At 37.7% G+C, this 288,358-nt stretch overlaps 2 protein-coding genes, 1 long non-coding RNA gene and 1 pseudogene across 6 annotated transcripts; 1 reads left to right on the forward strand and 3 right to left on the reverse strand.

The window, feature by feature from the left end:
• Positions 1-33,649: 33,649 nt before the first annotated feature.
• ALKAL1 (ALK and LTK ligand 1) lies at positions 33,650-59,718 on the reverse strand. Its single transcript, XM_026516519.1, has 4 exons — positions 59,529-59,718; positions 36,664-36,717; positions 34,797-34,877; positions 33,650-33,714 (listed from the first exon to the last, which is right to left on the reverse strand). Exons 1-4 carry the CDS (start codon positions 59,716-59,718, stop codon positions 33,650-33,652), a joined length of 390 nt encoding a protein of 129 aa, XP_026372304.1.
• Positions 59,719-95,996: 36,278 nt separating this feature from the next.
• Positions 95,997-186,949, reverse strand: RB1CC1 (RB1 inducible coiled-coil 1). 4 transcript variants are annotated; one of them, XM_048212387.2, is made up of 24 exons: positions 186,527-186,949; positions 162,022-162,136; positions 160,764-160,885; positions 159,379-159,505; positions 159,035-159,205; positions 153,359-153,561; positions 151,568-151,994; positions 145,526-145,696; positions 136,742-136,926; positions 136,389-136,575; positions 136,223-136,304; positions 135,921-135,982; positions 134,471-134,574; positions 133,904-134,030; positions 131,916-133,816; positions 119,833-119,977; positions 117,504-117,612; positions 117,165-117,405; positions 108,638-108,692; positions 107,577-107,624; positions 103,271-103,329; positions 101,040-101,167; positions 98,189-98,259; positions 95,997-97,387 (listed from the first exon to the last, which is right to left on the reverse strand). In XM_048212387.2, exons 3-24 carry the CDS (start codon positions 160,832-160,834, stop codon positions 97,310-97,312), a joined length of 4,752 nt encoding a protein of 1,583 aa, XP_048068344.1. In that variant the 5' UTR covers positions 160,835-160,885; positions 162,022-162,136; positions 186,527-186,949; the 3' UTR covers positions 95,997-97,309. The 4 variants fall into 4 exon arrangements, with proteins under 4 accessions (XP_048068344.1, XP_026372267.1, XP_026372265.1 ...); XM_026516482.4 differs by having other exon boundaries at positions 101,031-101,167; XM_026516480.4 differs by having other exon boundaries at positions 101,031-101,167; positions 119,833-119,998.
• A 400-nt stretch (positions 186,950-187,349) lies between these two features.
• LOC113268106 (uncharacterized) lies at positions 187,350-222,848 on the forward strand. The gene is made up of 4 exons (XR_003321023.4): positions 187,350-187,439; positions 202,755-203,001; positions 214,676-214,834; positions 219,958-222,848. It is a non-coding gene; the product is annotated as an uncharacterized LOC113268106 (long non-coding RNA).
• Positions 222,849-273,634: 50,786 nt separating this feature from the next.
• Positions 273,635-274,887, reverse strand: LOC113268137 (meiotic nuclear division protein 1 homolog; annotated as a pseudogene).
• Between the last annotated feature and the right edge of the window lie 13,471 nt (positions 274,888-288,358).

The following is a 288,358-nucleotide window of genomic DNA, read 5'->3' on the forward strand; positions in this document are numbered from 1 at the left end:
AACTAAAAGGCAGCCTATGGAATGGGAGAAGATATTTGCAAATGACGTATCAGATAAAGGGCTAGTATGCAAAATCTATAAAGAACTTATCAAATTCAACACTCCCAAAAAACAAATCATCCAGTTAAGAAATGGGAAGAAGACATGAGTAGATATTTTTCCAAAGAAGACATACATATGGCTAACAGACACATGAAAAGTTGTGCAACATCACTCATTATCAGGAAAATACAAATCAAAACCACAATGAGATACTACCTCACACAGGTTAGAATAGCTAAAATTAATAACATAGGAAACAACAGATGTGACGAGGATGTGGAGAAAGGGGAACCCTCTTACACTGTTAGTGGGAATCTAAACTGGTGCAGCCCCTCTGGGAAACAGTATGAATGTTGCTCAAAAAGTTAAAAATAGAGATACCCTATGACCCAGCAATTACACTAGGTATTTACCCAAAGGATACAAAAATACTGATTCAAAGGGGCATATGCATCCCGATGTTTATAGCAGCATTATCAACCATAGCCAAATTATGGAAATATGTCCATAGATTGATGAATGGATAAAGAAGATGTGGTATATATATATATACAATGTAATATTACTCAGCCATCAAGAAGAACGAAATCTTGCCATTTGCAACAATGTGGATGGAGCTAGAGTGTATTATGCTAAGCAAAATAAGTCAGTCAGAGAAAGACAAATACCATGTTATTTCACTCATATGTGGAATTTAAGAAACAAAACAGATGAACATAGGGAAGGGAAAGAAAAAAGAGAGAGAGGGAAACAAACCGTAAGAAACTCTTAATTTTAGAGAACAAACTGAGGGTTGCTGGAGGGGAGGTGAATGGGGGATGAGCTAAATGGGTGAGGAGCATTAAGGAGGGCACTTGTGATGAGCACTGAGTGTTATATGTAAGTGAGGAATCACTAAATTCTCCTCCTGAAACCAATATTACACTGTATGTTAACTAACTAGAATTTAAATAAAAACTTTTTTCTAAATGAAGTTTTTATTTATTTAAGTAAATCTCTACACCCAACATGGTGCTTGAACTCAGGACCCCCAAGATCAACAGTCACATGCTCTTCTGACTGAGCCAGCCAGGTGCCCCTAGCATTTCACAACTTTTAAAGTTTGTATCTTTGGAAGATGGTTGAAAGCTTTCAAGCTATTGTTAAAAAGAAAACCACAGGCCCAAAATGACATCACCTAAATTAAGGCCCCACATCAATAAACCAAGACTTAACACTTAACCTGGCTATAGTTTCAGTCCCCCAGAAATGTAGCCTTTAACCAGTCAACATGGAAATTTCCTGGTCAGCATTATCAATTACTGATAGACCCTTTCCATTTTCCTTGGTGGGGGGGAACCTTCCCTAAAATAATGGATTCTTTGCTAATAATTTCCTTTTTTTCCATTTCCTTTCTACCTTTAAAAAAACCTTTCCTTTTCTATAGCCCTTTAGAGCTCCCCTCTACTTGTTGGATGGGATGCTGCCTGATTGATAAGTTGATTAATAAAGCCAGTTACGGGGCACCTGGGTGGCGCATTCGTTGAGCGTCTGCCTTCGGCTCAGGGCGTGATCCCGGAGTCCTGGGATCGAGCCCCACATCTGGCTCCTCCGCTGGGAGCCTGCCTTCCCCTCCCACTCCCCCTGCTTGTGTTCCCTCTCTCGCTGGCTGTCTCTCTCTCTCTGTCAAATAAATAAATCTTTAAAAAAAAATAAAGCCAATTACATCTTTAAAATTTATTGTATTGAATTTTTGTTATTTTACATACTCATCTGCTATTTCAGTGTACGGAATTATAAATTGATTGAACAAACTTTTTTTGTTTTTTTTTATTTGCAGATTAAACACATTTTTGTCAAAATACTATTGCTTTTAGTTTTTCTGTTTCTTTTTTTCTTTTTTCTTTTTTTTTTTTTTTCTTGTTAGAGAGAGAGGAAGAGGTATGAAGAGGGGTAGAGGGAAAGAGAGAATCTTAAGCAGACTCCACACTTCATGTGGGGCTCAATCTCACAACCCTGAGATTGTGACCTGAGCCCAAATCAAGAGTTAGACACTTAACCAACTGAGCCACCCAGGAGCCCCACTTTTAGTTTTTAATTGTAAATTTTAATGAATATCTAAATCATTAATTATTTAATTAAATTATTTCTGGGGGGAAAGTACTTATATCTTTCTGTTGTGAATTATTAACTAGCTCCTGATAAATTTGAAATCTCCGTTTCTTAAATTTCAAAGTGTAAATTGTTCATAAAAGGATCTAGCTGTGGGGATATACATTTTTCTTCATATCTTTCTATGCCATCATTATAGAAAACCATGAAAACTATATTATGGTTTGAGATCAAAAACAAAGGGATTCTCAGAGGAAGAAAATTCTTGTAGAGTTTTACCTGGGTGGTATGGGGAGCTGGGGAGAGGGCAGGAACTGTTCTTTCCTGGAAGAAGACAAGAATCTATAGATCTAATCATCTAATGCTTTAGAAAAGAAAATTGAGATTCTGGGAGGTTGGGTACCTGATGTTACAGAATAGCCAGTTGGTGTGTTAACTCTTTATTAATTTGACAGACATGTATTGAGGATAATTATATGCCAAGACAGTGCTGAGGTTATAGACACAAACATGAATATGAAACTTGCATGCCTCCCTCCAGGTGCTTAGTAGAACCAAGGGGATGTACTCAAATACACAGAAAACAGTGAGATAAAATTGCTAGTAAATGAGAAAACTAAAAAATACTATTGTAGAAATGCATACAAGGCACTGACAAGGGGGCATCTGGGTGGCTCAGTTGGTTAAGTGTCTGCCTTCAGCTCAGATCATGATCCTAGGGTCCTGGGATCGAGCCCCACATTGGGCTCCCTGCTCAGCGGAGAGTCTGCTTCTTCCTCTGCCCCTCACCCTGCTTTTGTGCTCTCTCTCATGCTCTCTCTCTCTCTCTCAAATAAATAAATAAAATCTTAGAAAAAAAAAGGTTAGGAAAAAGGCTGAGTAGAAGTTCATCAATGAGGGAATTTCATTCTAACAGAAGAGAAGGCACAGGCCAAGCCGCAGAGTGATTAAAGAATGATGTGGTCGTAAAGCAAAATGTCTATGTGCTGTCTAAGGTTGTTAACTGCATAATGCATCCCCCCTCATTTCTTTTCAACCCATACATCTGAAAAGGTTTCAAAGGTCAAGATGAAAAAGCCTGGCTTAATGTGGGAGGTTTCTTAATGGATAAGAAAAGCAAGACTTACTAATATTATTTAACAAACCCACTTGCTTTGTCAGATCTGAGACCTTCAGTTTTTTAAAACACCCTTAATTTGGAGACCACTAAGAAAACACCCTTCTAGTTAAACTGTGATGCACTTTTGATTGTAATATACATAACCCAATTTCAGAAATATCATGCTTTCTATGTGCTAGCTACTGTTCTAAGTACCATAGAAGGATTAATGCATTCATGTATAAAACAACCCTGTGAGAGAGGCACTATTACCACCATCATCAACATCCCCACCTACTTGATGGAAAGACTGAGCTACCGTGGGGTTAAGTGGCTTGCCCAGGTCCCACAGCTAATAAGAATTGTGACCAAGCTACTAAGTGACCAAGACGGGAAGGTGGGTTTTACAGTGAGCATGTTCCCTGCACGCCGCCTTGCCACCAGGGCCCTGATGGTGCAGCTGATGAGGGGGTATGTGTCCTGGGGAGCACAGAGAGGAGGTGTGATGGGCAGACCACCCAAGAGACTACTCTTGTGGAGGGTACAGTCTGAGTTAGAGAATTGGGGAAAGTGAATGGGTAAGTTTTCGAGGGTGTGACTGGCAATACGGAGCTGTAGTGAGCATTTGCACAGGGATGATTGATTTGTGCCTAGACACTACTCCTTCTTAAGGCCTACCGTCCCCTGCTTGTAAAGTGGTGTCATAGTCAGAGCCTGACTGCTCCTTCACCTCCACTACCTAGGGTGTCGTGGGCAAGTCTCCACCTCTCTGAGCCCAGATTGCTCATCTAGAAATGCAGACCTGGGGCACCTGGGTGGCTCAGTCGTTAAGCGTCTGCCTTCGGCTCAGGGCGTGATCCTGGCAGTCTGGGATGGAGCCCCGCATCAGGCTCCTCCGCTGGGAGCCTGCTTCTTCCTCTCCCACTCCCCCTGCCTGTGTTCCCTCTCTCTCTGGCTGTCTCTCTCTCTGTCAGATAAATAAATAATAAAATCTTTAAAAAAAAAATTCAGACCTACCTTGCAAGGCTCAGTGAAGATGTCCTAAACACTGTGAGTAAATCACCTAGTAAAAAAAAGCACCTGACAGGGGCAACTGGGTTGCTTAGCCATTAAGCGTCTGCCTTCGGCTCAGGTCATGATCCTGGGGTCCTGGGATCGAGCCCCGCATCGGGCTCCCTGCTCAGCAGGAAGCCTGCTTCTCCCTCTCCCACTCCCCCTGCTTGTGTTCCCTCTCTTGCTGTCTGTCTGTCAAATAAATACATAAAATCTTAAAAAATAAAAATAAAAAAGCACCTGACAGTCAGGAAGTCCTCAATAAAGTGTAGCTCATTATTACTTTTGAGAAAGCTAGAAGCCACTAGCCCAGGAAAGTGCTACTCCTAATCGTTAATAGAGCCCGATAACTTCAAAATGTTGGCCAGGTCAATGAGAGCCTGCAGTACACATCTTTGATCCCAGGTGTGACCTTCAATACTCACATACAAGCTCAGGACCAAAAGGAATTCAATCTGGTTAGTTACAACTTTATGAAAACAGAATAGATCACGATGTCAATTTTATTGCCATTACATTTTCCTCAATTAAGTCTTTTATGTTTTGATTTTCTTGGAGATTTGTGTTGCTGACAAATTCTGTGAAATTTAAAAAGAAAGAACTTCAAATCTCTATGACAAAAAAAAGAGAAAGAAAGAAAGAAAGAAAGAAAGAAAGAAAGAAAGAAAGAAAGAAAGAAAGAAAGAAAAGGAAAGAAAAAATATTAAGTCTATCTACATGGCTCCCAGCAGTTTGAATACCTTTATTGTCCTCACTGAATGTAATAAGTCTCCTCAAATCATATGAGAACATGAGTGTGTCTAGCATAGTCTCTGCACATAGTAGATATTTTTTTTGATTGATACAAAAAGGAGTAGAAAGGAGGGAATATCTAAAGAAATTTCTAGAAATAATTTGCAAGGTTGTGTTTTCCATGGGAGTGGCGGTAATGCATATTTTTCTACATTTTCCTCTTATTGACTATTTATTCCATTGCTGCCATTTAGAGTACATGTTAGGCAGTGTGCAAGGTATCAGGAACACCACAGCTGTGCAGCCCAGCCCTGAACTCCAGGAGCTCAGGGGAATGGAGTTTTGGGGAGGGGCCCACTCAGGTGCTAAGTGCCATGAGAGAGCAGCTCATAAGCCTAAAGGTCAGTCTTGTAGGTCACTCTGAGAAGGCCACACCCAAGGTGAGGAAGCAGCGTTGGGAGTTGTCAAAGGAAGAAGGATCCAGAGAGAATTTTTGTTTTCTCATGCTGTGGTAAAGGTGTGGGATCAGGGCTGAAGCTAGGAATCCAGTGCCAAGGCTGATGCCTCCCAGAGCACCGTGTCACACACAGACTCAAAAACACACATACATAAACACACATGCTTACAAACACACACGTGCTTACAACACACGGGCTCACAACACACATGATCACATACATTCACAATACACACTCACAAACACACCCAACCACAAACACACACAAGCTCAGAAACACAAACACACACTCACAACACACACTCACAAACATGCTTTCAAACACTTCCCACGACGAGGGCAGCTGGCTACGAGGTCTGCCAGGACTTCCCTAGTTTTAACACTGAGAGTCCCAGAGAACATTTCATTGCCCAGCAAATCTTGAAGGTTGGTCGCCACTATCTCCCTGCTCAAAGCTCGGCCCCTTCCTCCAGCTCTGATCAGGCGCCCCTTCCCGCATACCTCCTTTCCCCTAACGCAGAGTTTCTCAAGCTTCAAAGTGCACAGAACTAACTGAGGGCTTGGAAAAACATGGACTTCTTGACCCATTTCCAGAGCATCCATTAGGTGGGTCTGGGGAAATTTATGCCCAGGCAGCCCCCAAATGGTGCTGAATCCATCTGTTCTTTGAGCAACACTATCAGTGCAATGCCCTCTAGGAGCAAACTCTCAGAAGAGCGTTCTCCAAGCATCATCAGACCAACCCTCTATGCCAGCCCCACAAGCCTCCCAGCAAGCCAAGACCCAGCCAGGGATTTAAGAGAGGTCACAGGAAGAGGGAGATAGGGGAACCCTAGTCTCTCCTTTCAAAATACAATACTTTATGGAACTTGAATGTCCAATGATGCATGAATGAATAAGCAAGAGTGGTGTGGCCAAACAATGGACTACTATTCAGCCTTAAAAAGAAAGGAAATTCTGTCAGTACTCCAACATGAGTGAATGTTGAGGACCTTATGCTAAGTGAACTAAGCCAGACACAAAAGGACAAACATAGGACTCCACTTATTTCAGGTACCTAAAATTGTCAAATTCAGAGTCAGGGAGCAGACTGGTAGTTGTCCAGGTTTTCAGGAGATGGATGGTATTGATGGTCTCTCAACAATGTAAGTGTACTTAATGCCACTGAACTATACCCATAATATGGTTAAAATAGTAAATTTTGGGGCACCTGGGTGGCTCAGTCGTTAAGCGTCTGCCTTCGGCTCAGGGCGTAATCCCAGGGTCCTGGGATAGAGCCCCACATCAGGCTCCTCCACTGGAAGCCTGTTTCTTCCTCTCCCACTCCCCCTGTTTGTGTTCCCTCTCTCACTGGCTATCTTTCTCTCTGTCAAATAAAAAAAAAAGTAAATTTTATGTTATATTTATCAGAATTCAAAATAAAAGTTTTTTTTAAAAATGAAATGCTTTGTTGCAAAGCCACAACTCTGCCCACACTCAAAGCTTCACAGCTAATCAGTAGTACACTTACATTGACCCGGGAATTTGCAGGGCAAGCCCCCACCTCCCACCTCTAGTGGACTAACTGTAGGGATCTTCATACTGGAGAGCTCCCCATGGTATCAGACTGCAGCCAGACCCCAGTGGAGCCCACATCTTTCCCTTGCTTGTCTCCCATCCTTGTCTCGTGGTTTCTGTTGTGGGGTATCTCACAGACACTGGTTCTGGTTCCGGCAGCAGAGTCAGTTGCCAGAAAGTGAATTCCCAGGGAGCCAATGTAACCAGTAGCTTCTAGTGCTGGGTAAAGCCAGTATAATGGGTTCAGCTGTGGCCTCGAATTCATAGGTTGAAGCCTATTACCCAGTACCTTGAAATATGACTGTATTTGGAGACAGGGTCTTTAAAGAACTGATTAAGGTAAAATGAGGCCATTAGGATGGACCTCAATCCCGTCTGACTGGGGTCCTTGTAAGAGGAAATGTGGACACACAAAGAGCCATGGGGAGATGAACAGGCACAAATGAGATGCCACGTGAGGATGCCATGAGAAGAGTGTTGTCTGAGAGCCAAGGAGGGAGGCCTGAAGAGAAACCAACCCTGCCAACACCCTGATCTTGCACTCTAGCCTCCAGACCTGTGAGAAAATAAATCTGCCTTGTTATAACAGCCCTAGCCATCTAATAAGGGCAGTAACAAGAACCATTTTCTTAGGCAGAGCATACTGCTGCTCGGTTTCTCATGCTGTTCTTGGTTCCTTATCCTAGAGGTTACTTCCAGGCTACCTAATGATTCAGTGATCCATCTAAAATCCTTTCATTAAAATCCTTTCCGCTTAGAGGCGCCTGGGTGGCTCAGTCGGTTAACTATCTGCCTTCAGCCCAGGTCATGATCCCAGGGTCCTGTGATTGAGTCTCACATCAGGCTCCTTGCTCGGTGGATAGCCTGCTTCTCCCTCTCCCTTTGCCTGCCACTCCCCCTGCTTGTGCTCTCTCCCTCTCTCTCTCTCTCTCCCTCTCTCTCTGTCAAATAAATAAGTAATCTTTTATAAATAAATAAATAAATAAATAAATAAATAAATTCCTTTCAGCTTAAACTAACCAGAGAAGATGTAGATGTTTGTAATTAAAAACCCTGACTAGGGGCGCCTGGGTGGCACAGCGGTTAAGCATCTGCCTTCGGCTCAGGGCATGATCCCGGCGCTGCGGGATCGAGCCCCACATCAGGCTCCTCCGCTATGAGCCTGCTTCTCCCTCTCCCACTCCCCCTGCTGTGTTCCTCTCTCGCTGGCTGTCTCTATCTCTGTTGTATAAATAAATAAAATCTTTAAAAAAAATAAAAATAATAAAATAAAAATAATAAAATAAAAAAAAATAAAAACCCTGACTAACACAGACATATGGAAAAAGTGATTCCATCATAAGTGACCTAATATTGAGGTGATGAATTTAGATCATACCACAGTGGGCGGGAAGTAGACTACATTAGGAGCCCATAAATTAATTGATGTTGTGCAAAATGTATTTATTCAACAAATGCTATTAAGTGCCTTTATGTACCAGGGACTGATGGAATTGGTGAGTATTTCTGTCTTTAAATTCCTATTCATTCTCCTATTACCATATATAATAGTACTTAAGAGCTATAAAATACATGCATTATGGTCAGAGCTAGAATACACTATTAAATCATTTCAAGGATTTGATTATTGAAGTGAAATTCTAAATGTACCTAAATGAGTTCAACCCAAGTTAGCAGTGAGGTTTGATATTTACCTTTGGAGGAACTTATTGGGTAGCAAATGCCAGTTTTCCACATTTGAGGTCACTGATATGAGAAAAGGGCACTTGTACTTCGGACTTCGGCAGGGGTGCTAAGTAACATTATGAGCAATGGGATTTAAAGAGAGGCCTCTGGGGGCGCCTGGGTGGCACAGCGGTTAAGCGTCTGCCTTCGGCTCAGGGCGTTATGGGATCGAATCCCACATCAGGCTCCTCCGCTATGAGCCTGCTTCTTCCACTCCCCCTGTTTGTGTTCCCTCTCTCGCTGGCTGTCTCTATCTCTGTCAAATAAATAAATAAAATCTTTAAAAAAATAAAAAAATAAAGAGAGGCCTCTGAAGGTTATAACTCTATTAGGATTCTGATTTACCTTGTGGGCTACTTCCCTTGCTTCCAAACTTGTTCATTAACTTACGATTCCAATGAGGTCCAAACGGGGAGAGACAGCCAGTCACCCCGTCCGCTGTGCTCACATCCTGCTGTGCCAGGTTTCAACGAGGATCATACAGAAACTGCTTAAAAGCATAAAGTTGAACAAAAATCAAAATGGCTGCACTAATGCTTCAGCAAAGCTCAATTTTAAGCAACCTTTTCCCTCTTTTCTGTAAAGCTCCTCTCCTCTCTTCTTAGCACTTTGTTTCAGGAAACCCGGACCACCCTGAAAAATACTAAGAGGCTGGCAGCACCTACATGATTCCTGTCAAAACTGGCTAGATCCTGCTTTTCCCTATAAACCCCCCAGCCCCTGCCTCTGGGAGGGCTTGAAGTTTTTTGAAGGCCATAGCCTGCTGCAGCCTCCTTTGCCTGGCAAAGCAATAAAGATATTGTTCCTATTTATCCCAAACTCTGTCTTGGCGTTATATTTTCTCCCTGAAGCACAGAGATCGATTTTCGACAACAATGTTAAAGGGACCTCTGTCAAGCACATTAAAAATTGATACCCACTTTCACAGCTCAGCTCACAAGTATATGACATTTATTTTTGTCTAATTATAAAACAGTATTTTTATCAAAATAAATGTGATGGCATTGTCATATCCAACTGATATGAGGAGGTCAATAGAAATGCTCAATTGGTGGGAACGCATGTCTGCAACATGACATGCTCTGAAAGCAGATGTCCTGAGTTCAGACATTTCCTTCTTGTACTTCTTTATCCTGATCCCCTCAGAGATTACCTGATGGCAGGTGTCTCTTTATCCCAGGTCCGTGGTGTTAAGTATCATTATCAATCATGTTTTGTTGTCATTTCTTAGAAGATGATTTTGGAGGATTATTCTTTTTTTTATTTAAATTCAATTAGCCAACATAGATGATTATTCTTTTAATAACTCTTTTCTAAACGAAGACTTAGCAAATTACAGCCAGAAGCCATGCCCCACCTACTGCCTATTTCTGTAAATAAACTTTTATTGGAAAATATGTACACCCAATTGTTTTTCTATGTCTCCAGCTGCTATCTTGCTATAACCTCAGAATTTGAGTATTTGGACAGACTGCGTGGCCAATAAAGCCTAAAATAGATACTATACATAATATTTTTTCTGCCCTACACAGAAAAAATTCACCAACTCCTGATCTAAATCATGAGAAAAGTGAAAAAATACCTTACACTAGTATAGGTAAAACATAATATACTATGTTTGCATTTGAGGCAAAGAATATAAAACAATGAATTTATATGCTTATTTCTCATTATTATTCCTCCTTGAACCTCTATATCTTTCAAATATAGTACAATAAAAATGTAAAATTCTGTTAACAAGGAAAAGATTTAATATAATTTATTTGCTACACATGAAATGGCATAATGTTATTTGAAGTTAGACTATAAAGTTGTGTATTGTAAATCTTAAGGGCCACAACTCAAAACATTTCTTAAAAGAAGATAGACAATAATCCCATAGTGGAAATAAAATGAAAGCATAAGTAACTATGGGGTAATTAATACACAGATCTAGAGGCTGAGAGATTTTTCAGAGAAATGGGTTAAATATCAAGAAAAACTGTTGTATTTAATCTTTACATAATGTTGGCTGAAATGAAACTACGACATTTGGGGCACCTGGGTGGCTCAGTCCTTAAGCGTCTGCCTTCGGCTCAGGGCGTGATCCCAGAGTCCTGGGATCGAGCCCCACGTCGGGCTCCTCTGCTGGGAGCCTGCTTCTTCTTCTCCTACTCCCCCTGCCTGTGTTCCCCCTCTCGCTGGCTCTCTCTCGGTCAAATAAATAAATAAAATCTTTAAAAAAAAAAGAAAGAAAGAAACTACATTTTCTTTACGAATCAATCTACACAAGGTCATACAGAGCACAAGAAGAAATGAGAGCCCGGTGAACTGAAGTGTTTCCAGACACCTGGAAAATCGGAGGCTGAATTTTCACAGGAGAGGATAGTAGGTGAGGTTGTATTGAGGCCACCAGAGGTGGAGAGAAGTACTGGTTAACTTACTGCGAATGAAACCAGCAACAGTGACCTCTAGAGTCGAGATGAGGGATTGGCTGCCTTGGGTAGGCGCCACTGGGGGCAAATGGTACCTCCTAGCTGGAGTATACAATAAACCCAGAGAGAATGTAAAAAGATATTTTCCAAATTCTTTCAAAGGAAAATTGCTCAAGCTCTCAGGAAATCTAGCCAATGAATATAGTACTGATCAGTGAGATCTTGGAACGACTACAGAATTGAGGATGATCTCCAGCTATTGCGATCAGGAAGGGATTTGAGAAAGAAAGCTACTAAAGAGGACAAGATTCTAGGCTCACCAGTGGGTAGTGGGCTTTCACAGGCCAGCAGGCGGTGCCACCAGCCGTGATATGTACAGCTTGATGGCAACGGTCTATGTCGGAAAGGATCAGGATTCAGTACACACACAGGGAGGGTGGGACATTTGGGGGAGTTTGAACCTCTGCAGGGCAGGGACAGTTCCTTATTCACCACATTCCAAAACACTTACCGAAATTGCCTTGCTCAAAATTCACTCTCAATAAACATCGACTGGATTAAGTTAGATTGGAATCAATCTTTGCCAGTTATTCTGTAAAAATATCTGAATTCAAAAAAAAAAAAGCAAGGTATATGTCTATATTCAAGGATAGTAAACTTTCTATGAATGATAAGGCTAGCAAATAGTAAATCTTACATCTTCTTTTCACAGTTTGTTTATTCATTCAATATATCAAGTACCTACTTATGCCTGGTGCAATGCTGTGCACTACAGATGAAATAGTGGTCTCTTATCAAACAGGCTTACAGTCTTGCCAGGGAAACAGGCAAAGTATTCTATTTTTTATATAGATATATACAGATCTATACAGATATATATAGATTATATAGATACGTATTTATTATATATATTACATTTATATATATAAAAGACATAATTTATATATTATGACTGAAAAATAATAATAATAATAAACACACAGGCCTATAGAACCTATAGCCCTAAATGGTCTTTGAAATGCTATTAAGTACAGATACTTCACCTCTATTCCATAAGTACCGTTAAGAACACCTATCTTCTATGGAACTGTTCCACTTGCGATTAAATCTTATGTTTTTCTCAGCTGTCGACTGCTGGGAACTATATCCTGTATGGCAGGGTTCTCTTGTTCATCATATAAATCAATGATCATAATGATGTCACATCTTTGTAAATTTGTCAGTGTAAATATGTGTGTGTGTTTAGGGAGTATTCAGCAAATATGTGCCTTTGCTTCCTCAGGGAGTTTGAAATGTGTAGCAGCATCAGAAATCACCACAAGCTGTGTGCAGAGGCTAAAAATGGTATTTGCTTAATTTTGCAGATGCCAAGATTCTGAGCCAAATTATTCTGATTCTGATTCCTGGAGTTTGAAGAAGGATAAACCACCACCTTCATTTTAATAGACAGAGAAATGTTCAGATTTCACCCCCAGTGGGCCCCATCTGCAGCTTCCTTCCTGTTTGGTGTTCTCTTTGAAGCACGAAAACCCTCGCTGGAGGAAAGGAGCCCACTAATGTCACTTTACATACACCTGTAATCCACCCTCTCTCGTTTTGGCTTGTTATTGGTCCTACCTAGAATGAGGCTAGAGCATTCATTCAGCAAGACCTATGACTCACCTGTTTTCTGTTACACGCTGGGCTCAGCTTATGAGACACCCGTAACTTAAGTGTAAACATTTGTATTTCATTCTCAATTAATTTACCAAACCTGATGCCTTACCACCGTGGACAGTGCCTGGAAAAACAAACCCCATTCCTGCCCCACCTCCCCATGTAGGAGGGACATTGATTTTTGTCAATACACTGGTCAGTGAATCAGCTGGTCTTGCTGGCCCAGGCAGGATCATGAAGCAAACAGCCTCAGAAGTGAGAGGGAAAGCCAAGAGATCGTCCTAGAGACTGACAAATCTTCACAGCCTACACACAGGCAAATCAGCACTAATTTGTAGTCTTAATTCAAACAACATGCTCCTTTTTCAAATCTGATTCGACTAACAAGACTTCAATCTAAATGATTCTTTGGGTTTGCCCATCTGTTGAATAAGAGAAAGTGTGGCATAATTTGTAAACTATTTCACACTCTGTAAGGAAAGAAGTCATAAACCATGGTTCTCCCAATGTGGACTATACATTACGATTGAACAGATGCAATACCTGGGCAGACCTCCCCAGTGAAAAATGTTAATGGGACCACATAAAATGTACCAAATTCATCAACTTGTTCCTGCCAAAAGGAGTCAGACAAATTATTTTGGTGTTTACAGAAGATTGGATTTTTCAACTTTTTTTCCCAACTATTTCTTTCGGTATCATAACAACATGGCCTATGATGAATATTTATGAGTCATTTAATGACAAATAATGTTGAATGACCTTCAACCACTGACAAATTTAACTTTTTCTTCTTTAACCACAGCATGTATGCATAATGAAGACTGAGTCAGGGAGGGAGAGAGTAACAGATTTCTCCATCAGAGAGATAACTGGGTAAATACCTATGTTCTGAAAACATACAATCTTTCCTAGGTAATCTACTGTGAATCATTTTTTTTCCACAAATCTTCCTTACAGGAGAACTCAAAATAATATATATAGATACTCCCTTGTCCACAAGATGGAGCTTAATCCCCACCCCCTCCTCTTGAGAATGGGCTAGACTTAGTGGCTTATTCCCAGATAATAGAGAAAGGGGGAAAGAGTGACTCTGCAGTGGACAGACCTAGGCAACACCTCCTTAACCAAGTGATGAGGGTTCACAGCATCTGTGTTGTCACATGGATGTGATGTATTCACTGATATCACATCATGAGAAGAAAACTCCTCTCCATGGTTGGTCCTCGTTTCTAAAGCCCATAACTCCCATCTCACCATGAGAAAAATATCAGGCAAACCCAGACTGGTTTTGCCTGGCCTCTACTCCTCAAGACTGTCCAGGTTATAAAAGAGAAGAGAAGAAAGAACTGTCACAGACCAGGGGACTAGGGACATGACAACTAAATGCAGTATGGGACACTTTTTTGGATCCTGGATCAGGAAAAGGACGTTCATGGAAAACCTGGTAAAATCTAAATAAAGTGTGGAATTACCTTAATAGTAATGTACTAGTGTCAGTTTCCTAGTTTTGACAAATGGGCCACAGTAATGTATGATTTTAGTGATGGGGAAGCTAGTGAGGGGAGTACAGGTCATCTTTACTATCTTTGCAGCTTGTCTGCAGATCTAAAATTATTCCAAAATATAAAGCTTATTTTTAAAAGTCTGCTGTTACAGAAGTTGCACTGGTAATTGAGAAATAGCAAGATAACAAGGAAAGTCACATAACATTAGCTGTTCATGAATAATGTATGGAAAACACAGATTGAAAATTTAAAGTATGACCAGGTTACGAAAAAAAAAACAAAGATTATCCGATTCTTTACTTCTCAGCACAATTAGAAGGGAATGACACCTTTTTTGATCACAGTATTCAACTCTTTTTCTGTCTATTTTTCTTTCAGTCATACTCTAGTACATTAAATTTAAAAAAGAAGTTTTCCTCTGTTCTTCATTCTAGATTTTTCTTAATCTCCTCAATGAAACAGAGTGTTGTCATGACCATTACCACTCTCCCTGTGGCTCTTTGGTTTCCCAGTAACCATTCTATCTTATTTCAATAATAGCACCTCGACTGTTTGGGGACCTGCACTGAGTAGTGTCTAGTAAGACTGTGTATCACACTGTAAAGCCCCCCAGCCAAGGCAGGACATATGTTCAAAGTTAGGACAGTGCTACTGCTGGCCTCGAATCTGAAATCCACGCAGAGGGACTTAACATATGCTACTTTGTTATTCCGGGAGCTGGACTCTCATAAGTCTGCTATCCAGACAATTTGTATTTCCCAGATTCTGTTTTCTAGTCTGGTTCTCCAATCTTGCATCACCCAAGCTCTCCTGCATTCCCCGAACAAAATTATCTTCCCCCATAGGCCTATTACAGGGCTAGCTATTCACACTATTCCTCAGGAATGTTCTGGAACGTGTGCAAATTTTAAGTAAATACATGGAAGTTCAGTGACTAAGTTATTCAGCTGAGCAGCCAGATGAAATCACACTGCATTTAACATTTACCATTAATGTCAAAATATTCTCTTCTCTGTGTTAAATCATCACTGTAAAACTTCCTGATACAGTTTAGAATTCTTTTTCTGTTTTGTTAGGCCTTGTGTAGGTTAAGAATAGCTGGTCAAGGGCACCTGGGTGGCTCAGTCAGTTAAGCATCTGCCTTCAGCTCAGGTCATGATCCCAGGATCCTGGGATCGAGTCCTACATCAGGCTCCCGGCTCAGTGGGGAGTCTGCTTCTCCCTCTATCCCTCCTCCCTGCTTGTGATCTCTCTCTCTCTCTCTCTTTCTCTCTCTCTCATGCTCTCTCCCTCAAATAAATAAATAAAATCTTTTAAAAAAAAAAGAGTAGCTGGTCAACTGGAGAACTTTGAACTCTTAGTATTTGATGATATTAAGGAATAATGATTAATTTTTAGAGGTAATAATGATATTATGGTCATGTTAATTTTTTTATAAAGAGTCATGTCTTTGGAAAATGTATACTAAAGCATTTGTTCATTAAATAAGTGATTGAAATTTGCTTCAAAATGACTTAGGAATAGAGAAAAGTATGTGATGGTAGAGGAAATATGTCAATAATTATCAACTCTGGGTGGCAAATACATAGGTGTTTCCTATTCTATACTATTTCTCTACTTTTGTATGTTTGTAGTTTTCCATAATTAAAAATATAAGATAAAACAATGGCTGATCATATCTGAATTATACATTGTTATTATTATAGTTAACTATTAATAGCAGAATTTTGTGAGGTTTATTTGCTGAGTTGATTGAGAGATGATTAAACCGGTACCTACCAAAAATTTCTACTCCTTATATCCTCAGTCATACTTGCTGATCACAGAGAAGCTTACAAGGAATACTAAGTATTCTAAGGGAAGAAAGAGAAAGTTTAAGTGACTTTCCACTTCTTCCTCCTAAGGGATACATTTTTAACTTCTTGCTAACTATGAAAGTCTGGATCCCAGTCTAAATTTCTAATTTTATGATATGACATAAGGGTTAGGAAACGAATCTACTTATGAGAAAGGTAACCAAGAACTCAGATTTCAACAAAGACATTTTGGTCCTAAATTAATTTGTACAAACAGTACAAACAGTACAAATTAGGAAATCACTTTGACATAAACATTTACATTTCAGTAAAATCAATTTGGAGAAGAGCTAATTGGGAATGTTATTGTTGTTTTGTTTTGATCTTTGATTTTTGAACCTAGGATAAGTATTTTCCTGCTCTTTCTGATATGCAAAGAAGTAAGGCATTAGGATTAGCCAGACCCCTAGAAAAGATGTACTGCTTAAGGATTATCATCCCCAGAAATTCCATATGTATTAGCACTGGAATCCCAGAATGCTAAGCAAAAGTTTGTCTCATCCTTATCTTGCTACCTTTTGCCCAAATTCAGAACCTCAGTTTGACGTCTGTTCTGTCCTCCCTTTTTGTCTGCTCTCAATGTTTTACGATTTCAGGGTTGTAATTAATGAGTTAGGTAAGTGCATTGAAATAATTGCCCACCTGGCATGGACCCAACACTTCCTCTCACACCAAGACCTCTGTCAGGGAGACCAGTGAATTCCTCACACATGAAAGCCACAGCATGGGCTCATATGCACACATTTTAAATTTCTAGTTCTTTTTCATTTCTGTCACCTGAGTATTTCCTTTTTCTTTCTGAAAAACCAAGCTATGCATTTTCAGGGTGCCTGGGTGGCTCAGTCAGTTAAGCATCTGCCTTTGGCTCAGGTCATGATCCAAGGGTCCTGGGATGGAGCCCCGCATAGGGCTCCTTGCTCAGTGGGGAGTCTGCTTCTCCTCTGCCTCTCCCCCTGATTGTGCTCTCTCTCTCTCTGTCAAATAAATAAATAAAATCTTAAAACAAACAAACAAACAAACAAAAAACCAAGCTATACATTTTAAAGAATTCTGGTTGTTTTTTATCCCAGTAATTCTAAGTATGGGGGGGGGGGGCAGGGGAGATTACATTAGTTTATCCACTCTTTTTTTAGCATTCATGGTCTGATGGAGGTGCATGTTTTTCTCTCCCCCCAGACTAGGAGCTCCATGAAGCCAAGGACTGCTTTGTCTTTATTCTTCTCATTACCAGTTCACAACAGGAAGCTAGCATAGGGTTGTTGCCCAATAATAAATGTCAAATGAAGCAGTAAATTGATTTTCTTTTAGGTGACATAGGAAATGCTAATCTTTTTTTCTTTAATTGTGAACCATACACAAAAAAGGGGAGGCTGAATTGATCACACCATTCCAAAAGACTCACTGCTCAAAGATTATATTTCCCATGAATTCCAAATTTGATATCAGCATCAGAATCACAAAATCAGTCTCTGTTATAACCAGTCTCTTTTTGCCCCAAATTAAAATATTTAAGAATAATTTCAAGAATAATTAATACCATTTACTGACTACCCACTTCAAGTAAAAGAATATTACAGAAGCTTAAAAGCCATCTTATCCAACTGTATGCCCTTCCTTTCCATCCCCTACCTGTCCCCAAGGTATCCACTATCTTGACTTTTAAAATTTTCTTTATGGTTTTATGACTTTGTGTCCCTACATAAAATATTACTCAGGTTTGAAAAACTGAACTTATCCATATAAAAATAAGCCAATACTTCCCATGCTATATAAAATTTCCTTATACATTTAAAATTTAGGATCTCTTGACTGTAGTCTGGAATGAGCTACCTTGCGATCTTACAAGACCCCTTTTTGGGAAACCAGTGGGCAAACTCATGAGTGAAACCTGAGAAGTATAGGGCTGCAAACATTTGGCAAAGCTGCAGTGTAGACCAGCTACTGATGTCTAGGAGAAATGTGGTTAGATCCAGTGAGTTGCTTAGTGTGAGCTGCTCTGAAGCTCACATTGACCTACCAAATGAATGTCTTAACTGATCTAAGCAAGAGAGCATGCAGAAGACTATAGGAACTTTATCAATATAAGTCAAAGACACATAAAAGTCTTGGCCAGATAGAACTGGCTATTGTGTCTTCAGGTTAAAAAAAAAAAGACACAATGGGGAGCCTGAGTGGCTCAGTCAGCTTGGTTTTAGCTCAGTTTGTGATCTCCGGGTTATGGGGTCGAGCCCCATGTCAGGTTCCACGCTGAGCATGGAGCCAAGTTAAGTTTCTCTCTCTCCCTCCCTCTCTCTCTCTCTCTCTCTGCCCTCCCTCACTGCCCCTTTCTCTCAAGAAAAAAATAAGAAAAAAGACACAATGGCTCCTGAGATCCCAGTGAAAACACATGATTCTGTCCTTTGAGTCATTTGGCCTAATCTACACTAGTAACCATTTTTTGGAGCCCAGTTATAATCCTGGGATCTCTATTTACTATCATTCCAAGGATTCCCAGGCCCCCTCATCTGTGTTGAATACTCTGTTTCTTGTATGAAATGCTTTCTTCTTCCTACTCTTACTGTTGCTTTTTGGTGGATCACATCATCCAATAGATTGTGAGGAAAAGAGCATGACAGTAAATTTTTGAAGCCTTGAATGATTGAAAATATAATTGTTTCATAGGGAATGAATTTGAAGGAGGAGATAATTTTCTTCAGAATTTCAAAGATACTGGGGTGCCTGGGTGGCTCAGTCAGTTAAGCATCTGAATCTTGGTTTCGGCTCAGGTCATGATTTCAGGATCATGGAATAGACCCCACATCAGGTTCACACTCAGTGTGAACCCCCTGCCCTTCCTCCCTCTGCCCCCCCTCCCCCCCTCCTCCCTCCCTCTCTTTCTCTTTCTATCTCTCTTCTAAATAAATAAATTTCTAAAGGAAAAAAAAAAGGAATTTCATAGATAACTTTCTATTGTCCCCTTGCTTCAAGTATTCTGTTGAGAAATCCAAACTCTTCCTGATCCTTTATAGATGACCTGAGTTGTTATATTCTCTTCAGAAAGTCAGAAAAACTTCTGCTCTATACTCAGTGTTCAGAATTTTCATAATGATGTCTTGGTCTACCTTAATTTTTGTGATGGATACTCAGAGAAACTTTCCAATATAAAAACTCATGCCCTTCCATATAAGATATTTTCTGAGTTATCTTATTGATGGTTTTACCACCGCCGCCCCATATTTTTTCTGTTCTTTCTTTCCGAAACTCCTGTTATTCAGGTGTTAGACATGTTAGATACATCCTCAGATTTCCTTGTGCATATGACTTATTTCTGCCTCTTTCTCTTCCACACTCTTTTTTGTCTTGTTTTACTTTTTATATTATTTTAGGTTTTGCAATAAGATCTCTGTCACATATTCCCCCCCCCCTTTTTCCTCTAAGGTTTTAAAAAATGTAAAGCAATTCTTATCTTGTGAGCTGTCTAAAAATAAGCCACAGGCAATATTTGGCCTGCAAGCTATAGTCTACTAGCCCCTGATTTAGACAACTTCTTTAATATGAAAGTAGAGAGCAATAAATGTGACAATAAATAGACCTCAGCTCCATAGGGTTAATGAGGTTAAGACTAACAGGAAACTTAAAGCTTTTGCCAGGGACCTGGTTTTCTCTAAACAGCAATTGTGTTTTTTCAGACCCCACTAACAAATCCACTTGCTGTCTCTGCAGAGACCCAGACCGACAGAAGTGAAGGTCACCAATATGGCTCCAGCCTCTGAACAAGTAAAGTTTGCATTCCTTACTCCAGACGACAAGCCCAAGACCCCATCCATTTTATACCAGCTCTCAGAGCATGTGCACACCCCGCTCCTGTCCTAAGATGACCTCCTCAAGTCAGGGGCTGAATTTTGCCTCATTTTAATGTTAAGTCTTTACACCAAAGTGAACATGGGATGTATGTTACATATATGTTTGCTCAATGTACATGCTCCATCTTTCCTTATGAATAGTCATAAGCTTCCCTGCCCTTTTCATTAATATGTATATAATCCCAATCCCGGTGATTATAAAAACTTGTTCTATTCTCAGGTGGACGAGACAGATTTAAGCAAGCCTCCTGTCTCTTCATGTGGCTGGCTTTTGAATAAGCCCATTCTTTGCTGTGCATCAGGCAGATGAACTCTACAAGTTATACAGTGCTCTCCCTTTAGGTTCTGGTAACTGTTTCCTTCCCTCATTTTTTTCATTCTAGTAATTCTAGTTATGAAATTCTAGAATTTCATTCTAGTAATTCTAGTAATCATCCAAAAGATGCTAGGTCCCTAATTACTGCGCTATTACCTGTGGTTCTTCTGCAACTGTACCTTACAAACAGTCCCATTGTATCAGATTATCTTATTTTGAGTATACATTCCTGTTGGCATCCTGATAAATACAGTCCAAGTAATACCCACTACTGGTCCAAAAATCTGTATTAGTTTCCTCTTGCTGCTGTAACAAATGACCATTAACTTAGCGGCTTAAAACAACACAAATTTACTCTCTTACCGTTCCCAAAGTCAGAAGTCTAAAATCGAGGTGTCACAGGGCTACATTACTTCTGGAGGCTTCAGGGTAGAATTCATTCCTTTGTTCTTTTTAGCCTCTGGAGGCCACCTGCATTCCCTGGCTTATGTCCCTCCCTATGTCACCCTCGTTTCCTGTTTCCATGATCGCATCTCCTACTACTCATTCTGATCCTCCTGTCTTCCTATTTAAGGACCTTTGTGATTACATTAGACCTACCCAGATAATCAAGAATAATTTCACCATCTCTAGATCCTTAACTTAATGACATTTACGAAACAACTTCTGGGTAACACCTAGATTAATGTTGGATTGAATAACTGAGTACCATAACCTAGCCAATTTTACACATAAAATTGACAATCACATAGTTCCAGAAAACAGACTCTCAGAACAGGATTCTGGAATTGGGTGGGACTTGGTCATATATTTGAAGAAGGCAAGGATTATTTTCTTAGCCAAGCAAAAATGGGATGCAGGTGATCTGCAACATGTAAAAGCATCAGGATTACTCATCATTGCCACTGTTATCAGCATTATATGGTGTGCAGATGGAGGGCAAGTTACTAGGGTATCAAGTGTCTGTGGTACTATGGACACAGTACTGATGATAAAGATTATGGATCCATGCTGCTTCGCCTGACAGCCAGAGAGCACAGTGGGGAAAAATGGAAATTAAACAAATATCCATTTATAGGAAACTTCAGATTCCTTCTATTCAGCATTCTAATGATGTCCTCACATTCTGAGGCCATCACATCATTAACTATAGGCCATCACTAAGTTCAAGCTTCAATTAGCCAACTGAACAGGCTTTTAATATTATTCACAGGGGCTCAAACCAATCCAGTAAATCCCAGATCCAAGATGACATTGAATCCATGTCAGTGAACTCAGACAGGCTGATTGCTACATTTTAGAATAATCTTCCATGTATGCCCCTGGCTCTGCAAGTAAGTTTGGCAAAATCTTTTAACCTTTTGGTGTGTATATTACCTCAGAGGTAGAGAGGAATGAGGCCTATATTGATGAGCTTTCAAGCTCTGTAGGCAATGATAATGGTGGGAAACACTATAATATAACTGATTTAACTGAAACAATGGGGTTCTAGGATGGTTGAGCCCAGGTGATAGTACCTAACCATCAGAGAAAAGCTGAATAGAATTATCTGGTCTAGGGGTGCCTGGGTGGCTCAGTCGTTAAGCGTTTGCCTTCGGCTCAGGGCGTGATGCCGGTGTTCTGGGATCAAGCCCCACATCAGGCTCTTCCCATGGGAGCCTGTTTCTTCCTCTCCCACTCTCCCTGCTTGTGTTCCCTCTCTCACTGGCTGTCTCTCTCTCTCTTTCAAATAAATAAATAAAATATTTTTTTTAAAAAAAGAATTATCTGGTCTATAAATGAATCTGCACAGGCTTAAGCTAGAAGTGGCTGGGTTCCATCAATAGGAAACAGCTACACACCGTCTGGAGCAGCTATCTTTAGGGACATCCTGAGTATCTGAAATCATATACCCATCAACTAATGGCTTAGAGCTTCCCATTCCATCCACCTCTAACCCATTTTACCTACTTCGTCTTGAGACAACATACCTAGAACCATAATATTTTCATTCCTTGGCCCCAGGACCCACACCATTGGAAGATACAATCAAAATCCTTGGGACAAGAAATCCTAGCCTCTAAGTACCAACAACAATAGCTGCCAGTACCTGATTCAGTAAGACAACTGTAGCTGGAGGCATATATCTGGGATCTCACTACGCAGATCTTTCTAGACACAACATAGACTTACAACATAGAACCAAAAACTCCAGAGAAACTCTGGTTCTATGTGGCTTGGCAAATTACGGGGGATGGGGAGAAAGGAAGCAACAAGCTCCAAGCTCCATGTAGCTTTTTCAAGCAATGAATCTCACTTAGTGCCTCTCTTGCATACTCCAGTATAATCTAATCTACTCCTATTCACAGACTGTCTCCTAAATATCTAAACTAAAGCCTCCATAAATCTCCTCTGCTCTCAGTTCATTTTTCCAGACTCCCAAGTTTATGTCTCTGCTGTGTCCTAGACTCACATCTAAGATTTCCTGCATGCTTTTGCCTTTTCTGGTTATGACTTTGGCTCGCTCGCTCTTTCTTTTTCTTTCTTTCTTCCTTCCTTTCTTTCTTTCTTTCTTTTCTTTCTTTCTTTCTTTCTCTTTCTTTCTTTCTTTTTCTTTCTTTCTTTCTTCCCTTCCTTTCCCTTCCCTTCCCTTCTTCCTTTTCTCCTTCCTTCTTTCTTTTCTTTCTTTCTTTCTTTCTTCCTTCCTTCCTTCCTTCCTTCCTTCCTTCCTTCCTTTCTTTCTTTCTTTCTTTCTTTCTTTCTTTCTTTCTTTCTTTCTTCTCTCTTTCTCTCTCTCTCTAAATCATGCTGTCTGTCCAAACTAATTCACGAGCAATCTTTCCTGTCAGGTCTACCCTATGGACACCAGAATGTGTGCTCCGTCCCATCAACAATGACACACCCACTGGGCACATTTAGACCCAACTGAGTCCAAAGAATATCAGGCTTAGAATCAGAAAACACAGGAATAAATCTTAACTCTGCCAGTTGATGTCTGTATACACTTGAGGAAGTTATTAAAAATCCCTGAGATTCAGTTCTCTAGTCTCTAAAATGAGGCTGAACACTGGTAAGAACTACCTCATAATTGAATTTCACAAGAATTAAATAAGAGGAGAAACTGCTCAGTCTGACTTTTTTATACATAGCATATATTCAAAAAGAAATTGTTACTGTCTCTGTATTTCATTCTAACATACATGAAATAGTTTCCATTAGAACACAGCTCAGGAATCTTTAATGTATTGATATTTTCATATTTAAAGTCATTCCACAAATGCTTTGAAGCTGCTGAACTAATTCTAATTTTGGAAGTTGCTGGAAGTTGCTGTTTTAATAACGGTGACATAACTCCAGATGATGATGGAGGAAGATTCTAAGTCTTTACAGCAAACCAAGGACATCCCATGAATCACTTAAGGTTCTTTTGCACACTGATGATAAATCAGTGATTCAGTGGAATTAGTAAGATAAACAGAATCCAACTCCTTCCTTCTTGTCTCTATTACAGCTTCTCTTCTTGGCATGTAACTCAAGCAAATAGATTAAAGAGATGTTCAATATTTCACAGAAGTGAGAGGCTCCGACATACTGTTGGAAATGTGTCACCACTTAGAGGCGAAATACCAGTGAACAGCGGTTTTATTTCCTAGGAAAAGCTCACTCTTTAATGTCAACACTGATCTTACCTGGGCTAATCAGCTCCTCCCTACAACGAATTTTAACTTTTGGATGGAAAAACATAGAAATTGAGCATTTTAAGAGCTCAGTCTTATCAATGGCAGTATTCTCAAGGGAAATTCCACAAATTCTTACTTTTAAGGTGCCAGGATCCTGAATTCCTGTTCTTCCCAAGGTCAAAGTTTGAACCCATAAGTTACTCTCATACCCTTCCATAAACTATCTCTTTTTGTTTCATCTGAATCAGGTTGTTTCTGTTACTTAGAACCTCAGTAATTTTGAATGCATACAGAAACATATTTGTCAAAATAAACCAAACATTGATTTTTGTAAAAATATTTTGCTGCAAAACTGAAGAATTGTTTTATCTGTTTTGGCGTTAAAATCCACCAGGGGGCAGAAAGGATTTCAGCTGAATTTTCTTCAATGCTGTAAAGCAAACAGCACTGCTCAGTTCAGGTTGCATTTTAAATGGGCAGCTATTCCTATTTTAATCCAATAGAATATTCATTATTACTTTTCTTAAAAGAGGCATAAATCGATTATTGAAAAAAATCTGAGCCTAGTTAGACATGTTTTCAAGGTTTCCTTTGAAGTAAATTTTAGAAATAACTTACATAGACAAAACTACTTTAAAATAAAATAGGGCATATCTCTAATATATCTATGAAAGCCACATTATCACCAGATAAAATGGTGGGTTTGGGGGCGCCTGGGTAGCGCAGTCGTTAAGCGTCTGCCTTCGGCTCAGGGCGTGATCCCGGCGTTCCGGATCGAGTCCCACATTGGGCTCCTCTGCTGGGAGCCTGCTTCTTCCTCTCCCACTCCCCTGCTGTGTTCCCTCTCTCTCTGGCTGTCCCTCTGTCAAATAAATAAATAAAATCTTAAAAAAAAAAGGTGGGTTTTTTGTTTTTTTACAATACTAGTTAAAGTAAATTGGGATACAATTGTGTAAAAAATGCAGAAGAAATACAAATCAGCTCTCAGAATGATTGTGTTGGGCAAGGAAATCATACATAATTTGTCTTGATTTTTCAATTTTTTGGATTTTTCTGAAATGTATTTAAGTTATTTTAAATTATTTCAATAATAAAGAATTAAAATTAAGTTTTAAAATACAGGATGCATACAGAAGTTCCTAAATTTTAAGAGCACCCCCAAATAAAATACAGATTGTCCTATAATAGAAAACATCATTAATGAAAAATTTGTAATGAGAAAACACTCTTTAATGCCTTCAAATTAATTTCTAGGATTTTATAGTCTTCTTGCTGTCTGTTTCTTTAGTCTGTAATTATCTTTGTTGAAAAAAAGTCAAAATATTTATAGCAAACTTATCAGCCATTGGGGCTTCAATCCACTTGATGGTAGGGACTAGAAAATGTGGGGAGAGAAGTGGAAGTCTTCCCAGAGAGGGTAAAATCTCCTCCAAGATTGGAAAGATAAGCCACAACCAGGAAAAGAAGTGGGGCACTAAAACACTAAATTTATAAAGAAAAATCAATAAATGTTCATCACTGTTAAAGTAATTTTTAAAGACAAGACTCAAATTCTGAAGGAAGTTTACCTTTATTTTCTAGAGTGCAACATTTAATCATAAATCAAGACACACAACTTTTAGGAGCTGCCCTTTACACATCTGGAGCTTTCTCTTCCGTCTCAGCTCAGAAAATGCATTTATCTGCCACCTGCCCAAGTCTGAATCAGAGGTGATGTCAGCACTGAGCATGACAGGAATTCAAGCTTCTGCTGATGTATATTTTCTGTAAAGAATCTGTTTGGGTTTCCCAACTGATGTTTTTTGGTCTAGACAGCCATTTGGAACAAATTACATTATTTGCCTTGCCCAAAGGAAATGGCAAGTTTTCAGAGGTGCTTCGCTGATCCATTGTTTGCATATTACTTTCAACATAAAGTTGCTAAGAACAAGAGATGGTTCCACAGCAAGTCCATCTCTCAGTTTTGAGCAGGTAATTACAGAAAAAAAGGGTTTTTAACAAAAATCAACTAACAATAGCTATGTTGAGAACTGTGGTTTTGTGTTTTTTCATTTCTTTTCTTTTTCTAACACCTATGCTCTCTAGTGGAAATTACTTGTGTTAGTCCTGGAATCATGCAGGGAGGGCAGGCCTAGGACCAGCTTCTAGCCAGAAGTTCACAGCAATATTTTAGCGACCAAATGACCAACACCTAAGACCATAATGGTGGGTGCAATGCCTACTCTACATCAGGCATATTTCACTTATTTATTTAGCACTATGTTGTGCTCAGTGTGTTCTGACACTTTGCTAAGCACTTTAATATTAGCTGATCTGATTCTCTGCAAGGTGGTTACTATTTGCATCCCCATACAGATGAGAAAATGGAGGCACCAGAGGTTTGGTAACTTACCCAAGGTCATTCCATCAGTAATAATCTATCTGTTCAAAAAGCTATCCAAAAAACTCATATGACAAATATATGTGAACTTTTTCATTTATTCAAATGCCTACCATGAACCTTAATTTTTTCTCTTTTGTTCCGGAACCCACCACCTTCCACCTCCTGCAAAGTCTGCTCCACTGATTTGTGTGTCTCTCAATATTTAAACAGGACAAAACCTCTCATATCTTACCCAAAACTCCTTGGGCCTTGCATACCCCTCCAACTCTGCCTTCTCTCCCATCTTAGCCAGGTGCTTTGAACTTTTTGAACAATAATCTACATTTCAGGGCCTCCACTTCCTTACTCCCATTATGCCACAACACACTACCCTAAAACCTTTGTTCTCAAACTTACTGAAGTTGCTAGCACCAGTGATATCTCCATTCTCAAATACCTCAGGACCTGTTTGAGGCCTTTTTCGCATCTCACGTTATAACTTGCTTTCAGAGGCTGCAGTTAAATCAGTGGTTCTTAACTTAGCTGGGTGTCATGGACCTTTCTACAATTTAATGAAAGCCATGGATCCTTTCCTGAGAAGAATGAAGCATGGATAATATAAAATATATTATATATACAAATTATAGGTATATATATCTATGTGTGTGTATTCCGTTCACTTTCAGAAGGGATTCACAGATGACCTGGTAGCATACCACTAGCCTGAGACTAAGAACTTCTCATCTGAATTCTGATGGCTTCTTTGCAACTGCCTCTATAGACGCCATGCCTACCTGGATGCCCCATAGGCCCTTCAACAGCCTCTTGTCCCCATATAGTTTCACTCCCTCCCCCCAAGTCTATTTTCCATCCTCCTGTGTTTCTATACTTCTATTGACACCAAAAAGCACATAAATATCAAGAACAGATTTCCCTCAAAGGTGGTATTGAAGTCCTAGCATGTATCTGAGGTCACTTAACAAAAAGTGGATCTTGCCTTTGAACAGAACTTTCACTTGGCAGTTAGGGAATGTTCTAGCATTCTGGACACCTACGCATTATGACTAGGAAGCTCAAGACGTTTTTTAAAGATTACTATTTATTTTCCTTTTTGTTTTGTGATAGAACTGAAGAAACCTGCCTGGACACACCCCTTATTCAGAGGAGGGATTAGCCCCATTGTTGGGGGTTAATCTCCCAACCTTGTGTGGACCACCAGCTACAACTATTCATCAGAGATGCTCCTGGTCATCATAACTGCTGCTGCTCCACAACTCTCACAAGTATGAAGAAGTAGCTGCTCCATTAAACTGAGAAAGAAAGTTGCAAGGATGATATCACCTGGTACTAATTAACTGACCACTCACTCAAATATATTGTTAATACCAAGCTCACGAGATGTGCAAGAGGAAGAGGGAGTGTTTTGCTGACCAGATGCAGACAGGTGGATAGAATAGTTTCTATACCTCAAATTGTTCTCCCTCTCTCTCCTTCTCCCCTCCATACACCTCCCTGCCCATTATTGGCACAGGCTGAAGAAGCTGAAGACTGTCACCTTTGTCAAAGATCGAGAGGCATCTCAGGGTACTCAGAGATGTGGACATACGGTTTGCTTTGCCTGGGGCTCCACAGCATGGTTGCCAGGAGAAATTTCTAGAAACAGAGTATTAGGAGATTGCCAGGGCAAAGCCAAGGTAAAACTCAGAAACTGATCAGTAAATCTCCATTGGGACCAGATAGAAGAGAGAGCCAAGATTCTTCAAAGAGGATAAAAGGAAATCAAACTGAAGAAACTCCCAAGTTAAAATGTCCATCAGAGGTCAAAAATATAGCAGTTCATGATCCAAACATGGCTCAAGATTTTTTATTTGGCTGGCACAGTGTATTAATGTTTTTCTAATTAGATGCCAACTTGTAGAAGTTGAGATATTTCACGTCAAAGTCCAGATTCCAGTGTTTCTAGAAAACTCAAAAGGAGACTGGTTTCTAACATGGCAGCACTGGCGAGCGCCGAAACCCACCACTGCTGTCAGGTTGTGAGCACCAGCCACCATCCCTGGGGCCCATTTGAATCATTTGCTTTAGTCACCTGGCCATACAGGCATTTGATTTTGCATGCACAAGGTTAAATGGTTCTCCCAGTTTTACTACTGTGTTCATGCCTCTGCGTTGGATAAACTGAAGCAGTTACAAAGGGGAAATGAGGAGAATAATCTGTCCTGTGGGTTTCGCCTCAGTGTCTTTCCACAAAACACAAAACAAGAGTTTACTGCATAACTAGACAACCTCTCAATAGTGTTTCATAAATCGTTGTTTGATTTTTATTATAAATCAATATATGTTCTTTAATCTCATTCATTGGTTTATGAGATAATTGTTTATTCTTTATTACATAAAGTACCTACTATGAGCCAATCACTCTTCTAGAATCTAGAAATACTTCAGAAGATAGGTGCTCCTCTTTTAGAACCAATTTATTGTAGAGACATAGATAAGAAACAAACAAATATCATTATTACACAGAGTGATAAATGATGTGAAACAAACCAAGAAGGTAATATGGCGAAGAGCTGCTTCAGACAGGGCTAGATTTTCTAATCAATTAACTATTTTTTTAACATACAGAAGAGTGATAAGACACATACACCCACCCGACCCACTCCCCCCAAAATCACACATGCTTCCTGTCTTCTAGAAGCTCCCAAGAGCTAGTTTTAGTAACTGCATCTTGCCTTTAAAGCAAAGGTTGTACTGGGGAACCTGAGTGGCTCAATTAAGTGTCTGACTTGTAAGTTTGGCTCAGGTCATGATCTCATGGGTCATGAGATGGAGCATGGAGCCTGTTTAAGATTCTCTCTCTCCATCTCTCTCTCCCCTCCACCCAGCCCTGGTTCACTGTCTCTCTCTCACACTCTCTCAAAAAATAAAAAAACAAAGCAAAGGGTGTACAATAGAAAGAGAAGTGGAGGTTCAAGTAATTATGCAGACAGTTCAGAGATTCATTGGGCTGTCTGCTGAAACCCTTAGGTGACTAGTTGAGAGAAGCCAACTTAATTGATCTAGCTCTCAGTATTCTGGAGTGAACATTGTTAACCTCCTGCCTTGTTACTTAGACAATGAGATTATTTCTGTGATGTGTGGATGTTACTTTGTTAACTAAGTAACCATGAGTATTCTACCTTATTCGTCTTTCAATCACCTATTTCCCCATGTGAGAAAATTTTCTCTATAGAGACAAATTAAGGGTCTCTTTATTCATTACTCTCTCAAGCTCTCCCTGTTGAGTCGAATATAATGAGAAAATGAGTATCAATCAATAAAATAAACATCTTTTTAACTGGCGATATTTTTAATCAATCCCTGTAGGCTTTAAATATATATATATATATATATATTCCTGAGCACAGCAGTCATCTGTGGAAATGTTTAAAATCTAATTTCATAGAACTCCATCTGAAATAATTTATCTTATTGAAACCATACTAATCATGAAGCCCCTTTAGGCTATTTTCTTTATTTCAGCTACATATGTCTCACCATTAAGTTCTTATTTGTCATTATTCAATAGCCTCTTCACTTTTATAAAAATAGCACTCCAGCTCTTAGATGATTATGACCAAAAACTACTTCATTTTTCAAAATGTTGTAAAGATTATAATTACTATGTTAAGTGCAATGAACTAAAAATGTGGCATTCTTCTCATTCTTTACTACATAGCATTATTGCAAAATTCCATTCTGCCCCCTCCCATGTTTTTTTAAACATAATTATTTGTCTGCCCATAGGCAAAATAAAACTAAAAATTGAAAATCTAGTTTCACAATATTCCTGAAGCCAAAGGGTATTTTTGAGCTTCTTTTTCTGATGGATAAAGGAGTATGTATGTTTATGTACATAAACAAGATACACACAATTATAGGAGAGACCAAAGTTGCTGCAAAATAAAAGCACTGGCTAGTGCAGACATACTTGCATCTCTGATGCCAACACAAACAGTGGGAACGAGTAGAGCGAAGTCAATGGCTGTCCTGACTATGTCTTGCTTTGTCTACTTTAAAAAGATGAGGGGGGCAGTGCCTAGGTGGCTCAGTCAGTTAAGTGGCTGACCTCGGCTCAGGTCATGATCTCTGGGTCCTGGGATCGAGCCCCACTTAGGGCTCTACACTCAGCAAGGGGTCTGCTTGTCCCTCTCCCTCTCCCTTCGCCCCTTCCCATCACCCCCACTCAAGTGCTCTCTCTCTCAAATAAATAAAATTTTAAAAAATAATAAAAAATAAAAGGGTGGGGGTTTTCTATCATTTTATTGTAGGTCTCTCATTTTTTCATTGTTGTTTTTACATGAAACTATTTTCATGTATCAGAATATGTTGTTAAATTCTAAACACAGAGCACCTGGCTGGCTTAGTCGGTAGAGCATGAGACTCTTGATTGCAGGGTCATGAGTTTGAGCCCTACACTGGGTGTAGAGATTACTTAAAAAAAAAATTCCAAACAGAGCATCTAGGCAACCCCTGTATTCTCCTAACTCCATGACCCATTTCTCTTCTCTTTTTATTTAAGACAGCACTACCATATGCTCAAACTTCAAAAAGATAGGAATTTTCTCAGGAGATTAGTTAGCTGTCTAGAAAATACATATTTATACATATATACATACGTAGTAACCATATCTCAATAGTATAACCTTTGCTACAAATATTGTCAATTCAAAGAAAAACAACACAGATTTTTATATTTCACTTTTAATAAAATTCATATTTTAAATTAGTGCAATTAAAGACAAATTCTGAATAAATGTATTTAAATATTATTAAAAAGAGTTACAAAAGTGGACTTCATACATGATTATTCAACATATTACTTAAATCGTATACCAAAAATCATTTCTCACCGGCACTCTCAGACATAATTTACATAATTAAATATTTAATTAAATATTTAATCCATACCTATATGGAATATTAACCATGTAAGAAAATAATATATACCTAGCAAAAATAAAAGAATAGCATACTTTTTAATATTCTATATATATTGTTTGATTTAAACCTTGTTTTTTAAAAATTTCAAATTACTCTATAGACAAAGATAAACCAAGAAAGACGGCACTATATGAAAGGACACAAATAATCAGTTATTTCTGAGAAGTCTCTTATTTTAATCATCTTAATACACCATAAAATTAGATGCTTCATCACTTTGTACAGTTAATATTATTCCAGGCACTTTTTTCTTCAAATCAGATTTACATTCTTAAATGCCTGTCAGGGGGAAGAAGAAAAATGTCATTTATATTCTGTTTTTTAATGTACTTAAAAACATGCATAGTTTTAATATAGTTATATTTTATTTTATTTTGCTGAAAGAATCTGTGGGCTCAATTTTTAATCTAATCCTGAGAATATAAGCTAATGGGTGTGTGGAGCGGTAGAAGAGTCGATGAGTACTTTTAGATACCTTAAATTATGACTTCCCCTTTAAAGTTTTATGATATCTAAATAAACCAAAAAATGAACTTGGCATCACCTAAGTAATTTATAAATATTTCTAAAATTTATTAATCTGTAATACTGTGTTTCTAATACCTTGTTAAATAAATAATTAGAAACAGATACTCCTGTAGAGAAAATCACTAAATCTCTTACTCTGCAATTTCTAAGGGGAATATTTATCAGCTCTATCTTCTATGAATCTAATCCCAGGAGAATGTAACTTTACGTGCAATATTTGGAATTACAGTACAGTACTTCTTTTTTGAGAACTTTTGTAGTTGTTATGGGGTTTTTTGGACTTTATGTAAATTTACTCATTCACATAAAATATATTAAAACAAAGAAAAATAAATGTGTTTTGATTTAGATCACTTCAATAGCCTAAAAATTTTCTTTACTTATTCATGTCTTACATTATTCAAAATGTTTGAGATAGACTGAGAGTTATTAATTCAAATATCTTGCCACTGAACATTAAAATGACCTTCTCTTAATTCAAAAAAAAAAAAAAAGAGAGAGAGAGAATTTGGGGGGAGCCTGGGTGGTGCAGTTGGTTAAGCATCCAACTCTTGGTTTTGGCTCAGGTCATGATCTAAGGGTTCTGAGATCCAGCCCCAAATTGGGCTCCATGCTCAGTGCAGAATCTGTTTCAGACTCTCTCACCCTCTCTCTCTGCCCCTTCCTGCTGCACTCTCTCTCTCTCTAAAATAAATGAATCTTTTAACAATGAGAGAAAGAGAGGATTTTTAAAATTTTGCAACTGTAAATTTGAGAATTAAGAGTACCAATTATTATTATTAATTATAATTGCTTTTTAAATAAGAATAAAAATAGCAACAAGAAATCAGGATTGTCTTAGTAATTGGCACAATGAACTTGTGAGATGAGTTAAGTAAATCCCCATGCAGTTACTTGGGGTAGATTAAGTTACATAGGCCAAATCAAGATATTCATAGATACTTCTATATTAAACATATGCCATAACATCCATCTCTACTCTCACAAGCTGTGAAAAACTGTTTCTTTAAAAGGATTTGTCCGTGGTGCTGAAACACTGACCCAAAAATGTGTTGGCTTTGTTCTGCCCTGGGAAAGAACTACTGAGTAGAAAAATCTCTGGGGGAAAAAAAGAATATCTTTCAGCCTCTTGTATAGAGTCTAATTTTGTAAATAAATGTTATAATTTTCATTAAATTTGTTTAGGTTATCCAAATACTTTATTGCCCTAGGGCTATAGTGTAATTTAGCCAGAATGAAAATTCTGACTTACCATTTCACTCTGGCAAAGTATATGCTAGAGAAGATGATGATTCATCATATTTTTGATCCCTTACTTTTTCCCTTATTCTTCCAATACTTTCTCTCTTTTCATTATGTATCATGCATAAATCAAAATTTTAGAATCCAGTGCTACTTTTATAATATCTTTGAACCAGTTAAAAGAAGGTAGTTTTGTTTATCTAATGTCTCTCTGCATAAGGTTTCCACACAATAATAATATAACTCCAAAAACTGAAATATTTTTAAAAATCACTCGGGACTAATAAGGCTATCAAAAAGCTGTTTATTTTACTTAATTTAATCACTGTTGAGGGCATTTTGAATTAATTCAATAAAGCAGTCTATGCATTTAGACAAAGCTTTAACACTAAGTGAAAAATCCACAGATTAAGTTCATTAGGTGTTGCTAAAATCAGCTACCTGGCTTTTTAAATTATTCAAAATTTCTTAAGAAAGTTAAACAGAATAAGAAAAATAAATAAATACATACTCATAGGGCAAGTCTTCTAGGTCTGTGAGCACAGGGGACTCACTGCTAATCTTGTTAGCAATCTAGCACATCTCTTGTAATCTGGAAAAAACATTTAGGGGAAAATTATGTATATAGTTACTACAAATGTGGGGAAAACCATATTATTATTGTCACTAATTAAATAATAAGAGCTAAAATTTAATAACCACCAACACAACAAATACTTAACCTGGGTTTTCTCATTAACTCTCATAATACAATCAGGTAGATGGTACTGTTCCCTTGCTTTGGAGACAGAGATGAAAAACCAGCATCCAAATGTCAAGAATCTCATAACCAGTGAGTAGCCTGAGTCCAAAGACTAAGCTTTCTCCACTATGCTGTGCTACCACTTGGTCAGTTTGCTTTGATTCCAGTGTGATTAATTTTCCTCAGTCACTGAACACAAGCAGTTTTGAAAAAATTGTAACAATTCTGATTCAACATCCCGAGTGAAATTAAACATGCTTCAAGATGACCAATCTAGTTAAAAAGAAACAAAATGCTTAAAATCCATTTACCTTAAAAGGGAAGTTTAGGTTTAGAAAGGAATTTAAAAACAACCAACTGAATTACCACACATGATTCTGATCTGGGCAGTTTCAATGATAGCATTTAAATATTACATTTGAAACTTTTAACTTTGGTAACTTAAGTGTCCAAAAGAATTCATTAGAGCCACCTTTAAAACACTATGCTACCATTATTCAGAACAATTGATCACTCGTTGTATAAATGATACGGTATGAAACTATTTACTTTAAAATAACTTAAGAGGAAATTTTGACTTACACTTCATGGTCATCCTTTTTTTTTTTCCATTTATATGACAGAGCACTTTATGCCAAAGAATTTGAAAAAGGATAAAAAGTTTAAATCCTGACAAACATTTCAGTCCTTAAGGAAATCTGGCTATTTTCAGATTTGGATATAGTCCCAATTACAATGCAGGTCCATTCCTTGTACTCTCAACAGCACACACAAGCCTTCATTTAAGTACCGTCAATGTTATAAATAGCATCTCATACGATGTTTAGTCTATTCCCAGCCGCAGACAGTTGAAGTTTAAAATTACATGCATTTATTGTTGGATAGATTTTTTTTAATGAAAAAAAAAAAACCCAATTATCCAAACTACTTACAAGCTGGTGTTGAGCAATCCCTGGTGTTGTGATAGAGTCGATGGAAATGTTTGCTACATTCTGCTGAAAATGTGACTGGTCCTATTAGACAGTAAAAGAATGTTTATGATAAACATTGGCGTGTTTTCCAAACAAGTTTGCTAGCACTTTATGGATGGAAATAATACAATTGTAACTTAACATCCTTCCATGCCCTTAAAAGAACTTGTCTGAGAGCACTTCTCCTTACCCTAGTTCTGTGGGAGATAGTAAGTTGTAATCTATGAAAAATCATCTGAATTCATTACCAATTTTCAACATTTCACATAATGGAAACTTCAGTTTCTGAAGAACTCTTTAGAATAATTAAGAAGGAAGAGCTCTAGACAGAAAAAAAAATTTGTACAAACCAAATCAAGTAGATGTGAAGAATAAAAAATAAATATCCTTGGTTCCCACTTTCTGTTCTTCAGTTTTTTGTGTAATAGGAAGTAATGTTTATATACAGAGACATTTATATACATCCATTTTCTAATTAAAGTAATTTGTGTTTTATTAGTGTCAAGGACTGTTGTAAAGTGAGCAGGGCTTAGAGACTTCTTTATTTATTGCCACAAATCCCAGACAGTCTCCACCAAAACTCATCCCTACATCCAGAGTCTGATGTTTTGGAAGTGGTAGAAGGGCCCACAGTGCTGTGAACAGAGTGACTAGAAACACTCAACACTGGGAAATTCCTTACACCTGCTGGGGCTCAGATGGGTCTTGGCTTGATGCTCACAACCATCATTCTGAAGTTAATTAAAAATATGGCCACTGGCTTTAAGTGAGAAAACCATATTTTTTCCAGTTTATAGGCCTGAGATATGAAACAGTGAAAGGGAGCTGGGATGATTGGGAACAGCCAGGCTACAGCAATGGTGAAGGTGGGGGTGCTTGATTCACAATTAAATTATTTAGTGAATTGCTAGAACTTGAGGCATAGGATGATTTCCAATGATTCACAAAGCTGATATAAAGAACAAAACAGGGTCTGGAGAGAGTATTTCATCTGTGCTTAAGATATGGCGCATGGGGGAGCCTGGGTGGTGCAGTTAAGTGTCCGACTCTTGGTTTCAGCTCAGGTAGAGATCTCAGGGTCATGAGATAGAGTCCCTTGTCAGGCTCTGATCTCCATGCAAAGTCTGCTAGTCTGCTTAAACCTTTCTCTCCCTCTCCCTCCGCACCCTGCCCCGGCCTTGTGCTCTTGTTCTCTCTCTCACTCTCTCTCTCTCAAGCAAACAAATCTTAAAAAAAAAAAAAAAAAAAAAAAAGACATGGCATACGAAAGTCTGTCTTTCCCCGATTCAAAAAACTTCTTTTGCCCCCATTGGCTGAGGAGCATGGCCTAAATTCCTTAGAATATATACCGTTTAGGATTCTTCACACTATGACTCCAACCTACCTTTCCAGCCATACTTTTGCCCAGGGGCCACACACGCCCTTACTTAAACTTACCCCACAGTGCATTCACACCATCTACCTGTCCTGCCCCCAAACTACCATGTTCTGAAAGAAGTCCTTCTGCCCAGAGTGCTTCTCTCATCCAGGAAAATACTATTCCTCCCTTAGAGCCCAACTTAAATATCACATCCAGTACAAGCCTTTCCTGGTAGTTTTGAGGGAAATTATTCACTTTCTGTGCATCCCTAAAACTATATTTACACTTCTATTATTTACCAAGACCTGGGTTATATTACTGTTAATACACATTAATGGCATTTGTCCACTTCCTTTACTGGACTGTTGAGCTTCTTACAGACATTTATCTTCATATCCCTAATGCCTACACAGTAATTTCCATACAGTCTTTTTATTTAATTGAATCACTGATAAATTTTGTGCTTACCTGTGAAATGCTTTATGAATTTGTCTTTTAAATTCAAATCTCTTGGGAATATTTCTGAAAAGAAAAAAAAGCTTTAGAATTTCTTGGATGCATTTCCACTATTAAAAATATTCTTATAGGCCAGGAGGAGTTAAGATGGCAGAGGAGTAGGAGACACCTTTCTCAGCCGGTCCCCCGAGTCGAGCTGGATACGTACCAGACCAGCCTAAACAACCACGGAACCAGCCTGAGACGCAGGAAGACGCATCTGGATCTCTACAAATGAACATCTCCAGCGCTGAGTATTGAGGTACGAAGCGGGGAGCCATGAAACCGTGCACAGATATCGGAAGATAAACGGAAGGGGGAGGGAGCCGCCGCATTCGGGCGCCGGGAAGCGGTAGCCACTTGCATGGGAGAGTGGGCGGGGCTCGCGGACTGCACCCGCAAAACAGCAGACTGAGACCATGAGCCGGGTGCGCGCACCACTAGGCATCTCGTGGAACACAAGAATCCCGGTGCGCTCACTGGATCCAGACTGAGACCGGGAGCTTCCGGAGTGCGCGCGGTGCGGCTGGCGGCTGGCGGCGTTAGAAACACAAAGGACAGAGACACGCCGGCCCTGGAAGTGAGGGCTGGGACACCGGGTGTGGGGCGCACATCCCGGGACGCTGCAGGGTTGAGCAGCACCAACAGAAACAGAGTTAAAGTGGCCAGAACATTAGTAGAGAAAAGGCCGCAATCCCTCTGTTCTGTGACAGAGGCTGAAATTCGGCCGCTGCTGCTCTGACTCTCAGAAGAGGCACAGCAAACCGCCAGGGAAAGCCGCCAGAGAACAAAAGCCTGTAAATACCAGCTCAGAGAGTGCCCATCCCCATCCCCCCTCGCAGGGGACTCGGAGACTCTACCAAACAGGGTTGCCTGAGTATCAGAGCGGCAAGCCCCTCCCCCAGAAGGCAGGCTGAAATTTCAAGAAGCCCACAACCTGGGCGCCTGGGTGGCTCAGTCATTGAGCGCCTGTCTTCGGCTTAGGGCATGATCCCAGCGTTCCGGAAAGGAGTCCCTCATCGGTCTCCTCCCTGGGAGCCTGCTTCTTCCTCTCCCACTCCCCTGCTTCTGTTCCCTCTCTCGCTGGTTGGCTGCCACATAAATAAATAAATAAAATCTTTAAAGAAGAAGCCCACATCCCTAAGATCCCTATAAAACAAGGGGCACGTCCTGGGACCCAGTCAATAATTTGGGCTCTGGACAACCCCGCAACCTCTCCTCATCAGAATGACAAGAAGGAGAAGCCCCCCCCCCCCCAGCAAAGAAAAGACAGTGAGTCTGTGGCCTCTGCCACAGAAATAATGGATATGGATGTAACCAAAGTATCAGAAATGGAATTCAGAGTAATGATGGTCAAAATGATGAGTAGAATTGAAAAAACTATTAACGAAAAGGTTACTGAGAATATAGAATCCCTAAGGACAGAAATGAGAGCGAATCTGACAGAAATTAAAAATTCTATGAGCCAAATGCAGGCAAAACTAGAGGCTCTGACGGCCAGGGTCACAGAAGCAGAGGAACGGGTTAGTGAATTGGAGGATGGGTTAATAGAGAAAAAAAAAAAATAGAAGCTGCTCTTAAAAAAATCCAAGCCTACGAATGTAGGTTACGGGAGATTACTGACTCAATGAAACAATCCAATGTTGGAATCATCGGCATCCCCAGGGGGGTGGAGAAAAACAGAGGTCTAGAAGAGATATTTGAACAAATTGTAGCTGAAAACTTCCCTAATCTAGCGAGGGGAACAAACATTCGTGTCCAAGAGGCAGAGAGGACCCCTCCCAAGCTCAACCACGACAAACCTAACCACGTCACGTCATAGTGCATTTCACAAATATTAGATCCAAGGATACAGTATTGAAAGCAGCCAGGGCAAAGAAATTTCTCACGTACCAAGGCAAAGGCATCAGAATTACGTCAGACCTATCTACACAGACCTGGAATGAGAGAAAGGGTTGGGGGGGGCATATTTAAAGCTCTTTCAGAGAAAAACAGGCAGCCAAGGATCCTTTATCCAGCAAGGCTGTCATTCAGAATTGATGGAGAAATAAAGACATTTCAGAATCGCCAGTCACTAACCAATTTCGTAACCACGAAACCAGCCCTACAGGAGATATTACGGGGGGATCTATAAAAGGAAAAAGGCCCCAAGAGTGATACAGAACAGAAAGTCACAGCCAGTACAAACAAAGACTTTACTAGCAACATGGCATCATTAAAATTATATCTCTCAGTACTCAGTCTTAATGTGAATGGTTTGAACACTCCCATAAGAAGCCACAGGGTTGCAGATTGGATAAAAAGAAATGACCCATCCATTTGCTGTCTACAAGAGACTCATTTCGAACCCAAAGATGCATTCAGACTGAGAGTAAGGGGATGGAGTACCATCTTTCACGCAAATGGACCTCAAAGGAAAGCTGGGGTAGCAATTCTCATATCAGATAAATTGGATTTTAAACTACAGACTATAGTTAGAGATGCAGAAGGGCACTATATTATTCTTAAAGGAAGTATTCAAGAAGTGGATATGACAATTATAAATATATATGCCCCCAACAGGGGAGCAGCAAGATACACAAGCCAACTCTTAACCAGAATAAAGTGACATATAAATAAAAATACATTAATAGTAGGGGACCTCAACACTCCACTATCAGAAATAGACAGAACACCCTGGCAAAAACTAAGCAAAGAATCAAAGGCTTTGAATGCCATACTCGACGAGTTGGACCTCATAGATATATATAGAACACTACACCCCAGAACCAAAGAATACTCATTCTATTCTAATGCCCATGGAACATTCTCAAGAATAGACCATGTTCTGGAACACAAAACAGATCTCAACCGATACCAAAAGATTGAAATTATCCCCTGCATATTCTCAGACCACAACACTCTGAAATTGGAACTCAACCACAAGGAAAAATTTGGAAGAAACTCAAACACTTGAAGACTAAGAACCATCCTGCTCAGGAATGACTCGATAAACCAGGAAATCAAAAATCAAATTAAACAATTTATGGAAACCAATGAGAATGAAAATACAACAGTCCAAAACCTATGGGATACTGCAAAGGCAGTCCTAAGGGGGAAATATATAGCCATCCAAGCCTCACTCAAAAGAACAGAAAATTCTAAAATGCAGTTTTTATATTCTCACCTCAAGAAGCTGGAACAGCAACAGAGGGACAGGCCTAATCCACACACGAGGAAGCAGTTGACCAAAATTAGAGCTGAAATCAATCAAGCAGAAACCAGAAGTACAGTAGAGCAGATCAACAGGACAAGAAGCTGGTTCTTTGAGAGAATCAATAAAATTGACAGACCACTGGCAACACTTATCCAAAAGAAAAGAGAAAGGACCCAGATTATTAAAATTATGAATGAAAAAGGAGAGGTCATGACGAACACCATTGAAATTGGAAGGATTATTAGAAATTTTTATCAACAGCTGTATGCCAATAAACTAAGCAATCTGGAAGAGATGGAATCCTTCCTGGAAACCTATAAACTACCAAGATTGAAACCAGAAGAAATTGATTTCTTAAACAGGCCAATTAATTATGAAGAAATTGAGTCAGTGATAAACAACCTTCCAAATAACAAAACTCCAGGCCCGGACTGTTTTCCTGGGGAATTCTACCAAACATTCAAAGAAGAAATATTACCTATTCTCCTAAAGCTATTTCAAAAAATAGAAACAGAAGGAAAGCTACCAAACTCATTCTATGAGGCCAATATTACCTTGATCCCCAAACCAGGCAAAGACCCCCTCAAAAAGGAGAATTACAGACCGATCTCCCTAATGAATATGGACGCCAAAATCCTCAACAAGATACTTGCTAATAGAATCCAACAGTACATTAAAAGGATTATCCATCACGATCAAGTGGGATTCATACCTGGGATGCAAGCGTGGTTCAATATTCTGAAATCAATCAGTGTGATACATCATATCAACAAGAAAAGACTCAGGAACCATATGATCCTCTCAATTGATGCCGAAAAGCATTTGACAAAATACAGCATCCTTTCCTGATTAAAACCCTTCAGAGTGTAGGAATAGAAGGTACATTTCTCAATCTCATAAAAGCCATCTATGAAAAGCCTACTGCAAATATTATTCTCAATGGGGAAAAGCTGGAAGGCTTTCCCTTAAGATCAGGATCACGACAAGGATGCCCTCTCTCGCCACTATTATTCAACATAGTATTAGAAGTCCTTGCAACAGCAATCAGACGACAAAAAGGGATCAAAGGTATTCAAATCGGCAAAGAAGAAGTCAAAATGTCTCTCTTCGCAGATGATATGATACTCTATATGGAAAACCCAAGAGAAGCCACTCCCAAACTATTAGAAGTTATAGAGCAATTCAGTAACGTGGCGGGATACAAAATCAATGCTCAGAAATCAGTTGCATTTCTATACATGAATAACGAGACTGAAGAAAGAGAAATTAGGGAATCCATCCCATTTACAATAGCACCAGAAACCATACGTTACCTTGGAATTAACTTAACCAGAGACGTAAAGGACCTATATTCTAGAAACTATAAATCACTCTTGAAAGACATTGAGGAAGACATAAAAAGATAGAAAGATATTCCATGCTCATGGATCAGAAGAATTAACATAGTTAAAATGTCCATGCTACCCAGAGCAATCTACACTTTCAATGCTATCCTGATCAAAATACCGAGGACATTTTTCAAAGAACTGGAACAAATAGTCCTTAAATTTGTATGGAAACAGAAAAGGCCCCGAATCTCCAAAGAACTGTTGAAAAGGAAAAACAAAGCTGGGGGCATCACAATGCCGGATTTCAAGCTGTACTACAAAGCTGTGATCACAAAGACAGCATGGTACTGGCACAAAAACAGACACATAGACCAATGGAACAGAATAGAGAGCCCAGAAATGGACCCTCGGCTCTTTGGGCAACTAATATTTGATAAAGCAGGAAAAAACATCCGGTGGGAAAAAGACAGTCTCTTCAATAAATGGTGCTGGGAAAATTGGACAGCTACATGCAAAAGAATGAAACTTGACCACTCTCTCACACCATACACAAAAATAAACTCCAAATGGATGAAAGACCTCGATGTGAGACAGGAATCCATCAAAATTCTAGAGGGGAACATAGGCAGCAACCTCTACGACATTGGCCAGAGCAACCTTTTTCATGACACATCCCCAAAGGCAAGAGAAACAAAAGATAAAATGAATTTATGGGACTTCATCAAGATTAAAAGTTTCTGCACAGCCAAGGAAACAGTCAGAAAAACTAAGAGGCAGCCCACGGAATGGGAGAATATATTTGCAAATGACACTACAGATAAAGAACTGGTATCCAAGATCTACAAAGAACTTCTCAAACTCAATACACGAGAAACAAATAAACAAATCAAAAAATGGGCAGAAGATATGAACAGACACTTTTCCAATGAAGACCTACAAATGGCTAACAGACACATGAAAAAATGTTCAAAATCATTAGCCATCAAGGAAATTCAAATCAAAACCACACTGAGATACCACCTTACGCCAGTTAGAATGGCAAAAATAGACAAGGCAAGAGACAACAATTGTTGGAGAGGATGTGGAGAAAGGGGATCCCTCCTACATTGTTGGTGGGAATGCAAGTTGGTACAGCCACTCTGGAAAACAGTGTGGAGGTCCCTTAAAAAGTTAAAAATTGAGCTACCCTATGATCCATCCATTGCACTACTGGGTGTTTACCCCAAAGATACAGACGTAGTGAAGAAAAGGGCCATATGCACCCCAATGTTCATAGCAGCAATGTCCACAATAGCTAAATCGTGGAAGGAGCTGAGATGCCCTTCAACAGATGACTGGATTAAGAAGTTGTGGTCCATATATACAATGGAATATTACTCAGCTATCAGAAAGAACGAGTTCTCAACATTTGCTACAACATGGACGTCACCGGAGGAGATAATGCTAAGTGAAATAAGTCAAGCAGAGAAAGACAACTATCATATGATTTCTCTCATCTATGGAACATAAGAACTAGGATGATCGGTAGGGGAAGAAAGGGATAAAGAAAGGGGGGGTAATCAGAAGGGGGAATGAAACATGAGAGACTATGGACTATGAGAAACAAACTGCGGGCCTCAGAGGGGAGGGGGGTGGGGGAATGGGATAGGCTGGTGATGGGTAGTAAGGAGGGCATGTATTGCATGGTGCACTGGGTGTTATACACAACTAATGAATCATCGAGCCTTACATCGAAAACCGGGGATGTACTGTATGGTGACTAACATAATATAATAAAAAATCATTAAAAAATTAAATAAATAAATAAATAAATAAATAAATAAATAAATAAATAAATAAAATTCTTATAAATAGTCTGTAATGACAACCACCTAATACATCAACTCATGGCAGTTCATGCAGCTGATTCCAAATCTGTATCTCTAGTCCTGACCATTCCCTGGGGCTCCAGACCTCCCCCAGAGCTACCTGCTTGCTTTACCACTCTATTCGGGAAACTTACAGACCTCTCAAAAGTGCACAGCCAGAACCAAACATCTGATTTCCCCAATGTTTGTCCGCCATGTTCCCTGGTCTTGTACACGGACATCACTCTTTACCCTTTGCTCAAGCCAGATATCAAGAAGGTATGCTTGACTTTCCTCTTTCCCTCTCTACTAAACACACTCCATTACATAATTTTTATATTCCACCTCCAGAAATTACCCGAGATCCATACACTTCTGTTTCCTCTCATTAACATAAGACTGGTCCCAAACCATCATACTTCTGTGATTGCCTGGGCAGCAGCTTCCTGACAGGTCTTCTTCCTCTAACCCACTATCCCCATAGCAGCCAGAACAAATGAAGTGAAATGTTCTCCACATCATGACACACTCCCACTTAAAGGGGCTTTGCATTTTTTTAAATATTTTATTTACTTATTTTTGCAAGAGACAGAGAGAGTGTGAGCATGAGGAAGAAGGGCAGGGAGGGGCAGAGGGAGCAGACTCCCTACTGAGCAGGGAACCTGATTTGGGGTGCTATCCCAGGACCCTGGGATCATGACCTGAGCCAAAGGCAGACACTTAAGTGACTGAGCCACCCAGGCGCCTGAGGTTTTGCATTTCAAATAAGAGAAAATAAAAAATCGAACTATATCCCACACTTCACTTTTTACTCACTATAAGTACACCATCCAGAAAACACAATTTATAAGAATAATTTGGGAGTATATGCAACTCTTTTAGAAGAAAAGAAAACTGAAACTTAAAATTTTGAACCTAGTGTTCATTGGAAGTTACAGATTTAAACTCGCAATATCCTTATTATAGATTGACTCCTGTGCGTGTCAAACATCATATGAGTTTATGATGGGGGCATGAATGTTTGTCACCTCCCTATAAGTGAGTCTGAATGACCGCACTGATTTGTGTGACCTCGTTGAGACAGGCAGTGTAAAATGAAGACATAGAAATTCTAATAGCCCTTTACATCCTAGAGTTAATGAGGGGTATAAAAGCACTTCCTTGCAGAAGGAGCTCCCTGCTCCTAGCAGCCCAGTTGTGAGTCCAGAGCAGCACCATCAGGGCGGTAGGAGTGCAGCTACAGCTGAGCTCCCTTCCCACTGACAATAAACATCTGCACTTACAAACCATCCAAACTAATCCAGAAAAACAAAGCAACAGTGAAGATATAAGTATTTCTTTATATAAATATTTTGGTGTTCTCATTATTATATTCCAGCCTGAACATGGGTCTTTCCCCCATACCTCCCTGAAACCAAGCATCCAAATTGGCTCCTGGAATGTCAATACTCCACAGTTTATCTGGCAAGGTAACTCCTCTGGCCCTTTCTGAAACCTGAATCATTTGAGTGCAGTTGGAGTTCTATGACTAAAGCATATTCAAAGTCTATAAATAATTCTAGTTCCAAAAGCATTTTCAACTATGATTTTTTAACATTTTTTAATTTAAATTCAATTAATTAACATATAATGTATTATTGGTTTCACAGGTAGAGATCAGTGATTCATCAGTCTTATATAATGCCCAGTGCTCATTACATCACATGCCTTCCTTAATGTCCATCACCCATTTACCCCATCCTTCCACCACGATCCCCTCCAGCAACCCTCACTTTGTTTCCTATGATCAAGAGTCTCTTATGATTTGTCTCCCTCTCTGGTTTCATCTTGTTTTATTTTTTCTCTCTTCCCCTATGATCCTCTGTTTTGTTTCTTAAATTCCACATATCAGTGAGATCATATAGTTATCTTTTTCTGATGATTTTAACCTGTAGACCTGGCACAATGATGACACTCAGGATGATACCCCTCTTCTACACTCCCATAGCACATTTTCTAACTTCTATAAAGGCAATTGTCACATTCTGATTAGCATGATAGTGAACTGTGCACATGTCTGTCTCCACTGCAATATTGTAGCCTCTTGAGGAAAGGGACAATGTCTTATTCATCTGTTATCACCTGCAGGTGGTACAACAGTGTTTTGTGGATAGGGCATCTGGCAAATGTTTAAGGAATAAAAAGCTGAGAGGATGATCCTTCAAGTAGGCTGTTACCTTTTGAATGAAAACAATCAATGCCTCACTTGAGTTCAGCATAGGCCACCCAGAAAACCATACTTTAAATGCACTTGAATTTTCATTTCAAAGTACAAACACAATATAGGAACATAAAGCAGATTGACTTAAACAAGACAGAAAAGCGATGTTTAAGTTGACACCTAAAGTGATAAGCAAGAGATATCTAGGTAAGAAGAGATGGGAACAGCACCCTAGATCAAAAAAAAGAGGAAGGAAGGAAGGAAGGAAGGAAGGAAGGAAGGAAGGAAGGAAGGAAGAAAAAAGAAAACAAAAATCTCTGAAGAGGGAAAGATCACACTGTGTTCAAGTATTTGAGAACTGTCCGGGATGGCTAAAAGAGAAAGAAGGTAAGGGAGAGAAAAGTCAGCTAAAGCAGCAGACAAAGGCACCTGCATGGCTCAGTTGGTTAAGCATCTGCCTTGGCCTCAGGTCATGACCCCGAGGTCTTGGGATTGAGTCCTGCAACCAGCTCCCTGCTCAGCAGGGAGTCTGCTTCTCTCTCTCCTTCTACCCCACCCCCCTGCTCATACATGTGCACGCTCTCTCTCTCTCTCCAATAAATAAATAAATAATAAATAAATAAATAAGTAAGCAGCAGACATAGATGACCTTATAGTCCTTTATAAACTTTGTCCTTAATTCTATGAGTGATGAGAAGTCAAAAAATTAGGCAAGAGGATGACACAATCAAGATTCACTTTTAAAAGATCATAATGCCCAGTGCAGAGAAACAAGAATAGATGCAGAGAGATAAGTCAAAAGTTTTAAAGATAGGTTATTGTATTTCCAATGAATAGCATTAGCCTCAGGAGTCAAATTCTGCCCTATGCCTGTTTTTGCAAAAACAGTTTTACTGGAACACAGCCATGTTCATTGTTCACATGTGGTCTGTGCCTGCTTTCATGCTATAATGCAAAGTTGAGTGGTTGCTGCAGGGATGAGAGAGCCCACAAAAGCCAAAATATTTACTATCTGGCCTTTCCTAGAAAAAGTCTGCCAATGCCTGCTCAGTAGCACGTTTCTATTTGTAGTAAAATTGTAATGGTGATTGCAGAAAGGCATCAAGAAGCAGGATTCTGGGGGTGGGAGAGAAGAGGTACTTTTCAATGCACACTCATTATTAATTTTAATTTTGAACATAAATCTGTATTAATTTTTCAATAAAAAACTAGTTGATTGAAACTGAATTTGTATTCAGTGTTAGATGCATCTGTGATAGTTTTTGATCAACAAAATATTAATTGAGAAATCAAATATGAGAGAATTACCCCCACACAAGATTAGCTGATTGATCTCTGATGGGAAATGGTCCTAAAAAAGCAATCTCCATTATTGAAATGTAAGTCACATATGTAATTTCAAAATTTTTAGTAGCTACATTTTAAAAAGTAAAAGGAATAGGTAATATGTATTTAATAATTTATTTTGCTTAAACCAATATATTCTAAATATTATTTCAACACATATTCCATACTTTAAAATTATTAAGACATTTTACATCTTTTATACTAAGTTTTCAAAATCTGAAGTGTATTTAACAATTACAGCACATCTCAGTTTGGACTAGCCACATTGCAGGTGCTCAGTAGCCACATGCATTGAGTCGCTACCATGCTGGATAGCACAAGCCTCCAATGCATATTTCATTCTTCTGGTATCTAACTATAAGGTATAAAAGATTACATAAACAGATGGATTAAAAACAAAAGGATCTCCCCATAATGCGTGACAGGTATCCCCAAAACTACTATCTCATTCATCTAATTTGTGAAAATTTCTAGTTTTTATTTAACCAAAAAAGTTGCCAACTGCCACCATCATCAATTTTAAGTTTACCTAATATTTTTATGAAGAAATAGATTTGCATATACATGTATGAAATGCTGACAGGCTTATCTCTCGTTCCTAATTCTCTTGTTCGAAATGAGCAGAGATTGTGCTCACCTCTGTCTCCCTCTCTGATTTTGTCTTGTTTTATTTTTCCCTCCCTTCTCCTATGATCCTCTGTTTTGTTTCTTAAATTCCACATATCAGTGAAATCATATAATTGTCTTTCTCTGATTGACTTATTTCACTTAGCATAATACCCTCTAGTCCCACAATGAGATATCACCTCACACAGGTCAGAATGGCTAAAATTAACAAGTCAGAAAACAACAGATGTTGGTTAGGAAGCAGAGAAAGGGGAACCCTCCTACGCTGTTTGTGGGAATGCAAGCTGGTGCAGCCACATTAGAAAACAGTATGGAGGTTCCTCACAAAGTCAAAAATAGAGCTACTCTACAAAATAACTGGAATTTAAGTAAATTTTTTAAATGAGCAGAGATCATGTGGAATAATAAAAAAGTCATAAGACAGAACAACTGGAAAACAAAATAATAGAAAAGGTTTAGTGTTCACTTCTACCTGCATATAACTTAATATCTTACTATAAAGATATTTGCTCTGACTTGATTGATTCTTTACAAAGCCATGTTAATTGATCCTTTGCACCTTATTAGGTACTGAGGGGGCATTCCTTCATCTTGTGTTTTAAGCTAGCATTTTTCAGGTACCTAAATTGAAATGTTTGCTATATAGTTCCTTGAGTTATCACTTCCTTTAGTTAGAGATGACACAATTATTCTCTTTCTCAATATATAAAAACAGTTCCATTTTAAAAACAAAAACTACCCTTATTACATCAGCATTGAGAAAATTGCTAGTAGGAAATAACAGTATTTGAAAAATGAAATTCAGTAAATATTTGAGGAAAAAGCTGATGACAAACATATTCAAGCAAGTAATATCTTTAAAAAAATACTTTTAGGATTTTTTTTTTTTTTTTTTTACTTTTAGGATTTTTAAATACACTATCATGGGGCGCCTGGGTGACTCAGTCGGTTAAGTGTCTGCCTTCGGCTCAGGTCATGACCTCAGGATCCTGGGGTTGAGCCCAGCATCAGGCTCCCTGCTCAGCTCTCTCTCTCTCTCATTTGCTCTCTCTCAAATAAATAAATAAAATCTTAAAAAATATATCCTGTCATAAAGTATGTACTTTCTTCTGTCCTTGTATAATTACATGGTATCTGTACTAGTATATATTTGTAAATGTGTAAATATACATTTTTACATCATGCCTCTTTTATTAAAGATTTTTAAATAAAGAGATTAACTCTCTTTGTATGTAACCTTTGGGGGCCTAATGCTATTTCAGCTGCAAATTATACTCAGGATAATGAAGTAAGGGGCACCTGGGTGGCTCAGTTGGTTAAACATCTGCCTTCAGCTCGGATCATGATCCCAGGGTCCTAGGTTCAAGCCCCACAGCAGGCTCCCTGCTCAGCAGAGAGCCTGTTTCTCTCTCTCTCTCTCCCTCTGTTGCTCCCCCTGCTTGTGCACACACACACTCTCACTCCCTCTCTCTCTCTATCTCTGCCAAATAAATAAATAAAATCTTTTTTAAAAATTTTTTAAAAAGAAAAATGAAGTAAACTCAAACTAGTTGCTTTTTTTTTTTTTTTTCAAATTTTTGGTATTCAAAGTATGTTCCCTAGAAGAGCAGCATCAGCTCCCAAGAAGGCACCCTTACAGTTCCTAGTGGCTACTGACTGAATAACTCAGTTCTGTGGATCTTGGGAAGCGTATAAGGAATACAGAATTTCAGGCCCAGAGCTATAAAATCACTTTAACAAGAACTCACAGGAGTTCAAGTTTGAAAGCAGTCATCTTAATCTTCCAAGCAAGATACAGAACTTCTGCATACTCTGTACTGAAGTATTTCATAATCAATAAGCTATAACATTATTACTAACTAGTCAATTTGTAGTTTGTGATTATTAGAAGACCAGACACAGAATTCTTTCCAGTAAAAAAATGTCATCGTGGGGGTTGTTGTTGGTGGTGGTGGTGTTGCTTTGTATTTTTATCACTTCTTTACTTTCTAGCACTACCAAATGTTGCAGGCTCATCTTGAATCATTCCCTGTCCCAATCTTAGTCTTGGCCATTTCTCCACAGACCCCATTTCCTTTACTAAAGAATAGTATTAGAAACCAAAATCTGGGGCACCTGGGTGGCCCAGGTCGTTAAGCGTCTGCCTTTGGCTCAGGGAGTGATCCCGGCATTCTGGGATCGAGCCCCACATCAGGCTCCTCCACTGGGAGCCTGCTTCTTCCTCTCCCACTCCCCCTGCTTGTGTTCCCTCTCTCACTGGCTGTCTCTCTCTCTGTCAAATAAATAAATAAAATCTTTAAAAAAAAGAAAGAAAGAAAAGAAACCAAAATCTGGGTACTAGGTGTGCTTGTTGTTATTGGGGTCAGGTTGCTTCAAGGCTCTCTCAGCTGAGAGCAAGGACATATATGTGTTATATATATGGGCAACTTGATTTTTAATACATCTTGTGTTTAAATTATTTCTAAAATTGTGCTATGGTGCTTGATACAATATATTTTTAGAATAAAAAGTAACTGTAATATTTCACCAATTATTCTACAAAGGACACAAATCTTTTTCTTTTTAAGATTTTATTTATTTATTTGACAGAGAGAGAGACAGCCAGCGAGAGAGGGAACACAGGCAGGGGGAGTGGGAGAGGAAGAAGCAGGCTCCTAGCAGAGGAGCCTGATGTGGGGCTCGATCCCAGAACGCTGGGATCACGCCCTGAGCCAAAGGCAGACGCTTAAGGACTGCACCACCCAGGCGCCCCAACAAATCATTTAAAATTATCCCAGTTCAGGGTGCCTGGGTGGCTCAGTGGGTTAAGCATCTGCCTTTGGCTCAGGTCATGATTCTGGGTCCTGGGATTGAGCCCATATCAGGCTCCCTGCTCAGCAGGGAGTCTGCTTCTCCCTCTCTGCCTACCTCTCCCCTGGCTTGTGCTCTGTCTCTCTCACTTGCTCACTCTTTCTCAAATAAATTTTAAAAATCTTTAAAAATTAAAATAATAATCTGAGTTCAAAAATACAGTCATATTGAAGGGCGCCTGGGTGGCACAGCGGTTAAGCGTCTGCCTTCGGCTCAGGGTGTGATCCCGGCGATCTGGGATCGAGCCCCACATCAGGCTCTTCTGCTATGAGCCTGCTTCTTCCTCTCCCACTCCCCCTGCTTGTGTTCCCTCTCTCGCTGGCTGTCTCTATCTCTGTCGAATAAATAAATAAAATCTTAAAAAAAAATACAGTCATATTGAATCGCACTCTGTACCCAACTGTGCATTGTGCCCTCTCCTAACCTGACAGTCACTTGCCTTCTCAAGCCACACATCTCCAAAGATGCCATTGAGGTAAACAAACTAAATAATCTCTGCAGCAGCTTTCCAAGTCCTAAATTATAAAATATTATGACAAAGTTCTAAGATTATGTGGTATTTTCACCAAAGGACAAAATATCAAATGAGTCCAGAAAACTGTAAAAAGTACAAAATTATGTTGCAAGGTAGATTTCTTTCAGGTTTTAAACCACAGGTCAATTCATGTTTAATTTGAACTTTAGCCATTTTATTTAAGGACTAATCTCTTGAAAATGATTTCTTTCCTTTCTAGTTTTAATCTAGTTAACCTCCCTTTCAGATTTCAAATGATCACTTCCATAGACACTTAAAAAGACAAACCAGATTTTTATAAAAATATTTTTTAAAAGCATCTCAAAATAAATAGACGTGCCGCATTCCTCAGTGTGATAACATTGTTATGTGCAGTAAGTTATTTAGAATGACAACCAAATGTCACTAGATTAGTGCAAGCAGTAAACACAGGATCCAGTACTACTATGTTCTTGTTGGGTTAGGCAGCTAGAAGCTTGTCAACAAACTGAATCACTGGAAAATCCCACAGTGCTGTTAATCCAATAGTCAATTCACACCACCTGAGAATCACAGCCTTTTTATGAGACCAGAAGTACTACGGCAGATTTGAAGGCAGACTCCTGGTTGAGATAGGGAAAGGTCAAGTTTGAAATTCCTGTAGTAGAGATATTCAGCAAATAGTGGATGTACACATTTAAAGGACACAGAAGGGCCACACAGAAGCAATAGTTGAAACTACAAAGGTGCATGGGATCACATAAGGGAACACTCTGAGTGGAAAAAAGTCATGATTGGGAACCGAACCCTGGGATGCACACTTAAAGGGAAGCCAAAAGACAGGTGGTCAGAGGGAGACAGAAGAGTGGTTAGAGAAAAAGAGCAAAGCAGGAATAATTGTGGAAATGTAAGAATAGGGAGGAGTCAATGGCAGCAAAGCATCCAAGGGTCCAGTAGGATAAAGACTGACAGGTGCACAGTAGACAGGAACAGAGTTTGGAGGGCCAGCCAGACAAAGTTGGTGAAAGTGAAATCATGCCTTTCTAGTTTCTGTATTTCTGATTCTTTGACATCTGAGGCCTTGTTGGCCCTGGAGACATGGCCCCTCCCAGACCTAGCCAATTCCTAGAGACAAGAAAGCCTGCAAGCCCACCTTTCATTTGTACACCAACCAATCCAGACCCCCCACTCCCATGACCTCCCTCATCCAGCTCTCATATTCAAGGCCAATATTCTCCTGCCCTAATTACCCAGGGCCAAGAACCAGACAACTGCAGACCACCCTACACCCCAGAGCCGAATGAAATTACTTAAACTAGCCAATCCTAAACCCACTCTCCTTACCTTTCCTGAAGAAACCACTGATAAAGGCTCTTGGTCTTTTTCTTTACTCACTCTGCTTCTGGCCAAACCTGCTGCTTGCCTATGTGGCCCTAGAGGCATGCTGTGCCTCCCGTTTCTAGGGAACTTTTGAGTAAAACTTCTTCCTTCACAATGGTCATTTCCATGTCTTGCCATGCCTAATCAAAACAAATCCCGGATACATCTTAAAACATGAGTGGTGGTAGACAGAGACATACCTTGGAGATGTCAGAGCTTCAGTTTCAGACCACCATAACAAACCAAGCCCAATGAATTTTGGTTTCCCAGTGAATCTGAGTTATGTTTGTACTACACTGCAGTCTATTAAGTGCAATAGCATTATGTCTAAAAAAAACAATGCACATTTCTTAATTAAGAAATACTTTATTGCTGAAAACTGCTAACCATCATCTGCGCTTTCAGCAGGTTTTCATCTTTTTGCTGGTGGAGGGTCTTGTCTCGATGTTACTGGCTGCTGACTGATCAGGTGGTGTTTGCTGAAGGTTGAGGTGACTGTGGCAATTTCTTAAAGTAAGATAAGACAACAATGAAATTTCCTGCTTCAACTGATTCTTCCTTTCATGAATGCTTTCTCTGTAGCATGTGATGCCGTTTGATAGTATTTTAGCCACAGTAGAACTTCTTTCAAAATTGGATTCTATCTTCTCAAACCCTGCTGCTGCTTTATCAACTAAGTTTATTCTAAGTAGTATTCTAAATCCTTTGTTGTCATTTCAACAATATTCACAACGTCTTCACCAGGAGTAGATTCCACTCAAGAAACCACTTTCTTTGTTCATCCATAGGAAGTAACTCCTCTTCTGTAAGAGTCTGATCATGAGATTGCAATGATTCAGTCACACCTTCAGACAAACTTCTTTTTTTTTTTTTTTAAGATTTTATTTATTTATTTGACAGAGATAGAAACAGCCAGCAAGAGAGGGAACACAAGCAGGGGGAGTGGGAGAGGAAGAAACAGGCTCATAGCGGAGGAGCCTGACGTAGGGCCCGATCCCATAACGCCAGGATCACGTCCTGAGCCGAAGGCAGACGCTTAACCGCTATGCCACCCAGGCACCCCCAGACAAACTTCTAATTCTGTTTCTCTAGCTATTTCCACCCCATCTGCAGTTACTCCCTCCACTGAAGTCTTGAACCCCTCAATGTCATGCATGAGGGTTGGAACCAACTTCTTCCAAACTCCTATTCATGTTGATATTTTGACCTCTTCCCATGAGTCATGAATCTTCGTAATGGCATCTGGAGGGTCAATCCTTTCCAGAAGGTTTCAAATTTACTTTGCCCAGATCCATCAGAGGAATCACTATCTGGCAGCTGTAGCTTTGTGAAATGTATTTCTTAAATAATAAGACTTGAAAGTCAAAATTACTCCTTGATCCAAGGACTGCAGAATTAATGCTGTGTCAGCAGCCATGCTAACAACATGAATTTCATCGTGCATCTCCATCCGAGCTCAGGTACACTGCCAATGAGCAGTAACATTTTGAAAGGAATGTTTTTTTCTGAGCAGTAAGATCTCAACAATGGGCTTAAAATATTCAGTAAACCATTTGCAAACAGATGTGCTGTCATCTGGGCTTTGTTGTTTCATTTCTAAAGCACAGCATGATTCTTAAGGGCCCCAGGATATTTGCAATGGTAAAGGAGTGTTGGCTTCAATTTAAAGTCACCAGCTGCATTAGCCCCTACAAGAAAGTCGACCAGTTCTTTGAAGCTTTATGCCAGGCACTGACTTTTCTCTAGCTATAGAAGTCCCAGATTGCATCTTCCTCCAATTGAAGGCTGTTTCATCTACAATAAAAATCTGTTGTTTAGTGTAGGCACCATCACTAATGATCTGAGCTAGATCTTCTCGAAAAGTTGCTGTAGCTTTTGTATCAGTACCTGCGGCCTCACCTCTCACTTTGATGTTACGCGGACAGCTTCTTTCTTTAAATCTCAAACCCACCTTTGCTAGCTTCAGACTTTTCTTCTGCAGCTTCTTCACCTCTCTCAGCCTCCACAGAATTGAAGAGAGCTAAGGCTCTGCTCTGGATTAGGCATTGGCCTGGAAGTGTTGTGGCTAGTGTGATTTTCTATCCAGATCATTAAAACTTTCTCCATATAAGCAATAAGGATGTTTTGTTTTCTTATCATTCGTCTGTTCACTGGAGTGGCACTTTTAATTTCCTTCAAGAACATTTCCTTTTCTTTCTTTTCTTTCTTTCTTTCTTTCTTTCTTTCTTTCTTTCTTTCTTTCTTTCTTTCTTCTTTCTTTCTTTCTCTCTTTCACAGAAAGAGAGAGAGCACAGCTACAGGCAGAGGTAAATGAAGAGACAGGCTCCCAACTGAGCAGAGAGCATGACGTGAGGCTCAATCCCAGGACCCTGGGATCATGACCTGAGCAGAAGACAGACACTTAACGGACTGAGCCACCCAAGCACCCCTTTCCTTTGCATTCACATCTTGGCTAACTGCTGCAAAAGGCCTAGCTTTTGGCTTATCTCAGCTTTTGATACATCTTCTTCACTAAGCTTAATCATTTCTGATTTTCAATCTAAAGTGAGAGACCTGAGACTCTTTCTTTCACTTGAATACTTACAAGCCACTGTAGGGTTATTAATTGGCCTAATTTCAATATTGTTATGTCTCAGGGAAGAGGGAGGCCCGAGGAGAGAGACTAGCAGTCTGATAAGTGGCCCCTCCCCACTGCTCTCCCCTCAAGTCACCTTTCCTTGCTTCTGTTGTGTCCTGGGCTTTCCCGTGTCCCCCAGGTGCTGGGGTAAAGCTGGGCTGCATGCAGTGGCCAAAACAATGTTTCCCAGCATGGACTCTTTCAAAACCAGTTCTGTAAGATGCAAATAAATGCTAGATTTTAAAAGAGAGAGAAAGAGGGAGGGAGGGGAAAAAAGAAAGGGAGGAAGAGAGAAAGTAAGAGAGGGAGAAAGAAACAAAAAGAAAGAAGGGGGTGGGGAGAGAAAGTTTGGCTAATACTGGTTTACAAAAAGCTCCCCATACCACACGTCTTCGTAGTTCTTGTATCGTGCTTCTCTAACAAGGGACCTAATGGCCTGTTCCTGAAGCTGGCAGACCAAGGAAGCCTTTTTTTTCATAAATTATCACTCAGACATTTGGAAAAATGTAGCTAGGTGCTATGGGTACACATGGGGATGAGAGAGTGCGCAGAGAGCTACAGAAAGAGAAGTGTGGCCAGGGTTGTGGAAGCCAGTAGGGAATTGCTTCTGTCTCAAAGAAACTTTCCAGAAGATTCTGATATACCACTTTTCTCCTCCCCACCCTCCTCAATTAAAAATCTCTGGTGATTACAAAAACTCAGTGTATACAAGAATCCTCCAAGAGCTTTTTGGTGCCCAGGCATGGGCTATTATTCAGAGACTTAGGATATCCAGAATGGATACAATAATTACATCCAAAACATGCCTCCCAGTTTCTTCTGAGGTGTATGGCCTCATTCTAAGAACCACTGCCCTAGAAGGTATTAAGGGCAGCAGATGTCGTGTTGTCTAAACTTGGTCATAAATGCTAAGAAATGAGCTCATGACTCAGAAATGGCACAGATTAAATCATAAGATCTAATCAGGCTTTGAGGGCAAATAAAAAATCAATTCTTTTACTATTAAAATTGATTTAAAATTTTTTTCTTTACAAAATTTCAGTTCCAAAGAAAAAAACTCCTCCTAAATGTCAACTGTATCCACTGACTTTGATGACAGGGCATTAAAAACTGAGTAATCCTCAGTTCCAACCGCAAGAAGCTTATATTCAGATAATATAATATTATATTATACAAATATAATCTATGTATATATTTTATATATATATTACATATATATAAACGAATACAAATTACAATATGAGGAGTGTTGTACGAGAAGAAAAATGCTATCTGTGTTTAAAGGAGAAAAAAATCATCACTGAATAAGATAATCTAACCAACGAGGCTGACAATAATTCCAGGTAAATCCTATTTTAATAGTATTTTAATTATTAATATGTATAAGGCTATACATTTTTAAACATGATATAATGATTTAGCTACTATTTCCTGACAGTTTATGTTGACAGTTATAGAATTAGAGTTATAACAAATGATTAACCTCCAGGACTTGTCAATTCACACTTCAGTGATGCTCTCTTCTTCTCCCTTTTTTTTTTAAAGATTTTATTTATTTATTTATTTATTTATTTATTTATTTGAGAGAAAGCACGAGCAGGGGGAAGGGCAGAGGGAGAAGCAGGCTCCCCACTGAGCAGGGAGCTCGATGAGGGGCTCAATCCCAGGACCCTGGGATCATGACCTGAGCTGAAGGCAGACACTTAACCGACTGAGCCACCCAGGCGCCCCCAGTGATGCTTTCTTCACTAGCACAGGAGAGGAACATCCAGACTCTGAACCAATCACCTAGCCATCACTTTCTGTCTTCCCATATGGCAACAGAGATCTTAGAAATCTTTTCTTAAATACTTTAGAGCTTATTTCCAGCAATAAAAGCAAAGCCCAAAGCAGGGGGAAACATTACAAAGGAATTTTAAAAATCCTAGTTTTCCTTGCCAATATTTGACTGAAAGGCAGACTCCTAGGACTGTGTCATTCCAAGGAAAGAGAAGCCATCATGTGTGATTCTATAAACTTCCTGCTCAGAATTTCCCCATTCAGGAGCTAGGTGAATGATGCCCTGCAAACAGGCAACAATCACTACTCAGAAATACTCTGAATGGGCAGAAATTCATTCATGTGAGTTCACTCTGGCTCCTCATAATGAGTGTTCTGGTGATAGCACTTGCCAAGTACACTTAGCAAAATATCACACATCACCTTTCCATCTTGACTTCTTCCCAAATTACTGTTTTTCAGTAAAACAAACAGCTTCCATTAACTCTGCAAATAAAATATTTTTAAAAACCCATCTGCAAAAACAAACAAAAAAACTCACCTGCACTCCCTTCTTGGTGATATGCAAAACAAGGAAAATTATTTTTATTATTCCTGCGGAAGAAATTTTACTCACTGGGCAGGACTGGCTAAGTGGGCAGATGTAATAGTAACAGACTTGAAATAGAGAGGATTTAGGTTCTAACACATAAAATTCTATTATGCACACCCAAGTTTCATCAGAACAGTGGTGATGGTTGCAAAGTAAATTTAGGATTTCCATATTTTTGAACACGGAAAGAATTATGAAGATACCACAAAGTAACAGGGCCTAGGAGGACAGACAGAATTTGGAGAGACGAGAGAAGCACCTTCCTGGAGGCTCCAAAGTAGCAGAGGCAAAGACTCGGCTGGCATCCGTACGGCACAGCCGGAAGCTGTTTATCTGGCACGGGGTGCTGCCTGTGGTGCCCGGTGAAAGACACAGAAAGCAGATGGGGCAAGTCACAAGGGGACTGGAACGTCCTGCATCCAAGAGAAGTTAGGACTTTCTTAGAAAACCAAGAAACACCACTGCAAATCTGTGTCTGGGGAGAAACGATCTGTTAAATGAAATGGGTCTGAAATAATGTGTTACTGTAGTTTGGGACTTTCTCTCACTCTTTTTCATTCCAAAGTAACATTTGTTTTCTGAGATGTTAAAATCAAAACCAAATGGAGAACAGCCTTGAAAATTCTCTGAGCAGTCCAAACTAGTTTTGTCATACAAAGAAAGCTTAATTTAGCTTATTTTGCAAGGCCAACTTGACCCGGGTAGTCTCTTGCGTATGCTTCTAAAAATCATAAGCAAAACTTAAACTGTTCCTCAATGTGGATATTAGGTAACTACTGACCAATTCCCAAACATTTAATTGTAATACCATAACCAATCACTGTGAAGAATAAATGGTCACTGCTTTCTCACTATACAGGCTGCTTTACGACAATATACCTGAGCCCCATTCCATGCTTTGGTTTGAGTGCGTGTGGCGTGCAAACCATCTTTTTGGTGCGTGCTCAATAAACTTTCACTCATTACTGTTTAAGTCATTCATTGGTTTTACTTTGGCTATTTCTGAACTTTTTTTTTTTTTTTTTAAAGATTTTTTATTTATTTATTCAACAGAGATAGAGACAGCCAGCGAGAGAGGGAACACAAGCAGGGGGAGTGGGAGAGGAAGAAGCAGGCTCATAGCGGAGGAGCCTGATGTGGGGCTCGATCCCATAACGCCGGGATCACGCCCTGAGCCGAAGGCAGACGCTTAACCGCTGTGCCACCCAGGCGCCCCTATTTCTGAACTTTTAGCAGAGATAAATATGTGGGTCCACAATAATTTCAAGTCCACGAATATGAAGGATGTGGCATCTTCGCTGCTGTAGTCACCCACAGGGCCCGACCTGCTCTCCCTGAGAACTCTGGACTTGCCAGTCACGCTGGAAAGCTCTGTCCCGGTCCTGGGCACGGGAAGCTCAACAACCCACGCCAGCTTCTGAGGCCCTTGCCAAAACCTTCCTCTGCTTCCTCTCTGGGGTCACCTGTGCACCAGCCTTCCCTCCCTCCACACCCAGAATATGCATTGACAGAGCTCAGACACCTGGCTGCCTGCTTCTGTAGGTGGCCTCAGCCCTCTGCAGGATGACTGGCATGTACTAGGCACTCAGTGAAAGTTTGTGGAGGAAAACTATGTATTTATATCACAACATTATGAAAGAAAAATGATACTAAGTAATCCCTCTTTGCTTTCTTAAAAGGGAAGTATGAGGCCAAAGAGTTATGACAGCAAGGCAGAGCCTGCTGGGCCTCCTCAGGCAGCCCCAGCTGGGCTGGTCCCCGCAGCAAGCAGATGGCCCGGAAGAGGGTCACTTCTGCTCCAAGCCTAGGCTGTGGCGCCACCCCCTCTACGTGGCACAGGCTCTAAACAGAGACACTGTTAGCAGCTTCTCCATTCCTTGCTCACTACCTGCTTCCTGCCCTGGGGGCCCTGCACTCTTGTCCGCCCCCCTGACCTCACTGTGCCCTGGGATTTCCACATTTCCCAATCATACTGGACCTCTCTACCTTGGGGCACCTCATGACCTCTATATTGGCTATTTTTTTTCTCCGTCGTTTTTCCCTCGTCCCCTCCTTCGGCATCTAAGTAGCCAGGGACCTGAGTGCCCAGAGCTGATTTGGAAGCCAGGCCTAGGGAGGGTCGAGTGAACAACACCACCTCAGCCTGCTCAAAATCGCAGGTTTCTCAACCATTCCCGGAGTCCAGCTTGAAGGGGGAAGCAAAGGGGCATTCCTGACCCTGTTCAGGCTCTGTGTGTTCAGTCAGTACTCACTGAATTCTGAAAACCCAGGAAGACCCAGAGTGAGGCGCTGACAGGTACTGAACCCGTGCACTATGCCTGGGCCGGCTGGGGCTGAACCCCACGGTTCCACCAGCCTACTGAAAAGGCCTTCTTCACCCCGGAAGGGACACATCATGCCCGCTCCTTTGCAAGATGGCTTTCGCTACTTAAGTCTGAACAATGCTAAATGTAATAAACTAATTACCTCTTTTGCTGGGAACCGGTTATCTGCAGAGATGGTCTGTTCTCTGCTCTGCTTAATTCCACTTTCCTAAAACCCTGGATCAGAGCAAAGGACTGGCTGGGAAGGGGACTGCTTACCAGTGTTCCGGGAGGCGTGGGGAGCCGGGCCGGCCCGAGCAGCGGGGAGGAAAAGCCACGACTTGGATTCTTGGTCCGTGGCACGTGCTCCCCTGCCACCCCGGGGCCTCCCCTGGGCCCCGGGCAGGGACAAAGCCAGAGCGAGCAGGAGAAGCGCGGGTAGCGGGGCGCCTGGCTTAGCGAGCCGCATGTCTGCGCGCCCGGATCACCGCGCAGGAGGCTCCCAGGGGCGGGTCCCGAGGCAGGTGTGTGTGCCGGGACTGGAGAGTCCGCGACCCAGGAGAGGGGCGGCGGCGCGGTGTCCCCGCAGCGTCCAGCTGGAGCAGTGCTGAGACTTAGCCGCGTAGGCTCATACCTGCGCGGCTCGGTGTCTCTGACCGGGACGCTGGGCGGAGCGGCGGCTGGGGACCGCAGAGTTGCCCCAGCGCACAAAGGCGAGTCCGAGCGCACGGGACTCCCCGGCACACACGAGCCTAGGGCTCAGCTGGTCCTCCGGGCTCCCTACCGAATGCCTCCTAGGGCCCGGGACACCGGATCTTGGTTCAGTCTCTGAGGGTCAACAGAACCCGCAACTTCTAGGTCGGGACGGAAGAAAGCAGAGCCGGAACCCAGGCCGTGGTCTGCGGAGACAGCGATTCCGGGGGCTGAAAGGTACAGAGCTCGCTTTCTCCAGCCTGAATCTGGCTGCGCCTAGAGGTGTTGGCCGGCGCGACCAAGCCGGGAGCAGGAGGCCCAACCTGCCGGTAGGGCGGCTCCGCCCCGGCCCCGCGCGAGGTTGCCTTCTCCTCGCTGCAGGGGCGGAGCTGAGGACCCAGGAGGTCAAGGATGGGCCCGCCGACCACCCACGCCCAGCTCTGGATTCCCCCGGTTGAGTCCTCCTATGGACGAAGTCATCAAGGTCATCGAGGTGTACCCGTGCACCCAAGACTGCAGAGGGAAATAGATAGATAGATGATAGATAGATAGATAGATAGATAGATAGATAATTTTTTTTAAACAACTCCCCAAATGTTTTGTGGATGCTAACAATAATGAGATTGAGTCCACCTGTTCTGATTAAAATAAAGTGGGCATCTCTGGATCAAATTGTGCTGTGTGAATTACTGTGATTTTAGTTATTTCATTAGCCTGGTTTATTACTTTATATTAAGCATATTGAGAAATGTTTAAGTTACTTCTAAGCAATTGACTGCTAAGTATCTTCTTGGATGCAATGTGGTAAATAGTAGGAAGAACTCTGAGGGAATAACCACATGAGGCACTGTCCAGCGTTAAAATCTCTTAAAAAGAGACCTTGTTAGTCACAAACCCTGAAAAATACCCCAATGCATTCAAATAATTTTTCTAGACTTAGTATTTCCAACCTATCCCAGGGAACTGGAGAAACATAGCAGGCTTTTCAAAAGCCCTGTAAAAACCATGCTGAATGAAACTTTATATAGAGAAAGTTGTTCTACTGGTGAAGACTGCCCCTTCAGATCTCTTTACTATTAGGCATAAGAATCTGGTATTTCTGAAGCAAGCACAATGGCAGATGAAAATGACTTCTACCATAGGAGACACAGAAAAGCAATCTTAGAAAAGTAGACATTAAAAGAGTCTCGGAAGACCCTAGTTAGGTAGAATAAGTTCTTCCTTACAGCTTTGCTCAAGTGAAATAAGGAAACATGGGAAGTCCATGGACATTGATGAGCAGTTCAAAAATTCACTTTAATTAGAAATATAGTAAGTTAGTGGCCACTGTGAAAAACAGCTGGGAAGATACAAAATGAAATAATGCTGGCAACATGAGAAATGAACTTCAAATCAATAATCTATCAGGGGAAGGGGGGAAGCCTGAGAGCTGGATTATTTCCCTTTCCATACACTGAAACTAGAGGAAGTAATCAATCTGATGAACTTTTCAGAGCCTGACAGTTTGAGCTCTACTTTTTGCTCAGTCATTAGCCATATGACCTTGAGCAAACTATTTAGCCTCTATTTTCTCTCTGACAAAGTGAGGTTCTCAGGCTGCATGTAGCCTGTGAAAGAAGCCTCTGGTGTGTGTCTGTGAAGAATGCAGATTCTGATACTCCCAGGGGTTGCAGTTCCACCCAGGAGGTACCTAAAGAATCCACCTTTTAAAGGACTCTGGGTACTTTTGAAGTAATTGGTCCTTGAAACCCTCTTTTATTCATTCAACAAAAATTATCTGAATGCAAACCAGAGGCCAGGCACATTGAGAACACTGAAGCTACAAGAGTGGGCAAAATGCACAAGATCCTTGTCTTGCTAAACATCTAGCCTCAGGGATCTGGTTCCCCAACACAATGATTTCATCATAAATAAATGGGCTGTGTATAGCTAAATTACCATTTGTTTTTCCTTCTTTGTTTTGTTTATTGTTTATCCTTAACTATGTCTTCTTACTGTCCCAACTAAATGGTACTTGCCCTATCTCTTACTAATTAGTCCAGAAACACTTTTAAGTATTCATGTAGACACAATCTCAGTAACATATGCTAACTTATTTTTTTAATAGACTTTTAAGACCAGTTTCAAATTCACAGCAAAGTTGAGAAGAAGATACACATTCTATATAATTCCTGTCCCCTGCCCTCCCACCCACACATAGCGTCCTCTGTTATCAACATCCTCAACCAGAGTGGTCCATTTGTTAAAACTGATGAACATACATTGATAGATTATTATCACCCACAGCGTTTGGTTTACATTAGTGTTCACTCTTGGTGCTATACATTCTATGGGTTAGATAAACGTAATATGACATGTATCTACCATTATAGTATTATATGGAGTAGTTTCACTGTCCTAAAAATCCTCTTGGTCCATCCCGTCATCCCTCCCTCTCTCCCATCCAATCCTGGCAACTACTAATCTTTATACTGTCTCCATAATTTTGCCTTTTCCAGAATATCATATAGTTGGAATCATACAGTATGTAGCATTTTCAGATTGGCTTTCTTCACTTAGTAATATGCATTTAAGTTTTTTCTGGTCTTTTCATAATTTGATAGCTCATTTCCTTTTAGCATTAAGTAATATTCCATTGTCTGGATGTGTGACAGTTCGTTTATCCATTCACCTACTAAAGAACATCTTGGTTACTTCCAGATTTTGACAATTATGAATAAAGGTGTTCTAAACATCTGTATCCAGGACTTTGTTGGACATTCGTTCTCAATTCCTTTGAGTAAAAACCAAGAAGAACAATTGCTGGATCATACAATAAGAGTGTTGTTTTGTAAGAAACCAGAATTTTGCATTCCTGCCAGCAATGAATAAGGTTCCTGTTGCTCCACACATTTTCAAGCATTTTGTGTTGTTAACTTGTTTTTTTAATGGGTAAAAGAGGGGGATCTGTGTATCAAATGGTACTTAGACTATAACTTATGCTTTAAATAACCCAATATTTAACAGTACACATGTTAGAAACAAGTTTTTAAGCCTCAAATCTTTTTTTTTTCTTTTTGTAAATTAGTTAACAAATCAAACAGCTTAAGTTTCTTTAAATATTTAAAACTGGGGCGCCTGGGTGGCTCAGTCATTAAGTGTCTGCCTTTGGCTCAGGGCGTGATCCCAGTGTCCTGGGATCAAGCCCCGCATTAGGCTCCCTGCTCCTCTGGGAGCCTGCTTCTTCCTCTCCCACTCCCCCTGCTTGTGTTCCCACTCTCTTTGGCTACCTCTCTGTCAAATAAATATATAAATAAATGAATGAATGAATGAATGAATGAATGAATAAATAAATAAATAAATATTTAAAACCAAAAAACCCTACTCGATGTTTAAAATTACTATCACAAATTTAGTATATTTGATTCTCTCAAACATTTTCTTTGGCGAAGGAGAGAGGTAAAAACATTTAAGTTCTACTCTTACCCAATTTCAATTATACAATACAATTATTCAATATGATCTCTATTCACCATGTTATACATTAGATTCTCAGACTTTATTCATCTTATAGCTGAAAGTTTGTTCCCTTTTTACCAACCTTTTGCTATTTCCCTCACCCTGAGCCCCTGGCGACCAGTTTTCTACTCTGTTTCTATGAGTGACTTTTTTTTTTTTAATTCACATATACACGATACCATGCAGTATTTGTTTTTCTCTGTCTGGCTTATTTCACTTAGCAGCATGCCATCAGTGACCATCCGTGTTGTCACCAGCAGCAGGATTCCCTTCATTCTCATAGATGAATAATATTTCATTGTATATATCTTCTTTATCCATCCATCTGTTGATGGAGACCTAGGATGCTTCCATATCTGGCTTTTGTGAATAATGCTACAGTGAACATGGGAATGCAGATATCTCTTCAATATCCTCTTTTCATTTCCTTTGGGTATATACACAGAAGTGAGATTGCTGGATCATATGGTAGTTCTGTTTTCCATAGGGGCTACACCAACTTACATTTCCACCAACCCACCAAGTGCACAAGAGTTCCTTTTTTGCCATATTCTCACCAACATTTGTTATCTCTTGTCTTTTTGATCATAGCCATACTAACAGGTGTGAAGTGATATTTCATTGTGGTTTTGACTTGCATTTCCCTGATGATGAGTGATGTGGAGCATCTTTTCAATTGGTCATTTGTATGTCTTCTTTGGAAACATATCTATTCAGTTCCTTTGCTCATTTTTTAATTGGGTTAATTTTTTTGTTCCTAATTGTGTAAATTCTTTGTATATTTTGGATATGAACCCCTTACCAGATATAACTTGCCAATATCTTCTCCCATTCAGTCAGTTGCCTTTTCATTTTGTTGATGGTTTCTTTTGCTTTACAGAAGCTATCTAGTTTGATGAGCTCCACTTGTTTATTTTGGCTTTTATTGCCTTTCCTTTGGTGTCAAATCTAAAAAATCATTTTCAAGACCAATGTCAAGGAGGATTTTTCCTATGTTTTCTTCTATGAGTTTTATGGTTTCAAATCTTACATTCAAGTCTTTAACCTATTTTGAATTGATTTTTGTGTATGGTGGAAGGTAGGGGTCCAATTTCATCCTTTTGCACATGGCTGTCCAGTTTTCCCAACACTGTTTTTTGAGGAGACTGCACCATTGTATATTTTTGGCTCCTTTGTCATAAATTAATTGACCATATATTATTAATGATTATTTCTGGGCTCTCTATTCTTTCCATTGATCTATGTGTCTGTTTTTATGCCACTACCATACTGTGTTGATTATTATAGCTTTTGTAGTATAGTTTAAAATTAGGGAGCATGATGTCTTCAGCTTTTTCTTTCTCAAGATTGCTTTGACTATTCAGACTCTCAACCATTTTTTAAATATAGAATTTTAGGGGCACCTGAGTGAGTCATTGAACATCTGCCTTTGGCTCAGGGCGTGATTCCGGAGTCCTGGGATCGAGCCCCACATCAGGCTCCCTGCTCCTCTGGGAGCCTGCTTCTTCCTCTCCCACTCCCCCTGCTTGTGTTCCCTCTCTCTCTGGCTGTCTCTCTCTCTCTGTCAAATAAATAAATAAAATCTTTTTTAAAAATAAAATAAAATATAGAATTTTAAAAGGCACAAAAATTGAAAAACCCATTGCTACACTTTCCTAAAATTAATAATATAAATTTAATTTTAATTTTTTTAAGATTTTATTTATTTATTTGACACGGAGGGGGAGAGAATAAGCACAAACAGGGGGAGCAGCAGGCAAAGGGAGAAGCAGGCTCCCCACCGAGCAAGGAGCCTGATGTGGGTCTTGATCCCAGGACCCTGGGATCATGATCTGAGCTGGAGGCAGACGCTTAATGACTGAGCCACCCAGGCACCCCTATAAATTTAATTTTTAAAAAATCATCATCTATATATATTTTTTGTATCTTCTTGGATAGCAAAGTTATTTTTCCTGACTAAGGTGAAAAGAAGTCTTATTTCAGATGTCTTATTTCAGATCAACTGAGATTATTGATTCAGGATTATCTGTTAGAAATTCAGAACCTCAGGGGCACCTGGGTGGCCAAGTCGTTAAGCGTCTGCCTTCAGCTCAGGGTGTGATTTCAGCATTTTGAGATCGAGCCCCACATCAGGCTTCTCCCCTAGGAGCCTGCTTCTTTCTCTCCCACTCCCCCTGCTTGTGTTTCCTCTCTCGCTGGCTGTCTCTCTCTGTCAAATAAATAAATAAAATCTTAAAAAAATAAATAAATTCAGAACCTCAATTCAACTGTGAATTCAGGGAAGAGGTAAGAACTGTAACACAGAAAATTGGAAGACAATCCAAGACAATTAAATTGTGCCAAGGGGATTATGGAACCAGGCACCTTTTTATTATAGTAATAAAAACTTCTAAGCCCATTTCGCATTAGAACTTGGTGTATTACATTTTACTCTTACCTTTTTTTCTTTTTAACCATGATCTCTTACACAACTTTTAAAGCAATTTCCTTCACAGCTTTTTTCCTGCCTATATTCATGGAATTGTGCACACACACATATTCCAGGCTACAAGATTTTACATAATATTATATGGTTGATTGGACATTAACTTCATTCCATACACCCATGGTTTGAATTGAGTAATATATAATATGTTCTGTCAATATAAATGAAGAATCACATATTCTTTTGCCTACCTCTTTCAAGTAACATTAAAAATTCACAATAATTTTCACAAAACTATTCTACTTTTTGATGCTCAAACAACACAATTTGGTCACCTGGAACCCTGTAAGCCAACTCCTTTCTCTTCGACACTCTACAAACATCTGTGATAATGTCAAGCATCCTTGTTCCCTAGCATCGACAAAGGTGTCTGGGCATAACTTGATTTCCCTGATTCCTTTCTATTGGGGAGAGACATTGAATTGGCTACTCTCCAGGAGGTTTTAGTAGAAATGAATATCAGATTCCTCCACATGACAAAACATGGCAGGTGGGATGACACATCAACAGTGTATCAAAGATCTAAGTTTTAAAGGTCATGAGTTCATAAGGTTGTTTCCAATTTTAACTTTACTAAGTCCTTCTTTAGACTCCTTTTTAAAATATGTTTTTAATTTCTCTTTCTTATCTGCCAGCTCTTCAGAGTTTTCATTATATGTGTGTGTGTATGTATATGTGTGTGTATTTGTGATTCATCCAATTATATATAGAACAAAGAAAAGAAAGGGTAGGGAGAAAACAGTAAGGCCTCATAACTTAAATGAATAAATAACAGGCATATTTATGGACATTTATATTTATAGCATTTCCTTTAACCAGTTTTATGAAAACATTCAATTTCTACAAACATGTTTCAGAAATGTTTTTAATTAATAAGCTTTTGCGTTAATGGGTTCCATTATGGACAGTTAAAGGCTCTATAATAAAACAATAGATAACAAAATCCTTATTTCTATACTAACTGTCAGGAAAATAAAACAGAGAACCTATAACCTTATGATAAATGTGACAGCTACTCTTATTTAAAATCATTGAGTTAGACTAAGCAGACAGGTAACACAAGGCTTTTTACTTAGTATGCAGAATGATAAGTATTCTGTATTTCTTATCATCATAGGAAAAAGAAAACTCTTTGCAGCTGACATCTAAATAAAGAAAAGATGTTTAGGTCTGAGGAGATTGGGAAATTGCTTTTCCTCTGTGTAAGACTCCCTGTCCGTATTTCACTTTTAATTGAGGCCAGAAAAGAATTAAAAAGTACATTTGCACTACACATTTCTCCTTGGTGACATAAGCTCCTGATTCCACACTGATCTCGGCCAGAGGAGGTACCAAAGTGGGCTTCATGGCAAAGCTGCCTGGATACTTACAAACACAGGCGATAGTGATATACAAGGTGGCCACTCTGAATACATGGGGACCTTAAAGGGGGATATTACTGAATTATTTCCGAATAAGAAATATAATCAATAAAAGCTTAATTTACGAATGTCAACGTACTTCTCTCTTCCATGTTTAATCTGAGCTACTTTACATCACCGTTATGATTCTGAATCAGCTAAGTAGTGTACTAAGATGAAGTGAGAGGCAGAGGATATCATTTATAATTATCACACAAGTGCATCATAGTACATTCTATTCATATTTTTGAGCTGAGATATTCAGACACAAAGATAAAGAAACAAATTGTTATATTCTTCGGTGAATGTTTGAATCATTACAAATTTTTATAATGCTTATGTTCTATGCTGAGTGCACCTAAACACGCCGATTGGGCACAATTCAGAAAATAAAAGACTAGAATTTAAAAGTATTTAATGAAATTTTATTTTATTTTTAAAAGATTTTATTTATTTGTCAGAGAGACAGAGAGAGAGAGAACACAAGCAGGGGGAGTGGCAGGCAGAGAGAAGAAGGCTTCCCGCAGAGCAAGGAGTCCCATGCAGGACTCCATCCCAGAACCCTGGGATCATGACCTGAGCCAAAGGCAGACATTTAACTGACTGAGCCACCCAGACATCCCTTTAATGAAATTTTAAATGTAAAATGCTATACAAGGCAAAATGAGTTATGAGACACCCCTCTGATCTTGAAGGAGAAACAAGGTAGTTTATGTTGGACTGTGCTTAAAATAATAAAAATTAGTCATAGTCCATGGTACCAAGCAATTTACCAAAGACCAACTGCTGTTAACTCAAGCAGAGCAGAGTATAGGTAACAGTCTAATGTTGTAGTTCCAGAAAGTGGCCTCCAAAATCAATCTACTTGGATCCAAATCCCAGCTATGCCACTCTATAGCAGTGCGACTTTAGGACGTATCCATCTCTTCCCTGTCAACAGGAATAATAACCCACTTTAAATAAGTGCTATGTCTAGGTTAGACTTAATTTTAGGCTTCTTTAAAATAATACAAAGGTAAAAATTTCAGGACAGCAGTGACCAGCTGCCATTTGGTCTCTATTTTAGCCCTCTTAGTTAACTGCTTGCAGTTTTCATTCCTCTGCTTGTGCAGTAAATAACATTTTCATTTCTTTGGATGGATCTGGATCTTCTCCTTTCGAGGAGGTAGTCACTGAAGGCTTTGACTGCAAGCAGTATCTGCTTTATAGAAAGGAGGTGTTCCTATCCTCATAGCATCTCATACATCTTGGAAAAGTGCACCTGGCTTACCACTTGGGACAACTAACTGTCAACCCAGTTCATTATAAACACCACGGGAGTCAGGTTGAGCGCTCTCTTGGGTACCTTGAACCCGTGAACTTTCCTTTCAGGCCACACCTACAGCTTGACTTCCATATGTGTCCTTCTTGGATGGACCTCATACTGCCACCCTTCAGCCAGCAACAAGCTAAAATAGTCCCACCAAATTCTCTCTTCTGGGACCTCACACTGTACTTAAACACATTAGCAGGTAACTGTTATGCATATATTACTCCTGAGCTATATTTTTTCTAGCCTGTAGAGGGAGTGTTTACTGTTCACTCCACTCAGTACTTTGAACAGAGCTCAATAATGTATTTTGAGACAGGCTGATTACAGAGTAAGAGAAATCAGCATCATTCTTGCCAATATATTATAAAATGTTACTTTGTCTCTGGGGCAACCTTAGAATGAGAATCTTATTCACCAATAGGTGGCACTGGTGGTTTGATTTCTGGACAGATCAGTGTAGCAGAAGAGCAGTAAATTGCCAAGAAAGCCTGATTTAATTTTCCATCTCTGCATTGCATTTTCTTTTTTCTTTTTTTAAGATTTTATTTATTTATTTATTTATTTGAGAGAGAGCAAGGGACAGAGCATGAGTGGCGGGGGCAGGGGTGTTGGGAGAGGAAGAAGCCGACTCTCCACTGAGCGGAGTCCCCAGATGAGGGACTAGATCCCAGGACCCTGAGTTCATGACCTGAACTGAAGGCAGAGGCTTGACCGACTGACCTACCCGGGCGCCCCCTGCATTGCACTGTCTACCAGCCTCCACTGTCCTCACCATCTTTCTCAGCTCTGTCTGCTTCTGCCCTAAATAACTGCTGCCCGAAACACTTGGAGCAGCTTCCTTCCTTAGCTCTGCTTCACAGTTTTCAACTCTCTTCCAAGCTGCCCTGGAATTTCTACTAAATCACATTCATAAAAGCTGATCTTGGGGCGCCTGGCTGGCTCAGTGGGTAAAGGATGAGACTCTTGATCTCAGGGCTGTGAATTTGAGCTCCACACTGGGTGGAGATTACTTAAAAATAAAATATTAAAAAAAAAAAAAAGCTGAACTGATCATGTCAGTTCCCTGCTCAAACCGGCTCCCCCCATGGCTTACAGTGCCAAATCCAAACCAACCTGGTTTCTCAAACTGTCATTGTTTACAACGTTGGTAATTTTTAAAGAAATATTTTACTTATCCATTTGAGACAGAGAGAGAGAGAGAGAGCAAGCCCAAGCAGGGGAGAGGGGCATAGGAAGAGGGAAGAGAGAATCCGAAGCAGACTCCCCACTGAGCGCAGAGCCCGACCTGGGGCTCCATCTCATAACCCTGAGATCATGACCTGAGCCTACGTCAAGGGTTGGATGTTCAACTGATTGGGCCACGCAGGTGCTCCAAAAGTTAAATATTTTTTAAGGACTATTTCCTTGAAGCGGTTTTCTCCATCCTTGGGATATTTAAAACAAGAAGGGAATTGACTCGGTGAAAGACAAATGTCAAGTGATTTGCCTTCATTTTTTATTTTAATCTGTCACCAGAGGCATCATTGCTTCTTGAAACACGAACCCCAGCATGACTGAATGATCACTGCTTTCTTTATATCAGTCTATAATCAGCTTGTATGATCTTGGTTGGCATTCGACAGAGACTTGGAAATCTACGTTAAGTTCATTAACTTGACACTTCACAATGATTTATATACGTGGCTAAACTAATCCATTGCACGTTTGTTTTTATGACTTTCAACCCAGAAGATAAACTTTCTGACCTTATCAGATGTTCTTTTTTGCAGTTTAATATAGGAGTTCCTAGTCTTCTCAAACTCTAGTGTTCTTAAGAATCACCCAGGGGCTTTGTGAAAATGCAGTTTCTTGGGATCCATTTGAAGAAACTGTGATTTGTAGATCTAAGTGTGGGATCCGAGAAACCCCTGCCCCTCAAAAAAATTCTGTGCAGGGAGTTTGTAAATCACACTTTTTAAATGTTTTTTTTTTAAATTCATTTTATGTTGAAATCCTTGTAGACTTACAAAAAAGTTGCAAAAATAGTACAAAGAGTTCCCATATACTGCTTACCTCGCTTCCTTAATATTAACATAACCATAGCACCATAGTACATAGTACCTAACCAAACCTGGAAAATTAACATTCATATAGTCCTGTTAGCTGATCTACACACGGGAGTCACTCTTCATTAGTCGTCCTGCTGACATCTTTCCTAGCCCAGGGTACAATGCAGGATTCTGCCTTGCATGTGGAAGTTGTGTCTCCATAGTCTCTTCCAATCCAACCTAGGACAGCAGCTCAGTCTTTTATCCTGACACTTTTCAGGAGTAATGACCAGTTATCTTGTAGAACATACCTGAGCTTTAGTTTCCTGATATCTCTACAAAACCAAATTCTGCTCATGAATTGTGGCAAGAACACCATAGACGTGATGGTGTGCCCTTCTCAGGGCCTCTTATCAGGAGGCACAGGTCTCATTACTGCTATTATCTTTGATTGCTTGTCTGCCGAATATCTCCAGGTAAATTTACTAGTTTTTCCCCTTGCAATTAATAGGTATCTTATGGAGAGATAATTCTTGACCAAATATCTTGCTTCCGATCATACTTTAATCCACTAATTTTAGCATCCATTGATGACTCTTCATTGCAACAATTATTCCTTGTGTTTGCTAAACGTAACTTCCCATTTTTATCAATATTTTACATTTATTAATTGGAAGTATATTTGGGGAACAAAAGTCTTTTCTCCTTCATTTATTTACCTCCATACTTATTCATATTTATTCAATTCCTTGTTTGTATTTGAGAAACATTCTACTTTGTGTTCACCCAACACTTCATGAGTTTCTACAATCGGTTAGGCTTTACTCTAACCTCTGGGACACAGCCGTGAGTGGGAAATAGTTCTTGCTCTAGTGTATTAATCAGACCCAGCCGAGTTTGATTGGCATAACTTAATTTCCCCAAGCCGGCTTTGTCAGACTGAGTAGATCACTGAACTTCTGGTATCTACCAGGTGCTCTCAGATTCTCATGAGCATAAGAATTGCCTAGGCAACTTATGAAACACACAGACCACACCAAAGAATCTCGCTCGGTACAGCTAGAAAGAGGCCTGGGCCTCTGCATTTGCTGCAATGGCTCTTCAGTGATTGAGATACAGGCGATCAAAAACCACACTTGATGGGGCACCTGGGTAGCGCAGTCATTAAGCGTCTGCCTTTGGCTCAGGGCATGATCCTGGCGTTTCAGGATCGAGTCCCACATCGGGCTCCTCCGCTGGGAGCCTGCTTCTTCCTCTCCCGCTCCCCTGCTGTGTTCCCTCTCTCGCTGGCTGTCTCTCTGTCACATAAATAAATAAAATCTTTAAAAAGGAAAAAAAAAAAAGAACCCCACTTGAGAATGCCTGCTCCAGACACAGGGGCTTCTCGTTCACTTTGATGTGGTTTTAATGTTTTAATGACAGCATGTCTTTTCACTTCTTCAAAAGATTCTCTTCTAAAGCATTGGGAGAATTGTTTTATTTAGGGCTATCACTTTCCCTGGACATATCCATTCATTTGCTCAGTGGAGGAAAACATTTGTGGAGGATGAAAAAACACTGGTTTTTTCAAGATTGTATCACCAGGACTTATTAGCAGCATTGAAAAAGGTAGTTTTGCTTAATACTGATCTCTTGAGGCTCTGGATGTCCTGAGGCTTGTTCTATAAGCTTCCTGAAGACCATCATAGAAAAACTGATAGAGCACATTATTATAGCTCAAAATGTTGTAAAAAGCTAATGTCTAAGTAGACTCAATAGCAGTTTTCTGTATGTTTCTGTAACTTTGACTTCATTCCTGAGGAGGACCTCAACTATAGTAAGTCAGGAAAGAGAGTCTACTTGAAGTTTTGGTAATAAAAAACTAGTATTTGAAAACAGTTTATCTGCTTCCTAGCATGTGAATTTGGGCAACTTAGCTTCCTCATCGGCAAAACCAGGTAATCCTGTTATCTCACAAATGATGGAAGGGCCTCCAGGGAGATCATGATGCAGGAAAGCATTTTTTTGTTTCAACTACAATAACTCACATAAATGCCATTTGTTATTATGAGCCATAAACAAATTAATTCTTTAGGGAATTAACTTTCATTATTTAGGGTTCTGTGAAGACAGTGCAGTATTACATTCTACTTAGATTTTTAAAAGCTTAAATAGGATTAGAATAATGGGGCAAATGGCTTTTCTGCCTCAATGGACTATCAATTTGCTTGCTGTTTCTAGTTTTATTTTATTCATTCAACATCAGAAAGAACATTTATTTATAATAAATTTTGAGAAATACAATTTGAGGCATATAGATAGAAATATTATTTATTATTTTTTAAAAAGAATTATTGTTTATTGTTTTAAATAAACTCTTCCTATGATGGTTTATTTCTTATGAATGGACTTGGTGCCACAAGTTCTATTAATGACTTTTTTCTGTGTGGGAGGAATGGTTGAGCTGAGAACGCTTGAGGGGGTGTCTCCCGCCCTCCTGGTGTTGCTGAACATGTTCAGCTTACTATAAAGTTTGTTGAAATTTCAATCTATCTTCTTAAACAGTCTTATATATAAAACAAACTCAAACCCTTTAAGGAAAAATAGTTACCTTATTTATCAGCTAATCTCCTTGTAAATCTCCTGAGGATGTTTAATATGATGACTTAAGCCTAACTGTCCAAGAGGAATTTTTGACAGTTTTATGAGGGAATTAGTTGCTTTCTGTTTTATGGCTGGTCTTTTGCTCCTCAGCTGTTCAGCATCATTCTCAGGCATCTCCAGGCTGTCCCTACACACTCAGCCCATGGCCAGAGCCTGAGCTGCATTTCTTCCACATTTTTGTCTCAGCCTTGCCTCTGTCACAAGCAAATCCCAAGGTCATGTCATAGACATCTCTCCTGAGAAGACTTTCCTTCTATGCTCCCTTACACACCTGCAATTCTCTTTTGGGTGATCAAAAATATATAATGATTAAAATAATGTTTTCTCTTTAGCCATATTATTGCTAAATAGAGTTTCCCATTATATCACAATGTGCAGGTGTTTCTGCACTACTCTTTATTGCACAGAACCTCAGCACTGAAAGCCCAGATATTTAGTTTGAGACAACCATTCATCTGATTTGCATAGACATTACTTTTACTATAGGGGAACCTGGGTGGCTCAGTCTTTAAGCGTCTGCCTTCGGCTCAGGTCATGATCCTGGGGTCCTGTGATCGAGCCCCTCATCGGGCTCCCTGCTCAGCGGGAAGCCTGCTTCTCCCTCTCCCACTCCCCCTACTTGTGTACCCTCTCTCACTGTGTCTCTCTCTGTCAAATAAATGAAATCTTTAAAAAATAAAAATAAAAATAGGGGCGCCTGGGTAGCTCAGCCGTTAAGCGTCTGCCTTCGGCTCAGGGCGTGATCCCAGTGTTCCTGGATCGAGTCCCACATCGGGCTCCTCCGCTGGGAGCCTGCTTCTTCCTCTCCCACTCCCCCTGCTGTGTTCCCTCTCTCTCTGGCTGTCTCTCTGTCACATAAATAAAAATAAAATCTTTAAAAAAAAATAGACATTACTTTTACTATAAAGATTTATCCTTTTCTCAACTTAGTCCTTTCCCCTATTTCTCCAGATTTATGGGGCAGTTATTATTATTTTTCATTCCTCTCAATTCTGTGCCCATATATGAATTGCCTTTCTTTAAAAAGGCACTTGGACTGTCATGTTCCACAAAGACTAAAGCAGTGGTTCTCAAAATGGTTCTCCAAGCCTCACCTGGGAACTTGTTAGAAGTGAAAATTCTCTGCCCTTCCCAGACAGCTGAGTCAGAAGTCTAGGGTGGGGAGGAGGTTGGCCACCAATCTGGGCTTCAACAAACTCATATGGGATGCTGATGCTGCCTAGGGCAAGGACCACTGGATTAAAGGATTACTGGGGTGCTAACAGCAACACATGGATAACTAGGTCCCTAGGAAGTCTGGATAATTTGAAGAAAGTTTCATAGATGGACTATTTACAAGATATGAACAGAATGGAGAGAAATTATAAGTGCTATTAACAGGAGGTACCATCACCGCACCAATGCCTCAAGGAGCAAAGGTGGGAAACCTAGAGACAGGAAGGGCTATGCCAAAAACAAAGCCTGTCAGGTCAGGTCAGGTCAGATACTAGTGTTAGGAATGAGCCAGGACCTGCACCACCTTCAAGTTTCCGGATGGAGAAATTCTCCAGTGGCTAAATTCCATCAGAAGCCTGAGGATGTGCAGATCATGCAGGGTGGTCAGGCAGAGATCTGGTGGGGAAGAGGGGAGGTTGAATCAAGAGGGGTGAAGAGAAGCTATAGCCTAACTTACCACGAAGGCACAGTCCTTGCCAGAAATTGAGAATGGCCCAGTGGGAGATAGCAACACATAAGTGGCTCACAAAATGCTAAAGAGAATATGTTAGAATTAGGGTCATTGACCATCTCAGTTTGCCTGGGAAGAGGGGTTTGCTGGGATGTGGGATTTTCAACGCCAAAATCAGGAGAGTGTGGAAAATGAAAGTCATTGTCGAGAATGTGGAGAAATTGGAATCCTTATGCATTGCTGGTGGGAATATAAAATGGTATAGCCACCAGGGGAGACAGTATGGTAGTTCCTCAAAACAAAACAACAAAACAAAACATAGAATCCAGGGACTCAGATACATGTACGCTAATGTTCATAGCAGCATTCTTCATAAATGGCAGAGGTGGGAACAACCCAAGTGTTGAAAACAGATGAATAATATACAAATAATGGAATATTATTCAGAGATAAAAAAGAGTGGATGGGGAGTCACATGATACAGTTTGAGGTTTTTTTGTTTTATTTATGGGGGAGATAAGTTTGATTGGTTCTACTTAACACTGACAGTTCAAAGTCATTCATTGTTTCATCATCTGCTGTTATAATTCATAAAAGATCAGTTCAGAGCCCCATTGCTGTATGAGCTTATATTTTATCTATGCATTTCTTAAATTTAATAAGGAAGTTCTCAAGTAATTATTTTTATAATTACTTACTTCCGAAACACTCTTTTTAAAAATACTCTAGAATATCCTGAAGAGTTGGAAAAATTAGAGTATCTGTCTATAAGCGTTGCCTCTTATCATCCAGTCAAGAGCAAAAGTGTGGGGGTAATCCCTTTACTCTTGTTGATGGGAGTTGAGTTGCTTCCCAACATGTTTGGCTTGAGTAGCATGATTTTATCTAATGTTTTCTGTCTTGCGAGGTTTCCCTTTTCTGATCCTTTCACTACATGGAACATGCTTGTCATAGCAGAACTTTTTGTCGTCTAAACTCCTTGGCATTTCTGTGTTGCTGTCTTCTACAGCCCGCATTTCGAGATGTGTAAGGCAAAACAAAATCACTTCTGTGTCCTGTGGCCCCTCATTGGTCTGCCTTCTCTCCACCTTTCAGGGCTTCTTATGTTTATTTTATCTATAATGCAAAGGGTTTTGAGCCATACTTTATGGTAGGAAAGAAGTGTGTCTACTCCACCTTATTCTGGAATGGGAAGTCTGTGTGGTATAATTTTAATCATGCTGTTGTCTTAATTATTTTTTTTCTTAAAGTAAATCATCAAGAGGGCTAATAATAGTATGGCTATAAGACCCTTTTCTGGATATGAAATTTTGTAATTTGATATCAAACAGGCAAAACAAGAAGAAACTATTTTCCATTTGATCTGAAAGTTGCTCTAGATTTGGTTCTACTTATCACTAACACTTCAAAGTTACTCAGTTTCATCATCTTCTGGTGTAATTCATTAAGTTGATGACTAATTCAGAGCCCTGTTGTCCTATGAGCTCATACTTTACCATATTCTTAAATTTTAATAAATAAGTTCTAAAATAATTAGTCTTAAAGGTAGCTGCTTCCAAAACCCTCTTATATTTTAACTTTTTTTTTTAATCTTAAAAAGATTTTATTTATTTGAGAGAGAGAGTGAGCACAAGCCAGGGGAAAGGCAGAGGGAGAAGCATTGTCCCCGCTGAGCAGGAAGCCTGATACAACACTCCATCCTAGGACTCTGGGATCATGACCTGAGCCAAAGGCAGATGCTTAACCATCTGAGCTACCCAGGCATCTCTATTTTAACTAACTTTTGAGGTGCACATTAAGGTTTTCAGAATGGCCTAATATGCATTTTTTCAGTTTTTCCTCAGTCCAGGAAATTAAGCCTCATAGAAAGTTAAATTATTTATCCAAATTAATGGTGAAGCTGTGATGCATAAGATAGTTTGTGTCCATATTTGAAGGTTTTCATTATGGGACATTGTTCCACGAGAGAGAGGTATAAGCAAAACGACCTCCAACAGCAGAAGGAGTCACAAGACCGAAGGGAAAGTCCAACAGGTCCAGCTTGTCAAGAAATACTTATTAAAGGGATTTAGAAACAGAAGCATTCCTAGGGCAGCAGCAGGACAGATCTCCATAACCTCACCATCCTTAAGACCTGCTTCTATAGCCCTAAAAACTGGAGTATACGCTGAGGGAGGAGGCCTGAGGTGACAGCTTGAGGGTAGGTTTGTGCTAGAGTCCTAGGTGCAGAGCAAAAGAGGATGTTATGCCCCAAGGGTGTACTTAAAGGTGTGGTTAAACAAAAGGAGAGAATGGGGGTGGGGCTGTGCTCTAGAAGGTTTCAGGTCACAGAACAGTCATCATTGCCAATTTGTCCAAGATGGCCTTGGTCTGGTTCACACAAAGGTGGATCAGAGCTGCTCTATTTGCCTTCAAGAAGACCAGTGGAGGGGCTCCTGGGTGGCACAGCGGCTAAGCGTCTGCCTTCGGCTCAGGGCGTGATCCCGGCGGTATGGGATCGAGCCCCATATCAGGCTCCTCCACTGTGAGCCTGCTTCTTCCTCTCCCACTCCCCCTGCTTTGTTCCCTCTCTCGCTGGCTGTCTCTATCTCTGTCAAATAAATAAATAAATAAAATCTTTAAAAAAAAAAAAAAGAAGACCAGTGGATTGGTGTTACAAGGAGAATATTTAGGAATCAGAGATTATGCAAAGATAAAATGAAATGCCCTGAATGGCAGTAACTTTTTCCATTTCTGGAGCAATTCAAGCATCACCTGGATATCTCTAGGGAATTCATATATATTGCAGATGAGATTTAAGCATTGCTTAAGTTTGGGTGACCATGGCCTTTATGGATTCTGATATATTATGATTTTATACAACTCTGTTGGGGATTTGGAATACGTTTGAATTCTAGTATACCGAAGCCAAGGTCAATGTTTGAATTCATGCTTTGTATTTAAATCACAATGGAAAAGATCATATGCCATTCAGAGAAATCTTCAACTAAATTTTGATTTTCCTGAGAAGTTGCCTACTAATTAAGAGAATAGATTTTAAGTCATTAATTGCAGAAAGACTCCATGAAATATTTATTGTATGAACAAAATCTGGATAATTAAACATGTACAAAAATTACGTGTTTGTATTAGATTTTTCATTAATTATTCCTCAACTTACAGAGAGATTTGAGCTAGATGTATGATAAAGAGGCTTGCTGTGCTCTGCATGTGAGTATTAGCCAATTTTAAGAAAATAGGGTTAATTTCATATGCTCTTTTGGTGCCCCAATTATTAGAGCAATTGCCACTTTTATAACTGGTACTCATAGATGTCAAGTACAAGAGAGGAAATAGAGTATCATAAACTTGATTACCAATAATTGAAACACCACACTTACTTTAGCAAGGTAATTATTGTGGTTTTCAGTGGGACTATACTCTGACAATTGTGAGGTTTTGCCTAGTCTCACCTTCTGCCACTAGGAAACACGTCCAGGCATATTTTAGAGGAGCAGATGGGCAGTAATAATACATGTTTCCTAAGTAGATCCCTCAAAATCTAAATGCTCATTCACTTATTTATTTCCTTAGCATACTTTACAGGAGTTTAGACTACTTGGGTATTGTGAATAGCTCTCTCAATTTCCTTTACTTTAGGCATCTCTTATCCATGGGATATTGTTTCAGTTGCTAATATGGGACCTATTTTTTTTCTGACTCTCTCAGCAATTGGTGTTGGGACTTCTGCTGTACCTGTAGGTTAACATACTTTGGAATGTATATTTAAGGACTTTTTATGAATTGGTCCTCAGGTTTTATAAGAAATTAGAACGAGAGGAAAATGATCTTAAGCGCTAAAGGTAATTTGGTACGAGAATATCTTTCAATTGTGATTTATCCCTATAAATAAGACATTTTGTCATCACTACTAGTAAACTAATTTTATTTACGTATTATCTCTAAATTAAAAGAAAGCTTTAATAGAACCATTTGAATATGTCTGTGAACACTAGCTTGAGAAACACTGGGTTATTATAATTTATATTTTAGAACATCTTTAGGATCTTAAAGTGCATCTTTTAATGAATAAACGGCTATTGTTTAAATCATGTTTAACATAAACTGTTGTCAATATTAAGTTTGATGAATCAAAATTGAATTTCTGAGACCATTTTCCATTGGTTACGAGTCATGATTTCCATTAAATCATATTTTTTTGAAGATTTTATTCATTTATTTATTTGAGAGAGAGAGAAAGAGCATTAGGGTGAGGGGGCAGAGGGAGAAGCAGACTCCCCGCTGAGCAGGGAGCTTGATGTGGGGCTTGATCCCAGGACTCTCAGATCAAGACCTGAGCCAAATGCAGACACTTAACCGACTGAGCCATCCAGGTGCCCCCTATTAGATCATGTTCTTAAAGTAATTGATAATCGTCAGTAAAAAGTTATTAATACATCACTAAGAGGATTAAGCCACTAATACTATGTATGAATGCAGAGTAATCTTCCTAAAATATATCATAATTTATTCCTTCCATTGTTAATATATATGAATTTGGGGGTGATGTGCTAATTGTAGGAAAGATGAAGTACCAAATATGGACCCGTGCTTGCATAAAGGAGGTGCATGTGGGCATACAGTGATAGTAGCTAACCACCTACCATGTAGATGATGCCAGCATCTTCCAAGCACTATGTATATAACAACTTTAAACCTCACAAGCATGCTTTGAATTGTTGATGCTACAACTACCCACATTTTCATCATGTAGAAGGAGAAAGTGAATCATGGAGAAGGTCACTGGTCCAAGGTCAGGCTCATACTTGGCAGAGGCAGGACTTGAACTGAGCAGTCTGCTCCAGACATCATGTTTTCAGCTTTCAGATGATACTCTGTTAGTTTCTTCATTCTGCATTAATTTATTTTCTGAACATAATCATCTAAACCAAATAAAATTTCACCAGTTTTGCCTGTCAGGAGGCTTCTTTTTCCTGACATGTTTTAGGATGGTACTTGAGAGATTGTTATTAATTTGGCTTTCCTGTCTACAGACAGTACATTTACATCTCTGCAAAATTAGCAATTAGTTCCTTGGCTTGGCTGCAAGCATTTTTACATAACTGCTAAGATAATAAACAACTCCTACTTTTCCATAAGCAGAGTTATCTGTTGGAATGCAACAGCCACAAAAGGGCCAAAATGTTGAATGGCCAGTGATCATCTAAGAAGCAGTATTCACCCGCAAGGGCCCTCCCCCACATCCTGCAGGCAGGAAGGCAGTGGTCATTGTGCACGGCCCTTGCACCACTGGGGCACATAAAGCCCCTTCCTCTGAAAGCCAGCATGCTTGCCAGGCTGCTGGGCAATCACATGGATGCTTAAGCGTTTACATGAGTAACTTCCACTTCATTTGTTCCTGCCCTGAAGATGCTGACAAGGTAACATTTACTTATGACACGATTTTTTCATTTAAGGTCCTTTTTCAAAATCTCAGTCTTCAATACATGTTAATTTAAAAATTGTTCATAAACAGTATAGGACATATAGATAACAGGCATTCCTTCAGTGTTCTCAGTAGAATGTTCACACACAGCTCTCTTCAGCGATGCAGGAGGAACAGACATAGGCTTTGCTGATATTTAATGTGAGGACTAACTTGGACTTTTTGACACTCCTTTCTGGGCTGCTGCCCGTGGCCTCAGAGCTGGAGCAGGCCACCTTTGTTTTCTAGATCTTTTCCTCTGGAAGGTGGCAGTCATTTGCAAATGTGAATTCAGTGAGGCAAACTAGTCTGGAAGGGAAGTCTAGGACTGGATTTCCAAAGACCGAAAGCAATGAGGGTTCTGGGTTCGGCTCACCAGTTTGCTGGGAGCACTGCTGGAGGCGCAGGAATGTGAATCACTGGAATTCAGTTGAAGGGGCCCTAAGTGCTGGTACTCTCAGTTTTGATACTTGATAAAAGGCAGTTTCCCAAAGCCCTTCAAGGATGATGACCTAACAACTTGTACAGCACCGATTAATACAAGGTTGACGAAATTGCCGAAAGATTGTTGAATTTCTTAAGACACCTAATTATACTTTCTGCTATCCAAATCAAGGTTCAGAGCTCTGAGATTGCCCACAAGGAGTTATGCATGATGTAATTGTGTAACAGTTGTGCTAATGAACCAGGTAGCTCAAAAACACTGAGTATGAAGCAGAAATGCATAGATTAGGAGAAGGAAAAAAAAAAAAAGAATGATAGGGGAACAGCAGGCTTGCATCTGTAGGTTATAAATCATGATTACTGAAGTTTTTTAAGTCACAAACAAGTTAAACTAAACATTTTGATGTAACAATTTTCATGCTACTGAAAAGTTAAATTTCTCCAGGAAGAAAAATTGAAACCTTCTAAGAAGTCAGTGCAATTAAAACCAGTAACAGAACCATCAGAGTAAATAGTCTGTGGTTTAGGCCCTGAGGAACCAACATTTTACAGCGTTAACTTTCTTTTTTGATGCATCCTTTTCAAAGGTTAAAAAAAATAAAATAAAGTAAAACTGGTTCCAGTTTGTTTAGAGAATTTCCTGGCATCTTTTGAAGTAATTTGACCCATTCATCTATTATTCTTAGTAACTTTGTTATTAGCTTATATTTATTTTCAGTTGTATAAAATAGTGAACTTTTATCATATTTGTAGAAACAGCATTTCTTGGTAAGCAGCTGACCATTTTATTTTGGTTCTTACATTCACCGAAGATATTTTTACCAGCATGGGGCATAATCTACCCTTCTCTCTTTTCTTTATAATTTCTTCTCTCTGTAAGTGTACAAAGTCTTTCCCCTTTCAGGGTGGGGACAAGTGTTTAACTGTATCACTGATCTTGTTTTTAAATGGTGTCTACAGTTCTATAACTCATCTGGAATTTGGAACTAAGTTGATTTTTTTTTTTTTTAAAGCAAGGACCATGTCTTCTGTGCCTTAATTTATGATGTGTTGGTTTGGCTAATCTGGCTTCTTTTCTCTGCTGCTGTATGAAAGGGTTCTGTGGACGCAGGTTCTCCACTTCTAAGGTGATGGGTTCAGTGATGGTTTGGCCGAGGATAGAAAGAGGGGCCAGTGGGCTTGTATGGGGATCAAGACCGAGGTACATACTGAGGTGCACTTGGGGTTTCATCCAGCACTACGAGGCATCCAGACTATGGCCTGGGGAGCCCCCCTGCAGTGTGGAGAAGGATAAGGGTGCTGAATTAAAGACCCAGAATAAATCACCCCACTCCTATTAAACTTTTACCGTCATCAAAAATATGAAACTACCCTTCTTTTCATGCATACACCTCCTAGGCTACAAGCTACATCATGTAATTTGATTTAAGTTGAATTTCAAAAAAGGGCAGATCATTTGTTCTGAGAGCTGAATCATTTCTAAGGATGTTGTTAAGCATTGAAGCAATGTACTCTTTTAAAGTAAGATAATGAAAGCATGGCTTTCCCCCATTCCTTCATTTAAATTCCCCTTTTCTGCCATATTTATCCTGTGAACAGATATAAACGAAGGGTTCTGTTGTCTAAACTTGCATCAGGATGGATTTAGGCTAGATGTAAAGAACTCCAAAATGGCGACAAAGAAGTGAACTAGTTTTGGACATCTCTGCCAGGCACCTTCCTGGAATTCATAGTCTAGAGTGACAGGTGGAAAAACAGGGTAATAAATGCAAGATAAAGACAGACAAAGACTTGGGGCACCTGGGTGGCTCCACTGGTTAAGTGTCTGCCTTTGGCTCAGGTCATGATTCTAGGGTCCCGAGATCAAGCCCTACACTGCACCGGGCTCCCTGCTCAGCAGGAAGCCTGCTTCTTGCTCTGCACCCCCCACCCTGTGCGCTCTCTCTCCCCCAAATAAATAAATTTTAAAAAGAGAGAGACACAAAGACAATAAGTCATCTTCCATGTATATTGAATATCTTAAGGTACTGGTTCAATGTGATGCTTACAGCTTTTGAATTTTGGAGACCAGAGGGAAGATGAGAACAGTCAGGCGGGACTGGAAAGAGGGAAGACTGGGAGCACAGCTTCTCCACACCTACCCATTGGCCCACAGTGACTTGTATATAGTAGATAATGAGTGAGGGTATGAATGAAACAACACTGCTTGTGGTTGGAACATGATAAGCTAGGAATAGGTGTTAATTAGAGACAAGAGTATTTCTATCTGTCTGCAAAAGTCGGATTGGTAATGAATGGAAATCATGGTCCTGATCCTGGGCTAGTCCACCCACCTCTCTAAGCATCAGAGTCCTTATGTTAGCTAGGGTTCAGCGATGTTACTCAATCAGAGGGCTGAAAACCAGCAGCAGAGGGGAAATGGGGGAAGCGACACAACAGGGAAAGAATGTGTTTTGTTTTGCAGAACCGACAGGTCCAGCCAAGGAGATACCCTGCTGGGTGTTTCACAGGAGAGCTCTGTGCTAGGTGTTTCTCACCTGATAGCCCGTTATGTGAGCCAGTTTGAGCCAGATTGTAGCTGAGGACCTGCGCAGAAGTCCCCCTGAGTTGTTCTGAAGTTACCTTTTGCTCGTTAGAGTACTAAGATCTCCTCCTATGGGTGGAATTTTCAGGCATTGTTTGAGGGTACGGAGGTATGCACTAGCATATTGATATGCTGGGCATGTGCAATTCAACCGAAGTGCCTAATAGAGGTATATGTCAGTTCCTTAAGGCATGTGCAAACTCCTTGCCCCCAGCCTAATACACCAAGTAGAAGCTTCCTGTCCTAACCCATAAGGAAACAGTGAGTGCTTTGAGATCTATGTCCATCTTCTCCCAAGTAATTAAAAGTTCTTTGCTTTTAACATTTCCATGGGTTGTGTTCAATTTAATGCACCTCAGGATGTGGTTTTGGAATATAGGTGAGGTTCGGTGGGGTGAGGTCGTGAGCCGACCATCAAGAAAGAATCCTTGAGACATCTTTGGTGCAAAATGGTGGTTTATTAAAGCACGGGACTATAACCCGTGGGCAGAAAGAGCTGCTGCCCCGGGGTTATAGGGGTTATCGGGAGTGGCTGATTAAATACTGGGAGTTGGGAGACAGAAGGGAAAGAGAGGTTTCAAAAGGGTTTTCATATGTTAAAGAAGACCCTCAGGATACTGGAGGCCTGGCTATATCAAGCTAAGGTTGTTTTCCCTCTGGCAAGGCATTAACGTTAAGATAGTTGGGAGATCCTGGAAGAATGTCACATGTATCCCACCCGGGAGTGGGGAACGGGGGGGGGGGGGGGGGGGGGGCGGGCGGGGGAGGTTGCAGGGTGTGAACTTGTGCTTTGTTTACAAGCTAGCCTTCTGCTCCCTCATCATCAAGCAATGAACCCCTTGAGTTTGTTACACTTATGTAAAATCAGAGAGATTCAGTTCCACGTTGGAAGAGATGATGAAACTGGCTCTCTTGACTGAATTCAATCCTTAAAATTCTAGGAAAGAAATAGGTTGTCAAATAATGTGGAAGTAAACCTCTGAACAAAAAATATGGGTAGTATCAAGAAAACAAAACAATGTAGGACCTTGCTTAGAGTTTATTCAGGGGAAAGGCTTTATTTAGGGAAAAGATGGATAGAAGTTTAAATATAAATAAATAAAGCTATCAACACATGGAAAAATGAAGCGTACTTGTTGGTCTTAATTAGAGATCATCACCAGAAAGGCTTTTTTTAGTTGTACAAATTTAACCTAAGTAGAAATAAAAAGGAAGCAAGGTAAAATACTGCTGATATCAAAAAAGAGAACTTAAGTCCTAAAAAAAATTTGAAGTAAATGTTTTTAAATAAATTCATCAATATATTTTTTATAAGAGACACTTTAAACTTAAGATGCAAGGATGAAAACGAAGAGATGGAAAAATGACATGTGACACAAGTGTGGGTTAAAAGAACGCAAGGGTAGCAATTAAATATACGACAAAAAATATTTTTAGAGCTAAAAGCATCATACTGTTAAAAATAAATAAAAGACTCAAATGGAGTCACCCGCCCCCCAGGACAGCAAACCAAGATTTAACTGCTGAAATGTGAACTTTAACCGGTCCATCTGGGATTTCCTGGTTGGCCCTAGGGAGGTAACCTGCATGATAGACCCCCACCCTTCCCACAAATGAAGTTGACCTTCCCTGAAACAGTCCGTCCTTTTCTTTTGCTAATAACTTCCTTGTCCTGCTCAGTTTCTGCCCATACAAGTCTTCCATTTTACACAGCCCTTCGGAGCTCCTTTCTGCTTGCTAGAGGGGATACTGCCCGATTCATGAATCATTGAATAAAGCCGATTAGATCTTTGAATTTATTCCATTGAATTTTGTTTTTTAATGATACAAAATAAAGACGAGTGTTGTATAGAAGGTAAAGGGAAAATACATCAGGATGCAGTGATTGACACATCTACTTAATCATATAGTCTAAAAATACATACAGCAACATATGACAAAGTAATAAGAAATCTATAAATCAACCATCGTAGTTATTTTAAAAATTAATGAGATAAAACAAATATCTATCTATAGATACAGCCATTTAACCCCACCCTGATGAATATATAGACTATTTCTAGCACCCATTGCCCCCTTCTACAAAATTAACTTCTGTCATCATTGTTCATTTGTCTATTCCTGAACTACATAAAAACGGAATCATTCAGCACTTTATTAATAGCTTATTGGCCACTTGGTTTTCCTTTTTAATGAAGAAACCATTCGCGTATTTTGCTCAGTTTAAAAACTGGTTTCTTTGGTTTTGTCTTTTTTCCTATTGATTTGTAGTTCTTTATATGTTCTAGGTACTAGTCCTTTTAAACTGAACCAGCATGACTTTGCTCTCCCTCCTTGATGAATCACAGGTATACCAGGTGGAATCCTTCCACAAAGTACACTTTATTTGCAGCAAATAAGGAGATCATGGGAAATAACTTCCAAACCCATGACTCTCTGAGGAAGGGTGAATGGGTACATTTTGCTTAGGGTGAGGATGAATGTTTACACAGGGTATACTTGTCATCATAGGCAGAGGCCAGCATAAGGTCACACAGAGGCTCTAAGGAAACATGCCTATATATACATTGTATGTAAATGAGGCTGAGGCTCCTCCTTGTACAGAGATTTTAGTATTATAATGAGGTAAAGGTCATTGTTGGTCACGCCAGGGGTCACTCCATGGTCCATGCGTGCAGGCCACAGTCGGGTTTAGCTCAACCCATCTGGGTGTTCTGGGCCAGCTGGAGGTCTCATCAGGGCAAATGCTATCGCCTGAGGGGTAGTTTACGGTTTCATTTGCCTGAGTTGAGAGGTCAGCCATAAAGAAGAGCTTAAGGAAAAATGTAAGACAGAGGTTGTGAATATAAGCAGTAAAGTGAGTACAGGAAGTAAAGGTCAGGTCTTGGGGTTTAGCTGGTAATACTTTGTTGGATGTATGCATCGCAAATATCTTCTCCCAGTCTGTGACTTGCCTTTTTTACTCCATCAGTGGGGTCTTTTGATGAACTGTAGTTCTTAGTTTTCAATGAAATGTAAGGTTTCAATCTTTTAATCGCTTTTCTTGGTCCTATTTAAGAATTTTTTGTTTTCCCCAGGGAAAGAATGGGTATTTTTCTGTTCAGAGTTTCATTACTATATCTTCCACATTTAATATCCTGATCCATTTCAAATATACTTTGTGTTTCAAATACGTTTTGTGCATAGTATGCAGGCAAGGTCAAGGTTCATTTTATTTTCCATCTGGTAACTTTTATTAAGAAGCCCATCCTTTCCCTACTGAGTTGCAGTGGTACCTTTGTGGCAAATCAGGTGACTGTATATATGTGAGTCTATTTCTGGACTCTGTTTTCTTTTCCATTTTATTCTGTGAGCAGAAACCAGGACTGGATTTTTGAGGCTATAGATAGTAATTTCCCAACATGCTATTTTTAGGTTGAGATGTGAATGCTTTTGCCTTCATAGAGTTCCTTTGATTCTTTTCCCTGACTTACTTTCCATCCCTTTATAAGGACAAAGATGGCAGTGAGCTCCAGGACATGCACTGGCAATGGTGATCCCAGAAATTTTTTACTATAAATTTTATTGTCTACTTTTTCTAATAGAAAAAAAAAATATGTTCCTTAACCCAATATTCAGAAAAAAGTAAAATTACATGAATGCTAAGGAGCCTTTATTTTGCATTATTCATAATTCATTTTCTATATTCCCGACTGTATATGAACACCTACTAGAAATAGTCTACAAATGTTTTTAGATGTCAGAGAAACAACAGTGCTATAATCCGAGATTTTAACTGCTCTTATTATGTGTAAAGAAAATATTACATTGGTTTATCATTAATCTCGGCATTTAATATGGTAATCAGTATAGATACTGATGCAATCTCCATATTTGCAATGTATATTTTAAATTATCTTTTAATTAGAAAGGTAAATGTTTAGTTCTTGCTTGTGAGTGGAAACATTAAGTACAGAGGCAATATTTATATGTACTCTGGCTATCATATTTCTGTGAAATGAAATTCCATATATTCTTCATAAACTGACGACTAAAAAAAAAAAATCTCCTGATGATGAGGTCACAGAATACAAGCGAGGTTCAGTGGGGTGGACTCCGGAGCCGATGACCAAGAAAGAATTCTTGAGGCGTCTTTCGTGCAAAATTGGTGGTTTATTAAAGCATGGGGACAGGACCCGTGGGCAGAAAGAGTTGCTGCCCTGGGTTGTGAAGGGTGGCTGATTATATACTATGGGGTTGGGGGAAGGTAAGGAAAAAGGGAGGTTGAGAAAATACTTTTGTATGTTAAAGAAGACTCGCAAGGTACCAGAGGCCTTGCCATTGTCAAGTTAAGGTTGTTTTTTCCTCTTGCAAGGCATTAACATGAAGATAGTTGGGACTTTCCTGGAGGCTGCAGATTATAAGGACATTTAATTGTAACTGCATTCCCTTCCGGAAGCTAGGTTAGTGATAGAAATGCTTTGTTCTTGTAAACTGCTAAGACATTTGTAAACTGAGGGAGACTTAAGTCTTGCAGGATTGTGGTATCTATAGCTTAACTATTTCTTTGTCCTTTAGGGCAGCCAGGAGTGCCTGAGGAATGTCAGGTACTTCCCATGGGGGGGGGGGGGTGCGGGGTGTCAGTTTCTGCGTTGTCCTCAGCTTGCCTTCTGTTCCCTCATCACTGATGTAAGTATTTATCACAGTTCTCTGATGCATCCAGTGGAACTAATATACAGATTCAATTCTCTGCAAGTCCTTGGTCACTGACCACTTAATGTCTTATGAAAATTTCTTAAGTCCATCTCACAATGCACCTGGCTCCCCTAAAAATAGGTTCAGCAATATGTGCAGCTTTAATTCTGAAATTTTGGAATTCTATTTTCTCTTCCATCTAGATTCACTTGTGCTTCCTCAAAATGTTAGGGGAGCTTCTCTGAGGTCCCATATAACACGGAAGCTTGTTGATAAATGACAGCTACCTGAATCATTTAGGCAAGGAAGTTTCTGTTAAGAGAATAAACTTAGTGGTCACTGTCTCACAGAATCCAATTTTGGCTAATTTGCACTGTGAACAATGTGCAGTTTGTTTGCATTCACAATATGCACAGAGTAAAGATGAAAGAAGGAGCACTTTGTTGCCTGAAGTCTTCTACAAAGACCTGAGTTTGTGAAGATAAGCCAAATAGCGCTAGAAGATATATATGTGAAAGAAGTGATATAGCTGATCACTTTACCAGTTCAGTGATTTTTGAAGCATGTAAACTTATGTAAGAAACATTTAAAAGGCAGTTTTGTATCAGTCCGGAAAGGGCTCATTTAAATTTCAAGATAGTTAATGAACTTCTCTTTTTTGGAAATGAAAAAAATAAATCTACACCTATACTTTAATCTGTTCACTGTGTAATGTGATTAGTTCTCTAACATTTTTAATTCCTATGTCAAAAACAATTTTTCATATATGTCATGTTTTTTTATTATACTTCATTTAGAGAAAAACAGAATTGTTAAAATAAAAATGGCTGCTATCTAATGAATGATTCAAACTGAAATAGGGATCAAATGTTTAATTTGTTTTCTAAAATATTCTAGAAATATATATTCTAAAATTATTTTAATGTACAAAGTAAGGATATTAAGTAATCTTTAAGTGCTGCTACACCTTTTTTTTCAAGGTTTTATTTTTAAGTAATCTCTACACCCAATGTGGGACTCGAATCACAACTGTGACATCAAGAGTTCAAGCTCTAGTGACTGAGCCAGCCAGGCACCCCAAATGCTGCTACACCTTAAGTTTGGAATGGGAATTAAAATTATTTGTAAGTCCTTGTGTTAAAACCTTTATCCCAAGGAAAGATGGATGAGAGCAGAGATGGTTTTTAGTGCTTCTTTGTATCCCTAAATACATCATGATATCAGGGGCTACTTATGTCTGCATTGCCTCGGTTTAACTTTTGCAGGATTGTGGTGGTGGGCTGGGGTGGTGGGCTGCCTTATTTTCTTTTTTTAAAGATTTTATTTATTTATTTGACAGAGAGCGAGAGCACAAGCAAGGGGAGTGGCAGGCAGAGGGAGAGGGAGAAGCAGGCTCCCCGCTGAGCAGGGAGCCCAATGCGGGGCTTGGTCCTAGGACCCTGGGATCATGACCTGAGCCAAAGGCAGACGCTTAACTGACTGAGCCACCCAGGTGCCACACTTTTTTTTTTAAACACTAAATAACAACAGCAATGATGTAGAAACCTAGGAAGACCACCACCCTGCAACACTAGTTAGTGTTTTGAAAGCACATAGAATCTTCTTAAGTCTTTCTAGGAATGCATAAATATTTGTTTGGCAGTTTTCTTTCTTTTTTTTTTTAAGATTTTATTTATTTATTCGACAGAGATAAAGACAGCCAGTGAGAGAGGGAACACAAGCAGGGGGAGTGGGAGAGGAAGAAGCAGGCTCATAGCAGAGGAGCCTGATGTGGGGCTCGATCTCACAACGCCGGGATCACGCCCTGAGGCAAAGGCAAACGCCTAACCGCTGTGCCACCCAGGCGCCCCATGTTTGGCAGTTTTCAATATGCAAAATACTTTCACTTACTTTCTCTCATTGTGATCATCACAACAAACTGTAAGATTTATTTCTTAAAGATAACAGAAATCCCTACAGGGAAATTGAGGCTAAAAAAAGTTACATAGGTTAGCCAGTAATTTACTTTGGAACCCATATTCGAACCCAGTTTTAAGAACTAGAAGCTCTCTGACCCTGTCAGAATGTCACATTGTATCATACCCACAATTCTAAGCAGCATGATCTGCATAAAACATTGGAATTTTTCCGAGGAAACAAGTTCTCTAGATGCTTACATTTAAAAGACTTAGCAAAAGAATAAGGATGGCTGTGTCAAGTCATGTATTTTTGAGGTTCAGCTGTGGATATTGATAATGTGGGGCTAGAGATAAACTTGGGCAATGTGCAGTCCTGAAAATCCAACACGAATAGAAAGTAGTCGATTGCAAGCACTGGACACAGGCAGCTTAGGGTACCCTCAGAGCGCACAGTCCCTGGAGTTTATCTTACTAGGCCTCAGCATCCCTGTGGCCTACTGGTTTCTCTGACTGGATAAGGTTCAGAATTTTTCCTTGGAGCAAAGGTGTATTTCTTTCAAGTACAAAGGCTAGATGCAGATAGAGTGACAAAGGTCAACCTTGCGAATCTTGGTTTCTTGAGCATTACCTATGAAAATGTGGACTACTTCCTGTGGTAGACTAGCAGTTCATACTATTTTAAGAGACTTCCTGCAGAAGATAGTCAACACTCGCCTTGTCGCTAACCAACTATATCCTTGTGCTCTTACTTAATTTGTAGAACTTTCTCCAACGGCCACAGGGACTGCTCATCACTTTCAGTGACATCCATCTTTGTTATTATAGCAACCTTGAGTATATGAGCTCCCCAAAAACTTTGAAAAGAACTTGTGGGAAAACACTGTGCAAAGTAATGGTAATAGATTCATTGATATTAGCTGTCTTCCATTTCACAATAGGAGCCTTTTAAGGAATGCCACAAGTGCATTAGGAGGCATTTTGCTTTGGCCCTTCTAACCCAAGTAAAACTTTTGGAGTTTACTGCTATGTGAATAGAATCATCTTGATGTCACACATTTAATGGAGATTTTCTGAACTTCATTCTAATCACAACCTTTTAAATACAACCTCTGTAATTAAAACAGCTAGAAATAATACAGTAGTGAGCACTGAGGAGGTATTTTAGTATGTCTAAATTGTTGGAATTCTCAAGATTTATATGAAAATCTGTGAATTTCCAATTCCAGGTTGGCTTATTCTAATAAACACTAAAAAGAACATATGCAGAAGGAAGTCAGATACCCCCTAAAACTTGAGTAAAATGAGGAAAGTTTAAAGAAATAATTCAGTAGTCATCTGGAGAAATAGTCCTAGAGGCTGTGGATGTGTAGCTGGGATTTTAAAACAGTCCAATTAAGACAAGGATTTGGTGATAGTCTCAGGAAGACACGACTAGAACTTAAATTGCACTTTTAAAAAAGCTAATACCTGAACAACTGTAAAAGCCAAAATTAACCACAGGGAGATAGGAAAGGGAAGCTAAGAAATGGCAGCTGGGGGAGAAGGGTGAGTAGCATTAAGGTGAGTCCCCCACCTTAGACTCCTTCCTACAGCTGAACTGCTACTGACAACCAGTTTGCTCCAATTTCTGGCTCACTGTGCTGCATTTTGATAATTCCACTTCCAACAAGAGACAGAATTTATCTGTTAGTATACTATATTCCCTTGGCAACCATATTACTGTCACAAATGACAATGGTTTTGGTTTATACTGGAATCACACCCCAGTAACATGGCCGGCCTTTATACAAGGACATGGAGTAGGACTACTGATTCATTCATTCATTTATGGGAAAACAGTTTGAGTGGAGATATTTAGAATACAGAGCAGCATGGGCATGCTTGTGAGGTTGTAAGTAGTTCAAATCCCCAGAAGACAACTTTGATAAGCTGTGAAAGTAGAGAGATTTCTTGACATTCCAGTTACATCCACAAGCCTGTATCCACCTCTTAATGTTATGAGCTAGGAATTATCACTTAGCTTATGGTGTGAGATTTCAACTACCTTAACTGTGAATACTCTATTTATAATGGTAAATAGCCGGTTATTCAATAAATCAGAGAGGAAAAGCCTCTCCAATGTTTTAAGGAGTGCACAATTGTTCAATGCTGAGGTAGTTTGGGAAATCCCGGGTACCCAAGTTGGAAGGTGACTTGTCTGGCATCCCAGATCCCCATGGATATCACGATCAGAGTGATGACAGAATTCTTGCAGAATTTTTGAATGCTCTTATTATATAATGACAGTATTATTTGTAAGGCAACTCAAAATAGTTTAAATTATGCACAATTGCTTTTAGTGCTGTTAAGAAGAGTACTCTGCTAATTATTTCCAGGGTGTGAAATGGCCACAGTTGTAAACATTGCTCACTCATGTTTTCCTGCACTCTTCAATGCTACAGGCTAAAGTGTTACTTTTAAGGATCTAGTTATGTATATCGTGGTATGAAAACATAAGGGCAGAGTATACATTTCTACTAGACCATGTATAACCTGTTTTAAAAGTTAATACCTGCATATATGGTGACAGCTCCAGAAATCATACTTCTAAGCAGGTCAGATGAAGAGATAAACTTGTAGTATGTAACTGAAATTGCTGAGAGAATTCAGGCATCGTATATGCTTGCGAGATTAGGCCTTACATTTGTAGGAGTTAAGAACTCATTCTTTAAGAAACTAAGTAGTTGATGTTAGAAGCTTCAACTGGTGAAGCAGACACCCATGGGTACAGCGGAATTCCAAAGAGATTACAAGTGACACCTACATGAGCTATTCACTGCGTAATATTATTACTGACTAGTGGAGGAATTAACTGGTGGCATTTCTAAATCAGTCTAAGAAAGGAGTATTAAGACAACTGGAAATTAGACTGTCAGAAGCATTTTTGCTGGGGCGCCTGGGTGGCGCAGTCGTTAAGCGTCTGCCTTCAGCTCAGGGCGTGATCCCGGCGTTCTGGGATCGAGCCCCACATCGGGCTCCTCTGCTGGGAGCCTGCTTCTTCCTCTCCCACTCCCCCTGCTTGTGTTCCCTCTCTCGCTGGCTGTCTCTCTCTGTCAAATAAATAAATAAAATCTTTAAAAAAAAAAAAAAGAAGCATTTTTGCTATCAGGTCCCACATCTTTCAGAAGCAACGCAAAACATTTGTAAAAATAGCCTCTAAAAGTGCTGGAAATTCCTGACTTGCCCATATTGTAGTGATAGTTCAGTGAGAATAGAGGGATTCCTCCTCTAGCAGGCCTAGCACCTGCTCTGAAAGAAAAAGAATAGGTGACATCTGTTAAAATGGCTGAATGGCACAGTATTTTAATGGGGGTGTAGACACTAAAGAGGCATTGCTAGGTCTATTTCTTCTGTGATGCTCACAATTATTGGTTTGATGAGGAGAGCACATGGAGAACTAATCTTGAATTTTGTAACATGGAGGCTTGCCATTTGTTTCCATTACATGAGAACTGTTATTGCTAGTAAGCCTTATTTAAGGTAGGAACGGAACAGGTGGAGCTTAAACGGAATGGTCTCCAAGTCTGAGACACTTAAGAAGTATGTAAACCAAATAACTTACAGCTGACTGTAGAGTCTCATTACCACTATGTTAAGAAGTGTTTGAAAGAATTTCCATCTTACTCACAGATTATAAATTATACAAAGCATTTTTAAAATTGGCCAAAGATGGCTTGTTCATATTCTGAGATTATGACTAATATCTGTAACTGTTTCTAAATATTAAAGGGCAATAGCTATTTTGCACCTAACTTCAGAAAGAATTGTGATGGTTTAAAAAAGACAATTTTTATCCCTTGCTACTCCTTTGAATCTGAGTTGGTTCTGCTAGTTTGACCAAAACACAAGTGACAGAATTTGACCTCCAAGCCTCTGAGTTTTGCTGCCTCTCTTTTAGGAATGCTGCATTGCTTAGAAAGCCAGGGTATTATGACGGAGGCCACATAAGGAACCAAAGCATCCCTGAGGACAACCCTACCTAACCTTTAGACACATGAGTGAAGGCATTATGGAGTATCCAGCCTAAGTTGAGTCAATAGGTGACTGCAGCCATGTGAGCAACTGTTTTAGAATGAATACTTACACAACAATAAACACTCGATACAGAAATTGGTACCAAGACAGAGATGCTGCCGTAACAAAAGGCCGGAACAAGCGAAGGAACTCTCCGTGAAGGTCGGAAAAGTAGAGAAACTGCAACTGGAAGCTGGAAAGATGATGATGTATTTTGCGGTAGCCAAACAAATGGCAAAACTAACAAACGTGTGCTTCTGGCTAAAAAAAGTTTCCAAGAAATGTTCAAAGTGACAACTGATTCATTTTAGCTGTGTATAATGAAGCATGGGGAGAGATGGTTCCAAAATGCAGGTCTCTGGGAAATGTGGCTGGATGAAATAAAATATGAAGCAGCACTTAAAAAGATCGAGGCTCTGGCAATTACACAATAGCAGCACAAGAAGAAAAAACAACAGAAAAGCTTCAAATAGACTATGGTCTGTACAAGGAAGGAAATGTAATCGTAGTTCAGGACTTGGCTCAGCAAACAGTAGAGTCATGATAATGTAAATGCTAGTTGGAAAATAACAGTAAATTATTGGAAAGAGAGCAGAGAAAGTTCTAATGAAATAATTGGAAAGATAGCAGAAAGTTCTCATGAAATAACTAAAATTTCATGTAAGTAAACTGATAACAAATTATCAAGTTAATTGCAGTGTAGTCATATGATTTGGCATATAAACTAAAAAAGGCTAAAAAATAAAATTTTACCTTCTAGGTGGTACAACTGGGAAACGGAACAGGGCCTTAGGAGTGTATTAATTTTTTTGAAAGCATGTACATGTCTTATACCACGGTAATTTTTATTTATTTATTTTAAAGATTTTATTTATTTATGTGACAGAGAGACAGCCAACGAGACAGGGAACACAGCAGGGGGAGTGGGAGAGGAAGAAGCAGGCTCCCAGCAGAGGAGCCCGATGTGGGACTCGATCCCGGAACGTTGGGATCACGCCCTGAGCCGAAGGCAGATGCTTAACGACTGCACTACCCTGGTGACCCTTATACCACGGTAATTTTAAAAAATAAAAGTGAAGGTTTAGATAACTTTTGCTCATTCTGTTCTTAGCATATGCAGGGGTACCATTGCAAAAAAAATTATCCACATATTTCACGTGTGCTTAAATTTTACTTGCAATAAAATGTGATTTAAACATTCATCCCTGGAATAAAGATACATTTCTATTAGAGTTTGAATAGTGAATTTAACAGGTTTTGATTATGCAAAAAATCTTTCCAATAGATGTTTATTCAATATTTAGTCTGTTTTTGAAATTGTTCCAAGTACTTTAATTTTCATCACTTAACCTTCAAAATAACCTTAGGAGGTAGGTCCTATTATTGCACCATTTTATACATGAGAAAACTGACGTTCCGTTTATGCAAACTGCCCCAAGTTAAGGTTAGATCTAGAAATGGAACTCGGGACTTCTGATGCCTAAAAGCACAGTACATTGACCATAACCATATGAAGGTAAGAATTCAATGAGTTTTGATTTCCAGGTTTCATTTTTCTTTTTAACTAAGCAAATTTCATTTTCTTTACATGTGCTTTATAAAGGGATAAGTGAACACTGATAGGATGGATATAAAAGAGAAGAAAAACTATAAACAATAAAATCCAACATTAAAGAAGAGCATTAATGAGATGATGGCTTTCATGTGTCAGGCCACTGTGATTCCACAGCACAATGATCACATATTTATATGTGTGAATGGCACCAAGTAAGTCAAAATGGTCCATCTGGCAGATTCATTTAGACCCAACCAAATCTGCTTAACAAAACCATTCTGTATATAAAGTAGTTTATTGCTTTGGTATTTTTTGCATTGAGATGTCATGGAAGGATTAAATAGAAACATGTGAAATCATTTGTTCATTTATTCATTAATATGTTGTCAAATTCAGTTTTCTATACACTATGGTGTTTATTCCATTTTCTGTACTATTAGATATACATATTTAAAAAAATATTTAACTTATTTTTAAGAAGAAATTAAATATTTTCTGAAAAAGAATTTTATTATTGTTCTCTAGCAACAAACCTGAAACAAGCCTCATCCAACTCAACTAATTCATTTAAATACCTTTGCTCCACAGCAATTTGTCTACATATCTAGTTTACACAATTCTCTTCTACATAACACTGTTTAACCCTGTTACATAGTATATAGTTAAAGAACATTTTTGTAATAAACATGTCTCTCTTTTGATATGATACAGAACAAATTTGTCATACTTCTCAGCAATCACTCAAATATATTAAAAACGTATCCTTCTTTAAAAGGCACACACATTTACAGGTTCAAATCTTTATTGTTTTAAAATTCTACATGTCTTTTACAATACAATATTTTGTTATTTAAATGACCTCTAAATGGTTAATGTACAATGAATATGCTTTTTCTGAAATCAAACCATGAATTACGATTTCATCAATATGATTATTCTAAACCAAATAATAAAGAGGTTGGGAAGGTTCCAGTGCTGCATTTGAAACTGTCAACAGCACAGACTCTTCCCTTTAGAACCCAGGTGACCACTGTTGAAAGTGCTTTCGAAGATAGATTATGGCTGATCTTAACACCAGTCTATCAAATTAAGAGTTTCTTTTTGTTTTGAAACATCAAAGGGCATTTAAAAAAATAAATGAAACAATTTGCTTTAGTAATCTACAGAGGCAAACTCAAAGTTATGATTATCTGCATGCAATAACACTCCTCTTTAAATAGTTTTGAAGAATTTATACATTTTATAAAGAATGTGTTTAAGAGTGCAAGTTTTCTGATATTGATTTCACAAAAGGACAAATGCTGGTAATAATAACTAACATTTAATATCTAAGTTCAAGCTAATGTATATGTAACAAGCAATTAATATGGCTAACCATAAGCCACAATGCAGGGTATGCCCTTTGAGAAAATGAACTAGTTTGGTCCGCATTTCTAGTTATTTGGGTAAAAAAAAAACCAAAACCATTTTAATTCAGCCAAGGGTTTTGATGAATTTATTGTTCCTAAAACGTAGCCAGTTAAAAAGTAAATGATATACACCAATGAAGTATATTGTCACGGTGACTTTTGTATAAAAAGATGGCCTGCTGTTTTTGGAGTGATGAATAAGCACTGTAGGACAAATCAGAAAAATGTCACAGAACGTTTAATTTCTTCCATAAGTTATACTTTCTTATTCCACGACACAGCTTTCACTCTGTAGAACTTTGTCCCCAAAGGAACTTTAAATCTGTTTTGTGCCTAAGAAGAGAAGAAAAGGAATCACTTAAATGGTTAAAACCAAATTACAGAGGTACTGTCCTATCATACTACTCAATGTGAGAGTACTCGGGGCTAAGAAGCATGGGTGAGAAGTCTTTACCAAACTACACAAGATCCAGCCCTTACATATGAGAGTACACTGAACCACTAATGATGGAAGAAAGAGCTGGTAATCACCGCTCAAGAATATAGTACAAAGGGAGACGTATGTCATGATTTTAAGTATCAAAGAATCAATATACAGTTTAAGTTTCATTAGCGTTTTGGAACAGAGGGGCCCCAAATTACAGTGAGTCAGGAAAAACGCTCATTAGATTCCACTGACTCCGCAGCACTGACACTCCTAACATAGTCAGGTACATTTTTAGTCATCACATATTTTGCATTATCTTTCTTCAATGGGGGTAGTATATGAAAAATAGGAAACAACTCTACTACAAATAGATTCACTTTTAATCATCAGTTATGCTGTGTGTTCTTTCTTTTTTTGCACAAGAAAACACTAATAACTTGACAGTTACAGAACAGAAACTTGTAGTTACTTTCACGTATAGGCTGATGAATTGTTGGTAATCTACCTACGTCTACTCTCTAAAGATAAGTAACAAATACTTACAAAATTGGTGGTTCATACTCACACTCATTAAATTCAAGATATTACTCAATCAAATGAGCTAAAGGACAAATGACTACCCTAGTAACAATTTCTATGTAAAGCAGTATGTGAATCTGAATCTTCTTGATAGTTCCTAGGTTTATATCATTTGATATAGTTTTTACCTTTTTGGCTTGACAGTATTCCTTTTCCATTACTTTTCCAAGTACCCAGGGTCTTCTAGATGCACCTGAAGCTGTTGAATGAAATTGTTAATTTCTTTTTAAAAGTACAGGTATAATCACTCATGAAAACAACTGCCAGAATCAAAACTAATAAAGTTCTCAAAAGTGAAAGAAGGTGTAAGACTTTTAAAACAAATCACTAAAATACAAAATGGTTTATAAATCAAAAATGAATTCATTTTACTTTTCAGCCAGTAATTTTGGCTTTACTCATTAAATATAGATGGTAAATCAAATCACAGAACTAATAGAGTTCAAGAAATACAAATAATCCAAGTACAAATCATGAACAGATAAACCTAGGAATTCTAAATTAGCTCAACAGTGCCATCTACTGAAAGTGGTAACGAAGATGACCATGTCCATTTCTGAAAGCAGACAGTTATTCAGACAAATTTTATTTTCTAGGTTCAAAGCAAAGTACTGCCCTTTTCTTTGGTTGGGGGGGGGGTGCTTTTAACACCAGTGCTCAAGGGCAAGAGCTGAATCTGCCTCACATCTGTACTCCACAAAAAATGACAGTTAAAGGGTTAAGCACCAAAGTCTGGAAAGACAGTGCTTTTGTGAAAGGGAGGTGGAAAATGTGGGAGCAGACAGGATGAAAAGACTAGTCCTCATAAAGCCGAAGTGTGACAAGCTAAGAAAAGGAAAGTACTCGTTCTATTTTTAAATTCATCAGAAGATAAGTTTTTAAAAGAGTCGATTTCAAAAGTATTTGGCCAGTAAATTATCTGGTTTAGGCTAAAGCCTTTGAGATTCCTAAGAGAAGACAAAACTGATTTTTATTCCCTAAACATGATTTGGCAACATATAAATGAAAGATATCATGAGTAAACTATCAGAAATAAAATACACAGATACATCACATGATAGAAAGATAAAAGCCCCTACACCACAGGATATGAAAAATACCCTAAAGAGTATTATAGCACTTCACAGACAATTCATGACTTCTGAAAAGAATGATCTAAAACTAAATGCTTATGTTTTATGTTTGAGGAGTAGTAAGTCCCACTGTCATGGGTACAAAAAACACTCTAATAATCCCCAAAGCAATGACACAGGGGTAGGGTAGCATTATTCCCAATTGGTATCCTCTGTTCTGTATTTCTCAAAAAAAGGGTGGAGGGGAGGGAAGGCTGGAGTTCCTTGGTAAAGTAAGATTATTAAAGAAATTCTTTTTTCCAAGACCTGTGAGAACCTTTAAAATGGTAATGTGTACTGTAAACCTCTAAGAGTATGCAGTGTTTCCTAGATTTTTTTATTTAATTTTTTAAAGATTTATTTGAGAGAGAGCAAGAGCATGTGCCATGTGGAGGGAGGGAGAGATAATCTTCAAGCAGACTTCCTTGAGTGTGGAGCCCAATATGGGGCTCGATTCCAGGACCCTGAGATCATGGCCTGAGCTGAAACCAAGGGTTGCACGCTCAAGCAACTGAGCCACCCAGGCGCCTCAAGTGTTTCCTAGATTTAAACACTAACTTTCCTATTCTTGGGAAATGCATATTGAAATATTTAAAGACAAAGATCCATGATATATATAACTTAGGCTCATACAGTTCTGGCAACAAAAACAAGCACACGTTTATGTATATTTTTGTATTTATGCATTTAGACATACACACATAGAATAAGGTAAATGGGGCAAAATGTTAACAGTAGGTGAATCTGAGTAAAGGTAGATGGTTTTTTTTTGTTTTGTTTTGTTTTGCACTGTACTTATTATGTAACTCTGGTAAATTTAAAAATCATTTTCAGGGGTGCCTGGGTGGCTCAGTCCTTAAGCGTCTGCCTTTGGCTCAGGGCATGATCCCGGCGTTCTGGGATCAAGCCCTACATCGGGCTCCTCTGCTGGAAGCCTGCTTCTTCCTCTCCCACTCCCCCTGCTTGTGCTCCCTCTCTCGCCGGCTGTCTCTGTCAAATAAATAAATAAAATCTTAAAAAAAAAATCATTTTCAAATAAAAAGTTTAAAGAAATGAGAAAAAAGAAACCCACAGAAAATTGAAAAAATACCAAGTTCATTGTTTTCAAGACACAAAACCAGTAAGTTGTAAGCTTATCTTCTCATTTTTCAAGGTTATATGAAAACTATACAACTCTATGGACATCAACCCATCACCAACAGCCATGATGGAGTGATCATGTGACATTGGTCTAGTTCAAGAGCTGGCATTTGCCTGTGTTGGTAAGTCATTCCAAACAGAAACATCAATGTAAATGGACATATATTCTTGTATTTTAATAATTCTATTTAAGCTAAGTATCCCAAGGTACCTATTCTTTAAAGATCAAAGTAATATATAATAGGCACTGTAATTTAGTAAATTTTAACAAAACTTTTTTTTAAGCCTTAAAAAACTATCTATTGACAAATTTAATGAAAAACAAGGCAGGAACATAATAAATAGGACAGAAAAGACACTTTACGGCTGGAGAGAATGTTTTTTTCTAAAATCGTTCTTTATTGCCTTCATAAACAAATGAGTGTGAACTAAAGCTCAAATAGGTTGCATTTATATGGGAATTCTGACAATATAATTCTGCTTTTGCTAGGGTATGAGATACTGGACCCAATCGTATTAAATACACTCTAACTTTGAACAGTTCACAAAATCCAGGAAAATAATCTGTATAATGCAGATTTTACAAAAAACAAACATATTAAGCAGAGTTCCTTCTTAGTGATTTAATTCTGTTATAATTAGATAAGAGGGTAGAAACGTCTTTGATATATTCTCTATACTCAAGGTTTAATATTTTAGTTATGGATATGACACTTACCACCCTCACCTGGTTTGAGATCCAGGGCAGGCAAAGACTCCGAATGCAGAAAATACAAGGTTGGACTAACAGTAAATAACACGTAATTGTCATGGCGCTCATCTAGGATGATGAGTACCAAATCTCCCACCTGAAAACTGAATAAAGGAATATAATTTATTGTCCTCAATGGTTACTGTCATCCTCTTCTGAAAACTTTAAGTATATATTCTGCAATGTTCAACTCTATATTCAAATATCAATGCATTATTAAAACTCACATTAACATTTTTTTTTTTTTTTTTAACTCTACCCTGCTCCCAGTGGGAATGCTGGTCATACACAGCACATGTTCAAAGGATAATGCCCATGACTGTCAAAAGACCAAAATTTATAAATCCCCAATACCATCTATTGTTTAAAAAAACAAAACAGATGCTTGGATGAAGGGGAGAAAAAAAGCACCATTATAGTCACCAATCACAGGAAGAGGATATTTATCCTCATCTTCCATCTTAGAACATGAAACAAATTCCAAGTGAACTTACAGTTACAGCAAAGAAAGACTACGTACAATTTTTCCTGTCTCTAGGTATAGAGCTCTTCAATTTGAAAGAAAAACCTACTATGCTCAGTTCATATACTTAACTAGTTTTAAACAAGTCAATGGAAATTACTGCTTTAGGGTGAAGGCCTGAAAGAAGGAGCAAAAGAAAGAAATGGGTACAACTGCCCATATAATTTAATTGGTTCTGTGTCTTCAGAATAATTTTTAGAAATGTACAAAATCTGTACAGGTCTTGAAAGTTAATCTTGTGACCTTACTGAATTTATCAGTTCTAGTAGTTTTTTGATGGAACCCTTGGGGTTTTCTATATAGTATCATGTCATCTGCAAATAGTGGAAGTTTTACTTCTTCCTTGCCAATTTGGATGTCTTTTATTTCTTCTTGTTGTCTAACTGTCGTGGCTAGGACTTCCCGTACTATGTTGAGTAAGAGTAGTGATGGTTACCAGAGGGGAGGTGGGGGGGGATGGGAGAAATAGGTGATGGAGATTAAGAGTACACTTATCATGATGAGCACTGAGTAACACGTAGAATTGTGGAATCACTACATTGTATACCTAAACTAATATAACACTATACGTTAACTGTACTAGAATTAAAATAAAAAACTTAAAAAAAATAAAAAAAAAAGAAAGTCAATCTCAGATTTCTTAGTTGTCAAGATAATTTAATTTAGTAGGCCCCGCACCTGCTAAATCATCAAACTCACTGGGAAAGCTTTTAAAGGATAACAGCTTTTTCATTAATTGCTTATCCTACAAATACTTGATGCCTACCTAACAAGATGTGGCAGGCACTCTTGTGGCTAAGTACCTGGACGCCTTCAAAAAGGTGGACAGAGCCTCTCTTTAGGCAGTTAAAAAAAGTTGTTGTTGTTTTTTTTTTTAAAGCTCATCTCACTCTAATCTTTAAAGGCCAGAAACTGGATTTGATATGACATACAGCTGATACATAAAAGCAGATACCAGCTAGCGTTTTTAACATCACTGAGAAAAGATAAAATTCTAATGAGAAGTTGAAGTCAGAAACCACAGATGCCTAGGAACCAAAAATTAAGTTGACAGATCTGATTTTTGTATCTATCCTGACAGGTATAGAAGACTGACCAGTGTCCATGTGTTGCTAACAATGCTTTTTGAAAACTTTACTACAGGGACTCTCCTTTCAAATAGCCCATGCCAAAACCCAATATACTACTACAGTATAATGTGGTTCTAGAAGACTGTCTATGAAATTATTCAACTGATAAATAGTATATTATGAATTTGTAGTGTATCAATAAAATGAAGTCTGAAAAATAAAAATGAGGAAACACTGCAACTTAAAAAATCTCCAATCTAATTGACTCTCCAATCTAAAATGTAAAAGGCTAAGGTAATAAATGGGATTTAAAAGAGATGGCATTAGCTGAAAAGTGAAGTAGAGTCAAAAGGACTATTTGTGTATAAATGATAACTGAAGCTGTAATAATGACTTCAAATATAATCCTAATATTTCCAAGAATAATAATTGAGAAAAAACTACACTTTCTAATAAAAAATTTTTACTACCAATGGGTACAAAACACTCAGCTGAATGCACCTGAATCTGGAGAATTAGAGCCACTGAAAAATATTTTCATTAACAATTCAATACTATCCAAATCAATAAATTTATTTCACACGGAAAACAGAAAATAAAAATATAATACTTACTCTCTAATAGCTATCTTTTCAGAATGCCTTGAGGATACTGAAGACATGCTCTGAGACATCTAAAAAAAAATGAATAAAGCTCATACAATTAGAGCACCACATATGCTTATTAGGTCCTTGCTGCAAAAATTTCTTTCGATGTCACACATATTCACATCTGTGTCCCAGCTTTTAAAGAGTCCAAATATGAGGTTCATTAATATAATTCCTTTCCTCAACAATGATCTGCAGTGGACAAATTCACCTACATTTTTACTTATGGTATTTTCTTAATCAAATTTGGCTGCATTAAAAACTATTTAAATATAGAATCATATTTTATTTATAATTACATAGTTAATATTAAAAAAATCACAGAGTAGAAACTGAAAAGTTTTGGAGAAGCGTTTCCCAATTATAATACATCAGTTTCAAATCTTTCCTTTTGGTAAAAGAACAAACCAAAAAACTCTTTAGGAAAATCTTATTCAAAGGTCCAATATCTAACTAGGAAAACAAATAAATACAATACTCCTCTGGTTAAAATGCGGGTGGGAGAATAAAGTTCTGAGAGTTGGTAACGTCCCTCACTTACCTTCAAGGCAACTTCTGAGAACTTCAGTTTAAAAACCCACTATTCTCAGAGAACCCAGAAATGGACCCTTGGCTCTTTGGGCAACTAATCTTTGACAAAGCGGGAAAAAACATCCAGTGGAAAAAAGACAGTCTCTTCAATAAATGGTGCTGGGAAAATTGGACAGTTACATGCAAAAGAATGAAACTTGACCACTCTCTCACACCATACAGAAAGATAAACTCTAAATGGATGAAAAGACCTCGATGTGAGACAGGAATCCAACAAAATCCTAGAGGAGAACATAGGCAGCAACCTCTTTGACATCGGCCACAGCAACTTTTTCATGACACATCTCCAAGGGCAAGAGAAACAAAAGAAAAAATTAATTTGTGGGACTTCATCAAGATAAAAAGCTTCTGCACAGCCAAGGAAACAGTCAAAAAAAACCAAGAGGCAGCCCACGGAATGGGAGAAGATATCTGCAAATGACACTACAGATAAAAGACTGGTATCCAAGATCTACAAAGAACTTCTCAAACTCAATACATGAGAAACAAATAAATCATAAAATGGGCAGAAGATATGAACAGATACTTTTCCAATGAAGACATACAAATGGCTATCAGACACATGAAAAAATGTTCAAAATCATTAGCCATCAGGGAAATTCAAATCAAAACCACACTGAGATACCACCTTACGCCAGTTAGAATGGCAAAAATGGACAAGGCAGGAAACAACAAATGTTGGAGAGGATGTGGAGAAAGGAGATCCCTCTTACACTGTTGGTAGGAATGCAAGTTGGTACAGCCACTTTGGAGAACAGTGTGGAGGTCCCTTAAAAAGTTAAAAATTGAGCTACCCTAAGATCCAGTAATTGCACTACTGGGTATTCACCCCAAAGATACAGACGTAGTGAAGAGAAGGGCCATATGCACCCCAATGTTCATAGCAGCATTGTTCACAATAGCTAAATTGTAGAAGGAGCCGAGATGCCCTTCAACAGATGACTGGATTAAGAAGATGTGGTCCATAGGAATATTCTTTAGTCATCAGAAAGAACGATTACCCAACATTTGCAGCAACATGGACGGGACTGGAGGAGATTATGCTAAGTGAAATAAGTCAAGCAGAGAAAGACAATTATCATATGGTTTCACTCATTTATGGAACATAAGAAATAGCAGGAAGATCGGTAGGAGAAGGAAGGGAAGAATGAAGGGGGTAAACAGAAGGGGGAATGACCCATGAGAGACTGTGGACTCTGGAAACAGAGGGCTTCAGAGGAGAGTGGGGTGGGGAATTGGGATAGGCCGGTGATGGGTATTAAGGAGGGTACATATTGCATGGTGCACTGGGTGTTATACGCAAATAATGAATTATGGAGCATTACATCAAAAACTAAGGATATACTGTATGGTGACTAACATAATAAAAAATTTTTATTAAAAAAACCCCCACTATTCTCATCAGATGCTAAATAATGAAAGGTGTGATTGTCATTCATTTCCTCTCCTGATGAGCACAATGGAATGGGACATGCTAGCTGATGAAGAATGTTGCCTTAGCTCAGATGGGACTGTTTGCTCTTCAAACAGGCTTTAATCCATTTTTTATGCCACCACACGATACATAGGACATGTGTCCCATGGTCTTGGGCCAGAAAGGATGGCAAGGATACCTATACTTTCTAAGCACAGTGGGTCCGTTACACAGTTGTACAAATCAAGGACAAATAAATGGATTTCTCTTTGTTTAATAAGTCTAATTCTGATGCTCAGAATTTCTTCCACTGCCCTCTGAACATTATCTAGAATGATGCAGGGTCTCATTAGCATTTGGAAACAAAATGAAACAACAATAAATAATGAATAGAAAGGCCTAAAAGTGTAGCAACTTATTATCAGAATCACCCAAATGGAATGAAACATGAGAGACTATGGACTATGAGAAACAAACTGAGGGCTACAGAGGGGAGGGGGGTAGGGGAATGGGATAGACCGGTGATGGGTAGTAAGGAGGGCACATATTGCATGGTGCACTGGGTGTTATACACAACTAATGAATCATCGAGCCTTACATCGAAAACCGGGGATGTACTGTATGGTGACTAACATAATATAATAAAAAATCATTATTAAAAAAAAAAAAAAAAAAAAAAAAAAAAAGAATCACCCAAATGGTCTATATGCTGCCAGTGAAGACAAGTTTGACTATCCATCTTCTAGACCATATTCAATTTTATTTTGATGTTTAAAAAAGCTTAAGTTTTTCATATATTTATTATAAATGAGGGCTTAGATTTAAGAAAAAACTGTGAAAACAGTTGTAAATTGATATGAAAGTATGCTTTACACTGAGACACCTCTCTGGGTGGGAGTGGGGTATTCTCTGGATCTGAAGGGCAAAAATCTTTCATTCATAAACACTTCCCAAGCATCAACTGTGTATCAGTTACTACTATCCCAGGTGCTAACAACAGACAAAACTGACTATAACCCTTGCCAAACACAGCTTATATCCTATTGGAAATACTGCATTAAACAGCATACTGAATGATGTTTGGGATAGGCAACTCTTCTCAGTCTTTTTGAACAACAGTTTGCTCTGCTTATAAAAACAGCAAATAGCCTTAAGATTGTCTTGGTGATAAATTAATGATTGACTAGAATGACTACAGACTAATTGTCTATATGACTGATGACTGTAGAATTAAGATGTAATTTATGCTGTTTAAGTTGGGGAAGAAGGGCCTATGAAAGAAAGCAGATGTTTCCCTACAAGACACAATCTTTAAAAAGCTCAATTCTAATCAGTGCCTTAAAACTTTTCAATCAAAAGTATTGAACACAGGCCTTAGATTATTCCTATTTTTTTGTAAATAACGATTATTAGAACTTAAAAAATGAATTGCTTTATTAAAGCATGTAAGTTCAACTGTATAACTTTAAGTAATTGGTTAAGTTTGCAGGTTAGAGTAGAACCAAGATTAATTCAGAAGACCATATAGTGTCTCATGCAAGGTATCAAGGTCGAACAGTATACATAAAAGAAAAAACAACAAAAAAAACCAACCACAACAAATAAAAAAAGAGAGGAAGACAAACCATAAGAGACTCTTAACCATAGGAAACAAACAGGGTTGTTGGAGGAGAGGGGATGGGGGATGGGGTAACTGGGTAATGGACATTAAAGAAGGCACATGATATAATGAGCACTGGGTGTTACATAAGACTGATGACTCACTGACCTCTACCTCTGAAACTAATAATACACTATATGTTAATTAACTGAATTTAAAGGAAAAAAAGGGGAAGGGATACAACGTATTAATTATGCACACTTACATGTGAACATGTTAATTTTCAAAAGGCCTGTGAAAAGTACCTCTAACTTAGTTACCTATTTAAGAATCCTAACTTGATGTTACAAATACATGTAATTATGGGATCCTGAATGATCATAGCTTTTTAATCAGAAACACTGCGTTGATTTTATTGACTGATTTTAACATTAGTAAGGTAGTTCACGTGGTCAGCTCTATGGCCACAGATAGTAGTAACTCTGACCCAAGGTCATCACTCTGAGGTCATCACTCTGAGAATCAATTCATTAATGACCCACATGGCCCAATGAAACTACTAGAAATAAATTAATCAACCCATACATATCTCTGATAGTATTTATAATAAAAGATAATACAAAACACTTTGAAATGCCAACATCTATTGGGTAAGAAAAATAACTTACCAGTCTTTGATTTAACCGCTTGTTTTCTTCTTCTTTCAGCTGTAATGTCTGTGGGAGAAAAAAAGAGACCTGTGGTTTATGCCCTGTACCTTCTCAAATTGAAACTTAATAATTGTCAAAATTTCCTGAATCTTCACATTAATGTTCTGATCTAGTATGAAAAATTAGTGAGTGTATTCTTTTTTATGGGTTGTTTCCAACTGTTTTAATTATTTACAGGCTTAAGAGAGAATTAGAACAATTTTAGGTACACTTACCTAAGCCTAGAGTTCTCACAGTTTAATATGCATTACAATTACTTGTGGCACTTGTAAATATGCAATAAATAGCTGAGATCTATCCCCAAAGACTCTATATAGGGGGTAGACAGGAGATAGGAATAGGTATGGCCTAAGAGGAGGATTCTGTAATTGTTAATACACACCCCAGCTGATTCTGACAAAGGTGATCACACAACCTTTTAATAAAGAAAATGCAGAAAGTCTTAAAAGCCAAAGGAATGAAAAGTGGTCTATGAATAAACATACGTTAACTTTGGATCAAAATTATATATAACCTGATAGTAAAACTGGGAGGAAACCCCTTATTGCCAAATTTTTTTGTTCAATTAATCTCTAAAAAAACCCCTTAACTTTTCTTCTTCATTATACATATTCTATTTTCACCCAATTCTAGAAAATAGTTATCTTGCTTCTGAAATACATGAAGTTCACATTTATAATGTTTTGCTACATTCTGAACTGCTATTGAATAAAACCATTATTCCATATATTCATTTTATAAAGATCACCAATCTATCTTACTGACAGAGACTTCATTTATTGGCAAGAAATGAAAATAAGAGGACTGAAATACTACTGCCAAACATTTAGCCAGTTGGGTTAAAAAAAAAAAAAAAAAGACAGACAGGATTTCTCAAAACATTAACCACAAAAGTGACCATAAAAAAAAGGATCTAATTTATAAACACAACTGGGTATGTTTTCAATATAAGGTTTATGTAACTGCATCCCCAGAGGGAACACAGCAAGCACTGTAGTTCAAGAAAGCAATTTACTTACTCGTTCTAACAGCATTATTCTCTGTTTTTCTTCAGATAGCATATGTATATTTTCTCTAAAAGAGAATGATTTATTTTAGTTTCAGTTGTTTAAAATTCTGGATTTTACATTTTCCAGTAAGATTTGGAAATTTAACTATTAATACAGAGCACTTAAAAAATTTAAAGGTTTGCACTAAATTTTCAAAAGCAGCCTGTTTAAATTAGGATTTTAATGGTGTATATTCTTTGTACCAGGTCTTGAACCCAGATCTACAAACCATTTGAAATTATAAGCAAAACTTTGTGCATGCATTTTTCTAGAACTAAGGTCTTTTGAATTTTAAGTTTTTTTCCCCCAGGGATTAAGAACCACTCTTCTTCCTATGTGTGGGTTAACCCATGTTACCAATCAAGTGGTACTTCTTGGGTGGCTTCACTATTAAAACTAGAAACAAAACAAAATGCTACACACCCTTGAGTAAGCTACAGAACTTAAAGTTTTATTTTACAAAAAATAAACCAAGTATCAATGAAGACTTCAAAAGTACTACTAAATGACTATAAATGTGCTAGTTACTGTGCCATGTGTGAATCTGCCCATCACACTAAAGTACTCAGAAAAGAAAAAATGTAACAGGGTGTCGGCTTGTATTTTTATTTTTACTACTATTAGGAAATAAAAGTGTGAGACATTCAAAGTATAAAATATGATTTGATATATGTACACAGTGTGAAAGCAGACCCTCCACTGAGTTAGCTAACAGCTCCATCACTTACCTTTTTTACAAGGCAGGGAGAACACTGAAATTCTACTCTCCTATCAAATTTCAAATATACAACACAGTGTTATCATTTACTGTCCACACGTTCTATATATCCTCAGGTCTTATTCACCGTATAACTGGAAGTTTGCAACGTTTTTCCCTCACCTCCTGTCTCTTGGCAACCACTTTTCTATTCTGAGTTTGACTTCTTATTTAAAGAGCCTACATATAAGGTATACTATGCGGTATTTGTCTTTCTTAGTCTGGCTTATTTTTCTTAGCATAATGGCCTCCAGGTTCATCTACATTGTTTCAAAGGGCAGAATTTCCTTCTTTCTTATGGCCGAATAATAATCCATTATATATTTTTATTCACCATTTTCTTACCCATTTTCTTTATTCATCCACTGAGGAATACTTAGGATGTTTCCATATGTTGGCTACTGTGAATAATGCTGCAATGAACATGGGAGTACAGGAATCTCTTTGAGATGATGGTTTCATTTCCTTTGCATGTATATACCCAGAGATGAGACAGCTGGATCATATGGTGGTTCTACCTTTAATTTCTTGAAGAGCCTCCATCCTGTTTTCTATAGTGGCTGTGCCAGTGTTTACATTCCCACAAATAGTACATGAGGGCTCCTTCTCCACATTCTTGCCAGCATTTGTCATCTACTGATTGTCTCTTTAATAATAGACTTCCTGATAGAGATGAGGTGACTGGTATCTTGTGGTTTTATTTTTATTTCCCTGATTACTAGTGACACTGAGCACCTTTTCATTACTTGTTGGCCATCTGCATGTCATCTTTGAAAAAACACCTAATTTTTGCCTACTTTTTACCTGGGTTGTTTCTTTGCTATTGAGTTGTATGAATTTGTTAGGTATTTCAGACATTAATAATTTATCATATATATATGATTTGCATATATTTTTTCCCCACTCCATAGGTGGCCTTTTCATTTTGTTTATATATAGAAGCTTTTTATAGCCCCACCTGTTTATCTTTGTTGCCTTTGCTTCCAGTGAAAAACCCCCCAAATCACTGCCACAGCCAATGTTAAGGACCTCGCCTCCTATATTTTCTTCCATGAGTTTTATGGTTTCAGGTCTTATGTTCAAGTCTTTAATCCATTTTGAGATGATTTTTGTGTATGATGTAACACAGGGATTCAATTTCATTCTTTTGTATGTAGCTATCCAGTTTTCCCAACACAATTTATTGAAGATACTATCCTTTCCCCATTAGTTTTCTTTGCTCCCTTGTCAAATTTTAGTTGCCTAATATATGGGGTTTGCTTTCTAGAATCTCCATTCTGTTCATTGAGCAGCATTGTAATACAGTTTGAAATCAGGAAGTGTGAGGTCTCCAGCTTTGTTCCTCTTGCTCAAGACTGCTTTGGCTACTCAGGGTGTTTTGTTGCTTCACGTGAATTTCAGGATTGCTCTTTTCTATTTCTGTGTGAAATGCCATATAAATTTTGATAGGATTGCCTGAAATCTGCAGAATGCTTTGGTTAGTAGATATTTTAAACAATATTAATCTTGCAATCCATGAATACAGGATACCTTTCCATTTATTTTTGTGTCGTCTTCAATTTCACCAATGTCTTATAGTTTTCACTGTACAAATCTTTCACCTCCTTGGTTAAATTTATTCCTAGCTATTTTATTTTTTGATGCAACTGTAAATGGGATTGTTTCCTCAAATCTCTTTTTTAGTTCATTAGCATATAAAAACATTACTGATTTCATGTCCTGCAACTTTACTGAATTTATGATTAGTTCTAACAGTTTTTGGTGGTGTTTAGGGTTTTCTACATATAACATCATGTCATCTGCAAAGAGATAATTTTACTTCTTCCTTACCTATTTGGGGTTTTTAAAATTTCGTTTTCTTGCCTAATTGCTCTGGCTAGTACTCCATTACACTATGTTGAATAAAACGGGCAAGAGTGGGCATCTTTGTCTTATTCCTGATTTTAACAACTTTTAGCTTTGCACTGGTGAGTATGATGTGGGTTTCTTATATAGGTACATATAGTACATATAGTACAACCCTCATATAGGGTTTCTTATTGAGGTACATTCACTCTATACCCACTTTGTTAAGAGTTTTTATCATGAAAGGATGTTGGAAATTTTATTAAGTGCTTTTTCTTCGTATATTGCAATGATTAAATGATTGTCATCCTTCGTTTTATTAATGTGGTGTATCACACTGATTTGCAGATACTGAACTACCCTTGTATCCCTGAATAAATCCCACTTGATCACGGTGTATGCTTTTTTTCAAAAAATATTTTATTTTTTGAGAGAGAGCAAGTAAGAGCACGAGATGGATGAAGGGCAGAGGGAGAAGCAGGACTCCCTGCTGAGCAGGGAGCCTGATGTGAGACTCAGTCCTGGGACCCTGGGATCATGACCTGAGTCAAAGGCAGATTATTAAACAACTGAGCCACCCAGGCACCCGTATACTCCTTTTAATGTACTGCTGAATTCAGTTTACGAATATTTTACTGAGGATTTCTGCTTCTGTTCATTAGGGATATTGCTCTGTATTTTTCTTTTCCCTCCCTTGTCAGGTTTTGGTATCAGGGTAATGCTGGCTTCATATAATGAGTTCAATAGAGTTCTTTCCTCTTCTAAGTTTTAGAATAGTTTCAGGAAGTTTGGTATTAGTTCTTCTTTACAAAATGTTTGATAGAATTCACCAGGGAAGCCACCCAGTCCTGGACTTTCTTTCCTGGGACGTTTTTGATTACAGATTCGATCTCCTTACTATTAATTGGCCTGTTCAGATTTTCTATTTCTTCATGATTCAGTCTTGTTTGGTTGTTTGTTTCTAGGAATGTATCCATGTCTTCTAGATTGTCCAGTTTGTTGGGAATAATTGTACATAGTTTCTCTTATGATTCTTTGTAGGTCTGGTATTAGCTGTAATGTAGTGTTGTAATTTAATGTTTTAAATTCTTCTTCATGTATAATTCCCTAATTACATTTTAAGCAACTTGACTGAGGCAGGAATTTTATCTTCTAAATGTTAATTCTTGCAGGAAGAGGATTTGCCTAACGTAAGGTCACAAAGACTTACTTGTAATTTTAGCTTTTACATTTAAGTCCGTGATCTATTTTGTTAAGTTGTCTTGTAAATAGAAGATCCAATTTCATTCTTTTGCATGTGGATATCCACCTGTCCCAGCAGCATTTATTGAATCAAAGGCTATTATTTCTCCACTGAATTGTCTTGGCACCTTTGGCCATAATGCAAAGGTCCAACTGACTATAAATATAAGGGCTAATTTCTGTATTCTCAATTCTATTTCAATACACATATACATTCACATCTATAGATATATAAACACATGTATATAGATCAGGCCATACTATCTTGATTGCCCTAGCTTTGTATTAATTTTTCTAGTAAAGATGTGTGTGTTTCCAATTTCATTTTTCTTTTTTGCATATTGTTTTGGTTATTTTGAGTTCACTGCATTTCCATATGAATTTTAGGACCCACTGTCCATTTCTGAGAAAAAGGCAAATTTTAACAGCAATATTGTATTGAATCTGCAGATCACAAGAGTATTGCTACCTCAACAAAATTAAGTCTTCCTTTTTTTTTTAAGATCTCATTTTTAAGTAATCTCTACACCCAACGTGGGGCTTGAACTCACAACCCTGAGATCAAGAGTCGTATGCTCTACAGACTGAGTCAGTCAGGTGTTCCAAGATTAAATCTTTCAATCAATGAACATGGGCTGTCTTTTTAGGTCTTCAATTTTGTTCAACAATGTTTTATAACCTTCAGTGTATGAGTCTTGAACTTCTTTTGTTAAATTTATTCTTAAGTATTTAGATTTTAGTGAAATTCTTGAGATTGTCAATATACAAGATCATGTTATAGATACAAATAGAGATAGTTTTATTTCTTCCTTTCCAGTATGGAATGGATGCCTGTAATTTCTCTTCCTTGCCTGAATGCCCTTTATAGAAGAACCTCAACTGATCTTTTTCTTCTTGATTTTTATAGGAAAAGCATTCATTCTTTCATCACCGAGTATGATTTTACCTGTGGGCTTTCTTAGATGCCTTTTATTAAGCTGAGGAAGTTCTCTTACTCAGCTTACTTTTACTTTATTGAGTGTTTAAATGCTTTCTCTTTATTGATACTAATATGGTATATTACATAAACTAATTTTTAAATATTCAGCCAATATTGCATTACTGGGATAAACCCAGTAAGAATCCCTTTTATGTACTGCTGGATTTGGCTTACAATTCGTATTTGTTGAGAGTATCTGCATTGATAGTTAGGAGATATTTTCTTAATGTATTAGAACTGAATTCGATGTGGAGTTTCTCATTCAGTAGGACTCGGAAGGGTTCTCGGAAGGGTTCTAAGGTTTTAATTCCTAAGGAGTTTATTGCCAGTTCTGATATTGCTTATTTAGAAAAGGAACTTGAAGAATGACTGCTAAATTACTATTTTTAATTTTTCTAAAATAAGCAGTTAGTTACTTACACTTTAGGAAGTCTAAATAACTTTAGAAACACAAATAGAAAATTAAGGGGGAATTCCTAAAGTAGGCTGAAATAAGTAGAAACCTAGCACATTTAACAAGCAATTAGAAAAGGACCAAGTTGGCATTATCAGCCCTAGCTTCGATTTTCTTTCTTTTTCTTAGTTTCATTGAGGTATAATAACTGATACACGCAAAAATCTGCACATTTCATTTATGCATCTTGATGAGTCTAGACATATGCATACACTCATACCACCACCGCAACCAAGGAACTAGATATATCCATCAAATTAAAAAATTTCTGTGTGTATTTGTAAGAGAGAGACAGAGAAAGGAAGAGAGAAATTTTGATTTAACACTTATTAGTCTTTTCCTTGTACTTCCTTACTCCACATTCAAAGTAGTCTACTTTAAGAAATACTGTATGTTAAAAATCTTCAGTCTTTACACATCTATAATAGTTTTTGGTATATAATATAAAATATAGGTTACTCCAATGTCTCATGTCTTTTTCCAAACTGATTTAAAATGCCATTAATTTCCATACATCCATGGGTTTATTCAAGACAACCAATTCTAGTAATCTATTTACCTGTGACTTTATCAACAATATATAAAGTTAATTATCATCTATATAGCTTAAGACTATATCTTAACACCCAGCAGGATAAATTCCTAGTCACTGATATTTTTTGAAAATGTTATCAACTGTTTTTGCACACTTATTTTTCTATATGAATTTTCACAATCAACATCAAATTTTACCTACGTATCCTGTTGAAATTTCTGTTGCACATAGATTAAATAACTGAATAAATCTGATGAGAAAACAGTATCTTTACAATACTGTATTTCCATCCATCTTTAACATTCAAGCCTTTTAATATCTTTTATAAAGTTCTACAGCTTTCTCCACAAGGGTCTTGCACATTTTTTTCTTAAATTCATTACTAACAAATTATTTCCTTAAATTTTCATTGGGATCTCATACACCCACACACACATGCACACATGTATACACATATACATACATATATGTATATATATACACACATACGCATTCAAATCAGCTTTTGCTGATAAATATATGCAAACTGCTCTATTTTGATATATTTATGACATACATTCTGATGTGTAGTCTTATTATTTTTAATAGTTTGTTAGGTCTATGTGGTTTGAAAAGCATATTATCATGAAATTGTGACAGTTAAGACTTTACTTGCCAATCTTAATGTTTACTGTCTTGCAGAATAATGATGATAACAGCTGGCATTCTGGCATGCTTCCTAAAATTATGGAAAATGCCTCTAAATGTTTCGACATTGAATATGTTTGCTCTAAGTGTCTCATGTATACGCTCTCAAACTAAGAAAGTTCCCCTCTATTCCTAGTTTGCTAAGTTTTTAAAAAAATATTTTTAATGGGCACTGACTTTTATCAGTTGTCATTTCTGTATCCAGATAATCACATAATCCTTTTCATGTGATCAGTGAATATGGTTACACCGAGATATTCTGAGGCTTAATTATTATCGCATTCCTGAAACACTCCATTGAGTCATAATGATCATCTTAATACTCCATTGTATCTGAAATGTTGAAATTGTCTTTTGGATTTTTTACACTTATATTCAAATGAGATTAACCTTTTTATCTTATTCTCTATAAGTTTTAAAACCATACCTGTGGTTATGGTTCTATTCATTCCACGTATTTACTTGCACCTTCTCTTTGCTTGATATTTTATTTATCATGGCTCGTATACTTTTATCAATTTCATTTTCTAATACATACTTCAGATTATATAATTCTTCCAGTGTTACCACCTTCATTATATCACTCATTTTTTGGTACCCTTGTTTAGATTATTAAACAACTAAATTTCCATTTTCTTATCAACACCGATGTTGAATATATAGATATTCAAATTTCCAAATGTATCAACTTCTGATTTTCAACTGCTTATGTTTAGTGGCCGGAATTATATCAATATCTAGAACTTTGAGACTTCCTTTATGATCTGGTATATAGTGAATTTTCCTAACTGTTTCTCTATTGCTTTATTTTTTACTTCATTGTGTCCTGAGAGGAAGAAGTTCTGTTACTGTGGCTCTGAAAAGTTCTCATTCTAGTTTTAATCCATTTTTCATTCATACACAATTGATCAAAGTCCTATTTTCAAGCATCTACAAGTAACAACCAATTGCTTATGGTAAAATTTGCCCTCTCTACACATGAAACTTTTTCTTAAACTTGTAAAAACCTTTTGCTTTGAATGCTTTATATATTCTTTCCCTTATCATTTTTCTTTAGGTGCTTTTCATATGTAGAATTCAATTGGATACCTTTTTCCCCTGAGAGATTTTGTTGTGGTAGGTTAATTAACTTTACAGATTTTTTTTTTTTAAGATTTTATTTACTTATTTGACAGAGAGAGAGACAGCCAGTGAGAGAGGGAACACAAGCAGGGGGAGTGGGAGAGGAAGAAGCAGGCTCCCAGCAGAGCAGGGAGCCCGATGTGGGGCTCGATCCCAGGACCCTGGGATCACGCCCTGAGCTGAAGGCAGACGCTTAACGACTGAGCCACCCAGGCATCCCTAACTTTTCACATATTTTGACTTATTTCTGTCATTTATGTTTTCTAATTACCATGGGCTCTTTAGACGCTTCTGCCTTGCCTTTTTGAATTAGTTTATTTGCTCCATTTTTCACTTATATTCTTAAAGCCTTATATCTTTCCAAGACTCAAGTTAACCAGTTTCTACTCCTTTCTTTTAAACTAAACAGAAAGCTGCATACATTTTTACTTTTCAAAAAACTCCCCTGCCTTCCCCAACCCAATGAACACTCACCAAAATAAATATATTTATTACTACAGTAACACCTTTTCCTCCTAGGTAATGGACCTCAAAATTTAAATACTTCCTGTAAATAAAAACAGCTTGACACTACTGCAGTGATCCTTATCCTGGCAGCCTATGAAAACTTTGGTGCACATATGAAGTATGAAAACAGGCTGAAGTGATTCATATATATATATATATATGTATATATATATACACAATCGTCTGTATTAAGATATTTCTCAAATTTATAACTTAAACGAACTTAAATGGCACAATTTTCAGAAATATGGGCAGTGGGCAACCAGGAATGCTACATATATTTCCTATCTTTACAGCTTGTAGCTTAAAGAAGTGCACTAGTGGTTTAAAAGCCTGTATTACTTAAGGCAGTTGAAGACATGTACTTACTGTACAGACATCATGCTTGTTTCCATTGCTGAATCCACTTTTCCTTCATCTTGCGTTTCCATGGCTGATCTCTCTGTTTCACCTGGGAGTTCAGGTGCACAAGCTCCATAAAGTTCTGGGGCTGCAGCTACATACGCTGAAGGAACAAAACTGCTACTACGCAACTTACTGACTTCTTCCTCAAGTTTTTTCTTTTCCTCAAGCAAACGGGCGCGATCTTCAGATAGTGACTCTATCAAATCTGAAGGCCCCCCAAGTTGAGATAACATTATAATACATCTCATGTGATTTTATTAATTTTAAAAAGGAGTTAAAAATATATTATGAAACATTACTAACCTTTATCTCGCTCTTGCTGTTGCATTGTACTTTTCAACTTATCGCTAAGATCATTGATTATGTTTTCTTTTCTCATTTTCTCTCTTGTTAAAACAGTGTTAAAATTGGTCTGGAACGAGAGAATGACAACTACTTAAATCACCTGCATGTACACAGCAGATAGGCCTAAAGAAACTAGCAAATATTTTTGCATGGTGCATTTGTATGTGGAGAAGATAAAGTGCAATTCATAAATGTTCATTTTTTAATAAGAACGCTCTACTGTGGAAAATACAATGTGACTGTGTTGTCCTGAGGTTCCATATTAAGATATGCTCCAATTTAATACCTTGAAAATGAATTCTATTTTCTCATTATTGTCAAAGGAAAAGCACTAGCAGATGATTTTAAAATTGGGAAGGGAGGGAGGGAGAAAGAAAAGAAAAGAAAAGAAAAAAGAAGAAGAAAAAGAAAAGAAGGAAAGAATGAAAGAAAACAGTAAGTGCTGTTACACACTTTACTTTTTCTTTAATAATCTTCCTGCTTCTGGAATCTTCCTTTTCTCTTTGGCTAAGTCTTGATTACCACAGAAATATTTTATAGAGATGACTTTATCCCATCTTCTCTTTTCTGGACATTTGCAATAGCCACCGCACACCTGGTTAATACTAACTGGACTTGTTACCTTTAGTTTTTTATAAAAACTTTCCTACTGTGAAGCTCATGTATCAAAGTGCCTGCACAGATCACATTAAGCCTATATGGCAATTCTAACTGCAATTTCTTTTATAAAGATTACTGAATTGTTAACAGTTTCATTTATAAGACGTCCATTAAGATCTTCTTTAAACTTAAAAGCAATAGATGAATGGTAAATAATCTAAACAGACTCTTCCCATCTGCCCAGCATTTCCAATTCCAAAATTAATAATCTATGATCCTTCAATGTATAATGCCAATACTGCTAAAACCTGGGAGACTTAATAAGAATATGGCATTTTTAGATCAAAATTAATTAAAGATTGAGTTAAATATCATTTCTAGCCAGAAAGCATACATGAAGATGTCTCAAAAGGAACATTTATGATGTCTTTTGTTAAGCCATTTCTCTATATTTTATGTATCTATATAAAATTAATATTTATAACAGTGTGTTTCAGTCAGTTAATTCATCCCAAATATTTACAATAGCATATTTTACCTAATTAATTCGTCCCCTACTTATTTTTGGAAATGAAAGCTCATAAAAGACCTCACAGAGAAAGCAAACGAGTGCAAGATACATTTTATATAGAATAAATTATACAAAGGAATGTACAACCTCAGATTTTTTAAAAACAGAGACATCATTAATGATCTCTTCATTGGTAATTCTTACTTAAAACTGGTTGCTACTTCACCTCCCTGAACACTTCATTTCAATGGCTTCTATAAAGCCACACTTTTCCTTTTTCTGGTTACTCTTTCTTATTCCCCTTTTCAAACTCTTCTTTATTTCCCCAGGCCTTAAAACTTAAAATGTAAAGTTCCTACAGGTTTAGAACTATACTACTATACTTTTCTTGAATTCTACAAAGACATTAATGTAATCACACCATTACAGGAAAAGGAAAATACCACATATATTAAACAAATGTGTTTATCAACTATAACATGTACCTGTTTCAGAAAAGCATTATTTGGGGTAAAAAAAGCAGGTCACTATTCTCCTTGGCCTGAGCTCTCAGCAGACATCCATCGTCCCCAAAGTTGCCCATGTCTGACAGTGCTCCACTCTTTCTCCCCACCCCAGCAGGCAATGCTGATTAAGTATAAATCTAATTGTTGCACTCCTTTATTTTCTCTCCAACTGCTGTCATCCAGGTATGTGAGGTGAAGCACGAGCTCCTGAATAAGGCAACCTAGTCCTTAGTGGTCTGTGCCTGTGCTTCCCTCACAAGCTTTACCCTCTCAACATTCTTCAATATTATTAATAAGGTTAATCAACAAAATTCAACAGTAGTCCATAATTATGTACCAGCAGTCTGTCACATGGATAAAAATTATAGAAAGTACAAGAAATTTGTAATGATCAGCATGTAATTCAGAATAATAAAATTTGAGAGCTTAGGGGGAAAAATTCAAATATCATGTGTGAAGTAGTAGAAGGACTTTCATTTTACAAAAAACTAATCTGAATCGAAAATGCTTTTACCATGAAGATATTTAATAAATATTATCAGGCTCAATGCAGGAAACTCGTATCTAAGATGTACGATGCCCCCAGTTACACAAAAATTTTTTATTTGTTAATTTATGTTTATCTTCTTTAGACCTGAAATAAATGAAACTAGGGTGGGGGAGAATATACCTGTTGTTCAGCAATCAGAGATGTTCGAACGTTTTGCATTTCTTCATTCTTTCTTTTCTCTTGCTCTTCAAGTTGTTCTAGAAACTTTGCTTTTTCTTCCTGAAGCTTTTCTTGAAGTTCAGCAACTAGGCTTGAAGAATCTTCTCTGGCAGATTCAATGGCAAGACTTGAAAATTACATATGGTATTAAAATTTTTTTGAAAATAACATATAATCATAAATATACCAAATATCACAATTAGGTGACATCAGAAAGGTTGTGTATCTTCCTTAAACCTAACAGTAATTAATTGCTGTTAGAGATATTTCTATGTAACCCTCCACCCTTTTTATCTACCAAGGAAAGGGAAGCAAGTAAAAGGGAAAAGTTTAACAGAGATTATATACTGACACCAACACGGTGAATGACTATAATGATTATATTTGATAAATTCAGGATAAGTTGCTTCTACCAGCATTGGGAATGTTTTCAATATAAAAAATCAATATGCCTCTCAAGAGCTCAGCTTCAACATCAGTTCTGGTAATCTCAGAACTGTAATGTACACTAAAGAGAGAGAAGAAAAGAAACACATAGGTGAGGATCACATACATTGAAAAGTCCTTAATTTTTAAATAGATTTTGGTTCATTTTGTTAACTAATGAACAAATAACACGAAACTAAAAGGAAGTTAAATGTTCATACAGCGAATCTACATATTCATAATTCATATTCACTTCCCTCAAAACTAGCTACCCCCTAAGGGGTTGCTGACAAAGTACCAAAGAGGATAAGGCAAGGAGAAAAACCACAAACACAAGTTAGTAAGTATTATAATTTCTGATACAGAAGTTAATTTTATCTGCTTTCAACCTAATAATCTTTTACATCAAAAAAGTTTGCCCATGAAGTAGATAATCCCACCAAAGGAGTTACAAATATGTTAAACCACAGGAATCAGGCTGCCATGTTAGCAAATATTCCCAAACTATTTTAGTGACTAAGTCAATTGATTGCTTTAAATGTACACTTACACAATTTTAAATTACATTTTAATGTTTTTGGAATCAGGAGGCAGACTGAAGATTTTTAAAATTTATTTGAGAGCGAGAGAGATGAGCAGGGGGGAGGGACAGAGGGAGAAGGACAAGCAGACTCTGCGCTGAGGACGGAGCCCAATGCGGGGCTGCTGAAACTAGGAGTGCAATGCTCAACCAGACACGCAACCCACTGAGCCATGGTGCCCCATGGCATCAAGAGGCATTTTCTAATCAATGTGGATACTGAACTTGTTTGCTTATATTTTTTCCCAATGTAATTTCATAATCTATAAAATTATCATACTATTACTATTACAGCAACTGATAATCATACAAAGAATTGTTGTGATTCTTTTACTCATTCTTCCAAATTTACTGATAAAATCTAGTAATTCATATCAATTTGCTGCCCATTTTCTTCTAAGGGATGGTTTTAAATGGCCAAACATGAAATACGCAGTTAGAGACATACTACCTCTATCAAAGTCTGAGACTTCCTAGTTTACAGAAAGGTTTCAACTGGGAAACACCTAAACCCTAATGCAGTAGAAAGGATAAGGTAAAAGATTTGTTTTCAAAGTTTTTCCTTTAGGGCTAGAGGAGAAAGTATGGCTATGGAAAGTAAAAATCATAGCACAGATGGAAACCTGACAAGCTACATAAATCAAAGTGTTACTCAGGAACTAGAATATAAATATGGACTCAACATACTAACAATGAAGTGTTAAGGATTAAAATTGGTATAGGCAGGGTTTATGCATTAGATTTTCTTTAATACTGTTCGGCTAATGTCTACCTTTAGCAAGTAAGAGAGATATTTTGAAGAATTATCCCTATAATTAACAGGACAAGCGAACTGTTACGGGAAAAACAAAAAGCCAGGTTTCAGGCAGGTAAGCAAGGTGACCATAGTGAGGAATGAAGTTAGAGAAGCAGTGGGGGAAGTCAGATCATGAACAGAAAACATTTTGGATTTTATTAGCAGTACAATGTGAAGTCATTAAAGAATTTTGTCTAGAGAGAATGACAGACTATAAATTTAGGTTTGTAAAGGACTGTTGCGAGGATGTTGGTGAGAATAATGGAGCACAATAACAAAGTAAGAAGGATAGGTTTCAGCATGAGAAAGGATGCTAACAATGCTGTAAGACTGTGGTCTAATTGTGTGTGTGTGTGTGTGTATGTATGTATGCGTAAAGACGGGTAGTATTTATAATTTCTAGGTGTCTTGTAACTTTGGGTTGCTTGGTGCACCCTGAGGAAATGTTACCTTTACTTCAAGGGTCAGTGGCTGTGCTAGGATGAGGCAGGTAGGGGAAAAGATATTCTAGGCACGTAAGAATGTATCTTTGATTGTATCTTTGTAAATACACAATCATTCCAAATACCCAGAATGAGCACATTAAATGATTAGGTATATGCTGACTCATAGGGTAAAAGTCTTTTGGTAGCAAAAGCAAATAAAGGAGAGCTTAAGACACAACGAACAACCAGTAATTATACTGTGTTGGGCACAGGGATTTCTTGTGGTTATATATGCTATGTCACATTGTTTGAGGCTCCCATTAGAAAAGGCCCCAGGGAACTGTTAGCCACATCATTCTGTTGTATTTTACACTACTCTATGACCTCAAATGGCTCTGTCATCAAGGGGAATTAACCGTAGCAACGGGTAGAGTTAAGTTTTGTTTTTTATAGCACCATGGCCTCACTTTCTTTGGGGAGCAAAGAGATACGTTGTGTGCTGGGTGGGAGGGAAGGCATGCATGAAGAAAAGGTTACAGTATCTCAATAATTAAGAATATTATTTGACCTAGCAATGCTGGCATAGAAACCTAGAAATTTATCAATACAGGTTGCTCCCCTTAATCTAAATTTACATAATCCTGTCTTATGTTAATACCCTAAATAGGCCTGGAAATTAGAACTGAAGGAAGCAAATACATTTGTTATCAGTTGGAAATTTCCATGCCCTTACAAAGAACCTGATATAAATCTTATCTGGTTAATAGGTTACTCCACCATTAATAAATTAGTGTATGCTAGCAGAAAAGATTCTATTATACCCAACATTTCTAGGAACTAGAAAATCTGCATTGAATACAAACTAGACCATCATGACGCATGAACTATCTCCTATCATTAATTATATTAGATTAAGGCATAGTAAACAAATACTGGTTTTTTGTGGGTTTTTTAAAACGTTTTTGAGATTAAAATTATAAAACTGAAATGCTCCTCCTGTACTCACCCAGATCTACATCAACTACTCCATGGAGGCACAGCTATGAATAGTGTAGTAGGTAGATTTGCAAACCACACACACACACACACACACACACACACACACACACACTGGACTCATTTTCTTTGTACTCAGGTGTATGAAAAAGCCCTTTCCCCTATTAAAAATAATGTATACTACTGATTTAATTTTTCCCAGTTATATAGGAAAAAATGTATCTTACTTTAATTTTACATTTCCTTAATCCCAGGTGGACTGAAAAGCTATTCACATATTGGTTATTTGTATTTCTTCATTGATCTGACTGTCCATTTTTCTAATGAATACCCTAACTGACTTGTGGGAGTTCTTTAACATTACGGATACAATTAATATTCTTATTTATATCTTGCTGATGCTTCTGCGCAGTTGGTCTCTCCATGCTGCTTCTGGCATATGCACAACCAGCCAAGTGGTGGTAAGCAGGGAGGTGTGCTGGACCATGTCTTCACCTCTGCATCATTTCTTCTCAAAGATTTCCTCATTCTTTTTCAAGTGTTTCTTCTGCATGACAGAGAAGCCTAGAACTATATTGCCCAGAAGCCCCTTCCCAATAAGTTCTTAGTTGAAGTTTGCCAATGAAAGATACCCACACAAGATCTGGAATGCTAAGAGAAAGAGAGAGTTTGTCATTTTGTAGAAGTGGCTACGACCAGCTATGTGGGCTGTTAAGTTCGTGAGGGGTTTCCAAGTGAACTACCTGCACTGGTGTCACAGTATACAATTGGGCGTCTCCAAGAAACTGTGGCAATTTTCCGATTAGCCCCCCACTTTTGGTGCTTCAGACAGCTTTGAACCTCCAGATTTCCAGGTCTGGGAGCAACTCCTTTACAATGTCCCTTAGGTTTCCCCAAACTCACAGAAGTTCTAATCCTAGTATTAAATCCTTTAATCCTGGAGTATTTAAGAGAGATTCTGTTTTCTATAATCAATCCTGACAGATACAAATATGATCCTTGGGGGGAAAGCATAAAGACAGGAATCTGGAATTGATTCTCTGATCTGCTTCGATGTAAAGGCAGTAATGACCTCACTGTCAGTGCAACATGGAACTCTGGAAAATTAGGGCATTCCATGGCAGAACAGCTGATACCTATAGCTGTGTGCATCAGGTGACTAAAGGTGGCAAGGTTTTAGAAATGCCACAGCTGTCCCTGCCTAAGCCTTCCTTGACAGCAGCAGCAGCCTTTACTCCCTCATCTGAAAAGATTAGTGTCACCTTGCCTGTGGTTCCCATCTCAACAAACTGATCCTTCTTAACTGGCTCCCCTAACTATTTAATTACTCCCAACCCAGCTCTACTTTCAAATCCCCAGATCCCAGGGGAGTTGAAAATCTAACCAAGGAGGAATTGCAACGGCAAAATTTTCTATTTATTCTGGTAGCAATATAGGAAATACGTATGGGGACAAATCCATTTAGAGTTAGGAAAGGAAAGGCAAACATAATGGTAACTTGGGCCAATATTATCTGTATGGATACAATAATCAGAGACTCTAGATTCAATGTTCACAGTTTGCTAGATTTACTGCCTGAAACCTGGATCTAATGGCCAACTTTAAAAGAAAATAAGATGCAAAGATGAGATTCTAGACCACACGCAGGAAAACAATGGCCTACAGGCCAGATCCAGCCTTTACCTGTTGGTGTTGAAAGTTTTAATGCAACACAGCCACACCCAATCATTTATATTGTCTCATTTCTCTCTTGCTAGTTGAGTAGCATAGATAGAAACCATATCACTGACAAAGCCTAAAATATTTACAATGTGGCCCTTCACACACAGTTTGCCAACCAGTCTCTGTTATCAATGATTCTCAAAGTGTGATCCACAGAACCCTGGGGGTAAGACTAGAAACACTTTCAAGGGATCAGTAAGACCAAAACTATTTTCATAATAATACTAAGGTATTTGCCTCTTACACCTTGTTGACATTTGCACAGATGCTAAAATAGCTGACACCTTAACATAAATTAAAGATGATAGTGCCAAACCATACTTTCAGTCATTGTTTCTTTACATCAAGGTACTCAAAGTGGAAAAGAAGAAGGCAGGTTTATTTTGGAATATCCATGATGTAGTAAGAATTGCTATTTTTACCACTGAGTATGCACCTTTTCAGTATTCAGTGATGAAATGAGTACATATAAAGAACTTCGTTTGTCTCACAGAAAAGTACTTGTATAATTGCTTTGCTGTGTGCTGAATTTGCTACTTTTTTCACGCTCTATTTTTTTCTTTTTCTTTCTCCCTCCCTTTCTCTTCTTTTCCTTTCCTTTTCTTTCTCCCTCCCTCTTTCTTTCTTTCCTTTCTTTCTTTCCTTCCTTCCTTCCTCCCTCCCTCCTTTCCCTTTTTCTTTTCTTTCTTTTTTTCTTTCGTTCTTTCTTTTCCTTTTTCTTTTCTTTTCCTTCCTTCCTTCCAATTTTATTTATTTGACAGAGAGAGACAGCCAGTGAGAGGGGGGACACAAGAAGGGGGAGTGCGAGAGGAAGCCCAATGCTGCGCTTGATCCCATGAATCCGGGACCACGCCCTGAGCCGACGGCAGCCACTTAACGACTGAACCACCCAGGCGTCCCTATGCTCTACTATTTCTATTTGAAAAATGACAATCCTTGGTTATTTGGATTTGGGTTTTTAACAGACACTTTCTCAAAAATGACCAATGTGAGCTTGTTACTTCAATGAACAAGTAACAGAATTTGTTACCAATGGTAAAAAGTGACTCTCTAAAAATAAATTAAAATTTTAGAAAACCTGAGGCACCTGGCCGACTTAGTCAGTAGAGCATGTGATTCTTGATCTCAAGGTCATGAGTTCAAGCCTCACACTGGGCACAGAAATTACTTAAAAACAAAACCCAAAACACCAAACGGGAAAAAAAAATTAGAAAACTTATAACTGCCACTATGAGTTTGAGAGTTTTCCAGTACTTAAGATCTTTCTCATAAAATTGGTAGGTATATTAACACATCTGATTTTTCTGTCAATAAAATATGTCAGGACTTACCAGATCTGCATAACTCAGTGAACTAGTGTTTTTCAAATGGCCAATTTGTTGTGCTACAGAATTATGCATGAGTAAAACAGCCACTCAAAGTTCAAGACAGTTCAACAGATATTAGCATAAACAGCATGAAAAAAATCCATTTGGCAGTTTCATATTCCATACTGAAACTAATGTTTAAGAAATTATCATTTGTTGGATTTTGATTTAGTATCAAGGAAACATCAACAAGTATATGAAAAAGTTATTGAAATATTCCTTTTTTCTAATTACATGTAAGTGAAAGGCTGAATTTTTATCATACATTAATCAAAAGATATTGCAATAGACTTGATGCAGAAGCAAATACAAGAATCCATTAAGCCAAACATTAAAGAGATCTGCAAATATATAAAACAAATGGCACTCTTCTCACTTATTTTCATTTTAGAAAATAGTTTTTTAAAGAACACATTTACTGGATCCTTGGTCTTGAGGAATGCATCCAAAGAATGATGGTGATAGGCATAGTGGAAGATATTTATTATTTATATCCTGGGAGGATCCAAAGAATATGCCCTTCACCAAGGCTTTAAGAAATTCAACTTCGGAAAGCTCTGTAGGACAGGGATAGCAGCGGGAGATGAAATCACTGAAATTCAGTGAATTAAATGGGAATGACAGGATTCTGGAGTGGTAGAGGCCAATTAGTGGCACTTAACCAGAGACATGATGTGGTATTATTACAGGCAGCAGATCCAGAGCAGCAATCAGAAGGTATAACCCAGAAAAATCTTTGGCACTGGCTAACCACAGGGCCATAACAGAATGGGATGATAAAGGATTATTAAAACTTTTTTTTTTTTTAAAGATTTTATTTATTTATGTGACAAAGAGACAGCTAGTGAGAGAGGGAACACAGCAGGGGAGTGGGAGGGAAAGAAGCAGTCTCCCAGCAGAGGAGCCCGATGTGGGGCTCGATCCCGGAACGCTGGGATCACACCCTGAGCCGAAGGCAGACGCTTAACGACTGCGCTACCCAGGCACCCCTAAAACTTTTTTTTAAAAACTGTTTTTTAAAACCTCAATATCTAGTGCGCAGAGAGCTAATTTAAATAAAGAGAGTCACCACCCCTCACCTAATCCCAAGCTCTGAGTCAGTCACCAACTACAGTGTCCAAGTTTTATAATGTTGTCTTCTTTATAGTCTTTAGCATAGGGAACTGTGCCCACTGCTCAGGCTGAGTGTGTATTCTGGAAAAGTAATTAACCAACTTTTGGGGGACAAACGAATACAGGCTCTAAGGGGGCTCTAAGGCTACTGTGGTCCACCAGGAGATTACTGATAGCCACGTGATAAATGGAGTTTGAGTCCAGTGGGTCCTTTACCATAGGCAAGTAATACAATACATCCTTACCTATAGAATCTCTAGTGGAATACACATAGAAGCAACTGTGGGAGACTCCTTATTGGTTCCTCACTCATGGAATGAGGAACTATTATGGTAAAAAAAACCAAGTAAAGTCTCTAAAACAGTTTCTCATTTCACATGATGTAAGGGCAATTTCTATAACTTCTTATTCAACTTAAGTATATGTCCTGTAGGAAACATACAAAAATAAGCAATGGAGTCTCATAAATTTAATCAGGTAGTGACTCCAAGAAAACTGTTATTTCACATATGACCTCTTTGCTGGAGTAAATCAACAAGGCCACTACTGCCTGACACGGAGCTAGTGACTTAGCGATTTCTTCCCTCTTCATAGCTGTAAGTATATACTAGAGGCTGACAAACATTTTGTAAAGGGAAGAAGAGTAAACGTGTTAGTTAGTGTGATGATCTGTCACACCTACTCAATTCTTCCAAAAGCAACCACAGGCGACAGATAGATAAAGGAAAGGGCATCTGTGTATTCCAACAGAGATGTGTTTACAAAAACAAGTAGTAAGCTGGATTCCCACAGGCCAGTCTGTCAAACCCTAGTACAGACCACAAGCAACAGTTAGATTTTACCTACAGCAACAGCAACACATTTCCAATGTCTTATTTCTGGATTATACCAGTTCTCTAGTTCTCTGTTAAAATCTAGTTGGCAGGGATACTGCTCTTCTTGCTATTCCTCAAGATATCAATACCAATCTGAGAGAGGGGGGAAAAGGGGAAAAAAAAGGTATCATACGAATCTAATACATTTAGGGCATTTATGCTTGTTAGGCCGAGTAAACAGGGAAGTAGCAACTACCTCAGCTATCAGGGCAAGACACATGAGTCCCAGAGGATGAGCAATAAAAACCACGAAAATTCAGGAGTTTGTCAGCACAGTGAATTTCTAAGTGTCCAGTCATATGAGATGTCCCCTCTAAAGTGAAGGGACAAGCTGCTTGTAGGTGAGCATCTCTGAATTTTGGAGGCAATATACATAGTACACTTGGGAATGCTGCTCTGACTCATTTATGAAATAACTCCCTGTTCTATGTAAGGCCCAGAACAACATGCAAATAGCTCTGCCCCCTGAGCCACACTTCCCAGAAGATGCTTGAAGTGTCTGTAGCAGAAATGAATACTGTATAGAATTTTTGACAAGTCCTACAGGAGAATCATAGTTAAAACCCTTGGAATTTTGAAATGCATAACTATTTTCCTATTGTAAAGCAGTTATGGCTTGCTACTGGGTCTGCAGAGATTGAAAGACTGACCACAGTCTCCCAAGCTACCGTGAGTCCTGAGCTGCCCATCATAAAGTGAATGTTGTCTAAGCCATCAAACCATAAAGTTGGGTATACACAGCAATATTCCATCACAAGCTAGATGTGGCATACATGAGACCCAACAAAATATGGCACAAGTATGGTACAAATAGATCAAGAGATTCAGGTTCCCAAGATGCTTTCTCCTGCTACATTGCCTCCTTTCTTCCCATCACGACTCTGATATTGAGTATGAGTGAAAAAAACTGGCAGGCCTGGTTTCATCATGATTCTGCAAAATATACTGACACTACTCAAAAGTACAGTTGAGGTATTAGAGCCCCACCGAGGAGTGGCTCTAAAGAACAACAGTGAAGGGCTATCTTCCTAGTGGCAATATGTCAAGCAGTATACTTGGAATTACTAGGAGGAGAAATGGTCAGGGGCAAGGCCTGAGCTGAAATCAAGAGTCAGACACTTAAATGACTGAGCCACTCAGGCACCCTGTCATTTTGAATGGCTAGGGTAAAGAATGCAGTACATGCCCTAACCAGATACTACTATGTGAAACTAATTCTCCCAGTTAGAATATGTAGGTTGGAGAACCAAGGATAAAAATTGAAATAACACATGTTAACTAATGAGGATTTAAATAAAAATTTGAAAAAAGAAAAAAAAAACTGGAATAACTACTCTATTATTTCAATGAGCCAAAAGCAAAAATTCTACTTCTCTTCCCTACAATTTTGGACTGTGCCAGTTCAGTTTCCCCGAAAAGATTTCCTTTACCAGGAGATACAACCAGGGTCCCACTCACCTGGAAGCTTAAGCTACCACAAAGATACCCAGGGCTCATCTCAGCACTGAATCAACACACAAAGAAGGAAGCTGCAGTATGTATTTATATAACTTAGCTATCAATGAGAAACAGTTGTTCCTACACAGTAAGTCAGAGGAATATGCCCCGAAGTCAGAAGCTTTTCTAGGGTGTCTCTTGCACTGCCACGTCCATTGATAAACAGTCAAATGAGAAACTACAGCAAATGTATTACAGGAGGAATCATTATTGGCAGTCTCTTCAGGTCAAGTAAAATCAGCTGAGGTAATGTCTAAGGTAAAAAATAGAAGGAAGCTGTAAATACCTACTAGGGTTATGAAACTAGTTACAGAAATAAAGACTACCACAATTAAGCCTATGCATATGGATGAATTTATCTTTATCCCCTTCTCTCAGTATCTTAGTATGTAGTAAGTGTTGTGACAATTGTAATTAACCCTATATTTCAGTATTTAACCTAAGGAATATCAAAGAGATATTGTGTCTGTGCAGAAAGATAAATGAAGGGGCACCTGGGTGGCACAGCGGTTAAGCGTCTGCCTTCGGCTCAGGGCGTGATCCCGGTGTTATGGGATTGAGCCCCACATCAGGCTCCTCCGCTATGAGCCTGCTTCTTCCTCTCCCACTCCCCCTGCTTGTGTTCCCTCTCTCGCTGGCTGTCTCTATCTCTGTTGAATAAATAAAATCTTAAAAAAAAAAAAAAAGAAAGAAAGATAAATGAACAGAGTTCAAGGATAGCTATAATGACATTAGTTTGAGTCTCACCTTTGGAAGAGGGAGAGGCTAACTGAGGAGATATGAGAGACATAAGCTGAATCATGTCCAACAGAAACAAGGCATTTTAAGTGTCCTTATTTTGAAGTTCAATATGGGTAAAACAGACTTGAGAGACCCCTGAGTCGGAAATGGGGGAGGGTATATACAGTGCTGGACTGTCATCATCCAGCCACTGCTCTCATCCCTCTTCTAGAATCTCATCCGCACTGTACTACAGAGATGCTTTATTTTCCAGAATCCCCTTCTAACTGCAAGTTTGCCAATAAAAAGAATATGCACAAGATAAGGAAAGCAGAAAAGCAGTCCAGGCTTACTCCCTAAAGCTAGGTGCACCCAGATGAAATTTCACAGGAGCTTCCTGTCAAGTAACTGAGAACTTGCAGACTGAGCCACATTACTGGGACTTTGAACAGATTCTTGATTGCTACAGCAGCTTTGCAGTGAGCCATGAATAATTCTCAGCTTTCGTGGGTACTTCAGCATCTGTTTTCCTGATATTTCACCCAGAGTTTTCCTGGTTTTCAGAAATCATTCCCTTGACCTTAGCTCCCCCCAGCTTTGTAAACATTTGTGCAGGCCCTAATTCCTGTATTAAACCCTCCAATCCCCCCAGAATACATGAAGAGTTCATGTCTTCAAAACTGAGTGGGAGGTTTAACTGAATACTATACAAATATTACACGGCAGAGAGTCTATCACAAGAGATTATAAAAGTGAGAAAGCAAGAAACAGGTTAAAATACAAGGTATACAAACCTATAAATAATTCACTCAGAAGAATTAATGACAGAACAAATTGATAATGTTCTAGAAGTTGTTCATTAGGCCATAAAACCCCTTACTGAAGCTTAAAGAACAGAAACGCTGATCAAAAGGTAGTAACATCAGACAGCCACAATATTTAAAATGCAAAAAAAAGAAAAAAAAAGACCCACCACTGTATAAAACCCGGAATTTAAAAACATTATCTTTTGAGCCACTGAGGGAATAACTAAAATTGTAATATCAAGGAAATAACAGTGATGAAACATTCAGCCCCAATTTAGAATTTACTCTTTAATTAAAAAGTAAGCACTGCTCAGATGAAACTGTTATCTTTCATATATATGCAATTTTTAAAAAGAATGGTAAAAAGTAATTTCAACAGAAGAAATTAGGTAAAAACTTCAAATAGACCAAAAGAAGGAAATTAATGAATTAAAAAAGGAAGAAAGCCTGAAAGACATTTGAAATTTTCAAAATATCATTTCTCTGGAAATCTAAGAAACTCATCCATTTTTAAAGCCACTAATGAGCTTATGTGGTCTGTTATTTTTTAAATGTTTGAAAGAAACACTGACTACAAAGTAAAATATTTTACTTTATAAAAATACCGATTACTATATTGGCCTAAGTAAGTAAATCAATGTACTGTGATTACATACACAATTAAAATTTGAATCACCAGTATTTTAATTTTATGATTACAGACTTTTAAAGTAATTCTTACCTTTTTGCTATTTGATTCTCAAGATGTTTAACTTTTTCTAGTAACTCTTTCTCAACAGTTTCTCTCTCCAATTTAAACTCTTTTAGGGCAGTCTGAATAGCTGCTTCTTTTTCAAAATTAAGCTTCTGAATTAACTGTTCTCTGTCTTGTTCCTGGCTCATGACAAGTTCCTCTTTGTCTTTCTCAAGTTTCTGGATAGTAGCTTCATACTTCTCTTCCTGTTGGATGAGTTTTTCATCTTTTTGTTTTTCAAGAGCACTCAATTCTGCATCCAATTTACTCTGCAGTTCAGCTATTTCTCCTTTCAGGTTTTTTTCTATTTCAAATGCTTGGTGATGCAATGACGTTACTTTGTTTAATTCAGCTTTAAGAATATCAGATTCTTCTTCATGTCTACTAATTAACTCCGAAATGCACTGATCTTTTTCAATTGTCATTAAAGTTCTTAGTTCTGCCAAGCCCACCTGATAGTTTTCATTATTATCCTGAATCTTTTGGTTTAGTTTACTTATCTCTGTTCTCAAATTTTCTGTCTCTTGTTCAAGGAGAGATTTTAAGGTCTCCTTCTGCTGGGCTCTGCTTTCTTCCAGCAAAATTTTTATTTCATCAGTTTCTGCTTCCTTCAACGCAAGTTCAACCTCTAACTTACATCTCATGTCTGACAAATCTGAAACCTTGAGTTTTAATTCCTCTAGCTGTTGTTCTTTTTCCTGGATTACTGTGGCGTGAGACTCTTGTATCTGATCGATTTGCTGTTGATTTTCCTTTTTTAATTTCTCCAAAGACACTCTGTGGTCTGTTATAACTTTCTCAAACTCCTGTGTGTGCCTGACATGCAGAGCATCCTCTAACTCCTTTAGATGACTTTGCTCTAAGCACTGAAGTTCTGTCCGCAACAACTGCATCTTCTCAACATTTTCAACATGGAGCTTCTTTAAGTCTTCTAACACTATCTCTCGTGATTGTTTCAGTTCATTAATTTCACAATTTTGAGTGTGCATTATATTTTCCATCTCTAACAATTTCTGATCCTTTTCATTTTGCAAGCAGATGACAGCTTCCTTTTCATGCTTAACCAAAGCAAATTCATTATCTTTATTTTGTAAAACCTCCTCAAGGCACACCAAGTCTCCTTTCAGCTTTTTAATTTTGTTTTCATTTTCTTCACTTTCCTTTACTAATGCATCAAGTTTGCCTTCATATTCACTTTTTAAAGACTGCAGTTCTTTTTGATGTTTTTCATTTAGTGTTATTTCCACACAACATTTTACTTTTTCAATAATATTTCTTATTTCTAATGCTGTACATTTTAAAGAATTTGAGAAGTCACACTGTTCTTTCTGTACAAATGTTCTCAAGTGGCAAAGGTCTTCCTTGATGGTCTGTATACTGAAATGCGAGTCTTGGGCAACAACTCGACATTTTTCCAATTGGACATTTAGAGAAGTATGATCTCCTAAATCCTCTTTACCACATACATTTGTATCCTGCATCCGTCTACTGTCTATTGCATTGATAACAGATGAATAGAGTGATTCCACCATCATTTCCGGACTCTGTGGATCACTAATAGGATTAGGAGATGACAAATTTTCTTCTATTACAAACTCATTTACAGCAGACATAAAATCTGATTCAGGACTTTCTGCTAATGAATCCAAGTCTAATGAAACCTGGTGAATAGTCTGTTCTATGTTTGGATGGGGGATAGTTTCAAAATCAAATGTATGTGCATCAATGCTATCTGGAGATAATTCTTCTAAGGGACATACTGCAGGACATAAGGGATCCTGAACAGTGAGTGGCGGAGGAGTTCTCGGTGAGGTAGTAGTTGCAATTCCTGTTGCACTTTCTATCCTTGGTGAGGAAGCCGACTGTGGGGATGTCTGACTCATGGATGCCTGGAAAAGAGAGGGATAGGCTTACAGAGCTGCAGCAACAAACATTTTACACTAATGAAACAAACCACCTAAAAGAACTTAATTTGCCTTTTGTTCAGTCAGTAGATCTGTAATGGTCTGTGACATTTCATCCAAACTTTGTGCTGCTTTTACCAAATTATGTAGAGCAAGTACATGCTGGTGTAGAGGTTCAAAATCACAAAGTAAGGGGACCCTGAAACAGAATGCAACCAAATTAGATTTGTGATTTCACAATGAAAAGATGGATACCTACAATGAAATATTTCGATCTATGTCAAAAAAACCTATAGGACATTATCATCCCCTTTCAGTCAACATCAGAAATAGCTTAAGAGGCCTAAGACGTAATCATTATAGTGATGAATTAAAAATCTCCCACAGTATACAAAAAAATCAGAGTAACCACTAGAAAAAAATTAATTACATGTAAGGCACTAATTTCCTTTATCTTCATTTTCTGATCATTTGCATATTCCCTAGAAATTTCCTAAAGCAGCATAGGAAAGTCAGTCTATCATAAAATATTTCTATATTCTGGCATCTCCTGAGATTATTGGTGCTACTTTCCACAGCTCCAAAATAATGAAACATTTTACGATGGTAACTAAAGTAAAAAACACTAATGATATTTACCTGAGGAGTGGCTGAACTTCTGAAGGACAAAATGACTGAAGAAACTGTAAATCTTTTAATGAAATATCTGGAAGTTCACAGTCAAACTTTCGAGGCTTCTGTGTCTGTACCAAAAACAAACAAACAAACAAACAAAAAAACCCAAAAAACATACAGGACAAATTTATAAATCCTTTTTTACTATAATTTCAATATAACAAAGAAGCAAAAATGCTACAAGTAATTTACTGACATGTAAGAAACAGAATAAAATAAAAATGACCAACATGGCATACTATTTTTCTGAGTTGTAAATGACTGGGAACCACAGCTGTTGGTGATCAACTGATGTGACTTGTTCCTCTCTTTCTCATCAGCTTTTTAAAAATGGAGTAGTATCCAGTTAACATTAAAGGAACCCATTTTTCACCAGCACATAGGCTATTCTTAAATTTTTCTTTAACTTATAACATGACCATGAAAATCTCTCTAGTCTTAGCCCTTTGTCTATTCCTATCAGTTATTAGGATGCCTTGTTGTTTTAATATGGCAAAAAGTTTTTTCCTATGTAACAGGTCCTTCCTTGCCTTTCACCTGATCTTTTCATTATTTTAAAAAATACAAAATCTTAGTCAATTTCGGCTTCTTAAAAAAAAAATTACCTGGTAATTCCTACCATTTCTCTGTAATATTGCCAAGAAACAGAACTTTTAAAGTAACACCAATTGTTTCAATCATTACCGAAGCAGATTTAGAGATGTCAAGATGCTCTTCATTAAACAGGGGTCCTAGATAAATGAGTGTGGGAAACCCTATTACATTGCTCATTCTTAGATGTTAAAAAATACATACATTTATGGCCTAAGAAATCCTGCAGTACAGAAACATGTTTAATAGCTAAGCAGTGCATCTGAAGAGAAAACAAACAAAAAACCTATAGCATTTCCCAAACTTCTTTGACCCGTGGAATCATTTTTTTTGTGAAATAAAATGAATGGTCCCCAGTAATCCTGGTTTAAAAACACAACTTATTTTTCAGGGTTTCAACAAAGGCCACCTGAAGAGTCATCTTATTCTGATTTGTAAACACCTGAATAAAATGAGGGTGGTAGTGGTGAAGAAAATGAAATGGGGAGAGGACAAAAGGAAAAGAAAGGACAGGGAGGTGGAGAGAAAGAAGGAGGGTAAAGATAAAGAGAATGAGAGAAGGGTGAAGGACAAAGACAAAATAAAATCTACTCCTACCAATCAACAGTTTAACAGAGTAATGTGGCTTATCCTCCTGTGTTATGAAAACTCTTGATCAAAAACTATGAATATACTTTAATAAAGTTTCATGACAACTGGCTTTTAAAACCAAAAATATTTTTAATGTTAATAAAAAAAATTCTATATGCTTCCGAAAATAAGGTTCTGAAGTAAGGTTTGAACACATACAAAATTTACTCATGGTTAGACAATTAATACATACACAAAAGGATGAGGGCCAGGAGTCCAATCCCCTAAATAGACGATTTCTTAAAAAGGACTTCCCTGTGTAAAGAAATTAACAATATGGTTATTTTATAACTTTATATTTCAGAGGGAAAAAAATCTCTGGTTTTTGAAAAACAAATTAACAATTTTTCATATTTAAATTTTAACAATGGATTCAACTCTACAGACCTTAAAAGGAATGTTTCTCCAGATTTCAATGGTAAATATCACATACATGCTATTTAAGAACACATTCATATCTACAGCTTTTTTCATTAAAAATAAAAGAACACTTACTAAATAACTTCCCAAAGGATTCCCTTTTTGACTTTTCAGCTTCATATAATCGCTTTCCATCTTTGACTAAAGCACCAGCCCACTAAGAGGAGGAAAGCTTACATTAATATCACACACCAATTCATTAAGGCTTATCCACAATGAAAAGAGAATTCAACTTGCATACCTCCCTGTAGTGTTTTATGAACATTTTTCTCCTTACAACCTCAACAACAGCTAAGCAGTACATCTGAGGAACTGTACTAAGAGCTTCAACAATTTTGACTCTTTCTAACAGTTCTATTACGAGGCGGAGCAAAGCTTGCAATTTCTCTCCATCTTGATCAGCATGAAGCATTACAAAGCAACACCACCTACAGAATAAAATTGAGACACAAACTATAAAAATAATCTAATCCCAAATTAATCAACCAAACAAGTATTTCAGTATAATGATAAGAGAAAATGACTCCAATACTTGGCAGAAATTTAAAAAATCACTTCTAAACATCCAAAATTAGATGTAAGAGAATCACTTACTTCAGTCTGACATGTAGGTTATTTGCTAGTTCTTGTTTGGCAGTGGTACACTTCTGTTTAATATCCAACAGTTTTCTATGATTTTGCAACATAATCATCAACTGATTTGCATGACTCAGGCACAGATCAGGTAAGACAGATGCATCCTTCAAGTTTTCAGCTCTCATCTGATTAGCTAAAAATCCCTTTGAGAGAAAATATTTTAAAAGAAATTAACTTTGTTTCATGTAAGACATCAACATTCATTTAAGAGGAAAATCTTTGTTAAACATGAACTGTTCTTCGTGAAGTAAAATGAATGGTCCCCAGTAACCCTGGTTTCAATGAAGATTTTAAAATCTACTATCCTGAATGTAGATATGTTCATGTTGGGGGGGGGGGGGAAGAAACCAACTGGGAAGACAGAGTAATTTATCCAAGGACACACTTAATAGTCAAATTAGAACTAGAACCTATGTGTCTAGACTCCTACTACACCATGGGTCAGTCAGAGCATGTGACATTAAATAAAATATGGTCATTGATTTTAAGCCATGAAATAACTGACTTAATCTAACCAAAAATATTCAATATTATTTTGTACCCTTCCCCAAATGAATAACAATCAACTGACTGCACTTTTTATTAAGAAGTCATTCCTCTCTCCAGTATTTCTGGACTATATTTTGTTCCACTATATACATATATCAGTGCTCATATTAGAATAACTTAAATGTGTAATTTTACAATACATTTTATTATTTGGTAGGAAAAATAACGATTATATTTTTTCTTAGCTATCCTAACTCATTTATTTTCATAGGTGAATTCTGAATCATTCCGCTAAGCAGGGACTGTGTTCAGGCTATAAATTAATTTAGACAGATCTACCATATTTAAAATAAGGTGGCTGTGTGTAGAAAACATTAAAAAAAAAAAAAAAAAAAAAAGAACAGCGAACACTTAAAAAAAGGTCCAAAGACATTTTGATGAGGTTATTACTAAGTATTTTTATTGTATTTATAGGTTCTTTCTCCTACTTTGTTTACTAAACAGTTATTGTGTTATAGAAGTTTTATAATTTGCATGTCCATCTGAATGCCATACTTGCTACTGTAAATAATTATCTTTCTAGGAACTTAACAATATGGCCAGCAATAGCACGTCTTCTAACTTTTTGGTAGTTCTCTCTCTCCTTTCTGTTTCATGTCTTCCTAAATTCCAAAAAAATATTTAAACTTAAATGACATGTATTAAAGTCAAAATCATTTAATATCTGAAAATAAGACAATTTCAATAGGAATTTTATATTTTACTTCCCTTTCAATATGCTATATGCTCTACTGTGGCTATATTTTCTCTGAATTTAAAAACAACTTACTGCTTTTATCAATTGTGTTAAAATCTTAATAGATTTTCCACTACTTTTTACTGAATCCAAGAGAAACACATAATCAATTGCCCAAACTAAATTCCAAAACATTAATAAGGAATTTCCTGACACCAAAAGCACATACATCCAAATGTTGCCAAAAGAAAAAAAATGTAAATCTGCTTTCAATAAAATAAATTCTATATTTGTTAAACCACCCTTAGTATAATATTTAGCCTAAGTAGACAAATCCCTAAGAAGTACAAGCTTCTTAAAATAAGTCATAGGAATGAAAAGTACAGCATAGGGAATATAGTCAACAATACTATGATAATGTTTAATGGTGACAGATGGTGATTACATTTATGGTTGAGTAATGAGTAATGTCTAAAATTGACCAGTCACTATGCTGTAGACCTAAAACTAATGTAACACTGTATGTCAATTATGTTTCAATAAAAAAAGTTTAAAAAGTAGAAAAATCCCCGATGTCATTTAGTATTAATATTTTTTATGTGTAAGGATTGATAACTACATGATGTATGAGTTTAAAAGAAAATTACATAACTGACTGAGTGAAGATGGAAGGCAGAACTTAAACTATATCACATCCTAATTCTGAATTTCACTAGGTTATCTAATAAGAATTAAATAATCATGACAAGACTCAAAAGAAATCTTAACTACTTGTTACTCAGTACTTACAACTCCCCTCAAGATGTATTCTGTAAACTTTTGGTTTAGGAAGCAGATTCCCTGCTATTTTCTTATTTTGTTGATAATCTTTAAAGATAAAAAGATTACTAGAGAAATAATACATACTGAATAAGTTTTCAGGGCTCCAGGGTTAACATTGCTTCACAGATCTGGTTAAGTTTCTCTGTCAGATAAGGTAGGAGGGTCTATAAACCTCCTCAGAAGTGCTGTGGTTTAAAAAAAAATTACTCTCTTAAAGCTGCCTGAACTGGTCTTTATCATATATTTAGGCAATAAATCTCCTTCCATTGTCTTCTCCCGTCTTTCTCTCTCTCTTTTTTTTTTTTTTTTTTGAGAGAGTGCGAGAGCGCAAGTGAGGGTGGGAGGAGCAGAGGCATGGAAGGAGAGGGAGAATCTTTTTTTTTTTTTTTTAAAGATTTTATTTATTTGACAGACAGAGAGACAGCCAGCGAGAGAGGGAACACAAGCAGGGGGAGTGGGAGAGGAAGAAGCAGGCTCTTAGCAGAGTAGACTGATGTAGGGCTCGATCCCAGAACGCTGGGATCACGCCCTGAGCCGAAGGCAGACGCTTAAGGACTGCGCCACCCAGGAGCCCCCAAGAGAGCGAATCTTAAGCAGGGTCCACACTCAGTGCAGAGTCTGATGTAGGGGCTCGATCTCACAACCCTGAGATCATCACCTGAGCAAAAATCAAGAGTCGTACACTCAACTGAGGTACCCAGGTGCCCCTTTTCCCTTTTACGAGTGGTTAGAAGATTTAATTGCTATGTAGCCAGAATGAACTAGACAAAATTGTGTTTATATAAAATCTAAAATCAACTCCTCAAATAGATTAATCTGAATTTATCTACTTTCACTGACCACATTCTGAAGGAAATACTGATAAAAAAAGAAAATATCTGCAATGGAAAAAAAATATTAGCTGTAACAAAACTAACAGATGAGACATATGCAAATAATGAAATGTAAAAGATTCCAGACCACACTAAGGGGAAGTCAAACATTTCACAAACTCAAGGCTACACTAACTCAAATTCTTTTTTTTTTTTTTAAAGATTTTATTTATTTATTTGACAGATAGAGACAGCCAGTGAGAGAGGGAACACAAGCAGGGGGAGCAGGAGAGGAAGAAGCAGGCTTCCAGTGGAGGAGCCCAATGTGGGGCTCGATCCCAGAACACTGGGATCATGCCCTGAGCTGAAGGCAGATGCTTAACGACTGAGCCACCCAGGTGTCCCTACACTAACTCAAATTCTTAATATACATATATATATATATATTTTTTTCTTTTTTCTTTTTAAGGGGTGGGGAGAGGGAGAGAGAGAGAATCTTAAGCAGGCTTCATGCCCAGCTTGGAGCCCAAAGTGGGGCTCAATTTCATGATCCTGAGATCATGACCTGAGCCAAAATCAAGACTCGGACCATAACCAACTGAGCCAGTCAGATGCCCCTCATTCTGTAAGTACTGACTGTGTACTTACTACAGGTCAGAAAACTGTAAGGCACTGTGAAACAGGGCAGTGAGGAAGAGAGACTAGAATCCTACCTTCTTGGAGCTTATGTTCTTTTCTTTGTTTCTTTCCTAATTTTTATACCCAACGTGGGGCTCAAACTCATGACCACAAGATCAAGAGTCATGTGCTTTTAGGACTAAGCCAGTCAGGCACCCTGGAGCTATATTCTTAAAGAAGGAATTTCATTAAAAAAAAAAAAAAACAACAACAACAACCCACATATTCACTTAAATATAATTATGACATAGGCTAAATACAACATGCTAAGAAGAAATAAATCTGATCCGATAAAGACGAAAATCAGAGTAAACTTGTCTGTGGAAGTCATGTCTCAGTTAAAACCCTTGCCTCTATACATCCCTTGGCAGCCAAACACCTAAAAATACAGGAGTGAAAAGCTGCTCCAACAGCCACATATCACCTAACTTAAACAAGTTATCCCTCGTCTCTCATGAGCAGATTTAGAATTATCTTATTATAGCCAACTTCTCTCAAAGCCATTCACTCAGGCAAGCCCAGCTGACATCTATGGATCTTAGTGCCTTGATCTGCGTCTATTTTTGTTCTGAATATGTAACACACTTATATTAAAACGTATGTAGAAACATCAAAAAAATATTCACTGAGGAATAATTAAATGAGAATTGCCTCTCAATGTCAAAAAGGACTATACTACTTCACATATCAGTATCAAAGAAAAACATATTTTTTAAAGATTTTATTTTATTTGAGAGAGTGAGAGAGAACGAGAGAGAACGAGCTGGGGGAAGGAGCAGAGGGAGAGGGAGAAGCAGACTCCCTGCTGAGGGGCTCAATCCCAGGACCCTGAGATCATGATCTGAGCTGAAGGCAGACGCTTAACCGACTGAGCCACCCCAGGTGCCCCAGAAAAACATATTTTTTAAAAGTAACAGTATTATATTTTAAATATTAAATTCTATGAGCTACTATAGCTTAAAACATTAGCAAAAGATGGGAATAACTTAGGGGGAAAGAAGATGGTTAGACAGGGTACTTCTATGATCACAGGATGCCAAAAATTAGTTTTGAAATTTTCACAGGAACATGTCTACTAAATTTTTAACCCCGGAAGGGTTAGCCCTGGAAAGCCAACAAAAATATAGAAGCAAACAAAAAAGAATCAAGAAATGCTTCTTCTATTTTTTAAAGAAAATAAAAAAGTACTATTAGCTCCTTCATCAAGCAACTACACTTCCAGAAAAATGAAATCCTTGCATTACACAACTCCATTTGCTGAATCCAATGCAGATGAGAACATCAGCATCACATTTTTTTAATGCAACCAAATATAAACCATTCATCATAGCTGCCTGACTATAGAAGAAATAAATACCAAACCCCCCTCCCACACCCACACCCTCCCTCCAAGAGATTTGAGAGCAAAGGAAGAGAGAAAACTGATTATCTAGATAAGAAAACCGGAAGTCCCAGTTTATTCAATCAGAGAAAGAGTTATAAAGAAATCTGGAGATTTTAAAGGAATGATGAGTTCATAAAATTAAAAACAAAAAAATGACTAATACATCTGATTACATCATAATTTAAAATTTCTGTGTAACAATCTTTATAACACTATCAACAAGGAGACAGCATCTGTATTATTTACAACAGACAAAGGATTATCCAGATTATATATAAAATAAATTCTTACAGAAACATAAGGATAAAAAAATTGGCAAATGACAATTTAGAGGAAATAGATGGCAAATACTGATATAAGGGAAACTGTTCTTCTCATTAATTACTGGGAGTGTTGACTTATTTTTCCTTTATGTAGGGTATATTATAACATTACTAATTAATATTTAAAAGGCACAAACAGCCTAGTATAGCAATTCCATTATTGGAGATTGTCCCTAAAGCAATACTAGAACATGCACGTAAAGATAGAGATGTACTGGGATATTAAAACAATGTTTTTAAGAAGAAAAACTGGAAGCAACCTAAATGACCATCAAAAGAAGTCTGGTTAAATAAATTATGTTTGATTCATTCTACTGAGGGTTAAAAAAGAATGACACTGGAAAAACAACAAAAAAATCAGAAATTCAGAGCTGTCTCAAGTAATGGAAAACTGTAATTTAATGGTAATGCAGACCAAGCTTCCTGTGGCATGAGTTACTAGAAACCTAAGAAAGCAGTGAAGAAGGGCCAGGATCTAGGAGGAGGAAACCTAGGGAGGCCAGTTAAGCAACTACGAATGATTTGCCCTAGAGACAAGTGCTGATTCCTAAAGAGGAGCCCAAAGTTAAGAATAAAAAAAAAAAAAAAAAAAAAAAATCCTTCTGACACTCAAGGAGCTATGAAATAAAAAATTGGAGATCAGTGCCAGCCAAAGGAAGTCGCAATGGAAAACACTTTGTATTAGTACCCCAAAAAGCTCTATCCTATGGAATAAGAGTATACAAAAGTAGACTGGCCATCACAAGGACTGGAAGACCAACTTCCCATCACCTAAATCCCTGAGGTTGGATTAAGATGATATAAGATTGTGACAGACCCTACCACATGCAAACAAATTCTCTCTAGAAGTGTTATCCTAAGTTTCGTATTTCCTGGGTTTTTGTTTTGTTTTGTTTTTTTTTAAGATTTATTTGTCAGAGAGAGCGAGGGAGAGAGCACGAACAGGAGGAGCAGCAGGCAGAGGGAGAAGCAGGCTCCCCGGTGAGCAAGGATCCCAATATAGGACTCGATTCCAAGACCCTGGGATCATGACCTGAGCCGAAGGCAGATGCTTAACCAAATGAGCCACCCAGGCAGCCCCTAGGTTTTTCTTGTCAAAAATAATTAGGCACATGAAAAGGCAAAACCACATGAATTTAAACTATAGGAAACAACAGAAAACATCCACAGACAAACAGACACAAATAATGGAGTTAACAGATACAGACTTTTAAATTACTATATGGTTAATGTAATCAAGAGCTGATGGATGAGTCTGAGTATCTTGGTAGATAATTTGAAACTATTTAAACAAAAGAAACAAATTGAAATTCTAGAGCTAAAAACTAAACAAAAACTATAAATCAATAAATGGATTTAATAACAGCTATTCACAGCTAGAAAAAAAATTAATCTGGGTGGAAAGAATTACCTGGAATAAAGCACAGACAGATATAATGATGGGAAATTCAGGAAACAAGGGTAAATGGAAAGAATGAGATGAAAGGTCTAATACATGTGTAACTGGAATCAATGAAGAAGGGAAAGAGTAAGGCAAAGGCAATATTGAAGAAAAATTGATTGGGAATTTCCCCAAAAGATATGCCACTAAGCCACAGTTTCCAGTAGTACTACAAGCCCAATGCACATGAAATACAAAGAAAACCACATCTTGTCATGTTATAGTAAAACTGTTAAAAACCAAACCAAAGGCAATGTGCTAAAAGTAAATCACTGACAGCCTAGGTTCTAGATCCAGAGAAAACATCCTTCAGAAATAAAGGTGATTTAAAGAGATTTTCAAATGACAAAAACTAAATTTGCCACTAAAAGATACTACAGGATGTTCTAATGCATATCAAATTTACAAGGATGCAAGTGTTACTTAAAAGGAAAAAAGCTAATATGCAAGATAGAACAATAAATAATTTTTAATAATAAATTTTTAAATGATATTTTTTTTTTTTTAAAAGAGAGCAAGTGACTGGGGTGGTGGGGCAGAGGGAGGGGTGGCGGGGCAGAGGGAGGAGAGAATCTTAAGCAGGCTCCACATCATGCACGGAGTCTGATGTGGGGCTCAATATCACAACCGTGATATCCTGACCAGAGCCAAAATCAAGAGTCAGATGCTTAACTGACTGAGCCACCCAAGTGTACCCCAAATTTTTAAATTTTAATTTTAAATGATAAAAATAATCCAAAGGGCAAAAGCAGAAGGTATATAACTGGAAGAAAAATTAGAAATAGTAGATTTAAGAACAAATAGTAATTATAGTAAATAAATGGACTAAATATTCTAATCAAAAAATTTCTCAACTTACTTTGAGGCCATCATATAAACTTGATGCCCAAACTTGACAAACACATATTAAATGAATAATACACACATAAGATAATGCAGTTTGCCAAAATGTTAAACTCAACCCAGAAATACATAAAAAAGACAACATATTATGACCATTGTTGAGTTTATTTCAAGAATCCAATGATGGTTCAAGATTAGAAGTAGACTACAACTTTCTTAATCTGATAAAGGGTTTCTATTAATACAAAGAGAAAAAACTACTAGTGTGAAATATCACTTTCTATAGATCAGGAATTAAACAAGGACACCTACTATCACATCCTACTCAGCAGTGGTACTAGGATTCTAAGTCAGTGCAAAAGCATAAGATAAAGGGGTTCAGTTCACAATAAGGTGGCTGGATCCAAAATCAGGAGAAAAAAGAAGAGAGTCTGGGAATTACAGATGAATTCAATTAGGAAACTGTAAAAATGCAATAAATATTTAAAACTTATTTAAAAAGAATAAAGCAAGGATAGCCATGTTTTATCTACCTACGACATACTGTGTACAATGCCATGCAGGTAAAATAAAACATTCATACCCATTTTTATGTTCTAATATTAAGAACACAATAGAAAGGAGGAAAAATACTGGCAGAGGAACATTAAACTAGAAAAGTATATGTTAGAATCAAGCTTATGCAAAAGTCAACTCTTTCGCTGTTTTGCCAGAGTGGATGGAGAACAAAGTCACTAGCATGGCAGTGGCAATTCCATCACTGTGTTTTGGTTATAAATCTGAGAACAGGGTTCTTGGAAAATTGCATTAAAGTAGATCTAAAAACCTAACTATTAGTAATCTCTAAGATTTCATATTTTCCTCCTGTCCTTTACAAATCTCATGTATTCTTTTTTAGTTTTCTGAGGGGGGAGCAGGAACACTCAATGACTGCTTTATCACGTTCTTTCCACATGTTTTTTCCCTAGCCGCGGACAGCATCTTCATGGTTTATCTTTCAGTTACTACCTAAAGTGGCCTCAGCTCACTTTATTTTATCAAACCTGAACATTAAGAACGTGTCTTCTTCCTTATTACACGGAAACAATACTATTCATCAACAATAATCAAGGATGATGTAAAATGATCGTGTATACCAAACTGGTATTACATATAAAACACTGGTATAGAGAAATCACAAAGTGCTTTTCCTGAGAGAAGTTTGAAATGAGCACCTGAGCGAGTTCCTTCTGTTCATTCACCAGTCTGCTGCAGCTAGCAATCATCTGGTCCAGGGCATAGAGCCGGTCTTCAAGTCCTTTAATGGCTTTCATATTCTGATTATCAAGTTTGGCAATAGTTTGACGACATTCTGCTATAAATGGTCGAATAATCCTTGGATCAAGCTAAATGACAACAGAACATATGAATGAAGTTTTCAGCAAATAGTTTAAAATATATTTTTCACTATTTTGATACATAGCTCAGAGGAAAATAAATTGCCAGCTCAGAGGAAAATGAAAAATATAGAAAAGTAAAAGCATGGGGAATCTAAGTTATACTTTCACAAAACTGAGAGCAAGATAATTAATAAAAAATAACTGATTATATTAGAATACATAATTAGGGATATATTGCCAGGAATTATAACCTTCCAATCAGAGCCATAATTTAATGAATCCTCAGTATCACACAGAAAATGTTATTTTTAAGGTCTTATAAAGTAGAGTTAAAACACATTCTTTGGGTCATTAATTGTCTTAAAACTCTAATTTCCCTCAAAACATATCAACATCTTCAAACGGACTTCCCTCCTGGATGTATCTTTATTTTCAGTCTCTATCTCCTACAGGAATTTGCTTGATCAACCCAACTTTCTTATTCTTCAATCGCTTCTGTTCCCTGGCTTTATTTCCACAAATTTTCTGGAATTCATGGACCCTAACAAATTTCTTCCAACACTGTTCCCCTTCCCTTGAAAGAATACACTGGCAGTGTTTTTGCATGTAGTCTCCATAAAAACCATTCTGCCAAAGATCACCAATGACCTCCTTTCACTTGAGGCTCTTATACACTGAAGACAATCTTTCACAAACTCTGGAAGCTTTGGGGCATTACCTTACTGGTTCCTCCACAGTACCCTTCTCTGGCTCCTTTTCTATCTAATCCATAAATACAGATAATCCAGAAGGACTACGCAGTTAGCCCATTTTTACTACTTCTTATATGATTTCATCATTAAGTATATCTATGGAGCTCCCAACCCTTTGGGATCAGTAATCCCTGATCCTTCTCACAGATTTTCAGCTTGCGTTTCTGACTACTTACTAATATCTCCATGTGAGTATCAATCACTTTATCTTCTATTATTTTTAACTCAGTATAGTTGTCTTTTGTTGAAATCCCTAAATGGCTTCCTTCTGCCCACAATGACATCCAAAAAACAGAGCATACAGTAAAAGCTTCAGTGATTGGATACCAGTAAATCTTTCCAAGGCTTATCCTCTTTTCAAATTGAATAACCCATTACATCCAGACAAGCCCTGTGGTTCTCTAGCTCTGATCTTTCTTCATACTGATCATCCTGCCTAGCTGTTTGAAAGCCCACCTTTGCCTCTACATAAAGGTCCTAGTCAAATACTGTCTCCTTCACGATGCCTTCCCTGATATCTACAACCAAAGGACCATAAAATATTTAATATGTTTGGTACACGAACATAAAAAGGCAGTTAAAACTCAACTATTTAATGTTATTATCAATAGTCCAGTGTAATTAGTAAGAGGCTGCATTTGCAACGCTACAAAGACGTTAACAGAGCCACTACTTAAAGGCAGCAGTTGCCCAATATAAATGAAAACCTCATATATGTTAACATTTTCTCACTTTTCTTGATTTCACAGAAACGGAGGCCAAACTGCACACATTTCTGATCCAAATTATTATACAAACCAAAGATTGGCCATAAACCATTAAGGTGATAAAGGGCTAAAAAAGAGGATTACAATAGATTCAAATTTTTAGCTTATGCAAAATTACAACTACACATGGACTTCACATAGCAATGATTTAAAGAAAAAACAAACCCCAAACCAGGGCTCCTGTGATAGCTCTGAACTTCATAATTCACTGAACGTATAATACAACTACACTGACAACATGGAAGAGTATTTTGTAAATCACCTGAGTAGCAGTTACACAACTTGACTTCCTAAAATCTTATTCTACTTAGTATTTTATTTCATTTGTCCACCGGTAATAAAAATTAAAATTTCTAAATGGAGTCGCTGGAGAGTTATTTTTTTTTAAAGATTTTATTTGTCAGAGAAAGTGAGAGAGAGCGCGCGTGCACAAACAGGGGGAGCAACAGGCAGAGGGAGAAGCAGGCTCCCTGCTAAACAAGGAGCCCGATGTGGAACTTGATCCCAAGACCCTGGGATCATGACGCAAGCCGAAGGCAAACGCTCAACCGACCAAGCCACTCTGGCGTCCTTCTGGAGAAATTTTTAAAAATATGTATTTTAAACCACAGAATTCTATTAATAATTATTTAGGAAATTTTCAATAATTGAACACAGTGCTACACTAATATTTTATTTTTTGGCTTTTCCATTGATATCTAAAAGGATTAATATTGTTACCTTAGAAGAGAAGAAACTAAAAATTTTCTTACCCTCTCCATTTTTCCCATCCCACCTCTAAATCCATGCCCAATGCAGAGCAAGCAATATTTCAGTAACATCACAAAAATCCTGAAATACTACAATAGTCAATAAATTATGCTGTTATTAATCTGAACAGCTTAGAAATGAGCTAAATGCACATATTTTCAATTATTAATCATCAGATATACAAATGTTTGCCTTTTATAGTATAACCTGAACTAGAATATCCAAGATTCATTCTAATGGGAACATACTATAACCTAAGAAAATAGTACACAAAAATGCAGCAACAATTCTAAATTTTACTTGGTATACGAGGGAGAAAACTAAATAAGTCATGAAAATGCCATCTATTAACCCACCCAAATATTATAAAACAGAGGATTTGAATGATGTATGGATGACATGAGTAATAAATGAATGGCAGTGCCAGGATTTGAGCCCTTATGATGCTCAATCTTAAGCAAGTTCCATAATGCCTATGTCCTGACTAGTTTCCTGAAAAAAGATCTTTGATTTAGGCAGTTAGAAATACATGTTACAAATACTATTGAAACTGGGATTAGTATGTAAAAATGATGGCTTTAAACAGGATTTGCTTTTATAAGAAGAACATCAAACATTGGCATATTTTAAAATTCACTGGCAAATAGTACTACTACTATCAGATAATCAAGTAGGTTAGTTGTTATGGGTAACTATGTAATAAATGTGAGATAAAAGGAAGGCATCTCTGATGAGAGAGAAGTCCCATATTCAGTTTGATCTATCTTTAGAAATGCCATTAGTGGTATTAATAATAATACATAAACTACCAAGAGGAGGAAAATATTAATCTAATAAAAAACCATGACAAGTGCTACTGATTATGCAGTATATCCCATTAACACAACATTCCACACTGTAAAATACAGGCAGAAATATATAAACAAATAATAAACAAATTCTTCAGAATGTATTTTCATTGCTTTTGAACAAAGTTTTTTTAATCTAATGGGCATGCACAACTGAAAGCACTGTATTATACAGTATTTTAATTATTATTATACAGTATTTAATTATTATTACTGTATTATACAGTATTTTAAGCTATGCTAACTCATTTTATAACAAGTGACTATAACCAAATAAAAATTTATATATTGCTTTCACAATATAATGGCCATATAACCTATCACAAAGACTTCAGATACTCTTGTTATGTACTATGAAAGTAAATATTAACTTAGGTCAGTAATGTGACACCCTAGTAATAATACTATAGCTAACTTCTCTTTTCTGTAGATATAAATTCTTACGACTTTTCATTAAGCCAGAAAAGGATCATTGTTTCTTTTTTTTTTTTTTTTTTAAAGATTTTACTTATTTATTTGACAGAGAGAGACAGCCAGAGAGAGGGAACAGAAGCAGGGGGAGTAGGAGAGGAAGAAGCAGGCTCCCAGCGGAGGAGCCCGATGTGGGGCCTGATCCCATAACGCCGGGATCACGCCCTGAGCCGAAGGCAGATGCCCAACGACTGAGCCACCCAGGCGCCCCTGAAGGATCATTGTTTCTTCTCTCTTGTCATGTAAAGTGAATAAAAATTATATGGCTGTGCTGGATTTCATTTAAAGGTGCAAATGCGAAGCCAATTTCAAATTTTTTTTTTTTTAAAGATTTTATTTATTTATTTGACAGAAACAGCCAGTGAGAGAGGGACACAAGCAGGGGGAGTGGGAGAGGAAGAAGCAGGCTCACAGCGGAGGAGCCTGATGTGGGGCTCAATCCCATAACGCCGGGATCACGCCCTGAGCCGAAGGCAGACGCTTAACCGCTGTGCCACCCAGGCGCCCCTCAAATCCTTTTAAAGGGGATTCTCCTCATAGTCTGCAGCCCTGTTCTCTGACTCATACAAAATAGTAAATTATATATATATATAATATATATATAAAATAGCACCCTAATTACAATCATGGACTTGCCACTTGCATGAATTAAGAATTTTTAGGCTACTAAAATGTCAACATTTTAAACAGGAACAGTAGTTTTCATTCCTTTTAGGCAGTAATCTTTGCATAATATATTACATACTTCCATGCCCTGGCAAATGTCTTAATTGAAGATTTTTCTGATGACAAATAATAAATGGCCAAAAAGAAATGCCTCCTTTAAAGGATGTCATCAAGGAAGTGGAAATTTGAAGAATTAAGAAGAAACCTAGAATTTAAGTTTTCCATTTTGAAAGGTATGTGCTATTTTCCAGGCATCCCAGACAATGTATTGCCTTTCCCAATACTCAAAGAACAAGTCTCTTTCCCAATCGACTGCCATTTTAAAAAAGGTTAACGATCGTGCCCATTATCTTTAGACAACAGCAGCCTTCAAATTACTACTTTGTTATTTCTGTATAAGTGAAACATGTGCCCATCAACTTCCTTTCTGACTTCAAAGATTTTCTATCAGCTTATGGATCATATATTTTTTTAAATATTTATTTATTTTAGAGAAAGAGAAAGTGAGAGAACCTAAATTAGTGGGGAAAGTGGGGAAAAGGGGAAAGGGAGAGCAAGAATCCAAAGCAGGACCCTGAGACTGTGACCTGAGCCAAAATCAAGAGTTGGCTGCTTAACTGACTGAGCCACCCAGGCGCCCATGGATCATATTTTAAGAGCTATTTATTCCCCGGTGTAAAAGGTTTTGGAAGTATATCTGAAGAAGATCTTAATCCAAAATACAAGCTCACTATAATTACAAAATACAACCAAGAACACGACGTCGAAATTTTGAATTTGAAAATATCTCAGGCAGATACAGTATTTAAAACTTCTTTTAAAAGTCAGAAAGAAGTTCCCTCTAAGGGGATGGTGATTAGGAAGATGCACACAGATTTTCAGGGAAATGAAAATGCGCAGAATTTTCTTTTGGGTGGTGGTTACTCTGTGACGTAACCACTCAAGAACCTGTATACGTCACTGAATGTAAATCATTCTCACTGCTAAAAAACCTTTTTTAACTGTAAAAAACCAAAATTTTATCTTTAATATTTTCCAAAAGACCGTGAAAGTTCTATAGCATTTGTAAATGTGAACATCTGATCCATTATTGAATTATCTTAAAAATATGGTAGGCTAGAGGTGGCCAAATGTTAACATTTACCTATTTACTTAATATTTAGAGAGTGTTCCATTCTTATGGAATAAGAAAGAAAACATTAAGACTCCTCAAGTTTTACCTAGCAGATGAAAAAGCCTAACTGTTTTGGAACAAATTAAAGGATAGGAGATATTAAAACATCTAAGTAATATTACAAGATCAGAGAAAAATATATTTCAAAGTCCTATCACCAAAATCTATACCATTCGAGTAGACACTTCAAGACTCTACACTGCAGTAGAAATTTTACATATATGACCTCTAAGAGTCTTCACAAATTTACTATCAATTCATAAATAAGGTTACAAGTGAAAAGATTTGATTTGTCTAAGGTTGAATCCTTGTTTATAAAGTCTCACATCAAGGCTCAATATTTCCACTATAACGTGTTACCATTCTCCCATTATATAAAACATTTAGTAAAATAATATAATTTTGAGTAGTTGAAATGACCCAAGAAATATCAAATTAACATGACTTACTCTGCTCATGGAATCAAAGCATTTCCTGACCAATGATTCCACATCATTAGGTCTATCTTGAACATTTATCCAGTCTAACAAAGAAACATTAAAAAAAGGCAGATCACCGTCTTTAGCATCTACTGAAGTTTCATCCTGCTGGACAGTACTTTGACAAGATTCCCTAATTTCTTTTCCATTTTCAGCATCTGTGGTATCTGGGGCTATATGTTCCACTGACTTGTGAAATGAGGTTAACAAGGACTGGCTAGTTGTTCTAGGCATATCAGGAGAGAGCACCAGTTCAGTGGAGGTTTTCATTTCAGCCTTTTCTGAGCCTTCATGTTCAGGTAAAGAATCCAGTCTTCCCAAACATTCCCTGTAACTATGTCTGGTTAGGCACTCCAACAGTGGAATCTTGGCCATTACTGAAACCGCAGTTCCTAAACTTAAAATACAAAAGATCTGTCAGTAAAATTATGGGACCACTCTAGTTAGAGATTAACATTTTGAAAGAAATACCATTTAATTATTATACACACAAATATTATGATCTCTCTATTACATTATGCATATATAGTCTATGTTCTTTAAAAGAAACCTAGTTAGACACAGAAGGGTATCATTAACACATTAAAATACCACTCTCAAGTAAAGGGAGCCAGCTTATACTAAACAAGCAGACACATGGTTTATCAAATATTATGATATAAAAAATTCAAATTAAAAAAAAAAGATTTACCATAGCAGTTCCTTAAAGTATGACTTTAAGTCAATCAAATATTTTTTGATAAGTTGAAAGTACAGGATAAAATTAATAATCCTAATAAAGATTAAGGTAACTCTCACATTCATTACACCCTATAGACAGGTAGATGTATGTTGTCAAAAGGCATGGGGAAGATGAAATATCTATGATTTGATTTCTGTAGAACATTTGTGAAATGACTCAGCCTCCTACGAGAAATTAACATAAAAGAACTTCCCAAATAATAGTTACTTGAAAAGGTGGTTGTATAAACTCTTTCTAGTCTTAAGTAATCATTCCCTTCCTTCCCAAGATCAGTCACATTGGCAAGGCCGAAATCTTCTAATTCATACCACAAAATAGAAAAATTTTAATTAATGAGGTTCGTTTTAATTAAAAAGAAATATGTTACTTCCTACCAATTTAATTCAAAGTAACAAAAAATGTAAAACTAAAAAATGAATGTAAAAATTCAAAGCGCACACACAGACAACAAAGGGCTATATTCTTGCTGAATTATTGCTGTATTTCTACATTCATTATAGCCCTTTTCAAAAGCAACCACTCTCTATCAGATGTGCTTATATGCAAAGCACCAGAAAACCATCTAAATGGCTTCTTTCCATCTTAGCAAGCCTACATCATATAGTAATATTTAAAAAGGAAAATAAAAATGTCCTTGATTGCTGAATGTTTGAAAACTTTTTCATTTCTGTTCCATTTCTGTTAGATGTGTTACATTTACATTTTGCCTTTAATGTAAAATTGGTAGCAGGGCACAAAGGAGACAAAGATTCTTAGGTTTGTAAATGATTTAGAAGTACTTTGAGCACTTTACATAAAGAAAACAAGGTAAGAAAAAGAAATATGGGAGATCCATAAAATAGGTAAATAAAACTGACCACAATTAAAAAATTTTAGAGTCTACAAAAGTCATCATAAAAGTCTCAAAAAATGAACAATTATAATAAACAATTATTAGAAATGAAATCACATTTACTGAAAACTGATAAATTGCAAAGGTGTTTTAAAAAACATCTTATACATTTTAATGGCAAACATACTGAGTAAGTTTTAACTTGATGTCTTCTATGGATTGCAGATAATTTGAATAAATACTTTCAAACTTGAAAAGTAGTTTTTGGTAAGAATTTGAACAGTCCTCCAGATTGGCCATGATTGCAGCCCAGCCTTGGTGTTGAAGATGTTCATCGTGGACCAGACCTTCACAAAAAGAGCAAAGTTTCTTGGCAACTTCATACATTTCCTGAAAATGAAGAAACACAGCAAAAGAAGGTAATGTTTGTGTGCATGTTTGCATATGTATATTTACCTGTATGAATCAGTGTAGTCTAAATATATTTTAAACAAAGCACTGACAAGGGAATGTTTTAGTTTATCTTAGTCTTCCTATTTGTTGTTGTAATATTGAGAAGGAAGAAAAACTCCTAATTTACTGCTGCCGGTAGATTATATTGGTGGAGCACCTACAGAGGGCAATTCAACAATAACTATCCAAAGTAAAATGGCATCTATTGTTTAGCAGAGTGATTCATCTTATAGAAATTTACCCTACAAAAGCTTAAACAAATGAAAAATACTGAAAAGTTCTTTATTTCAACTATAAAACAAAATGGAACCCACCTCATTGTCTATCAAAAAATTACGTGCATCTATACAATGGAATTTATCTAGCATTAAATAATATATATATATATATTCGGAAAAATTTAAGAAGATCAATACACAGTAAATTTAAAAGGTAGGCTGGATTCATAAAGTGAATTTTCCATGTTTACTACTATATGAAAAATCAGTGATCTACAGATCTCAATGTAAGATATTTTTAAAAAGGGTAGGTAGAGGAGAGATTCTGGAAAATAGCAAAGCAGATATACACTAGGAGCCCTACACTGGCTGTTCCATTCAGATCTCTGAGATAAGCATATGTTTCTTAAATAAGATCCAAGATCAAGACTATCGATACACTGGACATTAAACTAAGAATTTTAATTCATCACAAGACACCATTAGTGGAATGAAAAGGCAAGAGACAGAATGGCAGAAGATATTTTCAACATTTAAACACAGAGTTATATAAAGATTACATAAAGGCAACTAAAATCAAATACAAAAAGATTAGCAACTCAATAAATAAGAAAGTAGAAGAATAACTTCACAAAAAGGATATGCAAAGTCTCATAAATGAATGGAAACCTGTTCATCCTTATTAACAAATATAAATAAAATTAAAATGGCCTACCACTACACACCCATCAGAATGACTAAAATTAAAAGCACCAAGAAAACCAAGTATCTGTGAGTTTGCTGGGCAAGCAGAACAATCATACACTGATGGTGGAAGTATGAACAAATACAACCACTTCAAACATTAGCAGCATGTAAAGTTAAAAAAAGGCATACCCAAGAGAATGCAAAAGGTGCACCGAACAATGTGCAAAGATATTCACAGCAGCCTTAGTCACAATAGTCTAAAACTAGAAAGAATATCTACCAATAGTTAAATGAACTGTAGCATATTCATACAACGGAATACTATGCAGCAATGAATACAAACTATTAATTCATGCAATTACATGAATGACTCTCTTGAACACAATGTTAAATAAAAGAGGCCAGACACAAAAGAAAACAATGATTCCAATTATTTAAAGTTGTAAGAGGCAAAGTAATTCATGGTTTTAAAGTCAGGATATTGGTTGATTTTATGGAAGAGGGATGCTGGGTACCAACTGGGAGAAAGCATGAAGTAGGGCTTCTGGGGTGATACCGTATTTTAAAATTTTACCTTATGAAAATGTGCCACAAACAAAATTGCACATTTGTACATTTTCTAGTATGTATGTATTTATCTCACTAAACAAAACTCTATTATTAATTTCACTAATGAAGGTGTCTGAATCCAAGGAAATACTATAATTGGGGTGACCAAATTTAAACTCTGGTGATGTGACTTTACAAGACCACGCTCCTGCCACTGTTACAGGGCTTCTAATTCCTTATAAAACGTACTGTATGACATATTCATTATTTTGGTTACTGTAGCTTTTGAGTATGTTTTAAAAGCTGAGGAAGATACATTATTCCCTCTACCTTCCATTCTTCTTTCTCTTAACTTTCTTAACTATTCCTGGACACTGATCCTTTACCATAAACCTAAACTCCATTTTATCTAAAATAAACTAAACAAACAAGAAAATCAAAGTTCCTTCTCATTCTCCAAAGCAAAAACGCTTTTCCCCCTCACACCGATGCTTTTCATGGCAACTTTAAATGCAATCCACTAGTTCATGAATATATTAAGATTATGACTGTGAATATTAAGAATGATATTAAGAATGTCTTTTTTTTTAATTTCAGAGGTAGAATTTAGTCATCCATCAGTTGCATATAACATCCAGTGCACATTACTTCAAATGCCCTTCATAATGCTGATCACTCAATTATCCCTTCCCTCCACCCACGTCCCCTCCAGTAACCCTCAGTTTGTTACCCAGAATCTCGTATAGTTTGTCTCCCTCTCTGATTACGACTTTTTTTACTTTTCCCTCCCCTTCTCTGTGCTCCTGTTTTGTTTCTTAAATTCCACGAGTGAAATCATATAATTATTGTCTTTCTCTGACTTATTTCACTTAGCATAATACCCTTTAGTTCGATCCACGTCATTGCAAATGGCAAGATTTCATTCTTTTTGATAGCGGAGTAATATTCCATTACACACACACACACACACACACACACACACACACACACACATCTTCTTTATCCATTCATCTGTTGATGGACACTTGGGCTCTTTCTGTAATGTGACTCTTGTTGATAATGCTGCTATAAACATTGAGGTGCATGTGCCCCTCTGAATCACTGTTTGTATCCTTTGGATAAATACCTAGTAGTGCAATTGCTGGATTGTAGGGTAGCTCTATTTTTAACTTTCTGAGTACTCTCCATTCTGTATTCCAGAGTTTAAATGTATGTCTTTTCATTGGCTTATTACTTATGTTTTTCTTTTTTTTAAAAGATTTTATTTATCTATTTGACAGAGTGAGCGAGAGAGCACAAGCAGGGGGAATGGAAGTGGAAGAGGGAGAAGCAGGCTCACTGTGAGCAGGGAGCCTGACGCGTGGCTTGATCCTAGGACCTTGGGATCATGACTGAGCTGAAGGCAGATGCTAACCGACTGAACCACCCAGGTGCCCCTATAATTTGTTCTTGAACAGAATTTTATTTATTTTTTGTTACTACTTAGATTGTAATACATTTTGCACTTCCACTCCAAAGCAGGGCCCTGTACAGAGAAATGTGAATGTTTATGTATTTATCACATACCCAGACACCTTACCAAAATTCTTCCTCATAGATTTTTATTAAATCCTCTTGATATTCCAAATATACAATTATACCTCATCTAAAATGGATGTTTTTCACTTCTTTCCCATTAATTTTACCACTTACTTCATTTTCATTTTTTTTTAGTAATTTCTCAGAAGTTCCAAAAGAATTACTGAATAGACTGATTTCTGATTTATGCAAAAATGGCTCTAACATTTCATTGATTTGAAAGCTGATTATCTTCTATATTTGGTCAAGTCTATATTTTATTTATTTTGTTTCCTTCTAGAACTATTTTATTTATTAGGAATAGCTGCTACAAGTAATGAATCATGGAACATCACATCAAAAACTAGGGATGTACTGTATGGTGACTAACGTAACATAATAAAAAATTATTATAAAAAAAAGGAATAGCTGATAAATTTTAACATATACCTCTTCTGAACAATTTAATATGATTATGTTTTCTCCTCGGAAGTACTAATAACTGAGGCAATTAATTATATTAATACATTTCCAAATATTGAACCACCCCTGCATTCCCATAATATATCCTCTTTGCTATTAATATATTACTTTTTTTTTTTTTTAAGATTTTATTTATTTATTTGACAGAGAGAAAGACAGCCAGCAAGAGAGGGAACACAAGGAGGGAGAGTGGGAGAGGAAGAAGCAGGCTCCCAGCAGAGGAGCCCGATGTGGGGCTTGATCCCAGGGATCCAGGATCACGCCCTGAGCTGAAGGCAGACGCTTAACGACTGAGCCACCCAGGTGCCCCAATATATTACTCTTTTGATACTCTTCTGGTTTTATCTGTAAGAAAAACTGAGTATATTCTGTATTTTCAGTATACAAAATATTAAATATGGCCTGTAAGAGCTTTCTGATGAGGCATATTAAAATCTCCCATTTTAAAATTATGATAAATACACATGAAACTCACTATTTTAACCCATTTTAAGTGTATGATTCATAGCATTAAGTTTTTCACATTGCTGTGCAACCATTACCATTATCCTTCTCCAGAACTTTTTCATCATCCCAAAGTGAAACTATATCCAATACATAATTAACTCAACCTTCCCCTCACCCCTAACTATTCTTCTATTTTACGTCTCTATAAATCTGATTCTTTTAGGTACCTTATATAATTGAGATTGCACAATATTTGTCCTTTTGTGTTTGGCTTATTTCACTTAGCATATCTGTCCTCAAGGTTCATCCATATTGTAGTTCATATCAGAATTTTCTTTCTGACAAGGTTAGATAATATCCCATTGTATATATATACATACCACATTCTGTTTATTTATTCATCCACCGATGGATATTTGGGTTGTTTCTACCATCTGGCTATAGGAAATAATTTTGCTATGAATACTGGTCTACACCATTAGGTTTTATTAAGTTCTCCTGCAATTATTATCATTTAGCCTGTGTTGATAGGAAAATACGGATCTGAACGCTCTTTCTCACAAATTAAATCTTTTATTATAAATTTCACTTTGCTCTGTTTAATGCCTTAACATCCACTTTGTCAAATATGAATACTGCCATTTAAGTTTTTTGTATGTATTGGAAAGAAACTTTGTTCTCCTCTAGGACCTAAATATGGATATGGAATAAAGAATCACATTTTTAAGAGTTATTTAAGTTTTTCATTTCTGTCTACTCTAACATAGGTAACTTTACGGATTACAGCAATGTTCAGAAGTCATTAACTACATACCATTATTTAGGAAAGAAGTTGAACAAATCATGTTTAAAACTGCTTTTCCACTCTAAGATCTTACAACTCTTTGTAAATGCAGAGTGACTAACAACATATAAGTCTGAGAATTTAAAAACCAGACATATTAACCAGCAAAATATTTCCCCCAAAACTTTATTTTTATTTCTTCAGACCACTTTGCTAGCTATTTATTTATTTGAGTATAGCTGACTACACAATGTTACATTAGTTTCAGGTGTACAACATTGTGATACAACAACTCTATACTTGGGCTATGCTCACCACAAGTGTAGCTACCATCTGTCACCATACAACGCTATTACAGTATCACTGACTATATTCTTTATGCTGTATCTTTTATTCTCATTTATTCATTTCTAAAACTGGAAGCCTTATCTTTCACTCTCCTTCACCCATTCCCCTCCTTCTGTCCCCTCTGGCAACCACCTGTTTGTTCTCTGTGCTATTTAGATTTGAATGCTTTTAGGAACTATCAATTTGTTAGAACTTTCACTGATGCCTAAAATAGGCTAATACTTCATGAAAATATTACCAAGTATATGAATAAGACATCATTTTGTTAAGTAATCATTTTTAAATTGTACTAGATGTAAATAAGTATAATCTCAAAAAACAGGTATTTTTATCTTACCACTGCAAGTTGTGTCCTTGAAGCAACAGTGTGAAAAACTGCAGGCATCATAAGAGACTCTTCAACTTTTATTTCCATGTCATTTTCTGTTGAAAAAGTAGTTTTCGGAATAGCAGGTGGACGATCACATAAGATCATTTCTTTGTTAAAAAGAAAAATTGGATTTGTGTCCTACAGAAATAAAAAAGCAAAAGAAACTGAACTAAAATGTTATAAATATTGAACATGCACACTGCCCTCAATATATGAAGCAGATAAACCTTACTTTTGAATGTTGAGTTCCCAACTCCCTACGTGATGTGAAATTGGAGCACGTTTGTACAAAAGGGTTCATAGACACATACCGTCCCAGCACTGTAGGTGCACACTCTTCGATCTGCAGCCATGCATTCTCCTCCGTTGACCACCAGCACCTGATGCTGAATAGCAATCTTGTATTTGCTATGAATGGCATGCTTGAGGTCTGCCACACTTTAAAAGGAGTGGGGGTGGGGCAAAAAAATTAGTTATATATAACTTCCCAATGACAAACTTTTTTATTAGCAAAGTAGCACTGTGTAAAAATATTTGATAGATATTAATTTCACTCTAAAAATTCTCCCCAAAACAACAGTATAAAATACAAACTTCTTGTTTCTGGAATCAGATTCCATAATCAACTGGCTGATCTTAGGTGAATAAATCACCCATGTGGCACATCTGAAAGGGAGTCTATAAAATACAGGCAGTAGACATATTTATTTCTGTGCTCTTTATATAACATAGCAAAAGAATATGCTCAAATTAGCATCAGGTCTGTTACAATCCTCAGAACACAGATGTCTGTTAAAATCGTCACATCACATTACACAAACTACATTAAGTATAAACCATAAAATTGCTTCCTTTCCCTATCTTTCAGAAAATCATTCCTTTACAGGTAAAACTGTATTTAATAAAAACCAGAACTTTAAAAAAAGAAAATAGTATCAAATTCCATTTTTTAAACTAAGATTATTAATTCCACAAATAATTTATAATATTTTCAGTATCAGATTTATTTATTCTGTATTGCTATCAAGTCTTTGCTCTTAGGTCTGCTACCAAAATATAAACAGGAATAGTTGTTACTATTTCCTTCCTTGCTGTTTGGCCTCAAAATATATCCTCCCTCCCCCTGATACTTCTCCCCACATTCCGAAATATAAGGGCATTCATTAGTCATATATTTGAATCCCCTGCAAAGTTGGAAAATTATTAGATAGTATGAGTCCTACAACTTGGTTAAAAATATTAAACTGATTGTATTCCTGCATCAGCAAACAAAACAAATACTACTGACTTTATTCATACAAGGGAGTAAAAATTAATCACCAAAATACATGGACTAACACATGATATATTATACAGCCAGCAATAATTTCCTTAGCAATGTCCTGGGAAACTTAGAAGAGCTATCAGCTGTGAAAACTTCTTATATTCGATAGTTTTAATTTGAAATCAGTTCGTTTGTTTACAGTTAAGTTTGTTTATTGTGAATAAAATATTCACATAAACAGAACAAAGCACAACTTTATGAACTTAACTGTAGCATTTTAGTGAAAGATGACAGCTATATACGTAATATGCTAAAAGATTTAAGATATTGCTACTCTTATTTAACAAAGGAATAGTTTTCTCCAAATCAAATAGTTTAACTTTTTGCCTACACAAATGCAAAAGTAATGAGACTGAATGAAATACAACTTACGTTTGCACTGTAAGTTCAGTGTCAAATGTCAGGGTAGTTCCAGTGTTAACCAGAAATACATATAACTTCATGATGATTTCTCTGGACTCCGTGAGCTTATTCCTCACACTCTGATCTGGTTACTAAAAGAAACAGATAAGAAAAATGGTTACACAAACACAACTACAAATACAAATACCCTCACTTAAGACATGTTTTTTATGTAGTACAACTGTGCCAAAAACAAAAAAGTTTTTGGTGTCTAAGATGGCTAACTGGACAATTTGGTAAGCTTGTTGCTTAAAAAATAAATAGTAATAAGACTAGTGAAAAACGTAACTATTCTACATTAAACAATTTTGTTTTCAGGAAGAGGTCAGCAATTAGAACAAAAATTATGTGTATATTTCACACTGTTCTCATGTACCCTTCTACATTAAGAATTAAAATAAAAAATTTGATCTTCCTAACTCAAAAAGTTCTTCCCTGACTGCTTCCTTATAGCAATAAAAAATTGTCTTGAGGTTAAACTAATAGCAAATAAGAGTGGCCACTACTTGCAAGTTAGAGGAAATGAGTTAGTTCCAATTGCTTGGACCAGCTGTCTCTTAATCTAAATTCCACCTCCGCACCGAGTTAGAAATGCTCCATAAGAAACTGTGACCCTAACAGTTATATCATCTTGTTGAGCAGTAGAAAGTGCATAGGTCTAGAAATCAGAATTATCTGAAACAACTGCCATTAACTAAGTCAAAACCTTATATATACAATAAACGTCTTCAGGGCGCCTGGGTGGTTCAGTCGCTTGAGCATCCAACTCGTGGTTTTGGCTGGGGTCATAATCTCAGGGATCATGAGATCAAGCCCCAAGATGGGCTCCACCCTCATCGGGGAGTCTGCTTGAAATTCTCTCTCTCTCTCTGCCCTTCCCCAACCCTCGAGTGTGCATGTTCTCTCTCCCACTCTAATAAATAAATCTTTAAAAAATAAAATAACATAAACTTCCTCATCTACAAGAAGGGACAGATTTCAAATCTAGCATTTTATTTTTTACAATTAGAAGTAAAAAAATCCCACGAATTAATAAAAGCAATGAAAGACAAATTAACAGACACTAGGATAAATCTTTCTGTATACTGCTTCCAATGAGCTTTAGAGTAAAAAAAAAAAAAAAACGGAAGAAAGAAAAAAATAAGTAAGGTCTTAAAATTAATGTTTCCAAAATCATTTTTAAAAATAGATTAGATGAAAAACTTATGAATTTAGAACTGTGACTTACCGTCAGGCACTGTGAAAAGGACTACCACTTTTCTTAAAAAGCAGATTAAAACTGGCTTATGTTTGCTTTGCTTGATATTGGCAACTGAATGGCATTACTGGTTAAACTCAGTGAACTGGAAAAGAAAAATTTGGATTATCACAGAGAGAAATAATTCAGTATGTGACGACATACGGTTATTGTTCTTTCTTTAAAAATTCCCTTCCGGAAGAGTAATTCCTACTCAATCTCTCTTCCTACTGGCACATTCACTGAAACTACAAGAGTATAACTTTGACCCATGCCACTCCATTAAAAGACACAAAACAAAAGTCTCTAAAAAACTCTCCAAAACTGCCAAATTCTATAGCCATTTCTTAGTTTTTAAAATATAATGGTAAAAAAAGAGCCTGGCTGTGGAATCTGACTGCCTCAGGGTTTAATTCTGGCCCCATTACCCATGTATGATCTTGGGTAATTTACTTAATGGTCTTGATTTCTTGTTTTGTAAAATGAATAAAAATGGTACCTGTAGCAGATAGCCTCTAAAATAGCCCCTCCACCTCTGGCTATTCATAACTCCAGTGAAATCCCCACCCCTACTGGGCAGGGCCCATGATCTTTTTCTAACCAATGAAATAAGGTGAGATTAATGAAATGTCACATGATTGTTACTCAAGAGTATAACTTTCATCATGCCAGCTTTGACGAAGTAATAAGCTGCCATGGAGAGGCCCATGTAGCAAGAAACTGAAGTGAGCCTCAGCAAGAAGCTTAGAGTCTCAGTCTGACAAGTTTCAAGGAGCTGAATCTTGACAACCACCGCTGAGCTTGGAAGCAGATCACTCTTTGGTTGAACTTTAGATAAGACACCAGTCCCAGCAAACACCTTCACTGCAATCTTCTAAAAGACCTTGATGCAGACAATCTATGCCCAGCAAATGTGAACTAAAACGTTTCTTACTTAGCAAAAGATAATACAGTACCCCGCTTTGCAGGGATATTAAGAGAATTAAGGGAGAAAAAGTATGAAAAAAATTTAAATATTAGCCTCATGCTCGGTACGGAATAAGAATTCAATAAACAACCCTAGCACTCCTTCTTGGGCTCTTTTTCCTCTGCCAACTCTCCAGTGTTTTCGGTAGGACCTCACCACCATGCCCATACACTTTATCTTACAAGTGAAAAGCAGTTCTTCTGTTTTCTGAAGGAAAATGGAAGGAATACTGGTAGCAGAAATGATTCATTCATTCATCCAAATAGAACAAATACTTATTGAGCTTATACGTCAGGACTGTATTTTGTGAACAAAACAGACATGGAGATCACAGTCTTGAAGTAGAAAAGAAAAAGAAATTAAACAGAAAGAAAACAAAGACAATATAAGTTGCAATAAATGCAATGTAAGAGGAATGGGGTAGTAAGAAGGACCTACTTTAGATTTGGGTGATCAAAGTAGGCCTCTATGTGGGTTACATTTAAATAGGGTCACAGGAATGAGAATAAGTCTGTTCTGTAACGGTGGGGTAAAGCAGTACAAGAAGATACAACATTTGTGAGCCTAAATATAAAACCTTTATAATAATCACTACTTTATTCTAAGTTTTTACTTTATTTCCTCTTAAATACTATTTACCTGTTCTGTTTTGGTATAACTTCACACTTAGAAAAAAGTTACAGAAATAGTACAAAAAACTCCCTCGCACCCTTTACCCCGTGTTACCAACTACGTACACTGTACTCCATTTGCTTTATCATTTGGGCCACTTAATGCTCCATGCCTGCTCCTTTCTCTTTCTCTGTTTATATACATATACACCATACATACAAGATACATTTTTCCTGAACTGAGAGTAATCTGCAGACAGAATGTCTCATTATCTATAAATACTTCAGAATGTGAGTATCCTAACAGAAAGGATTTTTCTCATATGTGACCAAAGTACATTTATCTAATCATGAAATTCAACATAATCCATATTATCATTTAATCCATAATCTGACTCAAATTATTGCCCCAATAATACCCTTTCAGTACCCCCCCCCCAATCTAGGATCCACTTCAGGATAATACATTGTGTTTAAATTGTAAAATCTATTTAATTTCCTTCAATCTGGAACTTCATCGATCTTTCTTTTTCTTTTCATGATCTAGGTACAATACTGTTCTCAATCCATCACAAGCTTCAGAAATTATTAAAAAGATGGACTCAGCGCCATTCCTCTGTTCTATAATACTTACAGTAAATGAGAGAAACTCTGATAAATGTAGCAGCTACTATGTGCCTTTAAACAAACACCAATCTCTTCACCTGGTGTTCACCCTAAGAAACAGCTCAACCTAAAAACCACAATAATTAACAATGCTTACAAAAACAGCTGCATGAACAAGGTTTATTTGAAAATTAGTCTGTATGTATAATTCATGAATACTGTACAACAATCACAGGAACAGTTCTAATTGCTGTGCCTCTAAAACCTAGGTTATACTTTGATTTCACTTTACAGGCACACTTGATACTGTCATTTAGTTCATTTCTTTCTTTTTTATTCATTTAGCTCACTTCTAACAGTTTCCAAGTGATATTAATGACAGCACCATTTGCAGAAACACCTCCTGACCTACCCTGAGATAACAGCCCACGTTTTCATCCATTATCTATTGTGAGAAGCCATCACATTGGCAACTTTAACCAGAAGCCTCCTTCTGAATTAAGAGAAAAATTTAACTAGTAATATGAGCCATCATTGCCCCATGGGTCTCACTCGCCCTGGTGCTCTTTGAATAAATGTCAGCCTAATGGTAATCCTAAAATTTGTATGGAACCACAAGAGACCGCGAATAGCCAAAGTAATCTTGAGAAAGAACAAAACTGCAGGTATCACAATCCCAGATTCCCAGATATTCTACAAAGCTGTAGTAATCAAAATAGTACGGTACTGACACAAACACAGACCTAAAGATCAACAGAACAGAATAGAGAGCTCATAAATAAACCCAGGATTATATGATCAATTAATCTTCGACAAAAGAGGCAAGAATATGCAATGGGCAAAAGTCTCTTCAATAAATGCTGCTGGGAAAACCAGACAGTTACATGGAAAAGAATGAAGCTGGACCACTTTCTTACACCATACACAAAAATAAACTCAAATGGATTAAGACCTAAATGTAAAACATGAAACACTAAAAACTCTACAGAGGAGAGCACAGGCAGTAATTTCTCTGTCATCAGCTATAGCAACTTTTTCTAGGTATGTCTCCTGAGACAAGGCAAACAAAAGCAAAAATAAACTATTGGGACTACATCAAAATAAGAAGCTTCTGCACAGCGAAGGAAGCAATCAACAAAACTAAAAGACAACCTACTGAATGGGAGAAGATATTTGCAAATATATATCTGATAAGTGATTAATATCCAAAATACATAAAGAACACAAGAAACAGTAAGTGTTGGCAAAGATGTGGAGAAAAAGGAATCCCTATGCACAGTTGGTGGGAATGCAAACTAGTGAAGTTACTGCGGAAAACAGCATGGAGGTTCCTCAAAAATTAAGAATAAAAACTACCATATGATCCAGTAATTCCACTACTGGGTATTTACCAAAAGAATACAAAAATATGGTAATTCGAAAAGATATATGCACCCCTATGTTTATTGTAGCATTATTTACAATAGCCAAGATATGGAAGCAACCCAAGTGTCCATTGACAGATGTAGGGATAAAGAAGATGTGGGGTGTGTGTACACACACACACACACACACACACACACACAGACTATTACTCAGCCATAAAAAAGGATGGACTCTTACCATTTGCAACAACATGGATAGATCTAGAGAGTATAAAGCTAAGGGAAATAAGTCAGTCAGAGAAAGACAAATACCATATGATCTCACTCACATATGGAATGTAAGAAACAAAACAAGCGAACGAAGAGAGACAAACCAAAAACAGACTCCTAATTACAGAGAACAAACTGATGGTTACCAGAAGGGTGCATGGGGAGATAGGTGAAATAGGTAAAGGGGATTAGAGAGTACACTTATCATGATGAGCACTGAGTAATGTGAATTATTGAGTATTATACACCTGAAACTAATATAACACTCTATGTTAAGTATACTGAAACTGAAATTGAAAAACAAAACCAGAAACATAAAGTAAAAAATAAAAGGGAATAGCAAAAACAAAACAAAACAAAAACACATGAAAAACAAACAAAAAAAACCCACCACACAGCCTAATGTCTTCCATGGCCTCAAAACACTCATATTTATTTCACATGTCCCTAGGATATGACACATAAAATAATAATCAGTAACACTTACTGAGTGATTCATTATACGTCAGTAATTATGCTCAGTAGTATTATATGCAATAGTTCCCTTATTTTTCATAACATGTAAGATAACCATACTATTACTGTTTCTTTTCGGAGTTCAGGAACTAGATTCAGAGATTACTCAATTTGCTTAATGGTAGAAACTTAGTATATACGAGATCCAAGAGTTTGAACCCACCTCACTTTACAACATTTATTCAATAAAAATTTCACCTGAGAATCTAGTATGCCCTAGGCCTTTTTTTTTTTTTTAGTTTCAGACATAAAAGAGCAAACAATATGATAAAATTGCCTATTCTCATGAAGCCTACATCTTATTGGGCAACCTATACACAAATTCCATGATATCTACTTTCAAAAAGAATAGCTAAAAAATGCAATTATTTGTAATTAAAAATAATTCCAAAATATGTGCTTGCACTCTTCTATGTTTTATTCTTTAAAGATATGGATATTAGTGACTTAACAATAACCACTGATTGTTAACCCGAAGTAAAAACCATACCAGGTACATATCCTCACAATTTGTACTGTGAGAAAGGCTATTATTATCTCCATCAATCAGATGACAAAACTGTGGTTCTAAAAAAGTTCAATCATCTCTCAAAGTCATATAGCAAAAACAACCAAAGTTCAAATCTATGGCTGAATCAAGAAGGAAAGAAGAACACGAATGTACTACTAAACACATGTAGTAAGTACATCCCATGACTTACCATTTTACTGTTCCTTTAGAAATCTTAATACTTGTTTTCCCCCCACCAATTGTACCACTTCTAAGTCTTCAGTTTCTTAAATGCAATATAAATCCAAAATGTATAAAGAACTTACCAAACTCAACACCCAAAGAACAAATAATCCAATCAAGAAATGGGCAGAAGACATGAACAGACATTTCTGCAAAGAAGACATCCAAATGGACAACAGACACATGAAAAAGTACTCAACATCACTCGGCATCAAGGAAATACAAATCAAAACCACAATGAGATACCACCTCATTCCAGCCAGAATGGCTAAAATTAACAAGTCAGGAAACGACAGACGTTGGCGAGAATGCAGAGAAAGGGGAACCCTCCTACACTGTTGGTGGGAATGCAGGCTGGTGCAGCCACTCTGGAAAACACTATGGAGGTTCCTTAAAAAGTTGAAAATAGAGCTACCCTATGACCCAGCAGTTGCACTACTGGGTATTCACCCCAAAGATAAAATGTAGTGATCCAAAGGGGCACATGCACCCCAATGTTTATATAGCAGCAATGTCCACAATAGCCAAACTATGTAAAGAACCTAGATGTCCATCAACAGATGAATGAATAAAGAAGATGCAGTAATATATATACAATGGAATATTATGCAGCCATCAAAAAATGAAATTTTGCCATTTGCAACGACCTAGATGGAACTAGAGGGTATTATGCAAAGCGAAATAAGTCAATCAGAGAAAGATAATTATCATATGATCTCACTGATATGCGGAACGTAAGAAACAAGGCAGAGGATCATAGGGGAAGATGAAATCAGAGAGGGAGACAAACCATAAGAGACTCTTAATCTCAGGAAACAAACTGAGGGTTGCTGGAGTGGAGAGGGGTGGGAGGGATGGGGTGGCTGGATGATGGACATTGGAGAGGATATGTGCTATGGTGAGTGCTGTGAATTGTGTAAGATGATGAATCACAGACCTGTACCTCTGAAACAAATAATATATTGTATGTTAATAAAAAAATAAATGCAATATAAGAAAATTCTAAGATTAAGTAAGGGGGGTGGGATGGCAGAACACTTCAAAATTTGACATGGTAAGGTTTTCAAATGAAAAATAAGTCACCCTCTGAGAACTGGTGTGGTCCTAGGTTATGGGAGAACAAGATTCCCTTGGGTACATAGATAACATGGTCCCTTGCCAGTGGCAGACTGGAAATTCTTCCTGTAGGTCATCTCTGCATGGTGGGATTCTCTGAAAATTTCACAACTAAAGAAATGTACACAGGACTTACATATGGTAGCCAAGAAGAACATGGCTGAGTGAAACACTGAAAGTGGCCTTCTTTGCTCTGCAGCCCCTGGGCTATGCAGGTATTGTTCTAAGGGACAAGTGGAGTCACAGAGACCCACTCCACTCTGAGTGCTGCCTTCCACTACCCAGGATACATGTTGGGGGGCACTGACATGTCAGGACTCCACAGCTTCTGCTGGCAGCAAGGAGTAAAACCAGCCCTGGAATGGAAAACCCAGAAGCTCACCCGCCTCCGGCCACACTTTAAGGAAGAAAGGCAACTCAGGATCTGGGAGTCTCTGGACAGAAAGTACAACTTACTGTCTTGGCCTCTATCCCCGGCCTGCCAGGCCCATATCCCTTAGGTGGTCCCTATGTGTCCAGAAAGAAGTCTCCAATTGATGTCAATTGAGCATAAAGCACGCCCACCACCCTGGATGGCCCATTCTGGATACAGGCGACAGGGCAAGGTAGAAGTTTTTTCTCTTTTTATGTAAACACCTACATAATATATTGCCTTGATCTTGCCTCTTAACCAGCGAAGCCTAAATACTTATCTGGTCCTTTACGGAAAAAATTTGTCTGCTCTAAGGCTTGAGCAACTGCAGCCAATTCAGTGAGAGCCTGCACATACCTTGGGTTATCAACAGGCATCTAACAGTCAATAACTGAAGCCTAATGGCAAACCCATGCTGTTTGCAACTGTAACACTGCAAGGCAGCACACAGGAAGCCCTCCAGGAGACAGGCTCAATTTCCCAGCTTTCTTTCTAACAGATGACAGGATTCTGGATAGGTCACAGGACTTACTCATTTTCTGACTTATGGGGGAGGGGAAAGGGGAGAAATCCAAAAAAGGACGAATCTTTCCATTACCTGTTTCATCATTTAATCCAAAAATCAAAAGTCAGGATCTGACTTCCTCCTCAAAACTGGTAAGTGGGACAGTATTACAAGTGATTAAGGGTAAACAGCTTAAAAAAAAAAAAAAAAAGGAGTTCCTATGAATTAGTAAGAAAATCACAAAAATCCAAAATAAATAGTGCATGAGAAAGTAATTCAAATAGTTAGGCAATGAGGAAAATACACGAAACCTCTTCAGTAATCAAAGAAATACAAATCTGAAAAAGACATTATCTTCATTCACCTATTAAATGAGCAAGAGTTTCAGTCTAAGATTCCTAGACTTCCAATCTAAGAGAAAAGAGATACAAAAAAGTAAAAAAGTACTTTAGAGATGTTTGAACAAAAATTTTTCTCTTTGCATAAAACATATTCCACGGCACCAATGAAATAAAGGCACTGACAACCCTAGAGCAGTCAGTATCCATTGTTACTTGAAAAGAATTAACCTTATCCAAAGAGAGGTCTGGACTTCACCCTTGGCTATGAGGACGGGAACCTGAGGTCTCTGGAATGTGCTTGATAGGAACTGTCTTTGTTTGGGAGCTTTACAATAGTCTAACAATGTGATTTATGATGGGGCTTTAGGACACACAGTATCAGTTCTCAGCTCCAGAAGAAATGGAGACTAAAAATATTAGTTGGACCTCCAAGAAGAGCTAGAGACTAAAGGTCAGCTACCATCTAAAGATGACAGGACCTCAACAAAAACTCCAGACACCAAAGACTCAGGTAAGCTTCCCTAGTTAGCATTACTCTATGTACTGTCATACACTCTGGCTAAGAGGAAGTAATGCTATCCATGAGTCCATGGGAGAGGGCAACCAGAAGCTCTGCATTTCAAATCCTTCCAGACTCTACTCTGCGCGTATCCTCCTTTGCCTGCTTTTAATTTTTATATCCTTTGCTATAAAAAAAATCATAATTAAGTATAGCATTAAGGTCTGTAAACCATTCCAGTGACTTCTCGAACCTGAAGATGGTTGTAGGGACCCCAAATTTGTAGTCAGCTGGTCTGAAGTGAGGGTGGTCCTGAGCATCACCAAACAGGTGGCTGGTATCCAAAGTGAGAGCAGTCTTATGGAGATTGTTCCATCTAACTCTAGAATCTTTGTACATCTGTCTCTAAAAATCACTGTACACTCATGTTGTGGTTTCTAAAAGGAACCTTTGGAGAAGTGGCTCATTCCAAAGGTCTTAGGTAGAAAAATATACCAATCACATAAGCCCGGAACATTAAGATGTGCCATTAAGCAAAGAAGCTATCAAAGACTAATTAATAAGACCATGTCAAAAGGGCAAAGAAATCACCCTGAATGGGCTTTCTTGACTAAGACGGGGCAGTCTGAGCATTGAAAGAATACTTAACAAATAGTTAAATAGTATAAAATCTGTAAATATTCATGTTCATAACAATACAAAAGAGGAAGAAACAAACCCTCAGTGAGTTAGAGTACCAACCTATTATGAAACTAAAAAAGGAAAGGATTTAAGGACTTTTCCTCTTTCCTACATGAATTATACTTCAGGATAACCGATGTAATGAAGAAATAACTTTTTATTGGAAAGCTCCATCTATTACTACAGACAGAATACAGAAGATGACAATTTTGCAATGAAATAATGGATCTAGACATCAACAGACATTAAAATAATTAAAAGAAATATGACAGATTAAGCTTGTTGACAAACATGAACATACTGATCATTGTCACACTGCTACAACTCATGTCTCTGTGTTTCAACTGAAAGTATATAGCTTATCTATAAAATATTCTTGCCTAACTACCCCCCAAAAAACACAAACCCAAATTTAATAAAACCTCTCCATCTACCTACAGTTACCAGTTTATCAGTAACATGGCGTATAGAGAAAAAACAAACAATATTATAAGAAAATGATCGGACAAATCCAGAAATAAACATTCTATAGGACAATGACCTAGCTTAACAAATGGCTTCAAAAAGAGAGGAAGAATTCTATCTATTAAAGAAGATATAAGAGACATAATAATCAAATGTAATGTGTGGACCTGTTTGAATCCTCAAACTACTATAAAAAACACTTTTGAAGTAAGTGTGGAAATCTAAAGATGGATTAAGATTAGAATTACTATTCCTTTTTGGGTATGATAATGGCATTTTAGTTATAAGATAATGAATTCTAAAAAATTTTAATGTGTAAATGGTATTTGAGATGTTTTAAAACAGTTCAGCAAAAACGAAGGCAGAAGGGAGAGAGCAAGGGAAAGTAAGTAGGGCAGAAGGACAGATAAGATCAGCAAAATACTGGTAACTATTAAAGCACATAGTCTGGACAGATTAGATTCACTACATTATTTCTCTACTTAAACGGATGGTTACCAGATGGGAGGGGGGTGGAGGGATGGGTTAAATAGATGATAGGGATTAAGGAGTACACCTGTCCTGATGAGCTCCAGGTGCTGTTTGGAAGTGCTGTATCACTATATTGTACACCTGAAACTAAGATTGTATGTCAACTAACTGGAATTAAAATAAAAACTTAAAAATATATATATTCTCTCTATTTTTGTATGTTTGTAAATTTCCACAAAATAGTACAAAACTTATCGTAAGTATTTTGATAACCATATTCAACATCCATATATCGAGGTGGGGAGCTACTATAAATAATTATGACCTTTTTGGAAAAGCATTGGTGTTCATGGGTAGGTAAGTAAAAGTTCTATAAACATACATTTCTCTTAAACTAATAATTGTACCATAAAAATTTTCTTGTAGAAAAAATTTGAAGTATAGTTGAAGTATATACAAAACACTACTTGTGAATAGTTTCAAAAATACTTGGCTACTCATTAATCTATTCATACGGTAAAACAGGATATAAAACAATTTTTAACAAAGCTTAGGTGTTGAGTGAAAACAGTACATGCAATATGATTACAAATGTGTAAAAAGAATAGAGAAAAAAAGATGAGAGAGAAATACAACAAAACAGTAAACGTAAGTACCTCTAGTACTGGAATTGGTAATAATGTTGTAAAATAATTAGCTGCTGCCGAGAATGCATCACCTTCCTAGTTATAATCTGACCTAAAGTGAGGGAAAAACAACTGGCTTTTATATAGGAAGAACTTAATGGACCTGGTTTAAATTCTTTTTTAAAAATTTAATTTTATTTAAGTATTTTTGAGAAAGAGAAAGCACGCACGTGTAAGTGAGCAAGAATGGGGAGGAGCAGTGGCAAAGGGAGAGGGACAAACTGACTCCCCGCTGAGCAGGGAGCCTGAGGAAGGCCTCCATCCCAGGACCCTGGGATCATGACCTGAGCTGAAGGCAGAAGCTTAACCAACTGAGCCACCTAGGCACCCCTGGTTTAAATTCTTACCCTGCTATTTATAGGATGAGTGAGTTGAGAAAAGTAAAGAAAACAATTTCCTTGCTGGGCTATTGTGGGTATATCTGTTCTTCGAAATTTACAAGACTACAGTTGCAAGAGAAGGGGAAGTGGTGGCAGGAGCTGTGTGTGTGTGGGGGGGGGTGTCCTGGCACATAACTGAAACAAGATTAGGTCATGAGATAACTGATACAAAATGATGGTTACATATGGCTCAATATTCCATCGCCTATTTGTGTTAACTTCCATAATAAGTAAATATAAAAATACAACAAAATAAAACTTCACAGAACACTTCCAGAGGTTCCTCACCCTTCCAAGAGAAGAAAAATAGTATAGCTAAAAGCTTGGCTCAATAACCTGGTTTTTCTGTATTTTGGTTATGTTTTTGTTTTTGCTTCTTTGAGCAATGCTAGGAGTTATTCACTAAAGCAAGTCCATTCTATAAAAGGCTGCTGTAAAGAACCCTGTCTGCTCTGAAACCAAACTTCTGACAATGCCTATATAAGGGCCGACATGCATGTTAGAAATTACGTGTCCCACACATTCAAATTTTGTGTCCCGCCATTCATACTGGACAAAATTTTTTCGACTTCCCCCCACACCTAGCGGTCATATTTTCTCATGTTAATAGCAAGTTATTGAAACACTTTCTGAAAGCAGCTTTTCACTGTGGTAAGACAGTGCTAAGAAAATTTCTTTTCCATAATTTCTCAAAGAGAACTGTGAACTTGTTAAGTCAGTCTGGACCCAGCATGTATCAAATCTCAGCATAGTATATTCACAGCCAGTCCACAAACAAGACAATATACAAAAAATGTATAATATATGGGGGCTTTGTGAACAATAATTGCAAATACAATGAAAATCACAACTTCCTGTAAGTAAGCACGTATATACAGAAATATACAAATCAAACTCCCATTTTATACCAACACCTAATCAATAAACAATATAAAGGATATGCAGAGCTTTTTTTTTTTTTTAAAGATTTTATATATTTATTTGACAGAGAAGCAATGAGAGAGGGAACACAAGCAGGGGGAGTGGGAGAGGGAGAAACACGCTTCCTGCTGAGCGGGGAGCCCCGATGCAGGGCTTGATCCCAGAACACTGGGATCATGACCTGAGCTAAAGGCAGACACTTAATTGACTAAGCCACCCAGGCACCCCTATGCAGAGCTTTCTTACTCTCAAACTAAACTCTCAGCCTTTAATTTTTCAGCCAAAATCACCACAGACATGAGAAATAAAATTTACTTTCAAGAGTTTTCCTGGACTATCACTGCAATGAAAAGAAATCTGACCTTGAGGACACTCAAAATGCCTGCCTACTTAAGATTCTATAAGATAAAGTTTATGTACAGGACTCAAGCCATCTATTTAAGGAAACAACAAAATTCAATCTCTGTCTTGAAGGGCTGAACAATCCTCTGAGGTTAACAAAATGTAACTAACAATTCAAAAAGCCAGGTGTAAAATAAATAGTAAATGTCCTGGAATTCCATCACTCTTAGATGAGCACTCTGTCCTGTTTGATACAAAGGAATATCATATAGATCACCATTTTTCCATCACTCAAATCTCCACATATACCTGCCTGACCTAAGTTCTCTCTTCTGTACCTTAGCTCCTAAATCACTAGAGTCTTTTCTAAAAATTCTACTTCTGTCTTTAGCTGTTACTTTGACCCTGGATTACTAATTTTTAAGTTTCACAGTTTCACAGCAAGATTTCTTTGGTTCAAGAAAGATTTTATTTCTACATTTAATTTTTTTCCATATTTCACATTCTGGACACAACAGGATGATGGAAATGAATTTTTGTGTAAACAAAACTTCTGATTCAGATTCTAACTGAAAAGTATGGTTTATAAAAATTATTAAATGCTCTAAATGGGTAACAAAATAACGAATTTATTCATATTTTAAATTCTATTAAAGGAAATACAAAACTTCTATAAAGACTAATTTTGTGTAATCTAAATCAGTTATAAAATTTTATTGAATTACAGACAATCCATGAGCCACAAGGCTTTATTATCAACTAAAAACTTGTAGAGTTAAACTTTCTCATCACTACATATCTAGATTTCCATTTGCATATGTAAAATAGGAACGTTAATGATATCTGTCTTGTAAAGCTTTTTGAAAAACAAGTAAAAATATCTATGCAAAGAGCTTAATATTTAGCTCAACGCCAACTGCACATTACTAACTCCAAAATGTTACCCAGGAACAGGCAGTAACACTTCCAATATAAGAGAAAGTACTCAAGAGCGTCTATTGAGAGAATAGGCTCTCACAAACAAAAGTACTCTTAGGATACAACTTGCAGTAAGTAAATAATAAAACAGAGTTCAAATAGTTAACTGAGAGAGATCTCATCCAACTAGCTAACTTTTGGTAGTTTCCTTAAAGCCAAGGTACTCTAAGGGTCTTTAATTAAAAAAAAACAAAAAACAAAAATAATAATAATCATCTCTACCTTAAACATCTCCAAAGTGTTTCTCCTACTGACCTTTTTGGGTTCACCAATGGTAATCAACTTTAACATGTCATACGTAAGTACTCCTTAGTCTGTGCACCCCTCATTTCCACTTATTCCCAATTAAGCTATGTAATTCAGTGCTTACTACTGCATACCCAAGCTCTGACAATAACCTGAGTTCCTTCTACCCAGTGGATTTCATCTCAAGTCAATCCTGGAAGATACCACAAACTAAAAAATCTGAGATCTTATTTTAATGTCACTTTACTTCTCCCCAATTAAAAATGCTTCATAACATCTATTTAATTGTCTAAATCCCTTAGAGTAAACAATCCAATATTGCTTCTCTGAGCCTCATTACATGAAGCTCTTTATCATTTAAAATGATGTCCTGATGAGAGATGAATAAGCTTTGGTCTTTCGAGCCTTTACTCATGTAATTTCATTCCCTCCATTTTGTTTTTGTTTTTTTTAAAGATTTTATTTATTTATTTATTTGACAGACAGAGAGAGAGAGAGCCAGTGAGAGAGGGAACACAAGCAGGGGGAATGGGAGAGGAAGAAGCAGGCTCCCAGCGGAGGAGCCCGATGTGGAGTTTGATCCCAGGACTCCGCTTAACGACTGAGCCACCCAGGCGCCCCTCATTGCCTCCATTTTGTAACCATGATGTTACAAACATCCTGTCGTAAAGTCTTCACCAATCTACTAGCTGCCAACAATCTTCCTTAAGCACTTAAGGCCCACAACTTCAAATTTCAACTATCGAATCATAATGTTTGTATCCAAAACATAAATAAATGTCTTGCTTTACATTTTTCCCCATGTGCCAAATGCCTTACATTCCCCAAACTGTACTGTAAAAAGCTAGAGAAAACTTGGCCATGCCTTACACCTCTCTTCAAAACACCACAGTGTCTTGTACACCTATACTACCAAGACATTAGACAGTGAATAAATGGGGTCAAGGCTATAGAAAAGGGCTAGAGCAAGAACCACAATTGTGAAATCAGAAATACAAAATGGCTCAAAGAGAATCCACAGGAATACTTTATTTATAAGAATGTACAATTTATATACCCTATATGCTTTCTACCAAAATAAGATGGTCCAACAAAGCTGAATTCACTCCTTGGTATGTAATCGTTAAAACATTAAGCAAAAAGAGGCATTAGTAACCATGCCCATCTTTGGTCATCCTGAAAAAATATGGAACAGAAGTAAAATAGATCTGGGTTTAGTCCTAGATTCACATCTTTACTTCTGTGACTTTGAGAGCCTAATTTCACCAAATCTCATTTCCTCACCTAAAAACTGAAAAGGGCATACTGGCTAATTCCCCCAAGTTTTTATACAATGCCAGATTGATTTACACTAAACTCAGTTCTAACTTATTTAACGTGCAAGTTTCTAAAGATTAAAAAAAAGAAGAAAGTATATGCTATCTTCCTTCAAGGAGCTTAATCACATAAAAATGAACATGACACTACAATACAATACATAATATTATAGAGAGATATGCAAAAGTTGTATCCAGAAGGAATGGGCAAGAGTTCACATAAAGGAGATGTCATTCCAAAAAATACCAAAAAAGGATATGTAAAATTGAGTTCCTAATAAAAACCAATGATTTACCCTCCTTGCTCACATTTGCTAAAATTTAAGAGGATAAACTTAGCAAATCATTAATTTCCTTGAAAAAATCAATCATTAAAAAGACCTAATCCCTTTATCAACTTACGAAGTTGGGATTGCTAATTAAGCACATTTTCCCCTTAACTTACATAAAATCTATCAAATTTCTAAGTGCATTGCATCTAAGTGATCTAGAACTAAATTCTTACATGCAATGGCAAAGTGCCACCATATAAGTTAACTGCTGCTGAAAGAATTAGAAATTAACTTTATGCCATAAAATTTCAGCCTTAGTATATAACACGGTATTACTTTTTGCCAAATAGTCAAGATTTTCTAAAATTTGCCGCAATGCTCATTTTCTATATAAAATTACTTTTTATAAAATGAAATCATACTTAGCATGACACAAGCTAACCCAATTTTAAGTTAAAAGCAACTCAGGTTAGTAGGTTAGTAAAGGTTAGTAAGTCAATAATGACACAAGACTTCCTTAAAATTATTATGTGGTCCTTTGTCTAAACAATGTCTTTAGTTTCTGTCCATTGAGACAATAACTATTAAGTAACCATTATAAATACTTATATATGTATATACATCTACACATGGGGAGAGAAACAGAGACCCTTTAGGAGACAGCATTTATCAAAACATGTCAAACATAGTCTAACAGTTATTAAAACTAGGATTCTGGCCCATTAATAGATAACTTACAAAACAAAACAGATACAAATATATCTTCGTATACACACATGCAGATAAATAATAACAGAATTTCAAATTGGGGGACAGGATAAATTGCTCAAGCAATAAATAGTACTATGCCAAATGACTATCCATAGCATATAGAAAAATAAACTCTATCAGAAATGCCATCATCAGTTTTTACCCTAAGGTTACTTCTAATGACTGAAATGAACAGTGTTGACTCTTGCTATCTCAAAACAAGCACACTGGCAGTTCTGACAAGAATAGAAATCGGTACAACTTATAAGGAGATTTAATCTGGTAATATGTATCAAAATTTAAATTGTGTAAATTAAAATGAACAAACCAGCAATTCTACCTTTGCAAATATATTGGAAGCAAATAAACAGACAAGTGTACAAAGGTATATATATCCAAAGAATTTTTATTTTTAACAATGAGAAATCAGAAAGCTATCTATCATGATTGGTCAAATAAATTATGAAGCAGCTATATGACATTATTTAGACATTTAAAAATGTTAGCTCTATACATACTGATTAGTGATGTATTTATTATTCAGTAAGAAAAGTTACAGTATATGTGATTCTGTTCGTGGATTTTGTTATTTTATTAACTAATGGTGAGGGAGTACATGTGTACACAAGCATTAAAAAAGTCTGGACCACAGCAACTTTTTCTAGATGTCTCCTGAAGCAAAGGACACAAAAGCAAAAGTAAACTATTGGGACTACATCAAAATAAAAAGCTTCTGCACAGTGAAGGAAACAATCAACAAAACTAAAAGGCAACTTATGGAATGGAAATGACATATATGATAAAGGGTTAATATCCAAAATAGATAAAGAACCTACAAAACTCAACTCCAAAAAAAAACAAAATAAAAAACGGGCAGAATACATGAAGAGACAATTTTCCAAAAAAGACATACAGACAGCCAACAGACACATGAAAATATGTTCATCATCACTTACCATCAGAGAAATGCAAATCAAAACTATGAGATAATACCTTCCACCTGTTAGAATGGCTAAAATCAAAAGCAAAAGAAACAACAAGTGTTGAAGAGGATGTGGAGACAAAAGAACACTCCTGCACTGTTGGTGGGAATGCAAACTGGAGCAGCCACTATGGAAAACAGCACGGAGTTCCTCAAAAAGTTAAAAATAGAACACCTTACGATTCAGCAATCACACTACTAGGTATTTACCCCCCAAATATAAAAACAGTAATTCAAAGGGATGCATGCACCCCAAGTTTATAGCAGCATTATTTACAATGGCCAAATTATGGAAGCAGCCCACATGTCCACTAACTGATGAAAGGATCAAGATGTGGTACACACACACACACACACACACACACACACACCATGCAAGAATATTACTCAGCCATGAAAAAGAATGAAATCTTGCCATTTGCAATGACATGGATGGAGCTAGAGAGTATAATGCTAAATGAAATAGGGAAGGACAGACAAATACCATATGATTTCACTCACATGTGAAATTTAAGAAACAAAACAAATGAAGATAGAGGGGGAAAAAAAGAGAGGAAAACCAAGAAACAGACTTAACTAGAGAACTGACGGTTACCAGAGGGGAGGGAGTTGGGGAGATGGGCTAAATAAGTGATTGGGATTAAGGAGTACACTTAATGTGATAAGCACTGCATGATATATGGAATCGTTGAATTACTATATTGTACACTTGAAACTAATAACACTATGTTAACTAACTGGAATTAAGAAAAATTTAATATCAGGGGCGCCTGGGTGGCACAGCGGTTAAGCGTCTGCCTTCAGCTCAGGGCGTGATCCCGGCGTTCTGGGATCGAGCCCCACATCAGGCTCCTCCGCTGTGAGCCTGCTTCTTCCTCTCCCATTCCCCCTGCTTGTGTTCCCTCTCTCGCTGGCTGTCTCTATCTCTGTCAAATAAATAAATAAAATCTTTAAAAAAAAAAAAAAAGAAAAATTTAATATCAATCTTTTTACAATGGCTGTTTCTGGATACAGGACTTTCACTGGTCTCCTTAAAAATTACATTTTAATCAGGGGTAAAGATGCTTATTTCCAATTTGAAAAAGGAAAAAAAACACACCACTTTATCCATCACAAAGAAATAAAGAACCTGAAATATGCTGCCCTAGAAGAGTTGGTCCAACTAAAAGAACAAGACAATGACGCCCATCTGCTGCCCCCATTCGAGCCCCGAATCTGCCATCCCAGTGTAGCTCTGCCTTCCCACTCTACCATCTTCCCTATGTGGTCATTCATACTTTGTTCTCCAACTGTTATCTTTACATACATGTAAGAAGGAAAACAGAACTGTGAAAAGAACATGAGATTTGGAATCAAAGAGCTATATTTAAGTCCTATCCCCACTATTGACTGTGTGACCCTGACTAACCTCATCAAACCTAAATCACCTTTTTTTTTTTTTTTAAAGATTTTTTTATTTTTAAGTAAGCTCTTCTCCCAACATGGGGCTCAAACTCACAATGCCAAGATCAGGAGTCAAATGCTCCACAGACAGAGCCAGCCAGGTACTCCTAAACTTAATTTTGACTACAAAAAGAAACTCCCTATGTCACAGGGTTGCTGTGAAAATGTAATGAACCTACGTATAAACAGAAGAGTTATGCAAACCGAAGTGCAATACAAACGCCAGTTACTGCTGTTTAACTCATATCTCTATCCCAGGGCACAAGACTAGCACTCAACGGATGCTAAATATCTCCCATTAGCAATCATGCTGTTACCACAAACTTTACATACCCACATTTCAATTCAGTACTTTCCTTCAAAACTATTCCCTAACTTCTTTTGTCAAAAAAGCTATCATTCTCCCATTTTTCAGAACTTCAGTTATTTCTAAAGCCTATCCATTTTTCCTCTAGAATCCAACCCTTCATTTTCCAGTGACATAACCCTTATTTTAGAGCCTGGAAACTCTTCTCGCTGCCTTTAAATCTCCATCTTGCTCCAAGTCTTCCTGAACATTCCCACCAGTTACAACCACTGTCATCAGGATGCATTCCTCCTCAAGAATCTTCCCTAGAGCCTCACAGCTGCCTGCAGCAGGACACAAATCAACGGCCTACTATGCTCTGTAACTTGTTTCTGCAGCTCTCTCTCCTGTGACCTCAGTATAGTACCTCACAGTTTCACTGAATTTCACTACCTGTCTGCTCCTTTAAGAATGTGAATTTGCCAACTCTGGCTTAAAGCTACATTAATATTAAAAGGGCAGACTTTGAAGCAAGATTTACCTCTGTGTGAATCCCATCTCACCCAATGAGGCTTAGATAACCTGTACACATCAGTCTACCATCCATAGACTGAAATGATACCTTTTACAGAGTGTATTTCAGACTCTTTTACTGTGCAAGGGCTATAATAAAAGCTCTAAAAATGGTGGCGATTATAACTTTAACTTAACTCCAACATTCATGCACTTTATAATTAAGCCCTAGTTTACCTTTCTAGAAATATCTCTACTCCTTTACATGAAACTTGAATTCTCTCACTTTATATAGCCCTGCCAGATACAATTCCCCCAATTTCTGCTAATATGAATTTTACTCATCCAACTATGGTCCAAAAACATGGTTCTATTAGCACTTCTGGTGCTAACCACAGGTGGCCCACAAGTACTTTTCCCTCTGAATTTACAGAGCTCTTACTAGCTGTATAAGGTAGTAGGAATTATCAGAGGAAAAAAAAAATCTCACAACATAAACGGACATTTGTTCCACCTGGATCCTCTTGGGATACAGTCAGCTATAAATGAGGGGGAGAAAGGAAATACAAAACCATCTCCTACACCTGTGAAAAACACTGTCTACCCAATTTATCAATTGGAGATTAATTTACAATTTCCTCTTTGAGAGACTGCCACCATAATGATTAGGTCAGCTATTCCAGTTTATTGTCAACTCAAAATTTAGAACTAGTTTCTTGTGGGGGAAAACAAAGGGGAAAACCTCAATTTCTGACTCCCCAAACTGAATATATTCAGTCATTATTCATTCTCCATTTGTTAAATATTGCAGCATAAGCCAGAAACTGTGCTAGGATTACAAGTCCCCACGAGTTGCTTTCAGGTCTAGCAGAATTCACAAAATTTGGGTGAACTAGGTATGTTGGATCAAAAGTTCCATAGAGAAAGAATAGGAATTAGAAATAATTTTGTCTGACTTGTAATTCTGCAAATTGCAATTTGACCTCATTGAGGGGTCAGTGTGCTGCACCAATGAAAATGTTCATCACAAACGGAACGTCTAGGTTACGCAGGGGACTGAAAACTGGACTTCAAACCCTCCAAATCAGATTATTTCCATCCGATCTTACCCTTTTTCTCTGCCAAGAGGAAAAGAAAAAGAGAAAAAGAAGAGTAGGTCAGTCATTTTCCTCACACTCCCCCAAAGAGAACCTTTTCCACAAAAGTTCAGAGCCTCCTAAATGAAGTTACAACTAGACAAGCAACTTCATATAAGATAGCACCAAAAGAATGGAGACAACAGGAATACTTTTAATAGTTTGGCTTCAGGTTTTTTTTCCTGTGTATACAGAAAAAATGTGTATGTGTATTTATGGACAGTTTGTTTTACAAAAATGAGAAAACATCATGCATACTGCTATACATGTTTGAGATGAATAACGTAGGAATCTTTCCATCAATACATATAAACATATTACACATTTTGCTGTCCTGCCATTCATAAAAATTATAGAAAATGCATGACTTACAGATAATTTGAATTTGGAATATTAGTAAACAATCTAAAAAACAAAAGTACCAGTACAAAAATATCATTAGATGTGTCATTTTAATTTAGTCTCATTCATAAAAACTTGATTCACTTTGTATTGTTGCATTTAAACATGTTTTTTCATATATGCTATGTCATTTGACAACTTCTGCTTAATGGAAATACAAAAAAACCATTAAAATGAAATTAAGTCAAGTTTGCTAGAAAACAGCTCTCCTGCCTCCAAATTATACCAAGTATGGAAGCCACATCCATTTTTTCTGTATTACTGTCACCAGCTGAAATATAACAACCATGGCTGTGCATGGCATAATTTTTAAGGGATGGCAAGATCAAGTTGTGACACTCCCTTTAAACGTGAATTCAGGTTTTCTAAACTTTTAATAGTCACCTAATTATGTCTATAAACAAAAATGTTACAGTTCTATACTTCATTTTATAATAGTTACTTAGTTTAAAAATGAAATCAAAATTATACATAGCAAATATTGAATTAGTTTTGTTCCATTAAACGATATGTAAACATACAGCAGTATCAAAAAAAGGATATGCAAAACTGGAATTTGCAGAATACCGGCTAAAACAACTATGGATATATTAACAGTATGGTACTGATCTAATATTTCAATGGATTTTCTGGATAGCTGCTCATCAATTATTACGTGTAGAATATGAGGGGGAAAAAATAATGTGTATAGTCCCAAACCAGGAACAAAGAAATGGAAATGGGTCACAATTATTTTCATCCCTTAATATAATTACAAGTCAATAAAATATGAGAATTCAAAAGAGAGCAAAATCATGGGAGTGAGGAGGAGGCTGGGGTATCATTCCATAATCCTCAGGGTACTCACTAAACAGCTGTGAAAGAAACAAACCAATGAAAGAAAAGGGTGCATGAAAGCACTCACATAGAAAAAGTAATTTAAAAGGACCTCAACTTTACTGAGGGATGGAAAGAAACGCCATCCTCTCAGGGACCATACAACAGAGGTCTACTTACAGGCAATTAGGTTTATTAGGCCCACAATAATAAATCAGAAATGTGATCATTAAAATTCACATACTTTTATCTGCAACAGAAAGTACACATCTTCAACCTAGCACTCTACAATCTGCTTCTCTAGCATTATTATCTATTCCAGTGTCTGAAAGCAGCCAACACTTGCAATTTATCTTCTTTAAAATTTCCCATAGTGCAAAATTTCCTACAATCTTACAAAGCTTACATACAAAGTTCTTGTTCATTATTCATGTTGCAGGAGCTTAAATTGTGTATTGCAGGGGTTTAACATTTCTTGAAAACATAAACAAATGTCAGAACAAGCTGCCTTCTAGCCTTGCTGGGTTTCCTGTGACAAACCTGTGCCTTTGCACATGCAGGGTTAAGTATATGACTGTTTCCTTACTATTACCCCAAAACCCTGAGTATCTGTAGAGCCCTCACTATCACCATTGTCAGAGCCCCCTCATTTTTATTAGTCCACCCTCAGTAATCTTTTCACTTTTTCTTACATATGCCAATGATTTCAGAGCCTTCCCATTTACTATTCCTGCTGCCAAGAATGTTCTTGCCCCAGACAGTCAGTCACACAGTTAGCCTCACTTTTCCTCCTGGGTCTTTATTCCAAAGTTACCAACCAGTGAGGACTTCCTTGGCCACTTTATCTAAAGTTTCAACCCCCCAATCCTGATACTCATCTCCTCCCTTCTGTTTTGTTTTGTTTCATTTTTTTCTATTCCTATCATGTATCTCTTAGTCCATATTTTTATTGAATGAGTACAGGGATTTGGTTTGTTAACTGCCAAATTCCCAGCATTCTTGACCAGTGCCTGGCACATAGTAGGTACACGATAAATCCCAAGCCAAAATTTGTTAGGTGGCTAGGACATCTTCTTAAAGAAAAGTGAATTATCCATATGCTTTTAAAAATATCCCCCTACACTCCATAAAAACCCAAATCCCCTTTCATAACATTCTTTCAATCTTGCAATAATGCTCCAATAGTATAATTATATTTATATAGGGCTCCAATTTCCTATTATAAGGCAAAAACAATTTCTTACATATTCTTATATTCCTTGTAATAACTGGTTCAATGGTCGTCTGTCATAAGTAAATAATAACTGTATGAATGAATGTGTGTAGAAATGACTACTAGATTTTCACTTGAGTTTCTTTGGTTACTGTTACCTATACTACAAACGAAAAAACTTAATTGGGGTTAGAGAACAGCATTATCTAAATAAGAACATTTTACTAGATATTCCTGTTTAAAAAAGCATTTGTAAGTTACATACATCTGCAAAGGAAAGCTTATAGGAGGTGCTCAAACATTTGCTGAATGCATGAAAATTTAAAGACAGTCTCAAAATCAGAAGCCAAATAAAGCTCTTCTCAAGCTTACACAATAAAAAATTAGGATCAGAAGTGTGGCTTTTCAAAAACAAAGGTCTTGTGTCCTCTGCCCTTTTGGACCTTATGAATTTGATTTGCTAAAAGTCAATCTGCCATGCATTCTGAACCTGTATTTGTTAGAAAGGGCCAGACAAATTTTCTGACAAGAGTACTGCTCACCATCTTCCCTGTCATCCAACAACACCAGAAAAACTAGGCCAATAATTAATGCCAAATTTGACTAACGTAAAAGATTCGAAATTGAATAAATAAAATTACTATTAAAAAGTGGTCTGAGGAGCGCCTGGGTGGCACAGCGGTTAAGCGTCTGCCTTCGGCTCAGGGCGTGATCCCCGCGTTATGGGATCGAGCCCCACTGGGATCGAGCCCCACATCAGGCTCCTCTGCTATGAGCCTGCTTCTTCCTCTCCCACTCCCCCCTGCTTGTGTTCCCTCTCTCGCTGGCTGTCTCTATCTCTGTCAAATAGATAAATAAAACCTTTAAAAAAAAAAAAAGTGGTCTGAGTCCGTATCTAATTTCCATCAACAGATATTTATCAACATAAACACCAACATAAAGAATCTCTTTTATAAAACTATTTAGGTTTTAAACACAACACTAAAATAGTAATAAAAAAAAAGACAGGAATGTTACTGAGAAAATGTTCCTTTAGGCCACATTCTAACACTAAATACAGAAAGCAAAAATATCTTCCCATCCCTAGCTTACAAACCAAATGACCCCCCAAAATAAAATCCTTATGGTACTTTTGCTTCCCATTGTAATATATTATCAGAATGAGAAAGACCCTCTTTGTATCAAATACCAAAATACAATAATGTGATTCTTGATTAAACACAGATTTGTCTATTTAAATTAAAAGTCGTCTCCTCCTAAGTTGCTAACTTTCCAACTCTTGGGATAAATTATACAAGCAGCATCAACAGACAAAAACCTAGAAACTATACAATAAAATGATAAGCACATTTTCATAGGGCCCAAATCATTGCTCTATGTACAGTAAACCTGAGGCAAACATCGTTATCTAGCTTAATGACTTGTGTAGTAATGAGACTCTATCAACAGTGAGCACATTAGTCTTCCTTGGCATCCAGGCACACACCACTTCGTGGTATGACCACACTTAAACAGTCATGATGGAAAAGACTAGATTACGAAACCATAAACAATAAACATAGTACATCCACCAGGCGGTGGAAGAAATTATTCCCCTCAAAAGCTGCCATTTCTCCTGTTGTTTCCTGCTTCTACTAAGGAAGTTGTGAAATCCGCAAACACACCCCATCCCAAATCTATCGGTGGGACTGCAGGAGGCTGAGTCATTCCTAGGAGTAACTTTATACCGATCCTCACACTCCGGGGTCGGGACAAAGGCATCTCTCCGATCCTCCCGCTGTGCGCTTCGTTTTCGGCCTCGGCCCAATTCCACTCTCCGGTTTCTCAAGTCAAAGACAACATTAGGGCTAAGCCCGGCAGCGGTGACGACGAGGGAGGATACGTCCGGGTGGGTTCGGCGTCCCTCGGCCACTCCCGAAATTCGGCCCGGGGCTGCTCGGGGCGCGTACAGGGAGGGACTCCGGCGGCCCCCGCCGAGGAAGCCGCAGGTAGGCCCGCACCGGGCGAGCCCGCCCCACACCTCCCGCAGCCCAGTGGGGACTCGAACCGCGTGTTTCCTCAGGGGCTGTCGCACCAGGGCGGCAGCCGCAGGGCAACACCTGCCGCGGCCGGATGCGCCGGGCCCGCCGGCGCACTGCGCGCGGGCGGCGCTCGGCCCGGTGGGGACCCGGGCGTCCCCGGCCCACTGTGCCCAGGCTCGCCGGCCGGCCCCCGTGCCAGATGGGGGAAAGGGGCCACGGGCGGCGACGGTACTTACCTGGCAGCACCGCCTCCTCCGCCGGCGGCAGCAGCAGAGCCGACAGCCCCTGGCACCATCTTCCGCCGCCGCCTCGTCCTCGGCGGCGGCTACCAACCGCCCATCGGGCACCGCCAACCGACACAACCGCCGGCGTCCCGGGTGCCGGTCGCGGCCCCGAACTCCGGGCGGGAGGGAGGGGTCGGGGCGGAAGGGGGACGCTGTCAGGCCCCTCGGCTCTGGGTCGGGGGCCGGGAGTTAGCAGGCCGCGGCCAGTCAGAGCCGAGGGGCCGGAGCGACTCGGGGACCCCAAGGAAGCGCCGAGGGCTCGGCAGGGCCGCGGACACGGCCGCGGTTGGGTTTGTTATTGTCGACTCCGTCCCTTCCTCCGCGGAGCATGCCGGGAAACAGTGGGCGGGGGGAGGGGTGCGCCGGCCCTCCCGGGCGGTGCAGAGAGCCGTGCGCAGGTCCGGAAGTCGACAGGCAGCCGGGAAGGGGGACGACTCCGCCCACAGTCGCTGTTGGCAGGCCCGTGACTTGGCTGTCCTCTTGTGACCCGGGGAGACCGCTGGGGCGGCCTGTTGTGGTGCGAGGCTTCGCCCGGGCGCGCACTGCCCCAAGGTGATCTTGACCTTCCTTGCTACAGCGAGTGGCCTGGGCTGGGCCGACCCCGCCGAATTTTGGATTAGCCCCAGGTTAAACAGTTTATGTCTTTCAACCTGTCGCGGAGGAGCGGAAGTTCCACTGACGTTCCGTGTCCTCGTCGCCTGCTGCACACTGGGCCAAGGTCTTTAAGAGGATGACGTACCTGGCCGTGCCGCGGGCAGGCTAGACTGCCACCACCACCATACCCCCACCGCCAGAACTGCGAGCAGCTGATAAGTGTCTCGTTTAACTCTGCAAGTGTGGGGCGGCACAATTTTTCTCAAACCAGGTAAGGCAAAGAAAACGTCCAAGAGACAAGAGAGTTAAAGTTTGGTCGATTGGAATGAAGGTGTAAGGCACAAGACCACCAGTTTTCAGCTTTATAAATACTGAGTTTGTTTTCGAGTGGATTAGCATGACTAATGGACGGGAAACAATTTCGGTGGAATCCTGAATTTGTGAAGATGATCACTCACAAGCCACAAGGCTTTGAGTATTAAAATGTGGTGAGCAGAAGTTGCACGTAGAATAATTATATAATATTCTTTAAATTCCTGTTATATCCAGATATATATGGTACGAGTCAAAGTTTAGAGGTGCTACCAATGTCTGAGGGCTCTTGAGTTGGGTTTGGGAAAAAATGAGTATTATCACAGTTTTCAAGAGCACCAATACAGAATATACTATTAGGAAGCAAAGTTTGCAATCCTTCATTTGTCACGTGGAAACTGACTTGAAACAAAACGTTGAACGACTGGTAAGCATTGAGGATTTTCAGTTTCCTTCACACTTACTAGCTTCTGAAAGTTATGTTTTAGAAGGGTTTATTTTTACCACTTTGTTTTTAATTTTACACTTCTGCTTATCCCAGAGAGAATCTTGTCTTTGGCAAGTCATTTCACTTGTTAGTTTCTTTCAGGCTAGAGTTTTATACACCCAGCAAGATACAGCAGAGAAGTGAAAATTAAGTGACTAAATTGTTCTTATGCTTTGGGGGGAGGTACAAACTGGCAAGACTGAAGAGGGATGCTGATTTTATTAGTCACAGCATAGTAACCAGCACACCGAAAATAGGCGGTGGAGAGATTTTGCCAGAAAGTTGGTAAGCGAAACAAATTATTAGACCTGTAAAGAATATAGGGCTGCTTAAACTTCTCTTAGTTACCACAAAAATTCATCATTACAAATACAATACAGCTTAGAATGTGAAAACATCACTGAACTATGTGGGTGGTAATTATTAAATAATAAAATGTTCTCAATGTTATTTGTCTCTCTGACCTCTTTCTTTGGGGGAAAAAAAATTCAGTTCTCATCTTCTCTTAGTCATAGGTTGAAAGAAATGACCAGAAGTGATTGGTTCATACCTTAAAAGTTTACATCTCGAGTATAGAGGTTAAGAGTTTATATGCTTTCAGTGTTGTTTCTTAGTGATAAGTATAGATGTGTTAACATTAGCTTTGTTATGTATATGCAGGTATCTGGAGTAAATACTATTACAAGTTACTGATAACTGCTTATGTCTATAGTAATGTTTCAGCAAGTTCCATTTTCTTTCCTATGGAGGATATTGAAAACCCAATGTACTCTCCCTTCCTTAGTAAATTAAACCAACAAAAATCCCTCATGCAGCATTAGTTCCTATCAAGAAGCTGGGTAGAGAAGTCCACAATCTACAGCCTCATTTCTGCCTACTCTTTTCTCACTGAAATTGCAAACAAGTTAATAGGGACCTCCAAATTATTGGGCTAAATGGACAGTGCTGATACTTTATTTGAACTTTCTAAAGTATTTTCTATTTCACATTATTCAGTCTTTAATTCCCTTCTGTTTTGCAGTGTCTCCCTCTTTGCTCTTTATCTATGTCCTTTCATTCGGTCCTCTTCCAAATTCTCAATTGAAATATGACGTAAATGACGCAAATATTCTCTATGGAAGAAGAGATGAGAGACTTAATCTTGTCCTCATTACATGATTATTTTTTAATTTAATACACATTTAAGTCTTTTAATAGATTTATAGTGAGGGCAAAAGAAACTCGTTCTCTTTAGGAGTATGTAGGGATTACACAGAGTCTACACAGAAACACTGGAAGTACTTCAACTCAGTTCAGATCTTTAAAATCCTATTTTTCCTTCAGGTCTCCCATTTCAGTGTCACTTTATCTGTCTGTCTATCTATCTATCTATCTCGAGCACACAAGCAGGGGGAACAGCAGGCAGAGGGAGAAGCAGGTTCCTCGCCGAGTAAGGAGCCTGATGCCGGACTTGATCCCAGGACCCTGAGATCCTGACCCGAGCCAGAGGCAGACGCTTACCTAACTAAGCCACTCAGGTGTCCCTCAGTGTCACTTTCTCAGGGAGACCTTCCCTAACATGCCTGTAGTTCCTCTAGATTATTAGATCTTTTTCTATTTGTCTAACATGCTGAAATGTAAGTCCTTTCTTAATAGAGGGACCGTTTCCCTAATACGTGGTATACAGTTATGTGCATACAAACGTTTGCTGACAATGTCCTACACTTTTTTTCGGGCCTTCTTTTTTAACATAGAATCTCTCCATTATGTAACAACCCATCTCTCCAGCTATTGCCCTTTACACCTCCTCCAGGAATGTTCATCCCACCTTGTTCATTTTTCAAAGTCATTTTTTTTTAAAGATCTTATTTATTTATTTGACAGAGAGAGAGACAGCCAGGGAGAGAGGGAACACAAGCAGGGGGAGTGGGAGAGGAAGAAGTAGGCTCCCAGCAGAGGAGCCTGATGTGGGGCTCGATCCCAGAATGCCAGGATCACGCCCTGAGCTGAAGGCAGACGCCTAACGGCTGAGCCACCCAGGCGCCCCTCAAAGTCATTTTTTAGAACAGCTTGGACATCAGCCAGCTTCTGACTTCTGGACAATGTAGTGATTCACACATCCTACCACCTCTGCTTCACACCACACAACTATAAATTTTTGTCTCCCTTCTAAGTCTATGAAACTCTAAGGTTTAAGAACTATGAATTATTAATTTTTAAGTTCCTAGAACTTTTTAGAGAGCTTGGCACATAGTTAGCAATTAATAATACTTATATTGAAGATACTAAGAAGTTACTATGGAAAATTCCTGCCCTCAAATATCTCAAAGGCTTGTACAGGGGACCATTCAAAAATCACTGTAGTGACAAGTTGAAATGACATTAATTCCTTATCCAGAGCATATCAAGATATTGGGGAGATCACAGTTTACAGCTTAATTTTGTTAACTCTGCCTGATTTGAGATTTTATTTTGCATGCATTAGATATTTCCCAACTTAGTGTCATTACCCTCATTTTCTTTTAGGTTATGTTCAAACAGCCAGCAACTGCGATTAACATAATTTGATTTTTTTCAAACAATCAGTTAGCCATTTTTAAAGGTTAACCCCTTTTAAAAAGTTTTGGATTTTGTTTTTAAGATCATAGCTAATGATGTATAAAACATGGTCATACACTACTTAGAGGCTTCTGGCACTATGATTATTAAGTTAATGTTTTTAGTACTATTTACAGACGTTAAAGCTGCCTTACTTGATCTGTTGGTACTCACATATTATTAATGATAATGATGGTAGTAAACTTAGGAGTGTTTATCTTCAAAGCTAGTGATGAGCTTGAGCTAGTGAGCAACACTATTTCTAATGCTGCAACACATACAATACTTTTAGCATGCTTAATTTTCCAACAGATTTAAAGCAATAGATTGAGACAAAATATTTTTTGTCACTTTTCACATTAAGTTCTTGTCTCTCATTACTTTGAAGAGCTTTTTAACAAAATGTCCAAAGATACAGCCGGATTGTCTTTTTTTTTTTAATATTTTATTTTTTTACTTGAGAGAGGGAGGAGTAAGAGAGAGAGAGAGAATCTAAAACAGACTACACAAAGCGCAGAGCCCGACTTGGGGCTCAATCCCACAACCACGAGATCATGATCTGAGCTGAAACCAAGAGTTGGATGCTCCACCAACTTAGCCATCCAGGCACTCCTCAGCTGGACTGTCTTAAAACAGAAGCTTATCAGTTCTGCAGATATAGATTAGACTGAAACATCAAGTGGTAGTTGGACTTCACGTGGTGTCTTTCAAAGGTCTTTTATTGTGACCCACGTTAAAAAATACATTTTAACATTGTGACCTGGTGTGTACATACAGGCCTCTATCAATGAAACCATGTTTTATGAAAACAATACTTGTGATGCACTCTTGATATTTTTTTTTCACTGATATTTTCTATTCTATTTTTGTCCCAGTGTTAGTCTTTAGACCCACTAAATTGATTTTACCACCCTCCAGGGGCTTGAAAGATCTTAGATTTGGTGATATAGACCCCAAAGCTTGAGATTCTTTGTTTCTGATTTTTCCATCAGTTCTTCCTGTTTAGACTACACCCCTTTTCTTGAAGTTTATGATTATGTTTATTAAAAAATAATAATAGGGGCGCCTGGGTGGCTCAGTCGGTTAAGCATCTGCCTTCTGCTTAGGTCATGATCCCAGAGTCCTGGGATCGAGTTCCGCATCAGGCTCCTTGCTCAGCGGGAAGTCTACTTCTCCCTCTACCCCTCACCCCACTTGTGCTCTCCCTCTCTCTCTCAAATAAATAAATAAAAAATCCTAAAAAAAAAAAATAACTGAAGCCAGTGTAACACTAGTGAGTGTATCTTAGATGACAAACATGGGCTTTATGTTTATACACCTATTTATTTGTCTTTATAGCTCTATCCAGTTTCTATTAATTTTCCTCCATATTTACAGATAGGGAAATGAAAAGTTAAGTTACTAATTCCTTCTAGGTAATGTTCTTCAGCTAGTAACTTATGGCTAATACATGAACCCAGCCAATTCGACAGGCTATATCCTTAAACACTATACTATGCTGTCCCCTAATTTGGTGGACTCGTGAAGGAGGGAAAAATTGAAAAATTTTGAGTCTGTCAGTAGGCTACAGAATCTCTGCACTCAGCATTTTGGGCCAGGTAATTTGGTATAGGGGGGCTATCTTCTATATTTTAGGATGTTTAACAATATTCCTAATCTCTACCCCTTAGATGCCAATGGCACCCCAGTGATGACAACCAAAAATGTCTCTGGACATGTTGTAATGTTCCCAAAGGGACAAAGTAACTCTCTTCCCAGAACCACAGGCTAAAGCATGGTACATCTATATAATGAAATGCATTGCAGTCTTTAAAATTGTATTTTAGAAAAATATTTAATGACAAAATGTTCTAAGTTAAAAATACAGAACTACTGTACTCTTTTTAAGGTGCACTATTTTTTTCCCCTGATATTTTAACATCTCTGAAATTTGGGTGCATTTAGCAATTGGTAGGGTCCTACAGCTTGTTAACCAACTGCCATTCATTACCTGTTTATTCAAGATATCAAAAAAAAATAGCTTAGAAAAAAAATAAACCCTAAAAACAATGGTGGAGCATTCTTTTGAACACAAGGTTTCACATAATTTGACTTTTTTCAAAGAATGAGTCAATTTCACAAAAGTTTGTGGAGAGGGGTGGGAAAGATGATGAATCAGACATGTTGAACAGCATAATGAAAGGCAGTCCAAAGCATGCTCTGTCCAAGGAATTGCAAAGCCAGTACAGGAGTCTGGCGTCATGACTTACTCCCTTATGGATTCACAGGAAATACCTGTTGCCAATGCTTTCACTGGTGAAAAGGATGAATTGTATGGAAAAACCAATGTATTTTATTTACTTATATTACTTGTATAATATTTACTTATATGTTCCTTTTTATGTATGCACAAGAGCAATGATAAGTAAAGTCTAACAAAGCTTTTTAAATAAGTAAAAATTATAGGTGATGTTTCCTTTCTGTGTGTACATATTTCTGCGTTTTCCAAACAGCAGGGTCCTTAAAAATGTATACTTACTCTTTCAACTTAAAGTGGTTCTATATGGTTTATTACACAAAATTCAAGATTTTCTAATTTGCTGAAGTCCATTTATTTTATTAATAGCATTGTTTTTTGCTATTACTTCCTCAGATCATCCTTTTTAGTTAAGCCTACCTGCTGTCCATGCATGCAAAAACACTTTTCCCAGTAGGCATTCTTTTTCAGTGTGGTTTATTTATTTATTTATTTATTTAGAGCATAATTGACACACAATGTTACTTTAGTTTCCGGTGTACAACTTAGTGATTTGGCAAGTTTATATATTATGCTATGTTTGCCATAAGTATAGCTATCATCTGTCCCATTACATTTCTATTCAATGTGGTTCATTAAAAGGAACACTGAACTGGACATCTGGAAACCTCAAGTCTAATCCTGCCTCAGCTTTCTGTGCTATGTTTACTTAGTGGTCGGCTCCTCCTACTCTCAGATTGTCTGCATTGTTCTTAAATCCCTAACCCTTACCCCTTTGTAATTCTCTCATTCTTGGTAAATAACCTCACCTCATACCTCACTGAGGAAATAGAAGCTATGAGGAAAAACTTGTTCACCCTTCTGCCATAAAGTCTGCAAACCCATCTGCACTTACTTAGTTTCCCCTCCAGTCACTGTTCTGTCCCTTCTATGGAACATAGTCTTGGGCTTTTAACTCCATCCCATCATCTCTTTGTGTCATTTTGTGGGACTACTTGGTACATGCAAAATTTAGTTCATGCAAAATATTTTGCAAAATTTAAAGAATATCTTTAAAATTGGATTTATCCTTAATTGCTTATTGTTCCATTTACTTTTTTTTTAAATCAAGAAATACATCAGCAATATGATTTGGTAGTTACCTAAGATATCTTTTGATGTGCCAGTTTTATTAAAATTAACTTCTTAGTTACTAGACAATTATTTACATAAAATGCCATATTGATGTTAACAAGATCAAAGTCAAAACTCTTAGGAAGTTATAAAAACTATTGAAAAGTGTTTTTCTTTTCCCCTTTGTTTCTGTAATAATGTTATTTTTTTAACTTTTAATTTCTGACTGCCTTGATCACATGAAATCTCTTTTTTTCCCCCAAGTTTTTACTTAAATTCCAGCTAGTTAACATACAGAGTAATACTAGTTTCAGGTATTTCTATACCTTATGAAATTTAAAAAAATTTTTCACTGTCTCTTCTGGCCATTATTATTGTTAGTTTCATGATTGTTACTGAAACTAATTTTATTGTATAAAAGAGTGGAATGTTAAAAAAATTCTCCACTTCGAGTATCAAATACACTATACAGTGATAAGGCCCAGGACTCACTTTTTAAATAAGCTCTAGAGGGAATTCTAATGCAGACTTGGCCTTGGGAAACAAAAGACTAAAGCTATGAAGATCCTTTTAATCCTACTAAGTCTTCCTTCTTTAAATCCATAGTTGCCAACCTTTCTCAATGAAATCAACAGATAAATCCTAATCTACTCAGCACTTTCTGTATCTTTGTACTGTTATCAAAGGATTACTTTGAGTTTGTCATTCTCAAACATGCCTTAATTCTTCTGGAATTGTGCACATTGTTTCTATACAACTAAATCATAAGGTTCTTTACATACAGGTGTTGGAAAACCTGAGATCTCATTTGGATTTAGACAATCACTTAATATGTATGATTTCAATTTCCTCCTTTTATAATGGTGTTCACAATACCTATTTTAGCTTTCTCACATTACTATATAGATTAGAATGAAAATTGCCTGTAAAATGTACTGCACTTTGGACATTTTATATGGTCCCAAAATAATAACAATGGCTACTCAAACCTTTTGAAAAATGCAACTCCATCAGTTCTTAAAATTAATAAAGTGTTTGTATTGTAGTACAAACATCTAGTTACATTTAAAACATAAAAGAATTAATTTTATATCTTTCTTATTATTTACATTCATATTACAAGTTTTTTGCCTCCTTTCCTTCTCCCCTTCATTCCTTTATACCTTTGAAGTTCTGGAAACTGATCAAAGAGATGGTTATGTCAAATGCTCATCTTTTCCTTTCTATATTTAAAGCTCCCAAGAACATTTTACATTCCTGTTTCAAGACGGTTGTCTTTTTGAAAATATCCAACATCACCAAGAAATAAGCTGAGAATCATAGGTTTCCTGAAAGGAAGTTCATCCAGCCTTTGAAAAGAACTTACAGTATGTATGTCTTCAACTTCATGGATAGTACAGATTCAAAAGAAGCAAAAATCTATATTAAGTTATTAAAGACATATTCTTTTTTTCTATTTCATGAAACTCAGTAGTAGTAAGTTTTTACAAAAAAGCATTTTTATCATATTTCTGTATACTGGCAATAAACAATCCAAAGCATGAAATTGAGAAAATTTTATTTACATAGCATCCATTTTAAAAGCATATAATCGGAATAAATTTAACCAAAGAAATGCAAGACTTGTACACTGAAAATTGCAAAACATTGTTGAAAGAAATTAAAGAAAACATCCCATGTTCGTGAATCAGAAGACTTACTGAGATGGCAGTACTTTCCAAATTCATACGCAGATTCAGCACAAGAAATACAGTGCTATAAATTTAAAGTTAATTGATTTTCAGAAAAGGGTACCAAGACATTTTAGTGGAGGAATAACTTTCTCAAGAAATGGTGTTGGGACAAGTGGATATCCACAGGAAAAAAAGTAGGTTCCTACATCATACCATATACAAAAATTAAACTGTAAATTGAAAACCTAAATGTAATAGCTAAAAGTATAAAACTTAACGGAAAACATAGGAGTAAATGTTTGTGACCTTGGATTTGGCAGTGGTTTCTTAGATATGACACCAAAAACACAGGCAACACACACATACACACAACAGATAAAATCTATTCAAAAGACACCACCCCAAAAGGGAGAAGACAATACAGAGCGTGAGAGAGTGTGAGTTACCTATCACATAAAGAACAAGTATCCAGAATATATAATGAACTCTAAAAACTCAATAATAAAAAGACAACCCATTTTTTAAAATGGGCTTAAGATTTGAACAGATATCTTTAAAGATATAATAAAGTAAGTAAGCACATGGAAACATTCTCAGTGTCAGTCACTATGGAAATGCAAATCAAAATCACAATGAGATACCACTCCACATCCCCAGAATGGCTAAAATCAAAGACAGATAATAACAAGGATGTGGAGAAATTGAAACTGCTATATTGCTGGTGGAATTATAAAATGGTGCAGTCCCTTTGGAAACCAGATTTGCAGTCCCTCAAAAGAGTTAAAAGAGTTACCACATAGCCCAGCAATTCCACCCTTAGAGAAATTAAAACATATGTCTCCACGAAAACTTGTACATAAATGTTCAAACTGTATTATTCATGACAGCTAAAGAAAACAAGCTTAATGTCCATCAACTGATTAATGGATGACCAAAATGTGGCATATCCATGCAATAGAATATGATGCAAAAATGTCCATTCCTAGGGTAGGCAGAATTACCATATGACCCAGCATTTCCACTAAAACCTGTGTTCACAGAAAAATGTTGCAAATATTCATAGCAGCATTCTTAGTAGCCAAAAAACATGGAAGCATGCCAAATGTCAACTGATGAATGGATAAACCAAATGTGGCCTGTACATACAACTGAATATTATCTGGCAATATAAGGAAAGAAGGGCTGCATCATGACACAACATGGATGAGCCATGGAAATATGCTAAGTAAAGGAATCTAATCAGAAAAAGCCACATACTCTACAATTCTGCTTATATAAAATGTTCAGAACAGGCAAATTCCTAGACAGAATGTACATTTGTGGTTGTCAGGAGCTGGGGAAAGGGATGAATGGGATATGACAGCTGATGGGCATGAAGTTTCTTTTGGAAATGTTGAAAATGTTCTGAAATCAGATAGTGGTGACTTTACAGTCTTATGAATATCTGAAAAGCCACCACACTGTACACTTTGAAGTGGTCGATCTTTGGTATGTGAATTATATTTCAGTACAATTTAACATTTTAAAATTATAGTTTAAAAAAAATCTAATGAGATAAGTAACAGAAGGCGAATAGCCCCATAAATCACCTTGGTTCATTTAGCCATCACTGAAGTGGTTTAAAAGTATTTTAAAAGTAAAAGTCTGATTTAACCCTTACTTGAGGTGGCAGTCCTTTAGAAGAAGAATCTAATAGAAATGTCATAGTTAGCCCTGGCTGCAGGCTTAATAAGGTAGTGCTTGTCTACATAACTGTTTAATAAATAAAAAATGTAACTGTCATCAGTTTGCTTTTATTATCACCAAGTGCCATTAATCTTAAACAATGCCAATGAAAAAATACTCCCTAAAAATTCTTTTGTTAATCCAGGTCAGGGTTTATCAATCTGGTCATTTGGGGCCAGATAATTCTTTGTTGTGGGAGACTGTTGTGTGCATCTTGGCATGTTTGGCTGCATCCCTGGGTGCCTACCCACTTGATGTCAGTAGCACTCTCTTATCCACAGTTATAAAAACCCAAAGTGCCTCCAGACATTGCCAGATGTTCCAGAGGCAAAATCACCAAGGCAGAGAACCACTGATAGAAATTCTAACTAAATGCTGTGGTTTCAATTAAATTTTAATAACATATATGTAAGCCTCAAAAATAAGTAATTTTTAATATCTTTTAATAAACATTGCATTCTATGGGGAAGTTAATTCATGTCTCCAACTCCTGTGGTACAATATAAACCCTACTTTTAAACAGTAGACTCAAAATATACAATGATAGTACCATAATTGTAAAAATACCTAAACAGAAATGGAGTAATTTAAATTCTATCATTCTGTATGCAGATTATTCTCTAAACCTTAAAAACCCTTTTTTGAAGCATTTTTTCCTTTTTTAAAAAATTTATAATGAAAAGGATTACTGTGTTTTTTCCTCTTTTGTATCATAATTTTATTTCAACTTTGCATTTAAAAATTTTTAATGGCATATTTTTCAATGTTTACATTTCTATCTGGCTCATATAATTTCATTTTATTTCAAGATTAATAAAACCTCTCTCATTCAGAGGACGGTGTTAAGAATGATGTATACCTGGTGTTAAATGTGCTAGATACACCACTGATTTCAGAGAAAGAGTAAGTACCTAACAAAATTGAGTGAGCATGTGTGAGGTATCATGCTAGGTGCTTTATATGTTATTTAATCTAACACAACAAACTGCCATTTATATATGAGGAAATAGAAGCTCAAATTTAACTTTTTCCTCAAATACTATTTAAAATTCTAAATAGCACGAATAATTTATATTGGCAGAATTTTTACTATCTCAGTCTTGGGCTGGTTATTGCTCTCTCAAAACCAAATAAGATAATGATATACTATTTGTATAATATAATTAATAACTTAAAAAAACAGGTGTGTCTGATACATAACATATTAATTTCAGGCATATAACATAATGATTTGATATTTGTGTGCATTGTGGAATGATCACCACAATAAGTCTAGTTAACGTCTGTCACCTTACGTGATCACACACACAAATCTTTTTTGTGATGAGAACTTTTTAATATCTACTCTCTTAGCAACTTTCAAATATGCAAAACATATTATTAACTTAGTCACTATGCTGTACCTTGCATCCCAATGACTTATGTTCCTCTTGGCCCCCTTCACCCATTTCTCCCATCCACCACTTTTGGCAACCACCAATCTGTCCTCTGTAGCTATGAACTCTATTTTTTGCTTTTGCGTTTTGTGTTTTATTTTTGTTTTTTAGATTCCACATATAAGTGAGATCACATAACCTGTCTCTGACTTATTTCACTTAGCATAATGCCCTCAGGGTCCATCTACATTGTTGCAAATGGCAAATTTCATTTTTTAAAAATGGCTGCATAATATTCTATTGTGTACATATACTGCATTTTCTTTATCCATTCATCCAACCATCTTAGGTTGTTTCCATATCATGACTATTGTAATATAATTAGTAATTTTAAATTTGTGCACTTTATTAGTTCTTAATTTAGTAAGAATTCCTTTCCAGGACATTAGTATACTTAGTGGCAAGACTATTGTCTTAAACTGTGGAACTATCAGTATATACACATATTTTAAAAGGAACCTTTTTAGACTAGAGTACTTGCATCTCTGGTAGATGCCTAGTCTGGTATGCATTTAATTAACCCTTGTTGAATGAATAAAGGATTAAGTTTGTGGCTTGCCTCGTCAACATGAACTCAAAGAAATATTGTTCAAAATGTTTCTATCAAGAGGATGTGGAGAAAGGGGATCCCTCCTACATTGTTGGTGGGAATGCAAGTTGGTACAGCCACTCTGGAAAACGGTGTGGAGGTCCCTTAAAAAGTTAAAAATTGAGCTACCCTATGACCCAGCCATTGCACTACTGGGTATTTACCCCAAAGATAAAGACGTAGTGAAGAGAAGGGCCATATGCACCCCAATGTTCATAGCAGCATTCTTCACAATAGCTAAATCGTGGAAGGAACCGAGATGCCCTTCAACAGATGACTGGATTAAGAAGTTGTGGTCCATATATACAATGGAATATTACTCAGCTATCAGAAAGAACGAGTTCTCAACATTTGCTGCGACATGGACGGCACTGGAGGAGATAATGCTAAGTGAAATAAGTCGAGCAGAGAAAGACAATTATATGGTTTCTCTCATCTATGGAACATAAGAACTAGGAAGATCGGTAGGGGAAGAAGGGGATAAAGAAAGGGGGGGTGATCAGAAGGGGGAATGAAGCATGAGAGACTATGGGCTCTGAGAAGCAAACTGAGGGCTTCAGAGGGGAGGGGGGTGGGGGAATGGGATGGACTGGTGATGGGTAGTAGGGAGGGCACGTATTGCATGGTGCACTGGGTGTTATGCGCAACTAATGAATCATCGAACTTTACATCAGAAACCAGGGATGTACTGTACGGTGACTAACATGATATAATAAAAAAAAACCTTAAAAAAGGTTTCTATAAGCAAAGCCTCAGTACACAATTTTAATTTGAAAGATAGTTTATAATAATAAGAAGAAGAGGTAGAATCATAAAATAAGTCCTAACCTAAAACTTAGGATGGGAAAGAAGCAAGACTGGCACCTTTTAAGTGAATTATATTTCTAAGGCAGAAAGCTAAATATCAAGAGGAAGTATGTGTGGCATTTTGCCTTGGGATAACAAATTTCTTAGCGTGGCCTCAGTAAAATTAAGCACATTAAGTGCTCCTTTGCCCCAGCCACAAAATGCAACATATCCAAATATTATGCCAAAACTTGCCATTGGTGGTTAGTCAGCGTTATAAAGTTCTTACATAGAAGCTGCCCTTGTCATGATATGAAAATCAACTGGGGAATCAGAATTTATGAACTTGAGCTTGAACTTTAAATAATTGGTTTGTCCTTTTAACAACAAAGCAACCTAGCCAGATTTATTCTTAACTCAGTAAATACAGACAGGGTGTGGTGGCCCTTAGCCAGCTAGGTGTATCTCTGCAATTCAAAAGATGACTAATGAAGTACTGTTTACATTTAAAACTAGAAAAAAAATTATCCTTAATGTATACTGTTTCCTTGACTAACTGGTGATTGAGGCTATTAATGCAAAGTATGAAAACTGAAAAAGTCTAGAGTTTAAAAGCAATAAAAGGCTATTCTTCCTGAACCCCTCCCATTTACCTCTAAGGTCTTAAAATGACGAAACGACTGGGGTTGGATTTCTGTGGGTATTCAACTACTTTGTCTATGTCTTCCCTTGGACACTGTGATTTATAGTGGGGAATATCAACTATATAGTCTCTCACAGTTCATACTGGCATGTTTAGCATGCCTCCCAATCAGTTGCTTATTATTCATGGATTCATTAGTTCATCCATTCACTCAAGAAACATTTATCATGGGGGTGCCTGGGTGGCTCAGTCGGTTAAGCATCTGCCTTCGGCTCAGGTCATGATCCCAGGGTCCTGGGATCGAGCCGCACATCGGGCTCCCTGCTTAACGAGGAGCCTGCTTCTGCCTCTCCCTCCGCACCTCTGTTTCCCCCACCCCGCCTCATGCTTTCTCTCACATATGTGCTCCCTCGCTCTCTCTCAAACAAATAAAATCTTAAAAAGAAAGAAAGAAAGAAAGAAAGAAAGAAAGAAAGAAAGAAAGAAAGAAAGAAAGAAAAAGAAAAAGAAACACTTATCAAGGACCACGCATTCTAACAAGGATAAAGTGACATGAGACAAATGTAATTGTCCATCAGTGGGTGTGTGGATTAGTAACTTGCAGTATATTCAATTTATACAACTGAACACTACCCAGTAGTTAAAATTGCATGAACCGTGGCTAGGTGTGCCACTATGATGTCTCAAAGACATGATGTTTAAGTAAAAAATAAAGACATTTGATAATATGCAATATTGGAAAGGGTGTGAGAAAATGGGCAGTTACTTCAGGGATATATGATATATTACAACCTCAAGGAAGGACGATTAGCAACCCATTATGATTAATATTACCATAAAAGTGTCAACTATAATTTATTCTATAGGTATATCTTGATGTATGGGAACTGACATAGGAACAAGAAAAGTTATTTCAATATTATTTGCTGTAGTAAAAGATGGATTGCTCATTCATAGAGGACAGGTTAAATAAATGATGTCCCAATGCATCTGGGACAAAAGAATAAGGAATCTCTTTGTACACTTTATGTAATTATCTCTAAGATGCATTGTAGAATGAACAAACAATAGGTGCGTTAACAGCATGCTACCTTTTAAGAAAAACAAAACAAAACAGGACTAGCTATGTATTTGCTTAATATGCATAGAACAACTCTGAAAGAATACAGAGGAGACAGGAAACACTTGTTTCTTCCAGGAAGTGAAACTGGGTGTTTGGGCACCCTTGAGGGAGAGAAACTTTTCAATGCATGTTCCTTTGAATCATTGGAATTTTGAACCATATCTAATCGTGAAAGGAAAAGACAATTGCACATTTTTAAAGATAATGTTGAGTGGGGAAAAAACTTAAAACACAGAAAATAATATACAGATAATCAAAATATAAACACACACATTGTAATGAAATATATACCACAGTCAGGATGGTGAGGTAGGAGAGGAGTGAATTGGACTAAAAAAGGTTGACCCAGGGAGCTTCAGTTATATATATGATGTTTCTTTTCTTAAAAAATCTGAAATACATATAGTCATATGTTAAGATATGTTAAATGTGGGTAATGGATAGATTGGGTGTTCATTATGTTAGTATCTATCCTTTTGTGTTTGTTTGAAATATTTTCTATTTTTAAAGGGAAAGTCGTGATCAGATATCCAGGACATATGTATTCATATTAAATATTTGTTGGCATTATCAAGGATCATAAAAATAAGGAAGAAATGGTTCCTCCCTTTTAAAGATTTAATCCCAATTAAGAGGAATAAGAATATTATTAAACAGGCTACACAGCAGATAGGAGAGCAGACAACCTCACCACCTAGAGGGGCAGCTCACCTTCTCTTTGGAGGGGAGAGGCATGATGAATTGTTACTTCTCACAGTGCCAAACTTTAGGTGAACTTAACCTCTCACACCGCTGGACAGTAGGTGAAGAAACTGGCCCTTCCACTTTAATCTTATGATGTCTCATCTGGCCCAAGTAATGCCTTACTGTCTACTCTATTTTAAAGTGTCCTTAGGTGGCCTTTTATGTCCTTCAAATGAAGATGATGACCTACATGAGGGAGAATCGTGGGCACACTAAGGACTCAATCTGGCTTTGGATCCTGCCAGTGCTTCCTACTGGCTGGCTGATCTTGAGCAAGTATCTTATTCTGTGACTGTTTCTTCAACTCTAAAATGAAAACCATAGTAGTACTTTGTCAGCACAGTGTGAAATAACACTTGCAAAGAATTGAAGACAATACCTAACATGTGGTAAGTGCTCAATTAATACTGTCTGTTATTATTCATTCTAGATATAATCTCCCTTTTAGCTTTATGCCCTTGCTCAGGCTATCACTTTTCCTGGCATTTTCACTGGTCACCTGTCAATACGCTACCAATTTTTCAAAATTCTTTTTTCCTGGTCTGCCCAACTGCATGTCATTTCTTTGTTCTCTGAGCCTTCATGGAACTGCAAAGCTTTTATGGTACTTCTACTCTGCCTTTCTGAAGTTATATGAGAACTTGTCTTCTTCCTATTTTATATACATATCTATCTATCTATCTATCTATCTATCTATCTATCTATCTATCTATATTTATCTATCTATCTATCTATCTATCATCTATCTATCATCTATCTATAATCTATCATCTATCAACACACACACACACACACACACACACACACACACACACACTAGCAGGATTCTTGCTGAAGGCAGACCAGGGTGATCAGACATCACCTGGGGGTTGGTAGAAGTGATATATGTGTATATATATATGTATATATGTATATGTATATGTATATATGTATATGTATATATGTATATGGTATATATATACACACATACATACATACACATATCACATACATACATGTATCACTGGACAGATTTTATTTAATTTCTTTTATTGCCTTTAATTTTTTTTTGTTGCCTATAATGGTTCTATGTACTTTCTCTGTAAGCATCTTTGCCATAGACATCTTTGCCATGAGCATTTTGCCAAGAACATTTTTGCTGCATAACTAATTGGCTGCAAGGCAATTTTGCTATAAAAGATAAAAAAATAACTGGTATGACAGTTTGGTTTCATTTCTCCATTGATGCAGTGCTCCCATTTTTATGTAAGTGTCAGCGCTCTTAATGGTCTACACAGTGGTGCAGTTTGCAACCCACGTTTCCCATGGAACTTGGGAACATCTATCAATAGACATGGGACAATATGCCAATAACAAACAGTGCAGAAGGCTTTCACAATGCAATACTAAGCTCAGTTACAAATACACATCCTAGTATTTGGAAACAGATACCTCTCAATGAAGAAAGAAATTTTAGTGAAAAAAGAACAGAGTGTAATGCTGAACAAGCAGATCAATCAACAAGCAAAAAAAAAAAAAGTGTAATACTGTGAGAGGTGAAATAAAATGGGCTAACTTGTGACAAGGAGTTTTAAAATAGAGCTAGGAGGACATTAAGGAGATGGGCCTTATGCATGTCCCTAGCAGTGGAACCATGAACTTTTGAACTGGGCCAAACTGCAAATGTTCCAAGAATTCAGCCTGGACACCTGCAACTTGCTACAGTAAGAGATTTTGCTTAGTGACAGCCTTAGCCGCCAGTTATATTCAATCAAGATTAGCTTGCTGCCATCAACACCAATCAAAAATTCTTTTGTAAGCAACATACATAAGCATTCCCTTTTTGCTTTAAAAACCCTTGACTTTTGCTCCCTAGTGGGACACTATTTGGGCTGCAATCCAAATCTGTGCCCAGATTGCAATTCTTTGATCCCCAAAAAATGTTCTTGCTTAATTATTGCTTCCTGACAATTTTAAGTTGACAATACTATGAACAAAAGACTTTGAAGACAAGTGCTTAGGTACAATCCATAAAATAAGTTATTTGCAGTTTTGCCATGAATCTACACACATTATTATTCAAATATTTTGTATTTTGTGATATCTTTTTAATTTTGTTGTTCATTTTTCACATTTTATATGTCCTTTTTAATGTCCTTTTATTTGTGTGTGTGTGTGTGTGTGTGTGTGTGATTTTATCTTTTACAACAAAATTGATTGCCTTAAGACCAATTAGTTATGTGGTGAAAATGTTTGCAGAGAAAATGCTTGCAGGAAAGATGCTTATGGCAAAAATACTGCACATGCTTTGTAGTATTCCATCATATGGAATATTTCTATATCCATTTGCTCCTACAGTTTGCAATCATACTATTATGTGAAAACATATATATATTTTCTCTCCTTCCCTTTTCTCCACATTAAGTCATGAGTAAACTCCTATGCACAATAAAGGTTTTTCCATATAACCAAAGGTCTTAGGTAGAGAAAAACATTGCTATAATTTCTGTCGATGAGGAACCACCATCTGAAATACTATTTAGAACACATGAGTGCTTTTTATGCTCTTTCTCCTCTGGGCGTGTTGGTGTTTGGCCATATTTGGTCTCCTTTTACTTGCCTTTTTGGTCCCTCTAACTTAGCACTAGTTGTCTCCTTTTCCTTGCTTCTTGTGTAGTGTTTTTCATAGGCCTCGCTTTAGGAAATACATGTAACAAAGTTGCTATTGCCCCCAGCTTTTGTTTTCATTTTTTTCTTTCTTTTTCTTAACCTCCCCTTTCCTCTCTCCCATCCTTCAGTTTCAGGCTCTTAAGAAAAGTGTAATCATAGACTTAGTAAAAATATGTGCATTTTGCATCATCTCTTATACTTTTAGTAAGAACCTTGTGTTCTATTACCGGTTTTAGGAATCATCTCAGTACTAGCAGAAAGCTTTTGGGCTGTGGAGTGTTCTTATGATCCTAATTTTAAAACCTAGACCTATTTGCATGTTTTACCTTATTGCTGGGCCATAAGCTTTACACATCAACTTACCACGGCTGTGTCTCTCCAGGGACTCTATACTACCTCTATAGTGGCATAATATTTTGCAGTAATATACAGCTTTACAATTCCCACATATACGGTCTCATTACAGAGCTAGTTGATGGTTAAGCCAAATTAAAAGAGATCCTGGCTAGGAGCACTACACCCACTGTTCTAAACACATTGGCCAGAATATATACATGTTAACTTATTTATATTCTGCATAGTTTTAATCAGTCAACTTCCGATAGGTTAACAAAATTGCCAATATTTGACGACCCTTTGACAGAGTCTCTTCTTGACCAAATGTTAGACTCTGAATCCTCTTCCCAACTAGGCCTCAACTTTTGGTTCTTTCATGTTTGTCTCTGCATTGTCCCATTTTAGCAGGAATCCTGTTGAGTCAATTTAGCCAGTATCACCCTCCATATCTGACCACCCTCCATATCTGATTGGGTTCCTAATTTTCTAGCATGCCTCAAGTGATATCTGACCATCCTGGCCTGCCTTCAGCAGGAATACCACTAGGTCGTTTACCTAGAATCCCGCCCCCTTATCCCTGAGGAGTCTTCTTAGTAATTTTCTACCTGCTGACGCCTACCTTGCTCATTTGTTATCCATTCTCACTTTTCCTTATGGCATTCAGAGTTTAGGCCAATCTCTCTCCCCTACTGCAAACTTCACCATAGTAATCCCTATACCTATCATAGCAGTCCCCCTGAATAAAGTCTGATTTACCATCCTCTAACAAGTGTCATTGAATAATTTTTTCTTCTAACACCTTTCACCTCTTCAACCTAATGTATATTAGGCATTACAGTAGACCCAGTGCACTCAGTGGTCATTAAGCGCAAACTCTCAGGAGGCAATAGTCCACTTAACATATGTTGTTTTCTCCTCTTCCTTCCTACCTTGCTTCTCTCTTTCTTGCTCCCTCTTTTTTTCTTATTTTTTCCCTCTCTTTGTCCTTCTTTCTTTTTTCATCCCATCACGTTCCATGGAGGATGTGAGGTGAAAACTTTGTTCTCATTACAATAGCATATTTAGAATTAAATGTTTTGGTGTAAAGCATGAGTTACCTAGATTCTGTCTCTCATATTATTATTTAGAAAACCAATCTCTTAAATTTGCCATTCTTGGGAGAACACATAATTCTGCATAATTACGGATTTTAAGACACTTGGAAGCTATCTTTTATATGCACCTTTTTGGATAATGACTTCTATTACATTAGGGGATAGATAAGTTTGAATGCCAATGATCACTTTCCTTTTTCAAATTGCTTTAATGGTTCAGATTTGACAAAAAGAATGTAGTTCCCAAGTGGTTTTATTATAAATTTTTACAATAACATGTATAGGTATTACTTAATATATTACTTTTTGTATGTTTAGTGCACAGAATCTGATTTCTGATGGAGAAATTTGCTCTTTACCTCATGGACTATTGGGAATAAACTGTTTCATAGAGTTTACCTGCTCTTAGTGGAAACTATTTTTTTGGGGGCTGGGGTAGGGGAGTGGGAGAGATAGAATCTTAAGCAGGCTCCATGCCCAATGCAGACCCTGACATGGGGCTTGACCTCACGACCCTGAGATCATGACCTGAGATGAAGTCAAGAGTCAGGCACTTAACTGAGTGAGCCACCCAGGCACAGTAGGAACTATTTTTATACAGGGTCTTAAAGATGAAAGAGAATAGCATACTGCGTGCTGCATGTTTTTCAAAATAACACCAGGGGTCACTGTAGGCTAGAAACCTTCAAACACATTTAGACATGCTGTGTTAACGTTAATCACAGGATTTTTATCTGAATACTTGCTTGTTGATGAGTTCATTGTTAATCCCTGGTTTCATAACAGCCCATATTACCTTGAATTATCTTTAAATTTTCCAATTTTAATTCAACTGTAAAATAAAAACCTCTTCCTTTAGAATGTTTAGAAGCTCTGCCACAATCAGATCAGTAATAACTATTATACTTCCAAGAAAGTTGGGAATTCCTTTTCTTCCATCAAAATTAGGTATGATAACATAGTTCAGTAGATAAAGCCAGATTTAAAATCAAGAAAGATGAATTCTTAACTTTGATGCATGTAGCATAATCTTTTTGCCTAAATTTCCATTTGGTAGGAAGAGGCTAAGTTAGAGGATTTCTAAAATCCTATCCAGCTGGTAGTTTTGTGATGGACACAATTCAATTTGAACATCTATTGCTTTCAGTATTCTAATAGTATACAGAAGGTCACAGAATTTTCCTCATGTTCAAAGAGGGTCATTTTGCCTAGTAATAGGCTTGGGAAAAATTGAACTAGACATAGGGCTATTTTAGAGATTTAAATCCAATAAAGAGACAGTTCTAGGATTGATGAGCAAAGGGGACAACATAAAACCTTTCCTTGAAAGGAGCCAAATCTCCACACAGCCTGACTCTAACGCTTTCCTTCAGATCACATGTTCATACATATCTCCATCTTTATTTATTTATTTATATTTATTTACTTAAGATTTCTTTTCATTTTTTTTATTATTATGTCCAGTTAGCCAACATATAGTACATCATTAGTTTTTGATGTAGTGTTCAATGATTCATTAGTTGCGTATAATACCCATGCTCATCACAACACATGCCCTACTTAATACCCATCACCCGGTTACCAGATCCCCCACCCCTTCCTTTCTGTAACCAGTTTGTTTCCCGGAGTCCAGAGTCTCTCATGGTTTGTCTCCCTCTCTGATTTCTTCCCATTCGGTGTTCCCTCCCTTCCCCTAAGTCCTCCATGCTATTCTTTATGTTCCACATATGAGTGAAACCATATGATAATTATCTTTCTCTGCTTGACTTATTTCACTTAGCATAATCCCCTCCAGTTCCATCCATGTCTATGCAAATGGTAGGTATTCATCCTTTCTAATGGCTGACTAATATTCCATTGTATATATGAACCACATCTTCTTTACCTATTTGTCTGTTGAAGGGCATCTTGGCTCCTTTCACAGTTTGGCTATTGTGGACATTGCTGCTATGAACATTGGGGCATGTGCCCCTTCGGATCACTACGTCTGTATCTTTGGGATCAATACCTAGTAGTGAAATTGCTGGGTCTTAGGGTAGCTTTTTTTTAATGTCCTGAGGAACCTACATACTGTTTTCCAGAGTGGCTCCCCTTTCTCCACATCCTCACCATCTGTTGTTTCCTGTCTTGTTAATTTCTACCATTCTAACTGGTGTGAGGTGGTATCTCGTTGTGGTTTTGATTTGTATTTCCCTGATGGCTAGTGATGTTGAACATTTTTTCATGTGTCTGTTAGCCATTTGTATGCCTTCTTTGGAGAAGTATTTCTTTATGTCTTCTGCCCATTTCTTGACTGGATTATTCGTTTTTTGGGTGTTGAGTTTGAGAAGTTCTTTATAGATCTTGGGTATGAGCCATTTACCTGACCTTAAGGGAAAAACTCTCATTTTTCCCATTGAGAATGACATTTGCTGTGGTCTTTTCATAGGCTTTTATGATATTCAGGTATGTTTCCTCTATCCCTATACTTTGAAGAGTTTTAATCAGGAAAGGATGCTGTATTTTGTCAAATGCTTTTTCTGCATCAGTTGAAAGGATCATATGGTTCTTGTCTTCTTTTGTTAATGTGCTCTATCACGTTGATTGATTTGCAAATGTTGAACCACCCTTGCATCACAGAAATAAATCCCATCTGGTCGTGATGGATAATGCTTTTAATGTACTGTTGGAGCCTATTGGCTAGGATCTTGGTGAGTATTTCAGCATCCATGTTCACCAGGGATATTGATCTGTAATTCTCCTTTTTGATGGGGTCTTTGCCTGGTTTTGGGATTAGGGTAATGCTGGCCTGTAGAACGAGTTTGGAAGTTTTCCTTCCATTTCTATTTTTTGAAACAGCTTCAGGAGAATAGGTATTATTTCTTCTTTAAATGTTTGGTAGAATTCCCTTGGGACTCCATCTGGCCCTGGACTCTTGTTTTTTTGGAAGGTTTTTTTTATTACTGTTCTAATTTCTTTACTGGTTATTGGTCTGTTCACATTGTCTATTTCTTCCTGTTTCAGTCTTAGTAGTTTATAAGTTTCAGGAATGCATCCATTTCTTCCATATTGCTTCATTTGTTGGCATATAGTTGCTGGTAATCATTTCTAATAATTATTTCTATTTCCTTGGTGTTAGTCTTGATCTCTCCCCTTTCGTTCATGCTTTTATCGATTTGGGTACTTTCCCTTTTCTTTTGGATAAGTCTGGCCAGAGGTTTATCAATGTTACTAATTCTTTCAAAGAACCATCTTCTAGTTTCATTGATCTGCTCTACTGTATTTCTGGTCTCTAATTTATTGATTTTTCCTCTAATCTTTATTATTTCTCTTCTCCTGATTGGTTTAGGCTTTATTTGCTGTTCTTCCTCCAGGTCCTTTAGGTGTAAGGTTAGCTTATGGATTTGGGATTTTTCTAATTTTTTGAGAGAGGCTTGGATGGCTATGTATTTCCCTCTTAGGACTGCCTTTGCAGTATCCCATAGGTTTTGGACTGATGTGTTTTCATTCTCATTCATTTAAATGAATTGTTTAAGTTCTTTAATTTCCTGGTTGACCATCCATTCTTTAGCAGGATGCTCTTTAACTTCCAAGTATTTGAGTTCTTTCCACATTTCTCTTGTGGCAAAGCACTGTGGTCTGAAAATATGCAGGGAATAATCTCAATCTTTTGGTATCAGTTGAGAACTGATTTGTGATCCAGTATGTCTGTTCTGGAGAAAGTTCCATGTTCATTTGAGAAACATGAGTATTCTGTTGTTTTAGGGTGGAATGTTCTGTATGTATCTATGAGTCCATCTGGTCCAATGTGTCATTCAAAGCTCTTATTTCTTTGTTGATCTTCTGCTTAGATGATTGGTCCACTGCTGTGAATGGAGCGTTGAGGTCTCCTACTATTAATGTATTTATTATCATCAATGCTTCTTTATTTTGGTTATTAATTGGCTTATATAATTGGCTGCTCCCTTTTGAGGGGCATAGATATTTACAATTGTTAGATCTTCTTGTTGGATAGACCCTTTAAGTATGATATAGTGTCCCTCTACATCTATTACTACAGTCTTTGGTTTATTTTATTTTATTTTTTAAAGATTTTATTTATTTGACAGAGAGAGAGAAACACAGTGAGCACACAAGCAGGGGGAGCAGCAGAAGGAGAGGGAGAAACAGGCTCTCCACTGAGCGGGGAACCTGATGAGGGACCCAGTCCCAGGGCCCTGGGATCATGTCCTGAGCTGAAGGCAGACGCTTAACCAACTGAGACACCCTGGTACCCTTGTCTTTGTTTTAAAATCTAATTTGTCTGATATGAGAATTGCTACCCCAGCTTTCTTTTGAGGTCCATTAGCATGGTAAATCATTCTCCATCCCCTCATTTTCAATCTGGAGATGTCTTTAGGTTCAAAATGAGTATCTTGTAGATAGCATATGGATGGGTCCTGCTTTTTTATCCAGTCTGAAACCCTGTGTCTTTTCATGGGAGCATTCAGCCCATTTACATTCAGAGTAACTATTGAAAGATGAATTTAGCACCATTGTATTGCCTGTAAAGTCCCTGTTTCTGTAGATTTTCTCTGTTTCTTCCTGGTCTGTGTGACTCTTGGGGTCTCTCTTTGCTTAGAGAATCCCCCTTAATATTTCTTGCAAGGCTGGCTTGGTGGTCAAATATTCTTTCAGTTTCTGCCTGTCCTGAAAGCTGTTTATCTCTCCTTATGTTCTGAATGACAGCCTTCCTGGATAAAGCATTCTTGGCTGTATGTTCTTTTCATTTATTACCCTGAATATGTCTTGCCAGCCCTTTCTGGCTTGCCAGGTTTTTGTGGACAGATCTGATGTTATTCTGATGTTCCTCCCTCCATATGCAAGGGACCTCCTCTTCCTGGCTATTCTCAGGACAGTTTCTTTGGCTGTAAAATTTGCAAGCTTCACTTTTATATGACAGGGTGTTGATCTATTTTATTTGATTTTGGGAGGGGCCCTCTCAGCCTCTCAAACTTGAATGCTTGTTTCCTTCCCCAGATTAGGATAATTCTCAGCTATGATTTGCTCAAATATACCTTCTAGCCCTCTCTCTCTCTTTCTACCCCCTAGGGGATCCCAATAATTCTGACATTGGAATGTTTCATGGCATCATTAGTCTCTCCAATCCTTTCTTCATGTACTACTAGCAGCCTATCTCTGTTTTCCTCAACTTCCTTTCCATCAGCTTATCTTCTAGATAACTAATTCTCTCTTCTGCCTCATTTACTCTTGCTGTTAAAATATCCAGTTTAGACTGCATCTCATTCATAGCATTTTTTATTTTGGCCTGATTAGATCTCCTTTCTGCTTTTAGGGATTCTATTTTGTCACTAATGCTTTTTTCAAACCTAGCTATTGACTTTATGATTGCTATCCTGAATTCTATCTCTGACATCTTGCTTGTATCCATATCCATTAGTTCCATGACAGAGGACATTGTCTCTGTTTCTTTTCTTTGTTGAGAGCTCCTCCTCCTAGTCATTCTGTTGAGGGATAGTTGAGTGAATGATCAGAGTCCAAAATATTAACCCTAGCAAGATGCACCCTAGCAAAATCCGGAGTGGTCAGAAGCCACCACCAAAAAACAAAGCCAAAATGAAACACAAGAATAAAATTATAAAATTAAAAAAATTTTAAAAAGTGGGGTGGTGGTGGAAAGAGCTATAATCTCTCAGTGTGGACAAAGCAGGCTGTTTCGGTTGTTCCTGAATGTATTTTGGTCTCTGTGTTAGAAGACACTATGTCCCAAAAATTATAAAGAAAGTAAAACTTGTATATATAAAGGTAAAATTGAATGGAGTGACAAAAGGACTAAAATAAAGCATATATCTATAAAAAATATAGGTGTGAAAAAATAAAAGTTGAAAAGTGACTATGAAATATTAGTTGATATAATAAACATCTAGTTGAAGTGAGGAGAAAGTAAAAAGAAAAAACAGAGAAAAAAGTGTAAGTAAAAGAGAAAAAAAAGAAAAGGAGAATTTTCTCTGAAAAATAAACAAGTCATGGGTTGCACCTGAAGCTCAATATATAATTTTCCCCTGGTGTTGGGATTTTATGGTCTTAAGAGATCCATAGGATTGTCATCCACCTGTTCTTCCAGCCCCTCTTCTGGGGGAGGGCCCTGCCCTGCTGTTTCTCAGGTAACCTTGCCTGTGTGGAGTTGCCCCACCCCGTCATGCGGATGGGCTCAGTGGCAACCAGTCTTCTGTGTAGCTTTTGTTATCTGGGGACTTTCTGTGCCTCTTCAGAGGATGAGGGCAAAAACGGCCACACCCAAACCTCTGGCCCAGAGCAGAAAATTCAGTCTTCCCTCTTTACTAAACCCTCCAGGACAAACAGTCTCCACTTCTGTATGTGCCACCAAAAACCGCAGCCTCCCACAGTGCAGGTCCACAGCAACTCTCTCAGAGGTAGTTCCAGGGGCCCGGGAGTGCCATTGCCCTTTGTGATTCTAAAACCTCGAGCAGCAGAGTGTTCATGTGCACACCTGAAGCTCCTGGATTATGACTAGGTGACACTCTAGTCCTTTCCAGGCTGCTACGACTCTGAGATTTTACCCGGTCAGGCGCAGGTTCCAGACTTTTTCAGGCTGCTCAAGAAAAGAGCAATGATCGACTGGCCTGGCTCATGGTTTATAGCAATCGGAGCTGAGAGTCCCTTCCTGGGCTTGCTGATCATTACCTGCTTCCTGGCTCCACTACTCGGGCACTCTACTGGTTCAGGAACCCCTTTTTGCTCTGTGTTTCCTTGTATCCCGAGACCACAATGCCCTACCTAGAATTCTGCCCTTTCATTTCCAGAGTCCCTTTCAGAGAGGGATGTCTCTCACTAGAGCAGATTTCTGTGGGTTCCAATTTTGCACTCCGGTGTTATATCACTTTCCAGGAGTCAGCTTATGGATGCTCCCTAGCCCTTCCATTTATCTTCTGATATCTCCCTGCAGATTCATGACTCCACACATCTTACCTTGCAAAAAGCATTTACTTTTCTGCTTGTAGAGCTCCAGATATATATTCTTATGTCTCAGGCTGATTTCATGGGTATTCAAAATGGTTTGATAGATATCCAGCTAAATTCAGGGGACCAGTTGAAATGGAGTCCCCTACTCCCCTGCCATCTTGCCAGTACACCTTCATCTCAATTTAATAAGATATAATTCCCTCACCATCCAGCATGAGGTTACCCTCTATTCCCCAGCAACTCCTTGAACATACCCACGCCAATGGATAAAATCAATGAAACATTTCTCTACATCAAGGTCTTGAACTAAGGCTTTAGGGGACTTCCTCAGGTTTTGTTCAGCTGTGTCCACAAGTTCCTCCAACTGTAGGTCTTTGCTTAAGCCAGTCCTACTCCATGGAACTGTTGCCCTACATAAATTAATAAGCCACTTTCATTCCCCTGCTAATGCTCATTCCCTCAAAAAGCTTTTTGGCCCTCCTTTATTACCTATTCTCAAAACACAGATTCATGTGTTTAGTGAACACTCACAGCAATTAGTGTCACTAAGCTATTGTCTGTGCCACCCACCTTACACTCTCACATGCATTGTCTTGCACCTTAATCTAGTTATTATACACAGGTATACATGAAAAGCAGCCAAATCACATGCTATAGCACAGACCCTCAATCAACAGCCTAACATAGAACTACTTCCAGAGGGCAAGTAAATTTGGAGGGCAGAATAAAACATAATTGTTTATTTTGACCTCATAGGACTTGTGGATTATTTATTATATCAATGACAGAATTTTCCTACTTTTTGGCCACATATAATTTACCTCAGTGTTACTTAAATCTGGTTATATACTTCTTTAGCATTAGATCTCATAAACCCCAAACACTTCTCAGTTTTTCAAATGCATAAGGACTAAGCGAACCAAAGTCTATACCTGGCAACATATTAGTCTAATAATGTGTTTAAAAATAAAGAGAATCACTATCAATCTTACAATGCATATTTCTTCTTATTCTTATCTAGTTAAAAAAATGGGGTGGAGGAGTTATTGAAAAACTAACAAATCATCCTTAAGAATATCTGGATTTAATTATGGGGAGTCCACAAATCAGAGGAACACCTAGAGCTGATTTCATTCCAGCTGGAGAAACAATTGCTTTTCTTCACTTCTCCTCTCAATAAGTGAGTATTTGCTGAGCAATAACTGGTGTCTTGGTGATTTTATAATGCTTAGCCTTGAGCATTTTATAAAACCTCAACACTCTCTTTCTTGAAGCAAAGCTATAACTTATTTGAATGCTTGTTTACCCACTGCATTCCACTATGGAATTCCACTTCAATTTCTACATTCCTGATGCGACACTTTCGTAAACCCAATTGGTAATTCCAGAGACTAATTTTTTATAGTTGGGAATTCAGTATAGGAAAAGTGTGGAGAAATTCCCTTGTATCTGGTGTTGAAACCTTAGGGCATTCACAATGATGCTCATCTCCCACTATCCTCATATTGACTATAGCAGTATTAAAAGATCCAGTGTATGGGGCGCCTGGGTGGCTCTGTCATTAAGCGTCTACCTTTGGCTCAGGGTGTGATCCCAGAGTCCTGGGATCGAGCCCCACATCAGGCTTCTCCGCTGGGAACCTGCTTCTTCCTCTCCCACTCCCCCTGCTTGTGTTCCCTCTCTTGCTGGCTGTCTCTCTCTCTGTCTAATGAATAAATAAAATCTTTAAAAAAAAAATATGGGGCGCCTGGGTGGCTCTAATGAATAAATAAAATCTTTAAAAAAAAATATGGGGCGCCTGGGTGGCTCAGTCATTAAACATCTGCCTTCGGCTCTGGTCTTGATCCCAGAGTTCTGGGATCGAGCCCCATGTCAGGCTCTTCCGCTGGGAGCCTGCTTCTTCCTCTCCCACTCACCCTGCTTGTGTTCCCTCTCTCGCTGGCTGTCTCTATCTCTGTGAAATAAATAAATAAAATCTTTAAAAAAAAAAATAAAGGATCCAGTGTAAGAACCAAGCCATAGAAGTAGTTGAAGGTAAGTGTAAAGGGAAAACCACTCCTGTGTCTCCTCTACCTGATACTCTACTGCAACACTGCTTCACTCTAATACCAGATGTGTGGTTTATCTACACATCAAGCAATTCTGTGACAGCAGCTGGGTGTTTTACAATGTAACTCAATTAAACACTGTCTACCTAAAGGTGGCATTAGATCTCATAGGTTAAAGATTCAGTCCTACAAGATTGCTATTCCCCCAATTCCCCTTCTTATGCAGCAAAATATACAAATGAATCCTACTAAAGGCAAAGAGATGCATGATATTTTGAGATCCCATCTACTTTGATAATTCCATAATCAAGAGAAGATATGCACCCCCACATTCATAGCATTATTTATAATTGCCAAGACAAAGAAACAACCTAAATGTTCATAGACAGATGAATGGATAAAGAAAATGTTACATAGATAGATAGATAGATAGATAGATAGAGGAATATTATTCAGCCATCAAAAGAAGGAAATCCAGCCATTTGTGAAATATGCCAGACAGAGAAAAAGACAAATACTTTATGGTACCACTTATTTGTGGAATCTTAAAAAAAAAAAAAAAGTAAAACTCATAGAAACAGTAAAAAGGAGTTGCCAGGGGCTGAGGTGGGGGAAATAGGGAGAGTTTGGTAAAAGGGTACAAACTTTTAGTTCTAAGATGAGGTTATGGAAAAACCATTAACTTTATTTAATACAATTTGGACATGTAAGTTAACTATTTCAACTGTAAATTTTTGAAATCCAGATACAGACAGAATATTTCAATAAAATCTAGAGCCTGAATTGAGAGATACTACTTCAAGTGTAAAACACAGTGGATTTTGAAGATTTAGTATGAAAGATACAAAATATATGGATAAGACTTTTTTATATTGATTACACATTGAAATAATATTTTGATTATTTGTGTTAAAATCTATTAAAATTGGGGTGCCTGAGTGGTGCAGTCGGTTTGGCACCTGACTCTTTTCAGCTCAGGTTATGATCTCAGGGATTGAACCAAGCGGCTCCATGCTCAGCACAGAGTATGGCTGAGGTTCTCTCTCCCTCTCCCTTGCCCCCTCAACTTGCACACATTCGCACACTCTCTCTCCAAGAATATATATATATATATATATGCTAAAATTAGCTTCAGCTTTTTAATGTGGCTCCTAGACAACTTATAATGACATATGTAGTTAGCATCACCTTCCCACAGAACAGTGCTGACCTAGAGCCATTTTTAGAGGAACTCATATATGTTACATATTTTTCCTGTAGTTTTGGGCATCCTTGAACTAAATTTTAGCTACATTTTAATGTGAGGGTATAGAGCTTCAAGCTTTGGGGTTTCTCTTGGGATATAGAACATATGTCTTGTAATTTTATTTTCATGATTTTGGATAAGAGACCAAAAAAAACTGAATTCAAACAACTCCTTGTCTTGGTTAAATACTCTTGAGGTTTCCCCACTTACAGCTCTTTGATTTGGCTGTCTGTAGATCTATTCAGGGTACATTGGAGTTTCCTACAAAGGGTCAGAAGAGGTTCACATGACTATGAAAGAGAAAGTAAAATGTTCATAAAATGCACATTACATGATGATATGGCTTCATGTATGTGCTCTTCAGTAATAAAAATCGTATGCACTTCAGTGATAAAAATCACCTTGCTGAAAATGTGTTAAATAATACGCTTTGGCCAGATGTGATCACAGATATTTTCTGTGTGGCTCTATTGTTTTTTAAAAGATTATTTATAAAAGTGTTTCTAAATGGAGTTACTTACCATACATATTGACAGAATTGTGTTGAATATTTAATATATAAAGTCTATTCAAATTAGCAATTTAACACATTCAGCAAAATGGATTGATTAATGATTACCTTTGTCTCTATCTACCAGGTTTAGATGAAGTTGATGTATTCATTTTAATTTAATTTCTTAAGAGGTAATATGCACATTTTGAAAAATTAAGAAAAACAAAGTATTCAGTGAAAGTCTCTTTTCCAGTCCTGTTCTCTATCCATCTGGTTCCCAACAACCCTCCAAAACACACAAATTGATGACCACATACTCAATGTTATTATTTTTGGTGCATGTGTGCACAGTTTCTTTAACATATACTAGTAAATCCTGATAATCTTAAATTTCCGTTTTTACACGAAAGGTAGAATACTGAAAGCACTTTTAAGCACATAGCTTTTTTTCATATAACATGTCTTACAGATCTTTTTGTGTCAGTAAATGGAGCCCTTCCATTTCTGTTTTACAACTATATAGTACTCCCTGAACAAATGTACTATAATTTATCTAACCAGGCTCCCATTGATAGACACTTGGGTTGTTTCCAGTAACAATTCCACAGTGAATAATCTTGCATGTAGTCATTTCATCTGTATATCCACAGAGCTAGAATTATGCACAAAAAGTATAATCATTTTTATTTTTAGTTGATATTACCAAAATGCCCTCCAAAATGGAATTTGAATTTTACAGGAGTATAAGAGTGTTTATTTCCCCATTGATGTTTTCTAACTTTTACTTTTTTTGTTGTTTTTTTCTTACAATGTCACAACCAGGATATTATATGGACACAGTCAAGATACAAAACATTTCCATCACCACAAAGATCCTTCGTTTTGCCCTTCTATAGACATACCACTTGCCTCTCACTCAAACCCTCTCATTAACTCCTGACAACCACTAATTTGTTCTCCATTTCTATCATTTTGTCATTTGAAGAATGTTATATACATGGAATTATGCAATGTGTAATGTTTTGTATTGTTTTCTTTCACCAGTATAATTCTCTGGCAATTCATCTAGGTTGTTGCATAGATCAATAGTATCATTCTTTTTTATTGCTGAGTAGCATTTCACATACCACAGTTTGCTTAGCCATTCACCCATTGAAGGGTACCTGTGTTGATACCAACTTTTGGCTATTACCAATAGAGTTGCTATAAAAACTTGTGTATATGTTTTTGTGTGAACATAAATTTTCATGTCTCTGGGATAAATGTCCAGGAGTGCAATTGCTGGGTCATATGGTAGTTGCATGTTTTGATTTTTAAGGAACTGCCAAAATGCTTTTCAAAGTGGCTCTGCCATTTTTATATTCCTGCCAGCAATGTACGTGTGATCCAGTTTGTCCAAATCTTCACCCACATTTGGTATTATCACTATTGTTTTTTAAATTTAACCTGATAGATGTGCAATAACATCTTATTTTTGTTTTAACTTGCATTTCTCTAGTGACTAATGGAATTGAACATCTTTTCAGGTGCCTATCTGCCATCCATATGTCCTCTCTGGTGAAATGTCTCTTTATGTCTTTTGTTTATTTTCTAATTGGATTTTCTGTTTACTGTAAGGTTTTGAAAGTTCCTTATATATTGTAGGTAGTAGTCCTTTGTTGAATATGTGGTTTATAAATGTTTTCTGAGATCATTCCTTGTTGCAACATGTGAATTATATTTCTAAATCATTAGACTGGAGAAACATTAGTGGATTAAAGCACAGATTATATAACATTATTAGTAGGTTTTCAGTGCATAGTCCACTTCCCATTCATTGGTTAACCATCTAAACTGTGAAATTGAGTGTTATGACAGAGCATTTTATCTTTTGATGTTTAATCAGTACCCATTATTCAGTTAACATACTGGGTAACAGTTACATGTTTGCTTTTAAGTTTCTCTGAAATAAAAGGTGCCTGATACCTGACATATTTAAGGAATCTGGTGTTTTAAATTATGGTAATGACAACAAATATGGTGCATTCCTTATTTTACTTAATCTACCCAATCTCTGAAAGATACTATAGTTGACCCTTGAACAACACAGTGTGCCCTGTGCATTGAAAATCTGCATATAACTTTTGACTACCACAAAACTGAACTACTAATTGCCTACTGTTGACTGGAAGCCCTACTGGTAACATAAAACATCAATTAACACATATTTTGTATGTTATATATATTATCCTGTATTCTTACAATGAAGTCAGCTAGAGAAAAAATGTGATTAAAAATGATTAAGAAAGAAAAAATACATTTATAGTAATGTATTGTAAAAAAATCTATGTATAAGTGGACTCACAAACTCATATTGCTCAAGAGTCAACTGTATTGTTACTTTTATTTTACAGATAAATAAATCAAAGCTTAAAAAGATTAGCTCAGGTTGCCCAGCAGCAGAAATAAAATTTAAACCAGGTCTAAATCATTCCAGAAACTCTTAGCTACCATTCAGTATTGTGTTTTTTTGCTAGGTTTTGCTGCAGAATGGTCTGGCTTTTAAAGAAGTCACGTTACAAGTTGTTATGTGCCTTCACCCAAAGGAGGTCTGAGAGAAATACCATCAAGAGACTCTGAATGGATTTCCACTTTTGGCCATGGTGGAATAAGAGGGGTTGGGTTTGCCCTCAAGACCACACTAACAGAGCTTGAAAGTAAGCCTCAAAAAGATCAAGTGGATTTCATGTAATTTACCTGCTCCTTAGAACTGAAACCTAAAAACACTTAAAGGAACACCAAAAACCAACATCCAATAACATAAAACTCACAGTGTTGGCATCTAATCATAGATTGCCAGGTGTACAAACAAACACTAAATCATGTTTCAATGCCCAGGAAGAAAAATTTAAGACACAGATGCAGAAATGACATAGCTAATACAATCAGCAGACAAAACACTAAAGATGTACTTCATATGCTCAAGAAGGTTAGAGAAAAGCATGCATTTGATGAAGAGCAATGGAAACTATAAAATGATCCAAATTAAACTTCTAGGTGTGAAAAATATAACATCAGAGATGAAAAAACTGTGCAGAAGCTTTTTATTTTGATGAAGTCTGACGAGTTCATTTTTTCCTTTGTTTCTCTTGCCCTTGGAGATGTGTCATGAAAAAAGTTGCTGTGGCCGATGTCAAAGAGGTTGCTGCCTATGTTCTCCTTTAGGATTTTGATGGATTCCTGTCTCACATTGAGGTCTTTCATCCATTTGGAGTTTACCTTTGTGTATGGTGTGAGAGAGTGGTCAAGTTTCATTCTTTTGCATGTAGCTGTCCAATTTTCCCAGCACCATTTATTGAAGAGATTGTCTTTTTTCCACTGGATGTCTTTTCCTGCTTTGTCAAAGATTAGTTGCCCAAAGAGGTGAGGGTCCATTTCTGGGTTCTCTATTCTGTTCCATTGGTCTGTGTGTCTGTTTTTGTGCCAGTACCTTGCTGTCTTTGAAAAAGCTTCTGCACAACCAAGGAAACAGTCAAAAAAACCAAGAGGCAGCCCATGGAATGGGAGAAGATATTTGTAAATGACACTACAGATAAAAGACTGGTATCCAAGATCTACAAAGAACTTCTCAAACTCAATACACAAGAAACAAATAAATCACAAAATGGGCAGAAGATATGAACAGACACTTTTCCAGTGAAGACATACAAATGGCTAACAGACACATGAAAAAATGTTCAAAATCATTAACCACCAGGGAAATTCCAATCAAAACCACACTGAAATACCACCTTACGCCAGTTAGAATGGCAAAAATTGACAAGGCAAGAAACAACAAATGTTGGAGAGGATATGGAGAAAGGGGATCCCTCCTACATTGCTGGTGGGAATGCAAGTTGGTACATCCACTTTGGAGAACAGTGTGGAGGTCCCTTAAAAAGTTAAAAATTGAGCTACCCTATGATCCAGCAATTGTACTACTGGGTATTTACCCCAAACATACAGATGTAGTGAAGAGAAGGGCCATATCCACCCCACTGTTCATAGCAGCATTGTCCACAATAGCTAAATCATGGAAGGAGCTGAGATGCCCTTCAACAGATGACTGGATTAAGAAGATGTGGTCCAGGGGCGCCTGGGTGGCTCAGTCGTTAGGCGTCTGCCTTTGGCTCAGGGCATGATTCTGGCATTCTGGGATCGAGTCCCACATCCGGCTCTTCCGCTGGGAGCCTGCTTCTTCCTCTCCCACTCCCCCTGCTTGTGTTCCCTCTCTCGCTGGCTGTTTCTATCTCTGTCAAATAAATAAATAAAATCTTAAAAAAAAAAAAAAAAGAAGATGTGGTCCATATATACAATGGAATATTACTTGGCCATAAAAAAGAACGATTTCTCAACATTTGGTGCAACATGGATGGGACTGGAGGAGATAATGCTAAGCGAAATAAGTCAAGCAGAGAAAGACAATTATCATATGGTTTAACTCATTTATGGAACATAAGAAGTAGGAAGATCAGTAGGAGAAGAAAGGGAAGAAGAAAGGCAGGGTAAACAGAAGGGGGAAGGAACCATGAGAGACTATGGACTCCGGGAAAAAAACTGAGGGCTTCAGGGGTTGGGGGGCTGGAAATGGGTTAGGCTGGTGATGGGTATTAAGGAGGGCACGTATTGCCTGGTGCACTGGGTGTTATACGCAATCATGGAACTTCAAAAAAATAAATTAATTTTTAAAAAAAGAAAAAACTGTGGATGAGATTAACAGTAGATACAGCACCACAATACACCACAGAAAGAAGACTTGAGAAATTGAAGACAAAGCAATTGAAAATATCCAAAATGGAACTCAGGGGAAACGATTTTTAAAAAATGAATAGAACACATGTGGCCTAAAATACATCATGCATAATTAAGAGTCTCACGAAGGAGGAGGTGGGGGTTCAGAAAAAAAAATGCTTGAAGAAATAATGGCTGAATATTTATCATTTGTCATGAAAACTATAAACAAACAGATTGGAGTTCAACAACCCCAAATAAAAAATAGGAAGATAAACCTAATCAAGCATATTGCACTAAAAAGTAGACGGCAAATTAACACATGAAAAGATGCTAATGATTATTAATCATAGGGTGTTAAAAAAAGAAATAACAGGTCCAAAATAGAGTTACTTGTGCTAAGCCCCACACTAGCAAACCAAGACTTAATATCTAACCGAATTGCAGTTTCAGCCTCTCCCAGGAAAGTAACCTTTAACCAGTCATTCTGGAATTACCTGGTCAGCACTAGTGAAGTAATCTGCCCTGTAAGCCCTGCCTTTCCCCAAAGGATGGTTTTTGCCTGAAACAACACACTTTCTTTGACTTGTCCCCTTTCTGACTATAAAAGCCTTCCATTTTGTACATCTCTTTGGAGTGTCTATTTGCTAGATAGGATATTGCCTAATTCATTAATTGTTGAATAAAGCGAATTTGATCTTCAAATTTACTCAGTTGAATTTTTTTTTTAACAAGGGAAATGAAAATTAGAATCATAATGAGAAATCATAGCAATTAAATGCTAAAATTAAAAAGACTTCCAATACAAAAGTTTGGCAAAGATGCAAAACAACTGTAACTCTCATATATTTCTGGTGGGAATATAAAATGCCACAGCCACTTTGGAAAAAGTATGATAGACTTTTATAAAATTAAATGCTTATCATAAGACTTGGTAGCCCTGCTTGCCTTAGTAACCTCACTCTTGTATATAGCCATGAGAAATAAATTCCTGTATTCATATAACATCTGTACAGCAAGTCCTTAAAAGCTGCTATACTCCCAACAATCAAAACCTAGAAACAACGCCAATGTCCTTCAATAGGTGAGTGGATAAGTAAATTGGAGTATAGCTATTCAATGGATTTGTTAATATCAAAGGACCAAACTGCAGATTCAGGTAACAATGCAGAATCTCCAAAGCATTATGCTAAGTGAAAGAAGTTAAACACTAAAGTACTCTCCTCACACTACTCCTGGCTCTGCACAGATCATATTCTGTAGGGTTTTATTTATGTGAAATGTTAAAAATGGATAAATTACAGTGACAGAATGAAGATCAGTAGGTTCCAGGCATGGAAGCAGGAGACTAACTTCAAAGGGATCCAATCGAACTTTCGGGAGTGAAGGAAATATTTTATCTCATAATTTGGGTGGTAACTACACAACTGTATACATTTGTCAACACCAAATTGTACACTTAAGATTGGTGTGTTTCATTTTTTGTAAATGATAGGGGATCAAAGTGAGGGTGAGAGGATATTCTAGAAGCTATGGTCAAAACAGTAAAGTAGGGTTAATAGGCCAAAGTGGGAGTCTGAAATCTTTGATAAGCTCTGCTTTCTCTGAAGGGCTAGTGAGAATTTCGGCTGACTGTGACAGCAACTGGTTTGTTTACAAGGATGGAGCTGAATTTTTAAACTTTTATCTAAGCTGGGCAGAGGAGAGGATTAAATGTGGTCAGTAAGACTTGGGGCAGAGACAGAAAGGAGAAAGAGGGCCCTTGAGTTATTGATAGAACTGCAAATAGATCATGACGATTAAGCACATTCTTAGAAAGAAACAGACACAAATACAAAGAGTCGAAATGCTGTAACAGGAAGCAGTAAATACTTGGACCTCCTGCTCATGGGGCATATTTCCATCAAAGGCACTTGTCTGAGTGTTCACAATCATTTGATCTAAAACATTTGTATTAAACTTGAAAAATATCAGAAAGGCAAGGACAGATGCCTCCAAGCATGGGAAAGGAGTACAAAGGGATTGCAAATATCTTGAAACAGGCTTGCATTTTCCCCTTTGTGTAGGCAAGCAGAGTGTTCGTCATGGGATAAGGGAGGAGAGGGATGTTTGGGCTGGCAATCCCCAGGTGCAGAAAGCGGGGACTGAGGGTTACATTTTTTCATAGCTTCTAACTTATGCCTTGCTCCTGGGGATCATGGGATCCTGCTCCTACCGGCCATTGCATTCAATAACCTGAGAACAGGCACGCTGTTGATGTTTCAGCTGCTTCCACTCTCACTCCTTAAGGCTTACAATATATTTTCTAAGAATAATTCCCCACTAGACTTTCGTTTGTTGGAAGTTTTTTGATTACTGATTTGATTTTATTGCTGATAAGCAGTCTGTTCAAATTTTCTATTTCTTCCTGATTCAGTTTTGGGAGTCTATATGTTTCTAAGAATGTATCTATTTCTTCTATGTTGTCCAATTTGTTGGCAAAAAATTTTCATAATTTTCTTTTATAATCCTTTCTCTTTCTGTGGTGTGAGCTGTTATTTCTCTTCTTTCATTTATGATTTTGTTTATTTGAGTCCTTTTCTTTTTAAAATTGTTTTCTGATGAGTTTGGCTAAAGGTTTATCAGTTTTGTTCACCTTTTCAAAGAACCAGCTCCTGGTTTCATTGATCTTTTCTATTGGGTTTTGGTTTTGTTTTCATTTTTATTTTATTTATTTCTGCTCTAATCTTTATTATTTCCTTCCTTCTGGATTTGTATTTTATTCTTCTTTTTCTAGCTTCTTTAGGTATAAGTTTAGGTTTTTTACTTGAGATTTTTCTTGCTTCTTGAGGTAGGCCTGTATTGCTATAATCTTCCCCGTTAGAACAGCTTTTGCTGCATCCCAGAGATTTGGGACCATTGTGTTTTCATTTTCATTTTTCTACATATATTTTTTTCATTTCCTCTTTGATTTCTTGGTCGACTTGTTCATTGTTTCGTAGCATGTTATTTAATATCCAGGTATTTGTTCTATTCATGTTCTATCCATATTTTCCTTGTGGTTGATTCCTAGTGTCATGGCACTGTAGTTAGAAAAGGTGCATGATATGACTTTAATCTTTTCAAATTTGTTTGAGACTTGTTATGTAGCCTAACATGTAATCTATTCTGGAGAATGTTCCATGTGCACTTGAAAAGAATGTGTATTCTCCTGTTTTAGGGTGGAATGTTCCGAATTCATCTGCTAGGCCCATCGGGTCCAATGTATTTTTCAAAGTCACTATTTCCTTGTTGATTTTCTGTTTGGATGATGGGAGTGGGTGTCAAAGTTCCCTACTGTTATTGTATTACTATCGATTACTTTATTTATGTTAGTTAATAGCTGCTTTATGTATTTAGGTTCCCTCGTGTTGGGTACATAAATATTTAAAATTGTTATATCTTCTTGTTAGATTGTTCCTTTTATGATTATATCGTTTCCTTCTTCATCTCTTGTTACAGTCTTTGTTTTAAAGTCCATATTGGTACCCCAGCTTTCTTTTCACTGCCATTTGCATGATAAATATTTCTCCATCCCTTCATTCTCAATATGTATGTGTCTTCTGTCTGAAATGAGTCTCTTGTTGGCAGCATATAGATGAATCTTGCTTTTTATTCATTCATTCTACCACCCTATGTCTTTTGATTGGACTTTTTATTCCATTTATATTCAAAATAATTATTGATAAATATGTACTTACTGCCATTTTGTTACTTGTTTTATGGTTGCTTTTGTAGTTCTTCTCTGTTCCTTTCTTTTCTTGTTTTCTTCTCTTGTGGTTTGATGGCTTTCTTTAGTGATAATAGTTGGATTCCCTTCTCTGTTTTTTGTACATCTATTACCAGTTTTTGAGTTGTGGTCAGCATTAGGTTTGCATATAACATCTTACATATATAGCAGTCTATATATCAAGTTGATGGTCACTTAAGTTTGAAACCATTAGAAAAAAACTAGAATTTTTACTCCTCTACTCACCATGTTTCATGTATATGGTGTTATACTTTACATCCTTTTTATTTTGTGAATTCCTTGACTGATTTTTACTTGATTTTACTGCTTTTGTGCTTCCTATTTTTCTTCTGCTCATGATCTTTCCTTTTCACATAAAGAATCTCCTTTAACATTGCTTGTAAGGATGGTTTAGTGGTGATGAATTCCTTTAACTTTTGTTTATCTGGGAAAATCTTTATCTCTCTTTCTATTCTGAATGATAATTTTTCTGGGTAGAGTATTCTTGGTCGCAGGTTTTTTCTTTTAAGCACTTGGAATATATCATGCCACTCTCTTCTGGACTGTAAAGTTTTCTGAAAATCAATTGCTACACTTACGGGGTTTCCCTTGTATGTAACTATTTTCTTTTCCCTTGCTGCTTTTAAAATTCTCTCTTAATCACTACTTTTTGCCATTTTAATTATTATGTGTTTGCTATGGACCTCCTTGGGTTGATTTTGTTGGGGGCTCTCTGACCCCTGGATCTGGATTTCTGTTTCCTTCCCTAGATTAGGGAAGTTTTCAGCTGTTATTCTTCAAATAAATTTTCTGTCCCTTTCCTTTCTCTTCTGGGATCCCTATAATGCAAAAGTTATTATGCTAAATGGTATTGCTAAGTTCCCTTAACTTATTCTCATTTTTTATAATTCTTTTTTATTTCTCCTGTTCAATTTGATGGCTTTCCATTACTCTGTCTTCTGGCTCACTGATCTGTTCTTCTGCTTCCTTCTACTATTTATTCCCTCTAGTGTATTTTTTATTTCAGTTATCAAGTTCTTCATCTCTTCTTCATTACTATTCATTACTATTGCTTTTTTTTTTTTTAATGTTTTCTAGCTCTTTGTTAAGGGTCTCACTGAAGTATGCCACTCTTTTCTCAAGTCCGATGAGTATCTTTATGACCATTACTTCAAATTCTCTATCAGGAAAATTGCTTTTCTCTCTTTTGTTTAGCTCTCTTGCTGTACTTTGTGTTTTGCGTGCACACTACTGTTGTGATTGAGCCACATTTGTTTTCATTCCAGTCATCTGCAATGGCTCTCTTTGTGTGAGTGTGGTTTGGTCCCTGTGTTGTTAATGGGCAAGTCTGGGGTCACCTTGGACTTGAGTTGGGTCAGACCAGGTGTTTGCCAGAGCTGCAGTTGCATCAAACTACAGACCACTTTCTCTGTGTTGTTTCCTTAGAAGCTTTTGTTGGGGCACAAGTCCTGCAGTCAGGCCAGATGTTTGCCCCCCCCCCTCTATCCACTGCTGAGGTTGCAGTTGATCTGGTATGTGTGATTATCTTCCCCTCTCCCAGGGCAAGAGTAACTCTGTAGTGGTGCCGGCCCCTGTTGAGACTGTTTGCACAATGCCATGTTTGTGGTGCCACTTTGGATGAACTCCTGCCAAGAATGGGTTGGAGGAGGTGGCCTGCAGCAGAATGCAGGGAGCAGGTATATGGGTGTTAGCAAGGTGTACATGGATCTGCTCCAGGAGGGGACCTGGAACCACTTTGCAGCACTTCTGAGGGCAGGTCCTCCAGAACCTATTCTGAGATTAGTAAATGAATCTCCTTTCTGTATATTCCAGGCATTTTTCAAACTTCTGCCTCTATGAGGTATCCCAGCTAGGTTGTTTGTTATGCTGTCTCTCTAAGGGTGGAAACTAGTTTCCTATTGCTCTCTGGCTCTCCCAGAGTAGAGCTGTTGATTTTAAATTTCTAGATGTTAAGCCCCACTGATTGTAAAAACTTTCAAGTTAAGCCCCTCTGATTTTCAAAGCTGAATGTTATGGCTTTTTTTTTTTTTTTCTGGTGCTGGTCCCCCATGCCTGGGGTGCTTGTTGTGGAGTCTGCTCCTTTTCTTTCTCCATGCTTGTGGTGCCCCTCCCTCCCATGCTTAGTCTTTTGGGGTAGTTTAGTTCCGACTCCATCTCCTTCTTAACCTTTTCAGTGTTGCTTCTTTATGGTTAGCAGTGGAGAATCTTTTCTGAGGGTCTTTCGGTTATTTTCCGGGTTATTTATATGGATATGGGTGTCATCTAGGTGTGTCCATGGGACAAGGTGAGCTTGGGATCCTCCTCTTACTTGGTCATCTTCCCTGGAAGTTGTTATTTTTTTCTTTTTTGAAAATTAATTTACTTAAATTTTTTTCCTGATATTTAGGAACACTTATACTTTAATCTTAATGGTTATCTTTTTTTTTTTAAGATTTTATTTATTTATTTGACAGAGAGAGACACAGCCGGTGAGAAAGGGAACACAAGCAAGGGGAGTGGGAGAGGAAGAATCAGGCTCTCAGCGGAAGAGCCTGACGTGGGGCTCGATCCCGTAACGCCGGGATCACGCCCTGAGCCGAAGGCAGACGCTTAACGACTGAGCCACCCAGGTGCCCCTTAATGGTTATCTTTTGACTATTAACTTTTGTACTCCATTTTCTGTGTCCCTTTTCTTTTTATTATTTATTTGATGAGTTTTAATGATATGCTTTGACTTCCACCTATTTCCCAGGTAATGATCAAAAACATTCTCTTTCCCCTTTTCTCCTGTGTCTATTTTTTTAGCTTTGTTATTTCTGCCTTGTTAGAGCATTTAACATTTACACACTTTTTGTTTCCTTACCCCACCTTTGTTAACTCTTAAATTTACTTTTGTTAAAGTTCCCAATTGTCTTGGATAGAAGAATCTTGGTATACTATACATATCTCAGGAAGGGCTCATGTGTACAATAGTTCCTGAGTTCTTACATGTTGAACTCTGGTTTTCTATTGCCTTGATAGTTGATGGAGAGCTTGGTTGGATATAAGATCCCTGATTCATACTTTCTATTTTAGTTTCTTAAAAATACTGTTGTGCTATTGCTGTGTTTGTTGCTATCTAGAAGTCTGTTGTCAACACAATTTTTTTTTCTTCTTGTTAGTTAGTCTTTTGGATTGGAATAGAGAAATCTTTTTTATTTTAAAAGTCTTATAGTTCTATTATGAAATGTCTCAGAGTTGATTGACACATTTTCTCCAGGAACATGATTTTTCCTTGGCCTTTCAGGATATAGATTTAAGTTTTTTCTGTTAGGGAGTTTTCTTGAATTATATTTTAAAATATTGGTTTCATTTCAGTTTTGCTTTTTTTTCTTTGAGAACTCAAATTAGGTAAATATTTGGACACACTATCACTCTTCTGATTAGAAATATTAGTATCCTTTAACCAATGACCAATTATATTAATTCTAAATGCATTTGTCCACTTTGAAAGTTTATATACCAACAGTTTTCCCGCAACTTCATGAAATAGGTTCTGCTATTACTTCATTTTATTGATGCCAACGTATCTCATTTATTCACAAAGTTTTATTAAGTGAAGCCAGAAAAATGTTATTTTTAATGGCAACTCTATGGGAATATATTGATCTTAGTTTAATACAGAAAGTTGTTTTAAAAATAACAATACAAAATAAATGTCATATTATAAAGTTGCAAGATAGAAAATATAAAATGTATTTTTTTCACATTTCTGGAAATCAGTTCTAAGCTATAGGCTATTCAGACCAATTTTAAAAATGGTTTGTTAAAAGTGGCTGAATGTTGAGTGACTGTTCAAGACACCAGATGTCACATTCGTGTTGGGCACGAGCCTCAAAGGGGATGTTAGCTCACTTTGTATCTTAATAGTACAGGTTTTTGGCTGTTTCTAAGCAATGTACAATGTTTGGATAAAGGGTGTTGAGTTTAGACAGTCATTCACATGTTCTGTCTCCATATTGTCAAACATCCAGATGCCTGTGAGCAAACAGATATCTCCGGGAATTATTCTGTTTTTGTCTGGATATTTGGCATTATGTAGCCTCAACTTTTCAGTCTTTCTAAAAGGCATGCTTTCTTTCAGAATTTTATACTCTACATTTTTGTCACCTTACAACAGCAGTTAATAAGACATGTCAGTCACTCCCCTGTTCTGGAGTTACAGTGAACTGGAAGTGACACTGATCTGATGTAATATAAGATTCCCAGTCATCTTAAGAGGCCAGTGATAGCTAACAAAATTCAATTTATAGTTCTGTCATGTCAAGGAGTTTGTATTTTTTTTTAAAGATTTTATTTATTCATTCGACAGAGATAGAGACAGCCAGCGAGAGAGGGAACACAAGCAGGGGGAGTGGGAGAGGAAGAAGCAGGCTCATAGCGGAGGAGCCTGATGTGGGGCTCGATCCCATAACGCCGGGATCACGCCCTGAGCTGAAGTCAGGCACTTAACCGCTGTGCCACCCCGGCGCCCCAAGGAGTTTGTATTTTTAAAGATAAAAGGCTTAAAGAATATTCTCCACCATACTTTGTAAAGAAAGTCAAAATAGGTAAATGCATCTTTCCCCATAAGAGTTATGGTCACATTAGTAAATGAAATGATACTAGCTCTATAGTACCTTAGATAAGATTAACCAATTTTAAAGATAGCATTATTTTCTAACTGTGACATAAGAAAGGGGAAATCAGTGTAGCTACCATTTGTTATTTTTGTCAAAAAGGTCTTTTGAAATTTGTCAGTGCATGTAGATCCCTGTGGGCATCATATTCTTGTTGGTGCTAATTGTATACCAAAGAGTCTCAATGTGGTGGGGTATAAACATAAAATGCTTTTTATCTAATACCTGCATCCCAAATGGGTTAAATTAAACTTATATACCCACCTTTCCCACTGGGAAAGTGGCTTCTTTAATGCACCTTGGCCATATTCCATACCTTACCATTCAGTGTCAAATATTGGAATAATCATTCTAGGAGGTAAGATTAAATCCTCTGGTTTCTCTCTCCCCCCCTTCTCCTAACTTCAAAGCCCTCCTTCCCTCCTCCAGGGCAGACCAGAACACTGGGTAATTTACTTCCTTTTCTTCCCTTAGGAAAGTGGAAAAGGAAGAGAAAAATGTTTAAAGAGATGCCCACTGCAGGCAGGTTTCACTCCTCAATTTGGTTGGTGGTAACTGCTGTTGAAATTAATTGTCTGTGGATGCAGTTAGGTTGTGTGATGCACCAAGATGTCTCCATCATGACAGACCATTCCCTACAATTCTTCTGGGCTTTGCAGACCTTGAACAGCTTTGTTCTGATCTCCTAGGGACATCATGCCGAGTTCTTTGACGTACCAGGTGGTCTTGGCAAGCCCATAGTTGCAAAATGTCTACTTTTCTGAGGCTAACTTTTAAAACTCCAGACACTTGGGGATCCATTCCGTATCTCTTCAGAACTAAGAAGTGAGTGGCTGGCAGTTCTCCACCACCTTGTCTCTTAATTTGCTTTTCCATTGCTACAGTAGCCTAGGGGAACTTTCCCAAGTCTATGGTAAGCAGACATCCAACCGGAGAACAAAATGCTGGTGTCCTCTTTTCGTACAAGCCTTCAGTTTTTACAACTGACTCTCTGAAGCCCTCCTCCACCAGCGAAAGGGAGGGAAACCCCCTCTGAAGGAAGAGCAAGAACAGCACCTTTTTAGCAACAATGTGGTCCCTAATTTGGGTCTCCCTGTAGACCGAGTGTGGTAGGAGGAGATTATGCAAGAGGGTGGTTGGCAGTGGAACCTATTCTCTGACCATCTCAGTAAGCAAAGTGAAACAATGACTGGCCTAGACAATGTCTGAACTTAGAATGTGGGACCTTGGCAGCAATTCCATAGCAATGCCAGCACAAATTCCTGTTACGTTAGGAAGTTTTACAGGGGCTACTTGTTATGGATCTGGGTTGCTCAAGCCCACCTGTGCACAATATAAGGAATGTGTTTAGGTGGCCCAGCGCATCTGTTGTACTGCATCAAATCCTGTTTAGCACAAGGTAGTACATAAATGATTCATGATTTAGCAACACTTTATTTTCACTTTGTACTCTTACCTTGATGGAAAAATGACAAAAACTATTATGACTAATAATAGCACTATTCTCCCCATTAGCATTAAGTGATTACATAGAAACCAAGGTGCAAATAAACACATACTCTTGCAGAGAGGTAGTCATTTTCCTGACCTTTTAACTTTGTTTACACCATATACATATACATAATCCTTCTAAAAATACACATGTATTTTTACATAATCCTTCTATATACATGTATTCGTAATCCTTCTAAAAATATCGTTTTCTTCTGTATTTGCAAAGCTGAAATTCTGTTCTCCGAAGGACCAGTGCATCATTCTGCTGGCGATTTGGAAACGCTTTCATCTCAGGTCTGTTCTCTGTATCCATGCCTTAGCCCTGGATAGACTTGGCATTAAGGTTGTTGAAATTCAAGAGTCCTGCACTTCCTCAGCTGTGTAGAGAGAGCTGACAAGGTGTCAGACATCAGAAAATAATTTGTCAAGTGAGAAAATACTTTCTTCTAACTTTTCTTAATTCATCCTCTATGTCAGTGATATGTGTGAATTGACACAGTCAGAAAATAAAACTTTGCATATAAATGATTAACTTCTTAAAAACCACTTTTATTAACAAGTGTAAAGCCAAATTGTTTGAAAGTAAATTCTGCTTACTAGAAAGCTTAGTCTCTCAAAATCTCAGGCTTTGTCTTGTTTTGTTTTTTAGTAAACTTTTTATTTTAGAATATATTAATAGAAAATTTCTAGAAAAAAATGTGAAGGAGAACTCTCAAATATATGGCATAACCAGTTTCCCTTATTATTAACATTATAGGTTGTATGGTATGGTATATTTGTTACAGTTAATTAACCAATATTGAGACCTGAATTTTAACTAAACTCCATATGTTAGTCAGATTTCCTTAGTTTTTGCCTAATGGCTTTTTTTTCTCTTCCAGGATGTCACATTACATTTAGTCATCATGTTTCCTCGGTCTCTTCTTGGTTATGACAGTTTCTCAGGCTTTCTTTGTTTTTCATGATACTGAAAATCTTAAGGGGTACTGGTCAGTTATTTTGTGGAACGCCCCTCAGTTGGATTTATCTGATGCTTTGCTCTTGATTAGAATGGAGTTATGCTTTGGGGAAGAAGACTACCGAGGTAAAGTGCCATTTGTATCATATACATCAAGGATACGTACCATCAATGTGACTTATCACTGTCGATGCTAATCTTGACCAGTTGGCTGAGATAGTATTTAGCAGGTCTCTCCACAGTAAAGTTACTCTATTCCTCCCCACCCCCTCTTACCTAACTCTAGTTTTATAAGTCACTAGGCACAGTCTACACATAAAGAATGGGGAGTTATGCTTTACCACCTTGAGGGCAGAGTATCTACAGAAATTATTTAGAATTCTGCACAGGAGATTTATTTATTTTCTCCCTTTAAAAAATTCATTCATTTATTTATATCAATATGAACACATGGATATTTATTTTTTATTTTAGGTTTTGATCCAACACTACTTTGTGTATCTGTTGTTCAAATTGTTCCAGCTTTGACCATTAAGAGCTCTTTCAGTTGACTCCTGTGTCAACTCTACCAAGCAAGCTTACTTAGAGGGCATGAACACAAAACCTGTAGGCAAATTTAAAATGCTAGAGGGAGAAGTTTATTTGAAGAATTTGGAGCACAGTGAAAAGCAAGGGGAAGAAGAGGAAGAAGCACTTTAATACACTTAGGGGAGGGTGCCTGTGGGGTAGAATGACATTACCACCTGAACCTAGTGCACACATGTTCATGTGTCTTCTCTGTCCCAATACCTCATCAGCCTTCCCCACTGGGAGTATAGTCATGAGGACAACAGATGGGGTTCAAGCAAGAGGCTTACGGACAAAAGGTACTCAGGGCCAATGACACACACTTGCTTTAGCAGAGTGACACAGTGACAAGTACTCCTGGGCACAGCTGTGGCTCTTTTGTTAGCCTGCTGGATAGTCACAGGTTCCCCTTGTTTCTTTGGTAGAGGACACATGGGTTGAAAGGTGTTACAACTAAGGGCCTGACTTAAGAACTCCTAAATTGTGAATCTTTCCATCCTTTCCTATCTATGTTCACACGCAAATGGTCTACTTAACTTACCGTTTAATATATATCTTGGGTTACTGATGTTTTTATATATATCTTGGGTTTAATATATATCTTGGGTTACTGATGTATTTACTATCTATGCTTATCTCATGAGTTTCATTTATCTATCCCATTTTTTGTGCCTTCTATGGTAGAATTAAATATTTTCCAAAATACAACATTACATAGACATTTTACACATTACATAGACAAAGAAAATGCAGGTAGATTAGAAGACACAATTGCAACCAAGGCCCTCTTTCAGGAAATGAGAACTCAAGTGATATTGAATAGGTAGATTGATCATGAAGTTGAAAATATTAAAAATGTCAGGGGCACTTCGTGGCTCAGTCAGTTAAGCCATGGTTAACTGACATTTTTTCTGGGTCCTGGGACCAAGCCCTATGTCAGGTTCCCTGCTCAGTGTGGAGGCTGCTTCTTCCTCTCCCTCTCCCTCTGCCTGCCACTCCCCTTGCTTGTACTTTCTCTCTTTCTTTCTCTCTGTCAAATAAATAAATAAACTCTTTAAAAAAATATTGAAAATATCAGATGTGCTTCCAAAGGAGGATATGGTATTTGATTTAAAGGCCATATGGGGGTTAATTTACTCTGAAGAGCTATAAATTTTTCCAGGGTAATCTCCTATTTTTCTTTCAAAAAAAATTTGCAAAAGACTTTCTTCCAAGGAGTCCTATAGATGGGTGGAACTGAGTATTGTCAGGAGGACTGCTGCCTTCCTGTTGTTAAGGAATCTGAGATATTTTTCCATCTTTCTTTTTATTTTATTTTTTATTTATTTGCAAGACAGCGAGAGAGAGAGCGCGCACTCAATAGTGGGGGTAGGGGCAGAGGGACAAGCAGACTCACCACTGAGAGCAGAGCCAGACACTGGGCTCAATCCCAGCACCTTGAGATCAAATGCTTAACTGATTGGGCCACCCAGGCACCCCTCCATCCCTCTTTTAAGAGAAATAATCTGACAAAAGCACAAATATCTCTATCCTAAAGATGTTCTTGTCAATTGTTACAACCCCATTTAACGTCTTCTTGACATTCGTGAAATAAAAAATGCCAAATTCTTGTATGGTCAAAGTTATATGGAACCTTATCAAGAATTTGTCATGCCTGTGCCATGGTAGAAGTGGGGCAAGCAGAGTCGGCTTCATGGAGGAAATCATGTTAGAACCAGGCCCTGAAAAATTTGATAGAATTTTAAGAAACAGAGAAGATGGAGAATGGTATGCTTGAAAAGGAAGCAGACTGAGCACAATAGGAAGTTTGCTACATGAAACAGTCTGGCTTTAACAAAAGCTCCTGTAATGGAAGGACTAGAGTCCAAGCTACAAAAGCTCAGCCTGTTATGCCCAGTCAGACCAGAGGTTCACATATAGTTTCTAGGAGTTGTTTATTGCCCAGACTTTATAACAGTACAAAATTACCCTGTTACTCATGGGTGTGAGGGGACCATGTGCATATTACCCTTTAAGGTGTGTTGCAAACACCCTTAGGGAAGAGAAACTCTAGAGTTGGATGTGGATGGGCAATGCTGCAAACCCAGAACAAAAGGTGTCAAGATTTTCTGATTAGCAGGGACAGTTCTGGGATCATCACCCATTCTGCTAATCATCTATTCCTCCCAACAACCCGTCTTTTATGTATATACTATTATTCTCTCCCTTTTATAGATGGTGAAACTGAAACTTGGAGAAGATGACTTATCTGCCCAAGGTCGAAAAGCCAGTAGGTCATGGAATTCCTTTGAATTTAAGGCACACATCCGTAACTACTATTATATTCTTGCAACCTAATTTTAAACTTTTATCAAAATATTCTAGAAATGTTCACAGTGTGAAAATTAAAAATGCCCTAAATTGCAATATGGCACCCAAAGCCTAGTAGCTACGATTAAATTTTGAGTAAACGAATGACTGGATTAATGAATGAATGAATGAATGAATGAGTGCAAGATGCTCTACTTGAAAGGGAAAATCTTCTTGTCTCTGAAAGGCTGAGAATATTAAAGGACATAGGAGAGAGAGAAAAGGAGAAAGAAAATCTCTTTATTTCACATTCCTGGGAAGCTATAGAGAAAGGATAATTGTTCTAAAAATCTGTATAAAATGGGGATGTCTGGGTGGCTCAGTTGGTTAAGTGTCTGCTTTCAGCTCAGGTCATGATCCCAGGGTCTTGTATCAGGCTCCCTGCTCACTGAGGAGCCTGCTTCTCCCTCTGCCTGCCTCTCCCCCTGCTTGTGCTCTCTCTCTCTCTCTCTCTCTGACAAATAAATACATAAAATCTTTTAAAAAAACTGTGTAAAATCTAATGGAAGATCAGTCAACATAGGCTTGTCAGTTTAGGTTTCTGGTTTGGTTTCTGGTACAAAAAGAATTGTAAATGTGTGTGGTCATAGGCCAATTCTGAATCGGCTTCAAAGGCTATTTATTGACCATTATTTTAAATTTTTCTTTTCCAGATTTGGGCTTTCCCTGGAAATCTATTTCCAGTAGTCTACAGAGTTGGAAATTATTAATGCAGTTCTCTGTTCTGCAGTCTTGAGCTTTTGAGAACATGTGTTTTGATGATGAGGAAGAGTTAGTTACAAGCCTGTGCCTCAACAGTAGTACGTACTAACTATTCATGACAGAATTGTTAGTGAGGATGTAAAAGGAAGTTACTTAAATCAGAGGACTGAAAGCTATCAGAAGAGGGGAGGAGGGGGAAAGGATACAACTGGGAAGGAATGTGTTTTGTTTTGCAGAACCAACAGTTCCAGCCAAGGAGATGCCCTGCTAAGTGTTTTACATGAGAACCCCCTGCAAGGTGTTCCACCTGATATCCCATTACATGAGCCAGTTTTAGCCAGATTGTAGCTGAGTACCTGCTCAAAAGCCTCCTGAATTGTCTTGAAGTTACCTTTCACTCATTATAATCCTAGGATCTCCTCCTATGGGTGGAGTTCCATTTCTGGAACACAGGATGTATGAACAAGCATGTTGACATGCTAGGCATACACAACTGAGTTGAAGTGCCTAAGTGATAGAATATGTATAAGTTCCTTAATGTATGTCAATGTTCCCTGTCCCCATCCCCAAATACACTGAATAAAAACTTTTTGTACTAACCCCACAGGAGATAGCACTTTGAGAGCTAGCTCCCTTTCTCCTTAAGAAGCAATAAAAAATTCTTTCAACACTTCCTTGGGGTGTGTTCGATTCAATGCACTTCAAGAAATGAACCCCTTGAGTTCAGTTACAGCATTACCTTGAAAACACAGTAGATCATATTGATTGTATAAAGACCTTGGGAAAGATGATCACACTTAAATTAATTCCAAACTGTCAATTCAGTCATGTGAACTCAGCTCAGAGATGGTGGGAAAATAATAGGAAGAAATATCTTTATAATCTTCGCCCTTCTTATAGCTCTTTTCAATATTTGGCAAATATTTCAAAATCAACTATTCTTTTTCGTATTTCACTAAACCTATAAACCCATTAGGTTTAACATGAAATTATAAATTATGTTTAAAAGTTTTTTGTATGTTATGATGTTCTGACATCATAAAAATCTTTCAGGAATTGCAGAGACTGCCCCTTCTGGGGCTAACCATTTCTTAGAGGCAACAAAAGACTCACCTTAGAGTGTGCCTTTCATATGCAAACCAACCTATCCCCAGTCTATACTCCTTTCTTTTTTTAAAGATTTTATTTATTTATTTGACAGAGAGAGAGAGAGAGAACGCCAGAGAGAGAGGGAACACAAACAGGGGGAGTGGGAGAGGAAGGAGCAGGCTCCCAGTGGAGTAGGGAGCCCAATGCGGAGCTTGATCCCAGGGCCCTGAGCTGAAGGCAGACGCTTAATCATACGTTATCTCGGAATTAACTTAACCAGAGAGGTAAAGGATCTATATTCTAGAAACTACAGATCACTCTTGAAAGACATTGAAGAAGACATAAAAAGATGGAAAAATATTCCATGGTCATGGATCGGAAGAATAAACATAAACATAGTTAAAATGTCTATGCTATCCAGAGCAATCTACACTTTCAATGCCGATCAAAACACCAATGACATTTTTCAAACAACTGGAACAAACAGCCCTTAAATTTGTGTGGAACAAGAAAAGGCCCCAAATCACCAAGGAATTGTTGGAAAGGAAAAACAAAGCTGGGGGCATCATGTTGCCGGATTTCAAGCTATATTAGAAAGCTGTGATCATCAAGACAGCATGATACTGGCACAAAAACAGACACATAGACCAATGAAACAGAATAGAGAACCCAGAAATGGACCCTCGCCTCTTTGAGCAACTAATCTTTGACAAAGCAGGAAAAAACATCCAGTGGGAAAAGTATCTTCAATAAATGGTGCTGGGAAAATTGGATGGCTATATGCAAAAGAATGAAACGACCACTCTCTCACACCATACACAAAGATAAACTCCAAATGAATGAAAGACCTTGATGTGAGACAGGAATCCATCAAAATCATAGAGGAGAACATAGGCTGCAACCTCTTTGACATCGGCCACAGCAACCTTTTTCATGACACATCTCCAAAGGCAAGAGAAACAAAAGATAAAATGAACTTGTGGGACATCATCAAGATAAAAAGCTTCCGCACAGCCAAGGAAACAGTAAAAAAAACTAAGAGGCAGCCCACGGAATGGGAGAAGATATTTGCAAATGACTATACAGATAAAAGACTGGTATCGAAGATCTACAAAGAACTTCTCAAACTCAATACATGAGAAACAAATAATCACATCAAAAAATGGGCAGAAGATATGAACAGATACTTTTCCAATGAAGACATACAAATGGCTAACAGACACATGAAAAAGTGTTCAAAATCATTAGTGTTCAAAATCAAAATCAGGGAAATTCAAATCAAAACCACATTGAGATACCACCTTACACCAGTTAGAATGGCAAAAATGGACAAGGCAGGAAACAACAAATGTTGGAGAGGATGTGGAGAAGGGGAAACCTCTTACACTGTTGGTGGAAATGCAAGTTGGTACAGCCACTCTGGAAAACAGTGTGGAGGTCCTTCAAAAGTTAAAAATTGAGCTACCCTATGACCCAGCAATTGCACGACTGGGTATTTACCCCAAAGATACAGACGTAGTGAAGAGAAGGGCCATATGCACCCCAATGTTCATAGCAGCATTGTCCACAATAGCTAAATTGTGGAAGGAGCTGAGATGCCCTTCAACAGATGACTGGATTAAGAAGATGTGGTCCATATATACAGTGGAATATTACTCAGCCATCAGAAAGAATGATTACCCAACATTTGCAGCAACATGGACGGGACTGGAAGAGATTATGCTAAGTGCAATAAGTCAAGCAGAGAAAGACAGTTATCATATGGTTTCACTCATTTATGGAACATAAGAAGTAGGAAGATCAGTAGGAGAAGGGAGGGAAGAATGAAGGGGGGGTAAACAGAAGGGGGAATGAACCATGAGAGACTATGGACTCTGGGAAACAAACTGAGGGCTTCAGAGGGGAGGAGGGTGGGGGAATGGGATAGGCTGGTGATGGGTATTAAGGAGGGCACGTATTCCTTGGAGCACTGGTGTTACATGCAAATAATGAATCATGGAACATTACATCAAAAACTAAGGATGTACTGTATGGTGACTAACATAACATAATAAAAAATTATTATAAAAAAAGTAAAAATTAAAAAATTAAAAAACCAAAAACCCCCCAAAACAAAACAAAACAAAACAAGGCAGACACTTAATGACTGAGCCACCCAGGTGCCCCCCAAGTCTATACTCCTAACAACTTCCCAAAGCCAATATTTTCTCTAGATCCTCCCAGGTCCAGGTACCAGACTACTGGAGAGCACCCCATAGCCCAAAGCCTGCCAGAATTATTCAGTCCTAAACTGTTCACTCTGCTCTATCTTGCCTTTCCTGCACAAACTCCAATAAAGGCTCTGGCCTAGGCTTTCCCCTCCCTCCTGCTTCTGCTCCCGACCAGAATCTGGTGCTGTGCCTGTGGCTCTGTGTGGCATCACATATCCCCTTCTTTTGGGAAATGTTGATAATAAATTCTTCTTTCAATGGCATTGACCTCTTCATGTTGACAGTCACTTCCATATTTTAAAATCACAAATGAGTAGGGTACAAATGAGATAGGAATGCGTTTGATAAAGCTGTGTTATGGTAGCATATAGACCTTACCGATTTTGCATAAAAAATATACACATAAATGCGTGCGTGTGTGTGTGTGTGTGTGTGTAAGCTATGAAGCTGAGCTTACCCATATTTTATTTTAAAATTTGGAAGAATTTAGCTATATTGTCAAAGAAGGAAAAAGAGCAGAAAATACAAATGAATTTGACTGTAAAATTAGTATTTTTGAATAACACAGTAGGAATAGCAGAGATTATTAAAACATAGTTACACAGACCTTTAATGCTTTCCAAGCTACTGTCAAAAGGCAAAAGAAACTAAATGTTATTGGTAAAGGTCAAACCTAGAATAGAAATTATAAAAAAAAAGAAAAGTTGTATTTGAGTTTTATTTTAGAATGGTTTCTCATCAAAGATCCTCAAACCAATCAATAATAATCATATCTTTGATATGGATGTGTGAAACTCCCTAACTACAGGAAAAAAGGGTAGTGGGATTTTGTTCCCAGGTGGAAATTTCAGAGGGCGTCTGCTGTAAGATTATTTATCATGGAATGCTTTTTCATGAGACTTTTAAATTGGACTAACACCATCCTAAGGCCATGTTTGTTCACATAAAACTTATAAATGTTTTAAAATTCACCAGTCACATTACACCTAAACTCAGATGACCATATATCCAGGCATAATTATTATTACCTCCCTCCTTCTCAAAAGTGTGCCAGTTTGGACAAAAAAATTACAACAAATTGCACATTTACCTATCTCACATCTCTTATCCTTGAGCAGACCTTTTTTAGCACATGATTAGTGGTTTATGTATTGAAAATGTTGTTATAAAGTGTTTACCCTAAAAGACACATAGTAGGTTCTCTAAATCACCACTTAATGTAAACTGTTTTTTAATTAATTAAAAATTCTGGAATATTATGTTTTAAGTTTATATTAACACTGTAAGTTTATTTATTTCTTTGAAGATTTTATTTATTTGAGAGAGAGAGAGAGATCATAAGCAGGGGGGAGGGGTAGAGGGAGAAGCAGACTCCCCACTGAGCAGGGATCCTGATGCAGGACTCCATCCCAGGACTCTGGGATCCAGAACTGAGCCAAAGGCAGACACTTACCCAACTGAGCCATCCAGTGTAAGTTTATATATCACTGATGGTCACTGAACATTATTACCATCATCAAACCTGTTTTTTTTTTTTATTTAGTTGTAGATTAACTTCAGTGCCTTTGAGCTGTAATCAGATTTCATCATCTGGAAGATGCCTTTGAGATATCTGTGAGCCTATAGACTCCTAGGGGAACTCTCCTTTCCCAAAGCAACCACTAGAAGGCTTTTGTACTTGGATACATACAGAAGACTTTTCATAAAACATTGTGCGCCCCACACCTCATGGATATGGAAAATAATTGATTTTAGGAGTGTCTGGGTGGCTCAGTCAGTTAAATGTCCCATTCTTGATCTCAGCTCAGGTCTTGATCTCAGGGTCACGGGTTCAAGCCCTGCATTGGGCTCCAAGCTGGGTGTGGAGCCTACTTTAAAAAAAAAAAAGAAAAAAGAAAATAACTGATTTTGATCTTATTCAGAACATGTCTGATTTTTAGTTCCATATTTGTTCTGAACATTCCCTACTTCAACCTCAAAATAACTTCCTAAAATCTGTCGGATCATGACATCTTTAGTAGGTCTCCAGGGAATACAGAATAAACCCGAACTCCCTGACGTGGCACAATCACCTTCGGGTTCTGTCTGTCCTTCCTCAGCCTCCTCTCCTGCTTCTCCATGCCCAGTTCTCTTTGCATCAGGTGACAAACCTGAAGTAGTTGCTCAACAGAAAACTCCAGTCTTCAGGATTTTGAGTCTTTACCAGCATCTCTGAAAATTCCAAAATCATATAAGAAATTATTTTTTTTTCTGGGAATTGTGTGATTTAAACTTTTATTTGTTAATTTTCCTAATAAAGTGAAAAAAATCACTTTCTTTACTCAATTCCTCTGACTAGAGGCAGTTCATTGTTATCCCATTCTCAATGTTGAGTCAAGCAATGGAATTGACTGTGAGCCTGTCGTTTGAGGACTGAGACTATCCCACTGATACCCAGAGAGCAGACTCTGGATGTGGCATCAGCATCACCTGGAAGCTTTGTAGAAATGCACATTCTCAGGCTTTACTCCAATCTGCTGAATCCAAATCTTTGGGGGTGATGCCCAGTAATCTGCATTTGAACAAGCTCCCCAGGTGATTCTAATACCCATCAAGATTGAAGAAGATTCAGTTGGCCTAAAGCTCCAGATCTGCTTCTCGTATGGCTTTAGTTTCTATTTATTTGTCATCTACAAAGGATTATATACAAAGATGTATTGTATGGATGCGGGTTTCTGTGATTTGTCCTGTATAACTGATCACCCTGAACTGCACATATGCAGGCAGGCTAAAGAATGTTGTTTGTGAGACTTCTGCTGCAAAAGTGACCTCGGGAGCTTGGTTAGTTGACATTAGCTGGCCTCCGGGTCAGGACTGGCCCTTCCAGTCTAGGTGCTGAGAGCTATAAAATTTGCCTTGCATCCCATCTAGCTCTGGGCTGGGCTGGCCCCCTGGAATGGAATTTGGAAGGGGAGGCAAGCACATATGGCCCAGGCTCCTTAAAGATGTACAGATGTGATAACGTAGAAATGCAGCTTGCTCCAAACTGCACGCAGGTGAACAAATGTTTAATTTCAGACCCCATCATTTGCCTATCATGAGGATGGTCAGTTGGAAGTCTCACCTGAGGGAATGACACTCTTCCCAGGGCTCTCAATCGGGACTCCAGTCCAGCTGTCTCTACAGGGCTTCCTCAGCTAATGAGGTTGGATGTTGTAAGTACCCCATTTGATGTAACTCTGTCATTCTTATTTACTGCTTACTATTGCCCTTCATCTATGCATAGATGTCCCTTTTCTTCTTTCCATTTCTATTAGATTTTTATAATATCAATAAAATGTTTTTTCTCCTTTGAAATAAAAAATATGGCTGTTGTGAATCTTTTTTTTTTTTTTTTGGAACAAAAGGTCAACTACAGGTTGGGTAGAAACAATTACTTTTATTATTACTACTGTTATTATTGTCACTCCAAATTGAGAGAGCAAGAAAGAGGTGAGACTAAGAAAGTAATGATTCTTGCCTCAAAATTAAGGTTTTCAATAAATCAAAGTGTCATGTCTGATTCTGAGGTGGCCAAAGTCGAAGACATGAAATCTTGTTAATCAAAGTGTGGTCCTTGATTCAAATGCATGGGCATTACCTGAGAACTTGTTAAAAATGCTGTATCTCACACTCCTCCGCAGGCTACTGGATCAGAATCTGCACTTTGATAAGATCCTTGAGTGGCTAGTGTGCAATTAAGGTTTGAAAGAACTGTCAATTAGCCTACCACAAACTCCTCATGATACAATAAGGAAACAAATTTCATGAAAGTTGTAGCTGTTTACAGCTAGTGCAAGAATTCTTTATCTAAAGAGAGAGGAAATGTTAATAACAGGGGGTATATATTTTAATAGTCTTATACATTCCTCTGGAATATATTTAAAAATTCATGTAGGGGCGCCTGGGTGGTGCAGTCGTTAAGCGTCTGCCTTCGGCTCAGGGCGTGATCCCAGCGTTCTGGGATCGAGTCCCACATCAGGCTCCTCTGCTGGGAGGCTGCTTCTTCCTCTCCCACTCCCCATGCTTGTGTTCTCTCTCTCGCTGGCTGTCTCTCTCTCTCTGTCAAATAAATAAATATAATCTTAAAAAAAATAAATAAAAATTCATGTAAAGCCTGAAGTACTTATTATAAGTAATACTTCACTGTTTCATATGGAGGGGATTTTAGATTCTATTGGTGTTAAGGATGTGGAGGACTTGACAAGGTCTTAGGGTGTGCTCATGGTGCCCCATGGATGCATCATACACGTTCATGCAGCCATGCTGCTCCTCATGCCTAAACGATCCTTCTCTCTTTTTCTTGCCATTATCCTTCCTTGCCTTGGTAGAATTTCTTTTTTCCTTCTACTCTAACTCTTGTAAAGACAGACCACTACAAGCTGCATGCCTGGGCTTCATGGCTTGGACCCCTCATGGAACTGTTTTTTCTGAATTGTTTTGGATTTATGCTCTTGACATACTTTCAGGGACATTAAAAGACAAAGCCCCATGATGTTTGTTATTCTAAAGATGTAGCTGTAAGACTTGGTCACTATTTTGCTAATGCTGTCTCCACTGGTGGGAACCCAATGCCTAGAGTGGCTCAGGTGACAGCGCAGGTCTCAGTACCAGCTGCAGGTGAGGAAGCAGTGGGATCTTGTGCCCCTCCCCCATTGAACACTGAGCAAATGAAGACTCTCCTGACCAGTGAACAGCTGGACTTGGTTTAACCAACAGTGCATGGACTCATGGACTCGTTTGATCCAGGGAGCAACTTTGGTCCTTAATTTGTGTAGATATAATGACCGTTGTGGGTATTGCATATACCCCCAGTTCTCACCTCCACTTCCACACTGACTTCTTCCCCTGAGGGAACTACTCAGTGATTTCTTCCTTGATGTGTCTCCCTTTACCAGACAAGTGCATAAAAAAAAATCAATGCTTGCTCTATTGGTTATTATGGTGGTCTTTATCTCTCCTTTATCATGGGGGTAGTTTATAGCAAAAACCACAGCTTTAATCTACATACTTTGTGTAGGAACCTCAATGTTCCACAAACCCGTGTAGGGACAGAATCCTGTGATTCTTTCTGAGTATTGCTCAGGAAAATCTTTCTGCTCTCCTTTGGGGAAAGGATTTTAATTTCCAATGATATATTAATAATATCAGTATTATAAGGAAGGTGAATGGGAACTTATTAATGTGCCAGCACTGTGCTGTGATTCACATAAATTAGTTAATTCCTAACATTCCATTGTATTACTGAATGAGTTTTTTGTTTTCTTCTGAATGATAGTTTTAAATATAGAATTATCACATCTTCATCATATGAGTTTGGGGTTCAGGGTTTCAAATGGGACAGCTTACAAGATCTGCTTTGAAGGTCAGGGGGGCTTCTCCATAGTAAAAAACTGACCCTTTTCAGGCTTCAAACTACTCTTCAGAGTAAAGTGAATGCATAGCCCAACCTATAGATGAAGGGGATTTAAAAGGTATCTCCCACTGTATTTTTCCAGACCAGCTTAACATGGGTGAATTGGCCTTAAGGATATAATGTCTTTAAGGAACAGAGATAGAATTTCCTGGAAGCTAAAAATACCAATGCCATTAAATCATCCTAATTTGAAAGTTACTAGAATGATCTCCCTTTAAGAAAAAGATTTACACTTTAAGTAGAGGAGAAAAATTTCTATTCTGTACAAACGGAGCTGAAAAAAAGATCAGTCAAAATAAAGTATATTTTTGAGGGGATGACAGTGTTCCAAAGCCCCTCTTGCAAAGCCACATGCAATGCCCAAACATCATGCACCTGTTCCTAGAAGGTTGTGACATATAATGATTTATTATCATAATAAATCTGTCTGTCCCAAAGTTTGTTTTGTAAAACCCTCAAAGTCAAGTAAATTTGAAAAAACTTTGCCAGCTATGACTTCTTAAATACTCATAATGTATATATGACTTCTTAAATACTCATAATGTACATATTTAATGGATCTGAAAAATTGAATGGTATGCCTCTCAATCTTATTTAACCAATAATTTCCTAAAATTATTTGGTCTTGAAATGCTACTTTCACATGATGCCTGTGAAGAGTTTGGTTAGTTCTACTCAGGATGACATATAGGAGTCCTTCTCTTTCTCTCTGTCTCTTGGTATTTGTCAGATCTCTTAATGCTGATATGAGAGAGGCCTCGATCTTGGTGCAAGATATTAAACATGATATTACAAGATGTTTAGAACACACAAGAAGAAGCTGAGGATGTGAATTGTTAGATCACTAGACTATGGGATTCTCTGTTGCCATCTGGAACGTAGACTAAACAACTGATCATCTGGTAAGTAGGAAGCAGGTGGAACCGAGTTTCCTAATGGACATATGAAATAAGGGCTGAAGCACTGGTGATCAACAAGAAGATAAACAAAGTCCATAAGGTGTGAGGAAACAGAAAAGACCAAAGAATACATGAGTTTAAACAAAGAGGAAAATCTCAGAGTTAAAGATCTTGGAGGGGGAAGAAGTCTAAGTGACAGGTGTTGCCGTATATTTACTGGTTGCTAAAGTAGAGTTGAGATGAAGACGATTGGAAGTGAGGCATCTGTGAAATATGTTAGAAGGGTGTTGAAGAATCAACAGAAGGGGGGGCAGAATACAGTGTGTAAAGGTGCCTATAATTCAAATCCTGAGGTTATTAAGGAATAACAATCATGACTTATTTTGAAAAGTGTGTGAGCACATTCTTAATGCCCTGTTCATATTCCTCAGCACTTCCCACTTCACTGTCCAGAAGCTTCAGGCAGGGGCTCAGCCCAGGTATAGGGCAGGCCAGAATTTCTGGGAAATAAGCACCAGGAAACATTCCCCAACCAACAACTTAGCTTCCTTGTGTCTTGGGCAGGATAACTCTGAGACATAGGTTTTGTACTTTCCCCCATAATTGAAAGATCAAACTCCAGTGACCAACACAGAAGTTATTTGCTGCATTCCCTTTCTAGTGTCACTTCTTCCCTTCCTGGTATTAGTTTTCCCCTTCCCTAATAGTGTTTTCAGAACCTTCCAAAAAAAGGTTTGAATCTTTGTCTCAGTCTGCATGGGGGCAACCCAAATTCACTAACATTTTGTCATTTGGCCATCAGGATAACTCTAAAAGGATGGCAAAAGAATATCATATCTTTTTTAAAACTTTTTTAATTATGTTATGTTAGTCACCATACACAACTGTTCCTTTTTTTAAAAAGGAAACAGAGGCTATGCACTATTCAAAGCCACCCATGTAGTAAGAAGCTGAACTAGTCTTTGGATGAACTAGTCTTGTGATGTCAGGCTCTGTGTTCTTTCCTTAAGTCTTGAATCCCTATACTAAGTCCCTATACTCAAGACGTGTTCTTGTCCACAAGGTTGGTGGATCAAAGCAAGGAGGATGGAGACAGGAAAATATAAATGGGTATGTGAATACCAATAGATAAAGGCATGGGACTATGACAGAGAAACAATGGCCTAAGGTAAAAAATGGACAGGGAGTTATAAGGCAGTAACTGTAATGCAAGGAATTACCCAAAATAAGGAATGACCCAGCAGCACAGTACTGTTGAAAATCATGTTTCAACTAGGTGATAAGTCCAGAGGAAAATGACCAAAGATAGAGAGGTAAGTTCATTCACTATAGAAAGTAGATTTGATAGGAAAGCAAGAATAGATTGACAGGTGGTTCGTGGGCTCTAAAGGAAAGACGCAAACTGGGTCAGAATGCTAGGTGTCATTATTCTAGTTGCTGTAGCCTGATTGGAAGCTCCCTAGGCATTGGTAATGATGGTGGGTCCTGCCCCCAGAGAAGGCTTCCTCCATAGTCTCACAGAGTTTCTGAATTTACATTAAAAAATACCTTTGAAAGACCAGATTGGGGAGAAGTTCAGAATCTTTTGAGACATAGTCATGGTCATTAATAAGATAACATTTTAACGTTATAGAATTCTGGCGTTACAGAATCGAAAAGATTACAATAGAGGTTTAAACTTCATTTTCATTATTCTATTCCCTTTCTCTTTCTTATCTCTTTCTCCCCATCCATATCTATTTACCTAAGAATCCTGATAGTACTTGGCTGTTGGCATTCAGACTATTTAGTTCCTTCTAATGATTGCGTTCATGGGTTAGCAGACACCTAGCCTTCTAACAACACAGAAAGCCTACTACGCTTTATAAGATGTTGAAGCAAATGTGTTCTTTTAAAACATTTCCACAAATAACCATTGAAATAACATCTATATTGTCCGAATTAATCACAGAGCAAACTTTCCCCCTTATCTATAACCCCTTTTTTAAAAAATGAGATTAAAGTAACTGAGATCATTGGGGATTAACTGGAAGGACATTTGTGAAGTCAAGCCTGGATTCCTCTCTTCATTTTTCCTCTAATTGTGATACCATAAGCAAGCCATATAATAGTCTCATTAGAAGACCCTGTTGAGAAAAGCAGGAGCAGGGAACCATCTGGTGTGTAAAGTACCTGCTGGTTGAAAAAGTTATGGGGCTAAAAATAATCTCAATATGATGGCTGTTTTGAAATTAGGCATCTGGGCATAACGAGCTGGTTATTGACCAACCCAGGAGACTGTTATTTTTCCTGTGCAGAGTTCAGACATGATAAATAGCCCTGGAAAAACCACTGCTCTGGTTTTGGTTGGTGGAGGATTGATAAATGTATGGTTTCAAAATGACCATAAAGATGGAGGCATGATCATAATCATCATGATGCTTCTTAACAGATTTGAATAGAGTATAGAGCACATGGGGAAAAATGAACTAGGAACATGGAGGGGGTGCCTGGCTGAGAACATGACTGACAATGCCAAATGTGGCTCAGGATTTGGAAGATGTAGATAATCCCAGATGAATGTTATAATAATAATAATAATATAATGCTATACAAATTTTAAACTTGAAATAAAAAATCTTTTAAGTTCATATTTTCCATCATTTTATTATGGAAATATATAGAAAAGTTTAATTTTACATTATAAACCTATATACCCATAACCTAGATTTTCCCATTAACGTTTTATTATACTGGTTTTATTGCCTATCTATCAATCTGTCTATTCATCCCTCTGTCATCCATCAACTCATTTTATTTTTTAATAAATTTCAAAATAAGTGCGGACAGTAGTATAATTCCCCTGAACTCAATAGTTTACAGTTATTTTTTAAGGTAGAATTTATACACAATGAAATGGGCAAACCTTTAAGTTTTGAATTTTGACAAATGCATATCCCTATATACCTCAAACCTCTATCTAGATATAGAACATCTCCAAGGATCCCTGGGTGGCCTAGTCTGTTAAGCATTTGCCTTCCACTCAGGTCATGATCCCAGGGTCCTGGGATCAAGTCCTGCATTGAGCTCCTTGCTCAGCAAGGAGTCTGCTTCTCTCTCTGCCTGCTGCTCTCCCTGCTTGTGTTCTCTCTCTCCCTCTCTGACAAATAAATAAACAAACAAAAAATTTTTTTTCAAACAAAATTTTTTTTAAAGATATAGAACATCTCCTTCACCTAAGAAAGTTTCCTCACTCTTGTGTCCAGTCAATCTTTGTCTCTACTCATCCAGAGGCCATCACTATGCTCATTTCTACCTCCAGGTTAGTTTTTCCTGTTCCAGAACTTCATATAAATGAAATCACACAATATGTACTCTTTTGTGTTAGACTATTAGTCAGCATAATGCTTTTGAGATTGCCTTCAAGTTGTTGCATATATTAATAATTTGATCCTTGTTTATTGTTGATTAGTGTTCCATTTTATGAATATACCACAGGTTGGATATCCATTATTCTATTGATGAATACTTGGCTCTTTCCAGTTTTTGGGTATGATAAATAAAGCTACTATGAACATTCTTATATTTTGTGGATATGCATTTTATTTTCTCTTGGGTAATAGGAGTAGAATTGCTAGGGTAGGTGTATGTTTACTTTTCAAAGAAACTGTAAGGTTATTCTACAAAATGGTTGCTCTGTTTCACACTTTTCACCAATAATGTATGCTCTTCAGTTGCCCTACTCCTTGCTAGCACTTGGTACTGTGGTATGTAGTGATATCTTACTGTGGCTTTAATTTGCATATTGTTAATAACTAATGATGCTGGGTAGTTTTTAATAGATTATTGACAATTGTTATCTCCTTGCATGAAGTATCTGTTCCACTCTTTTGTCCATTTTTTCATCGGGTTGGTTGTTTTTAATTATTAAGTTATAGGAAGTCCTTATTTACCCTAAATGCTAGTCCTCTGACAGATATATGTTTCTCCAAGCTTGTGGCTTGCTTATTCATTTTCTTAATGGTGTCTTTTAATAAGAAAATTTAAATTATTATTAAGTCCAATTTCTCAATTTTCTCTTTTATTGTTTCTTTTGTTTTTAATGATTTTTTCTATTATGTTATTGTTTTGTATATATTTTTTTCTAAGAAAACTTAACCTACCCCCAAGTCACAGAGATAGTCTCTTACATTTCCTCCTGCAAGTTTTATGGCTTGAATTTTTTTAAAAAAGATTTTATTTATTTATGTGACAGAAAGACAGCCAACGAGAGAGGGAACACAGCAGGGGAGTGGGAGAGGAAGAAGCAGGCTCCCAGTGGAGGAGCCTGATGTGGGACTCGATCCCAGAACGCCGGGATCACACCCTGAGCCGAAGGCAGATGCTTAACGACTGCGCTACCCAGGCATCCCTATGGCTTGAATTTTTACACTTAGATATATGATCCATCTCAAGTTAATTTTTGTGTATGGTGTGAGGTAGGACCCAAGCCTTCCCCCCTACATGGATACCCAGTTGTTCTGGTACCATTCGATGAAAAGATTGTCTTTCCCCAATTTCATTTCTTTGTCTTCATTGCTGAAAATCAAGTAACCCTATAAGCTTGGGTCTATTTTTCTTCTCTGTATGATCCCTGTGAGTATCATACTGTTTTGAAAACTGCAGATTTTTGTTATGTCTTGAAGTCAGGTATTGTAAGTTCTCTAACTTTGGTTTTCTTGATTGTTTTGCATACTCTATGTCCTTTGCATTTCCATATGATTTAGGGTCAATTCCTACAAAGAAGACTGTTGGGATTACAAATGGACTTGTAATGAATCTCATTTATTTTTGAATGCAGAAAAATTTGGTGGGATTTTTGAGTATTTGATTTTATTCTGACCACAATTTGAACAGGAACAAAAAGAAAATAGAATATAAAATAAAGAAAGATCAAAGTGATTAAGTTACTGTAAACTAGGAACAAGTAAAGAGTGTAGGAATGCCTTGGGTTGTGCCTATAGGAAGCATATTTTCTCCCAGTTTTTGTCTAGTATTTTTTTTATTGTTTGATGATTCTTATATGTGTATTATATAAGGCACAAAAAAAACCACATAGCTTAGTCTGACTTTGCTTCCCAAATTATTTACTCATTCTACTATGGTTTTTTTTTTTTTTTAAGATTTTATTTATTTATTTGACAGAGATAGAGACAGCCAGCGAGAGAGGGAACACAAGCAGGGGGAATGGGAGAGGAAGAAGCAGGCTCATAGCAGAGGAGCCTGATGTGGGGCTCGATCCCATAATGCCGGGATCACGCCCTGAGCCGAAGGCAGACGCCCAACCGCTATGCCACCCAGGCGCCCCTCTACTATGGTTTTTAAACTAGGAATGATAATAGAATGTATGCCCACCTGATTCAAACTTAAATAGAAAATTCTGCTCCAGGATGGGGTTTAACCTCAATATTCCTATACCATCCCTGTTTGTCAACTTCGTTCATAAGCCTGAGACATTTTCTCTATCATTCTGGGTCTTTCTCTTCTCTTTTGGTGCTTGCCCCTTTGATATCAGGAATGCATGACATTTCCTGCATCACTCAACCTTAGAATGGAAGTGGAAAGAAACAATAAGCTGGGAGGGAGAATTAATTTATTTCTTCTATTCCATTTCAATCCAGCTTTTTAAAAAAAATTAATATTATTTCCAAATTAGGCAGAATTTATATTCAAATTAAGTAAATTATAGGGATACATTTAAGACAGGAGTATGTTCTAGGCTACTAAACCATTTAACTATAATTCTAAAGAGATCAATTTTCTATTTTCCTTTTTTTTATTATTATTAAATATTTTTATTTATTTATTCGACAGAGATAGACAGCCAGCGAGAGAGGGAACACAAGCAGGGGGAGTGGGAGAGGAAGAAGCAGGCTCACAGCGGAAGAGCCTGATGTGGGGCTCGATCCCATAACGCCAGGATCACGCCCCGAGCCGAAGGCAGACGCTCAACCACTGTGCCACCCAGGCGCCCCAATTTTCTATTTTTCTGAAAACATTTCTTTAATGTGTGTAAATATCATACTAGGTATGTGTATTAAACATTTTGTGAGAGCAGATAGTTTGGAGTTTGACACCATCTCTTCTGCTTATCTGCCTTGTTTGTTAGGACGAAAACTTTGAAATAAGTTAAACATTTGTCTTTTAATATCTCCAGTATTCCCATAAGAGAGGCCATTACTGGGCTTTTTTACTTTGGAAACAGAGTAAGCGGTCAGGGACAGTTTGGCCAAGAATTATTATTATTATTTTTTAAAGATTTTTATTTATTTATTTGACAGAGATAGAGACAGCCAGCGAGAGAGGGAACACAAGCAGGGGGAGTGGGAGAGGAAGAAGCAGGCTCCCAGCGGAGGAGCCTGATGTGGGGCTCGATCCCACAACGCCAGGATCACGCCCTGAGCCGAAGGCAGACGCTTAACCGCTGTGCCACCCAGGCACCCCTTGGCCAAGAATTATTAATGAAAAAGTTGTTTCCTATTGGATCTTTAGACTCTTGTTGCCTTTGTGTACACTCATCTTTGTAGTCTAACTGCCTAGCTTGGTATGTAAAATGTAATACATGCATTATTAAATATTTGTTAAATTGAATGTCCTTAATCTTTGGGGTCTTCTCTATTTTGGCCAAAGACAAAGAAATTAGCAGGATGACCTTTCCAGGTTCTTGTTTAGCTTGCCATTCTGATTTTAGCATCGAATACAATTTCACAGTCATTTGATCTTCTAAAAAGTTTAGAATGTTTTTGTGAGCCTGCCTGGAGGGCCCTCTTCCCCCGTGCAGTTGACAGAACATCTGTGTCAAAGTGCTCTGTGCATATGGAATTGACTACTACTGCTTCAGGGCTGGGACAGGGTTGAATGCAAGAGCCATCATTCTAACAAAGTGCTTCATGTTCTGCTACATAAAACAGCCCTAGAAGAGAAGTACTGGTAGGATTTTCTCTCCATCTCCCCTAGAACTGATCAAAATTGACTGTTTCTGTTGACTTTCTAATTGTTCCTTTCTTTTTCCCTATCCTGGCACCTTATTTTAATATCTTATTACTGAAGAAAATTTCAGTGTAGTCTGGGCCTGTCATGCATCCCATTCAAGGGAAGGAATGGGAAGGAGAGAAAAGCAGGAGGGAGAAGGAAGATGACTAATCAAATTATGCAGTTATTAGGTATCAGGAATTTTCATATATTCCATATTTCATATATTAAATATTTATTTAATGCTCATTATGTACCTGAGATTTTCATATATTCTATATTTGCTTCATTTGCTTTTTGGAGGAACATGTGGGGTCAATATGATTACATATTTTCCATATAAGTAGGAAGCCGAGGTTCAAAGAAATGAAATGATTTACGCCTGGAATTAGACTCTAAGACTATTTGACTTTGAAGTCCAAGTAGTCTCTATTCCATCACCTTCTGCAAAGAACAAAAGGCGCCTATTGTCAAAAGAACTGTATTTCACAATTTTAGAGGAAGGATTCCCAGTCTGACTTCTTTCAAGTTTACAGAACTCCAAATTAACTTTCAGGACCCCAAGCACTGAGGGAAGATTCAGCTTCCTTAGTGATTTTAGCAGCAGAGTTAAGTAATAATTTTTCCTGGTTCTTACTCATCTCACTCATCTTCTTTTCATTCTTAGCTGCCTCCTACCTCTGTTGGGTATGGGGGATCTGAGTTAGTGACAAAGGATACAAAATGAAAATGGCAACCTTTGGGGTAGCAGAAATGCTATTTTTAGTGGGAAGTTTCTATGTCTTCGGTGAAGTGATTGCTGCTGGCCAGCATTACCCAGTGTAAATTGACAGTGTTTTTCTGCCTCCTGCCCAGAAGGCACCTATTGTGTTCATGCTGGTCCTTGGCACCCTGGCGCATCCCCCATCCTTGCACTGTGGTATTCCAATTAGTCTTACTCAGTGTGGCTGGCACCCATCATCCAAAATTATTTCTTTCTGCTCAGCTACAGAATTATCATTTCTATTTCCAACTGGCAACAGCTTGTCACCCTTCCCAGATATATTTCCATCTTAATGAAGCTCTTATCATGCCAGCTCTTTGCATAAAAATTTTCAGTGTTTTCCCATTGTAGTTAGAACAAAACCCACCTCCTTTCCATAACCTATAAGGCCTTACGTGATCTGGCCCAGCTCCCGCATTTCATGTCCCATGACATCTCTCCCCACTGTGGGACTCAGCCACAGTCCTTGTTTTTTCTCAAACACTCTAAACTCATTTTTATTTTCCTTAGCTGTAACCTGGTTCCTTCTCATCATATATGGCTTTTAGCTCATTTAAAATCTCAGAGGGGCCTTGCTCACCTTTTACCCTTACACAGTTCCTCTCCAACCGGCATTGGCTTTACTTTTATCACACTGTCTTTCCATTTTTTTCCAAAGAAAGTTTCACAGTCAAAAATCATGTCTTACATGTATTTATTTGTTAATTTTGATTTCTGACTCTCTCCATTGGAATGTAAGCTCCATTTGCAAGGGGCCATCTTCACTATATTTCCCACTATATTCCTTGTGCACAGAACAGTAAATAGTAAGTATTGATCAAATGAGGACAGTGTATTAGCATCAAGGGATGGCTGACCATCAGGGTAAAGGAAAGATTTTTTACAGAAATGGGGAACATGAGGTAGGGATTAGGTCCTATTCACTCCCTAAAATTCCTCCTAATTTTTGTCATATGCAAGTCAAAACCAAATGCAGGCAGTTCTTATTTTGAATGATTCTAATATGCATGAATGTTCAGTTACCCCACTTTAGCTTAATAAGCCAGTCCCCTAACAACATAGTTCAAATTTCAGTTACCATGATACATTAACTGTGAGTTGCAAGATAGAGTACAAATTTAACTGCTAGCTCTTTAGTGCACACTTCATTACATAAACAACAGATGTGCATCACTACCCATGATATACAACATCTTTCAGAATCTGTTGATGATAGGTCACTGCACATCCATTTTTCAGTTCACACACAGACAGTAAAGCATGCAGTTGTGTTGCCTCCTTGTCTCCCATTGTTAAACCCATGTGCCATTTTGAGCAAAGAGATACTCGAAAAAAGGGAATTGGACAGCAAAATTGAAAGTGCAACAAAGAAGCAAAAATTGATAAAGTTGAAAGTGAAATCTGAATCTTACATAAATGGAAATATAGAATAAATACCTGACTGTTGGAATGTTAACACTGTCACCATTGGGAAGAACCTAGATATGCAGCCAAGGAACTTAGTGAAGGGAACATATCAACATAAATGAGGAAAGTGATGTGGGAAAATGATGATGGTGACCAGAGGAAGTGCTGCTGGTAAAACTTCACATTAAAGGAATTTTTGATGATGTTCATGACAGTAAAACACAAAGGATAAAATATCGGAAGCTGATCCACTTGGAAAGGAGAATGACAATGGACCAAAGACATGAAAAAGATGTTTACTTTGTATTGTAATTCATATAAGAAAAAGAAGGCAAGCAGTGTTCAAACCTTTTTTTTTCAAGAGGTGAAACATTTTGATTCTCAATCTCTCTAATGTTTTAAGTTACAGTAAATATTTATTTTTTATTTTTCATTTTCCTTTATATTTATAAGTGATAGTAAGACAGTTTTAATATTTTGACAGAAACTTTTAAAAGTCAAAGACCAGTTTTATTTTCCCCTTTGATGGTTAAGGTTGCTTTGTATGGTTTCAGTGTGCGTGGTCATTTTGCAGGTCCACACCACTTGCAGAGTGAAGACGTCCTATTGCCTTATGTGCTCACTAGCACCTCCTTGCACCTGAATAAGGATCCCCAGGGAGAACTAGCAAAGAGGGTTTTCCTTTAAAGAAAATGCCTTTCAATGGAAAATTGATCACTGGATATTTTTCTTAATAGAGTGCATTTCCTTTTATATAATATGGCTTCACAATGCTGAATTGTTAAAAATTTGGGAACTACAAAAATTGTGAAGTCTGCTGCTATATAAAGATAATCATTATTAATATTTTGGAGGATGCTTTTCCATACTTTTCCCTATGCATATATTTTGATGTGATGTGGAGGATTCTGTACATATTTCTTCATTTGAAAATTGTTTTTAGCCAAAATGTTATACATATATGTTTAGGTTATATTAAAAAAATGATAAATAAATGATCTGAGAAGAACTGCTGTGTGTGTATATGTGCATGAGAGACAGAGATCACAGATGTCACTATCTCAATGTGAGAGTTTATTTTATTTAGCAGCAGAAATGGTTACAGGGGCTGTTTCATATACTGTTGGTGACAGTGAAAATTGTCACTACAAACTTTCCAGAGAACAATTTGGCAATATGCTTCAAAATCAAAAAGTAAATATTTTTTGACCCAGGATAAATTCAGTTCTAGAAATTTAACCACAGAAAATAATGGGAAAAACACAAGGGTGTCCATTACATCTTGGTTTATGAGAGTAAACATAGAAAATACTTTATATTCATCTTAATAGATGGCTGAGCAGATAAATTTTGATCCATATATATAGTACAATGTTATGCAGCTATCCATCTATGAAATAAATCTATATTTATTGGCATGGAAAACTGTTTAAGATATGTTAAGTTAAAGAAAAAAAATTATAAGATGATATGTAGAGAATTGTTCAATTCTTGTAAAAAAAGGAACATAAAAGAAAAAAGATACATATATGTATTATAAATATGTAAATTCACTCATGCATATGGAGAACAACAAATATAAGGAGTATGAACATTTAGTACTGTGTCTAGTAAATGCTTTTCCTCTGGGCAGTGAAATGAGGCTCAAAGATTTCTCTGTGTCAACTCAGACCAATCCTTGGAGTTCCAGCCTCTGGAAGGGCATCAAGGCTTTCTATTTTTCTTAAATTCTGCAGCTTGAATCAGCGCTGCATATTTTTAAAGGTACTTCTACCTCTGTCCCTCCTATACACTTGTCAGGTCGGTTTCCCCAAGTCCAACTCCTAGGCTGGGTCCTCCCTTGGGACTGGCCTCCATCCCTGTACCCCAGCTATGCTCCACTCTCAAGGTACCCCAGCCTCAGTTCTCCTGTCCCCAGAACCTTGGCTCCCATCCCTAGTCCTCTTTCTCTTTGGCCTTTCTTAATCCCTCAGGTAGCCTCCACTCACCCCTCATTTGAACTCCCACTAACATGTTCTTCCCTCAGGACACAGTCCTCCTTGCCTAAGTGATTTATGCCAGTCATCTCTGTTGGGTTCTAGAATTCACTTTTATTCATCTTAGCGCTTTTAGAGTACACAGAGCAGAGGTATGCTGAGTGCTCACTGTATGGTTGATGAATGAAAGAAAGAATACAACAGATTGATTTCTCCTAAAAAATTAGTTTCTTCCCATTCTCTTTGGCTATTTGTGTATTATGACGTTTTCAGGGAAGAAAGATGTTCTGTAATCAAATCTAGGTAATATTTGCTTTTCAGACTGTGCTCTTACAGGATAAAATATTTGCACTCCAAAAAAATTGCTGTACCATTCATAATTTACCTTGCAAACTTCTTGACTATCCCACTAGTCTAGGACTCAATATGGTTAAGAACCCATTTTTTTCCAGTCCTTTAACATCCCCACCCACCCCTTCCCACTGACTGCCTGCTCCATTTCCAATCTTTATTTTTTAAAATATTATTTTTTTTCTGTTTTTATTTTTTCATTGAGATATAATTGATATATAACATTATATTAGTTTCAGGTGTACAATATAATGATTTGATATACATACATATTGTGAAATCATCACAATAACTCCCCTTAACACCCATCACTACACATAGTTACAATTTCTTGTGTGTGATGAGAAATTTTAAGATTTATTCTCTTAGCAACTTTCAAATATGTAATACAGTATTATTAACTATAGTTACCATGCTGTACATTTGAGGACAGGGATCACTTCTGCCTGTGTCAACCACCAATCTGTTCAGTCTGTTCTCTATATCCATGACCTTGTGGATTTTTTTGTTTGGTTGTCTTTTGTTTTGTTTTGTTTTGTTTTGTTTTGTTTTGTTTTGTTTTGTTTTAGATTCCACATATAAGTGAGATCAAACAGTATTTATCCCCCCCTTACTTATTTCACTTAGCATAATGCCCTCTACGTCCATCCATGTTGTTACAAAATGGCAGAATTTTCTTCTTTTTTATGGCTGAGTAATACTTCACTGTATATATAAACATATCTTCTTTTTTGTTTTTGTTTTTTTGGTTTTTTTTTTTTTTTTGATTTTTTATTATGTTATGTTAGTCACCATACAGTACATCCTTAGTTTCTGATGTAGTGTTCCATGATTCATTATTTGCGTACAACACCCAGTGCTCTGTGCAGTATGTGCCCTCCTTAATACCCATCACCTGCCTATCCCAATCCCCCACCCCCAGCCCCTCTGAAACCCTTAGTTTGTTTCCCAGAGTCCACAGTCTCTCCTGGTTCATTCTCCCTTCTGTTTACCCCCCCTTCATTCTTCCCTTCCTTCTCCTACTGATCTCCCTGCTATTCCCTATGTTCCACAAATGAGTGAAACTATATGATAATTGTCTTTCTCTGCTTGACTTATTGCATTTAGCATGATCTCCTCCAGTCCCGTCCATGTTGCTGCAAATGTTGGGTAATTGTTCTTCCTGATGGCTGAGGAATATTCCATTGAATATATGGACCACATCTTCTTAATCCAGTCATCTGTTGAAGGGCATCTCAGCTCCTTCCACAATTCAGCTATTGTGGACAATGCTGCTATGAACATTGGGGTGCATATGGCTCTTCTCTTCACTACGTCTGTATCTTTGGGGGTAAATACCCAGTAGTGCAATTACTGGATCTTAGGGTAGCTAAATTTTTAACTTTTGAAGGACCTCTACACTGTTTTCCAGAGTGGCTGTACCAACTTGCATTCCCACCAACAGTGTAAGAGGTTTCTCCTTCTTCACATCCTCTCCAACATTTGTTGTTTCCTGCCTTGTCCATTTTTGCCATTCTAACTGGCGTAAGGTGATATCTCAATGTGCTTTTGATTTGAATTTCCCTGATGGCTAATGAGGAAACACAAGCAGGGGAAGTGGAAGAGGAAGAAGCAGGCTCCCAGCGGAGGAGCCTGATGTGGGGCTCAATATTTTATTTATTTATTTGACAGAGATAGAGACAGCCAGTGAGAGAGGGAACACAAGCAGGGGGAGTGGGAGAGGAAGAAGCAGGCTCATAGCGGAGGAGCCTGATGTGGGGCTCTATCTCAGAAAGCCAGGATCATGCCCTGAGCCGAAGGCAGATGCTTATCCGCTGTGCCACCCAGGCGCCCTCTTCATAATAAGTCTTTTTATGTACTATTGGCTCTGTTTCTCCAGAGAACCCCAACTACTTAATTTATAACCTGCCCCAACCACAATAGTTACATTATTTTATCCACCCCTCTTCCTCATGTTCTATGAGAGTCTTATATCTGAAGAGGATCAGTGCTCATTCATACCTGTATGTAAATGACTGATAACAGCTGAACAGTTTTACTTGATGAACTAGATAAGTACAATTTCAGGTGAGAAGTTACAGGCGTTGTTCACCATGGTCCTTAGAAAAGCTCAGAGTCATATTATGTAGGGTATAGTCAGGAGATTCCACCATAAACAGTTGGATGTTGTCTGATTGTTGCATTATTTCTCTAATTGATGTGTAACAAACCACACATTTGGTGGTTCAAAGCAACATAAATTTATTTCACACTTCTGTAGACCAGAGATTTAACACCGGGCTAAAATCAAGGTGTCTTTAGAGCTGCGTTCCTTACTGGGACACTTATCAGCTTTAGAAGATGAAGCTCTATAGAACTTTTTACATATTAAAATGTTTTTTTTAATGAATATATACAATTGGTATACTTAGTTTCCTTTCATTCTGAGTCTTTTGTGAAATTATACAAAAACATTTAATTCACAATAACATGAACCAGCATGGCTTTATCGGCTCTAAAATAGGCAAATCCTATGCTGAGTGAATTTAGGGACCAGGAAACACCCCTGTGTTCCCAATTATTTCCCTCTCTCATAAATTTGTATGTTAATGATGTCTTTAAGTTAAAGCATTGAGAGCAAGTTTGAAATTGGTGAAGTTTGGGTGAATGCAAACAATTTTTTTCTTTAATTGGTTACTAGAAATGGAAATATTATTTATCAGTTTAGTTAATCAGCCACCTAGACCTGGCAAGTGTGGCAGGGTTGGGTAGAGGTCTGGGAAAATGGTGCTGACTAGAGCCCCACCCAGTGGGCTGGAGTCTCCAAAGCAGGAGCTACACCTCACTTAGGCCTGTGCTTTCCCAACTCAGCACAGAGTGAACCACACTGCATGAACAGCACAGAGTGAACCACACTGCATTCTTTCAAGATTTGGTCATTGTGTACCTGAGGGGAGAGGCACTGCATTGGGCCCCCACTTCCGGTGCTGGGCCCAGCAGGGAGGCAGCCCAGCAGGGAGGCAGCCTAGCTGAGTGAGTGGTAGTAACCTTGACAGTGAGGTTGGCCTGAGGAGTTGTGTTTAGGAGTGTGCCGAAATGTACCTACAGTCCTTTTTTTTTTTTTTTGGAACAGTCCTTTTTTGCTCTGGTCAGCTGCACAGCCCTCATTGCTCAGATCTTCTGTGCCTTCCCTGTCTTACAACCCCCTCTTGACTTGACTTTTGTTTTTGACCTTGTACTCACTCCTGCTCTGTTAGGATTAACCTGATTGAGCTGAAGACTCTCACAGGGGGAAAAAGCTGAATTCTCCGTCTTTTGCAACATCCCGTTGTGCTAAAATTTACACTGATCGTTCCAACTGTAACAAATATTGTGCTTCCATCCACACGAAACATCACATTTTTACTCTATTACATCCCCAGCTACATATCAAGAGTGTATAATCCTCACATATTTTGCTCTTTGGTAGAGCAAGTACTTTTTAAGAATTAATAGCTTTTCAGTTTGAGAATAGTTGAATAATACATGACATTTTTATAGTGGACAGTTTTTACGATGCTAATAATTTTTATCCGACTTATTTTCCAGTGTGTTATAATTCCCATTTTTCAATATTAATGCAACTAGAAGTGAACCTTTTAAAATTAAGGTAAAATTGGTATATAACGTTATATTAGTTTCAGGTGTACAAAATAATAATTTGATATTTACATACACTACAAGGTAATCACCATAGTAAGTCTATTTACGATCTTTCACCATGCAATTGACCCCCTTCACCCATATCACCCACCTCCCATCTCTCTTCCTTTGTGATAATCTTTAGGCTATCCCCATGAGTTTTCTTTTGTCGTTTGTTGTGGTTTTTATTATTTTTTATTTATTTATTTTCTTTTCAGGAGTTTATGGGCTATTCATACATCTCTTTTGCCAAAATGTCTATCCAAATCCTTTGCCCATTTTTATTTTTATTTTATTTATTTATTTTTAATAATAATCTTTTATTATTATGTTAGTCACCATACAGTATATCCTTAGTTTTTGACGTAATGTTCCATGGTTCATTATTTGCGTATAACACCCAGTGCACCATGCAATACGTGCCCTCCTTACTACCCATCACCGGCCTATCCCAAGCCCCCATCCCCCGCCCCTCTGAAGCCCTCAGTTTGTTTCCCAGAGTCCACAGTCTCTCATGGTTCATGTTGTGGTTTTTAGATTCCACATTTAAGTGAGATCATATGGTATTTGTCTTTCTCTGTCCACCCTATTTCACTTTGTGTAATACCCTCAAGATTCATCCATGTTGTCATAAATGGCAAGATTTTCTTCTTTTTTATGGGTAAGTAATATTCCTCTGTGTATATACATCACTTCTTTATTCATTCATCTATCAATGGGCACTGAGGTTGTTTCCATATTATGATTATTGTGAATAATGCTACCATAAACATAGGGGGTATGCATATCTTTTCAAGTTAGTGTTTTCATTTTCTTCAGATAAATATCCAGAAGTGGAATAGCTGGATCATATGGTAGTTCTATTTTTGATTTTTTGAGGACCTCCATACTGTTTTTCCATAGTGGCTGTACCAGTTTACACTCCCATAAACAATGCATGTGGGTTCCCTTTTTGCCACAACTTCTCCAACACTTGTTATTTCTTGTCTTTTAATAGCTATTCTGACAAATGTGAAATAAAATCTCATTGTAGTTTTGATTTGCATTTCCTTGATGATTAATGATATTGACTACCTTTTCATGCGCCCATCTCTGTCTTCTTTGGAAAAGTCTATACAGATAACATGCTCTTTTAAAAAATTAAACATTTTATTTTGGAATATTTTCAGATTTACAGAAAAGTTGCAGAGATAGTGCAGAGAATTCCCATATACCTTTTCCCAGTTTCCCCTAAAGTGAACACCTTACCTCATGTCTTTTTTATTTATCAGTGTGAACTGGGAGCCTAAACTCAGCCTTTGCTAGAGGTGAGGCATAGTCATTAAAATCACACTACAAATCTATCATGTAATATTTGTTTCATGGCTCTCATTGGTCATGCAGTTTCGGCCTCTGGCCTGCCTTTTAAATAAAGTAGAATCTAGTGTATGTTGTTTTGGCATTGGAATCGAAGGCTTGAATTTAGGTCTAGACTCTGCTGTTTACCAACTTCTTCCTTTGTAAACCACAGACAAAAGTACTCTGCCAAACTCAGAAAACTGGTTTGAGAATTTGTCAAGGGTCATCTCTGTAAGGATTATGGCCTTGCTCATCTCATTCATTACCAGTTGCCTGGTGTCTTTAAAGGGCCAGAGCATGGCAAGCACTCATACAAACATGATTGTAATGAATGAATAATTAAACAAGCTAATGTCCTAATATTTATTATAAATTAAAAAATGGTTTAAAAATGTTCAGAGTTTTAACTACTCATCTATAAACAGAGGATATGTGTGTTATTATTGCTGTTGGGCATATTCTACTGCATGATTGAAATCCATCCACCACTTCCTATTTTGTTCACGATGAAGTCAAACGCTTTATGAGTACCTGGCAAGGAGTGGGCATGGTGAACTCCCTTCAGTCTTGCTAAGCTATTTTAAAAAATGCTAGGCAAAGTAGCAGTTTGTTATTTTTGCTAATAACTCTTTTCTGACAACTAATGAGAACTTGAAAACAAATATTGTTCTTTCACCAGATTTTTATTATCCTGGAGTGCTGATTTGCATTTTTGTCATCTATTGTCTTCCTGATTCTATTTCATGAGAAAAGTAAATGTTTATAAACCGTGCGTCTGCATTTTATTACTTATTTCTGAAAGACAAAAATACCTTCATCTAACCCTTGCCTTTCACCTGTAATGAATTTTGTGTTTCATTTTGATTTGATTTTCTTTCCAGTCCTCTATATCAATAGGGAAAACTGGAGATATTGTATTTAGGATCCCTTTGCTGGAAGGGCAAACTAAACATTTTATTTATGCTATAGCCCCTGGAGGTCCCTTGGGGACAATGTCACTATTTCCATTCTCATGACTGTCGTGTGAAATTGTCCCTTGTTATTACTAAATCTTCTGAACTTACTGATTCTGGGGAGGAAGAAAAAGGTGTAAATATTTGAGCATTCCCTGCACATAGGAATTCAACAGTGTCACATCAGTCTGATACATCCATGATTCAGTCCATTTGCATAAAGAATACAGTACTGGAGAATAAAACTGTCAGTAGTGTCAAGCTTGAATATAGTAATGCTACCCTGAGTTTAAAATATATTCGCAAAAATGGAGTTCACTCATGTAAAACCTCACTATTGCTCTGAGTGGCAATAATGCTGGTATATGATTATGGAGTTTTAGAGCCAGAAGTTCTGTTTTCACTCCTTCATTTTGTACATGAAGAAATGGAGGCCTAGAGAGGCTAGTAGCTTGTTAGTGTTCAGACAGCTGGCCCGTGGCAAAGTTAACAAAGAAATGCAAGCCTTGGGATCTTAATACTAGCTTTTTCTGAATCACAATTGTTTTTTAATGGTTATTAATTATTCAGTTTGGAGATTACCAAAAGCTATTGCTTTTCCTCATTCATCCTGCCTCTATTTTAAAACATTTGTAATTGTATCTGACAGGGCTGGGAAGTAGACCCTCAGTCAATTGATTCTGTGCTCTTTAGTAGATTTGGTACAGATTTAATGGGAGGGAGTTTTTTAAAAGATAAAAATAATCTTTTTACAAGATTATCTGATTTTTATCTATGGCTTCCTCTCATTAATTAAAAACATCTCAGTTTTTAATTATATATATTATAATATATATACTAATATATATACTAATCTTATAATAACATAGATTTATACCATATATTATCAGAAATATGATTCCAGATAATATTATTGATTAGCGTGCATTATCCTATGAAATAAACAAAAAAACCCAGAAAATAATACTTTGTAATCCGGTTCAGTAGTCACACAGGGATTGCAATAAACAGTGCATGTCAGTGTGACTCATGCCACATTCTTTGAAATAAAGTTAAAAAAAGAAAATTGAAGGTAGAGATGGGTTAGAAATATAGGTTGTGGGAGAGGTTGGATTGACGGAGAAAGAGATTTTAAAAATACAATGTGAAAGTGGTTCTGTTAGTTGAAAAAAATTAAATTTTATCATATATGTTATACTAAATATATACAAAAGCAGCTACAACAACTTTCTCCAGTTTTGCATAAGATTTTTTAAAAGAACTTGATAGGATTACCAAGATACCCATCATAAAATTGTCATTGTCAGTAAGTATCCTTAGAGAAGAAATAATTTCAAAATTTACTTCTGTCTTGGGTTAAAAAAATATTAGAGAAATGTCCAAGAAGAAGAAAATATGAAAATAAGAAAGAAATACAGAGAGAAAGAGAGAGAGATATTACAGAGGATCATGTTTAAAAAACATAGCCAGTGATGACAAAATCACCATATATAGATAGTCCTTAACATCTTCGTGGCTAGGGATAGCATAGCATTTGATTAGGGGTATTTCTTAGCAATTCTCTCCTCTTTAGCATCAACTTTTCTTTCCATACTTAATTATTGCTCCCATTTTTAAAAGATTTTATTTATTTATTTATTTATTTATTTATTTATTTGAGAGAGCATGCCTGAGCAGGGGGGTGGGGTAGAGAGAGTGGCCAACTCCCCACTGAGCAGGGAGCCCCAAGCGGGGCTTGATCCTGGGACTCGAGGATCATGACCCCAGCCACAGGTAGTCGCCCAGCCAACTGGGCCACCCAGGTGCTCCTACTTCTGTCTTAAAAACACCTTATAAACATCTCTTGACACCACTTCTCCTCCAACTACCACCCTTTGTACCAAAACTACTAAATAGTTGCCTCCTTACTGTCTCCAATTCTTTTTCTTCCTTCCAAGCTGTATACCTTTTATTTCTTTTTCTTTTCTTGTTACATTAGCTAGAACTTCTAGTTTGATGTTGAAAAGGGGTGTTGGGAGGAGACATCCTTTCCCTATTCCTGATCTTAGTGGGAAAACAGTGGGTTTCTCACCATTAAGTATAATAGCTGTAGGTTTTTTATAGGTATTCCTTATCAAGGTGAAGAAGATCTCCCTCTATTCTGTTCATAGTTTACTAAGAGCTTTTATCATGAATGGGTGTAGGATTTTGTCAAATGCTTTTTCTGAATCTATTGATACAAATGTGATTTTTTTTTCATTTTTGGCCTGTTGATGTGATGTATTACATTGATTTTCAAATGTTGAACCAGTCTTGCACACTTGGGATAAATCCCACTTGGTTATGGTGTACATTCTTTTAATATATTGTTGTATTTGATTTGCTGATATTTTGTTGAGGATTTTTGCATCCAGACTTATTTCAACTCCTTTTCTGCCATTGTATCTTAAACCACTTGAAAATGCTTTGTTCCACCACTGCCCAGAGACTGTTTTATTCACAGGCCCCAATAACTGCAATGGCATGTCCCTGTCCCCACGTGGTCTAACAGCAGACTTGGATGCAACTGATTACCTTTGACCCTTGAAGAATTTCTTCACTTGGGTTTCCTCCAGGATCTCGTGCTCTTCTTCTTTACATCTCCCCTGCTGACCCTCTTCATTTCTCTTTGGACCTCTTCTATATCACACCCAGGCTCACAGTGTTAGATATCAGAAATACAGTGTCTACTCCCAAATCTTTATCTTCAGCTCAGGCTTGTCCTCTAAACTCTGATCATATATCTGGTGTTCTATGTGAAATCTTCAAAATCTGCCCAAATCACAATCTTGATTCTCCAAAATCTCCTGCATCTGACAACTTCATCTTCCAGTTGGCTTGGCCCCAAATTCCAAGTTATCTTTGATTCTTTTCTTTTTTCTTTTCTTTTAATATTTTATTTATTTATTTATTTTTAATTAATGATTTTTTATTATATTATGTTAGTCACCATACAGTACATCCCCAGTTTCCGATGTAAAGCTCGATGATTCATTAGTTGCGTATAACACCCAGTGCACCATGCAATACGTGCCCTCCTTACTACCCATCACCAGTCTATCCCATTCCCCCACCCCAACCCCTCTGAGGCCCTCAGTTTATTTCTCATAGTCCATAGTCTCTCATGTTTCATTCCCCCTTCTGATTACCCCCCCTTTCTTTATCCCTTTCTTCCCCTACCGATCTTCCTAGTTCTTATGTTCCATAGATGAGAGAAATCATATGATAGTTGTCTTTCTCTGCTTGACTTATTTCACTTAGCATTATCTCCTCCAGTGCTGTCCATGTTGCAGCAAATGTTGAGAATTCGTTCTTTCTGATGGCTGAGTAATATTCCATTGTATATATGGACCACAACTTCTTTTTTTTTTTTAAAGATTTTATTTATTTATTTGACAGAGATAGAGACAGCCAGCGAGAGAGGGAACACAAGCAGGGGGAGTGGGAGGAAGAAGCAGGCTCATAGCGGAGAAGCCTGATGTGGGGCTCGATCCCATAACGGTGGGATCACGCCCTGAGCCGAAGGCAGACGCTCAACCGTTGTGCCACCTAGGCGCCCCTAGACCACAACTTCTTAACCCAGTCATCTGTTGAAGGGCATCTCAGCTCCTTCCACGATTTAGCTATTGTGGACATTGCTGCTATGAACATTGGGGTGCATATGGCCCTTCTCTTCACTACGTCTGTATCTTTGGGGTAAACACCCAGTAGTGCAATGGCTGGATCATAGGGTAGCTCAATTTTTAACTTTTTAAGGGACCTCCACACTGTTTTCCAGAGTGGCTGTACCAACTCGCATTCCCACCAACAATGTAGGAGGGATCCCCTTTCTCCACATCCTCTCCAACAATTGTTGTTTCTTGCCTTGTCTATTTTTGCCATTCTAACTGACGTAAGTTGGTATCTCAGTGTGGTTTTGATTTGAATTTCCTTGATGGCTAATGATTTTGAACATTTTTTCATGTGTCTGTTAGCCATTTGTATGTCTTCATTGGAAAAGTGTCTGTTCATATCTTCTGCCCATTTTTTGATTTGTTTATTTGCTTCTCGTGTATTGAGTTTGAGAAGTTCTTTGTCATCTTGGATACCAGTCCTTTATCTGTAGTGTCATTTGCAAATATATTCTCCCATTCGGTGGGCTGCCTCTTAGTTTTTTTGACTGTTTCCTTGGCTGTGCAGAAGCTTTTTATCTTGATGAAGTCCCATAAGTTCATTTTATCTTTTGTTTCTCTTGCCTTTGGGGATGTGTCATGAAAAAGGTTGCTTTGGCCGATGTCATAGAGGTTGCTGCCTATGTTCTCCTCTAGAATTTTGATGGATTCCTGTCTCATATCAAGGTCTTTCATCCATTTGGAGTTTATTTTTGTGTATGGTGTGAGATAGTGGTCAAGTTTCATTCTTTTGCATGTAGCTGTCCAATTTTCCCAGCACCATTTATTGAAGAGACTGTCTTTTTCCCACCGGATGTTTTTTCCTGCTTTGTCAAAGATTAGGTGCCCAAAGAGCCGAGGGTCCATTTCTGGGCTCTCTATTCTGTTCCATTGGTCTATGTGTCTGTTTTTGTGCCAGTACCATGCTGTCTTTGTGATCACAGCTTTGTAGTACAGCTCGAAATCTGGCATTGTGATGGCCCCAGCTTTGTTTTTCCTTTTCAACAGTTCCTTGGAGATTCGGGGCCTTTTTTGTTTCCATACAAATTTAAGGATTATTTCTTCCAGTTCTTTGAAAAATGTCATTGGTATTTTGATCGGGATAGCATTGAAAGTGCAGATTGCTCTGGGTACCATGGACATTTTAACTATGTTAATTCTTCTGATCCATGAGCATGGAATATCTTTCCATCTTTTTATGTCTTCCTCAATATCTTTCAAGAGTGATTAAAGTTTCTAGAATATAGGTCCTTTATGTCTCTGGTTAAGTTAATTCCAAGGTAACGTATGGTTTTTGGTGCTATTGTAAATGGGATGGATTCCCTAATTTCTCTTTCTTCGGTCTCGTTATTCGTGTATAGAAATGCAACTGATTTCTGAGCATTGATTTTGTATCCTGCCACGTTACTGAATTGCTCTATAACTTCTAATAGTTTGGGAGTGGCTTCTTTTGGGTTTTCCATATAGAGTATCATGTCTTCTGCGAAGAGAGACATTTTGACTTCTTCTTTGCCGATTTGAATACCTTTGATCCCTTTTTGTCCTCTGATTGCTGTTGCAAGAACTTCTAGTACTATGTTGAATAATAGTGGCAAAAGTGGGCATCCTTGTCGTGTTCCTGATCTTAAGGGAAAGGCTTCTAGCTTTTCCCCATTGAGAATAATATTTGCAGTAGGCTTTTCATAGATGGCTTTTATGAGATTGAGAAATGTACCTTCTATTCCTACACTCTGAAGGGTTTTAATCAGGAAAGGATGCTGTATTTTGCCAAATGCTTTTTTGGCATCGATTGAGAGGATCATATGGTTCCTGAGTCTTTTCTTGTTGATATGATGTATCACGCTGATTGATTTGCAAATATTGAACCACGCTTGCATCCCAGGTATGAATCCCACTTGATCGTGGTGGATAATCCTTTTAATGTACTGCTGGATTCTATTAGCAAGTATCTTGTTGAGGATTGTGGCATCCATATTCATTAGGGAAATCGGTCTGTAATTCTCCTTTTTGAGGGGGTCTTTGCCTGGTTTGGGGATCAAGGTAACATTGGCCTCATAGAATGAGTTTGGTAGCTTTCCTTCTGTTTCTATTTTTTTTTTAAAGATTTATTTATTTATTTATTTGACAGAGATAGAGACAGCCAATGAGAGAGGGAACACAAGCAGGGGGAGTGGGAGAGGAAGAAGCAGGCTCATAGAGGAGGAGCCTGACGTGGGGCTCGAACCCGGAACGCCGGGATCACGCCCTGAGCCGAAGGCAGACGCTTTTAACCGCTGTGCCACCCAGGCGCCCCTCTGTTTCTATTTTTTGAAATAGCTTAAGGAGAATAGGTATTATTTCTTCTTTGAATGTTTGGTAGAATTCCCCAGGAAAACAGTCCGGGCCTGGAGTTTTGTTATTTGGAAAGTTGTTTATCACTGACTCAATTTCTTCATAATTAATTGGCCTGTTTAAGGAATCAATTTCTTCCGGTTTCAATCTTGGTAGTTTATAGGTTTCCAGGAAGGATTCCATCTCTTCCAGATTGCTTAGTTTATTGGCATATAGCTGTTGATAAAAATTTCTAATAATCCTTCCAATTTCAATGGTGTTCGTCGTGACCTCTCCTTTTTCGTTCATAATTTTAATAATCTGGGTCCTTTCTCTTTTCTTTTGGATAAGTCTTGCCAGTGGTCTGTCAATTTTATTGATTCAAAGAACCAGCTTCTAGTCCTGTTGATCTGCTCTACTGTACTCCTGGTTTCTGCTTGATTGATTTCAGCTCTAATTTTGGTCAACTGCTTCCTCGTGCATGGATTAGGCCTGTCCCTCTGTTGCTGTTCCAGCTTCTTGAGGTGAGAATATAAAAACTGCATTTTAGATTTTTCTATTCTTTTCAGTGAGGCTTGGATGGCTATGTATTTCCCCCTTAGGACTGTCTTTGCAGTATCCCATAGATTTTGGACTGTTGTATTTTCATTCTCATTGGTCTCCATAAATTGTTTAATTTGATTTTTGATTTCCTGGTTTATCGAGTCATTCCTGAGCAGGATGGTTTTTAGTCTCCAAGTGTTTGAGTTTCTTCCAAATTTTTCCTTGTGGTTGAGTTCCAATTTCAGAGCATTGTGGTCTGAGAATATGCAAGGGATAATTTCAATCTTTTGGTATCAGTTGAGATCTGTTTTGTGTCCCAGAACATGGTCTATTCTTGAGAATGTTCCATGGGCATTAGAATAGAATGAGTATTCTTTGGTTCTGGGGTGTAGTGTTCTATATATATCTATGAGATCCAACTCGTCGAGTATGGCATTCAAAGCCTTTGATTCTTTGCTTAGTTTTTGCCAGGGTGTTCTGTCTGTTTCTGATAGTGGAGTGTTGAGGTCCCCTACTATTAATGTATTTTTATTTATATGTCTCTTTATTCTGGTTAAGAGTTGGCTTGTGTATCTTGATGCTCCCCTGTTGGGGGCATATATATTTATAATTATATCCACTTGTTGAATACTTCCCTTAAGAATAATATAGTGCCCTTCTGCGTCTCTAACTATAGTCTGTAGTTTAATATCCAATTTATCTGATATGAGAATTGCTACCCCAGCTTTCCTTTGAGGTCCATTTGGGTGAAAGATGATACTCCATCCCCTTACTCTCAGTCTGAATGCATCTTTGGGTTCGAAATGAGTCTCTTGTAGAGAGCAAATGGATGGGTCATTTCTTTTTATCCAATCTGCAACCCTGTGGCGTTTTATGGGATGGTTCAAACCATTTAGATTAAGACTGATTACTGAGAGATATGATTTTAATGATGCCATGTTGCCAGTAAACTCTTTGTTTGTATTGGCTGTGACTTTCTGTTCTGTATCACTCTTGGGGCTTTTTTACTTTTATAGAACCCCCCATAATATCTCCTGTAGGGCTGGTTTCGTGGTTGCAAAATTGGTTAGTGACTGGCGATTCTGAAATGTCTTTATTTCTTCATCAATTCTGAATGACAGTCTTGCTGGATAAAGGATCCTTGGCTGCATGTTTTTCTCTGAAAGAGCTTTAAATATGCTCCCCAACCCTTTCTCTCATTCCAGGTCTGTGTAGACAGGTCTGACGTAATTCTGATGGCTTTGCCTTGGTACGTGAGAAATTTCTTTGCCCTGGCCGCTTTCAATACTGTATCCTTGGATGTAATATTTGCGAAATGCACTATGACGTGACGTGGCATAGGTTTGTCATGGTTGAGCTTGGGAGGGGTCCTCTCTGCCTCTTGGACACGAATGTTTGTTTCCCTCGCTAGATTAGGGAAGTTTTCAGCTACAATTTGTTCAAATATCTCTTCTAGACCTCTGTTTTTCTCCACACCCCTGGGGATGCCGATGATTCTAACATTGGATCGTTTCATTGAGTCAGTAATCTCCAGTAACCTACATTCTTGGGTGTGGATTTTTTTAAGACCATCTTCTATTTTCATTTTTTCCTCTGTTAACCCATCCTCCAATTCACTAACCCGTTCCTCTGCTTCTGCGACCCTGGCCGTCAGAGCCTCTAGTTTTGCCTGCATTTGGCTCACAGAATTTTTAATTTCTGTCAGATTCGCTCTCATTTCTGTCCTTAGGGATTCTATATTCTCAGTAACCTTTTCGTTAATAGTTTTTTCAATTCTACTCATCATTTTGACCATCGTTACTCTGAATTCCATTTCTGATACTTTTGTTACATCCATATCCATTATTTCTGTGGCAGAGGCCACAGACTCACTGCCTTTTCTTTGCTGGGGGGGGCTTCTCCTTCTTGTCATTCTGATGAGGAGAGTTTGCGGGGTTGTCCAGAGCCCAAATTATTGACTGGGTCCCAGGCCGTGCCCCTTGTTTTATAGGGATCTTAGGGATGTGGGCTTCTTCTTCAAAGATTTTATTTATTTATTTATGTGGCAGCCAACCAGCGAGAGAGGGAACAGAAGCAGGGGAGTGGGAGAGGAAGAAGCAGGCTCCCAGCGGAGGAGCCCGGTGAGGGACTCCTTTCCGGAACGCCGGGATCACACCCTAAGCCGAAGACAGGCGCTCAGTGACTGAGCCACCCAGGCGCCCGGGTTGTGGGCTTCTTGATTTTTCAGCCTGCCTTCTGTGTTCTGGGGGAGGGGCCTGCCGCACCAATACTCAGGCAACCCTGTTTGGGTACAGTCTCTGCGTCCCCTGCGAGGGGGGATGGCGGTGGGCACTCTCTGAGCCAGTATTTACAGGCTTTTGTTCTCTGGCAGCTTTCCCTGGCGGTTTGCTGTGCCTCTTCTGAGAGTCAGAGCAGCAGCGGCCAAATTTCAGCCTCTGTCACAGAACAGAGGGATTGCAGCCCGTTCTCTACTAATGTTCTGGCCACTTTAACTCTGTTACTGTTGGTGCTGCTCAACCCTGCAGCGTCAGGGGATGTGCGCCCCACACCGGGTGTCCCAGCCCTCACTTCCAGGGTCGGCATGTCTCTGTCCTTTGTGTTTCTAACGCTGCCAGCTGCCAGCCGCCCCGCTTGCGCTCCGGAAGCTCCCGGTCTCAGTCTGGATCCAGTGAGCGCACCGGGATTCCGGTGTTCCGTGAGATGCCTAGTGGCGCGCGCACCCGGCTCACGGTCTCAGTCTGCTGTTTTGCGGGTGCCGACCACGAGCCCGCCCGCTCAGCCATGGAAGTGGCTACCGCTTCCCGGCGCCCGAACGCGGCGGCTCCCTCCCCCTTCCGTTTATCTTCCGATAATCTGTGCACAGTTTCATGGCTCCCCGCTTGGTACCTCAATACTCAATGCTGGAGATGTTCATTTGTAGAGATCCAGATGCATCTTCCTGCATCTCAGGCTGGTTCCGTGGTTGTTTAGGCTGGTCTGGTACCTATCCAGCTCAACTCGGGGGACCGGCTGAAAACAGTGTCTCCTACTCTTCCGCCATCTTAACTCCTCCGCCGTGCCATGTTTTTAATACAAAAGCAGTCCTCCACAGAGGAGAAGCTACCTGGAAAAGGGGTGGGTTGGTAGAGGGTGGGGCCACACAGGTAAAGTGAGACACCAAAGCCAGGACAATATGAAAGAAATAATAAAGGAGAGAGCTATGAAGCAGGAGGCAAGACGGAGAGATTCTTCTTTTTTTTTTATACTTTATGCTTTATTTAAAATTAATAAAATGATAAACACAGTTTTAGGTAAATGACAACTCAGTGCATTTAATTGGATAATATAAAAATGTACATATTCACAAGCACATAGGTCCTTGACCAACACCGAACATTTCAGTCTATTTAGTCTAAGTCTTCCGGAATCCCCCAATTTTTTTAATCAGTTCTATTTTCTTCAAATCCAATTTCTCTTTTGGCCCAAGATTTTACTGCAAATACGTTATCACTCCATCTGTCAGCAGCTTCTTTGGCTACTTTATTTGCTTGGCATATTTCCTCTATAGCTTCCAGGTCACATTCTTCGTATTTTTCTACTTCTGCCTTTAGCTGTTTCCTTTGGTCTCAGAGTTAAAAAAGCTCTTTTGCTAGCATGGTTGGTTCATGTCAACCAATTTTATTTTCTTGATGGTTTTTGGTAGGTCTGCGTGCTTTTGGTTTCTCTCAGATAACTGAGATTCCAGACCTCCTACCTACATTTCCTCACATGAAGAACTTTCCTTGGAAAAGCCCAACAATTATTAGATGTTCCAATCTTATCCCAGCCAACCACACTATCATCAACTAAACTTGGAAGGACTTCTTTTACTGACAGAGCAGTAATGCCTTTCTTCTGGGGAACAAACTTCTCCATGTCTTTAATTGAAGATCTTTCAACTCAAAAAATATTTCCATCATGTGAGCTCTCTGTTCCTCTGCACTCAGTCCTTTTTTTTCTTTGACAGGATTTAACCTATCATGGCATGCAAGCAAGACTCAGTGCGGTGTTTCCCAAATAAAGCGACTCACTCCCAATTAACCAGCAGCTGAAGCACAGAAGGGCAGGGATTCCCGCCCTTTAGTGAGAAACCATTGGATTTTCACAGAAATCATCTAGCTAATGTAAAGTGAAGATTCGTTAGGTTATTTTTGAAATTGTGAGTAATTTGGAAATGTGCTCTACATATTACAATACATAAAACCACTCATTTGTCAAAGATCAAGAGAGTCGTGGGATCTGGGGCGTCCCACAGCGCCTGCCCAGCTGGCTGACACCTTCTTTCCTGGGTCCTGATAAGTGGCTGCACCTTTGGTGGCCCTAACCAAGGAGCCTGGGATACTGGTCCCGAAGTGACTTGTGGTCGTTTTGAGGCTGTGCGATGCTCTGGTCACGTTCTCGAAAGCTCCGCTTGCTTAACGGAACCTGCCCTGAAGGGAACCAGGGACAGCGATGGGTCAGAGTGGAGGGAGGTGACGGGTCCCCACACTTCCCTCCCGTGGCCCAGGGGCACTGAGAAGGAGAGGGCTGACGACATTGGGCTCCTTTCAAATTTTCCTTTTTCGAGGAATTTGTTGGTTTGTGATGAGGGAAAGAATTGCCTCAGAGTCATGTTCGCCGTCTTTTCCCAGGCAAGTGGGGTCAGTGTTCTCCCCCAGGCTGGGTGCAACCCTTCCAGCGCTGCTTGTGAACACCAAACCCAGCATGTGCATACCTCTGCCTTTTTGTGAGCTGCTCCCTCTGCCTAGAAAGCTTTACTCAAGGTATTTGCAAGAATTATCTCCTAGTGACCAAAGCTCAAAGCTAACATTTTCTGTGAAGGCCTCTCTGCACCTCCCCCCCCCAACACTTTATTTTCCAAGAAGAATAAAGCACCTGTCCTCACACCAGTCACACCTTTGTAATATTGCTGCTACTGGAGTAATCACTTTGCATGTAGCTTTCTTTTTATTGACAACCTTACTCCATGATAAGCCAGATCCTGGAGGGCTGCCCCTTCCATTTGCTTGCACAATGTCTGGTATATATCACTCTCCCAAAATGGTTTCAGTGCTTTAAAAGTCAAATGCAAAGTCATCACCTCTAAAGGGTTAAAAACACGTAAATTGATTTTATACTAAAAGAAGATTTTAAATGGCTCACATTCTTTTCCATACTTTTTGGTGTTTCATTTATGATTTTGAATGGTAAAGTGATATGAAGCAACAGGCCTAAAGAGATCAAAATTTTATATTGGCAAAAACGACATAATAAGATTCAGTTTAATGAATATATAATATCTACTGGATCCAAAACTCTAATCATTGGGGTGGGATGGGGGTAGGGGTGGTAGTTGAATGTAACGCGGCACTCTGGTTAAAATTCTGCTTGGAGGTATTTTGAAATTATGAAGAGTGGAATTTTTATGCTTCTAGCCAACAATTTAAAGTTTCCAGCTGTTGTAGAATTGGGAGAAATGGCGACTTCTTCATCCCTTTGCTTCTTTTCCTCAAATTTGTCCTTTAGGGGCACCTGGGTGGCACAGCGGTTAAGCATCTGCCTTCGGCTCAGGGCGTGATCCCGGCGTTATGGGATCGAGCCCCACATGAGGCTCCTCCGCTGGGAGCCTGCTTCTTCCTCTCCCACTCCACCTGCTTGTGTTCCCTCTCTCGCTGGCTGTCTCTATCTCTGTCAAATAAATAAATAAAATCTTAAAAAAAAATTTGTCCTTTAGCCATCTAGGCATGAAGCAAATTCTTGGAGCCAATTATCCGGTAAGATGACCTATCAGAATCTGTGTTCTAGTAATAATAGAAATATTTGTGTCTGATGAAGCCAGGAGAGCTTTGTTGTGGATTCTGCTGTCCTTTATGGGGTACAAATGTTTCCGGTTTCATAGGTGTGATGTTTATTTAATTCTGAGTAACTTAGATTTTGCAAAATGTGGTGTTGAGTTACTGCAGCAAGGGAAATAGAACAGAGGAAATGGAGACGACAGTCTTCTCCTAGGGCTCCTAGGGTTCTAGGACTTAAAATTAGACTTGCTGGTGAGTTTTCTTTTTTCGTTTGAAAATGTACCCTCTGAAAATAGAAGTGATATTTTAAGTCTTTTAAAAAATATGTACCCCATATATAAAGTCTATGAGATTCCTGCATAAGTGATCTCAAAACATACTGTCTACATTCCACTGTTTAAAAAATTGTGTAATGGATTAAAGAATCACTTTGTGTACCATCTATGAATGTTACCCTACCTATCAAACTGGTATTCTTTCTTTGTTCTTTTCCTTTTTAATTATGAAAAAAAATAAATGCCTGCTCTAACATCTCTAGCAACATGAAAGCATATGGAAAGTATATATATATACTTAAAAAGTATATATACTAAAGTATATCCTAAAATCCTTACTATGTGTATTAGTTTCCTAGGACTGCCATAACAAGTACAATAGACAGGGGGTATTAAACCACAGAATTTATTGTCTCATAGATCTAGAGGCTAGAAGTCCACTATCAAAGTGTTGGCAGGGTCAGTTTCTCCTAAAGCGTCTCTCTGTGGCTTGCAGATGGCCACCTTCTTGCTGTGTCCTCATATAATCTTTTCTCCCCCAGGTCTCTTCGTGTGTCCAAATATCCTCTTCTTATAAGGACACAAGTCAGATTGGATTAGGGCCCACACTAACAGGCTTGTTTTACCTTAATCACCTTTGAAAAGACCCTATCTCCAAAAACAGTCACATTCTGATGTGTGGCAGTTAAAGCTTCCACATTTGAAAATGGCAGGATGGGGCAGGGTGGGGGGGGAGACAATTCAGTCCATAACACTATATATAGATGCAGTATCTTTTTCCAGCATAGGCAGGAGTACAGTACACATATTTTCTTGTGACTTGTTTTTCGCTTAACAGTATAACAAGATCTTCCCTTGTTGATAGTTGTTCTCTTCATAGACTACAATGTATAGGTATATATAGGTATAGTATAAGTAATCTGTAACATTTAACAATCACATTTTTAGTGGATGTTTTGCTTGCTTCCAGTTACCTGCTATCATATACACTACAGCATTGAATATCCTTGTAAACATATCTTTTTTTCATATGTGTGATTATTTCTTTAAGGATAGATTGATAGGGATGGAATTATCAGTCAAAGTGTAGACCAATTATATGTTTCAAATATTGCAAATTGTGGTCCCAAGAAAGAGGTTCAATTTATGTTCACAAGAAGAGAACTCGAGAGTGACTGTCACTCTCGGCACTCACCAACTTTGAATATTATCAATATTATTAAAAATTCTGTATATCTGATGGACAAACTTACTGTTTTAATATGCATTTCTTTTGTAACTGAACAGGTTGAACATTTTTTATATGCTTCATATGTAATTTTGTAATCTTGTGAAATGTCTTTTTATATCAGATATCCATTTTTCCATTGGGTTGTTGGTCTTTTTCTTATTCATAATAGTTCTTCATATGTGATGACTATTTATCCTTCATCTGTTATTCATTTTAAAGTACTTCTTTCAGATATGACTTCTATTTTATTTTGTTTGTGGGTTATTTTAAGAGGTTTTACATTTTTATGTGATCAAATCTATACATGTTTTCCTTTTAAAAGTTTGTAAGAGACTATGGACTCTGAGAAACAAACTGAGGGCTTCAGAGGGGAGGGCGGTGGGGGAATGGGATAGGCTGCTGATGGGTAGTAAGGAGGGCACGTATTGCATGGTGCACTGGGTGTTATACGCAACTAATGAATCATCGAACTTTACATCAGAAACCAGGGATGTACTGTATGGTGACTAACATAATAAAAAAACATTAAAAAAAAAAAGTTTGTATACTTTTTTCAGAATGTCATCTCTCCTAATAGGCAATGGTACTTTTCCTGCATTTTCTTTAATTTGAATTAATTAAATGTGTTTTTTTTTAATCACAGAAGTCCTATTTTATACTGTATAGAAGAACTTGGAGTGAAACATGAAAGTCTACTTTGCTTTTCCATCTTATAGCTATACACCCATCTCTACTTCCTCTACCTGGGCAACCAGAGTTTACTCCTTAGTACCTAGCATCCTAGCTCATTCACTATGAACTTACATACATCTGTATCTCTCATTATAAAAACGTAAGTAAGATCAAGATTTATGTCTGCTTATTTTACTTACTTTTTCATGTAGCAGTATGCCTCCAAAACTTTAAATGTCAGGACAAATAAGTCTACCTCATTCTTTTTAGTTTCCTGGAAATTTTAAATGTCAGTAGAAATAAATGTACCTTACTCTTTAGTGGCTGAATACTGCTGCATAATGTTACACTATACTTTATTTAACTACTGTAATAAACATTCAGTCCTTTTCAAATTGTTTTGCCATTATCACAATTTCAGAAAGTGGAATTGTTAGTTTTGGTTATTAATGTTTAGATTTTAATCTATCTGATATTTATTTTTTTAATCAATATGAGATAAGACTGCTAGTCATATCTATCTATCATCTATCTATCATCTATCTATCATCTATCTATCTATCTATCTATCTATCATCTATCATCTATCTATCTATCTATCATCTATCTATCATCTATCTATCTATCTATCTATCTATCTATCTATCTATCATCTATCTATCATCATCTATCTATCTATTTAAAGATTTTATTTATTTGGCAAAGAGCACAAGCAAGGCAGAGCGGCAGGCAAAGGGAGAGGGAGAAGCAGGCTCCCCACTGCGCAGAGAGCCCAATGTGGGGTTTGATCCCAGGACCCTGGGATCATGACCTGATCCAAAGTCAGACACTTAACTGACGGAGCCACCCAGACACCCCTGTCAGTCATATATTTAAAAGCCTTCTGTTTTTATCAATTTGAAATGTTACTTTATTATGTTTTAACAATATTATGCCTAATTTTGCTTCTTGAATCACTTTTATTATTTTCCTATTGCTTTTCCAAGACAACACAGTTTTAATTATTGAATAATTAAATAATTATCTGCTACGGCAAATTAATCTGTATTACAATTTTCCCCCTGAAAGCGTTTAGGTAGTTCTTGCCATTTGCTTTATTACCTTGATGAGCTAGAAACAGCTTGCCAAAATATGGATTTTGGGAGGGGTCTGATTTAGATTGACAGATTGATTTGGAAAACATTGACTTTTTTAGAGCATTGAGACTTTTACAATAACAATGCTATGTCTCTATTTTTTCAGGTTTTCTGATCTGTGCTTCAATAAAGGTTTCTTTATAATGGAATTGCACGTTATTTTAAGTTACATTCCTAGGTGTAGCATTGTTTGGGTATTATAAGTGGCATTCTTTCCTATTACATTTTATAAATGGTTATTGCTGTTATATAGGAAAGTTATTGTTTTCTTTGGATGTTTATCTTGCATCTCATTAAGAAATAGGGTGAGTGGGTGAATTCACAAATACAAAATCCACAAATAATGGGGATTGACTGTATTTCGATAATAGCAACGAAAAGTGTGGGTTTGTGTGAGTGTGTGTATGTTCTGAAGGAGGGGTCAGGGAGGGGATGAAAGGCAATGTGTCTTTTTTTTTGAAAGGCAATGTGTCTTAACTCTCCCGTCTTTCTTGGTAGAAAATGCAGGGCTAGAACAGATAAAATAAATAGAACAGGAACTCTGTGTTTTCTGTGAATAAATAAATAAAAAAAAGAAATAGCACTGTCCCCAATTGTTTACAAATTTAATGCAAAGAAAAGTCAATATTTAAATTAGAACATAAGGATAATTAGAGGCACAATTGTGTGTTCTAATCTATAAATTACTTTCAGAGCTCTCAAATGTTCAAGCAAGCTTATCATGGTCATACGAGGCTTATTGGAGGAGCAACTTGACCTGGTCCTTCAAGAAAAGATAGGTGTCTAAGCAATGGGTTATAGTGAATAACGGCAGAGAGACGAGACTGAGCATGATGCATACTTAAAAAAATGATTAGCCTTTCTTGACAGATCAGAGGATGAAATCTAAAACCCAGCGATAACAATGAACCGAAAGGAAAGGTGGGGGTGATTATGGAAGCTCCTCAAAGCTCCTCAAAGTGAGTATTTGGGATTTAGCTCAATAAATAAAGGGAATCATTTTGGGATCAGAGAAGGGACATTCAGGAGTTGGGAGTTGTATAATTTTTTTTGGCATACTAGATGGAATTTGGAATCAATGTAGCCCACTAAAAGGCTATTCCAGTAATATAATCTCACAGAGAAAAGGGCCTAAAACAATGTGGTAAATAAATAAGTCATTTCCAAAGAAGACACAAATAGGATTTAAAAAGGTTGAATAAGAAAGAAGAGCACAATATTTATAATTTTTTATCTTAGTAGAAAGGAATAACACTAATATGATTACCAGAAGTGGGTGGAAAGCTGTTTTAATGAAAGACAAACAAAGTTTGTATAAGAACATGTTTAAATAAAATTTGAAATAAAAAAGCACATTTGGTATGAAACCAAATCTGGGTGATTGGTGCACTGAAATAATTCTACAGCATAGCACACTTCTGTTCTTGGAGAAACTCACCATTTCCCAATCTGTTTTTGATTCGTGATGTAGTTTAAGACTTAATCCTTCTGGGGTCCCTACTGATGTGGTTAAAAGGTGTTCTGTTTTTGCTTTTGTTTTAGTCAAAAGTTATTAAACCAGTGAGAAATGATTAACTGGGATGTGTTTACAGAGAATATGATTTTCTAAAAAGTACAACTCTGTTCAAGTTGAGCCCTTTAATAAGGCTATTTTGATGTCCTATAAAAATAAAGACATTAGATTTCTTTTAAACTTAAAGGTCACATGTATGGGGAGATAGGAGGGAAAATGAGCAATGCTCTCAAGAACACTGCAAAGGAATTATTTCTGTTGATGAACAGTACAGATTTTAGAACCATAGAAAGTCACAAAATGCAATTTTTGACATTTATATATTTCATAAATTTGTTTCTTTATTTTAATCAATAAACAGTTATTAACTATTAAATATTACAAGCAATAGGAACTTTTCAGTTCATAAGAATACCCCTAAGAAATCTCAAAAAAAAGGGGGAAAATATCTGATTGACAAAAATAAATTTCTGAAATTCTAGTGCAGCATATTATAAGGGCCAATCAGAAAATAGCATTTCAAGGATACAGAGATTTCCAGTAGGAACTCAGTTTATTTGATGGTTAATTCTAATTACCTATTGACAAAAATAGTTGAAAATGTACAGAAAGGCTTGATTGAAAGCTGCTGTCAATTTTTCAGACATTTTTTTTAATGTACAATTCTACCAGTTTTAACACATAGAGATTCATGTAGCCACCAGCACAATCAATACATAGAATAGTTCTGTCACTAAAAGAGTCCCTCATGTTGCCCCTTTGTCATCATTTCCTTCCTAAACCACTAACAATTGGCAACAATTTATCTGTTCTCTGTCACCATGGTTTTGTGTTTTTGAAAATATCATACAAATAGAATCATACAGTATGAAACTTTTGAGACTGGCATCTTTCACCCAGCATAATTCCTTTGAGAGTCATCCAAGTTTTTGTGTATATTCATAGTTCATTCCTTTTCATTGCTGCAGTATTTTTTTTAAAGATTTTATTTATTTATTTGACAGAGATAGAGACAGCCAGCGAGAGAGGGGAACACAAGCAGGGGGAGTGGGAGAGGAAGAAGCAGGCTCATAGCGGAGGAGCCTGATGTGGGGCTCGATCCCATAACGCCGGGATCATGCCCTGAGCCGAAGGCAGACACTTAACCGCTGTGCCACGCAGGTGCCCCCATTGCTGCAGTATTATTTCATTGTATGGCGAGACCTCCACTTGTTCATCCATCCACTGAAGGACATTTGGATTGTTTTCAGTTTGGGGCAATTATGAATAGAACAGCTATAAACATTTATCTGAAGGTGTTTATGTGAGTATAATTTCTTAAAGATTTTATTTATTTTATATTAGAGAGAGAGAGAGACAGCGTGAGTGGGGGAGGGGCAGAGGCAGAGAGAGAGAGAGAATCTCAAGCAGACTCTGTGCTGAGTGTGACCTCCATACATGGCTGGGTCTCATGACCTTGAGATCATGACCTGAGCCAAAATCAAGAGCTGGTCGCTTAACTGACTGAGCCACCCAGGACCCCTTCGTGAATATAAATTTTAATTTCTATAAGGCAAATACCTAGGAGTGGGATTACTGGGTCACATAGTAAAATATAGGTTTACTTTATTACGAAATTGCTACATTATTTTTCAGAGTGGCTGTGAGATTTTGCATTACCACCAGCGATGTAGGAGAGTTCCTGTTCCTTCACATCGTTTTAGCTCTTGCTATGGTCACTTATTTTAGCTATTTTAACTGGTGTGAATCTTACTGTGCCTCTAATTCCCATTTCACTCACAGTTAATAATGTTGAACATCTTTTCTGCATGTTTATTTGTCATCTTTACATTCCCTTTCATTGAAGTGGACATGTAAGTTTTTGTCTATTTTTAAATTTGATTGTTTTCTTAATATAGAGATATGATTTTTTTTTTTTTTGGTAGAGTCTGAACACAAGTTGTTTGTACAAGGGAATATTTTCTCCTGGTCTGTAACTTGCCTTTTCAATCTCAACAGTGTCCTCAGTTCAAATGTTTTTAATCTCTTAACAATGTCCTCAGTTCAAAAATTTTAATATTATTTAACTAATCGATACTTTTATTTTATGGATTGTACTTTTAGTATCATGTGTACTCTAGGTCACAAAGATTTTCTCCATTATTTTCTTGTAAAACTTTATAGTTTTATGTTTTATATAAACATTAAGTCTGCAATCCATTTTGAGCTAATTTATCTATAAGCTGTGAGGTTTAGGTCAAGTTTTACATTTTTTCCCCAGGAATTGGTTCATTTATCTAAGTTGTTAAATTTCTGTGTGTGGAGTTGTCAAAGCATTCCCTCCTTCTCCCAGTAAGGTCTGTGGAGTCTGTCGTGATGTTCCACTCCCTCCCACTTCTCACCTGCCTCCCTCCTATCTCCCCTCCCATTTCCCTTTCCACCCCCCTCACACTCCCTTCCATGCTCCCTCCCACAACCTTCCACCTCCTCTTCCACCCCACTTTCATTCTTGGTATTGATAGTTGTGTCTTTCTTTTTTTCTTTGTTAGTCTTGCTTGAGGTTTACCAACTTTCATGATTGTTTCAAAGAACTAGCTTTTAGTTTCATTGATATCTTGTTTTGGTTTTCCATTTTATTGGTTTCTGCTCTTTTTCCAAAACATTATTTCCCCTTTTTGTTTCTTTGCTTCTTTTCCCTACAACCTTAACGTGGAAACTTAGACTATAGGTTTGAGACTTTTCTTCTTTTTCTCCTTCAAGCACTCAATGCTCTAACTTTCCCTCGAAGCATCGCTTAACTATATCCCATAAATTTTTATGTGCTGTAATTTTATGTTTGTTCAGTTCAAAATGTTTTCTAATATCCTTTGAGATCTTTCGCCCATGAATTATTCAGAAGTGTGTTGTTTAATTTACAAGTGTTTGGAGATTTTTCTGTTATTTTGCTGCTATTGATTTGTAGTTTAACTCCATTATTGTTAAATAACATTCTTAGTATAACTTTAATTACTTTATTTTTTATAGTAGTTTTTTATTATGTTATGTTAGTCACCATACAGTACCTCCTTAGTTTTTGATGTAGTGTTCCATGATTCATTATTTGTGAATTTTAATTACTTTAAATTTGTTAAGAGTTTGCTTAAAACTTAAGATGCAGTCTGCCTTGTTGAATCTTTCACGTGCAACTGAAAAAAAAAATATTTTTCCAGTTAGGGTATAGTGTTCTATACATACCAGTTATATTCAGATGACTGATTGTCCAGTTCTTTTGTATCCCTTCTGTATCCATTTTCTTTCAACTTGTTCTATTGATTACTGAGAGAGTGTTAAAGTCTACAATGAAAATTATGAATTTTTCTATTTATTTCAGTTCTCTCTACTTTTTTTAGTGGCATTAAGTAACTTGACGTTGTTGTGCAAATATTTCCACTATCTAATTCCAAAACTTTTTCATCATCTCAAATGGAAACTCTAAATATTAAACAATAACTCCCATTCCTTCCTCCCCCCAACCCTTGTAACCTCTATTCCACTTTTTGTCTCCACGATTTGCCCATTATGGGAACCATGTAGAAGAAGAATATAAAAATATTTGTCCTCTTCTTCGTTTTGGGCTGCCTTGGGCCTAGGCCAGGGCACAGTGGAGGAAACATGGGAAACTAATTACTGGTTTGCAGAAGAGTCAGGGTGAATGTGCTTATTCTGTCTAACCTGGAACTAGAACCTCTTCCTTTCCATGTGATCATTTTATCCAGTTTGTTTAGAAAACCATATGATGGGGGCGCCTGGGTAGCGCAGTCGTTAAAGCGTCTGCCTTTGGCTCAGGGCGTGATCCCGGCCTTCCGGGATCGAGTCCCATATCGGGCTCCTCCACTGGGAGCCTGCTTCTTCTCTCTCACTCGCCTGCTGTGTTCCCTCTCTCGCTGGCTGTCTCTCTGTCACATAAATAAATAAAAAATCTTTAAAAAAAAAAAAAAGAAAACCATATGATGGAAAAGGGTTTCAAGAAAACATTTATAAATTATAAACTAAATTTATTCTTAAAATTATTTTTAAAGGTGATGTATTAATAATTCTCCTTGTAATAGTTAATTAACATAGTTAAGACTAAAAGTTTCCTTTAATCAATTCTCTTGTCTCAGTTTTTTTTCCCCCTTTCCTGGAGGTTACCTTTCTAAAAAGCTTTCTTCCCCCCTCTCAGTGCTATGTCTTAGAGGTCTGGCCATATTTATCCTTATGGAGCAACCATGCTTTTAACCAATTCATTGTATTTTATGGTTTTTATTTACCTCAGTTTATTAGGCCATTCTCCTGCTCAGATACCTAGGTTTTAAAAATAAAGAACATATTTTCTTAGAAAGAATATCAGCATCTGTGTTATAAATGATCCCTGCAGCCTCATGTAGTCTGGTCCTCTGAGTTTTAATGGTGTTTTCTAAAATTCTTATTTGATAGCTAAAAGCTCACATTTTTTTTTTTGTTTCTCAGCATCAAACCATAGTCTTAACACTTTTAAGCCAGTGTCAAGTCTCTTTGCTCAAAAGCAATGTGTTAAATTGAATGCCAATGGAAATCAATCACCTTTAACTGAATTCCAATCGATTTCCCAAGAGTATAATTAAAATAATTGGCTCAATCCACAGCCACAAAAAACTCAGTACAGAATAAAGTAGCTTTCCCTAGAATGCTATAATAGGACTTGATTTCTATACAAACTGGATTTTTGCCAGACTGTAAATCCTTATCTAACATCATTATTTATTTATTTTGCCATAACATTGTTCTCAGCTTCTTGGATTGCTGAGAATTGCATTTTATTTGAGCTACAATGTTGATGTACTCTAGAAATCCATACATGGAGTACCCAACGTGTTTAGAGGTTTGATGGCACATGGTGGCTTGAATCATGAGTTCAACTCTAGCCTTTCTCCAAAGTCCATTGAAATGACAATAAAGGAATAGAAAAGAGATAATGCATGAGGAAAAAAGACAAAAGGCAAATAACACACCTGAGAGGTCAAAAATATTTGGAAGAGCAAATGAAGGAATGATAACTACATAACAGCTGAGAGCCATAAAGGAGGAGTGTATGGACAGAAAAAAGCATGGGGTTATTATGTCACAGAATCCCAGAAGATTTTGAGGGATGTGAACATAGTGGGAAAGCAGGCATGGCTGGACTTTTTTTTTTCTATTTGGGAAAATTTATTGGGAGGATATTAGGAGCTTGCAGATTGCCGAGGCTCTTGAATTTGAACAAGAATGGACAGGAATGGGGGCACCTGGGTGGTTCAGTTGGTTAAGTACCTGCCTCCATCTCAGATCACGATCCCAGGGTCCTGGGATCAAGCCCCACATCGGATTCCCTGCTCAGAGGGGAACCTGCTTCTCCCTCTCCCTCTGCCGTTCCCCCTGCTTGTGCTCTCTCTCTCAGTCTTTCTCTCAAATAACTAAATAAAATTTTAAAAAATGGACAAGAATGAATGGATTTATCTCCAGAGGGCTGGAAAACAGGACTTGCAGAAAATTTCTTATAGCAGAAAAGTGTTGCCAGAATGCTGCCACCATCTTCAACCATGAAAATGCCTCTCTATATCATGCACCCTCAAGGACAGGGCATGTGGTTTGTTGTTTAAGTCATATCTCTGCTCCCTGGATGTACTGGGGGGAGAGGGAAGGTAGCTTTTCTGCTTCCATAGTGGGAAATGGGCACCTGATTTGCACTCCATGCAGGTGACAAAGGGAGAAGTAATTTCCCAAAAGAAAATCATTAAGCTGCTCAAAAGTGATAGTAATTAAGATAATGAGAGTTGCTAATCTTTTAAATGAGCGTGACACTTCCCCTCTTAACTCCCTTTCTTAACCTCTAATAGACAGACTCTTACCTTCTCCCATTCCTCCTCCCTTACAGAACACCGTGGTTTCACTCTCTGGAAATATTGAACCAGGGAGGCTCTGGACTGGGACACTAAGCACTGCTGAGGGGTCAGTGAGGTGCAGTACTAAAAGTTGAGAAGTAAAAGTTTAAACGCTGTATCCTCCAGCCCCACTCCTGCTCTTCTAGAACTTCAGGTTAATACTCTATGAGCATGAGATTTGCCAACTGCTTTCTGGAGAAAATCAGTGGTCACCCCAAAATGCTTCATAGATTCTGACAACTGGGGATTTCCCGGTGAAATAATAAGTCATTCTAAAAGAGGTTCAGGAATCAATGTGTATGCCCACTTAGACACTCCAACAATCTTCATTAGTGCCTGTTCCTAGATATCAACCAACAGCAAGAATCCCATTTGAGGAAAATCGCCAACATGAAAGCAGAGAACCTCTAATACAAACACCAACAAAGAGCAATGCCTGCAATGCAGGAGCAGAAGAAAACTTCAAAGAACCGTACAATGTGCTCTGAGAGATTAGATACTGAATGCATAAAAAAGAACAGGGGTCATAAACAGAAGAAGGAGTTCTTAAAATAATTAAATATGATATTACAAGTTAATGTGTTGGAACACATAGTTGAAGAAATCTTGCAGGACATTACAACAAAACAAAGAGAAAAGAATGGGAGGAAAAAAATAAAGAAAATTAGAGGATTAAGGAGGATTCATGCAATGAAAAAGATTTCCAGAAAGAAGAAACAAGGAAAATGGAGGGAATAACATTATATTAAAAAAAAAAAAAAAGAAAGAAATCAACTAATCAGTCAAACTGGGGACCTGGGGATGTGTGGGAGTACTGAACGCAGAAAAACTGAGTTTCTCTACCCTTTATTCCTTGACTCCCAGTTGCTCTGGGACTGGGCCTGCACGTGCTTGGCCAGGCAGCATCCCTCACTGCACCCGTTCAGCATGCAGAACAGGGCAGGGAGGTCATTTATACTTGATTTATATGCACTTGGCTTTGTGGAGTAAGTAGGAGATTATGGAAAACCTACCGGAGAAGGTATCTAAAAAGGGTGAGAGCAGAGACATGAGGATGGAAGCAGTAATTAACTATGAATTCAGAATACAGCTTCAAATGACTGTTCTACTTAATTGTCACACTAGATTTTGGCTATTGACAAATATAACCGTAACATTGGAGGAAATTTCAACATTCACTGCCACCTAAGTGGGGCTGGTAAGTAGTCAAGGAACAGTGCTTGTGTTCACAGGAAAGTGGTGGGAGTGTGTGTGTGTGCGTGTGTGTGTGCGCGCGCATGTGAATACCCAGGGGAGCTAAAAAGCAAGTGGCAAGGCAGAACCACACTGAAGAGAAGCACGGCAGATTTCTGTTCCCAGATCTGAGTTTGGAGAGTAAGTATGGCAATCTGGGAGGAAGCCTTCAAGACCAGAGGGGCCCCCTAGTCCCTCTGCTTTGGAGGGGCTGAGTCCCTAGCACTCCAGCTGCCTTCTTTCACCATTCCTGCTTCACTGGTGGGCAAGTGCTATGGGAGAAACACACAGTCAACACAAGTGGAGCCACTACAAATTGTCCTTCCATATTTGATGAGCCTTTAAAATATAG

The sequence above is a fragment of the Ursus arctos genome, unplaced genomic scaffold (assembly GCF_023065955.2).
Source record: "Ursus arctos isolate Adak ecotype North America unplaced genomic scaffold, UrsArc2.0 scaffold_6, whole genome shotgun sequence".
Classification (NCBI taxonomy): domain Eukaryota; kingdom Metazoa; phylum Chordata; class Mammalia; order Carnivora; family Ursidae; genus Ursus; species Ursus arctos.

Excerpts from the sequence above, each read along its gene's own strand:
- ALKAL1 (XM_026516519.1), bottom strand. The coding sequence starts at position 59,718 with ATGCGGCTCGCTAAGCCAGGCGCCCCGCTACCCGCGCTTCTCCTGCTC. Across the intron at positions 36,718-59,528 it reads CCACGCCTCCCGGAACACTG|AAATATTCCCAAGAGATTTG; the intron begins GTAAGCAGTCCC and ends TTTTCTTTTCAG. Across the intron at positions 34,878-36,663 it reads ATTCATAAAGCATTTCACAG|GACCAGTCACATTTTCAGCA; the intron begins GTAAGCACAAAA and ends ACTGTCTAATAG.
- RB1CC1 (XM_026516480.4), bottom strand. The coding sequence starts at position 160,834 with ATGAAGTTATATGTATTTCTGGTTAACACTGGAACTACCCTGACATTT. Across the intron at positions 136,576-136,741 it reads AACCTACATGTCAGACTGAA|GTGGTGTTGCTTTGTAATGC; the intron begins GTAAGTGATTCT and ends TTTATTCTGTAG. Across the intron at positions 136,305-136,388 it reads TCATAAAACACTACAGGGAG|TGGGCTGGTGCTTTAGTCAA; the intron begins GTATGCAAGTTG and ends TCCTCCTCTTAG.